This window comes from Triturus cristatus, chromosome 1_2, assembly GCF_964204655.1.
Source record: "Triturus cristatus chromosome 1_2, aTriCri1.1, whole genome shotgun sequence".
NCBI lineage: Eukaryota > Metazoa > Chordata > Amphibia > Caudata > Salamandridae > Triturus > Triturus cristatus.
Window position 1 is genome coordinate 173,762,557 of NC_140580.1, and position 288,358 is coordinate 174,050,914.

Genomic DNA, 288,358 nt, shown 5'->3' on the forward strand with positions numbered 1-288,358 from the left:
GACCGCAAGGAACATAATGGCAGCTTTGTGGTCTACAAATTCCCTCTTTTATTTCCAATCTTGTGAATACTTGCTCAAATAAGCAGAAATGCATATTGGGATTCGTAGTTCAATCAAACCCAAATGGGTCACACGCTGCCAAGAGTCCTTCAAAATTAAAACAGGGAACCAGAAAGTCCTTTTGCAGCCGCTTTCATCATTACAAGAGCACCTCCTGTTCCGCCATCACGACTGATCAAAGCGGAGGCAGACCCGCACTGCAGCGGTGGTGCCGAGCCGTGGCCAGGTGAGCCACTAATGTGTTTTCAAAAAAGGTTTTACCCAACGCTGGCACACTCAGGCAGGTGAAAAGCTTCTTACAATCAGCGGCAATGCAGAGGCACAATCCCCCACTGTGTATCAGGTCCGACGCGTTTCAAGCCGTAGCTCTTCCTCATGGACCGCAAGGAACATAATGGCAGCTTTGTGGTCTACAAATTCCCTCTTTTATTTCCAATCTTGTGAATACTTGCTCAAATAAGCAGAAATGCATATTGGGATTCGTAGTTCAATCAAACCCAAATGGGTCACACGCTGCCAAGAGTCCTTCAAAATTAAAACAGGGAACCAGAAAGTCCTTTTGCAGCCGCTTTCATCATTAATTAATTTTGAAGGACTCTTGGCAGCGTGTGACCCATTTGGGTTTGATTGAACTACGAATCCCAATATGCATTTCTGCTTATTTGAGCAAGTATTCACAAGATTGGAAATAAAAGAGGGAATTTGTAGACCACAAAGCTGCCATTATGTTCCTTGCGGTCCATGAGGAAGAGCTACGGCTTGAAACGCGTCGGACCTGATACACAGTGGGGGATTGTGCCTCTGCATTGCCGCTGATTGTAAGAAGCTTTTCACCTGCCTGAGTGTGCCAGCGTTGGGTAAAACCTTTTTTGAAAAAAAAAAAATATATATATATATATATATATATATATATATATCTACTGGCGGTCGCCAGTAGATAGTTATAGTTAGGACCGAGTTCCCATAGGAAATCAGAAAATTCTATTTTGAATAACTTTGGCACCGGTTGACTTATCTTCGTGAAATTTTCAAAACTAATGGGGCGCTCCGCTCAGCAAAAGTCTTGGGGTGATTCGTAAAGCGGGGGCATTTTCCCATAGGACCTTTAGTCGAAGGTACAGCCCGAACGGCTGAACAGAATTACTTGAAATTTGGCAAAGAGGTAGTCCTCAGGTCAGGCATGTGCCTTTTGCTTAAGTGATGTAAATCCGTTCAGTAGTTCCTGAGAAAATCAAAAGTAAAATCACATATATATCTGGGCGGAGCCTAACCACACATCTCATCATGAGATCTGATTGGCTGTCAGCACTTCATCCAAGAAGTGTTGGCAGCCATCTTGGGACCAATATACATGTTAGCACCTCATTAAAAAGCATTGCAGTTAATAGAAGGTTTTAAGACTTTAGTTACATTATAAATCATTTGTTGATGGTACCATACTCATTTTAGGAATTGTGGTGTGTTCTAAGGTGATTTTACCATGTGAAAAAGCCTTCTGCTGTGATATCATGAATCATGTTTGAGAGAAAACTATTTTCTCATGCCTTTCCCACAGAGGTTTGGAAGGTGATCTATAAGCTAACTGAGAGCATATTTTCTGTAAATTCACATTATCTTTCTCAGACATGTGAGAATGAAGTCTGACATTCTCAGTAAAACATGTACATCCAACAAGGGCAGAGACTGTCAGTTGATTCCTTTGTGTTCTACTGCAGCTTCCCAGAGTGTTCTAAAGAACAACTAGAGCGCTAACAGTCCTACTTATGACAAACGTGTGGCACACCTGAAGCCATCTTGGTTGGAATAAAGTGGTAATTCTTAAAACATTTAATTTAAAAAGGAACAAAATGAGGGGGTTCATTTTGCCATAGAAAGTATGATTAGTGCTGCAGAAAGAAAAATTAGGGCACATTTTGAGTGACTTCTCAAATCCTCTTCTATTCCATTAAAAAATTCTGACATGCAGACTGAAACATGCACTTTCAATACCAGCAGCAGACTTCCCTGGTGAGCAGAAGCTTTACTACAGTGATCTAATGAGCAACTAGAGTGCAATTATTCAGAATTTATGGCAAATGTGTGACACATCTGAATGCCTTCTTGATGGAACCAAGTAAAAAAGTGAAAGCATTTCCTACTGAGGAGACTGCAGTAAATGAGGAAATTAGGAAACTTCATAACAAATAAATCTCCCAAGATGGCCACCAGAGACAAAAGAGCCCAAAGGTAGCCCAAATATCACCCAGATGTAGCCCAAGTATAGCCCAATGACAGAAGTGTGCAACACACTTATTTTTTGTGTATTTGCAGTTTTATATAGTGCAGACTTGTCAGGTATTGGAATGCTTTACATGAGCATTGGTTACATCACACAAGATCAAATTCATTTTGGTTGTAGACATGGGGAGATTAAGTGATTTGACCACAATCACAGAATGTTGAGCTGAAGCAGAAACTCCAACCTGGTTCCCCAGTTGCAAAGTCTGCAGCTCTGGAAGTAACACCACATCCTCTCGCCAAGGTGCAACATTTAATCAAGTGGTCAACTGGATAAAAAAACATAAATATTACAAACAATTTAAAAGTTCTTTGTCACTATTTGAAAACTCAGAAAATATGTCCTCATTTTAGGTTTTTTAGAGCACTAACCATAATTTTGATGCAAATAACAGCCTCTCATATATGTAATTTCTTAAAGGAAATACTCTAGGTATTACAGTTTTGATCACATCAAGATGACGTCAGGCGTTCCACACTTTTGTAATAAATATAGAATGTTAGCAATCTAGTTGTTCATTGGGATACTGTTGAGAGGCAGAGGCCAGGGGCAGGGACTCTGAAAATTGAAGGCAGATAGGAGAGTGCAGAGGCAACAATTTGACCACACTGGGCAGGCAGGAAGGGCAGTGGCAGCACAACAGACTATGGAGGGCAGTGGAAAGGGGGGCAGGGGCAACAAACCAACAATACAGGACTGGCAAGAGAGGCTGTGGCAATATAATAGACCATTGTGGGCAGAAGGAAGAGGCAGTGGTAGTACAACCATACATACCAACAGACCCGTTTCAGCCAGGAAACGTCCAATGTTTTTAAGCTCAAATGGGCTTTATTTGATCTGTCTCCTGTCTACAATCTCCTCTTTTTCAATGTAACTCAAAGGGGAAAATCAATACCCCAGTTTTTTTTCAAAATCTACCTCTAACCAAGTTCAAAATATTCGCAAGTATGGTACATTGAATCATGGTAGGCAGGAGGAATTGGGGTAGGGACATGGACTCGGATAACAGAGGACAGGAGGGACATGGAGAGGTGCACCAAACTGACCCTACAGGGCAGGCATCAGGGTTTGCAGCAGCACAATACACCACACAGCGCATGCGGGACGGGAGTGCAGCACAACAATCCATAGAAAGCAATAGGGAGGGGACAGGACCATGCACATGGACAACAGAGAACAGATGGGAAAGAGGCAATGGTAGCTAGCTGACCATAATGGACAGACAGGAGAGAAAGCTGCAGCATAACAGACCATAAAGGGCAGGAGGGACGGATCAGGGGCATTACAATGGAACAGACAAGCCAGGAGGGAGGGAATAGGGGGTCTGCACATGGAAACAGAGGGCTGGGGGCAAGGTGGCAGGGCAGGAGCAGCAAGATGACCATGGAGGTCAGGCAGGATGGGCACTAGAAACAAAACACACCATGGAGAGCAACAATGAGACTATGGTGGCATACACACAGACCATGGAGGGAAGGTGGGAGGGGGTCAGGGGCAGCTAGCTGACCACACAGGGAAGGTAGGAGGGGCCATGGCAGCACAGAAGACCATGCATGGCAAGCGGGAGGGTTAGTGGCAGCACAATGGCTATGACGGGCAAGAAGGAGGGTGCAGGGGCATGCACAAAGGACCATGGAGGATAGAAGGGAGGGTCAGGAACTGGGCACAGACAAGAGAGTTCAGGGGAAGGGGCCTCACAACAGACCGCGCGGGGCAGGCAGGAGGAGCAGTTGCAGCACAACAGATCAGGGAGGGCAGAAGGATGTGGCAGTAAAATGGACCACGGAGAACAGGAGGAAGGGGATAGGGGCATGGCATGTGGACAGGCAGGGTGGAGGTGGCAGGGACAGGTTACAGTCATCTGACAATGCTAGGCAGGTGTGAGGGGAGTGGCAGCTCAACAGAACACTCAGAGTAGATAGGAGTGGCAGGTCCAAGGAACATAGTGGGCAAAAAGGATGGAGCAGGGGCATGCACAAAGACATCGGAGGGCAGGGGGAAGGAGAACAGGGGCAGCAAGCTAAGCACAGAGGCTAAGCAGGAGGTCAATGATGGGCCATAGAATTGGGCAATGGAGGGCAGGAGGAGTGGACTGGTACATCATGCTAAATGGAGGGCAGTGGTAGCACATCAGACCATGCATGGCAGGAGGGAGGAGGCTAGTCCATGGATTCAGACAACAGAGGATAGGGAGGAGGTGGATGGGACAGCAAGCTAACTGTTCAGAGAAGGTGGGTATTAGGAACTTTATTGTTTTTAAAATGTGTGTCTGTGCGAACTACTTAAAATATGAACAAGTATGCAGCATAATCTCACTTTTATTCAGGAAGAAGAGGACGTTTGTGACTGTGACTCTGGGCTCACTTGGCAGAAACACCCCCTGACCCTCCACCCCCATCACAAAATGTAATGCCCGTGAAAAGGGTAGGTGGACGCAGTGTTATATAGAACATAGTCCTGAGAGCATGATTGAAAATGAAAACTAGATGTAGTATATGGTATAAACTATGCACCAAAAAGTGTGATATAAGATGAACCGGGGCGTGAAATATAATATGCAATACATTGTGCGTAATGACAGATTCATTGGAGAGCGCGAGATAGCACAGGCACTAGCGCGTGCAATGCGATATGCGCCTTGGAGTGTAATATGCACAGGGCAGTGTTGTGTAACATGACTAGTCTCTAAAGTTGTAATATAAAATATGTGCTGGGGAGTGTAACGTTGCATATGCACTGTGAAAAAGATATGGATCCCAGATTGCAATATGTATGGCATAGCGCTGTGCGTTATAACATACACATCGAGGAAGGCACGTTATATGGGGCAATATAACCCGTGCGAAGGCAAGTGTGGCATGACATATTCACGGGGTGGTGTTACAGTGCACATGGGCTAGAGAGTGTCATAGCATACACACTAGCTGGTGGAATACAACACAGAGGTGTGAGGCAATCGGCGGGCACTGGTTGGTGTAACACAGCATTGGGCTCAGCCAGGAGCACGCTGTGACTCTCAAGTGAGGTTTGTCTCCTTTCCAGAGAGTAAAATAAAAAGTATTACACATCCGGCAGTGGATGTGTTTCTTATTAACCGTGAGGGGGGTTTCTTGCATAGTTTGGTCAAATTTTTGTCGAATCCCCTTTGAATGGCTTGGTGTGCGTGTATATTAAATGTGCCCGTCAATAGCTACCCATGTTTGTATAAATAAACGACAAGGGTGTCTACTTGGAGAGTACCCACCGGCGGGGGCGCCGGGATTAGGCACGGTAGGGCATCAGACACGTCAGAGCTTCACTAGCGGTGTAAATACATTCCATGTGGATTCATTCTATGCATAGTCGCCTTTTAATGAATATCAGGTAAATCGTCATGGTGATAGGTACATACGGTTTGTCCAGCATGTCCTAGGTGTTTCTATAAATATATATATTTTTAAAATAATAAAACACAAAGGCCGTCCCCGGGGGATGGGGTCCCCGGAGCCGTAAGTGGCCTGAGGAGGGGAGCAAGGCAGCCCCCTCCTAAAGAATTTAAATAAAAAAAAGCCATGACCCGGGGGTTGGGGTTCCCAGGGCCGATTAAGGCCTTGGGAGGGCCAAATTTAATTTTTTCAACAAAAAAATTAGGGTGCATGCCCTGGGGGATGGGGTCCCCAGGGCCAGTAAATTAGAAAAAGAAGGGGGGCCACACAGCCCTCCTTCTTAAAAAAATAAAATAAATAAAAGACCGGCATCGCACTGGAGGCCACGCCCCCTCCTTGTAGCATTCTGCAAACGCGCCCCCTGGCCAGTTGTAAGTTGGGGAATTAATTCCCCTTCAATACTGAGGGTCCCTGAGGGCCAACTAGCCCAACAGGTATCTCCAGTGTGCGCCAGGAAGCTGCGTTGCAGACAGGTGTTTTGAGGCCACGCCCCTTTTTACACCTCTATGCAACGCAGCTCTGTGGCGCTTACTGGAGGTACCTAGTGGGCTAATTTGACCCTAGGGACCCTTAGGATTCAAGGGGACTTAATCTCTCAACTTAGAACGGCCACAGGGCGCGTTTACACAGTGGTGAAAGGAGGGGACGGGGCCTGAGGAGACGTGTGCAAACACGCCCTGTGGCGCATTTTAAGTTGGGGAAATAATTCCCTTTCAATCCTGAGGGACCCTGTGGGCCAACTAGCCCACCAGGAGCTTCCAGTAAGCGCCACTGAGCTGCGTTGCAGAGAGGTGGTCCAGGCCGTGCCACTTTTTACACCTCTCTACAACGCAGCTCTGTGGCGCATACTGGAGGTACCTAGAGGGCTAGTTGGACCCTGGGACCCTCAGGATTCAAATGAACTTAATCTCCCAACTAAAAACGGCCACAGGGCGTGTTTACACAGAGGTGAAGGGAGGGGACAGGGCCTGAGTTAACGTGTGCAAACAAGCCCTGTGGCACGTTTTAAGTTGGAGAAATAATTCCCCTTCAATCCTGAGGGACCCTGGGGGCCAACTAGCCCACCAGGTGCTTCCAGTAAGCACTACTCCGCTGTGTTGCAGAGAGGTGGTCTAGGCCGTGCCCCTTTTTACATCTCTCTGCAATGCAGCTCTGTGGCGCTTACTGGAGGTACCTAGTGGTCTAGTTGGACCCTAGGGACCCTCAGGATTCAAAGGGACTTAATCTCCCAACTTAAAACGGCCACAGGATGTGTTTACACAGTGGGGAAGTGAGGGGACGGGGCCTGAGGTGACGTGTGCAAACATGCCCTGTGGCACGTTTTAAGAGGTAGTTTTAATCCCCTGCCCTATTATATACTAGGGGCTTACAGAGGAGGTCCAATGCATAGTGTTCCCTAGTGTATGTAGGTGTTTTCACTGTATTCTGAGTGTCTTTTAACATAGCACTGGCTCTAGGACTGGTTAGTCAGACTCAGTTACCACCAGTATCCGTCTGAAAAAGTTGAGGGTACAGGATGATTTTGCAACAAGGCTTCTTTCTGCTCTTCTGTTTGTTCTTTCTGCACGTTATCCTCCTTCCTGCACTTTTCTTCGTCTTTGAGGACTTCTGTTGCTTCTTTCTGCATTTCTTTTTTTACTTTCTGTGCGTTTTTTCTTCTTTCTTCACATGTCCTATCTCTGTAGGCATAGTTAGAAATTAGCATTTAAAAAATCTTTGAATTTCACTGAAAAAACTATAGGTTTCAGGCACGTTATAGTTAGGAATTAGCATTTAAAAAAACCTTAGAAATTCACTGAAAAAACCATAGGTTTCAGGGGCGTTATAGTTAGCTGGACTTTTCACTCGTACAAAACCATTGAAATTCCCCCGTTATAGTTAGTTCAGCTAACTATAACTCGCGCGCCCGCAATGCACTGCTGATGACGTCACATATTACATCACTCATGACATGGTCAGTGACATCACTCATGACATCACTGATGACATCTCAAATGACATCACTAATGACATCACTCATGACATCATCCTTGTGATAGAGTGGCAGACCTCCTCTTCCCCTAATATAACCTTTGATACACACATTCAAAAATAGAAACTACAATGTTCAAAACAATGGACATACCAATACCAGTTACAACAACCTATTCAGTAATTCTAAGATCTACATACACATCCACTCATTCACCAACAGTCCTATACAGTCACTCATACATGTACTCACTCATCATATGTACTCACACACCTATACATCCTTTTACACAAAGCCACTCATCCATAGAGCTACTCACACACATAGTCATTCATGCTAATAAAGAATCAAACATCCATTTACTTGCATATACAGTTATACACACACCACCACACTTACTTCTACAGAAACTTACACATACTTAGTCTTTTAAACAATCACTTATAGAAACACATACTTATTCATACAGGAACTCTTTCAATCTCTCACTCTCACATATACTCACTTATATACACCAATAGTCACATATACTAGTTTCAAACATATGTAGTTACTCATAAAGACACTATTGAGACAGTCTATCACTCACTAACACACCCATGCACACACTCATCCACCCATACAGTCCTGTACACATGCTGTCTTCAACACATATAAACAGTGAGTCACTCATTCATGCACCTATGCACTACGTAATACCCCTACCAAACCATACAGACACTCAGACACTCATACTGATACTCAAAAAAACAACTAATAACCTATATAGACACTCATGTAGCTACTCACCAACCCATGCAGCCACTTATACACAAAGTGAGAGACTGATACAGATATTTACACATTTAAACATTACTCACTAAGCCATGTATTCACTAAGATACACTTAATCAGTCAGCTATACAATCAATTTTTCAAAAACAAATCATCCATTTAGACACTTATATACCCATTTATTCTTCCATCGACCTTGAGATATACATATATAAAACATATGTAATTTTCAGAAACACCCACATTCACTGTATGATGTCATCAGTGATGTCATTTGAGATGTCATCAGTGATGTCATCAGTGATGTCACTGACCATGTCATGAGTGATGTAATATGTGACGTCATCAGCAGTGCATTGCGGACGCGCGAGTTATAGTTAGCTGAACTAACTATAACGGGGGAATTTCAATGGTTTTGTACGAGTGAAAAGTCCAGCTAACTACAACGCCCCTGAAACCTATGGTTTTTTCAGTGAATATATATATATATATATATATATATATATATATATATATATATATATATATATATATACATTCACTGAAAAAACCAGAGGTTTCACACATGTTATAGTTAGCTGGACATTTCACTCGTACAAAACCATTGAAATTCCCCCGTTATAGTTAGTTCAGCTAACTATAACTCGCGCGCCCGCAATCCACTGCTGATGACGTCACATATTACATCACTCATGACATGGTCAGTGACATCACTCATGACATCACTGATGACATCTCAAATGACATCACTGATGACATCACTGATGACATCATCCATTGAGTATGTGTTTCTGAACAATTTTAATATGTTTAATATATATAGGGAAAGGCCTGTTGAAGTATGAGTGGGTGTACAAGTGTGTAAATGGATGATTTTCTGTGGTGCGTAACTGACTCTATAAGTGAGTCATTAAATGTATCTTACTGCAGACTAGTGACTAAACTGTGTAAATGTTTGTATGTGTCTATATGTTGGTGTATAAGTGGCGGCATGGTTTTGTGAACACCTATATAAGTGTCTATATAAGTTATTGATTGCTTGTCTCAGTATCTGTATGGGTTCCTGAGTGTTTGTGTGGGTAGGGTGTGTGTGACTCTATGCATAGATGTGTGAGTGGGTGATTCTATGGGTGCATGGTTTTAAGAGTGCATCTGTGATGGAATGTATGGTTGAGTGAGTGTATGTATGGGTGTGTTAGGGATTGACTGCATATCTCAGTGGTACATTTGTGACTAACTACATATGTGAAAGGCAGAATATATGCGTGTAAGACTATATAAGTGGGTAAATGTGTTAGTGTGTGATTGTGAGAGTGACTGTATGGATGAGTGTGTGCTTGTATCAATGATTCTATAAGAGTGTAAGAATGTGATACTATTTTTATGAGTAAGTGAACTTGAGTGTGTATAACCGCATAGGTGAGTAAATGGGAGTGTGATTATTTGCATGACTGAGTAGGTGTAAGAGTAGCTCTATGGATACTTGTTAGTGTGTGAGTGTCTATATAAGTGTATAAATGCATATGATAGTTTTGTATGGGGTGACTGTAAGTATGAGTGACTGTACAGGTGAGTGAGTGGAGGTGTATGTAGACCTAAGAGTTAATAAGTGGGTATGTAGTTATTGGTATTGCAGTATGTATGGTTTTGAGAATGGAACTCTTACATTTTGAGTGGGTGTATCAAAGGTTATATTAGGGTGTGAGAAGATGTGGTAATTTGTCACATGGATGACGTCATCAGTGATGTAATCAGTGATGTCATTTGAGATGTCATCAGTGATGTCATCAGTGATGTCACTGACCATGTCATGAGTGATGTAATATGTGACGTCATCAGCAGTGGATTGCGGGCGCGCGAGTTATAGTTAGCTGAACTAACTATAACGGGGGAATTTCAATGGTTTTGTACGAGTGAAATGTCCAGCTAACTATAACCTGTGTGAAACCTCTGTTTTTTTCAGTGAATATATATATATATATATATATATTCACTTAAAAACCATAGGTTTCACACATGTTATAGTTAGCTGGACATTTCCCTCGTAAAAAACCAATGAAATTCCCCCGTTATAGTTAGTGCAGGCAACTATAACTCACGCGACCGCAATCCTCTGCTGATGACGTCAGATATTACATCACTGTATTTAGACACCTATTTACCCATGTATTCTTCCATTAATCTTTAGCTATACATATATTGCAAATATTTATTTTTCAGAAAGACACATATGTAATCAGTGATGTAATATCTGACGTCATCAGCAGAGGATTGCGGTCGCGTGAGTTATAGTTGCCTGCACTAACTATAACGGGGGAATTTCATTGGTTTTTTTACGAGGGAAATGTCCAGCTAACTATAACATGTGTGAAACCTATGGTTTTTTAAGTGAATTTGCAAGGTTTTTTAAATGCTAATTCCTAACTATAACGTGTGTGAAACCTATGGTTTTTTAAGTGAATTTGTACGGTTTTTTAAATGCTAAGTTATGTATTTATTAATATTTTTTTTTTCAGGTTTTTCACCGTGCGCGCACCGTTCTCAGGAAATACTGAACAGATTTACACGAGACCTTCAAAAGGCACTTCCTTGACCTTATGGCTACCTCTCTGCCTAATTTCACGTAATTCTGTTCAGCCGTTCGGGCTGTACCTTCGACTAAAGGTCCTATGGAAAAATGCATGGGGAAAGCGCGTTTTGGGACCCCCCTTTTTTCTCGGCCCCCGCTTGACTAATCACCCCGAGACTTTCAGGGTAGGAGCGGAGCGGAGCGGAGCGCCCCACCTATTTTGAAACATTCGCGAGGATTCGTCAACCGGCACCAAAGTTATTCAAAATAGAATTTTCAGATTTCCTATGGAAACACGGTCCTAACTATAACTATCTACTGGCGACCGCCAGTAGATAATATATATATATGTCCAGATACTTGATTTCTCGATTCGCTCCTTCCTGCCCCCTGTAATACGTTGATAGGTGGTGCGATTCGCCAGTGGAGCCCACTGGCCACATTAATTGAATCTCGAAAACCAAGTAGTCGCACACTCAGGATCTCTTGCAATACCATAGATTTTATTGCCAGTAACGCGTTTCGATTGTCAAGGTAGTCTTGATCACACACTGGCATGTTGCCCTCGCCTGTTTTACATACAAATTCATGAAAATCAACAGAGGACAATACATATCATGTTAAGGCAAACAGTACCAAAGTGCGTCCATTTTGTAGTGGTAAATCAGTAATCTAATGCATTGTAATGAACACTTTCTTACCAATCCATTCCCTCATAAGTATACTGTGAGTATTTACTCTCATTATTTCTATTCATGATTCTAATTACAACAATAGAGGTCTATTTGGGCTGATATAGAGCTATAGTGATTGCTGCCCAGATGAACGGCTAGCTATACCCTCGGTGCCTTTACTCCGGGGACAGTGTTGAAAAATTGCTGGTTATACTCTTGTAGTGCATCTGTGGTTGCCCGCTAGTCCTGCGCAGCTTTGCGGGCATTTTCCATTGGGTAATCGTGTGTTCGTGATTATGAATGAAAAAACGGAGTGTCCTACCCGAGTGTCCAAAACTTCATCCCCCAACCAAGAGCACACCAGGAGGCGCGTTTGCAGAGTGGTGGAACTCAGCAATCCTGCTGTGTGGGAAGTACTGGAGGTAATAGGAGATCTAGTTGGCCCCCAAGGACATCCTTGGGGATCAACTACCCCTCCTGTTACTTCTTGTAAGTCCCACACATTGGGATTGCTAAAAGATCTTCAGAGGCTATGCCCCCCCTTTCTGCAAATGTGCCTCCTGGCACACTACTGGTTGGAGGATGAAGTCCACTTTACTCCTGAGTGAGCTTGGGGTCCAAGACCCCTCCTGGTACCGCCTGTAAGTACTAAGCAGCAGAATTCCTGAGAACTGGTTGGAGGCCCAGCCCCCTTTCTCCACCACTCTGCAAACGTGACTGCTAGGGAAAAAAACTTAGAAATTCACACCAAAAACAAAGGTTACAGGGACGTTGTAGTTAGGCTGAAATTTCACTTGTACAAAATCAGTGAAATTCAGCAGTTATAGTTACCTGAGATAACTATAACTTACGCCCCCGCAATGCTCATGACCTCACATATTACACCACTCATGACATGGTCAGTGACATCACTGGTGACTTTTCAAATGACATCACTCATGACATCACTGATGACATCATCAAGTAAGTGTAAGTATTTTCAAGAGTTTATGGGTGTTAAACATATATACTAACCAACTTTAAAAGTTAAATTAGTATACTATGTGCACTACTACTCAGTGATACTACTTCTAATGTATAATATGTGAGTGGTTGTGTGCCTACATGTAGCCTTGTGTGTATGGGTGTGTAAGTGGCAGTATGGGTGTATAAGCGGGTGTGTGAGTAGCTGTGTGGGTGAGTGACATACTGTGTGAGTGGTGGTATTGGTGAGTAAGAGGGTGTGCCAGTAGCTGTATGAGTGAGTGAGTGGCAATGTGAGTGGCTCTATGAGTGGGTAAGTGGGTGTGTATTGACTGTATGGGTGAGTGAGTGAGTGGGTATCTGAATCGCTGTATGAGTGAGTGACTCAGTGTGTAAGTGGCTGTGTGGGTGAGTGAGTGGCTGTTTGAGTGGATGTTTGGTTAAGTAGGTTGGTGCGTGAGTGGCTCTATTGCTGAGTATGTGTGAATGGCTGTATGGGTGAGTGAGTGGATGTGTGAATGGGTATGTAAGTGGTTGTGTGGGTGTGTGACTGAGTTTGTGAGTGTTTGTATTGGTGAGTTGCTGTGTTGAGAGGCTGTATGGAGGAGTGAGTGGGTGTGCGAGTAACTATATAGGTAAATAAGTGGGCACATCAATAGCTGTATGGGTGAGTGTGTGGCTATGTGAGTGACTGTTGTATGAGTGGCTGTATGGGTGAGTGAATGGTTGTGTGAGTAGCTGTACAAGTGAGTGAGTGGATCAGTAACTGTCTTTATGGAGGAGTGAGTGGGTATATGACAATGGTCCTAGACTTTTCTTTTGAACGATTGATTAAAACAAACAATAATTATTTACTTAAATCTTTTTGAGCATGCGTAATGTCAGCTCACGGTAAGCTAAGTTCCATGCACAGTTGAAATATAATGTGCACCAACTACTGGATTGCAAAACAACAGGTATTCATTTAATCATAAATGCAATATCAATAGGTTGAGTACTGTGTTTTAGAAAGAACGAAAGAAAAGGTTGCTCAACTTGAACGTGCAGAAAAGGGGTGCTCAATATAAGAAAAAAAATAGGAGTAAGGAAGGGGAAGAGTTCCCAAAGTAATCGTGAAACAATAATAAACAAATTTAAAAACGTACTGATAACAATTCATCAATCAATGCAGGCCTAGCCAGGTATATTCAATCTTATGTTAATACGCATGGAAATCAATGTGGTACCATGAATCTATCATAAAATGTAATATATAGTATTGTCTTTGTCCTGCGTATTGTATTGTAAATTTTGTAAATATTGTATATATTGTGTACTTCGAACACTGAATTAGGTTGTTTGTCCATATTTATGTAAACAAGATGTGTGATAAATATGTTTTTAATTCACCATTGGCCCACCATACGGCCCGACCATTTCTTCCGTCCCTACCCATTTCTGGGTTTTGAGTCTTTTCTCCATCTCTAACGGCATATTCACCGGTGCCTCTGCCAGCGTGAGACTCACGTTGTAGGCATGTTCCTTTGAACGTCCTCGCGGCTCTTCTTAAAGCTCCGTGTAATACGGGCTTTTTCCCACTTCAGAACCGCACGAGTGAGGGATCGCACAGACAAAGGTGCCGATTCCGATCCGTTAAAAATATTCCACGTACGAATCGTATCCGGATTTTTTTACGTACGAATCGTACAAGTCCCGTACAAACTGGCAAGTACGATTCGTATGTAAAAAAATCCATACGAATCGGATTGGGAAAATTCCCCGAAACGACCTCGGGTCGGAAAAAGTGTCCGACACGTCCCCGGACAGTTTTACGTACGAATCGGTAAACTGAAGTCCGAGCGCGCAAGTACGATCCGTCCTGTCCGTCCGAATGCACAACCATATGGAAAAAACACCATATGGAGCGAACTCCCATGTCAACCATGGAGATGTCCAAACATGTGCCCACATACGCGCTGAACACCTCCCCAGCCCACCCCCCCAAGTACGCGCCATACCCCCACCGCACCCCCATGTACGTGCTGTACCCCCACCCCACCCCCGTAGGCATGGAGCGTACCCCCACCCCGTACGTATGGAGCGTACCCCCACCCCCGTAGGTACGGAGCGTACCCCCACCCCCGTAGGTATGGAGTGTACCCACACCCCCGTAGGTACCGAATGTACCCACACCCCCGTAGGTACGGTGCGGACCCCCAGCGCTAAGGGCTGGGGGTCCGCACCGTACCTACGGGGGTGGGGGTATGCTCCGTACCTACAGGGGGTGGGGATCCGCACCGTACCTATGGGGGTGGGGGTACGCTCTGTACCTATGGGGGGTGGGGGTACGCTCCGTACCTACGGTGGTGGGAGTACGCTCCATACCTACGGGGGTGGGGGTATGCTCCATGCCTATGGGGGTGGGGTGGGGGTACGGTGCGTACATGGGGGGGGCTGTGGGTACGGTGCGGACGTGTAGGGATGGGGGTACGGTGCGTACCGGGCCCCCTTTTCATCGTGCATCGCAGCGTACTTAGCTTTTCCGGGACTTTGTGGGTCCCGTAAAAATGTTGCTGTGCGAAGTGCTGTGGGTACGAATCGTACTTGCTGATCCGTAAAACGCTGCCTGACTCCATGCGAATGTCGCGTACGCGGTGTCCCGGATCGGAATTGTGGGTATCTTTTAGCCGGTCGGTGTTTTTTACGATTCGTACGGAAATGGTGTTTCTGTACGAATCGTACTTGCGGGTTTGTAAGGTGTTTTTCCCGGGTACGAGTCGGACGGAGAAAACGCTCCGTCCGACGGTTCGTACCCGGGTTTTACAGGATCGAAATCGGCACCTAAGTATTTAGAGTTGCGGGAAGGTGCGCTCACACCCATTGTTATTTACTTAATGCCTGCACACTATCCTGACTCTTTAACTGTGTCTTTACAGTTGCTGACCCATAAATTTTGCACCCATCCAATCGGTCTACACGGCCTTACTCAACATGGGTAAGTGTTATTCATACCCCATTAGCGTAATCTTTGCAAGATCTCTTGCCTTGGTATTTATAAGCCGTTTTGCTTTCAGATTTAGACTGATGCATATTTGAAGATTAGAAACTACAGGAAGCCATACCCATCACACCACATACCACAGCGGGTGAGCCTTAATTCAATTCCTTTTTAATAACTTTTAGTCACCCCACTTACTTCAGTACAATGGCTTATGTGCACTACCTTTTCCAACTTTACCCAGGTGGTCATCACGTGAGCAGCACACCATGATCAGGTTGGTCAACAACATGTTTATTTCACTAACTAAATAATGGCAATAAAATGGGCCACCTTATAACACGGTTCCTTCATCCTTTAGGTTGCCTACTCCTGTCCTGAAGAAGACCTGCAGGCCAAGGCTTTAAATTCCCTGTGCTCCCCAAGTCGGGTCGAAACGTCGACGCACTTTACCCCCCCCCCCGCTAGGCCTGGACCAAAAAGTCCCCTTTTTGTACGTGCAAATGATGTGTAAATAATGATACATCTCTCAAATATTGAAAGAAAATATGTTGAATAGAGATTGTTTTTACAATTGAATATACCTGGTTAGGCCTGCATTGATTGAAAAATTGTTATCAGTCCGTTTTGAAATTTGCTCATTATTGTTTCACAATTACTTTGGGAACTCTTCCCCTTCCTTTCTCCTATTTTATTTCTTATATTGAGCACCCCTTTTCTGCACGTTCAAGTTGAGCAACCTTTTCTTTCATTCTTTCTAAAACACAGTACTCAACTTATTGATATTGAATTTATGATTAAATAAATACATGTTGTTTTGCAATCCAGTGGTTGGTGCACATTATATTTCAACTGTGCATGAAACTTAGCTTACCGTCAGCTGACATTAAGATTTAAGTAAATGATTATTGTTTGTTTTAATCAATCATTCAATAGAATGGTCTAGAACCATTGTCTCGAGTATCAATCTATACCCAGGTCCTACAGATTACTATTGGGTTACCCCATTATTATAATGGCCTGAGTGGGTATATGAGCACTGGTTTGGGTCTGTGAATGGGTAAGTGAGTGGTTGTGTGGGTTGTCAGGGGACGTACAAGAGTTCTATGGGGGTGTGAGGGAGTATACATGAGTAGTTCTGTGGATGATGATGAGGGTGATGTCATTATTGATGTCAATCGCCATGCCATGAGTGATACAATATGTAAGGTTATAAGCAGTGCATTGCGGGAGCATTAATTATAGTCAGCACAGGTAACTATAACTGCTGAATTTCTATGGTTTTGTATGAGTTAAATATAAGCCTAACTATAACGTCCCTGTAAACTTTGATTTTTCTCAGTGAATATATATATATGCATATACACACACACACACACACATATATATATATATTAACCACAAACGACCTTGTTTTCCGAAATCCGTGTCCCATAGGCAGGTGGCAGTAAAAACCGAGCAGGTCTCCCAGTAGTTCAATAGGCTTACAGCGTCTTCTTCATAGAAGGACTCGCACTCAGGAGGGAAAATCAACTGTTTATTTAGTCACTCGTAACGCGTTTCGTCAGTGAAACTGACTTGATCACACGAAGTGTACACAAAATGGGAGGTATTTACATAGCTGGAGAAATAAACGACAGACAAAAGTTTGTCTAGTGGTGCCTGTGACTTTGGCGGCCATTGCTAAACGTCAAAAAATAATGCCAAACTATACGATTTTATGACATAATAGCTGGTTACATGCTATGTCAACAAAATAATTGTAAAACATATTATTCAAAGTTGTATCTACAGTAGTGTATCATCACAATAGCCTGAAAATCTGCTATTGGTAGACATATATAGTTGGCATAGTGCCATACAGTGAACAAACTATATCAAATTATCCACTGCAGTAATGTTACTAGTAGCATAAAATAGCTTGTGCTTGTAATACAAAATGAAAATAAATACACAAATAGTGTGTCATCGCTAGTATTATGCATCAATAATCGATAATTAGGTAAAGGCAATTTATCTGGTGCGCAAGGGTTACCCCAAAATGGGATGCAAGGGCCTGGTCACATAAAGTACTTTAGAATTGTATATACAGGTCACTAACTTTGAAAAGTAATTGCATAATCACGTATAGTATTTTAGAATTGTATATACACGTTTCTGACTCTGGAAAATAAATATGCTCGGCATAGTGCCAGGTATGTATTGTGCACCTTGAGCTTCTGGTTTAGAGCAAAAAAAGAGAAAAAGCCGTGTCTGCACCACAGTTGTATACTGTTACAATATCAATTGCCTCCAGGATCAGACAAAGTTCTGAAAACACCAGCACCGTACCACCTCCATTGCAAAACAATAGTGCTCAAAATTAATCTTGGAATCACAAATGAGGGAAGGAAGAAGAAAGGATAAAGAAATAGAGTTCTTTCCTTACTGTACCCACAGAACCGTGAAGAAAAGGGTAGGGTAACCGGTACGGATGAGAATAATCCGATGAGATGGCGACCCTTCCTTTCCTCCTGTGCAATAAAAGAAAAAAGGAAAAGGGGAATTATACCAAACATCATAAAAAAACATAAGTTAAAATTGCACATAGTTATACTATTACATCAGAGTATCTATAAATGGCTAAAAAAGCAATCATAATTAAACAACCAGCAGTCGGATATGCATGACCCCAATGGGGTTGTGCAAACGGAAAAAACAGTAGGCACATATGAAACAGTAATCAGTCTTCATGTAGGTGTACATTAAGTTCCTCGTCCAAATTGTGACCCTTAGGGAACTTAGTTTCCAATACAATTATCCATTTGGATTCCCGTTTACGGAGTAATAAAGTTCTATTACCACCTCTTGGACCAAGATGGACTTGTTCGAGGACGAAGTAGCTTAACAGGGAGCTGTTGGATAGATGGAAAAGGTCAAAATGTCTTGCAATAGGATAGTTAGTATCTTTCTTGTTGATGGCACGCATATGTTCTAATACTCTTTTCTTAGCCGTACATGTAGTGCTCCCAACATACCAAAGTTTGCATGGGCATATCAATACATATACACAAAAAGAAGTACTGCAAGTTAGAAATTGGTTGATCATTTTGGGTGTAGTTTGCCCAGGAATATTCACAGTTTTGGTCATATGGCTATTGCGACATGCCTTGCAGTGGCCGCAAGGATAGAAGCCAGTAAGATTCTGTACATTGCCAGATGTTCTAGAGGTAACATCGTTGTGCACCAAGAGATCTCTTAAACTGCGACCTTTCCTGTAGGTTATCCTGGGTCTGTTTTCAAATGTATGTCCAATAATAGGATCACTCTTCAGAATCTTCCAATTATTGGTTAATATTTTGTGTATTTGTTCGGAGTTGCCACTAAAAGTGAGTATCACTCTGTTGGTGCCCTCTAAAGAATTTTCTGTGGTATCAATATCAGTGGATAAAGTTTGAGCATGGTCGATGGAATTGACTTTGGTAATGGCCTTATTAAGGACCCATTGAGGATAGCCTCTTTCCCTGAATCTTTTGATCATGACTTCCTTCTCACGGTGGAATGCGTCATTGGTGCTACAGTTTCTTCCCGCTCTTAGCAGCTCTCCGTATGGAATACTCCATTTGAGTGGCTCTGGGTGGCTGCTAAGAGCGTGAAGAAGTGTATTGCCCGCCGTTGCCTTGCGAAACAGACTAGTATGTAATCTGTCTCCTTGGGGTTTAATCAGTAGGTCTAAAAACTCCACTGAATGCTTACTCATGTTACTGGTAAGGGAGATGTTGCGTTTCTCTATAAACTTGGTAGCTGTTTGTTCGGTATCAGTCCAGATTACAAAAAGGTCATCAATGTATCGCAACCAAATTTTGACTTTACTGAAAAAATCGAGGAGTGTATTGTCTTTCCTGATGTCCTCCTCCCATTTCCCCATAAATAAATTGGCAAAACTTGGGGCAAAACAAGTCCCCATCGCTGTACCAAGGGTCTGTTTATAAATGATGCCATCAAACATAAAAATGTTGTTGGTAAGACACAGATGCATCATTTCTAGTACCATATTCGTTTGTTCAAGAAATTCAATTGGTCTTCTGCTGAGGTAGTATTTGCATGCTTGCATACCTTGTGTATGGTCAATAATGGTATACAGAGAATTGACGTCAAGTGTTAACATGAGATCATTTGGTTCCCATTTGATGTTATTGAGTTTGAGTAGAAAATCTTTACTATCCTTGACATAGGAAGGGAGTTCGATAACATATTCACGTAAAAAATGATCAACATATTTCGATACATGTTCAAAAGTACTACCTATAGAAGACACAATAGGTCTCCCAGGGGGTACTTCCGAGTTCTTGTGAACTTTGGGGAGAAGATATAAAACAGATAGTCTAGGGTAATCACGTTTTAGGTAACAATACTCTTCCCATGAAATGTAACCTTTTTCCTCCCAAAGTTTGAGTTTGGCCCAGATGTCAAAAATGCTGGCATTGTATATGTCTATGTTTGTTTGCATATAAAATCTGGTATCACTAAGTTGTTTCCGTGCTTCCTCCATGTACATTTGCTTTGCCCACAAGACAATGTTGCCCCCCTTGTCTGCGGGGCGTATAACAATATTGGGATCATCATGTTTTTAAGAATTCCTTTTGTTCAATAGATAAATTGAACTGTACATTTCTGATTTTATTTGTCTGGTGTTTTAATTTTAATAAGGACTGAGTAACCATCTCATGGAATGTATCTATGTTGTCGTGGGGAAGATTGGGGTAAAAAATGGACCGGGTTTTGAATTTAGTGGACACAGCCAGGTCGGTGGGAATATCCAGGTCCACTGGTTCGCTGGGAATACTATCCGGTGTCTCATTACCCATGGCTAAAACCTGCATATCACGCAAGATGTCTGCATCTGGAATGTTCATATATTATATGTAGAGCATTGGTTAGTCTGATCCCGTTTGTAAAGGAAATGCCATTTTCTCAGTTTGGCTTTTCGAATAAATCTGTATAAGTCAATACGTGTGTCAGCATAATTAAAAATTTCAGTAGGGCAGAAAGTCAAACCTAGGCACAAAGTGCTCTTTTCAAACATTGTCAATTGTTTGTCGCTCAAATTAATAATGGTTTTATTTACCATATCCGGATCCATTATTTCCTGTTTCTTGAGCCACGTGTCTTGTTTCCCATAGGCTCCTTTGTGTTGTTTTGATTCCCTTTGTTTTCTTCTTTTGCGTCTTTGTTTACTCCTCCCCTCCCTCTTCCTCTTCCACGGCCTCTGCCTCGTGGTGTTCTTCCCCTTCTCGGTGGTGACTGCGTGTTTGATCTCGGTACTTGTCAGCCTTTTCGTAGGACCCGGAACTCGTCTAAAAAAGTAGCCGTTCTTGTGGTAGTTGGTCTTTCTAACGATGAACTGGTGGTGGAGACTGAAATATCTGTATCTGATCCATTGGCTTCTGGAATTAAGGAAATAACTTCTTTCTCCAATGGCTGTATTAATTCAGCATTAGATGGTAGGTCATTGTACAGGTGATCATACTTATGACTGTATGTTAGTATCCGGCCGGATTCGTAATCCACGCAGTCTCTGTGGAGTTTTCTCTGCTTCTGATTCTTTATGTCCTCTTCGTGTTGTTGGAGTTTGGGTATAAGGTCTGCCATAAATTTCTGAATCATGTCTTGTTCACTGCACTTGGATAGATCTGTTTCAATAGTACTGATTTCAGACAGAATCAATTCACGGTCTTCCCACGCATATTTTATAAGTATATTCAGCATATTTCTGGAGCTGTTGGCTGAGTTTTCTTGCCATTCCTGCAGCATGTGGATTCTGGGACTTATATGAAGGCATGATATAAATTCTTAAACCCCTCGGGACCATTTGTTTGTCCACATAGTCCTGTAGAGAAATGGCTTCCCACCACTTGGCAGTCTCCGATTTTTTAAGTTTTTCTAAGTGTTTCAATTTCACATTCAATGAAGTATCCATAGGTTGTATTCGTTTCGAGGAACTATTTCCTACACCAGGAGTACGTGCTAGCAGGGTTATTGCTGCCTCCCGTCGTTCCGCTTCCGTATCCATGCTGGTGTTTAACAGGTTCAGTGAGTCAATTAACCACTTGTACCAAGTGGTCGTGCGTAAGTAAATTCAAATAAAGGCACTTTGCAAATAACTGTCGTTTTCCCTCCCCCTCCACTTAGTTGGAGGTTCCTGCTGCCGCAATATATTGGGATACAATATCCAAGTGGCTTACAGACTTAGCGGTTCGCATGCCACGTTATAATATATTTGCCTCTCGTTAATGTTTCCAATGCTTCATGTTGATTCATAGGTTACACTTATGATTTGCAATGTTAATCCACAATAACGTGTACATGTAATGCAGCCAAGATGTCACAACAGGGAAACAGATAGTGTCTCCTAAAGCAATATGAGTGGAGGGGGCAGGGTACGCTTGCTCCCAAACGATATCCGCCACCCACCTCGCATACGCTCCCCGTTAGGGAAAAAGAGACACTCACCTCCTGAAGTTTGAAAAGATCCGCGCAGTCCCGGGCCACAGAGCACAATGTTCCACGAAATCGAAGCGGCCGGCCGCTGGATTCCTCCGTATTATTAACCACAAATGACCTTGTTTTCCGGAATCCGTGTCCCATAGGCAGGTGGCGAGTAAAAACCGAGCAGGTCTCCCGGTAGTTCAATAGGCTTACAGCGTCTTCTTCATAGAAGGACTCGCACTCAGGAAGGAAAATCAACTGTTTATTTAGTCACTCGTAACGCGTTTCGTCAGTGAAACTGACTTGATCACACGAAGTGTACACAAAATGGGAGGTATTTACATAGCTGGAGAAATAAACGACAGACAAAAGTTTGTCTAGTGGTGCCTGTGACTTTGGCGGCCATTGCTAAACGTCAAAAAATAATGCCAAACTATACGATTTTATGACATAATAGCTGGTTACATGCTATGTCAACAAAATAATTGTAAAACATATTATTCAAAGTTGTATCTACAGTAGTGTATCATCACAATAGCCTGAAAATCTGCTATTGGTAGACATATATAGTTGGCATAGTGCCATACAGTGAACAAACTATATCAAATTATCCACTGCAGTAATGTTACTAGTAGCATAAAATAGCTTGTGCTTGTAATACAAAATGAAAATAAATACACAAATAGTGTGTCATCGCTAGTATTATGCATCAATAATCGAGAATTAGGTAAAGGCAATTCATCTGGTGCGCAAGGGTTACCCCAAAATGGGATGCAAGGGCCTGGTCACATAAAGTACTTTAGAATTGTATATACAGGTCACTAACTTTGAAAAGTAATTGCATAATCACGTATAGTATTTTAGAATTGTATATACACGTTTCTGACTCTGGAAAATAAATATATATATATATATAAGAAGGTATTCGGTCTCCCAAAACTTCCACTGCGGCGATAAGGAAGACCCGGACTCCAAAATGCGTGGCAAAGTAGGTTTGTTTATTCTTCAAGCCGTTATGACGCGTTTCGAGCACCTCCGTGCTCTTGTTCACATACGGAAAACCTTAGTCCCCTTTCACTTTTTATATTTTCAAATACCACCTCCCCGATCATGTGATGCATCATGTGATGCCTATTGAGATGCATAGACATAGAAAAGAATTGTAACTATGTGTACTTTCAATATTTCTTTCCCACAACAATCAAAGTTCTGCATAAAAACAATGTTCATTTTGTGGTCACTTTAGATTCAATAAATATATAAATATATAAATAGATATATAAATATTTGTCTCTACATTGTTAAAAGACATACATAAAATCACCCACAATTTGATGGTGACTATTATTTCTGCGTAAATGCATTTGTTTGTATAATAAAATCAGATATGCTAAAATCCAATAAAATTATTATATATAAAGCTTGGCCATTCTGTTTTTTGTTAAACATCAGGATACTTTGTATGGATACATTTTGCCCATTGCATCTCAATATATCCTGTTTATATGACTGTGTAAATGCTATTAACATACTATAAAGTATCCTGGATTGGCCAGTGCCACATATTTGAACCATATTTGCTAATACATGGGATTTGTGTTTACAATGATTGTTGCTTCATTCCAAAAAAACATATATATATATATATATATATATATATATATATATATATATATATATTAACGCTCCAAATCCTTTCAAATATAAAGAATGTAAGCACTCACGGGTAGCGTGGCAACAGGTCTTTATTTCCGGAACAGACGCGTTTCGGCGGTCTGCCTTCCTCGGTGTTAACGACACACCGGGAAGCGCCATATTTTATACATAACATCTCCACGTGTCATAACGTAGTAGACATAGACAGAGGACAGCGTAAAGTGTTAGTGGAATTGCTGGCGCCATCTTATAATGTACCAATGTACATATATACGGTGCGAATTATACAATATATACATTATATACACATAAATTTGAGGGCGTTCCCAAATTTTTAAAAATTAATTCGGTGGCTGTAATATTCACTTGAAATATACGCCGCAATCAAACAATATCGATCAAACATCAAATTAGTGTGTCACTGAAAGATGGCTGCCTTACCACCTCTATTCATGATTAAGCCGTGTATCGGCAATGCTCGTGATGATGCCGTGTATCGGCTCTGTCTATGTCTACTACGTTATGACACGTGGAGATGTTATGTATAAAATATGGCGCTTCCCGGTGTGTCGTTAACACCGAGAAAGGCAGACCGCCGAAACGCGTCTGTTCCGGAAATAAAGACCTGTTGCCACGCTACCCGTGAGTGCTTACATTCTTTATATTTGAAAGGATTTGGAGCGTTAATACTATACGGCAGGCACCGCCGTATCTACAGCACCCGACCGCGAGTGACTCGTTTCTGGTGCAACTGGAGCAGTCATATATATATATATATATATATATATATATATATATATATATATATATATATATATATATATATATATTTAGCGCCAAGATGCCTCGGCATAAGTGCGCTTTACAAATACATTCAGTCAGTCAGTATATATATATATATATATATATATATTCCAAAGCAAAATTAAAAGTTAGTAGTAACACAAAGAATCCTTGAATGAACAGGAGCTTTAAATATTCACAAAGACCTCAGAACTATTGTCATCCATGTTGGTAGCATTCTGCAAAAGCTGAGGATTGACTATCTCAATGGACACATCTTGACTTACACCCACCTGAAAATCATAGTCTACAGTCATCTATCCATCAGACTCCTCTCCTCCAATTCCAAAAGAATGGTGTTTCCCAGAACATCTAATAATGTCAGCATTTTGCACAAACAACCATTCATTTCCATGGCCATAATCAGCACTCCGTACTCTGATCTTAGAAATCCTGCTCTTACTCCATCATCTACTCCACCATCTCCAACTTTGACTGATCCTTTGTGATGTTTGTGCGTAGGAGAAAAGAATCTCGATTGTCCCTTCAAAATGTGACCAGGATGTCAGGCACACACCAACTCACCAACCACAAAGGTTTGCTTCTCCGTACAATACACTCTGTTGTATCTTGCCCCATTTGCACATCCTTAAAATTGCACCCTTTCAGTAACTTTCATAAACTCAATGGTATCAGCATAATGTGGAAACATGGTTGTGATGGAGCAGGGTTTTAAATACGAAACCTGCTCGAATTAACGCCCCTGTAACATTTCTTAATAAGTATGAAGTGAGACTAATGCGCACAAACACATGGGGAAAATGCTTTGCGCATGCTTGCACTAATGCTAAGACTAATGCATGAAAAACAAGGCTGCGTTTACATTTCCTTTTAAAGATTAACAAAAATAAATGCTGCTTCTGCACACATACTCTTGCAAGGGAAAATAACATTGGGATTAGTACAATAGTAGGAGGTTAACAGTGAAAAGTACATTTCGTAAAATTAATAATGTTATGTGTTTTATTTACTTTAGAAAACATTCGGGCCTATGATCTGTGCAAATATTAGAGGGTTAATTCAGAGAATGGAATAAATTAAAATGCCAAAAATCGAGCACTGACAGAGAGTGGAGAGAAAAGCAGTAGCTAACCCTTGCTGAAAAATGCTGTGTGCTTGCTAAGAAGCAGAAGAGATGGCTTGGGAAAGAAGAGAAATGTTAGAACTTCTTCCGTCGAAAACTACAGTTTCCGATACATGTTACAGTTTTTAGGAAATGCACGAATAGCATAATAATGAATGGAAAACAAAGAGAGCATTTGGAAATGTGTTCGTGACTTTGGGGTTGTGATAAAACACCCCCTGAATCAACCAATGAGAGATCGAAGTTTAGTGACTGTTTCAACTACTGTGGGTTGGACATGTAAGTTTTAGCAAATCACTGGGGTGCCTTTAGGGGTGTGGTTAGGTCGGCGTTGGGAGAACCTTAGAGGGTGATCGTCACTGTCCGTCGGTTTGTTGAGGCCTACCTGTTTCGTGTTCCTGTCCTTTAGCTGAGCATCCTGATGAGCTTTGTTCCCTAAACCTATCACAGGGGACCCCCTACTATCCCTGTGACCAAGAGATGGTAATTTCCTTATTTCCTTGGGTTAGTATTAGTTGGAATATTCGTACTTTGCATAAATATTTGCAAATGTATTTTGTCTCTGAAACTTTTGTCTCTCCATCTATCCACTCCTTCTAGTGCATTTATACATTTGATATGAGCTTGATATTATTTGCATTGATATGTTTTCTCTCTCTCCTCGTGAATAATATGTTGTTTGCCTTGTGATTTCTGTACATGTATGAGCTATATACTTTCATTATTTGGTGATAAAAGAATTAACTTTAAAACGATTTTGTGGGTATTTAGGTAAATATAGCTAGGTAGATAGTCAATATTATTACCATCAACTTTTCAACTTTAGGTCCATCGACCAAAGGAAAGAAGTTGGTATACAGGCTCAGTTAGTTATTTAGAATTATTGGATACGAGCCTGTATAATGAAACACTGATTTATTTAGTCTTGAAACTAAATCTCAGTGTCTTACAGTGAATCTCATGTGGGGGCGAGTTTTTGTGTCATTGGGCCCGTTGGATGTTTCTGATTGTTGTGGTTATTGATTATTGATCCCTGATTGGCGCTGGATCAGTAGCATAATCAGGAACAAGTTTAGTAATGGGATCCTTCAATCACAATAAGCAGAAAGGACTAACGCCCATCGGAGAATGCAGGATGGTATGGTACTCTATAATCTCGCTCAGAGTTTTTTCAATATCCAAACCTGAAACTAGGGCAAACTGTATGTTTTCCTAAATCATTCTATTGACGTGTTCTACCAAACTATTTCTCTGTGGTGAATGCAAGGCCGCCCTCGAATGTTTAACACCTGTTCCCCTGAGATAATCAACCATTTTCCCAGAGGTACATTGTACACCATTATCAGACACAATAATGTACTCCTCAATAGAACGCACACAGTCCAAAAAATAGGTTCCTTTTTTGATGCTGGGTTCCTGGATAAAACCAGGAACGGTAATCCACTAACACAATCATATACTTCATCCCTGCTGGTAACCCTCTCATCGGCCTGACAAAATCAATTACAACTTTTTCCCATGCTCTACTTGGTAATTCCACCGAGATTAGTGGGGTGTTATGCATATGCGAGCACTTGTATGACCAAGGACAACACTTGCATGTGCCCACCTGCATTTCCACAGAGGAATCCAAATTCGGCCACCAATAGTGCATTTTCAACCTTTTCTTCATGGCCGTTACACCTTTATGCCCCTTGTGGTCTAACACAATCAATCTGGGTGCACTTTTGTAAGTACAACCACACAACAACTGTTAGTAATAAAATCACCCTCAATAGTCAACTCCTCTTGCACTTTGAAATAGGCTTGCAACCAGAGGTGGTCCCTCTTTGGGGGAATAGGGCATTGACCCACAACCCCCATTGCGAGCTTCCACAGACCATCTTTTTAAATAGAATGTTTTAGGTTTCCCCATTCTTTTATTGGAGTTGTAGACCAGGTCAGATGCCTTTCTGCTTAGAGTGAGGGCAGGGGTGGGTTTTGAGTGACAGTAGGGGCTCCAGGGAGATCTCAATGGCCATGAAGTGTAGAACACATCTGCTCGGACTACTGCCTTGCTGTGTCCACATGGGTGCACAGACAGAAAATCGAGTTGCAAATATCGACCTACCATACCACACTTGACCCCATCTTCTCCACAAGCAACCACGTCTCCTTCATCCACACCACCGAACTCCACTGGACCGATCACCGCTGCGTCCACTTCACCTACAAGAAAACCACAATGCACCACCACACCCAACAGCTGCCCCGGCACTGCTGGAGCAAAGTCACCGAGGACCAGCTGTCCGCCACCCTCACCCTGAACCCACCCACCAAACCCACTGATACAGACGACGACGCCCGCAACCTCAGACAGTGGATCGACGACTGCGCCAACACCCTCGCCCCGCTCAAGAAACCATCCAACAGCCGCACCAGCAGCAAAGCCACCTGGTTCACCGAAGAACTCCAGACCTCCAAACACACCTGCAGGAGACTACAGAAGAGGTGGTCCCACGAACAAACACCGGCCAGCCACGCAGCCCACAAAGACGCCACCCGCAGACACCACCACCTCATTAGGTGTGCCAAGAGATCTGCCTTCAAAACCCACCTGGACAATAATGCACACGATAGCAAAGAGCTCTTCAACATCGTGAAAGAACTCTCCAACCCCAGCGCTAACGCCAACGACATCCCGCCCTCACAGGAACTCTGCGACACGCTGGCCACTTTCTTCCACCGCAAAATCACCGACATCCATGACAGCTTCAACACAACGACAACTCCGACAACACCAGACCCCGCCGCACCCGCAAATCCCACCCGCATCAACAGCTTGACCTCCTGGACCAACGTCAACGACGACGAAACCCGCAAGACCATGAACTCCATCCACTCAGGATCACCGACAGACCCCTGCCTTCACCACATATTGAACAAAGCCGACGCAACCCTCGCACCCCAACTTCGGAAAGTGATCAACATCTCCTTCGAGGCAGCCACCTATCTGGAAAGCTGGAAGCACGCCGAAATCAATGCCCTCCTCAAGAAGCCCAAGGCGGACCCTAAGGACCTCAAGAACTTCTGACCCATCTCCCTGCTCCCGTTCCCGGCAAGGGTCATCGAGAAAATCGTCAACACGCAACTGACCCGACACCTCGAAGTCAACAACATCCTGGACCCATCCCAGTCCGGATTCAGAAGAAACCACAGCACAGAGACAGCCCTCATCGCCGCCACAGACGACATAAGGGCCCAACTGGACAACGGCGAAACATCGGCCCTCATCCTCCTGGACCTATCAGCCGCCTTCGACACAGTCTGCCACCTCCAAGAAGCCGGAATCCAAGAGAAAGCCCTGGACTGGACCACATCTTTCCTCTCCGGCAGAACCCAGAGCGTCCGTCACCCCCCTTCCGCTCCGAAGCCACCAACATCATCTGCGGCGTACCCCAGGGATCTTCCCTCAGCCCGACGCTGTTCAACATCTACATGGCCCCCTCGCCCAAGTCACCCGCCAGCACGATCTCAACATCATCTCCTACGCCGACGACACCCAGCTGATTCTCTCCCTCAGTAAGGAGCCACACACCACCAAAACCAACCTCCACAAGGGAATGAAGGCCGTCGCAGAATGGATGAGGACCAGCCGACTGAAGCTGAACTCGGACAAGTCAGAGGTCCTCATCCGACTGAAGCTGAACTCGGACAAGTCAGAGGTCCTCATCCTCGGATCCACTCCCTCAGCCTGGGACGACTCCTGGTGGCCGACCACGCTAGGAACAGCACCAACACCCACCGACCACGCACACAACCTGGGTATCATCCTCAACTCCTCTCTCTCAATGTCAAAACAGGTCAACGCCGTCTCCTCCTCCTGATTCCACACCCTTCGCATGCTCCGCAGGATCTACAAGTGGATCCCCACTGAAACTAGAAGAACGGTGACCCAGGCCCTCGTCAGCAGCAGGCTGGACTACGGCAACGCACTCTACGCAGGGATCCCAGCCAAACACCTGCGACGACTGCAACGCATTCAAAACGCCTCCGCCCAACTGATCCTCAACGTCCCTCGCAGCAGCCACATCACCCCCTACCTGAGAGACCTTCACTGGCTCCCCGTCGAAAAGAGGGTTACCTTCAAGCTGCTCACCCACGCACACAAACCCCTCCACAACACCGGCCCAGCCTACCTCAACGACCGACTCAACTTCTACACCCCAACCCGCCAACTCCGCTCCGCCAGCCTTGCCCTCGCCGCTGTCCCCCACATCCAACGAACGACTGCCGGCGGAAGATCCTTCTCCTTCCTCACCGCCAAGAACTGGAACACTCTCCCTACCCACCTGCGGCAGACCCAGGACCTGCTCACCTTCAGGAGACTTCTCAAGACCTGGCTCTTCGAGCAGTAGCAGCACCACCCCTCCCCCAGCGCCTTGAGACCCTCTCGGGTATGTAGTGCGGTTTATAAATATTATGATTGATTGATTGATTGATTGATAATATCGAGTTGCAAATATCGTGATGCAAGAATATCGACTGCAAGAATATCGTGGTCCAGAATATCGACAGTAAGGTAAGAAATATTGGGTTTTTTAATATCGAAGTCAGTAATATCGTTAGTAAAAACATAGTTGTTTATAATATCGATTTTTATATTAGTGTGATGTATTTTAATATGTATTATAAAAGTATGTGATTAAATTTTTTTGTATAAGTATTGCTTTTTTTTCATGTATGTGTGAAAAATGTTTATGTTATTCAAATTTTGTGTTTTAGTTCTGTAGCGGGTTGTAGGTTTATAGGGGAATAGGGTGGAAAGTAATTTAATTATAATAAATTTAACATTAATTTATTTGAAATAAATGTAGTGATTTTGTTGCGTAGTGGGTTGTGGGATTATAGGGGAGTAGGGTGGGAAGTAATTTGATTATATAATAAGGTAATTAATAACTTATTTATTAGTATTTATAAATAATTATTAAATTATTTATGAATTGTTTATTACTTTTTATTAATTATGTATTTGATATTATGTTAATTGTGTTATATGTTTTGGTGTGTGTTGTGGGTTTATAGGGGAATAGGGAGGGAAGTAATTTAATTATAATTAATTAATTCATATTATCTATTAATTAATATGTACCTATGTAATATTTCCTCATGCTAATTGTGGTAAATAATTAATTATTTATTAGTTATTAATTTTTATTAATGTTGTGTTAATTGTGTTAATTGTGTCATTTTTTTAGCAGCGGGTTGTGGGTTGACAGGGGAGTACGGTGGAAAGTAATTTAATTTTAATACATTTTAAAATATTTTTTATAAAATATTTATTCAATGTTGTTTTATAGTGTTAATTGTGTGAATTAATTTATTAATAATTGTTTATAAATTGCTTGTTAATTGTTATTAATCGAGTAATTAAATGTTAGTGATGTTAATTGTGTCATGTTTTATGACATTGGTGGTGTCATTTATGGGGGAATATGGTGTGAGGTAAATTATTTTTGATTAATTAATAGTTTGTTAATTAATGCTAATTAATTTGCTGGAGTGGGAATAGTGAATTATTCCCCTCCGCTATCCAACACTTTCCCTACTGTTGCACTTGTTGGAGTGGGAATAGTAAATTATTCCCCTCCGCTATCTAACACTTTCCATACTGTTGCACTTGCTGGAGTGCGAGTGGTAATTTTTACCTCTCTGCTATCCAACACTTTCCCTACTGTTGCACTCCCTGGAGTGGGAATAGTAAATTATTCCCCTCCGCTATCCAGCACTTTCCCTACTGTTACACTTGCTGGAGTGGGAATAGTAATTTTTAACCCTCCGCTATCCAACACTTTCCCTACTGTTATACTCTCTGGATTGGGAATAGTATTTTTACCCCTACACTATCCAACACTTTCCCTACTGTTGTACTCTCTGTAGTGGGAATAGTAATGTTTACCCCTATGCTATCCAACACTTTCCCTACTGTTGCACTCACTGGAGTGGGAATTGTAATTTTTACCCCTACGCTATCCAACACTTTCCCTACCTTTGCACTCACTGGAGTGGGAATAGTAATTTTCACCCCTACGCTATCCAACACTTTTCCTACTGTTGCAGTAATTGCAGTGGGAATAGTACATTTTTACCCTTATGCTATTCAACAATGTTCCTACTGTTACACTCAAAGGAGTGCAAAATGTAGGTTTTGAAAATGTGTAAATATTTTAGTTTTGTATTTTATAATATATTGTTTTTATTATGATATTTTATGTTATAGGTGTATGTATATACTTTATAGTAAATTTGTATATATTTATAATATTTTACAATAAATTAAAGTTATTAGTTTATTAATAATTTTACAGTAAATATCCATTTATATATTAAATGTCATATATGTATGTTTATTTTTTTATAAATTAAATGTGTTTATTATATTTTTTAAATGTATATTATATTAAAGTAATTTTTTTAAAGTTAATTTTATAATATAATTGTTTTAACATTATTTTTATATATAAAAAAACGATATTTTTTACATCTATATTTTTGTGTGCTCTATTTTTGACTTCGATTTTATGTCAGTGATTCGTCCACATGACGTTCACTTGAGGCCTCTTGTAACTGCACAATGGTAGGGAGTTGAGGGGAACACAGCTGCAGCCTCCCAGCCCCCTTGGTTCTCCTGCCCTAGCCAGTCCTGGCACTGCTCTCATGCTGTTTACTAACATAACCAACAAGGGAGCTGGGTCTGGATTGACTCAGAAGCATGGTGGCCTCTATTGTTGTGAAGGGATACACACTAGGCAGAGCGGGTGTGCGAGGTTTAAAGACCATGGTCAATCAATGTACAGCTTTACTTTTAAGACGTGCAGTGATTGACCATGTTCTTTTCAGTATGACGCAATGCTCTCTTCCCTTCACCCACAACTCCAGGGTCAGCATTGCACGCAAGGACGTAGAAGTGAGAAATAGTGTTCTTGTCATGCCTTTCAGTCCACATCACGTGGTGCTTGGACTTGGAGCCGGGCCCTAGAGGCAGTCCAGTCCTGCTCTCATATTTGGATTCGGTTCTGCAGCAACAGCCAAAATTTAACTGCAGGTCTGTCTCATACTTATTGAAAGTGCTGCATACTTTCAACCCATGCTTTAAAGAGGCATCCTGACTAGAGTTACACACACACACACAGACATACGTAAAACTCTCTCCTTATATTTATGAATACTGCCTAAAATGAAGAATGACCAGGACTAAAAAGGTGTAGTGCATTATAGAAGAACTCAGATGGTTCCAGACACTTCTGAGTCATTAAATGCGGGGAAGATTTAAGCACCAGTCACAACATTACACTTTAACTGGCAACTGCGGTTGAAGCCTTCTGTTTTCTAGTCATTAGGGGTATATTATGATGTACGCCCGCCACCGTAACGGTGAACGGGACTGTCCGCCAGAGGTGCAGCGGTCCGGCTGTGGCCATTAGGATGCATTCCCCATCCACAACATTGTGGCAGGCGGTGCTCACAGCACCGCCCACCACAATGCTGTGGATGCACATTGGCATGCACAAGGTGAGAGGCACCGCGCGGTGCCTGCCACCTTTTCTACGCCAATGTAGGGGGGTGCCATAGGTACCCCCCTTGTGCACCCCCCACCCCCCCAACACTCTGGGGGCCCGCAACAGGCCCCCAAAAGCTGAAACGGCATGCCTTTCCATAGCAGCAACGCCACCATGGAAAGGCACATCTCTGCCTACATCATGATATGGATGGTGGTGTCTTGCAGACACCGCCACCATATCATGCCCTTTTTCTGCCCAGTCGACGAGTCGACCGGCGGAAAAGCGGCGGACGACCTTTCCGTCCGACGCGGACCCCCCAGCCATACTAATATGGCGGGGGGTCAATCAGGCAAGGATGGCGGGCGGATCAGCCCCACCACGCCAGCGGTGGCTACCGGCGGGGGCGATCAGCCTGTCATCCTAATGGGCAGTTTGCACTGTTCCCTAAACTTTTTATGTTTTGCTCCCCTTCAGTTCCTTCGGGTGGTTAGGGCAGCTCAGGTTAACCCTTCCTTCCACAGATGCCAAATTTTGCTTGCTATTGTATTAAAAACAGAGACACACTTTTTGCACTCAAACTGTCGCACTGCAAAATTCAGGAACTGGCCCCGCTAGAGTATCCAATTCATCCAGGTGTTCCATGGTGCACACTTATTCCAATATTTTCACCATCCATTTTTTATGATTATCTTTTGTACACTTCATCACGGCGGAGACAGTGTAGTTCAATTTTGCTTGCTGACATTCCAGAATTCCCGCTCCAACTCCAAATACTCCAAGTCATCCTCGCTCCTGGTGCCCCGGTCCCACCCCGCATCTCTGGCGCAATGAGAGGTGATCACAGCCCAGGGAGCCTAACCCCAACTGCTCCGGCTGGCTCCCAGCCCGGCCTGCACCGTCGTGTGCGGCCGCGGGAGCCAGCTCTCCTTTTCTGGTCTGTCCACTCCGGCAGGCAGACACGGCGGCTGCATCCGGACGAGTGGGTCCTTGGGGGAGTGCGACGGCACTCCCCCCGCCTTCCTCCTGCAGACAGGAGAGGCCCAAAGATAACGAATTCATGCTTTAGTGGGACCCACTCCACCCACCCAGTGGCAGCTACGGCTTAGGATGCTAGATTGGAGGTTCAATGCTCATGACACCCACATAGGTGGCTGTCCGTAGGACCCAAAACACACCGCGGCCATGACCGAAACTTCATTTTTAGGTCTCGGCTAGCGTAGGCTGCGCAGACATGCACAGTCTCGCTGGCGAGATTTAAAGTTTTAGGTTAGATTTCTGTAGTGGCCTTTAAGCCCCGCCCGTCCTTTCCATTGGCTGGCGTCAGAGTTTATGTTAAACGGTGGCCAGCCATTGGAAAGGAGCGTTTCGTGACGTACACTTTTCGCTTTTAGAGCCATCCCAGTTGGACTGGCTGCCCCGACTTACTGCTGGCGTAAAAGGTTTTCTTAACTTTATGGGGCCAAACACATGGCCCCATAAAGATAAGAAACCAGTCATGCAAGTCAGTTCAACTGGGACGGCTCGCGAGCCAGTACAACTGGGACGGCTCAAAAAGAGGAAAGAGGAAAAACAACGTAATTGCGAGCGCTTGTTCAGTTGAGTCGCTTATTTATCCTTTCTCTGATTCAGAGTAAATTCGCCTGTTTATCCTTTCTGCGCGTGCTGCGTTAATCCTTCCTCTAAGCCCTTCGTGCTGTCGCTCATCCTCTTTCCCAGTGCACTTGGTCGCTTGTGTTAAGTCCCTCGGCTCTAATCCATGAAGCCCCGGTGTAGTCCTTCCTCCCTGTTTATGCGGCCTCTTCTCTGCCATGTTGTGAGTTGCGCATGTGCACGCCCGTGGCCGTCTCGGAGCCTCGCCGATGTGCCAGAGGCATTGAGAACAGGAACGGCAGAGGAGGCAGGGAGCTGCAACCCCATGCAGGAGTACGAGCCTACGCCCCGGCCCACACCCGTCTCGCAACGGAGTCCCGTACTGGGACCAGCTTAGCCGGCATCGCGCAGACTGCAAGCAAAGCATCGGGTGAGTGCAACCCGTGGGGAACAGTGCTTAGGAGCACAGGGAGGCTCTCCTGTTGAGGGGGCTGGGGTGGAGCAGAGTGCGCAAACACGTACTGGGGACCGTTCTGGGTTTTCGGGGAGGCTCAACTGATCTGATGTGTTGTTTTGCTGGTGGAGTATGTGTCGTGGGGTTCAAAAGGCATCTGGAGTGTATGTTTGGGTGTTTTATTTCAGTGCTGGTGGGCGCGCGCATGTGGTTGTCGCATATTTGAAGGTGGGGGTGGTAGTACTGAGGCTTGTGGTTGTGCATTGGGGAGGGATTGTTTCTTGTTCGTTCGTGTGATTTTGGCTGTCGATTGGTTGTTGGTGCATCATGGTACTTTGAAGTAAAATGCTTACTTTTTAATATTGCTAGTTAGTATTTGGAACCCTGTTGCCTGTTTGGTAGTACTTTCTATTTTGGCAGCGAAGAAAATCCAAGCACATAATGTTACATTTGCCCAGAATCAAAGTGTGTTCTCTTCCGCCTCAGGGTACTTCTAAGACTGCATCTGATACCCTAGATGGTAGGGAGCTCCCGAGATGTCATTCCTGGATCTTCATGATTGGTGGGTTACTCGGCTCCGTTCACAGCACCTCCTGTACCTCGATAGTCCCCTTCTCCATAGCTTCTCTCCAGGAGCCACTGCCACCGCTTAGGCCTCCGCGACCGTCTTGCTCAACACCAACCCCCTTCCATGGTGAAAGAGCAAACTGGTGTCCTTCCTTACCACCCCCTTCTGCAACTTTGTTCTTCCTACCGCGTGGGCCCTCCTGCAATAAGATTTGCTTTAAATAAACCAATCATTAAAAATGCAATAGGTCTCTTCTTGTATTAAGTTAAAGCCATTTGCTTTGCTATACAATACCATTAGCAAAGCAAATGGCTTTAACTTAACCAAAGGCGAGACCTATTGCATTTTCAATGCTTGTCTGTTTCAGGGACAGCACCACCACACTCATCCCAGCGGTATTCTTTCGACAGTCTGCATGTGTAAGGGAGGCAGCGAACTCCCACCCTCAGTGACTGATGCATGACACATGCCGAGGGAGCAGGGTGACTAGCTGTGAATAAGAGGGAGCGCTGCTCGGCTGCACCCTGCTGCCTCTAGTTTATTTATCGGAAAAACACGAGAAGGTGCGAAAAAGCTGAGCCTCGGCATCGGAACAACATGTTCCGGGGCAGGGGCTCCTCGTGTGTGCTATGGGGCAGCACTGCTGATGAGGCAAGAGGAAGGTAAACAAGTGGAAGCCTGCAGTGCCTGAATACTTCCTTATTTACTCCAGAAAATGCCCTCAGCGCGGGTGCTCATGGCGAGTGGAACACACCATCTGCTGCGGGTGTGGAATCCGAAGAGTTCGATTCCACACCATCACAGAAATGTGTTGTTGCATTGGGTTTGGAGGAAACAGTTTTATAACTTTATAAATTTAAAACGACCCCTTTTTTTGCTAGATATGCTAGATATAAATCTAAGGAGCACGTTAAAGTTTAAACAATAGCTCTTTTTAGGTGATGTCCATTTTCTATATTTTATGGCGCTAGTATTCAATGACACTCTGGAAGACAGGGTCCATTAGAGACCTGTTCACATACATAGGCTTTTATAGGCCACAGGCCTGGATGGCTGCCAGGGCCCTCGTCCTACCATGGCTGTGATTGGACTGAGGGCACAGTGGCACACAGGAGCTGGATAGCATGGCGCTGCAAACACAGGAGTGGCAAGAGTGTGCCCCTCCCCCGACGGTGCACTCCCGCATCCGTCTGCCACATGGTCCCTTGACAGGGGTGCATGCACTCGCTTTTTCCCCACAGTGCCCGCTTGTTGAGAGAAGGGGAGCATGCTCAGGAAACAGGAGTGCATCTCCTCGCTGTAAGCACTGGCATAGGCTGGCACGGGGTCTCTTTAAAGTGTTTCTTTTCTGCAGCACAATCTTCTCCACTGAGCACATGTCTGCCCCCTCCAAACACCCTATGTGCCTCAAAGGAACCAAAGTGACACTGAATCAGCCACATATGCATCTAACACCGACCAAGCCATGACTACCTATAATTGAAACCTGTGACTTTGTACCAATCTATTACAGATACATATCTGAGCTTATCTATCATGCTTGATTTCGGATACACTTTCTCGACAAAAATGAATTGTATATAACAGTGTATGAGACACATGTTTTATTTATAATTTTTGTCTCCTTTGTTTCCAAAATATATGAACACGATATGTAATCTCCTTTATAATCAACATATAAAGAGATATAAATAAAGTATACTTTGCTACTTTGTATTCATTAGTATATATCTAATTATTTGTCCGCTCTGTAGGTCTTTGTGTTTTGAACATTGTTCCTAAACTGTTTTGCAAATAAATGTCCTAAGCACCCTGATTTAGGAATTTATCTCAGGGGCACCCCTATTTTTTCACTCTCAGCCACATATGCCTACATGGCACCAGATGTACGACTACCTGAAGCACACATATTCAAAGGCCTTCACAGCCCTAGTGCTGATACATGTAATGGAAACAGACGAGAGGCACAGGTGGACCCAGTGAAGCGCAACAAATCTGAGAGGTGTCTATGCATGACCCCCATTGCTGGCACGCACTATCTTCAAACCTGGCTGGGTCATTAAAAAAGCTGCAAGGACCATCACCCCTGCCTGTTTGACTGACAGACTTCCCCTCTCTGGTGGCTCTTAGCACACCTGCAATCAAGACACCATCAGACTGGAGGCCAAGAAGTGTAAAGAAGAAAAGAGTCAGACAAGGCAGCAGACCTCCTCCGTGCGCGCACCAGGATCTGGGATGTAGAATAACTCCCGTGCATTTGTCAGGACTGTCCTCAACCAGGTTTAAATTAGGAAAGAGTCAGAGACGTACCTCTTTAAAAAACACTACGACACAATGCATTAACAGCCCCTCCCTGCTCCCAGACCCAAGCTACCTCTTTAAAAGTTTTTGGACTTTTATCTTTCTCTGATGTCGACCCTGTGCAATTCTTCGGTGTCCTTTGGTTAGGTACATGCTATAGAAATACTACATACATACTTGGATTTTAAACGTGTCCGTATTCACTTCTACCAGAAATACAGAACATGTCACACAGGAGTAAATTGTCTCCATTGATACCCAGGAGCCCGGAGTTCAAGCCGGCCAACTTAAGCACTGAGCCAGAGCTCCTCTCTGTACAAGCACTGATAGATGCTGAAAGTGGGTTCTGGGACGCCCTGTCGGCTCGGACAGTGTCTGGGAGCCTTCACAGGGGCCGCACCTGTCAGTAGTAGCTGCTCGGTATGACGACCAATGATCTTTCGGGCCACTAAAAGAGGAAAGAAGAAAAGTAGAAAGTAATCATATTAAACAAATTGACGGGTTGTCCCTCCACCCCTGAAACAAGATGACACCATAAACTGTCTGGCGGTCTGCGGCTGGGGGGGCCCCGGTGTGTGACACGCTGCAACTGTTGCGCATCGGCGCCCGTTGAGCAGACTTGCAGCGGGGGCCCGGCGCTGTTTGACTGCCCTGTTGAATCTGCGTGAGGCCGTGGCCCCCACGAGGGAGACCGTGTGGAAGCGCCAGTGACTTGCGGCTCTGCTCCTGCGAGTCGCGCTGAGGTACGTGCGACCGGGACACCCAAAGCGCTGCAGCCGGGCGGGCCTTTGACGAGCCGCTGAGTATCAGAGCGGTGATTGATTGACCCTGCATACTCTTGATCAGCCACCTGGTGCGCAAGTATGGGTGCTGCGGTGCTGCGACCTTTTCGACCTGAACCGCTGGTGTGGTGCAGCACAGGCACAGACAATGTGAGACTCTCGATCCAAGGGGTAGATCCCTAGGCCCGGCGGGTCACATCACGGCAATCAATTGGTGGAACATGCTGTTTTTATTATCTATATATATATATATATTTTTTTATTAACAGTTTTTTATAACAAGAAAAAGACACAGACACTTGGTCCCGCTCTTGCTGTCTCCTTGCCGCTGTTTCCTTGCCACCACTCTTGCCGCTGCTCCCAGGAGGAGGACCACAAGATCCACACTGCCCTGCAACCTCTGGCGTCCACCAATAGCGTTAGCAATAGCGCCTGTAGGCGCTTTGAAACGGATCCTGCTCTTGTTGTTTCCTTGCTGCCACTCATGCCCTGGTCCCAGGAGGAGGACCACAAGATCCACACTGCCCTGCACCCTCTGCCCGCGCCAAGAGGGGCAAAAGGGGGCCAAAGGCGGGCCTGTCCGAGACTGATTGAGGCTGGGCTGGGCCATACCACTAACACCTATCATTGATTGCGGTCAACAGACGGCTTTCAGCTGCAGAAAGATACTGAGTCATTTATAAATAGTACTATAGCTTGAAAGGTCTGGTTATTATGAGTAGGTTTAGGCCTGGTAATGGACAGGGGGTTGTGGGGACATTGGACGCATTTTTATTAAGGGCCGAGTCGGTGTTGATGCTTCAAATTGAATTAACCGAGCGGTGACTTTACCTTGTAACAAATATTGTCAATAGATCGGACACCACGGGTCAAGCCTCTATTGCCTCTATTCCCCCCAGCTCATGCCTAACCCTGGAGGCACCTGCAACTCAAGGCAACAGTTTAGTCATAGTAGATCAAGACACCGAGATCATAGAAGCCCATAAAACACGGGTTAATGTTGATACTCCTAGTTCTCCATCTAAATCTAACGTAGTTACTCAGGGTCAAAAAGCTAAATCTAAAACTAACCATGTGAATAGCTCTGCGCCACCTTCAAAGAAGAGAAAAAGGCAAGGCGTGGGTAATCAACATCTACTCCCACCTAAACTTCGGAAAAATTAATTTACTGGTAAGGAGCCTACTCATGAGATAAATATGGCCAACACTGAGGCTTTTACAGGGGGGTCAATTCCCACAGAGGTTGACTACTGGAAAGCAAAAAGTTTGAAATTACGATACCGGCACTTCTAGACCCGTTGATCCAAAGGTTGTCGACTATTGAAAATAGACTGTCGGACTTTGAAAGTACTATGGCAAACAGTAACATGAATATGACTACCTGTAATCGAGTGGAGATTAATGTTACTAATAGAAATATGGACAAAATTACAACTGCCATTACTGTTAATAACCAAAACAGTTTGCCATGTACAGGGGGGGAGGGGCGGTTACAGCCTAGAGTGGAGGTCACCTCACAGGAAAGGAACTTAGCCCTCACTCATGCTCGACCAATAAACGTCCCAAGTGGTAGCCAGTTAGGGAACGAACGACATCATATCCTAAGACTAATAGGAGGAAAGCAAAAATCTTTTGAGGGAGAATCCACAAACCTCCATTTACCTCCTGAAGCTACCCCCTACACAGTAATATTAGCTAATGTTCCTCCATTGTTACCAGGTCTTTCTAAACACTGGTCTTCATTGAGGAACAAATCACTCCACTTCTTGAGGGAGAAGACGGGGCTGGACAACACATTGTTTACAGATTTTAAAATGGTACGGCAAATTGGGTGGGTTGGGGAATCTTTTAAGAAACTCCAAGGAGACTGTGTTGTTATATCCTTGGGATTTCCAAGATTAGTTAAATCTATATTGGAAAGGTCTAATACCTGGTCCTTGTCCCCAAGGGGAGTTTCTATTTTACCATTGGGTTTCTTCTATCAGCCATAGAGAGACCTGGGGACTGTCACAGAAAGGGTGCGACCTAGACAAATTAACCAACATTCTATGCATCCCCCATGGTATCACACAAATTGATACGAGCCACTGAGTGATATTGGAGATATAGATCGACTGGTCTTAAGCATTACTGGCCCGCAGATATTGGAAAATACAAATAGCAATTCTAAGATAGCTTTCGATCCACTGAATGGCTTGGTGGATTGTCCACAGGTAATTGACCAGGTAGATAGTCTTCACCATCCCCTACCTGAAGCTTGCGTGAAGCATGAAGGGGAAATGAGTACTTTATTATTAAATCACTCTGACGTTGATGCTGGTGGGGGAGTGGTAGATATACCCACTCAAAATGTACACGTCCTAAGAGTAGCCTCATGGAACATCGCGGGCATTAGAACAAGAATTTTAGATGAGGCTTGGCTATCATATGTCAAGAAGTTTGACATTATTTGTCTCCAAGAAACTTGGAGCATGGATGAGTTGGTAATTGATGGTTTCTGTTCACCCAATACCCAGGCAATTCAATCAGCTGCAGGGAGGGCAAAGGGTGGTCTAGTGACCTTAATCTCTGTAAAATATGATAAAGATCGAGAATATTATAGACTCCCCTTGGTTTCAGATTATCTTGATCACAAACCTAACTGATGTCCCAATTTTGCTAATTAATTGGTATTATAATATCTTCGACTCTAATGAATGTGGTGCCATTACTAATTTAAAAGTGGAGCTAAATAAGGCCGTAGCAAAATGTTTTCCTGTTTGTATAATTTGGTTGGGGGATTTTAATTATACCATATGTCAGCATAGCTCGCACTTGGTTTGCGGGGTGTTAGATACTGAAACCAACCTCTTCCACATTTTAAACATTCTGTGCAGGGTGAAGCTTTAAATGACATCATCATGACTAATGATTTATGTTTTGCCGATACTTTGGTCTGTAATCCACTCAAACAGTATCCAACATACCAGGGTGGGGGTAGGGCAAGTACTATAGATTTTATATTGATTTCTAGGAAATTTTCCCACCTGGTGAATAACTTTGTGGTGGAACCCAACCCCGCTAGTGACCATAACCCCCTGGTCCTTAGTTTGCAAATAAAGGTATCAAAGGGTAAGACTGATGATCTCCCCTTAAATTATAACTCTAACCAGGGGGTGAGATTAAAATGGAGTAAAATAAATCCTGTTAAATTTGAAGAGAATATCATACGATCTAATCTTGATAAGGTCTTGATATGTTTGTCCGACGTTCCCAGGCCGGAAGAGGTCATACAGAGCTTTGAAGATATCTGCAAAGACGTGGCTAGTAATTTGACCAGGACTATGAAGAGAAGAGAACAACAGGATGTAAAATGGTATAATGCTGCATGTTCTAAGGCCCAAAAAGATCTAAAAAAAGCCCTCCATATGGTCCCCCGTGCTGGGGATTTAATTAAGAAAACAAGACAATCTGATAAATTAGTAATTGGGAAGAGAAAAGATGAGTTAAGAAGCCTTGCATGGGATGACCTGGAGAGAGCTAATGCCCTTAAGAATTCTAGAGACTTCTAGGAAGTCCTATATCGCCCCCTCTTCACAAATGAGGTTAGGAATATGGAATCATTAATAACTGAAGACGCATGGGTAGTTCATTTTACGAAAATATTTAATCCTAAGGGTGTATCATTGCAAGACCAAAAAGAAGACATAGTCGTTAACCTCGCAACCGCGAATCAACTGAGTCTGTCCAATTCGATTGGTGAGGTTGAAGATGCATTGCTGAAGGGTATTTTCGCAAAAGTTCCAGGGCCCGACGGTGTCCCGTTAGATATGCTCAAAGGTAATCCCCTAATATGGACACCATTGTTGGTGAATGTTTTTAAATCTGTAATAGCGGGCCGCATACCTGATTCATTGAAGGAAGCCGTGGTGGTCCCAATATACAAGAAGGGCAGAAGGAATGATCCAATTTGCTATAGGCCTATCTACCTAATTGACGCAACATGCAAAGTCATGGGAGGGTGATTCTTGCTCGTCTTGACCTCTGGTCTAATGAGTCTGGCCTGATATCCAACTCACAATACGGCTTTAGAAAGGGTATGGGTACGAACGAACAATGCCTCAATCTGTCCTTAGTTATGGGTAAGTACATGAATGCCAAGAAAGGATCGATCCACCTGGCCTTCATGGATTTACCCAGTGCATTTGACACAGTTAACAGGGGGAAGCTGTGGCTACTTATGGAAAAGATGGGCTTTGAGGAGTCACTTATTACCGTTTTACGTAGGATGCATTCATCTACCTCCGTTTCTATACGTTATGGTTCGGGAGGAGAAAAATCTAGATCCATTGCATCCACAGAGGGCGTACAACAGGCATGCATTTTGGCCCCCTTTTTATTTCTTTTATATACAAACAGGGTGGTGAAATTCCTAATAGAGCAGCACTTGGATTATACGACTGTAGGAGGTAACGCGGTACCCTTGTTATCATACACGGATGACACCGTACTGCTGACTTTAACAGCTAATAGCCTGCAAAAAGTCTTGTTCGTTTTTACTGATTTTATGACGGATTTGGATCTTAAGCTTAATTTTAATAAGTCCTTTATTATGGTCTGTGGTCCTAAAAATACAAAAACAAGAACATTTGTGGTAAATGGTAGAACAATTGAAAAGGTCCCTTCTTTTACATATTTAGGGAATGTTTTTAATAATAAATTAAATTGGGACAACACGATTGCGACTAGGGCCCAACAGACCAGTAGAACAATAGAGGGCCTGTTTCGTTTTGCGTGCAAATTAGGACATATGCCAGTGGCAGAAATACTTGTCTTATATGAATCAAAATGCCGGTCAGTCACAACTTATGGGGCGGGAATATGGGGAAGTCAAAAAACCAGCCAATTGCAAGTTTTGGAAAACAAATTTATAAAAAGATTGTTGATGGTTCCCATTAGCTCTCCTACCAAATTTTGTCATTCTGAGCTGGGATTGGATTATGTTGAAGATAGAATTAAAATCGCACCCATGATTCTATGGGGGAAAGTGTGGTCATTGGAAGAACTATCATTTACTAGAGCAATTATAAGGGACTGTCTAAGTTTACAAAATGCATTGTCTATTCCCTGGCTCTGTTATGTCAAAAATGCCTTAAGTAAGATTGGACTAGGCAATTATTTTGAAAATCCTGATGGCATACCAACCAACATTAAAACAATGATTAAAAATGCTTACTATAATGAGTTAGTTGCATCTAACCTGGACGATGAGACTCCATCCCATGGGTCGCTAAATCTTCAACAATTCTATTTATCTTTTAGTACTCCTACACATTCCCGCTTCCTTTTGACGAGGTTTCGTCTCTGCACATTGCACTTTCTTGTGGCTTTTCCCAATCAGGTGAGTTGGTGTGAGAGACTGACTCCCTGTCCTTGTAATAACCTAGCCGAACAAAGCACAATGCACCTTATGCTGTTTTGCACTATATATAAAGATATAAGGGCTCGTTTTATTAGGCCCATCCTGAGGGAAATTGTCCCTTGTTCATATCAGGATGGTTTTAATTATTTACGTTCTTTGTCCAATGCCGTCACATGTTGTGCTGTGTTAAATTTTATTAGAACTGTTTTGCGAATCAGGAAAAGATATGAAATGTGATAGGGAAATTGGGAAATAGGGCCTTGAGCAATTTTTACTACTTATTTATTTTTACACCCTTGGATTGATATAAAGAAAACGGTAGCTTATAGAAAACCCTGATAAGAAATCTTATATGTTGTTTTGGTTATATTTAGTATGTGTAAAATGTAATATGGATTAATTTTAAGCACGTTTTATTATTGTAACTATGTACTTTTATGATTCACAAGAATCGAATAAAGTTTTTCAAACGAACGAGGAAAAAAGAAAAAATAATGCTTGGTTTGGGTATGCAGCACTGCTAGGTGTATGCTTTTGTGCACAGGTTTGCAGGAATACCACTTCTGACATTTAGAGCACACAACTAGGCCCTGCAGATGAGGGAGGCAAAGAAACACAAGATGCTCCACGTGTACATCCTGAAGTGCAATGAAAATTTGGACATCTTGATCTACACAACTGTTATGGAAACACGAACGTTTTAACATGAGACCTTTGCATATGAAGGTGACATTGTGAATGGGCTGCATTTCTCTACTTTATATACGATGTAGACTGCGCTTCTTGAGCTGTGCTGTTTCCATACCGCTTTCTCGGTGGGAGGACCAGATTTAATGATGGTACAGGTGTGTGTGGGTGTAGTTGTGTTGTGCGTATGTGTTGTGTGCGTGGTGGTGCATGTTGTGCGTGTGGTAGTGTGTGTATGTGTGTGTTGCACCTGTGTCCCTTTGGGCTATGTGCTCCTGAAGACTCTGCTATCCTGGGACACTGAGTAACCCCCCTCGCCCTGCACTGATCCTGACTCAGGAGTTTTCCTTCCTATGTCAGCGCGCTGTACGTCTTAACAGCACAAGAGCTTCCAGCTTTCATGTGCATTTGAAATTGTGCTACACGCCGAAGATGTTTCAAGTCTTCAGTTGCTCCATCCTTGAGCTCTCAGTCAAATCAAAAATACGCTTTATTCGATTTAAAAACAATTAAATCATAAAAGCACATCATAAAAACAAAGACTTAAAAACATGATGTATCAATCCATGTAAGAACATCAAAAATACAATACAGATTTCTTTAAACATCCTTATCCTTGAGCTCTCAGTCATTTTCTCTGCTGCTCCTATGGGGTGACCGCGTGTTGGTGGCAGAGTAAGTAGCTGAGGGAAAGTCCCAGCGGCTCTGATCCATTTAAGACAACATTGTATCAACCCCTTGAATCTTCTGCCCACTGGCTCTGACAGAAGTCAGTTACACCCAGCAGTCATTCCTGAAATTGTCACAAAAATGAAACTGGATAATAATCTGCTCACTTAATAATTTTTTTAAAAAGGGATTAGCTTTCGTCTTCCCCCCACCCCTCCAAAAAATACACGTTTCTGTAATACTTGTGATAGATATGGGTGTCATGTGTTCCTGAGGCAGATAACATTTTTAGAAGTTTCCACATCACTGATCTTTTGTGCAGCATTCCACCATTAGGATGGTTCAAAGGAATATATGGGCGGCCCTGTGCACATCTCTATCTGTGATAGAGACTTGGGGGTACATGTTGGAAGATGGATGATGTATGCATTATGCTCATCATACGACTGAAGTGTACTTTAGACAATGCTTGGTCTTTAAAAAATCAAACGGGTCATTTTGGAAATGTTAGTGCCTTTACTCTGCAGTGCAATACCTTTCTCATATATCTTAGAGCGTTTCTTTGTGCAAATTCAGAGCCTGTATAGCGCTGCCTGGTGAATGGCAATCCACAGGCGAGGCTAGCCATTAAATCAATGCATTTCAATAATGTGCAGGACATTAGAATCCACAGGGAAGACTAGGGGTGGTTTGTTTCAACCATAAAGTTTTATTTAAAGGTCTAAACATTTACAAATTCAAAATCACCAAATTGGTATTAACTAATAATCACTACATGAATGCAATAAGTAATTATGAGGTGCAAATCAATCAAAGTCATATAAGTAAGAGGACAAATTAGTATAAAGTTGTCTCAAAGGAAAAGTTTAAGGAAATAAGTTCTTCCATAAAGAAAGCACCCTACTCTGCCCTAAGCTGTCTCAAAAGAGGACAAAAGCATGCTTGGAAAATTTCTGCACTGCACTTAGATCACACAATTCTAGCATGTGTAACACCTACCCACGGTTCCCATAAAATGCTCCAATCAGGTCAAATCATATAGCTGCAATCTAGGGCTTATTCGTTTCTCAGGAAACTACACAATGCAGCTTCTTAGTGTCAGCTTGTACTCTGCTGGTGTATTATAGCAACTAACTAGATCATTCTGCAGATATCATGTAAAGGAAAACATTTCACATGAGAAAGAATGCAAAGACACATTGTGTTTGTTAATTGTGAATTCAGCTTCTCCTACCAATAAAATACACGGTGACATGAAACAAGATGACTCCCCACCGTTAGCCACACTAAACTGTAGGCCTACATTCGCTTTGGTTAATCTAAATGCGAATAATACACAGTTAATAGCATATGCATGTTTAGATGTTAATGTTAATGTCTATAAAAGGCAAAAACATTTGCTGTGAAAAAGCCCTGTTATATGTAATTTTCAGGAAAATACTGGCTGAGCTACCAGCCCGTGAATGTGGACACGTTGCCCCTCCGGGGGCGGGGGGAGAGGGTTACTTGCTTTAAAACGTAGTTGAAGTTATGTGATGTGCTATGATCATTTGCATAGCGCACTATTCACCTGTGAGGGTATCCAGGCACTTTGCAGATGTGCAGGCAGTTGTCTCCCACTTTAACTTATTCGAAGATACAGGCCTGTAGACTCTTGCATAACTCAAGAAGCGATGAGGAGGCTCTCGTGTGATGTGGTAAGTAGTTCCATGTTTTGGCAGAGATGTTCGAGAAAGCGTGTCTTCCGGCTCTGTTTCTGTGTATGCAGGGTGAATGCGTTAGTAAGAGTCCAGCTGAACAGAGGTGCCTGGGAGGTTGGTGGAAATGTATGCGGCTAGCCAGGTAGGTGGGGGCCTATTTTGTGTAGTGCTTTGTATATGTGTGTGAGGAGCTTCAACTGGGTGCTTTTCTGTATGAGGAGCTTGAACCAGGTGTGTTTGTGTATGGAGAGCCAGTGAACTTCCTAGAGGTGTGGGGTGATGTGGGTACAGTGAGGGAGGTTGAGGATGAGGTGGCCTTTCCGAACAGTCACACGGTGGTAGAAAAAAATGCCCAGAGACGGACAGGCCTTTTATTCCTCCAGGTGTTTCTCTGGTGGGCTAGAGCCATTGGAGGCCAATTTTGAACGACCAGGGCCACTCCTACTGTTGCTGCCACTTTCATCTGTTCCGCAGCTCCCAGAGATGAATTGCAGTTCGCACGGGACGCTTCAAGAGAGAGCGAAATTAGAGGGGGGGGGGGGGGCAGAGAGAGAGATCAGAGAGGGAGAAGAAAGGAGAGAAGGAGTAAGAGTATGGATGGATTTAGAGATGGCTAGCACTGCGAGACAAAGAGAGCAGGGCTGTTTGAGCATTTTTGCCAGGACAGCCTTAGGTTCCCAGTCTTGCCCTGGATGCACCCACCCAGGGTACAGCACCATTCCCTCACAAGAGCATGGAGTGCTGATCTCTGCTACTAAGCGTGAGCTTCCAGCCTCTGAAAATCTTAGTTTAGGATATTATCTGGCTGTTGTTGTTTCTTGTAGATCCATGAGAGGGGACACCAGAGTCCACCTGGACAAGACAAGGACCAGGAAGATATGTTCTTCTGTAGTTCGGTTAGTGTGACCAAGTGACGCTCTGAAACGTCTCCTCCTCCTCGTATGTTGCCTCTGGGAGTAGCAGCCAGCATGTTGTGATGGTGCCTGCGTAGTGCTCCGTGCTCCTTCTGAGATGGGCACTATGATGGCACCGGGGTCCGGGTGAACTGGCGCGCTCTGGCTCCTCAGCACAACCTCCACCAAGTTGGAGCTGAAGGAAGACGCATGCTCAGTCACCGCACTCTACCTAAAACAACTTCAGATGTGTAAAATAAAAACAACACACCTGCGTGGGCTTGAAGAAAAATTTAGATCACGGGAGTACAAGTTAATTAAAACGATGACGTCGGCAGCAGCGAGGCCAAACACCAGTCGTGCTTTATTTAATTCATGCGAAGGTGGGGCTGAGCCCCCCCTGAAGGGCGAGGGGGCGGGGGTTTGGGGGGGGGGGGGGTAGCAATTGGCTGAAATTCTTGCGATTTTAACTCCCCGCCCTCCAGGCTGTTGAAGTTCTCTAGATATGCGTGGCTGCCGCCAGTCCTTCCCCTTAACACAGGGTGTAATTCTCCACTTATGCGAGAAAATTACAGCTCTTCAAAATAACTATTAGTACCGCCCGGTGCCAAAGTGGCACTGCCGCCAGCCGCATGACGGCCATAGCTACCGACAATAAATCCAGGCTAACCACCAGTCAGTCCCCTTCCTCCGAGGTTCTGCATTTAACATCGCAGCAAACACACACGCGTGCTAATTTTAACATCTAGATGAATCGAATTTAAAGCTGTTTTGCTTAAAACACACCAAGGGTGGTGAAAATACGGTTCAACTGTTTTTTAAAACCTACCGTGCACTGTGCCAAATTATTACCGTGTCAAAGAGAAAATACAACCCCCACCAGAAAAGCACAATGAGAAAAGGAGAAAGGGTAAATATAAATGTCCCTCTTAACGACCACCAATCTCAGGGGCAGATTTGCAAGCCCCTTGCGCCACTTTTGCATAATTTTCCCCATGTTAAAAGTGATGCAAAAGTGGCGCAGGGGGCTTGTAAATCTGCCCCTCAATTTTTACAGGTTCTTAACAATCCCTCTTTATTAGGAACCAGGGAGTAGTTTTCCAACCTGTCCTGATGACTGGGCAACTGTTTAGTGTGAGCTTTGCACTAAATTGAATTCTAGCCCATACAGAGCTGACATTGCAGTGACCCGAAAGACTGGACATCTGGCATTTCAGAGAAACACATACTGTGGGGAGGCAGTACTGCACGTCTTGCCACAAAAACAGCAGCGATGCCAGCACGCGGATGGCTTGCATCTGACTACATACATCACGGCTCACATATGGAGGTTGGCTTGCTAGTGGAGGGGGGCCCCTTCATCACTGCACCATCCCTTGCTCACACAATAGACACCTATGCACTTTAGAAACTGTCATGGCTATATACTCGAATGGTTTGGCCCCAGGGAGGTGAAAGCATGGCTGGCATCCAGGACCTTGCACTGGTATGGCCTCATTATCAGCAGCTCTTTTTTCAGCATCTCCCTGTTTCCACAGTTTCCATCACTGTGCTTGGGTTTGGGGTAGATTGATAATGTTGTGCTGGCACCCAGCCTTTTTTAGGGTTAGATCTGCTCATTCTCAGATATGTGTGCATGCTATGATAGTCTACATGCACGACAACTTCCTTCCGCTTGATAGCAACAAGACATGGCATTATTGTGTATGCTTACCCCTTCTATGAGATTATAACTTCATAGAAAATAACAAACATACGAATGATTATCAATGCTGATCCAATATTACATACAAATCAGTAAAATGGTCTACTGCTGCTTATTAGGTCTCGCCTGGCGATAGCAGCGCATGCAAGTGCCTTTTGCAATCAATTCTCTCAAAGCCGTACATGCTCGCATAGGGATGGACAAAGATGGCTGCTCTCGCCATTTGTCCAAACCTAACAGCATGCGCGTGTACGTATGGACTGTGGACAGTCCAACGCCATCTTGTGCCAATAGCTTCCCGTTGTCCATGGCAACCAAGCTTCTTATCAGAAGCTTCGTCACGTTAGTTTCCTGTTCCCACCCCCCTCCCGTTGGCCGTGTTCTCCATCCCTTGCCCCCTTCCCGTTGTCCATGTTCCCGTTCCCTTTGTCCCCGCCCCCTCCCGCTGCCTCTCCCGTTGGCCGTGTTCTCCATCCCCCGCCCCCTTCCCGTTGTCCGTGTTCCCGCTCCCTTTGTTCTCGTCCCCTTCCCGCTGTCCGTTGTCTTGCAGCTTGTAGCGGACATGGACCCGGGCTGAGGCAGACCCGCAGGGATTGGGCATCGAAGAAGGGTCGGAGGGAGCCCCAGAGCCTCCCCAGCACCAGCTGGGATAGGAGTGAGCAGAACCCGCCAGTGTTTTCCTATGGAACTGCTGATGTCTGGGAGCCACCATAGTATATAAATGCTGTGATAATAGTCATGCCAGAAACAGATGTACCCAAGCTGTCCCTTGGAAGCGGCCTCCTTGCTCCAGCTGCGTGAGTTTATGTTCAAAGGCAACTCAATTCCTACTCTATTTAACAGAGACTAATGAGCGTGAAGTGAACCCACAGAGGTCTACTCCCACCCTCCCCTTCACACTGCTTGTGAGGCACTGCTGTTCAGAAAGCTTGCTTATCATTAAAAACAGGGTTTTGTGAGAGGACAGAAAGAGTTAGAATGGTCTTACTAGTTTCCACCCTGTCGTACTTTTTTTTTGGTGACAGCAGGGTAGAGTCAAACGGGAGGTTTCATTAACTAGTTTACATAGCGCCACCAAGCCCCCCAGTGCTACTGTAGGTGCTTCCGAAAAACCAAACTCCCTTTTCTGTACCACTTCAAAGACTTTGGTTCACTTTAAACGGAACAGAACAGGAACTTGCTGACATCCTTCAGCTCTGACTCCCTCTCCTAAAATGATTTATGGCCGGTGGAGCCTTTAATCGTAGGCGCTGGAGACGGTAGATGCTGGCACCCATCTTGTGGTGAGTTATACAGTAATTAAGTTCGGAGTTAGCGCATGCGAGGTGCCCTCAATAGTTGAGCACAGCTGCCCGCCTGCGTCCGCCCCCCTCCCTCCACGTGTGTGTGCGAGTGTGTGTTTTGGAGGTGTCATTTCCCACAGCTCTGATCTAATTCAGACGAAACTCAATCTCCGTGTGACCAACCCCGCGCCAGTGCTCTCCCACCCGCCGACGGCCCACTCTCTCAGGCTGTGTGCATGTTACACATTTACATTGTCAATCTGGCAGGCTCCCCTCAAACAACCCTTGTGTCTAGGTTTACCATGTCAACCGGCCAGGATGCGGAGACTGTCGGCAGTAATAACACGCTCATGACCGGGGTCCCTGTCGTTCATGCCCCTCTGTGCCGACCGTCCCACCCCGCACTTTTACTTCAACAGCCTGTGTCCTGTGCCCTCGGAGCGCCGACACCAGTGATCAGTCATTTGGTTAGAAATCATTTCCCTGCGTGAATTTCACAATAGTTCCACGCATTGCGGCACCTTTATGCACGGGGAATACAGCAGATAGCTCCCTCTCTCCAAAATATAGTGACCGATTCAGCACACAAATGCCTTACTCTGCTTAAACATTTTAAATACGGGCCTCAAGGATTTTCCTGACAGTCCATACGTTCTCTGTCAAGGTTCTAACAGAGTCACCGCAAATAAATGTTGTAGTCTTGCTGTCCCCATCCAAGAACTCTGCCGCTTAGTCAAAACAAGCATTGGCATAGCCAATAGGTCTCGCCTTTGGGTCCTTATAAGTGTTTAGTTATGTAGCACAATATCCTTGGTGCAACAACATCAACTTTTGCATGGCTAAACACTTATAAGGTCCCAAAGGCGAGACCTATTGGCTATGCCAATGCTTGTTTGACTCTACTCCCCTTCCATGGGAGGACGCGGGTGTTGAGGAGCCTGGTGATGGGGCAGTGCCCTTGGCAACGCTCTCCCCGTGATTCATGTAGGTACAGGTAGATCAGAAAGCTGCAGCCACAATTGTGCATAGTCTTAGGAAGACAGAGACCGTGTCAGAGACAATAAAACATTTCCTGTGAGCAAAAGAATCCTTTTTTAGGTAATTTATTAGGGCTTGTGGTTCGTATTCCAAGCTTTCTGTCGGCTTAGAGCCTGCCCCTTGCCACCCATTGGTGGCTTACGTGTCGCTCTCATTTGATTGCTTCTTCTTCATTAGCATGTGTGGGCTTTCGTTCTTCTTATATGTGTTATCCTTTGGAGCATCGACCCAATACTATCCATACACTGGTTGCTTTTGCGGATACTACTTTTTTCTTTTTGATTAAGCACTCTACTGTCATGGTTGTGTTTTCCAGCTGTCCTCGGTGGGCTTCTCTCCCCCTGTCTGCACTGCTATCTCTTGCCCATGTGCATCCCCCCTGCCCCTCACTGTTATGTGCTTTCCTCCATGTGCTCCCCTGCCCACATTATCATTCTATGCTTATAGGGGATTTCAGCCAGATGACTTTCTCCATTGGTCTTTTGTGTCTCTCACATTTTTTTCCTTCCACTACAGCATGGTTCGTCTGTGGGGCAGTCCACTTCAGTCACTGGCTAAATTGTGAGTGAAAGTATCGTGTTCTTTCAGAAGAAAACAATCATTGACAAAGCCAAATGGTTCACGGCCGAAGCCAGAACAACTGACTTTGCAATCCTTGTTTAGCTACTGCAGCTGATGTCACCAGTGTATTGAGACCTATTGTGGCTATTAATGCGCGATAATAAAGGACTCGGTCAGTCATTCACCCTTGTCTTAGTCACTTACACTTTGTTCATTGAGTGTATGTCACACAATTTTTCAGTATTTGTCAGACATCTCTATGGAGCCGTATAAGTGCTAGTCAACTATAATAACTTAAAATAGTATGTAACGTAAATGTCTATCTCTTTTATACTCTGGCAGCCGGTCGGAGACTTACAACTTATAGACACGTCGGCGGGGACAGCAAAACAGGGGTCAGTGCAAAAAAACTGAGCCCCTTGCGTCTTCTGTAATCTATGAGTACCCTTTTGCACATTCACCTACACGGAATGCATGTTCAATAAGTAGAAACAATTATTCTGGTGAGAGAAATTAACGTAAAAAAGTGATGATTTTGTAACACATATTTACGATATTCTATTGTTAATGTTATTAAATAGGAAGGCCCATCAGATTGGATTTTTTCTCTCCAACCTCTCTGGGATAGAGTGAAACTCACTCATGACAATAATATTCTAAAAAAAAATTTAAATGAATTAACGTTGTAACATGTTCTCCCGCTCCTTTTAAAGTGAATTATCTGCATACAGAATGAAATTAAGATTTCCTCTCGAAAGACCAATATCCTTGAAGTCTCCTCTAGGAATATTTGGTCTTCATCTCAGGGTGGGGAGGAGGGAAACATGTGTCTCCTCTAAGGCTGATGTAACCCCTTTAGTGTGTCTGCTATGAACCCCGTGTCTTGATATCTGACTTCATTTGCGAGTCAGCAGGTCCCTAACATCAAATTGCTCAATGTTGTGAGGAGGGCCGCGTGATCCATTCTGAATCAGAGCGCTGCTGCTAACAACACCTCCCCCCACCCCCCTCCACCCCGCCGTGACCACTGTGGGATGTCACTGGTGACGTACCACGCCAGAAATACACCTACTGGAACCCTCTGAGGAGTGAACATGCAGAGATCCTTTGTGCAGGGAAATATGTGAAGATGAAACGCGTCGTTCCCTGTGCACTGCATAAATATAAATACGGCCCAATTTATCATGCGAGTGAATCCCTTCTCTTGTGATCTTTCGAGTTGTGATGACAAATCAAAGCACACGAGATGGTTAGCGTGAAGCAAAATAAAATCTGGAGGTATATTAGGAAATATTTATGGCTTCGTCATTCCGCGAGGGACAATGGCGCGATTCGTGACTAGTTACAATGATTGCGCCCGGCCCACGGCCTCTCAATGTGTTCAAACGGAGAGCAAGAAAAAGAACGTGTTTGTATCACAGGCCTATTAACCAGCATTGTTCTCCCCTCCTGGTACTACTATTAAACTAGGCCAGCCACTTACACATCACAGAAGACATGAAGAAGCATTTTAAATACACTTATTGGGCTGTCATCTCATTCCCTCGCGCGCAGCACGTAATCAGCGCTCATCATCTCCTCAAGAGGCGACACCCGCGCCGAGGCAACCGGGTGCACTCAGCATCATGGCTGATAGTAGAGAGGCGCGGCGTGGGCGCGCGAGTGCCACAGCGCGGGTCATAATAGAGCGCCTGACGACACTCTCTGCCGCTTAAGATCCCACCTCCCGTGTCAGGTATGTCTTAAGAAATAATGTCACACGCATTGTGGTGTGATGAATAATCCACTCGTATCCACGCAGGTAAATGTTTCAAAGAGTAGAAGTGTATTCCCATAAGGGAGTCTATGCTTGTGGCCTCAATCCACCAGGGTCGCCTCAACCGTCCGTCTACCTAGCACTGCCAGGAGAAACCCGTTGGTGTAGGCACCAACATGGAACACCACATCAAAGAATACATGTTTGAATGAAGACATATTAGTATTAGTATACAATGCAATGGGCTTGCACGCGAGCATGGAGGGGAAAACCTGTGTAAGAGCTCGCGTGGACGTCCAACTAGACATCACACTGGCACACGCGCATTAACGAGCGCATGTCAGAGAAGCATACTACACCCATGACGGCACAGGGAGTGGCTTGGAGTATTAGATTAGGTTAAAATCTGGTTCTGCCGGAGACATATCTTCTTGTGATTTGAAATGGAGATCTCCCACTGACCCATGTCCCACAGATCTGCTGGTCAGGATGGTGGATGCGATTAACGCATCCACGTCGGAGGCAGCCCTGCTACTGAACAAAGGGTTTGCGTCAGCAAAGACTTGGTTGCTGGCAAGAGGGACTCTAAAGAAATTTCTGCAACTCTTTCTCTATCTGCAAGAAAAACTGTTGTCCACTGCTTAATCACCACTAGGCTGGACTACGCCAGCATTCTTTATCTGGGCCTTCCAGATTATCTGATGAAAAGACTCCAGATTGTGCAGAACGCTGCAGCTCGGCTCATCCTCAAACTCCCTTTCAGACCTTCTGTAGTGTTGGCTTTCCAGCATGTTCACTGCTGTCATCATTTGGAATGTGATTATGCATGATGACAGATTTAGAATGTTGGGTTCTGAGCTGGAGTCAGTTGGGAGCTTGGGACTGAGCTGGAAGGTGACAGCTCCTGGTGGGGTTTTCCTTACCTTGGATTTACCTTAATATTTATAATTACCACCTTGTACCATCTTACTCAATAAATACTTATTCTTACAAGAACCTACGTGGACTTGATCTTCATTACCATCACTACAATTTTGGCGACGATCTGGGCGTATTTCACTTCAGCCTACAACTATAAAGATTTTCAAGACCAGGAATCCTCAAGGTAGTGAACTTCGTTTTTTCAGCAACTACAAATGACTTTCTTCAACATGGTAACCATTTAAGTTTACTTCTTTCAATTGACTGACTAGCATACTGGCACGTTAAAAAGGCCCCACCAGTGACCATCCCACTCTATTGGTCGTCCTCATCCTGACCTGCCAGTCCCTGCTTTCTAACTCCTTTATGTCAAACTAAGGCAGCAAGGGATTTCTAAGCCTACAGTGATTCATTCTGCTGGTCACTTAACTCCCGTTTCGCTGCCATGAAGCAAATGTCGTGTTGCCGTGTTTCATGATTCCCTGCTTTCTAAGACCTTCATTACAAACTAAGGCATCAATTAATTTCTAAGCCTGCAGTGTTTTATTTTACTGCCATGAATCAAGCATTATTTTTCTTTCACCTTTTATTCAACGTCATGATTACCAGTTTCATCTATGCGGTGTTGCGTTTGGCACTTTCAACATTTATCAGCTTTAATGATCTTGCATCAACCGCACTATCCTTAAATAAGCGTTTGGGATTTGAATTTTTTGGTATTTATGGCGATTTCTACAAATTAAATATGTTTTTACTTGCCTCTACAAATCGGCAGTTGAACCGTAGTCATTTAATTCAAATGAGGCTTGTGTTGACACACTGCGCGTTCATCCAGCGCGAGCAGGCTCACTTAAGCCCGACGTATCTTCATTGTTTCGTTGTATGCAATGACGCTCCAACAACGTCAACAAAGCTGCGCAGTAACTGTGGATGCAATTTCCTGCCTTCAACCACCCTGCACGACGTCAAAAGCGTGCCGCCATTTTTACTTCGGCAAATTATATCACCCTGCATGTTTTTTATTCAGAAGCCTCCCTCACGCACTTCTCTGAGGAACTTTTATCAATTTCAGTGCTTAATTCAGCAAAGTAGATGAACTGCAAGGTCCTCGGAATGGAAACGCAGGTACTGTTTCAACTTATGCTTGGTCAACAAGGGAGAACAATAACGGCATGCATGTCTTCAAGCTTTCGGTGATATGCACACCTTTTATTTAATTATTTATTTAAGGCAAATTCAGCGTTCGTCCCATCTGCAAGTTAATTGATAAATGTAATGTGCTGAGTTTTTTAACTGCAAATCTTCTGCGCTGATTCGCACAGCCTTTTACATCCTTTAACTCATTTTAAAGCGCATTGACAACGGTGACAACTTTACTTATTTTAGTTTAGTGTTTACTATTAAGTATTACATTTTAGGTGAGGGTTCACTCACCATCTTCTATTTCAACTATATTTGATGTAAGGTACGTTATTTGAACTAGTGTTTATGGTGTGATGTTTTTTCCAATGTTATATACAATATGATTTTATGTTGCAGCAAGTATAATTATCAATTATTTAAAATTACGTAAATTTGTCTTGATTTAATGCTTGATTATAATTTCATATATTATTCAATGCTCATATTTCCTTCTATGATTTAATACCATTTCTATGATTACTATATGCACTAGGTATATTTTTGTACCTGTTCTTTAGTTACGCTATATTTTAATGATAAATGCGTTGTTTTAATTTCATCTTTATGATTCATGATGCAGTTCTGTTATTGAAGTTATTTAATTAATTGAATAATATTTGAATAATATTTCTGTATTCTTTATGAGTAGACGTTCTTTGTCTACATTGACCGGTTTCTAATGTTATATTCTGACGTCAACCTTTAAGGTTCAGTACTGCTTACCTTTTATTTTAGAGCTCTATGATTTTTAATATTTTTTCCTTTTGCGCAAAAGTTTTATTATTCTAAATATTTTCTTGTGCGTAGACGTACGTTACATGAAATATAGTTATTAGCATATTTTATTACTCATGCGTTTTTAAATGTTCTGTGCACTTAATGCTATTAATGTTTTTATGAGATTTTAATGCCAGATTCTCATGGCCTTTTTATAGGGTTATATTAGAATTAGTTATTCTTACTGGCAACTGAGGTTTTCCTCTGTTTGTGCTCTTGTTAGGTGTTAATTTTCACCTTCTTCTTAATATTACTGGAGTTTCTATTTGTTTTCTCCTGTGGAGCACTTCTTTTATTCTTATATATACTTTGTGGTCCTACCTTTCACTTTTGCGTTTGTTGGTTCACAATTTCTCCAGTCTGGCCAATTGTGTTACTCTCAACGTTTGTGATCAGTGTCCACCTTTGTATTATCTCCTTCTCTTTGTCCTTTAAAGAGAGGATGTGTTCTCTTTCTTTATTTTTCTATCTTTGTATTTTTCCTTTTTTTTTGTCCTTTAAGGAGAAGATGTGTTCTCTTTCTTATTTTTCCCTTCTTTATTTGCTTTCCTTATTACTTCTCTCAAATCTTTTCAGTTTAATTCTTTCTTCATTTATCACCACTTGTGTTCAACGTTTCTATTATTTATGCTTTCCCTCATTCATGTTCCAGCAGAACCGTTCCTACTTTTCTTTCACACATTCATTGTTATTATTTGTAATTGCTTTGTTCACATCTAAGTTTTGGTTGCAATTGCAAAATGTATACAAGGGGAAGATGTGTAGTGTTGGCTTTCCAGCATGTTCACTGCTGTCATCATTTGGAATGTGATTATGCATGATGACAGATTTAGAATGTTGGGTTCTGAGCTGGAGTCAGTTGGGAGCTTGGGACTGAGCTGGAAGGTGACAGCTCCTGGTGGGGTTTTCCTTACCTTGGATTTACCTTAATATTTATAATTACCACCTTGTACCATCTTACTCAATAAATACTTATTCTTACAAGAACCTACGTGGACTTGATCTTCATTACCATCACTACACCTTCAGTATCCCCCTATCTAAACTCTCTTCATTTGCTCCCACTTAAGATACAGGTTCTTTATAATGCACTGGTTTTGATGCACAGGGCTTTTGCTCTGCTCTGGTCCTCAATACCAGGAAGCCAGAATTCATCTCTAGTACCTTGGGAGGGAATTATGGGGCATATTAACAAGGAACAGGGAAAATTAACGCTAAGGGCGCTTAGTGTTAATTGTTTTAACGCACGCTATCGCTGGATAATGTCGCCTGGTTATCGCGTTATTAACAACGCTAACCGCCTAGGCGATAAAAAATCCAGCGTTTGCGGCATTTTGGGAGGTTATCACTGGTAATGCAGCGATAAAACTACAAGGATAGGGATATCCTTGTTGATAGCCCATGGTGGACTTAGCCATGTACTCCAATGGGAGGTGAATTACATGGCTAAATCTGAAAATTAACAGACGTAAAAAAGCAGCGCTAACCGTGGTTAGCGCTGCTTTTTTTGTCTCTAACAGGGTTAGCGTGGAGCTTGATAATAGGAGAAATGTCGCTTAGCGACATTTCTCCTATTATTTTGCTCTGGAACGCCCACTTTGCATCTCATTAGAGATGCGTAGTGAAAAAGGGTGCTAACATGCGATTTTGCATGTTAGCACCCTGTTGTTGATAGGGCGATATCTTTATCTCCGCTTCTTTGGCTTTTAAAGCCAAAAAAGCAGAGATAAAGCCCTTGTTAATATGCCCCTATGTTCTTCTAATTGGCTTTGGCTAAGGTTCCTAGGATAAGGCTTATGAGAAGGGGCAGTCACACGTTTTAGGTCAAGCCTAGTGTTGTGTGCAGATTTAGGTTCCGTATATAGGTTTCCCAATTTATGCCCTTATATAGGTACAATTCACATTGCCCTTATTTGGACATAGAAATCTGGCCCTTATTTAGACATTGTCCATACAAACCAAATACAGGCATGTCCACCTACATCCATCCATCCATCCACATCACAACGAATTCTTGGAAAGCCTTTAGGAATTTCCCTCAGCTTGAATATTGATTTCTCCAAGAACTCATTAAGTATGCATGAACATCTATTCCTTAGGGGTTCATTCATGCCCGACTTTTATGTCAATACTGGCATTCCTAGACACCTTCAAGATATAAATATACCAGCACTCGCCCTGGCAAATTGCGGTTCCCGAAGGATTCGATCCAACCCACACTACGCGGTTTGCCATGGCAAGTTCGGAAGGAGATCGAGTTCCAGCCTGATGTACTGACCTGACGCTGCCATCCTCCTCGCAGAGAATCCAGCTCCAGTGCTCTCTGACTTCCCTTAGACTATCAAGTCTAGAAAAGAGATTCCAACCTCTCTCATTCTAAGGTATGGAGCTGACTAGAACTTAGAGAAACGTTTGGCAACTCTTGGCTAAACTAAAATATAACTAGCTATACTTTAGAAATGGCACTTACTTCAAACCTCGTACTGCACTTAGGTTAGGTACATTGGGGTAGAACAATTTAGAAGCATCAGATGAGTATCACATTTTAGCTTATGTTATTTATGTATGTAGTTTGATTAATATATGTCATAGCTACAAACCATGCTATTGCAGTATTATTTTATCTTACTGCTAACCTCGTACATATTGTACTTCGCAGTCTGTCTTACGATTGTACCAATTCATATCTCTTGCATGAGAAATAAGACTGTTAAATAAACCTTTTTATTGAAACGCCCTTTTCTCTATTTCTGTGCAACTCTGTAGAAACGAAGCATGCACGAATGACTGAGTGAAACTGTTATCTATTGTTTCCACAATTCTGAGACTGTTCCGATTCTAAAAGGAAACAAAGTTGTCATGCTTATCCGGTTGTCAGAGACTAATCCCTTCTTGTATATTTGAGAAGTTTCTAGTGACCTCTGAGATAGCGGGCACACACAAGTAATTAAGCTTAATATACTCGATAGAGACATACTGACCTTAGTCCTATGTCAAATTTATAGTGTATGTTATTCCAATGCGCAGAGCCTATCAGGTATATAGGAACTACACTACACTAGAGGCAGCACAAATGCACTGCTCGGCTAGGCATGATGTATTGAAGTATGCACTTTAAGCCCCACTCACTCTCCACCCATATTTGTCATTGGTTTGTGTCATTGTCCTTCGTAAATGCTGTTTTTTGATTCGTAAATAGGCTTGTTAATCCCTCCTTGGTACCGACTTGCTTGCATTTCTTAACTCCCATAACAACTGGACCTTTTACTCAGCTTGTTACACGATCTGCGTTATGAATCGGTGAGCACTATTTTGTTTATTGACTAATGGGGACAATGGCGGCTGCTTCTTGTATTTGCAGCACACCCACACACGACAATGGCAACCGCTTTACGTATGGAGAACTATGCCGCTCTAACTTTAAAAGTGGCTGCCCTGTACCCCCACAGCACACACGGTACAATGTCAATGCTTTTTGAATTTTTAAAATTTCTTTTAAGATTAACGCAGCACCTGCTACAGGGACACCATGCTCAGTTTCATTTTTCGTATTTTAACTTACATGTTGAGCGCAGCGCCTGCTTCAGGGACACCGCGCTCTGTTTAATTTTTTCTTTTTTTAACTTTAATGGGGAGCGCGGCGCCTGCTTCACGGACACCACGCACTGCAATACAATAGGTCTCACATATGCCAAACTTTGACCTAATAGTAATGTAAATGACGATGCCTTCTAATATTATAAAAGGCATTGCCATTTACAATGACAATAGCTCAAAATCTTACATTGTAAATCCTTGTTCCTTTTTGAAAGCTCATGTTTGGAACAAGCTCCCTTATGAGCTCCGAGCTGAAGCTTCGGAATTAAGGTTTAAGAAAAAGCTTAAGAGTTGGCTTATTTTTCAGGCATAGTTTTCTCCTCATTCTGTAGTCTTTAGTGCCGGGATACCCCTCAGAGTAGCTGTCACACTATATAAGACCTTGTTGTTGCCGTGTCACTTTTAGAAAAATTACTTTAAAAATAAAACTACTGGGGGCGGAGCTTGCCGGCGCCGAAGATGGCCGCCTGAGCGAGGAGCTCCGCATTTCAATTAGCTATCCTGCTATTATCCTGCATTTGCCCGGGCCACGTCCCCGCAAACCACATGTCCGCACGTCTGAGTGGAACCTCCTCATAATGGGATAATCCGTCCGCGAAGAGAAAAGGTACCTGTGAAATGGTGAGCGAGTTGGTGCAACGTGCACTCTAGGCCGCTAATCCCTGGATTGAATTTCAGTTGCAGGCCGACCGGAAGTGCTACCGGACCGGGTGGCTGTGCCTGATCGCCCCGGCCGGAGCCCCTTGATTGCACATAATACTCCTTGAAGTTACCGCTGTGCGAGGGTGGACGCCTGCAGTGCCTCCCAGCCCCAGCTTACGGTGAGCTGTGAAGGACTGGCGGAGTGTCTGTTCTGCCCGACACTGCTGAGGATGAGTGCTATGCGGGGGTAGCCCGTAGGGAAATTCGGATCGGTACAGAGGTGCTCGCGGCGAGGCGAATTCTGCCTTGGGGTGCACCCCATACTTCGGCGATCCTGCGGCGAGATCCGGACGGCTTAATTTTTGCAGCCGCATCTTGTGAAGTGCTGCCAAGAGGGGGGCGCGCCTCATCATCAATATCTCTTACCTCCTTGCACACCAAAACAAGACCTGCACAGCGGAGCATGGATTTATTGCCACCTGCTATTGCCTGCTAATCACACTGGTCGCCTGGTCCAGTGGCCGCAACGGTGCCCCCCTCTCCCCCCCTGCTGCTGCGGATGCCATTATCGCTCATTACGGGCACTAAGCACACTTCAGGGATTTGGGAGTTGGTGCTCTCCGCCCTGGTGGACTGGGAGCCCCCCCCTTTTCCTCTACAGGTGGTACGCCGAGTTGTGCGAGCCCCTCTACGGAGCATGGTGTAGGGGCTGGGGCCGCGGAGATGCCCAAACTTGCTAGCTGAGTGCCCTTTGATCGGCTTGGTGTGCTGGACTGCTACCCCGGTGAGGGGCACGACGAACTGTGACCACTAGCTGCCCCACTTTGCTTGGCCTGACTCTGATCTGCAGTGCTTACTTCCTAGTTGTTGTGAAGCTGCTCCTTCCGGTCCTGAAAGGTCCTCCTATGGCGTGCTGCAATGGGCAGAACTGACAAAACGCAACAGAGGCTGTCTTTTTGAACAACGCACACCCAGAGACCGTTCTCGGGCGACCGAAGAAGAAGAGCAGGATGAAGAGCGGGAACGTGAGACACATGAAGGTGATCTTAAGTCCATGCAGGCCTCTATGGAAAAAGGTCTGCAAAACTCTCTAACGGTATTGGGGATGAAGATTGGCTCCCTTTCTTACCGCAAGGACCGGATGTCTGAAAGGATGGACAAGAAGGCTGAACGCCTTGATATGGCAGAACGGCGCATCACGGAGGTAGAGGAAGCACAGACTGACATAGACACCGGCTACAAACGTATGGATCGAGCGCTCCAGGTGTTGCTGGTCAAGACGGAGGACTTGGAGGCGAGGTCTCGGAGAAGTAACCTGCGAATTATTGGCTTGCCGGAATCAACCTCTACTGGCAATATGGAGAAGTTCATAGAGAAACTACTGATCACGCTGCTCGGCCCAAACGTCTTCTCGCCCATGTTTGTGGTCGAACGAGCACACTGCTCATTGGGCCTGCGCCCTGCACCTGGAGCTCCTCCGAGGCCCATAATAGCAAAGCTACTCAATTATCGTGATAGGGACGCAGCGTTAAGAATCGCCAGGGAAAAACAGACTTTGCACTACGAAGGGTCTACACTTGCCATTTTCCCAGACTTTACCGTGAAGGTGCAGGAGGCACGTCGCCAGTTAGTGTCACTCAAGAAGCAGCGAAGAGATCAAAACATTGATTATGCGATGCTGTATCCGGCTCGCCTGGGTGTCAACCACCAGTTCGGGTCACATATCTTCACAGACCCTAAGATGCTGCAAAAAGCCATAAAAGACTGGGCGAAGGAGCAGAGACGTAGCCCTGAAAGGGAGGCTTTGACTGGAGTGGTTGGAGGCTCCCTGGAGGAACAGGACTGAACTTTCCGTTTGCTGCACAGATAAGAAGTACATAACGGGGGGGCCAGCGCCTTGCGCAACTAGTCCCTTGATGATATCGGCCATTTTGTGGGGCAGGGTGGTTTTTGCTGTACTCATTCATGATGCACAGTTATGTTTTTTTTTGCGTATGCTGATCACACCAGCCTGTCCCTGTAGTGTTTGGTAGAGAGATTCAACGGGCTGTGCTCTGGTTTACACGGATATTACACAGGCGGGGTGCGTGGGCCTTTGGTTAATGCTTAAAATATGCCTTTGGAATGCGGAGGGCCGTCGATTGTTGCCCATTTGGACGACGAGACTCAGTTGGCAACCTCCGCCTACGCGTGTTACACACACTTGGGGTTTTGTTATTGTTGTTTTCTGGCGGGTGGGACAGTTCTTTTTTGGTACACAGCATTGCAATGTATGCTTTGTTTCATGAAGAACTATGGGTATTGTTTTGTCAGGTCCTGGTTGGGGGGATCTTAATGTGGGTGGGGGATGGAGGGTTGTTGAGACTCAGACGTTGCAGTTCACAAGATATCAGATAAATTCACTTGTTGCATAACACCATAGCACCAAACATTCCTGAAGTACGGCGACGATGATTGACCCTAGTACACATGCGGAGGGGGGTGGTCGTGATTTCCCAGCGGACGCACTTAGATCGCTCACATGGAACGTTCGGGGGCTGAACGACTATAGAAAAGTCTTTAAAGTCATCTCGTACTTGACGAGACACAATATCGATGTGGCACAGCTACAAGAAACTCATCTCACGCTTAATTCCCCTATGCTGCGGTGCAGAGGCCTGTTAGGTAACATCCATGCTGCTGGCTTCACCACACATGCGTGTGGGGTAATTACATGGATCAACCCTAGGTCTGCACTCATCATCGGCCCATTATTTACTGATACAGAGGGTAGATATGTAGTCACTAGGTGCTGTGGGAAGGGTATGGACTTACTTGTTGTTAATATATATGGCCCAAATTTTGATAACCCAGTCTTTTTCACAATGCTGGCAGACACGGTGGGAAGCTATAGCGTGGGCCACCAACTGTGGGGGGATGACTTCATTCTAGTGTGGAGTCCTGCATTGGACCGGTCAGGGGGGCCGGAGAGGAATATTATTGCTGCAGCCAGAGAGATTGAAGGCGTGCTGATTAGATTTGGTTTGGCTGACGTATGGTGTTTGAAATTCCCGCACACTGGTGGCTACACACACTATTCTGCTTCTCATAACTTGCATACCCGAATCGACTATTTGTTTGCAGCTAGGACACTCTGTGACACGGTCCAATCATGTCAGGTACTTCCACAAACACTTTCTGACCATTCGCCGATGTTATTGGTACTGAATGCACCTTGCAGACGCATATCCCCATTCACGTGGCAGTTTCCTCCCTATTCCCTACTAGACGCGGTTTTTAAGGAGGACCTAGCTGTGGCTATTGAGACCTTTTTTTAAAAGAATGTGGGTTCTGTAGATGATTATCAAGTTATCTGGGAGGCATTCAATGTTTATATCAGGGGGATCACCATCTCAAAGCACTCGGGGGTCCACTCCATACGTAAAGGTCTTACTGACTTTGGAGGGGAAAATTAAGATTCTTGAGCAACGTTTGCAGATGGACGTAGATAGCTCAGAGAGGGGGGAGTTTGCGGAGGTACTAGGCGAATAAAACACAGCGGCTGACGATGAGATCAAGCACCTTGGTAAATATGCCACTGCCAGGGCGTATGGCGAGGGCGAGCGACCTGGGTCGGTTTTAGCGCAACTACTTAGGAAACGTAGAGAAACGTTGAATACAGTGTGTGTTAGGTCCACAGAGGGGGAGCATTTAACTGAAGTCACTGATGTGGCTGATAAGATTCCGGCAATATTATTCTGAGCTTTATGCCTCTAGGAACGCTGCGACAGATGAGGAGATCATTGAATACCTGTCATACATACGACTCCCATGGCTCACTAACACACACAGGGAATTTCTCATGAGGCCCATAGAGAGGGATGAAATCATTCTCGCTTTATCTAGCATGAGGGCGGGTAGTGCTCTAGGTTCAGACTGCCTCGCGGTCGCATTCTACAGGGCTTTCATAGATTTATTGCTCCCGCAGCTGGCTACGCTCTTTGATGACATGTGTGTTGCGGGACACATGCCACCGTCCATGTTTGAGGCAGTGATAGTCGCACTCCTCAAGCCCGGAAAATCCTCAGAGGACTGAGCATCGTATCGTCCTTTGTCTCTGCTTAATGTGAACACGAAGATATTTGCAAAGATCCTCGCAAACAGGCTGGTCCCCCTGGTCCCAATCTTAGTGGCACCGGAACAAGCGGGGTTTGTTCCTGGTAGAAATTTAACCTACAACCTACGTACGGTATTTGGTGCCTTCCAACATATCAAGCCGTAAACGCCTGCTATGTCGGTCTTCCTAGATATAGAGAAGGCATTTGACTCTGTGGAGTGGCCATTCATGAGGCACATTTTAACTAGGATGGGTGTGAGCCCAATCTTTCTACAACTGGTTGTTACACTTTACAGCAAACCCACTGCCCGCAGAAAAATAGGCAATATAGTGACGGACTCCATTCACATAACCAGAGAGATGAGGCAGGGCTGCCCATTATCCCCATTGCTTTATGCTCTAGTGGCAGAACCCTTGGCCTGTGTGTTGAGGGAATACCATCAAAATCGAGGTATAAGTTTTCCGCGCTGCAAAATTATAGTATCCACGTATGCTGATGATACACTCCTATACATCAGACACCCGGAATCTAATCTATCGGCTGTTCTTTGGGTGGTGGTGCGGTTTGGTGAGCTTTTGGGATTGCACGTCAATTGGCCAAAGTCTATCGTCTTTCCTCTCACACCAAATACCCCTTGTTTTGAGCCTGACTACCCTCTGCAATGGACCACAGATGCGGTCAGATGTTTGGGAATTAAAATACACACGGACTCTGACACGGTATTTAAAGAGAATTATGGGACGACCTTTAGTAAGCTGGAAGACGATGTTGAGACATGGATAAAGCTGCCACTATCCCTTCTTGGCAGAATAGCCATCATGAAAATGGTGGTGCTGCCGCGGCTTCTGTTTGTATTTATTAATATACCCATGGTAATGCCACGAGCCTTTTTTGACCGTCTCACCTCGTTGATGGTCCGACTAGCGTGGGCAGGTAAGCAGCCGCGTGTAAAGTGGAAGATTTTAGTACTCCCCTATTCCATGGGGGGACTCGGTGCGCCTAATTTTGACTTATATTATAGGTTTGCACAGTGCTCACATGCATACTATTGGTTGCATGGCTCCCCGGATATACCTCATTTTCGTATAGAGTCGGAGGTGGCTGCCCCGCTTCCACTACCTGCTCTGTTGGTTCAGGCTGCAGATCGTAGGACTGGTATATTGGATTCTGTAAATGCCACGACGCATGCCTGGCAGCATGTATTGCAATTACAGGCTAGCGCAATACTACATTCCCCATCAGCTTTATTAGACTGGTGTATATGGTTGCCCCCCTGCAAAGAGAAAGGGGTCACACAAGCTCTTCAAGCATTGGGCATACGCAAGGTGGGGGAGTTGTTTGACGGTGGAGTTGCTAAAAAGTGGGAGGACTTCGATACTAATAAACCGGAACTTACCATATTGACGAGATTCCAATTTCACAGAACGCAACATGCATTGAAAGAGTTAATAGGGGACGACTACCTAGAGCACCCTTTATTAGTAGCCTTGACGCTCACTGTACGGGCGAAATCCCTGAAGCGCATAATAACGTCCATTTACAACTCTTCCATGTCATATAGAGCTAACCATTACACCAAAGCACGCTTAGAATGGCAAAAGGACTTGAATATAGAAATAGCGGATGATATGTGGTCCTATTGCTGCTCCAGCACTAAGCGGATTTCACTTAATGGCCGACACCGCCTGGTACACTTTAAATACCTAAATAGGGTATACCACACACCCAAGAGGCTACACAGGTACGGTTTACCGGAGAGTGCGACTTGTGATCGATGTAAGGCAGGGTTGGCGGACTTCCTCCATCTGGCTTGGTCGTGACCAGGAATTGCAGCCTTCTGGGTCTTGGTCTTCAAGGAAGTGGGACTGATCACAAAGCTGTCCCTTGACACGGACCCGGCGCTGGCACTGTTGGGTTACTCCAAGCTAATTCCAAAGGGGGTTCGTAGGCTGGTAGACATGGGAATGCTGATGGCCAAGCGTGGGGTTGCTTTTAACTGGTTTTGTGGCCCTCTTCCTATGCTCGCACAATGGAAGAACGACATGACATACTGCTCCACGCAGACAGAAATCTTTAGCGAGCTTCTCCCTCCACGTAACAGGCCCAAAAACGTCTGGGAATTATACAATACTTACCAGTACACGTCTGTTGGTGGCAATAATGGTTCACCCTCACAAACATGTGGTTAGATTGTGTGCGACGGAGGGACAGCCTTACTTACCTCTTTGTAAAGGCTGCACTTGACTTTCTGTGGGTGCTCATCGTGATTTGCTGGGTCATCGTCCATCCTCCTAACATATTTCGGCCAGCTAGTGGGACTTGTGTCTTTGAAGTTGCCCATTGGTCTTTTGTACCTTCAATGATTGATGCTGATGGTCACATGCTAAATATGAGAGTACTGTATAGTGTGGTGCTGCAATGCGGTGTCTCGTTGATGTATGTTTTCTGAAACTCAATAAAATAAAAAAAATTAAAACTGTTTTATTGTATTTTTTTTGGTGTGCTGTTACCCAAGTCCTTTTGATCTTACTAAAAGTATATACATATAACATACTTTTATGGGCTCACAACCAGCCCACTTCATCCACTGGTTTGAGGTGTCATTTAGATTTTTCTTCATCGCACTGCAGTTTGCAGCATGGAGCAATGGTTGAGCCCACTTCATCCACTGGTTTGTGGTGTCATTCAGATTTTTCTTCATCGCACTGCAGTTTGCAGCATGGAGCAATGGTTCAGCCCACTTCATCCATTGGGTAACTTCACTGTGAGTGACAGCATTCTGCTCTATCACACGGAGCACAACCACATACATAGTAGTTCCCTTCAGCTCTGCAACTCCCCAACAAAAAAAGCTTTGCAACAATTACAAAAAGACTAGTCTTGACAAAGCCAAAAGGCTTCAGCCAATGCTAGATCTTTTGGCTTTGTCAGTGCTTGTTCATATTATTGTGCAAAATTATATGTATCAGCTCTTGGCTTGAGGTAACACAAAATGTATTCTAAGCATGTTAGATGAGGCTGTGCATATAAACGGAGAGAGTGGATCTCACTTTCTCACGTGAGCCGAATCATGAACAATTGAGCTGTCTCAGTGCAGAGTTGAGTACATTTTTCAAGTATTTGAGCTCTCAACTTAGCCATCATACACCTTTCCATTTTGAGACCTGGTTAAAAATGTTAGAAAGCTTAACCCCTTCGATGCTCATGACGGAGCGGTTCCGTCATGAGCATCGGTTGGGCTGTGCTCATGACGGAACCGCTCCGTCATGAGCACAGCCCCTGGGGGAAGCGCTGGCGCTCCCCCCCTGGGGCATCGATCGTGCCCCCACAGAGGGGGATGGCAGCGGAAGAGTTTCCGCTGCCACCCCCGAGCCCCCCCACGCTTCCCCATGACATCAGCGCGCACAGCGCGCGCCGACGTCATCAGGAAGCGTTGGACGCGCTGGAATCCATTTCTTCCAGCGCGTCTAAGGGAGCAGAGGTACGTTTCCTTGTCCGGTGGGGGCCGCGGGGGTGATTTCTTTAGTGTTGAGGCATCGGGGGAGAGGAAAGAGTATTTCCTCTCCCCTGATGTCTCAATACAGGGCATTCCTGCTCCACGATCGCGCACAGCGTCGCGATCGTGGAGCAGGGATGCCCCACTAGAAACCAGGGATGTGTGTTTTGGTATTTGGGAAGCGACCCCTTGGGCAAGGGTCGCTTCCTAGGCGGGCAAAATAATTCGAAGACTTTTCTGCCCCCCCCCTGGGGGCAGATCGGTCGTCTTTCTGCCCGTTTCTGCCCCCAAGGGGGGGGGGGCAGAAAAGCCCACTAGACACCAGGGATGTCTTTTTCTTTATGTAGGAAGCGACCCCTTGGGCAAGGGTCGCTTCCTAGGCGGGCAAAATAATTCAAAGACTTTTCTGCCCTCCCTGGGGGCAGATCGGTCGTCTTTCTGCCCGTTTCTGCCCTCAGGGGGGGCAGAAAAGCCCACTAGACACCAGGGATGTCTTTTTCTTTATGTAGGAAGCGACCCCTTGGGCAAGGGTCGCTTCCTTTGCGGCCTAATTATTTAGAAGACTTTTCTGCCCCCCCTGGGGGCAGATCGGTCGTCTTTCTGCCCGTTTCTGCCCCCAAAAGCCCACTAGACACCAGGGATGTCTTTTTCGTTATTTAGGAAGCGACCCCTTGGGCAAGGGTTGCTTCCTTGGCGGCCTAATTTATTTGAAGACTTTTCTGCCCCCCCTGGCGGCAGATCGGTCGTCTTTCTGCCCCTAGGGGGGGCAGAAAAGCCCACTAGACACCAGGGATGTATTTTTTCTGCATGAGGAAGTGACCCCTTGGGCAAGGGTCGCTTCCTTTGGGGCATAAATAATGGGAAGACTTTTCTGCCCCCCCTGGGGGCAGATCGGTCGTCTTTCTGTCCGTTTCTGCTCCCAGGGGGGGCAGAAAAGCCCACTAGACACCAGGGATGTCTTCTTTTTTATTTAGGAAGCGACCCCTTGGGCAAGGGTCGCTTCCTTTGGGGCATAAATAATGGGAAGACTTTTCTGCCCCCCGTGGGGGCAGATCGGTCGTCTTTTTGTCCGTTTCTGCTCCCAGGGGGGGGCAGAAAAGCCCACTAGACACCAGGGATGTATTTTTCTGCATGAGGAAGCGGCCCCTTGGCAAAAACTGTTATCATTTGTGCTCGATGTGTATTTTGTTGTCTTGTGAGTAATTTTTTGTTTTTTTTCTTCTTTCTAGTTGGATATCGTTGGTTTTTGCTGTGTCACTGCAAAGTAGGTTCTGGTGAGTGTAGCTGTCTCTTGTAATTGAATTCTATAGTTTTTGAGTACATTGATCATTGTGATAAAGGTACACATTTCTTTACTTACTTGGTTTGCACATTGTTGGTTGTTGTTGACTTGTTTGTGCAGTCTTCAATCTTAGTAAGTATAATGGCTGGCCGCAGGATTACTGCTCAGCAGGTTGTTGGTTTGCTGTTTGAGTCTTCCTCTGATATTGGATCAGAGCCTGACTCTGCATCTGAGGGAGAGGAGGCAGGGGACGATTCTGGCAGTGAGTTTTCTCTCCGTATGGAGTCATCGGATGATGAATATACTCTTAGTGCGGATGAAGTGCCTGTGTTAGAAGAGGAGACTGATGTGCAAGAGGCATCTGGGCTGCAGCCTGGGACTGCAAGGCTTCCCATTGGTGTAGTGCGGCATGAGGCTTCTGGGCTGCAGCCTGCGGCTGCAAGGCTTCCCGTTGGTGTAGTGCGGCAAGAGGCATCTGGGCTGCAGGCTGGGGCTGCAAGGCTTCCCTTTGAAAGTGATGACCTCTGGGTTGCCCTAGCATTGGTGTTGTTCAAGGGCCGCTTGGTTTTTAGGCAATACATTCCTAGTAAGAGGGCACGCTATGGAATAAAGCTGTATATGCTGTGTGACAGTAGGACTGGATATGTGTCTACACCGGTAAAGAATCTAGGATTAACCTCCCTGGTTGTCCGTCCACTTTTGGAGTGACTGAGAAAATTGTTTGGGAACTTGGTAGAGGATTGTTTAACAAAGGCCACCATTTATATGTAGATAACTTCTACACTGGTGTGCGGTTGTTCAGGGAATTGGCCAAAGTGGACACTGTTGCTTGTGGCACAATCCGCTCTAACCGTAAAGGTTTCCCGAAAGAACTTGTTTGTCAAAAGCTTGTGCGGGGACAGTGCAGTGCGTTGCGTTGCCAGGAGCTTCTTGCTGTGAAGTTTTCAGACAGGAGAGATGTCTACATGCTGACTACCATCCATGATGAAAGCACTGCACCTGTGACTGTTTGGGGTCAGGTCGCTGAAGCGCGCAAACCTGTGTGCATTTTAGACTATAATAGGCACATGGGTGGTGTTGACAGAGTAGATCAGAGGTTGGAACCTTACGCTGCTCTTCGTAAGGCTTACATTTGGTACAAGAAGTTGGCTATCCATCTTTTCCACTTGGCAATGTTTAATGCTTTTGTTGTGTTCCAGGATTCTTGCCCTGAGTCAAAGATGACTTTTGCTAAGTTTCAGGAGTCTGTAATAGGCAGCCTTGTTGTAGTGGAACAGGCAAGTGTTCCTAGAGTTGGAGTGGTGGAGGATGTTGCTAGATTGAAAGATCGCCACTTTCCAGATCACATTCCTCCCACACCCTCAAAAGATTTTCCCAGTAGGAGATGTAGAGTCTGTTGGCGAAGAGGTACGCGGAAGGAGAGTCGTATGTACTGCCCCGACTGTCCTTCTCATCCTGCACTGTGTCTCCCTGCTTGTCTTAGAGCGTACCACAAGTGAAAGAATTATTGGGAGCATTCATGAGTGGTAAAGTGAACTGCCTGGTCTGTATTCTTTGGATAATTTGATTCTGTTTCAAGGTTGGTGTTAGTGCAATGTATTTAGTTGCTGATTTTCTGTTAGAAGATTTGTATCTATTTGCGATTTGTTTGTGTTTTTATTTTTTTCTAAAAAAATCCTAAATGTGATGGCGGTGTGTGTAGGCTTGTGCTTGGCTGTTGGTGTGTGTGGACTGACACTTGGTTGGTGGTGTGCGTGGAATGGTGCTTGGCTGGCGGTGAGCGTGGACTGGCAGTGTGCATTGACTGGCGGTGTGCGTGGACTGGTGCGTGGCTGGCGGTGTGCGTGGACTGGTACTTGGCTGGCGGTGTGCGTGGACTGGTGGTGTGTGCGGACTGGTGCTTGGCTGGTGTTGTCCGTGGACTGGAGCTTGGCTGGTGGTGTGCGTGGTCTAGAGCTTGGCAGGCGGTGTGCGTGGAATGGTGCTTGGCTTGCGGTGTGCGTGGACTGGTACTTGGCCGGCGGTGTGCGTGGACTGGTGGTGTGTGCGGACTGGTGATTGGCTGGAGGTGTCCGTGGACTGGAGCTTGGCTGGCGGTGTGCGTGGATTGGCGATTGGCTGCCGGTGTGCCTGGACTGGCGATTGGCTGGCGGTGTGCCTGGACTGGCGCTTGGCTGGCGGTGTGCCTGGACTGGCGCTTGGCTAGCGGTGTGCGTGGACTGGCGCTCTGCTAGCGGTGTGTGTGGACTGGCGCTCTGCTAGCGGTGTGTGTGGACTGGAGCTCGGCTGGCTGTGTGTGAGTAGTGACTTTCTGCTGGTCACTACACATACTGGTAGCTGAGTGCCACTCCACGCAATCCATCAGCATGTGTAGTTGCTGTGTCTGGATTGTGGGCGTCTGAAATTGATGGGCCCTTGAATGGCGCTGTGTGCTGGTGTGAGTTTTGTTATGTGATGGGCCCGCGGCTGGCGGTGTGAATGGTTTTGTATGTCTCACACGTATGAAAGGTGTATGAATGGCCTGTGAAGAGGTTGGTGCCTTGTCGTGGCTTTACAGCTCACGAGCTGTGAGTCAATGGTTCAGTTTCTCGCCCTTTCAATTATTACCTGTGCATTTCATGTTTTGTGAAATCACTTGCTAATACAATTGTATCTACTTAACCATCACTCACCCTCGTGCCAAATCCGACCAGTATGTGTGTGTGCTTGCGGATTAGATGGCTGTGCAGTAATATTTGTCTTTCTGAAGCAGGGTGTACCTTGTCCCTTTTTGGTGAATTTTGTACTGTGTTGCTTTTGTACCTGGTGGTGCGAATGGTCTTGTTTGTATCACGTATGAAAGGTGTGTGAATGGCCTGTAAAGTGGTTGGTGCCTTGACGTGGCTTTACAGCTCACGAGCTGCGAGTCATTGGTTTGGTTTTTTGTGAATTTAATTATTGACAGTGCATTTCATTTTTGTGAAATCTCTAGTTAATAAAATTTAATACACTGAACCATGACTCACCCTCGTGCCAAATCCAACCAGTATGTGTGTGTGTTTGAGGAATAGATGGTTGTGCAGCAATCTTTGTCTTTAGTTTCTCTGCCAAGGTACACTTTCCATGTAAGAATAACCCACCAACTGTAGATATTGTCGAAAACCCATGGGAGTTCATGGTGATGTCTCTCTTGTGAATTCAAAAAGTTTTTTTTATCCCCAATGTCCTGCAAACCTCAAAATGTCTGCCACATTTTCTTTGCAATTTTATTCCAAAATTCTCACGCTGTAGGAACAATAGTTAATCTGGTTTTGCAAGGGGGGTCACTTTGGTGTTTGGCCCGGTGCTCAGCGGCCATCTAGGGAAACCTACCAAACCCATGCATTTCTGAAAACTAGACACCCGGCGGCTTCCAGGGAGGTATGGCTTGCGTGGATCCCCCAACGTTTCCTTACCCAGAATCCCCTGCAAACCTCAATTTTAGCTGAAAAAATCACTTTTTTCACACATTTTGGGGTGGGAAAGTTGTGGCATCACCGGACTCACACAAATTTACCACCACCCAGCGTTCCCCCAGGTCTCCTGGTAAAAATGGTGCCTCACTTGTGTGGGAGGCCCAAGTACCCGCGGCAGGCAAGGGCCCAAAACGTAGTGAGGTGACATCAAAATGGCCTATCTCAAAACCACCTGGTTTTGCAAGGGGGGTCACTTTGGTTTTTGACCCGCTGCTCGACGGCCATGTAGGGAAACCTACCAAACCCACACATTTCTGAAAACTAGGCACCCAGCGGCTTCCAGGGAGGTATGGCTTGCGTGGATCCCCCAACGTTTCCTTACCCAGAATCTCCTGCAAACCTCAATTTTAGCTGAAAAAATCCCTTTTTTTCACACGTTTTGGGGTGGGAAAGTTGTGGCATCACCGGGCTCACCCGCACAAGTGAGGGACTATTTTTCTCGTAGGACTTTGGGGAACGTGGGGTGGGTGGAAATTTGTGGATCCACGCAGATTCCAGAACTTTCCATCACAGAAATGTTGGGAAAATGCGTTTTTTTGTCAATGTTTTACGTTTGCAAGGGATTCTGGGTAACAGACCATGGTGGGAGGCAGTCAAGTCACCCCATCCTGGATTCCCCTGGGTGTCTAGTTTTCAAAAATGTATAGGTTTGCTAGGTTTCCCTAGGTGCCGGCAGGGCTAGGGTTCAAAAACTACAGCTAGTCACTTTGCCAAAAAAGGGTCATTTTTCACTGCAAAATTGAGGTGTGACCACGTTGCGTTTTGCGCCGTTTCCTGTCGCGGCCACTATGCCGACCCGCACAAGTGAGGTACCATTTTTCTCGTAAGACTTGGGGGAACGTGGGGTGGGTGGAAATTGGTGGATCCACGCAGATTCCAGAACTTTCCATCACAGAAATATGGGGAAAATGTGTTTTTTTTGTCAATTTTTTACGTTTGCAAGGGATTCTGGGTAACAGACCATGGTGGGAGGCAGTCAAGTCACCCCATCCTGGATTCCCCTGCGTGTCTAGTTTTCAAAAATGTATAGGTTTGCTAGGTTTCCCTAGGTGCCGGCAGGGCTAGGGTTAAAAAACTACAGCTCGTCACTTTGCCAAAAAAGGGTCATTTTTCACTGCAAAATTGAGGTGTGACCACGTTGCGTTTTGCGCCGTTTCCTGTCGCGGGCACTAGACCGACCCGCACAAGTGAGGTACCATTTTTCTCGTAGCACTTTGGGGAACGCGGGGTGGGTGGAAATGTGTGGATCCACGCAGATTCCAGAACTTTCCATCACAGAAATGTGGGGAAAATTTGTTTCTTTTGTCAATTTTTTACGTTTGCAAGGGGTTCTGGGTAACAGACCATGGTGGGAGGCAGTCAAGTCACCCCATCCTGGATTCCCCTGCGTGTCTAGTTTTCAAAAATGTATAGGTTTGCTAGGTTTCCCTAGGTGCTGGCAGGGCTAGGGTTCAAAAACTACAGCTCGTCACTTTGCCAAAAAAGGGTCATTTTTCACTGCAAAATTGAGGTGTGACCACGTTGCGTTTTGCGCCGTTTCCTGTTGCGGGCACTAGGCCGACCCACACAAGTGAGGTACCATTTTTCTCATAGGACTTTGGGGAACGTGGGGTGGGTGGAAATTTGTGGATCCACACAGATTCCAGAACTTTCCAACACAGAAATGTGGGGAATATGTGTTTTTTTTGTCAATTTTTTACGTTTGCAATGGATTCTGGGTAACAGACCATGGTGGGAGGCAGTCAAGTCACCCCATCCTGGATTCCCCTGGGTGTCTAGTTTTCAAAAATGTATAGGTTTGCTAGGTTTCCCTAGGTGCTGGCAGGGCTAGGGTTCAAAAACTACAGCTAGTCACTTTGCCAAAAAAGAGTAATTTTTCACAGCAAAATTGAGGTGTGACCATGTTGCGTTTTGCGCCATTTCCTGTCGCGGACACTATGCCGACCCGCACAAGTGAGGTACTATTTTTCTCGTAGGACTTTGGGGAACGCGGGGTGGGTGGAAATGTGTGGATCCACGCAGATTCCAGAACTTTCCATCACAGAAATATGGGGAAAATGTTTTTTTTTTGTCAATATTTTAAGTTTGCAAGGGATTCTGGGTAACAGTCCATGGTGGGAGGCAGTCAAGTCACCCCATCCTGGATTCCCCTGGGTGTCTAGTTTTCAAAAATGTATAGGTTTGCTAGGTTTCCATAGGTGCCGGCAGGGCTAGGGTTCAAAAACTACAGCTAGTCACTTTGCCAAAAAGGGGTCATTTTTCACTGCAAACTTGAGGTGTGACCATGTTGCGTTTTGCGCCGTTTCCTGTCGCGGGCACTATGCCGACCCGCACAAGTGAGGTACCATTTTTCTCGTAGGACTTTGGGGAACGCGGGGTGGGTGGAAATTTGTGGATCCACGCAGATTCCAGAACTTTCCATCACAGAAATGTGGGGAAAATGTGTTTTTTTTGTCAATGTTTTATGTTTGCAAGGGATTCTGGGTCACAGACCATGGTGGGAGGCAGTCAAGTCACCCCATCCTGGATTCCCCTGGGTGTCTAGTTTTTAAAAATGTATAGGTTTGCTAGGTTTCCCTAGGTGCCGGCAGGGCTAGGGTTAAAAAACTACAGCTAGACTCTTCGCAAAAAAAGTGTAAATTTTCAGTGTGAAAATGTGGTGTGTTCACCTTAGGTTTTGAGCCACTTCCTGTCGTGGGCACTATGCCTACCCACACAAGTGAGGTACCATTTTTATCGGGAGACTTAGGGTAGTTCAGGTTTGTAAAGCAACTGTTATTACCTATTGATTTTTGATGCATTTCTCCCTTCCAAATGAAAGACATTGTGTAAAAAAAAAGTCATTTTGAAAAATGACCAATAATTGTCATGCAAGTATGAGTATTCCCAATTTCGAAAATGTCCAAATATGCACTGTTTCTAAACTCTGTAATTTGTTCCCATTTCAGAAATACATAGGTGTCTTTCATACCGATTTTTCCATGTATACATTTTCCCACAATAATTGCTATATACCCGGAACAAAAAAAAAACATTTCAAAATGCTGCTCAGTTTTTTACTCTGGGTTCGTTGGGCTCTTGGTGAACCTACAAGTCCTATATATCCCCACAACCAGGAAGGTCTACCGGATGTAACGGTACATTGCTTTCAAAGAGATGTCATAATTCGAAGAAGTTACAGGTGAAAACGTTGACTCAAAAGGCTGCTTTTTTCAACAAATTTGTAATTTTTCCTATATTTACCTGTTAGTTTCTATAAAGAAACCCTGATGGATCTACACAAATGACCCCTTGCTGAATTCAGAATTTTGTCTACTTTTCAAAAATGTATAGCTTTCCAGGATCCATTATTGCTTTTCTACCCATTTTTACCATTATCTGGAAGGAGGTTGAAAGCACAAAAAATAGCAAAAATAGGGTATGTCCCCGAAAAATGTCAAAACTGTGTAAAAAATGTTAGATTTCTGACAAAAATCTGTCATTCCCTAAAAGCTGGAGAAATTGTGATTTCAGCCCCACAAACCCTTTTTTGATATCATTTGCAGAGAAAAACCCAACACTTTCATTTGCAGCCACTTTTCCCCACTTTTCACAAAAACCCCCCAAATTTTGCTGTATTTTGACTAATTTCTGGGAACCCTCTAGGAGAATCCACAAAACCTGGGTACCTTTAGAATTCCCATGATGTTGGAAGAAAAGGACGCAAATTTGGCGTGGATACCTAATGTGGTCAAAAAGTTACAGGGGCCTAAGCGCGCACTACCCCAAATAGCCCAAAAAAGGCTTAGCACAGGAGGGGAAAAGGCCTAGCAGCGAAGGGGTTAATGCACTGAAAACACACAAAATAAATGATTGCTTTCTGTATATAACACATCCACTAGATAAATAATTGTATGTGGCACTATTCAGTGTACTTTTGGGATGTAAAATAGCCCCTCGTGCATTGCAATGCACAATGGAGGCACAATGATACACAAATCAAAGAAGCAGTAGCACGTAACAAGAGAGGACATATGTAAGCTCCTAAGGCTGAATAAAGAATTCAACGTCACCACGTTTGCACGCATATTCTGCAATTTGGTGACAAGCTTCTGCAGACCCCACGTTGCGGGGAGCGGGGAGTTGTCGAGCTCTAAGGAGCACAAAAGTGGTAGGTGGTGGGCATGGGAGGAGGTGAGGTCCTCCGTGCACTTCGCAGAGGGACCCCCTCGAGTTTCGTTACACCACTGGCACTGTAGAAGAGGACGAACCATTGCCCACATGCGTCACCTTGAAGGAAGAGTACAGGAAGGGGAAGGGGGGTCATCTTTGGTGGTTATTATGCTCATTGGATGCGCCAGCAGGAGAAGGGCGTGCGGCACGTGAAGTACCCTGTCTGAGTAGAGGTTCTGCTATGCGTGTTGCAGCATGTCTTATCTTCCTTTTGAAGGGGACACAATTCACTCTGGTCAGAGGCGCAACTAGAGCCAAATTTCGGTGGGGGGGTTACTAAAAATTTCGGTGGGGGGGCTGATTCTTTCAGCAATATGCAGAGTGTAGATGCAGGGGCTCTAAGAAGAGGTGAAAATCAACAAAGCCTCATTAACAAGTAAATGGTCATTTAAAGACCTGTGAAGTACTCGGGTGCGGCTGTGTGCGCCTGGGAAACTGTCTCATACCTGGCTGACACACATGAGGGGGGGTGGTGCTGAAGCCCTTTGAGCCCAATGGGCGTTGTGCGCCTGACTCTGGTCGCGGGATGGGACCCGACACGGAGGCCATTTTATGGCCTTATCGCCAGTGTCTGAGTGCAGGCAACCCACTCCGGAGACTGGAACTGACGTGATTGTAATCCCTTATAAAAGGAAACTTGCTAGGTGAGAGTGTTGCAGAGAGCTGGTTCCGATATATATTTTCGTACCTTGCTTAGTTGGAATTATTGGAACAATTATTACTGCTCCCTCGAGGTTCATTGGAGATTACTGTGGCTGTGACTGCATATAAACCACCACGCTTGGCATTCACATGAATTACAACTTTTCTCTAATTTATTATGTTCTACAGGTGATATTTGTGCATTTGGTGAAAATATATATCAGTGAACTAGTCCATTTTTTGGGGTAAATGTGGACACTGGTCAGCTCCACACAAGGCCTATCTATGAGTGGGCAAAGCAATACTATTTCTCCTCCCCAGGCCTTTTGGCATTCAGGTAGGGAACCAATCAATCAATCAAGTGAGATTTGTAAAGCGCAGCTAATCACCCGCGAGGGTATCCAGGCACTGGGATCCAAGCTGCTTTGGTGGCCTCAGTTGAATAGCCAGGTCTTGAATCATCTTCTGAACTCTTGAAGAGAGGGTGAGGTCCGGATATGGAGGGGGAGGTTGTTCCAGGATTTCACGGTGAGGTAGTAGAAGGAGCGTCCTCCACTGTTGCTTCAGCGCAGAACCGGACTGGCCATAGCGAATACCAGGCATTTCGTTGGTGGGCCGTAAAGGTGGGAGCCGGTTTTGGACCCCTGGGGGCTGGTTTTGGACTCCTGGGGGCGAGTTTTGCAGCAGTGCTGCAATATCGGCCGCCTGTAATGAAAGTGACAGTGGAGTGGTGCTTCCCACTCGCACCCTCCACCCCCTTGAGGGCCGTTCGAGCTGATTTCAGTTCCCAGTCCAGTCATGCTTCAGCGGATGCAGGGGTATGAGCAAGGGAGAAGGAGGCTGATCACAAGAGTCTGGAGGGTTGATGGAAGTTTAGGCGGTGGTTGATGTATGCTGGTAATTGGTTGTGCAGGGCTTTGTAGGCTATGCGTCAGAATCTTGAATTGGCATCTCTTGTGGACGGGGACCCAGTGGAGTTTCTTGAGGCGACGGTTGATGTGTGCTCATCTGGGGAGCTCAAGTATGAATCTGGCTGCTGAGTTCTGAATTGTTTGCAGTCTCTTCAAAAGGTGTGTGGTAATTCCTACATAGAGTGTGTTGCCGTAGTCCAAGTAGCTGGTGATGAGGGCTTGAGTGACGGTGCATTTGGTGGAGACTGGAGGCCACTTGAAGATCTTATGGAGCAAGCGCAGCATGGGGAAGCAGGTAGAGCAGACTGTGTTGATCTGGTTCTTCATGGTGAGTTTACTGTCCAGTATGATGCCGAGAATCCAGGCGTGGTTCATGGGGGTGGGAAAAGGTCCCAGTTCAGCAGTCCACCAGGAGTCGTTTCACAGGGAGGTGTTTTTCTTGAAGATCAGTACTTCAGTCTTGTCTATGTTGAGCCTGAGGCAGTTGTTTTGCGTCAAGTCGGCGACGCTGGTCATGCACAGGTGGAAGCTGGCCCTCATGATGGAAGGGTCTTCAGACAGCGAGAGGATGAGCTGAGTGTCATCTTCGTAGTAGTAGATAATGTTCAGTCCGTGGTTCCTGATGATGTTGGCTAGGTGGGTCATGTAGGAGTTGAACAGAGTAGGGCTGAGGGATGAACCTTGAGGGACACCGCAGATGATGTTCTTGGGCTCTTAGGTGAATGATGGAAGGCTGATTCCATGGAATGTATTGGGAGACATGGGAAGATCATTTTATAATTACATCCTAGCCTTAGATGAACAAGACAATATGTGTTCTGTGACACTCTTTCATTCCCAGCGTCTACTTGTCTGCAATCAGCTAACCAACACCATGGTACCTGGAGATATTAATGTGTTTAATGCAGTTATTAGTGACCTGGGCAATTAATTTGCACCTAAGGTCTGCATTGGAATAACAAGGTTTAAGTTTGTCAAAGGAAAAAGCATAAGCAAGACACAATTGATGAATATGTGACTGAATTAAAGAAACTGGCAATTGATTGCAAATTTGCGGGGTTGCAGGAGGGGTTGATCAAAGATCAGGTGGTGATGCATGCTACTATACCTGTGATTCAAATGGGTTTATGAGTGAGCAGAGTCTGCATTAGATGTTGTGTTAGTGATAGTATGCAAAGCAGAACTATAAGGCCGGCAATCTGGTATGTTAAAATAGGATGTGAGAGAAGGTGTGGGGAAAGTGCAAAGTGGAATTCCTAATAGGCTGGGCAGCAAGCAAGCAAAGGTGGAATGGGATTCCCAGGAACAACCAAGATGCTACAGATGTGACAATAAAGGCCATTTGACTTACAGCATGTTCAGTCCGGCAGTAAAGCAAAAGTGTGCTGAGTTTGGCTAATTGGGCATTTTGCAAAGGTATGTAAGGAACATAAAGATAGGGTTAAGTGTGTAGAATTTGTAAATGATGAGAAACCATCCTCGGATGAAGAAGTAGGCAGCGGCGGCCCATCCATTTCGACTGAGGAGCACCTCCCCTCCTTCCACCACCCACAAATAAAACAATAATAAAATGGGTTTCAGACCAGTTTTATTACCGTTTTATTTTCATCCCCCTGGACCTGCTCCCATGACTCTGATGAGTCTTGGGGGCGGGTCTAGGAGGATGACACTGTGTAGGGGAGTGGTTGTGCACTCCCTTGTCTCCTCACTGCGCATGAGGTGTTTAGCCGGTTGTTTCAGACTGGCCAAACACATCATGCGCAGTGGATCTTTCTCCAGCCCCAGCTACGTTGCTGGGGCTGGAAAAGCAGGATCAGGCTCCCAGTTTGCCTGGGAGCGCAAAGTCATAGCTCTCAGACCAAACCTGATGCTGCTTTCCTGCAGCGTCATGATTGGCCACAGTGCAGTCTCGGAGCAAGTCCCAGAAGCAAGAATAGTGCGATGGAGCGGACAGCGAAGGCAGCAGCGATCAGGTAAGTTTGTCTTATTATATTTTTTATTTTTATTTTGTCCACCGAACCCCGCCCCCACCCCCAGCTCCCTCCCCCGTCCCGCTACTTTGGCAGGGGACGGGCCACTGCTGGAAGTTGATATTGACTCAAAAGGTGTTATCAGCATTGGAGCTAATTTGCTGTTGAGTTTGGAGAATGGCACGAAATATAAAAGCTAACCCAAGTGTTGGATGGATATGAGAGTCTTTAATGTCAAATTCTTTGCATTTTCCTGATTCCCGTATATAACTGTGACTGAAAGGGTGTGAATGAACTGTTTGTGGGCACAGTGTGGGGAAACACCTTTTCCTACAGACATAAATCCTGAAGGATATACAGGGCGCACAATAGGTATGTTAAGATTCAAATGGCTCATGTTCACATTTAAAACACACGTGCATGGGGGAAACTGAATATTTAGTAAAAAAGGGCCATTCCAATTGGGATAAGAGGATCAGAAGAATCTGCTTATCATTTCGGATCCTAACAGTAAGGATCTCGTTTTTGTGGTTGATGCTGAATTGAAAGTCGGTTAAGGCCACGTGTAGTGTATTTGATAAATCAATTGGCATTTTAAAAATATTTGAGCACAGGATTATTTTAAAGGATGAAGCCTGTCCAAAGGTTCACAGTATACAAAACATTCCAGTGGTCCTGAAATGTGAAGTGATGAATGAGCTGTAGAAATTGGTTTCTGTGGGGGTCACACTGACTATCGAGGCTTCTGACTGGATTTCTTCTTTGTCGGTGGGTAAAGAGAGCAGTGGAAGTTAAGATTGTGCATCAATCATAAACATTTAAATATTAACATTATTATCAACCACTTCCCTTTACTGAGAATCAATGAGTTCATGGCTTCGGTGAAGGACGCAAGGCGGTTTTCGTTGGTGGGTCTGTCATCAGCCTACCATCAGGTCCCATAGGATTCAGAGTCCATGAAGTAGACTGTATTCATCACTCCTTTTGGTTATATTTAATTCAGAAGGATGCTGTTTGGCCTGGCTTCGGCTGCAACATTTCAGTAGTTGACGTTTTAGCTTTTGAGAAAAGAAGAGGGTACAATGTTTTTCCAAGATGATCTGTTGAATTTTGGAAATGACAGAAAGTAGCATGATGCACAATTGATGTTTGTTTTAAGAATTCTCAAAAAGAATGGATTGACTGTGAGGTATGATGTGCGTTTTCTGAGAGGAAAGTGACATATTGAGCCATGCTGTAAATTGTGATGGCCTCAAGCCCAAGCCAGCTATGTTAGAGGCTATATATGATACACCAGTGCCAATGAGTAAATATGTTGTGCGGTCATTTTTGAGTTGGGGAGTGCTTTGTGTGAAGCCTGTGACAAATTTTGCCTCAGAGACAAATAACATTAGGTAGTTGCCCAAAAATAAACGCAAGCTTGTATGGATGGTTGAGTGAAATCATGATGTTCAAGTAGTGTAGGAAGCCTTCATTAAATTAATTAACATCTTTGTGTGAGTTTGAGCTGACAGCGTTATCACTAAGGCCACCAGCAATAAAGGTCTTGGAGCAGTTTTATATCAGTAGGTTAAGAACAACAAAGAGGTTGTCAAAGCACATGGGTCCAGATCGTTATCACCTTGATAGGAAACTTATTCCATTACAGACTACAAAACTTTAGCCTGTGTCTGCGCTTTGGATCATTTAGAGCATTTGTGTGGGGTAGGCCATTCACAATAAGATGTGATCACAAACCTCTAATGAAAATTTGACAGCAGAAGGAACGACTAAGCTTCAGCTAGATTAGCTAGGTAGTCTCTACGTTTACAAAACTAGTGCTCAGCCTCGGTCCGTGCAGGTAACAGCGGTGGGGCGATGTATAGGGAGATTTCGAGGGACGATGCAGAGGGAAATTAATTATTTAATTTTCCCTCAGCACCGTCCCTCGAAATCCCCCCTTACTTGGCCCCACCGCTGTAACCTGCAAAGACCACGGCTGCTAGTGCTACAAAATTGGGTGGTTGGAAAAATGGAACATGGTGGCTGATTTTTTCTCCAGAATCCAGTACAAATGAAAGAGTGTGAGGACAAGTTTTGGAATGAATTCCAGTTGGCCTGAAGCTTTTGGGAAACAGGAATGCTGTAAACTGTATGAGGTAGACAAGGATTTGTACAGGGCATGAGACATATCATTAAAGGATGGCAGAGTAAGGATTTTTTTGACAAGTCCTTGAGACCATTTTGTTGAATTATGTCTGAATTTTCTGTGGACTATGGCATGATTAGGCATGGGTGATAGAATTATCCACCTTACAAATTTAAGGAAGGCAGTGCTCACTTTGAAACATGATGGGCATTTGGGGGGCTGTCAAGACTGTGCGGATGATTTAGAAATTATGATCCTGGCCTGGAGCAGATTTAGCAATTGAAAGCGGCATTAGAAATGGTAATATTTGTTGAGAGTTGCCCTGGGGGTCGGTTGACTTGCGGCCCCCTGGTGTCCATCCTTACCTGGGAACATGGGCAAGCCGCGGCCCAAGCCGGGGCCGAGCCCGACGGACCCCGTGGCCGACTCCGCTGGTGGTCGGGACGGAGGGGCACGCACTGAACCCGCAGTGGGCCTCCAACAACGCCAGCTGGACCAAATCCTGCAGGCCATATCGAACACACGAACAGCGCTGCAGAATGACATCACACAGGTGTCTACGGACTTGGGACTGCTTCGGGCAGACCACAGGAACTTGGCCGACAGGGTCAAGCAGACGGAGGACACGTTGGACCTCGTGGTCCCGGCGCAGAAAGCATCAGAGGCTCAGACGGCGGACCTTTTGCGGAGGGTGCAGCTCCTGGAGAAGAGAGCCGAGGACGCAGAAGGGCGTAACCGCCGCAACAACATTCGCGTGGTGGGCCTGCCTGAGAAGATTGAAGGGGAAGACATGTTGACCTATTTGGAGGCCTGGCTGCGGGAGGAAGTGGCGCCGGGGGGGCTCACGCAGTTTTACACTTTGGAGCGGGCGCATAGGGTCCCGGCTCGCCCCCCAGACCCGGGCCGGCCACCCAGACTGGTGGTGGCACGCCTGTTGCACTATAGGGACCGCAATATTATCCTCCAGAAGGCTAGAACAATGGGCCCCTACCAAGTGGAGAATGTCCCAGTCTCTATTTACCCTGACTACTCCATGGAAGTTCAGCTCCGGCGCTCTTCCTTTCAGGCAGTGAAGAAGGCACTGCGGGACGAGGGTCTGCAGTACTCCTTGTTGTTTCCGGCCCGCCTCCGAGTTGTGCTGGACGGTAAGACATCCTTCTTCAATGACCCCGCGGCAGCCTGGAGTTGGTTGGAATCATACCGTACTGGAGCTGCGGTGCATGCGGACGGAGGCGAATCATCGGGGACCCCGGCGAGGGCCCGTCGTAGCCGGCGCACCAGGACACGGACGGCAGGGGTCAGATCCCCGGGGGCGTCCCAGACAGTGCTGGAGCGGCGGGCGGAGCTGCTGGCCGTCTCTGTGATATCGGGGGCCGCGGCCTCCGGGCCCAGTGACGATTCGGGATCCCAGAAGGGATCTGAGACTTCCCTCTCCGATGGCGCTGGGAGGGGCGCGGAGTTGCTGCCTGATGTTACTCCGGGGACGGCAGATGTGATGCTGGACGCTTGAAGATCAGGGCTTCGCTTGTATACCGTAAGGGGGACATGTATAGGGCAGGAGATGTCTGGGGAGGGGGGCCTAGCCTTGCCTTGTGATGCAGGAGGTGCTGGCAGTAATTGACGGCGGCTTGCGGGTGTGGTCTGCTGGGGGGGTCTGGAGGCGGGAGCGGGGGGTCTGAGGGGCGAGGAACACCGGGGGAGGATTCATAGAGACTGGGCATGGATGCATAAAAGGGGGCAGTTGACAAGCCCGTCTGGCGCTGAGCCACCACCTCACCCTCACGGACGTTGTGAGACCCTGGTGGCTACCAGAGTGTTTTGTTTTTTGGGGTGGTATTTGGATGGGTAACTGCGGTTTAGCACCTGTTCTGGGGGAGAGAGGGAGTTCGGGGAGTTGGGTAGTTACAAGGTTTTGGGGGAATGTCAGTGTGCCTAGGAAGGCCGGGAATGGACAGTATTTGGTCAGGCGCTGGGATGGGGACCCCACCTGAATTGAGATTTTTGACCTGGAATGTGAGGGGGCTCACCTCTATGGCGAAGCGATATAAAGTCCATGCCTACTTAGTGCGGAGAGGGGTCCAGGTGGCCTTCCTTCAAGAAACCCACTTAGATCGAGAGGAGGGGAAGGCACTACATCGGCGCTGGCGGGGCCAATTGTTCTATACTACCTTCTCGAAATTTGCACGGGGGGCCCCGATCTGGGTGAGAGCGGGGGTCCCCTTCCAACCATTGACGACGTTAGTGGACACGGAAGGACGGTTTGTAGCAGTGCAGGGACGACTGGATAGGAGGGACATGGCTTTATGTAGTGTGTATGCGCCTAATATAGACCAGGCCGCCTTCTTCTCACGACTGTCGGGGAGGCTGGCGTCCTACTTGACGGGAACGGTGGTGCTGGGAGGGGACTTTAACTCTGTGATTGACGTTGATTTGGACAGGTCTCACCCCCCCCCCTGGCTCAGTCGGTGGTCCGTCGGGTGGCCAACAGTAGACGGGCCTGGCAGGACACCTGGGGGTTGGTGGACACTTGGCGGACCCATCATCCGACAGATAGGGATTATTCCTTCTACTCAGCCCCCCACGAGTTATATGTCCGGCTGGATAGTATACTGTGTTCCCCGGATGCCCAAATATTGCTGCGGTGTAGCGAGTACCTGGCAAAGACTATCTCTGACCATAACCCCTGCATGGGGGCGCTGCAATGGTCCAGGCCGCGGCAGGCAATCCCTACTTGGCGTCTAAACCCCTTGCTGCTGGAGGATCAGGTCTTCCGGGCTGAGGTTAGCGGTTGCGTAGAGCAGTACTTTGGGGATAACTCGGAAACGGCGTCGAGTCGGGCGATGGAATGGGATGCGTTTAAGGCGGTTGTCCGGGGGGTTTGTATATCGTCCACCGCCGGAGTGCGGAAGACATTGCTCAAAGACATAGAAGGAGCGGAGGCCCGACTGCGTACGGCCGAACGCGCGCATCAGACCGGAGAGGACATGCTAGCCGCGGTCGTCGAGGCGCGTGAGGGAGTGGCGGTGCGAGTGGAGAAGCTTCGCTGCTTTGACCATAAGGACTACCTCACTCGGGCTCATGCGGAGCGAGATAAGGTGGGATCCCTCCTGGCCTGGTTGGCGACCCCGACGGCCCGAGGTGCCCCAATACTCTCTGTGGTCGAGGCCGGAGGGACTCCGGTCTACTCCCAGATAAAGATAAATAAGCAGTTCTCTAGTTATTATGCAGGGTTGTACGATAGCACCATGCAGGGGGTACCCGACAGCTTGGATGAATTCTTATTGGCGGCTCGGTTACCCAGGTTGGATCCGGAGCATGGAAAAGACCTAGGGGACGCCATATCGTTAAGCGAGATCCACGCAGCGATCAAGCATATGGCCCAGCGAAAGACCCCAGGGGCGGATGGCCTGCCCGTCGAGTTTTATGCGGCGTACACGGAGTTGCTGGCTCCGCAGTTGCAAGCCCTTTACGTCGAGGCGTGGCGAGTTGGGCGTTTGCCCGCTTCCGCCCGGGAGGCAATTGTGGTACCTTTGTTGAAAACCGGAGGGGATGCTAGTGCCCGCACGGCGTACCGCCCGCTCTCCATGCTGACGGTGGACTACAAAATCCTGAGCAAGGTATTGGCTTCGCGCCTGTTGACCCATATGACTGCCCTGATCCATCCAGATCAGGCGGGCTTTATTCCCCGGCGTAACACGGCCACCTCAGTGCGACGCTTGCTGCGGGTGATGGAGGTAGACCGGGATGAGTACCCGGAGGCCTTAACGCTATCGGTCGACATAGAAAAGGCCTTTGACAGTGTAGAGTGGCCATATCTGTATCGAGTGTTGCAGGCATTTGGCCTAGGGGACGGCTTTGTGCGCTGGACCACCTTGCTCTATAGCGATGCCACGGCCCGGGTGAGAACGGGGGCGACTATATCGGCCCCCTATCGAGTGCGGCGGGGGACGAGGCAGGGCTGCTCGCTCTCCCCATTGTTGTTCGCCTTGGCCATAGAACCATTGGCGGCGCATGCCAGACTGGGGCGCTCCTACGCTGGAGTGCAACTGAGGGGGGAAGCCCACTATATATCCCTTTATGCGGATGATCTGCTGATGTTCTTAGCAGACGCAGCTGGCGTGCTGCGCGGAGCAACCGCCTTATTGGAGGCCTTTGGTCGCCTATCAGGGCTCAGGGTCAACTGGGGCAAGACATGCTTGTTCCCATTGTTGCCTAGCGGACAGGCCCCCCAGTCGCTGGGAGCGATACGATGGGAGGGTCGCTGCTTGCGTTATCTGGGGGTTAATATCTACCACTCCCAGCCTGACTTGCTGGAGGGGAATATCGGCAGGGCCATTCGGGGCTTGCGTGGTAACATAGGTTTTTGGAGTACGCTCCCCCTTTCGTGTGCTGGGAAGGTAGCGTTACTGAAGATGGTTGTGTTACCACGCCGCCTATACTTTTTTCGCACCCTGCCCATATGGATACCGGCATCGTGTTTCGAGCGACTTCGAGCGCTATCGACGGGCTTCATCTGGGGCTCGGGACGGCGGCGGGTGGCGTTGACCACATTGCGGCGACCGAGAGCAGAGGGGGGCCTGGCAGTCCCGGACTTTGAATGGTACTATCTGGCAGCACAGCTCCAATGGCTCACACAGGCGGTGGCCAGGGAATATAGAGGCCCGGAGGGTCCGCAGGGCAGGCTGATTCCGCGTCATGTACTTGCCTTCATAGTCCTCCAGCAGAGGATGGACCTTGCTCAGCTCACTCTGGAGGAACGCACCCTCAGGTTGTGCTGGAATCGGTGTCAGAAGAGGGCCGCCATAGCCCACCCTTATGCCCCGGAGATCCCCCTGGGCATGTGCACGGCGCTCCCGCACGGGGGCGATTGGTCGGGATTAGCCGTTTGGGAGGAGCTGGGCGTACAAGTAGTGGGCGATTTATTCAGAGAGGGGGTGTTGTTGCCCTTCCAGGACTTGCAGGACTCTTATGGGCTTCCGCGGGGCGACTATCTTCTCCACGCAGTCCTCGTGGCTGGCCTCCAGAGACATTGGAATATGGGGCTTTCAGAGCCACCGGTCGCTACGGGCTGCCAATACGTAGTTATGGCGGCGGGGACGTCCAAGGCCATTACCTGTCTCTACCGCAGACTGTCGACGGCATGTCTGCGGCCCCTAGATGCGCTGAGGGCTAGATGGGAAGCGGACCTCGAGAAGCCCATCCCTGAGTCGACATGGTCCACGTTGGTGCGGCGGGCCTGGAAGGGAACGCGTAATGCCCGGTTCCAGCTGGTTCAGTCTTTTACACTACACAGGGCCTATCTGACGCCGGTTAAGATCTTGCAATATTTTGGGGGTACACACTCTCAGTGCCCGCGTTGTGGGGGAGATGGGGCTGACTTTCGCCATATGTTTTGGTCCTGTGCGCAGTTGGGTGACTATTGGGAAGAGGTTATGGACTGCCTGAATCAGGTGACGGACCGCACTATTGCCCCGGAAATGGGGGCCTGCCTGTTGCTTTGGTTTCCCCACACCCGCCGAACGAAGATTACTAGTAAGTTCTATGACTTAGGGTTGATCATGGCCAAGAGGGAACTGACCATGCATTGGAAATCACGGGGGGGCCTAGCTTTATGAGGTGGAGGACGGCGTTTGCGCGATGGGCAGGCACAGAGGGCACACTCCGGTTGCAATTAGCCCTTAGGAGGGATGACGAAAAGGCGCTAGCGACGGCCCGGGCATGGGAGGCGCTGGTGGTGGAACTTCAGGGGCTGATGTCTGACGCGGGGGGAGAAGGGAGCACATCCGATCGACAGGAGGAAGCGGTGAGCGGGGACTAGGAGGGGAACTGTGGTGAGAAAGGGACGCATGAGACGCAGTTAGGCATGGGGGAAGCTCAGGCTGCCTAGGGAAGGTTTGAGCACCCGTACACGATTCATGGCAATGGGGGGGCGCACCAGGAGGAGGGCAGGCAGAGGGGGGCACACTGACATGAGTTGTGGGAGGGAGAGGGAGGGGGGGCTCCACGCGGGATGGGCGACTTTCCGGCTGTACAATTGGTGGTATGGTTAAATGTACAACTATCCGGGGAAGGGCGGAGGTCGTTGAGCAATTGTATTGTGCTGTTGGTACGAAAATAATAAAAAAAGTTTAAAAAAAAAAAAAGAAATGGTAATATTTGTTGCATGACTGATAGGACTTTGAAAACCTTAAGACATCAGATTGGTGAAGTAGTTATTAATGCGAGCCTCTGAGAAACTGTCATGATAGACATCATGGGCCTAATAGAGACTTCACAAAAGTTTGCTGTTGCAGCAATAAATGTGTACTCCAAGCAGGCGGTGGTGAGAAATAAGGAATGGGTGAATACTGATTTTGTTCTGGGAATTTTAGTTGTGGTATCCATGAATGAGGGGTTTACTTCCACACTAGTAAGTGATAATGCAGTGCATTTTCTGTCTGGGAAAGCTAATAACTATTTCAAGAAATTGGGAATAAGACACAGAACAGCTTTGTTTCACCATCCCAGTTAAAATGGCTTTATTGAGCTCTTTAATTGTGTGCTCAAGGAGGCCTCTCACATGGACTGACCCGTTCCTAATCCGCTTCCAGATCAACACACCGCAGACCAACTCGTTTACCAATGTCAGTCTACCCTGCTGCAGCTGGACCAAAATCAGAGAAACCGAAAGGCTCAACACACTCCATGCGGACCTACCCAATGCAATAGACAACATCAACATGGACTCTGACAACTTTAACCACTGGTTAAAGAATTGCACAGACTCCTTCGCACCCATCAAACTCAAGAAACAGAGGAGCCAAGAGGAGCCTAGCGCTTGACCAAGATGGCCGCGTGAGCTTTGAGCTCCAGAGACCCACGCGCCCTCCGTCGACTATCCTGTCTTTAATCCTGTTTTATATGCACGGCATCTTGCAGATGACTCGTTATGGAGGCGATTGATGCTGCCCGATTTCGGATCGCCCACCGGGAACCGGAGTTATGCACGGCGGAAGATTGAGGCCTATCTCCGAGGGATGCCAGGGGCTGGCGTTGGCAGGATGCCCGACCTCTAATTGAACAACAGCGGCCAGGCGAGGTGTGAACTGTCGGACGGAGGTCCCCGTCCTTTCACTTTCACTTTCTCGCCCTTTGTCTGCCTTGGCCCGGGAGTGCTTTCGGCTGCTTTATTATCCTCTGGACGCTCTGCGCCCTACTCTGCCGGGCTATTGCAGAACTGATTTCTCCTGATCCCTCTTACTGAGAGAGGGCCGTCTTTTTGCACCGGCCTGCTTGGTGCCAGACATGTCGGGTAAAGCGGAGGTGGATCGGCTGAAATCCAAGGCTACCAGGCGGCGAGCCTATACTCAAGCCAATAATATGGACCGCTATGCCTAGCAGAAGGGGTCGCCTGGTGGATCGAGCCAGTCGCCGGATGTACAGAAGACTGCCTCACCCTCGGCCTCGGAGCCCTCGTTGCAGGATGTCATGGGCGCGCTCGAAGGGATGCAGGCTTCGATTGGGAGACAGTTTGATGCCCTGGCGCACAAAGTGGATACCATCTTGGTGGACGTTAACCTGATCCGCGCGGATTTGGGCAAAACCAATGAACGGGTTAAAACTCTTGATCTCAAGACCACGGGCCTCGCTGATGATGTCTCGGAACTTCAGACTGAGGTTCGTAAGCTGCGGGCCGAGAGTGACCTCTCCGCCCGTAGGCTCGAGGACTTTGAGAGCCGGGCCAGGTGCAACAACGTGCGCATTATCGGGTCCCGGAGTCCTCGGACGAGATTTCTGTAGACCTGATCGTGGAGGACTTGGTGCTTAACCATCTGAAGCCTAAGGGCCTTGGGAAGTTTTTTGCAGTTGAGCGAGCTCACAGAGTGCCGGGTGGGAGGCCCAAGGTGGGAGCTCCACCGAGACCGATTGTCGCCCGGCTCTTTCACTTCCGAGATCGGGACGCTATCCTGCAAGCATCGCGGGTGATGGGCCCGGTCCCTTTTCAGAACGCGTCGGTGAGTTTCTATCCTGACTTCACCCAGCTGGTGCAAAAGCAAAGGCAGGGTTTCCTGGGGGTGAAGAGACGGCTTCGGGAGAGGGACCTGAAGTATGCCATGCTTTTCCCTGCCAGATTACGTGTGGTGTACGAAGACCGGACTTTCTTCTTTGAGTCGCCTATTATGGCCGATGAATGGCTGGACACTTTGCCCCGACGACGGACTGGCGAGGACGCTGCTGCAGACGGGGACAGTGGATGGGCAAGGTTGATGCCTTTGGAGCCGGACTGACTTGATTTGGTTCTAGATAATGACTTGAACTGATTGCAGTAAATGCGGAGGGTTGCGGGAGGACGATGGGAGCTCTTTCCTCCCTCAGGGTACTTTTTGTAGATTTTGGTTTTGGTAGGGCGACAGGCACACTGCAAGTTGGGGGGGCTTTGTAAGCTGCAGCAGGGGTGCAGGGTGGGGGGGATAGTTGGGATTTTGGGTTTGTTGTTGGGGGGTTTGTTTCTGCAAGGCGTAGTCATCATTGTCAGGATTGTTCCATGGTGGCTCTTCGGGTGTGGGGTGGGCCTCTCTGTGTGTGGGGATGGGGGGTAGGGGTTTAAGTGTTCTTAGCTGGAATGTTAATGGTTTGGGGGATCGCATTAAGCGGGGGATAGTCTTGCAGTTCTTGAAACGGTCTTTGCCGGATGTGGCCCTACTGCAGGAGACACACCTTATAGGTAATACTTGCTATGCTCTTAATAGGAAAGGTTACAAATTCATAGCTCACTCGGGATTCTCCTCCGGCTCCAGGGGTGTGGGCATCCTAGTTAGAGCTTCACTACCGTTCGAGGTGAACTCCACCATTGTTGATGATAGGGGGAGGTTTGTGGCGGTGGCGGGGAGGTGGGAAGGAAGAACTTTGGTTTTAGTTTCGGTCTATGTCCCTCCTGCCCTGCAGGCCTCCACGTTTACAGATCTGGGTAGGGCCTTGTTGGACCTCCTGGAGGGTATGCTAGTGGTGGGGGGTGACTTCAATGCTGTCGGCTCTGGGCTGCTGGATAGGTACCCGCCCAGAGACACCGGGGGGGCTCAGAAGTGGCTTCCAGACTTTCTAGACACACTCGGCCTGGTAGACTGCTGGAGGCTCCGGCACCCCACACAGAGCCAATACACCTTCCACTCCGGGGCGCATGGTAGCCTCTCTAGGATTGATTACCTGCTCACTCTGGCTGCTCACGCCTCATTGGTATCTGAGGCCAGTCATATGGCGCGGGGCATATCGGATCATTCGCCAGTGTGGGTCCGGCTGGACGTCGGCCGCGAGGGAGGGGGCAGGGTTGCTCCTATTAACCCCTGGTACTTTCGTGACCCCAAGATGCGCAGTGCGCTGTTGAAGACAGTTGATAACTTTTTTAAGAAAAACCAGGGGTCCGTTGACTCGGCCGTGTCGTTGTGGGAAGCATTTAAGACCGTGCTTAGAGGAGAGGCCCTCTCCTTGGTAGTGGCAGCCAAGCGGCGGAGAGATGGCAAGGTTATGCAGGTTGAGGAGGAGATCGCGGCTTTAGAGGGGGCGCTAGAAGGAGAGGTTACAGAGGCCTCACTGCATGAACTGAGCTTGAAGCAAGCCGAATATAAGGACCTGGTGACGAATGCCGCCAAGACCCTCAGTAGGGAACAGCAGGGCCGCTTGTATGATGTTGGTGACAAGGCCGGGAAGCTCCTAGCTTGGCTGGACAAAAAAGAACGGGTTAATAGAGTGGTGCCGGAGCTGACGAGAGAGGGGGGAGAGGTGGTTGTAGACCCTGAGAGGATAGTACAGTGTTTTTCGGATTATTACCCTATGGTTTATGCCTCAGTTTCGGATAGGCCGACCGAGGATTCGCTTGACCTCCTGCGTGATATCGCTTTGCCCTGCCTTTCTGACGTAGATAGAGATGATCTCGATGGAGATATAACGGTTGATGAGGTGGCGGGTGCTATCCGCGCGCTGAACTCGGGCAAGGCCTCGGGCCCTAATGGCTTGCCGATTGACCTGTATAAGCTGTTTCCGGATGGGGTTGCCCCTCACCTGCGCGCCATGTTTGTGGAGGCGCGGGGGAGTGAGACCCTCCCGTTGGATCAGCGACTGGCGACGATTGTTGTGATACACAAGGTTGGTAAACCCCGAGATAAGTGTGCCTCCTATCGGCCTATATCACTCCTTAATGCTGAGCCGAAGATTCTGGCTAAAATTCTGGCGGGCCGCTTGGTCAGGGTGCTTGGAGACTTGATCCACCCGGATCAATCCGGTTTTATTCCGCACCGTAACACTGCGTTAAACCTTCGGCGCCTTCATGGTGTGATTGCCAGGGTGAGCACGCTGCGAGAACCAGCTATTGTGGCGTCTCTTGATGCCACGATGGCCTTTGATACGGTGGAATGGGCATATTTGTGGGCTGTGCTTGCCAAGTTCGGCTTTGGCCCTGGTTTTGTGAGCTGGGTGAGGTTGCTATATGAGGGTCCCCTTGCGAGTGTTGTGGTAAATGGGCGGGCGTCGACTCCGTTTCAGCTTGGGAGGGGCACTCAGCAGGGTTGCCCCCTGTCGCCTTTGTTGTTCGCCCTCGCCCTCGAGCCGCTGGCGGCGTGGATACGCTGGCACCCGGATATACGTGGACTTAGATGGCCGCCCGAGCACGAGGACCGCATTTCGCTATATGCCGATGACATCCTGTTATATCTTGCCTCGCTTATAGTGGTCTGTGACGTTCTGACGTCTTTTGGTAGGAACTCGGGTCTCGTCATCAATTGGAGTAAATCGTATCTATATGTTCTGAGTGGCGATGTTCCACCTGTCCCGCGAACTTGCTCGATCCAGATCGCTCAGCAGGGCTTCGTGTACCTGGGGATTTTTATCTCCACGGATTCCACTTTGCGATATGAGAGGAACCTGCTCCCCCTCCTGGCGCGTTTGCGGCGGGATGTTGAGGGCTGGCGGAGGCTGCCGCTCTCCCTCGTCGGGCGAGCCGCCTTGTTCAAAATGATGTCTCTTCCCCGGTTCCTCTACGCCTTGCAGAATACTCTCGATTGGGTACCGGCCAGTTACTTTCGGGAGGTCGAAAGCCTCCAACGATCGTTGTTGTGGGATGGGCGGCCACGAATAGCGATTGCTAAGTTGACGCTTCCATGGTACGACGGGGGTATTGCGCTTCCAGACATTCGACGCTATTATTGGGCCACCCAGTTGAGCGCGATTAATCATGGTTTCTATGGCCCGGCCCTCAGCCCCGGTTACGCCATGGACAGATGGTTGCTGCGCGGCGGTAATTATCATAGAGCGTTGTACTCGCGGTCCCTGGACTCGTCCCTCACGGGGCCCACTGGGGTGGCGGTGCGTGTGTGGAAGTTGGCGACTGACTCGCTGGGCTGGAAGGATAGGCTCACCCTTGCTACCCCGTTGTTTGAATCTGAAAAATTGGGTAGGCTTTGGCATACGAAAGGTTTTGATAAATGGGACTTGATCGGTATTTCCAGGGTTGGAGATGTGCTGATTAAGGGGAGGGTGAAGTCCTTTGAAGAGTTGCAGAAGGAGTATGAGTTGGGGACATCCGAGTTCTTTCGCTACGTTCAGGTGCGTCATGCCCTGCGGTCAGTCCTCGTAGAAGGTGAGAAGGTGCCTGAGTCCTCTCCTTTGGAGGACCGGATCCTCGATGGCCATATGCCAGAGAGCACGATCTCTCTCATCTATAAGAAATTGATAAATGTTCGGGCGGATACGCTGTTGGGGCTGCGGGACCAGTGGACTAGGGACGGACTTGAGCTGGATGACGAGGATTGGCAGTCTGCTGTTTCCTCTCCTAAGGAGGTCGCGATCCCATCACGTCTGAGGCTGGTGCAGCTCAAAATACTCCATAGAATTTATGTGACGGGGCCAAGGCTGGTTCATATGGGATTCTCTGAGGACGGCTTATGTAGGACGGGCTGTGGTATGGTGGGTACTTTCCTGCATATCATTTGGGAATGTGGTGTCATCATGGAATTTTGGAGGAGAGTCCATGCAGTGATGGGGGAGGTGACGGGCATTGCTATGCAGCCGGAGGTGCGGTGTTGTCTCCTGAATGTTTGGGGGCCCACTGATCACGATGAGGCACAGACCCAGTGGGTGACTCTGGGTAACATGGTGGCTAAGAGAGACATCGCGCGCCTGTGGGGCTCCGTGGGGCCCCTCAAATTGACTGCGTGGAAGGAAAATATGGACTGGAGTATGTTCAGGGAAAAGACAGTATATTGCGCTAGAGGGTGCCCTCGGAAGTGGCATGCCATCTGGGGGCGGTGGAACCAATACAGAGGGGGCATATGTCTTGCCCCTGATCTGGATCCCCCCGAGGAACAGCTTTCTTCTTAACATTCTTTCCAGCTCTGTATATAGATTTGATTGTTAGTTGACTGCTTGGGCCTCTGCTTTTCCCTCCTTTTCCTCTTATCATAGTACTGTGACTGTTAGACGAAGGGGGTCCGGTCTCCCCTGAGGGGCAATCACCATTGGTATTCAGTGTTTTCGCCTTGCTGGGGTTTGTTGTGTGTTTGTGTTTATTTAAAAATGAAACCTTTTCGCTGCTCCTTTACTGCACTGTGGACGCTTCTTTGTTCTGCTCTCCTAAAGCTGCCGAACCTCCGGGTTGTCGGCTGAAAAGCTGTGTCCATGTTTTTGAAGAATGAAGGTTTTAAAAAAAAAACAAAAAAAAAAAGAAACAGAGGAGCCAACAAGCAAGCTAGCTGGTACACCAAGGACCTCTGTGACACAAAAAAACACTGCAAACAGCTAGAAGGAAAGTGAAGAATCAGACCACAAAGTCTCAGACAGAGCCACTTTTAAAATCACACTCAGATGATACCAACAGCAGCTAAAAGAATCCAACTAAAAGCACTGCAGCCAAGAAATCTTCTTCACCATCAAAGAATTTATTGCACCAACTGCCACCACCAACAGCATCACCCCCTATCAAGAACTCTGCGACAACCTATCCATCTTCTTCCACAGCATAATCACAAACATCTACAGCAACTTCACATCCCAACCAGATCCCAGCAAACTCATCACCAACCTCCTGAAGACATTCACCTGACCAAATGGTAGACCCTCACCAATGACAAAATAGCTTTGATAATGTGGACCATCTACTCTGGGACTCCATCGGACCCTTGACCCACCACATCTTCAACCTCGGTGCATCACCAATCAGCACTGCTCTGATCCACATCCTGAATGTTCGGAATGCTCCGTCCCTGCCGCAGTCTGCAGCAGGGCAGGAGCCACGCTGGTACAAAAGCACCCGTCCGGACGGATGGAGCATTTCGCGCTCTAGTCTTGGCGAGAGTTCCTTCACATCCGGGTGCACGTCCTGCTTCCGGGTCACAGCTCCAGTCCTGTTGTCTCCCGACTCCACGCGTCAGGTTCTTCGTTGGCTACCTCAGGCTCCACACGGCATCTTTGGCGGGTATTCCAGCCTGCTCTTCTTCCTGCTCACGGCATCCTCGTGAGGGTATTCCAGCCCGCTCTCCTTCCTGCTCATGGCATCCTTCTGGAGATGTTACCCTGCACAGAATCTTGGTTTCAAGGCGGTAAAGCTCTTGCGCTTCCCTTTCCCAGTACCTAACAGTTCCTAAATGTTACCCTAAGCGAATACTTACCTGATTGGATTATCCCTGGCTGTTATGGGCATCTGCATTTCTTTTATGATATAATTCCTGGCTGCACTGAAGCATAGCAGTCAGTGTTTTGATTCCTGATTTAAGGAGATAAGAATGTAAGTTAGCCTGCACTATTTTTGCATTTTATCTTTGTTACTGATTACTCAGGCCTTTCCTTGGGGTTAGTGATTAGGCTACCTATTTTTGGGCTATGTTTCTTTTTCTGTATTCTTGAGAATGGTAAGCACATGACTTAATGCAAATACATTACATAGAAGGAACATGGTACACTTCGTAATTCTCTGTTTTCCTATTACATCTTTTTGAATACAGAATAAATTGTTGACTCATGAAACACTTTTGTTGGACACTAGTGGAAGAAGGGAACAAACCGATAGATAACTTTGCTTTCTGTGTAGATGATGTTTACACCAATGTCCCATGTTACCTGGAGAGTAGTCTCCTTATGAACCTACTGTTCAGTCTCCTGCCACTCGTTCCCGTGGAAACTTCAGGTGAGCCCTGATACTGAACACCTCCACCACCTCTGCCACTTTCCCAGCAGCCTGGAAGTACACAGCAGTTAACGCCCTCCTCAAGAAACTATCAGCTGACCCAAGCCAACTGGCCAACTACCAGCCTATATGCCAGCTTCCCTATCCAGCTAAAGTAATCTTAAAGGCCATCAACAAACAGCTTGTGGGCCATCTTGAGCTCCACCACCTACTGGACAACACCGACCCAGGAATCAGAAAGGACCACAGCAAAGAAACCATGCTCTTTGCAGCCACCAACAATATCAGGATCATCCTTGACAGAGGAGAAACTACCGCCATCATCCTTCTCGACCCCTCCATTGCATTTGACCCAGTCTCTCACAAAACACTCATTAGAAGGCTCTGCGAGTGCGGTATCCAAGGACCAGCACTCAACTAGATCTGCTTTTTCCTCACAGGAAGAACCCAAAGAGTCAGACTGCCACCTTCCACTTTCGAGGCCAAGCCACTGGTATGCGGTCTTCCCTACCATGTTAAACATCTACAAGGCTCCACTCAATAACATCATATGTCAAGGCTTCACCATCATCTCCTACGCAGATGACACCCAACTCATCCTCTTCCTGATGGACAAGACACCCACCACCAGAAAAAATTTCACCAACTACATGACCCTTGTGGCGGAATGGATGAGAAACAACTGCTTGAAACTGATCTCCAACAAGACTGAAGTACTGGTCTTTAGAAATGAGCACTCCCCATGGGACAACACATGGTGGCCAACAGAACTTGGACCCACTTTAACACCCACCAACTATACGAGAAATCTGGGGATCATCCTAGATGATAAGCTCAGTAGGATGAAACAGATCAATGCAGTAAGCTCCACTTGCTTCCACATCCTATAAATGCTACAAAAAACCTTTATGTGGCTCCCATAGAACACAAGAGGAACCATCATGCAAGCACTCATCACAAGTCAGCTCGATTAGGGAAACGCACTGTATGCAGGAATTTCCAAACAACCCCTGAACAGATTGCAGACCAACCAGAACACCGCTGCAAGATTCATACTCAACCTCCCTCGCTGCACCCAGCTCACCTCCGGGAGCTCCACTGGGTTTCCATTAACAAACGCAGCCAATTCAAACACCTCACATACACCTGTCAGCACCTACACAACATGGGACCCACATACCTTAACAGCCTCATACCCCTTCACAATTCATCATGACACCTAACCTCAGCCTCACACTCAATTGCACACATCTCCTGCTTTGAAAAGGCGCGCTCGGAACTAATCAGGAAGATGCTTCGCATTATAGTGAATGCACTGCATCCAGGGCAGCTGCGAACTTGCACAGCCCTGGGGGCAGCATATTGAGGTGAAAAACAGAGCAGCTGCTTTGAAGCTGCTCCGTGTTTCACTGTGCAGGCGGCAACCCACCTGCACTTTGAAGGGGCATTAGAGATCCCCCTTGCAGGCGGGTGCAGTGAGTGACTGCACACGCCTGCAAGGGGATGTCTGGGGGTGTATGGGACCCTCTTTACCGAGGGCTGCCATCACGGGGCGCCCCCTGCAGCTTCTTTGCTTCTGTGTCTGTAATATGGTGTGGGCGCAGAAGCAAAGGGATTCCCTCATTTGCATGGGGCCACGCCCCCATGCAAATGAGGGTGAAGAAGTCAGCTTCCACATTCTAGACGTACTCTGGAAACCCTGGTCGATGGCTCTTTGTTGCCTGCTTGAAAGTATGGAGGGGAGAGAAAAACGTAGCCAATTATACATTACCATTACAATCGCCCATATTACTGAAGAAACACAGACACCAAGTCTAAGGTTTAGTACGTTTATTACAAAGCCATCAAAACTTGAACAAACAAGCACCTCAAGCAAGGGTTTAGAAGTACATGGGCACTAATACAAAACCAAATCTACGAGTGAAATTTAGGCGGTGCAACATGCCCAAGACAATCAATTCCAAGATCAGAACACAGAATATAACTGCGCTGACATCAATAGCCCCCTTCATTGGAGGTTTGTAAGTGAAAATCATTAGTCTGTCCCTACACTACCACTATCGTGACATCCCTACTTAGCATTTCCCAGGCAAGTTCCACAAAACGTGTCAGCACATCGAGGCTTCCTAAGAAGTACACTCATGTTGAATAGGTCAAATAGCACAAAGCTACAGAGCTCGTTCTAAGATGCTCCCTCCTCTCAAGGCACGGCTGAAGTCTTCGGACTCTGTCGCTAAACCCAACACAAAACTTGTAGGCCACACCCCTCAGCAAATCATGAGATCAACCCAACCACCCCATCCAGCTGGTAAGTAGGTAACTTACCACTTTGCAACGATACTCCCAGGCTCTTGCCCGATGACCTTGATTCCCAGGCCTTCTCCAGTGAGAAAGAACACCGTCCCACATTATCAGTATTGCTTGTTCAAATGTATCTTCTCCTACCTAAACCTAGCTCCTAAAACAAAAGCGTTATTCTAACTAACAAGTTGAATTCCTCCATCTACAACAGAAAAGTGAATTCTACTAACAAACCCATCTAGAGAGCGACAGGGAGAAATACATGTGAAGCCTACAGAATTCGTTCAACATAAGAAACAGCATGAGATTTCATTAAGCACACATATACTTGATCATTATTACTGTGCACATTTAAATCAATGCATTACATAGCAGTCAAATTATCTCTCATTAGTCACATATAAAACTTGTCACTTTAAAGCTTTAATCAAATAGCATGTATTTCAATGTCGATTTCTCCACGTTGTACGAAAATATAACTATCACTTCACTTTACACATTATTACATGACACGATCTGATAACCAAATGTTAACAAGACAAAGGATTGAATGTGGGTACGAACTACTTGTGATTATAATGCACCCCTACAAATGAAAAAGCAAAATCGCGCTCTATCAAGGAAATGCCCCCTGATAATAGCACTGGTGCTTTACCTGAACCAGTGCTATCAGTATTACAGAAGGGGTCGTATAAGCGTCTGTGGCTCCTTCTGTAATACCAAAGTGTCCCAGGGGTGCGCAAAGTGGCCGCAAATGCCAGTTGCGCCCCCGAGGAAGTCCAGTAATACGGCCCCAGGAGGTCGCTCATTTTCCTACATAGCATCCAAAATATGGAACAATCTCCCCCAACACATCCGAGCCTCCTCCTCGCTACTTGAGTTTCACAAGTAGCTGAAGACCTGGACCCTTGAATAAATTTAGCAAGGACCACAAACCTACATCCCTGTTCAAGCGCCTGGATACCCTCGCCGGTGATTAGTGCACTGTACAAATCAACATAAAATAACATAACAAAACATACAAATTGCTGAGAGCTATAAACTTGCTTGGGAAGTGCAGATGATGAAAACTGTATGGGCCTATAGAGTCACCAATACAGTAGATTCAAAATGTTCTCCTTTTGTGATGATTGGAAGGAGGAACCCTAGAATTAAGTATGCTCCTGGGTGGGTATTCAAGTTGGGCGAAGAAAAATGGTCGATGGAGTCGGTGCAGGCTTATGTGAGAGTAGCATGAGTAGACTAAGGCTTGGTATGACAATGAAATAAGTGTACGGGATGTTGACATTCAGGTTGTATAGTGGATCCATGTAAAAGAAACAGGGAAGGTTCCTGCAGATTAAAGTCAGTTTTTGAACCTATGGACGTAATTCGGTTTTACAGAATTCAGTGAGGTTGAGCAGGGCTTTTAGTGTGCCGGCTCATGCCAGTGCTCAGCACTGACAGTTCTAAAAAGCAGGTGTTGAGACAGGTCTCTAGCGGGCTCTCTATTTTTGCCTTCAGGGTGAATTTCTTTTTAGCTCTGCAGCAGTACCACCCTTTACTGCGTTTGATGCAACTTCAAAGAGACTCTTTATAGTTCTTGACAGTTTTATCATTTCAGAACTGAAGCATTTTCAGTATTCTATAAAATGGAGCCATAGTTGTTGTTTATTTATCTTTCACAACTAACAACCATTGGCAGAGCCAATAGCCCTCATTTGTTGTTGGTGTAATGTTACTTGTTGTATTATATATCTGTGTGCAATGACAGAAGCAGCAAAAAAACAGTCTGGCGGTACACTATGCTAAGCACAGATTTTTAGTTTCTGTATTTGTAAGCCATGCTCTGAATTACATTGGCCACGCCCTTTGAGAGACCCCCTAGTTTTTCATTCCATTTGAAGCCCTGATGTTGAGTGATAGAAAGGTGTGGAATCTGAATTGTGGCTCTTGTGAATGAGTGCAAGTGGAATGAGAGTAAGTATGGCAATGTGGATGGTCAAGAGGGTGACCTGGGGTGGATTTCGATGAAGTGACAAGTACTGGTGAGATACAATGCTGGCTTGGTAGAATGTCTGCTGGATGAAGACACCCTGTCATGCCAGGAACAGTAAAAAAAGAAAGCACTGTGATTGGGTTGAGTTCTAATTCTACCGAGCAGGGAAAGAGTCGATGGAGGGCAGTATAATTGGGTCAGAGCGAAGTTCTGCAGGTGTTACAGTGTAAATGAATGAGATGGGGCAACTGAGGCAGGTACTCCACCCCGCCCCCAAGCCCCCTCCTTCCACAAAAAACAAGCATTTGCAATGCATTAGGTCTCGTTTTAAATTGTTTTGCCTTCTCCTCTGTTACTCATGTGCCCACTACCCATTGCCCCGGTCTCCCCCAGTGTTCACTCTCCCACCCCTTCGTCCATTGCACCCTTCTTCTTTCCTTAGTTTTCGGGCCTTTATGGGTTTTTTTTATAAAGGGGGTTGATTTTCAATTTTTTTGAGCTTGCCTAGTGGCCGCCATTTACTGCCGGGCCGCTCCGTTGTTATGAAGTGCTCTTGCATATGTATTTACTATTTACCGCTCTAAAAGTCTGAGGGATTCCTCTTCCAACAGACATTGCACACCTTGTTTCAATTACCCTGTGGCATGGATATCCCAAAACTCTGATTTCCGGGCTTTTTAACCACGCTGCACCGAGCCTGCAACAGCAAGAATTTGAGGCATCTCGGTTCAGTGTCCGGTATTTCTGGAGTTACATCTGAATTTCTCCGATGCCTAGGGCTCCAGGTTTTGACAGATGTGTAAACTTGCATGCACGCAACTGAGGTTCTCTGGGCCTGTGCCTCACCTCTGAGGGATGTTAAAAAGTCTTTCACTCTGAACCCCCAGGCTTCAGAAATCCCAACCACATTTTATCAGGGTCAGCGAGAACCTCTTGGTGCAGCGGGGTTAAACTAGAACTTAGTTTCTGAAAAAACAGTCAAATTGGGTCTGATTCAAACACAAATAGTCAACCTATGAGGTTCAGTTACTCTTTACACAAAAATCACTACGGCATAGGCCGGGCCTGGTTCATAGGCAACAAAGTGCAATTTAGGTGTACAAATTGCATGATTTACGATTGTACATTCACACATTTCTAATTCATAAAAGTTTACTTTCCATTCCGTCTGTAATGCAACTGGTGCTCATGTCAAGCGCTCTGGTACCTTTGGGACGAGCTAACGCTATATAAAACTGCAAAACAAAAAAACAATCATTTGCAATTCGATATGTCTCGCATAACTGAATGTTTGAGCTATTGGCGTTGCATTGTTATTATCAACGCCAATAGATAAAACTTTTAGTAATGCGAGACCTATTGCATTGCAAATGCTTGTTGCATTTGGGATGATGCATCCCAAATGCAAAAATACCGATCGTAAAGGGGCAGATTCTGAGAATCTGCCCGTTTGCGACTGGTTTTTAGTTTGATGCATGTGGCCCAATATATTCTTCAAAGAGAGCATAAGAAAAAGAAAGCATTTAGGTATAGCACAGGCTGATTACCAAGCCTCGTTTTCCCCTTCTGGTGCGTGCCACTATTAAACTAGGCCAGCCTCTTACACATCACGGAAGGCATGAAGAAGCATTTTAAATGCACTTAGTGGACTGTCGTCTCATTCATTACCTCACACGCAGCACGTAATCAGCGCTCATCATCTCCTCAAGAAGCGACATCCGCGCCGAGGCAACCGGGTGCACTCAGCATCATGGCTGATACTAGTAGAGAGGCGCGGCGTGGGCGCGCGACTGCCACAGCGCGGGTCATAATAGAGCGTCTGACGACACTCTCTGCCGCTTACTAGTGTCAGGTATTTCTTCAGAAATGCCGGCAAATCTACCACTGTCGTGACAGTAACATGAAAGCATTACTTTGGGTAAAAATCTGTTTCTGCACTGGATATGTCTATTCGTGTCACTTTCAATTATATGACTAAAATGTAAAATTAGATTTCTAGTGTTTTTCATAGTGTAATGTAAAATTATGCGCAGACGGTAGCGAAATGGTGTCTATTACGTTTATCTCCACATAACACGCAGTCTTCTTGAAGTAAAATGAAATTCAATCCATGCAAATTCTCTTACAGGAAACAGGTGTGTTCGGGTTCGCTGCAGTAACTGCACTGAGCTGGAACACAGGACATATAACTAATCTATGCCATGCCCTGAAACATATAACATCATAACACATTTTATGAGGGTACAAGCCATAACACATCCACTCCCTTATCAACAATAAAAGTATACAATAGATTTCATAGATGCATAACCCACATCACCCCCTTAATTAAATAGAAGAACGAAGAAGAAAAAAAACATTTACATCATCCAACCACAAAATCCTTAAGCCAAACCGGTAATTCTCTTTTCCTGCCACTTTTACCAATGCAATTGTCCCACACACTTCCATTGTTACCAACTTCAACACCAATAGTACTTGGTGCACCCATCCTAGTTTCATCCATCTCTCCATCCCTAACATCTTCATTGGCTAACTCACAAATATCTATATTACAGAGGGGATCTGTTCCACTACCAGTGTCAGAATCCACACTCAACTCACCTGAACAAAAATCCTTACCACACCAAGTCACACGTTTAAAATTCCATACTTTGCCACCCTCTATCCTCACTTCATTTTTAAGATTCTCATTCACTCTTAGTGGTTGGAAGAATTGACTCTCTCCTTTTGAGGTCTCACCTAGCGACGCAGCGCATGCGCTGCACGCTTGGCGAGATCCATTGTCGTCGATTTTTCTTCTGAAGGGGGACAGGAGATGTGCACGCGTACGGACAGGAGATGTGCACGTGTACGGGTTGCGGCATTTCAGCACAACGTGCTTTCGCTTTTGCTTGTTGGATCACTGCCATGGACGGAAAGAACAATTTAATGGGGACGAGACACTCCGACTCCACTAAGAGCGCTCTCCACCGGAACAATGCTGTCCCAAAACAGTACAAATGACAATGAGGCGGCCGTACCCGCAGGCATCAGCAGGGACTACCCATGCACAAATCTGCAGTGCTGTGAAATTTACCACGCAGTAAACACGGTTTCCATAGCCACTAGCATTTGCACCCCGCGGATGCCTGTCTCACCTGACTGTCCTCGTGTATGATCTTGGCCGAATCTTGCGGATAATTTTGCCGAAGATTGTATCGACACAGAAAGAGGACACAAAAGCAAAGGAGGCGCCATTTTGAAATAGGGTAATTTATTTTGAAGGTAAAAATTATTTTGTGGCGCCTTATGTGTGTGTTGTTACGCATGTCTTTTGGAGCAAGACTTCTACGGAAAACAAAGAGAAATGCAAGCAGTCTTGATTATCTCATTGACAAGTCTCTCTGGCCAAATGAGTTTTTTTGCAGTCACTGCTGCGGCCATATTAGGCATCATAAAACCTATGCTAAGCCCTACTGCCTCAATATGCCATTGACACGTCTGAACCCGTACCACTTTTATTACTCCGAGATGGGCTTCTCGTTACCTAAGAGGGCTCTATCAGTAGGTACCGTATTTTCAACTCTCGGTCTAGTGTTTAGAGATTCTGTCTATGACTACACAGAGGGGGAGAGGGCGTGGCCTTGGACAAGACCCGACGACATTTGGAGCAGATGGACGTTAAGATGAAGGTGAGCGACAAAGGAGAAGCGTGAGCGGAGTTAGTGTGTCAATGGTGGTAAAGACAGAAAAAGAGTCCTGCTTTGCTCGGCCCAGACCCAGAACACACTTTACCATCCCTGGTTTAATTACCGCAGGTTTTGCGATAGAAAGAGGGACAGAATCCTTTGCCCATTGATTATTAAAATTATGATGTTTTATGTCACAAAATGCATTTTAAAAAGTACAGAAATCGCTTCACTGTCTGTGTACTTACTATCAGAGACCAACCTCCGCAAACATTTTGTATTTTGAACGTCTGACAGTTATGACGAATGTGATTGGTTAGCCCATCTTGAACATGTCTACAGTTAATGAGAGCTGCTTGCTTGAGGCGTTACAATGCCACTTATGAAGTTTACTTTTCTGCCCCTAAGTGTTCCGGGTCTGGGCTGTGCCTGTGTTCACAGTAGGCAATTATCCCAAAGTCTTCTAAAAGTCATTAATCAAGAGGTGATACCTCCTCTGACATGAGAAAGAACAGGAAGTTCAAAAAGAATGCTTCACTTACCTCTGGCCATATAAGGCTAGCATCCCCAGTTGCATTTACAGTGTCAATTTATTTATATTAATTTAGCAGTTTTAGAAATTCAGACCTTTTATATTTAACATTTGGTTCTAAAAACTAGTGGCACCCGGCTTCTAATGTTTGTATCAGCAGGTGGATTTGTGATACCATTGTGGAAGTTTTCCACACTTGAACAAGAAATGTACATACATTTTAGTTGTTGCTCAATTGAATTCATATATGTCTATTGACATGGAGGTATTGCATTTGAAACAAAATCATTATGATGTAATTTAGTAAGCTTTCCGCCTTATTCTAAACTATTATTAACAAAAAATGGTTCTGTCGGGTTCTCAAAATTTATTTTGTCAGCGCACCAAGTGTTGCATAACCCAAATATTCATAGGGCATGAATATCACACATGTCTAGACACATGTAAATAGTTATCAGAAATAATCACAACAACACCGTCTGTGCATATCGACTTTGCATTTTATCTGAATTACTTCATTTAAATATATTCATTTTTTCAAGAATACAAAAAGGCTGTTGGCAATAGGTGAAATATATATACAGTGCTCATGTGACATATGTGCTTAGTGAAAAAATTGGTGCAGTATATACATAGTGGTTCAGGATCTATGTACAAGGAAAAGGACAAAGTTTCTGATGGCCAGACTCATAACCATGAGACCTGCTGGCTGCTAATGCTCCTCTTGGTATGCAGGGCCTTGGTTGGTCTGAGCCTTGTTTCTATCTTCGACGTTTCGACCCACGGTGTGCTCCCTTCGGTAGTCACTACGGGTCTTCATCAGGACATGATGCGGGGGGGGGGGTTATTTGGTTATAGCCTAGTCCAGACCAGAACGTATTCTGGTGACATGTTCCTATAAGTGGCGCCTGTCGGAGGACTCTGCAGGGACCTTGGCGATTGGTTAGCTGCGGTCTAAGTTGACGGGTGGGTTAAGTCAGCAACGGAGGAACAGGCATCAGTCTCCGGCCTCAACACCTCTTTGTAACAAGCATTTACAATGCAACAGGTCTCGCATTTATGCACGTTTCAGCTATTAGCATTGTAAATGACAATGCCTTTTATTTATCTTTTGTTTTTTTAAACATAAATAAAACACATTGTTATTTACAATGCCAATAGCTTAAACTTGCGCAAATGCGAGACCTATTGCATTACAAATGCTTGTTGTACTTTGACAGGTTTCTTAATTCCCACCCAATCACCTCCTTTAATACTAACGGTCTTGACTTTATTGAGGACATCATAATACTCTTTGCTTTTGTGGTGATTACGCTCCAACCTCTCCTTTACCAGTTCAGGTGACCATTTTTGAACAACAGACTCACACAGCCACTCAGTAGAAAACTTACACCCAGGAATACTCCCACTCATCATAACAAACTGAGACATACCAGTGGTATCATTCTTGGTAACCCTGAATGCCCATACAGCCTTCTATACTGCCTTACTCCAATCATCATCACTAGTAACAGTACACTGAATTACACCTTTCACCACCCGGTTAAACGACTCAACAGTGCCATACCCACTTGGATTGTAAAGTGCAGTAGTCTTATGCTTAACCCCCACACTTCCAAAATATCTTTTAGCTGCATTGGAGGTAAACTGAACTCCATTATCACTTTAAAGTGAAGCAGGCATTCCCTCAGACCCAAAAACTTTGTCCAGAAATGTTAACTCTGTAATCGTATCTGCCTTCTCCACCACCTCCACAACTGGCCATTTTGTAAACAAATCCATCAAAACAATTATATACTCCTGGGCATCACCAACTGGTCCCAATAAATCAATCGCCACAATCTCCCACGGTTGGTTAGGAATTACACCTTCACTCGTAGGCGGTCTCAAGGTACTGAGGGGGAGATTTACTAAGATTTTGCACGGGGTTCGTATCACAAAAGTGATGCAAATAGGCGCAAAATCTTTTTTTCCCTATTTACTTTCCAGCACTAAACTTCTTTAGCTCTAGAAATAAAGGAAAAGTAATGCGAAGCAGTGAATAGCGCTGCTTCGCATTACCTTGCGCCATGGGGGTGTACCAAGGGTGGAGCATGGGTGTTCCCATGCAACCACCCATGTTTTTTCACGCTAAACCCAATTTACTAAATAAAGTAGATTATGTTTAGCTTGAGAAAACTGCGCCTTTTTCAAGTAGTCGCACAAAAGGAGAAATGCTTTAATTTCTCTTTGCTTTTCCGACTTTGCATGCTTGCTGCACTGTGCAGCACGCATACACAGTGGGGACAACGTTACATTGTGTCTGGGCATCATATTTCGTACAGGAAGGGACGCCTTCCTGTACAAAACCTATGCTAGACTAATGCAAACACACTAGTGCTATGGCGCTAAGGGGTGTGCTTGGTGCAAGGCAGCTGTAATCAGCGCCGGCTCAAAGGAAAGGGGAGGAGAGAGCTATATCTCTGAAGATATGGCGCTATCCTGTTCCCTCCCTGTCGTGCTATGCGGCACAGCCTCACGTGGGGCTGTGCTACGCTGCATTCATTTTTTGTAGATCTCTCCCGTTATGTTTTATCAGCAGCAGAACAACCTCCACACTTGCGAATAAACCTCTCTAATGCTTTGGCCACACCAGGCCACCAAAACGACTCTTTAACCACACTCTTAGTCCTCACAATTCCAAAATTACCCTCATGACCGATCTAGAATCACATTGCGCATTAGCTGCCTCTCATGACATCTTTTTCTACTTCCCAGAATGATCTACACACCTCAGATAACAATTCTTTCTTTGGTCAACCATTGGACATGTATCTCAAAATGTGTTGCAAAAGTTCATCCTCTTTTTGTTTATCCTCCCAATCTTTCTGTTTGATAACCAGTGACCTAGAATCATGAATCAAAGCCACTTTAAAATCATTCCAAGGATCATCCTCACAAACTTTTAAAGGACTTGGCAACCTGGATAAACAATCAGCGACCAAATTGTCTTTTCCTGGAACATATCCAACACTATAAATATAGTCCTTCATTCTCATAGACAACCTAGCAATTCTCACTGAGGCAGATGTACTTCCTGTAGTAAGAAACTTAACTAGCGGCTTATGATCATTCCTAATAACTATAGGTCTGCCCCACACAAAAGCCTGGAAATGTTCAAGTTCCCAGGCTCACACTAATGCCTCCTTTTCTATAAAGGGATACTTCACCTCTGTAGGAGATAAGGACCTTGATGCAAACAAAATGATGTTCTCTTTACCACTGTCAGCTTTTTGCGTGAGCACAGCTCCAAGATCCTTATTACTGGCATCCACCGTAATGTAACTATCCATGTTAGGGTCACAACTGCTTAAATTTGGTACTTTTCCCAAAAATCTCTGATATAACCAAATTCCTCTACACACAAAGGGTCCCAACAAAACATTTTGTGCCTCTTAAGCAGTTGCCGAATATTAAACACTCTCTCTGTGAAATTGGGAATACATTTGGCACAGTACACTGCCTTGCCCAGTTATGACCTCACCTCATCCTTATTGGTGGGGGCAGGAGCTTCAGTAATCTCATTAATTAAAAGCCTGTTTTGGTACGACACCTTCTTCACTTATCACATGTCCTAAGTAAGTTACACTCCTCGCTGCAAATGTACACCACTCAACTCAACAGTCAATCCTTTGATCTCTAAAATCTTAAAAACATTATGTAACCTCTCATCATGTTTGTCCCTGTTTTCTCCAAAGACTAAAATATCATCTTGGAAAAACAGTACGCCCTCCACATAACACGCACAGTCTTCTTGAATTAAAATGAAATTTAATCCATGCAAATTCTCTTACAGGAAAGAGGTGTGTCTGGTTCCGCTGCAGAAACTGTACTGATCTGGAACACGGACATAGAACTAATCTATGATGACGTGCCCTAGAACATACCCTAGAACATACAACATCATAACTCATTCCGTACCATAACAGTGTCATTCCTCCTTTACAGCGCTAAGTTTACGGTAATTCAGAATGCAATCTGAGCAAGTTGGGAAACAGGTGTGGGAGTCTCACTCTCTCACCTGAGTGAGGATTAGTGCCCTGAACTCTTGAAAATAGTCACCCTGTGTAAAAGGTAAACCGGGCGGAGGTTGAGAGGGAGGGGAGCTACATTTCAGGGGGTGCCAAATATACTTTCTATTTTAAGAGCTTTATATATAGCTTATATAAGAAATAGTACGTCCACCATTTCAGAATAAAGAGATCAAAATTGTAGAGTAGTATTCTCTTTATTCACAAAACATAGTGATTTTCCACACACTAATGTCGAATGTCTAATATTCTATATATTATCTGAACTCCAACTTTGTATGTACATTCTGATAGCTCATATCCCATAAGGGCAGCCTTATTTTCCAGTTGATTGCTAAAGCATGTAACTAGTGAGCCTTCTTGCAATGACCTGACCTGCTTTAAGTTAATTCAATATGAGCCCAAAAACGAATCCCAAATAGAGCCCATTGGGCTCGGGCTGCACCAAGCGGCCCAAAAACTCCGGGAGTGAATGCCTCCCTGCCAGTCGGCCGCCCCCCACAGCCCATTGGGCCACAAACAAGCAGTACAGACCACCAAGACTCTCTAGATGTGTGAAAAAGACCGCTTTATCGAAGACAGGTGCACTTCAGAAAACATTACCCTTGGCCTTTGCCTTACAAAACTACACCTCGCTATACTTTGATTCACCTACATATCCCCCTCCCCACCCCTTAGGTTTCTCCACCCTTAGCCTGTCTTTGTAACTATTTAAGAACTTGAACTCAGGCATTAACTGTTGAACTTTAACCCTGAAACCTCTTCTCTACTTCCCTAAACATCTACCTAACTAAGGGGCATATTTACAAGCTGGCGATAAAAAATTATCCCCGCATTTGCGGCCATTTACGGCCGAAAAGCGGCGATAATTGTATCGCCTAATTAGCAAGGCCACGCTAACGCGTGAAACCTTGCTTCAGCGTGGGGATTCCTAATGCCCAGCTTTGCATCTCTAATGAGATGCAAAGTGGGATTTCCTGACCTAACATGACAGGTGAAATGTCGCTAAGCGACATTTCTCCTATCATCAAGCCCCACGCTATGAAGCATAGCGGCAGGAAAAGTAGCGATAACCCCTGTTATCGCTACTTTCCTTACGCCTGCTTCAGGACTGACTTAGCCATGATATCCTATGAAAGGTGGATATCATGGCTAAGTTTGTGAGTCCCTATCAGCAAGCTAACGCCACACTACGTGAGATTATCGCTGGGTTTCCAGCGATAAGCTCACGTTAGGTAGTTAGCCTGAGAATTTTTATCGCTGAGGAGATAAGCGTTGCTAATAGCACGCTATCTCAGCGATAAAAATCCACATTACCCGGCGATAATTATCCTCACGCTAAGAGCACTGAGCGATAATTATCGCCGGGTGTTGCTGATATGCCCCTTTGTATCTCCTATCTTAACTTTATTGCCTGCTCCCGGAGTAACTTGTTCCCAACCATAAAGTTAAACTGTAAACACGTTAAAAAAAATAGCTACCAGACGTCATTCGGAAACAGTCATTCAGACTTTTCTGGCCCCCAAACCAGGAAGCTCTGGGGTACCTTCGGATATCCAATATTTTGTCTAAGAGCTACTTTATCTGTATCAAGTAGAACTCTATCCCGTAGTGAGACAAGTGCACTCCGTCCCCTCTTGAACAATATATTTCAATTCAGGATGCTCTACCCTGATGAAACCTGCCTCCCTGCAGAAAACGCTCATGCCTCTATTTTTCTTTCTCCTGGCCTTATCATTAGCGGTGGGTCTTTCGGCCCCCCTCATTGTCTTCTAGGGAGACATTTGGTCCCGATAACGAGCATCCCGACCATTTCTTCCTGATCTCCAACAAATCACTTTTCATCTGTTTTAATAAAGCCAATACTTTGCAAACTACTATGTCATTCTCCCCAAGATGTACAATTAACACGTCATGGCAAACATGTCATTGCATCAAATTATTTAAGCAAGCATGACTTTGTGCCCTCTCAAACCACCTTCCCTGTGCCAACGTAAGTTGAACAATGAACAATCTAACCCGAGGTTCACACCTTTCCCCTTCTGCAGTTTATGACGTTCTGCTCATTTTACAAAGGAATGGCCGACTATCCAAATGGACAGCGCTGCTGACTCCGGCCCACTACTGCACCTGAAATGACACATGCATAAGTGTGGAAAACTGCATGTTACGATTCCCCGCTTCCCCGCATTTTACATATCGTTTATAACAATCCGAAGCCCAATGCCCCAAATGCATAATTCTCTCCATGCCCCAGCCCCGATTCGCTGCGTCCGTTGCTACTCCAATCCAGAATGAGTGAGTGCCCAAAATCCCCTGGTACATCCCCCAACTGCAGCAGAGTTCTCCGTAGTACCCACAGTAGCTTCACAGTCATCACCCCCCATCCAGACACCATGCGAATGACTGCCCAAACTCCCCAGTGGTCAAACCCTTCAAAACACCCCCCCCCCCCTCCAATGTACTGGACATACCAATGGCATTTCACGGGCCCCCTTTACCATTACTTTCTCCAAGCCCCTTTGATCCATCTTAGAGTGCTTGAGTATTATTCTTAACGTGCCTCTTCCCCTCCTCCCAACCTCTACCTCCTTCCAATCAAGCCCTACCACCCCTTTTCTACCCAACAACTCTGACTTGTGAAGGAGTGCACACGATGTGGTAGTACATTTCACTCTAGCGACTTTAAATGGTGTTTCGCCTTTAGTAAAGAGTGTAGGAGATGTGGGCACAGGGGACATTATGCACATTGTGTAAAGTCCGTAGTGGGTACAGCAAGAAGAGTAGATCAAGGATAGGGCTAGTAGGAGAAGCAAGGTACAATCAGTATGGTGATAGGATTCTTGTTGTTAATGTAGACACGATGGGTGAGAGTGTATGTACGATTACAGATGAAGAGAGGAGATTACCAAGACCTGTAGCACAGTTGTGGTGTGTGGGAAAGAGACAGATCTCATGGTTGACTCCGGCTCGATGCAGTGATTTGAAAACAAAAATACATTAATCCCGGTGGGTTTCAAGGTGAACCCATTGATATTGAGGGAAGGTCTATGTTTCTGTGGGAGGGCCACCAATATTGGGGTGGATGCATAAATTTGATCTTAACATAGTCATAAGCCCAAGAGTGACCAACCAGATAATGGTTGTGGACGATGTGCATTTGACTGATGTCTTGGAGGGAGCGACAAAAGTATTTAGTAAATACCTAGGCTACTTAAGAGGGTATGGTCATAAAATTTTATTGAAGGAAAACGCTGTGCCAAAACAGCATAAACTTTGGAGAGTACCACTTTCAGTGAAGGAGGGGGGTAAAGAGTTACTGAGTGATATGCTGAAAGAGTGTATAATTGAGCCAGTAGAAGCCTCAGAATTGATATCTCCAGTGGTCATTAATCAGAAATCTGATGGCTGTTTGAGATTCTGTGTAGATCTTAGATGTCTTAACTAGGAGATTATTACCAAAACGTTTCCTCTGAAACACATTAATGAGCTGTCAATTTTGGTAAGGAATGGTAAGTACTACTCCAAATTAGATTTGAGGAGTGCTTACCATCAGATCAGGTTACACGGAGACTCGAAGGCATTGACAGCTTTTATCACGTCTTAGGGTACTTACCAGTTCACTCGTATGCCGTTCGGCTTAGCATTGGCTGCAAGTGTATTTCAAAGGATGATGACAAAGGTCTTGGAGGGAGTGAAGGATTTTGTATACTTTCATGATGACATTTTAATCATGGGAAAGAAAGTAGAACAGCATAGCATTACCTTGAGGCTGGTGTTGACAAAATTGGGGAAATTTGGTTTAACACTCAGCAGGGAAAAATGGACATTCTTTAGCGAACAGATAGAGTACCTGGGGTACATCATATCGAATGGTGGGGTCAAACCAAAGGGTTCTTTGTTGGATTCGATAAGGTTGGCGCCTGCTCCAACAGAAAAAGATCAACTAAGATCGTTTCTAGGACTCATCGAATTCTATTCAAAAACTGAGCGTCTAAGAAAACGTATGCATAAAGGAGTGAAGTTTGTTTGGGAGGAGGAGCAGAGCATGTGTTTAAACAATATAAAGATGGAAGTTTGTGATGCTGGGATTTTGGCTTTGTTTGAAAATAAATTGAGGTCCATCTTGAATGTTGATGCGAGTGCGACTAGTTTAGGAGTTGTGTTGTCCCAAATGCATGGAAATAAAGAAAAAACTATTGCATTTGCATCAAGTTCACTCACACAAGCTGAAAGGAATTATTCAGTTATAGAAAGGGAGGCGTTAGCTGCAGCCTACGGTGCTGAATATTTTCGGGTGTATTTGTGGGGGACTACAATCACAAAACCTTGATTAAGATACTATCATCTGGTGAAGCAGGCAAAGGTCCCGCCAGGCTAGCTAGTTTGGCGGCAAGACTTCAAGCATATTCTTACGCGGTACACTTTGTGCAAGGAATGAACAGGCAGAGTGTCTATCTAGACTGCGTTCAGATTGAGTACGTTTTTATAATGTAGCAGTGAGGGATTTGAAGCCAGAGGGTGCTGTAGCCTCGGTGCAGGATGCAGTACATAGTGGGCTGGGAGAATTTACCTTAGTGGAATGGGAGAAGGAAATGTGATTGGATGGCATTATCAAAGAGGTTGGCGATTTGATTTAGTGGGGAGCAACAAGGGAGAGCATGTTGTCTCAGTCTGTGCAGCCACACTTTAAAATTGTAGATGAATTGTCATTGTGTGGTGGCAGTGTCATAATGAGGGGAGATCGTTTTGATCCTCCTGTAGGTTTACGACACATATTGTTTGACTTAGGCATTGTGGGCCATTTGGGTCAAGGTTTAACCTTGACCCCAAAGGCTTAAAGAGTAATTTTGGTGGCCAGGTCTTGATGGTCAAGTCAAAAGGTGGGTGGAGTCTTGTTGCATGTGTAAGGAGAGTGAAAAAAGACTGAGAGTAGGTTTCAGAAGTGAAGAGGGACATATTGAAAATCCTGGAAGGCCCTGGCAGACTATATTCTTGGTTTTCATTGGACCCATGACAGATTTATCTGGGGGTTGAAGGTTTGCGATTGTCATTGTGGACGTCTATTCTAGATGGATAATTGTGAAATTCATGAAAGATGTGACCACAAGAAACACCATTTCAGCATTGGAGGAGATTTTTGAGGATGAAAGGGTTCCTTCAGTGCTAATATCTGATAATGGTACTCAGTTGACCTCACATGAAATGATAACTTTTCTTAAAAGATCTGGTGCACGATACTCTTGCACCTCATTGTACAACCCACAGGGAAATGGTATAGTAGAAAGGGTCAACAGATTAGTGAAGCGTACCATACAACTAGCGATTACCAACCATTGTGATGTAAGGAAAAGGGTGACTGACATGGTTTGGGCTTATCGCACCACTGCTCATGGTGTGACGCAGAAAATTCCTTTTCAGGAAATGCATGGGTGGATGCCAGGAACCTAGTTAAAGCCTGCTTGGTTGAAAGTTTGGGTGAAGAATGAAGGACAAAAATTAAATGGTCCAGGTGAAGGGGAAAAACAGGATTTACATAGGAGATTAGGTCAACGTAAAGTCAGGAAGAATTGTGAGGGTACTTTCTAAGTTCAGGGTCCCTTCCATGTTGAAAATGTGGGGGAAAAAATTGTGACCTTGGATAATGGTGAGAGATGAAATTTCAGGGATGTGGCATTATATCAGAAAGGGGGAGTTTGTGTGAGGAAGGAGGATGAAGGATGATCAGGTGTGATGTTGATGAAGGATGAGGAAGTTAGGGGTGGCTACAGCACTGGTTCTGGGTTGGATTTCGCTGGAAGAAGGGGAGTTGGTCTCACATCCTTGGGTGATTCTAGAGTTCGGACACCACCTACTTACCTTAAGGATTTTGTCACATCTTAGAATATGCTACACTGTTCTTTGTTTTGTTTTGTGTTCTCTTTTCATTTCCCCCTTCGTTTTCTTTTCTTTTGTTTTGTTCACAATGAAGGGAAGGGGATGTGTTATGATGTATGTACATCATCTTAAGTTCTACTCTATTTGCATGTATTCCATGTTGGAGATTCCATGTTAGATTGTGTGGCTAAGGGAATCCCAAGGTGGGATGTCGCCCCTGGTACCTTGAGAAGTACTGACGCCAGGTTGTGTCACCAATAAAGCTCACTGGAAGAACCCTACACATCTGGTCTATTGTGCTATGTTCCCTCCAGTACAGACATCTTACTTGAAAGGTAATAGTGGATGCAAAATCATATGTGATCTATGTGAACATCTCTTTCCCCAAACCAGGTGGGAGCAGGTGCAGGCCAAGCAAAAGGACTTTATTTCCCATTGCCCATCTTCTGCACAGGAATTTACATCATTGGATTTCTCGTCATCCATCTGCACAGGAAGTGACATCACTGTTCCTCCCCCCCCCCCCCCACTGTAGCCTGTGCTCCATTCTCCTCCCAGGACCTATTCAATAGTGGCTGCAGAGTGGACACACAGCTGGTACACCACTGGTGCACTAAAGGCATGCTAAAGGCAAGCCTGTCTGAGCCTGTCAGCACCTGGACCAGGCCTAGCAGCAGGAACCCTGGTCCTCCTCCTACCCACCAATACCCTACTGCTCTCCTTAATGCTATTAACCCCGGCTACTGCTCGCCACATTGCTGCAATACTTCACCACACACCATGGGAGGAGTGTTCAGATGCGCCTCCTGCAAATTCTAATGCACTTTCCTATACTTTACACCCACCACTCCAACACCAAGGGCACCCAGCACCCCACTCGCTCACATTCACACAAACCATCCACGTCCTCACACAGACCAAAAGCCACCTAAACCACACTCGCATATGTCGAAGCAGTGGGGCAAAGTGGGCTCTGGTCATGGGTCCCAGCATTTCAGGGGGCCTCCTGATAGAGTCATCTCTACTCTGCAGACAGTCTTGCCCTGATGACTGTGACTAATTCTCAAACAGATTGCTTTATATACTGTTTTCCTTTAATTGTTTTTTTTATAAACGATTTTTATTGGATTTTGCACCAAAAGAAAACAGCAAGACACTCAGTTATTACAACAACAATAATTATAGCAGTAAACCATGGTACAGGCCAGTAAGATATTATGGTATCATCGTGCCGAGGCGAAACATACAGATAAATGTGGGCTCAAGCCAATTGTGAACATCAAAAAGCACCCCCAATGGTTTGGGGTGTGTCCCCCAGGCACTGGTTGAAGACCGCGCATGCGGTTTCTAACTTTTGAAGCAAACTGCCTTCGTCAGGGGAAATCGAATGCGCGGAGCTTCAACGCGTGGGTTGACGAAGGCAGTTTTGCCGAAATGCATTGGGAATGAAAATGTAATTGCCAATCGTTATGAAGATATTTTCACTTATGGATTAAAAATGACATTTGATTTTCGATGAAGCAATAGAAAACAGTAAAGTTTTACTTTGAGAAAACTTCAATTTGTGATGAACCTCTTTTGCTTCAAAAGTTAGAAACCGCATGCGCGGTCTTCAACCAGTGCCTGGGGGACACACCCCAAACCATTGGGGGTGCTTTTTGATGTTCATATTTACACTCCACCTCGGAGAGTGATACCCCGTGTGCACGGTACACCCTTAAAGAACCCTCGATATTTTCAAAGGGAGTGCGCGTACTACTTTCTTTTTCTGCTCAAGCCAATTGTCTCAGCCCCTTCCCCCATACATGACCATGTTTCAAGGGACAACCCTGGGCTTCATACATGGGTTACTCCTGCTGCACACAACAGTCCACCTTGTCTCCACTGTGAGATGGAAGAAGGGGCAGGGTTTTTCCAGTGAGCAGCAATGTTTTTTTTTGCCACCATGAGACCTGTTCCTAGGAGCACCCACTCTGCACTCAAGCCCCCAGAGCCCTCCATGACCCACAGCAAGAGCATCAAAGGTAAAAGGGCAACTTCTCATCCCAGCATGTCTGTTAGTTCCCCCTCCACCGCAGTGCAGAACTCCTGAATCCTGGGACACACACACACCATGTGATAGAAGTTGGCGGGGGCACCGTTATATCGGGGGCAGATAGTTTTGGGGAGGAGGCCCGCCCGGTGCAGCCTGGCCTGAGTAAGATAGGCACAATATAGATAATGTGTCTGAACCAGATGCAGCCTAGAGGAAATGGTGATAATGCTAGGCGCCATCATTGCATCCCGCCATTCATCATCCTCAAGGGGACCCAGCCAACCCTCCCATCGAGTCCTATGGTGATCCAGTGTACCCATTTATTATTAATATAATACATATTTTGGAGTTGCAACCCTTGCCCAACGCACCCATAAGAAGCTTAGCTTCCAGCGGGCTAAACTCATGGACAGGGTCGGCCTGGGATACAGGAGTGTGGAGGGCATGTCACAATATTAGATATTTATAAAATTGTGTGGAGGTAAGCGCATAGGTATCCTGGAGTTCTTGGAAGGACCGTATGTGTGACCCTGACCATACGTCACCTAGCTGTGTTTAATTTTGTTTTTTATGTGGTTGATGTGTGAGAGTCTATTACATACATTTTGCAGTGAAATGTTGTGTTTTTGTTTCATGCAACATCCATAGAAAAGCTTCTTTTAGGTCAAAACAGGCCCTCACATATGAGAAATGGAAAGGTATCACAGAGATTATTTGAAGTAATATTAGTGAGCTATACAACAAACTCCAAACCGTGGCTGACCACCGGTTCAGCACCTCAATCCTTGTTAGACAAATATAAGAGACCTGTGCATATCACTTCCGAAGCCCGCCGCAGTTGGGCTCCACTGGAATCCAGATGAGAGTTCTTTTGATGATGGAAGGTGCACCAGGCAAGAAAAGTCCACAAGCTTATAAGGAAGTCCTTTAAATATCTTTCATTCTTCTTAGTAAAACATGCAGTTAGACATCAGCCAACGCATTTCGTTCTTTACAAAATAACTTTATCAGGGCAATAAAGGTTAAGGCAACCAAACGATCCAAGGTAAATAACATGAGTATTCCACAGAGTCCCGACAAGAAGCCCCACAATAAGGGTTCAAATATATCGACTCCAGCCATGGTGATCTTTGGATGGGATGCCACACGGAGACCGGGATTTCTTTTTCATGGCTCACCAGTTGGAACAATGGACTGAGGCAGGTCTTCTTACTGTTGGTGAATGCTCCATAATGGGTACCATATGGCCGCATTGAGATCACCTAGTTTGTAAACTGGATGGATTATAAGCTTGTGGACTTTTCTTGCCTGGTGCACCTTCCATCATCGAAATAATATTAGTGATTTGCTATATTGAAAACACATGCCACTATCCCTGAATATTAGATGTAAACCCATTTAGAATTTGTATGAGTGTGCCTGTGCACTGTCACTGACGTGGGCAAGTAATGGATGAAAGAGCTAAAATTGGATTATAAAGTTCAAACCTGTTCTGAACAGGGACCCCCCAAAATACTTTTGGCCCCCAAAATCCAGGAATATAGGACAAAGTTGAGCTTGCAGTGAAAGGTCTCTGCCCAAAATGTTCACCGGACTGGAATCACAGATTACAAATTAGTGTTGCTCTTTATTGTCTCCTATTTTTCTGGTACTGTGGCAGTAACTTGGTTAGCATGCCGCTGATTCATGATGCCTACAACTGGGACTTTTTTTTCCGAGAGGGGTAGGTTAGAGACCTCAACAATTCTAACAGTTGAATGAGTGGCTCCTGTGTCTATTGGGAAAGATAAGGATGGCCGTTAACCTTTCTGTCCACATACGATCCATTCTGATCCACTTCTTGGACTGCACCAAGTACACATTCCACCTCCCCCTCAGGTACCTTCATTGATCCTGATGGATGGAAGTTTTGAACATCAATGGAACTGGGTTTCTTTGCAGCATCGTTGGATTTTGAAGGGCCCATGATTTGGCTGCAGAGGTGGGATACCTCCCAGCATCAGCATTGGATTGAAGTTTTTAGGCAATGCCCCAGCTTTTAGAATTTTCTGAACAGCCATAGGGGGTTAGGTACTCGGGGAAACTCTCCCTGTCCTGTCGAAGTTACCCCTAGAGATTCTGTCATGATTCAGTCTGGATTGTATATACATTTCCTCTTCCAATGAAACTACCCTGTTACAAATTTGGCACTCTGTAACCTTCTTTAGGGCACTTATCTTCGTCCCTACCATGTTTCCCTGACTTCTCCTTATTCCCGGAATGTTCACACTCCTTGCATTAACATTCCAAAATTAGGATCTAATTCGGACCCCCGGGGCAGGAGTTTGAATCCCTTCACCCCTGCATTCTGAGCAGTCATGAACTTCTCCTTCAGTCCTTTTTGTTTAGCTTCTAAAGTCTCGCTGCAATATTTTGCATACTGTAAAATCTTGCAACTGATTTGCTCTGCCAACAGAGGATGCTTTGAATAATTTGGTTGCTGATTTCTGGCCTCAATCCATATACAAAAGAGGCAAGACATCCTCCTGTGTTTTAACCTAAAGGATCATTCATCCCACTGTGTTCCCTATACACCTGCATTAGCCTCTCAAAATAAGCGTTCCTGATACCTGGGACTCCTGGGAGGTTCTATACATTTTTGGCCAATTAATCTCTCTTTGAGGAACCTTAGTCTTTAGATGTCTTACAACTTCCTCATACTTGGCCATAATGATAGCTGAATGGGCATTAGTTCCTGGCACCCGTGGCAGTTCCTGTGTGTGTCATTTAACAGCTCTCTTGCATTCCGCCCACAGGTCTTTCGGGATTACTACCTCAAACAACACATCTAAGTCTTCCTATTACACCTTGGAAATTATCACAATTTGCGCCATATGTGTGTACCACTTATTAGGATTCTCTCTAAGCTTCAGTAGGGAATTTGTAAAATTGAAAAGATCTGATCGAGACCATGGGACATGTACATACTCTCCTCCTTGTACCTCTCATTAGTGAAACTCTTTTATCTGTCCCATATCGGCTACTTCTTCTCCCTCTTTTCCCCATTGTTTCACTTTAACCCACTCTTTCTTGGACCATAACTCTCTGAGCTTCCCTGTGTCACTCCACCCTCTAATGCTTTCAATTAGTTTCTTGACTTGCTTTTTCAAACCTCTCAACTTCAACATCCGCAATTCCTTCTCCCTCATATCCATCCTAGCATTCTTTTGCAACTCCTTCAAAGTGTTATATCAATACCACATTCATCCCCCCCTTCTCCATTTTGGCATGAACCCCTTTTGTCACTATCACTGCTTCCTTGCACTTATAAAGCAACTCATTTTCTCCATGATACCCTAGGTACTCCATTCCCACATTTCCTTTCACCAGCTCCTCAAATTCTGTCTTTAACTGGGATAGATTTATCCTCAGGGTGGTGTGCAATACACCTGGTGAGCTAACTGGCAAATCTGTGCTGGTTGTCTGACCCATAACTTCCCTGTTTGTTTCCCACTTGGTAAGGAACTATGACCATGCTTCCTATGCCTGATGAATCTTGTGGTAAACTTGGACAGGTTGTCTCCGAACTAAGCTAGCAATGGTCTCAACTAGGGAAGCAGAAATAATGCTCGGCAAGGGTAAGGTACTTATTGTGATTGATGTGGGGATCTGAGGAGAGGACGGTGCAGGTATCTCTGTATAACTTGGGGGTGTGGGGGGCTCCACTGAGGATCCCACAGTCACTGCATTTTCCGCAGCACTGGCGCAGTAACTCTCGTTGAATCCACTGCTGTAGCATTATATGGTTTAACAATAAGAAGTTCCTCTACAAGGGCTTCTTCCTCCTAGCTCTCTGTATATGTTTCCTTCTCAGGTTTTTACTTTCCCTTTTCCTGTTTTTCTAGAAGAGCATATCCCCCTACTGTCTCAATGGCCTCCTCTCTCCATTTTCTCTGCCTTTCCTCGTCTAGCTCCCTATTCAGGGAATGTGGAAGGTGCCACTCAGGGGAAATCAGAGCTCCCCATCTTTGTATTATATGCGTGCCATTGGTTGAGCTGAATGCACGTTTGTAATCCTTTCTTCACCATCACTGTTCTTCCTTATTTTTATTCTCCTCTCTTTTAGACAATGGATTCCCCATTATAAGAACAATCGAGAGCAGTCATGGTTCAAACTTTCACTCTTCTCACACCGACAATCACCCTAATCCATCCACAATCCCAGCGCGTCTTTGTCAAAGGTCACCCTATCACAGCACAGTTTCACTGTCCACCAGTGAATCCCTGCATGGCACCGCACTGATGCAACACTTCAATCGCTCTTACGTCTCTTTTTAATCTTTACTCCATTTGCCTGCTTCAACTACACAAATGTTATCTACTCTTGCACTACAGTGAACTCTCGACCTATGAAAGTCACTACTCAGAGTGTCCTCTCCCTGTGCACTTAAGAACAAATCATCACTGAGATATGTTAATACACTCACACAAGATAAGTTGCGTTTCTAATTTAGTGTATCTGATAGCGGAAGGAGATGCTTTCGTTGAGATATTGGGGTCCGGAGTTGTGGAGGCATTTGTAGGCGTGGGTGAGTATCTTGAAGGTTAATCTCTTCTCAACGGGGAGCCAGTGGAGGTCTTCCAGGAGTTGGGAGATGTGTTTGTGTCGGAGGATACCAAGGACGAGTCTGGCTGCGTTGTTCTCTATGGTCTGGAGCTTGCGAAGTAGAGATTTGTTGATAGAGGACGTTTCCGAAGTCCAATCTGCTGGTTATGAGTGCGTGGGAGACGGCCTTTCTTGATTTGGGGGGGATCCATTTGAAGGTCTTGTGAAGGATGTTGAGGGTGTTGAAGCAGGTGCAGGCGACGGCGTTGATCTGTCGGGTCATGGTGAGGGAGGAGTTGATTATGATTAAGGGTGGGCGTAGTTCGCGAAGTAGCACTTCGCGAAGCTACGCAAAGTGAAGTTCGCACTACGCGAGCGACGCGTAGCACTTCGCGAACTGCGTAGTAACATGTTCGCACTGTGCAAGATGTTGTTTTCAATGATTGCACAGTGCGGACAAGCAACCGGCACTGTGCAATCATTGAAAATGGCATCTTGCACAGTGCGAGCTGTAGTTTTCTGCTGCTCGAGTAGATTTTTACTCGAGCGGCAGCTTTCTCAACGCGAACTGGTAGTTTCTCATCGCGAGCGGTCGCGAGCATACGCAACCCCTCGCAATGAGAAACCTGACCTCCTCGCGTTGGGAATCTCGCCGGGAGGTTTATTTTCCATGCTCGCGATCGCCAACTTGATGTTGCTGATCGCGAACAAGGAAAAAGTCTCGCCGGGATGTCATTTTGCTTGCTCGCGGTCGCCAACTTGACGTTGAGGACCGCGAGCAAGCAAAAAATGACCGCAGCACTACGCAACACTAAGCTACGCGTGTTCGCACTGTGCTACGTGCAGTTCGCGTAGTGCGAAGTAGCGCAAACTTCGCAAACTACGCGAGCGTAGCGTAGTGCTTCGCCCAGGCTTAATTATGATGCCGAGGTTCTGGGTGTGGTCCATAGGGGTAGGGGGGCTGCTGAGGGTGGTGGGCCACCAGGTGTTGTCCCATGCAGAAGGGGGGGGTCCGAGGACAAGGACTACTGCCTTCCCCGAGGTAAGCTTCAGGCAGCTGCTGCTCACCCAGGATGCGACGTCCTTTATTCCTTCCTGGAAGCGGAGTCTTGTGGTGAGGAAGTCCTTGGTGAGGGAGAGGATGAGCTGGGTGTTGTCGGCGTAGGATACTATGCTGAGTCCATGCTGTCTGACGATGGCAGGGAGGGGGGCCATGTAGATGTTGAAAAGCGTGGGGCTGAGCGACAATCCCTGGGGTACTCCGCAGTTGATCTCTGTGGGTTCAGAGAGGAAGGGTGGAAGTCTGACTCTTTGGGTTCTGCCGGTGAGGAAGGAGCGGATCCAGTTGAGGGCGGTTCCATGAATGCCGGCGTCGTGGAGTCTGGCGGTGAGAGTGCGGTGGAAGAAGATGATGAGGCTTTGGACCAATAAAAAACATCCTAGAAGAAACATTTTACTACAGAATACTTTTGAGGATTCTCTCGTCATAGTGGTACATTGAGTTTCAAGCATTCTCACAGTCTTAGCTGTTCAATTAAGCTGATACATTGTAAACATAAGCTGGGGACAATAAGAAACGTCCTTGATTCAGTACAATGAGGACATTTATCATGTGACATATTGGGATGTAGAGGCAAAGTGGAGGATAGTGTAAACACGGGCTAATGTTAGCACAAGCTCAAATCATTATGCTTTTTTATTGGCAGAAAGTAGACGCTCACACATGCATGCATCTCATCACCCACTTGCTCACCAAACACGGCACAAAGATATGGGACCTACTGTACAACTATGCTCCGGATCTGTTCTTTCTCACAGAAACATGGCTAAACCCAACTTCGGCACTAGACATTGTTACAGCCATCCCGACCGGCTACTAGACTGTCAGCACAAGCCCGGAAGTGGGGTTGCCTTCATAGTCAAAGATACCATCAGCTGCACCACCTACTTGGACACCCTCACCAGCTACATGGAACACCTCACATTCAAGATACGGATCTCAACCAACTTCTCCGTGGGGGATCACTCGTACATAGACCACCAGGACCCTGCACCAATTTTGCCAGCAAGATGACGAACTTCATAGCACCCCTTATCCTCCTCAGAGACCTTACCTTTCACCTAGAAGACTGCATTGACCCAAACTCTACAGCCCTTCTAGAAAAGCTCAGAAATCTTGATCTCACCCAGCACATTACCGAACCTACCAACACCTATTAGACTCAATTTTCTCCTCAATCAGCAGCATTACAGTCAATAAGCCAGCAACTATGTCCTCGACAGACCATTCCCTCATCAGTTTCACCATACTTTCCACAAACTATTATCGATCTACCACCGCTGGAAGCACCTGCCACAGCTGGAAAAGTGTCCCAGAAGAGGACTGGCTTTCAGTCCTCTCTGCGAACTGGCCTGAGCACATGAGTAACTTGTTGAAAACCATCAAAAACCTCAACAGCTGGATCACCGCATGTGCCGACACCCTGATTTCCCTCAAGCAGAACCTATCTACAAGCACCTGACCATGGACTAGCTGGTGCACAAAGGAACTCTTGCTAATGAAATGCCACTGCAAGCAACTGGAGCGCAAATGGCGATTGAGTCGAGACACTGCAGATAAAGACATCATCAAATGAGCCCTAAGACGCTACGACCAGCAAGTATGGAACACCAAGCACACAGCCCTTGCAGACAGCATTGATGCTAGCGCTAACAGTGGCAAGGAAATCTTTCCTATCATCAAAGCGTTCACGGTGCCTCCTGCTGCCTCCAGCAACATCATACCTCAGAAGACCCTTGCAACAGACTCTCGTAATTCTTCTGTAACAAAATCAGCTCCTTATACAGCAACTTCATCCCTCAACCAGACCCAGTCACTGTCGCAACTCAACTTCCCATCATGGCCAACAACCAAACCCTGGCCTCGTGGCCTGCTATCACCACCAACCAAATTGCTGCTACCATGAAGACCATCCACTCGGGGGTTCCATCTGCTCCTTGGCCCACCATGGCTTCACCAAGGGATTCCTACCAAAAGTGAAGCACTAACACCCGATCTCAACACCACCATCAACTCAGACACATTCCCAGAGACCTGGAAACATGCTACTGTCATGGCCCTGCTCAAGAAACCATCTGCTGACCTAGCCACACTCTCTAACTACAGACCCATATCCCTCCTACCACACCCAGCAAAGGTCTTGGAGAACTTAATCAACCAATGCCTCACCAATCACCTCAGCAACCACCAGCTCCTCAAGACCACACAGTCCGGATTCAGGCACAACCACAGTATAGAAACAGCACTCATCACTGTCATAGATGACATCTGCTTGATCCTTGATAGAGGAGACATGACAGCCCTGATTCTCATGGACATCTCTGCAGCATTTGACATGGTCTCACGCCCTATCCTCATCAGGAGTCTGTACGAGATTGGCATCCAAGGGCCCAGTCTCTGCTGTCAGCTTCGCACCTCACTCCTCGGAAGCCCTCTAACTTATCTGCGGAGTGCCTCAAGGTTGATACTCAGCCCCACGCTCTTCACTGCATCCCTCTGGTCAATGTCATCTGTGCACATGACATCAGCATCCTCTCCTACGCACATAACACAACTCATACTCTCCGTTTCGGACCCCCCACACAAAAAAACAAGTTCACTGCCTTCATGACCGAAGTTGTTAACTGGATAAAAGCCAACTGTCTCAATCTCAACCATGACAAGATAGCAGTAGCATTCTTCAGCAAGAACACCTCACTATGGAACTCTAACTGGTGGCCAGTCAAACTCGGACCCACATTTAGAACAGATACCAGGAACCTCAGAATAATCATTGGCAGCAAACTGGACATGACCGCACAAGTCAACACCGTCACTACATCGTGTTTCAACACACTGAAGTTGCTGAGGTAGATCTTCAAATGGCTCTCAACCAACACTAGAAAAACTGACACTCATGCCCTAGTCACCAGGAAGTTGGACTATGGGAACACCTTCTACGCAGGGATCATAGGCAACTCACTAGAAGACAACAAACCATCTAAAACTCGGCAGCCAGACTCATCCTAAACCTCCCACTCAGAACGCACATCACACCACATCTCAGGGAACTACACTGGCTCCAGGTACACAAACATATTCAATTCAAACTCCTCACACACATTCAAGGCACTACACAACTCAGGCCTCACTTACCCAACCATCCACTCACCTTTGCTGCACAGGACTTCTACTCACACATCCACCACATGCACAGAACTAGATCAGGAGGACAGATGTTCTCTTAGATTGTTCCTAAAGCATGGATTGACCTCCCACTCCACATGAGAACCTCTCTTCTTGAATTCTGCAAGAAGCTGAAGTCCTGTTTTTTCAATTAACCAGCCTCCCATAGGCAGGGCTAGGCACACTCACCTGCTCAGCACTAGGATACCCTTGCTGATGACAGAGCGCCTTACCTTACAAATACACATAACTTAACATAACATAACATTGGTAGGTCGGGGGAGTTGAAGTACATTTGGCAGTGTAAACAATTAAGCCACTCCTGCTGCCCCTGCGATTTGTGAAAAAACTTTCTGTTTGGGGATTCACAGCATACAAGTTCAATCGAAAAGAACATCTAGAGGACAAAATTATTTTCAGAAGTGCATAACATTTACCTTTAGTAGACTGTATGAAACGTTATCCATAGGAAACTCTACAGGAAGGCCTTTCGGATTGCCGTGGCTTTTGCCTATGCCTCTCGTCAAGGCTGAAACCCATGTATAACATTAAAAAGTTTTATCAATAAAAGAAATGTAAATTAATTTACTCCAGTTCACGATTATCTCTCTTCCTTCATAGTGGATTAGCTGCCTAGAAAATGAATTTAAGATGTCCTCTTGAAAGGCCAATACCCTTGAAGGCTCCTCTATGAAGATTTACTCTTGCAAGCACAACTGAAACATGTCTATATGGCAGAGGGTGAGAGGGTGAGAAACAGTTTGTCTTCTGTGGCTATGCGTGAACAGTCATCATGTCACCCCTTTGGGTTGACTGTTATGAACCCCGTGTCCTGTTCTGTGATTTGTAAGTCAACAGGTCGCTGAAGACTGGCTGGTTTTAAGAGGACCAGGTGATACAGTCTGCATCTTAGCACTTCAGCCAATGGATCCCACTAGTCTCACTTGTAGTATTGAGGTTTATTAACTGTATCTCTCATGATGTAATCTATGTGTGTGTTCTTTTGGATCACCTGGTGGATTCTGGAATTATCAGGCAGGTCAGTTGCCTGTAATTCCTAGACTTGCTTGGATGTTCCTGCTGTTCTGGGTCCTATCTTTTGAAATAAAGAAACTTCCTACTACATACTAATCGAATTGAACAAGATCAGCTTGCAACCTTTTTACACTACATATTAGTACCATATTAGCTGGCAGCTGGTTTTATCATTTAGATCCAATGACAGTCGTTTCCAGTCCTAACAGATGGTACAGATTAAGGAATCTAGCTCTCTGTGTTGGTGAGACTTTGAACTTTTGCAGCATGTGCGGTTTGTGAATTTCTCGTGCCATCACTGATGAGCTTGAGAATCACTGCCCGATGATGAGCATCTGACGTGAGATGCTGGGGGCTGTAGTATCCCAGCAGGCCTTGAGCTGTGGAAGAGCGTCTGATGTGGGACACTGATGGCCATATTGGATTGGGCTCTGGGCTTCGGAAGCCTCATGCTGTATGAATGTGCATCCAATGTAAGACGCCTGTGGCCATTTTAGATTAGGTTCACATAAACTGAGGGACTGAGCACTTTCTTCGTCTTGTTTTCACCACTTCGAAATTTCTTTGCATGAATGGTGATTTTTGTATTTAAGCAAGTGTTTCACTCCATTTTAGAGCATAAGATGGGATTTGTATTTGAAGTACTGGCATATTTGTTTGTCATTGCAGCTAGTCAAGGGGTTGTGGAGGCACTGCCATTCCGTCAAAGAGCTGGTAAACCAGAGATTAGGTGGATGGAATGGTTGCACATATTTGAGAATTACCGTACAGCAATTGATGCCAGTAGCTTTGAGCCGGGAAGGAAAATGGCTCTCTTTTTTAATTATTTGGGCATAGCAGGTCAAAGAGTGTTTGACAATTTGCCCATAGCTCCTGCACCTACAGACAGAAATGCCTGTTGGGTTGTTTATTTGGAAGAAAAAGAAAGAATACGCCATCAGTATTTTGAAGAGTCAAGTGTGCCTCTGGAGAGACACCATTTTTGTTAATGCAAGCAATCTAGTAACAAAACTGTTGAAGAGTATATTGCTATTTTGAGAGTTTTGGCATCAACATGCGAATTTGAGAACAATATTGATATTTTTATGAGAGCAATATGTTTTTAATTCATTTTCACACAAAAAAGAAGAGCAACTATTAACATGCCGAAACCCTATGTATAGGAAGCTAAAGGTATTGTTAAATGTAGTAACAAAAACAATGTCTCAACAGGGGAAGTAAATAAGGGGACCAATCAATACACAATTCAATCAAAGGCAAGGAGGGACAAGAGAGACCAAGAGATTGAAAGAGAAAACAGATTTTATAATTAAATACACAGTTGGTATGTACAATTTAGAATAACCATAACAAACATATGTGCACTGACAGTGAAGTGAACAAGTGAACGACGCAGTGACATAAGTGTTAAAATGACAACAAGGTACGGCAAAATAATTCAAATAAATTCAGGGTCGAGGAGGAATATATACAATGAATAATTCGCACATAATCTTAAAGGTCTCACAGGACCCTTTAATTAGCCGCAAATAATGCTGTCCGGTCGACGACGTTTCAACCTCCTTGCGTTGAGGTCATCATCAGGACTATGGTTATTGAAATATTTAAAAATACCTATGTGTCAAAAAACGTTTTAAACATAAAAATACCTATGTGTAAGAGAAGAAAAAAGAAGGATGATAAATAGCGAAGCCCAGAAAAGCCAATGACATAGGACACAAAGAATGAAAAGGTAATGAATGAATCAAAAACAATGGAGAAGGAAGAACAAGAAAAGAACTAATCGTACCTGTGTAAGGGGGTAATTAAATCACCACCTCATAGCTAATTGCAGGACAGTGTAGGACAATTAAATCTAGTCCGTCACATTAGAAGGGTATCTTCAGGTGTCTGAAATAATAATAATAAGGAACTAAAAGGGTGACCAACTATTTCAATGCATGTAACTAAATCAAGCAAGGTGAAGGGCGCTTACCTATTAATGACACAGGAACTACGGAGGCCCACAACAATACCTTAAAGCATGCGAGTTGCTCTTTTGAAATCGGCAGTCTATCAAGAAAAAATTAGATTACGGAAGTGACACAAACCGTGCTTGGATACATGACAGCAATGTGTAGTGGTGAAAAAAAGGGGCAGAGACGCTTACCGGGGTTCTAATGGTGAATCTGATAATCAAGTATGGAAAAAAGCACGAAACATCCAGCGGTGAACAATCCGCGGCTTTGAATGAATCAAGGCTCTGGGGAGAACAAGGAACGGGGTGTATGAAAGGCGTGTAATTACTACGCCGAACATAATGAGAGCAGAATACCCTAGCACGGGGGAAGGAAAAAGAATTACTCACTGGGATGGGCTTGTCAAATCGCCGAATAGCGGGATCAGTCCAAGCAGGGCCAAACCGTCAAAACGAGTAAGACGTCTAGCGTGTGTGAGACGCGGACCACGGAAATAGACTATCCGGGTCATGTGACCGCATCAATAACACAAGGAAAGGACTACAAGGATCTGGACGTGGAAAGGGAGAAAGGGAAAGAGGACAGAACGGGTAAAGGTGAAGAGGGACACTCGATCAGTGAAATGAACAGCAAGATAAATTGAATTTATAATAAAGCATCTTAAATAATTGCATATATTACCAACAACAATTCGTAAGTTCGGCATGGGCATATGGTTGAAAACAGAATATTTTACAGGGCTACAACAATAATGATAAAAGATATTTGGCAGAAATGGTGATTAAATAAATCGCATGAACAATCACAGTACAAATAACACAATTATGGTAAACTCAAAAAGACAGAGAAGTCAGTACAAGGTCACTACATAAACGTTACCTATTAAAGTACAGTTGAAGGACGGGGGGGGGGGGGGGGAAGTGGAAAAAAACGGGGAGGGGGGGGAAAAAAAGGGGGGGGTGCGCGGGGGGTGGGGAGAAAACAAGGGGGGGAGGGTAGGGGAATAGCAAAACAAATTTAGCAATATACAGCGCAATACAGCAAAAAATCATGAGAGGACCAAAACTGTTAGAAATTTTTTGGGAAATTTTCGTATGCTGACAATATACACTGCAGTCTGCATATCAATAGGGCATCTTTGGTAAATATGAACAGAAACATGGGAAAACAAGAATACTAGCCACTCGTGATGACCGTGTTCCATTCATCTAAGGAATTCAATCCATGTGATACAGAGTTACAACGTGCAATCCAACGACATTCGCATTTATTTAGTAAAGTCTGTAGATTGCCGCCACGGATCGAGAGTTGTGGACAGTCTATGACTTGCCAAGTCATATCAGTTTCAGAGTGATTATGCTCCTTATAGTGCATCACAAGCGGAGCAGTAATGACGTTACATCTAATGCGACTTTTGTGTTGGGAGATGCGCTGTTTAACCATCTGTGTAGTCTGTCCGATGTAAAGTAAATTACACGGACAGCGTATCACATAAATAACGTTGGTAGTACGACAATTGGAAAAATGTTTCAAATGATAGGTGTGTGAAGGAGTAACAAAGACTTTGGTATTGGTAGTCAAATCACACACATTACAATTTTGACACTTAAAGTGGCCTATCACAGGTGGAAGATTCCATAAAGTAGTATTTTCATGTTTTTCTTTGACAGGCCAGGTGATGGCATGGACAAGTTTGTCAGACAAATTATTGCCCCTCCAAAAAAATTTCTAACAGTTTTGGTCCTCTCATGATTTTTTGCTGTATTGCGCTGTATATTGCTAAATTTGTTTTGCTATTCCCCTACCCTCCCCCCCTTGTTTTCTCCCCACCCCCCCGCGCACCCCCCCCCTTTTTTGCCCCCCCTCCCCGTTTTTTTTTTCCCCTTTCCCCCCCCACCCCCCCCTCCCTTCCCCGTCCTTCAACTGTACTTTAATAGGTAACGTTTATGTAGTGACCTTGTACTGACTTCTCTGTCTTTTTGAGTTTACCATAATTGTGTTATTTGTACTGTGATTTTTCATGCGATTTATTTAATCACCATTTCTGCCAAATATCTTTTATCATTATTGTTGTAGCCCTGTAAAGTATTCTGTTTTCAACCATATGCCCATGCCGAACTTACGAATTGTTGTTGGTAATATATGCAATTATTTAAGATGCTTTATTATAAATTCAATTTATCTTGCTGTTCATTTCACTGATCGGGTGTCCCTCTTCACCTTTACCCGTTCTGTCCTCTTTCCCTTTCTCCCTTTCCACGTCCGGATCCTTGTAGTCCTTTCCTTGTGTTATTGATGCGGTCACATGACCCGGATAGTCTATTTCCGTGGTCCGCGTCTCACACACGCTAGACGTCTTACTCGTTTTGACGGTTTGGCCCTGCTTGGACTGATCCCGCTATTCGGCGATTTGACAAGCCCATCCCAGTGAGTAATTCTTTTTCCTTCCCCCTTGCTAGGGTATTCTGCTCTCATTATGTTCGGCGTAGTAATTACACGCCTTTCATACACCCCGTTCCTTGTTCTCCCCAGAGCCTTGATTCATTCAAAGCCGCGGATTGTTCACCGCTGGATGTTTCGTGCTTTTTTCCATACTTGATTATCAGATTCACCATTAGAACCCCGGTAAGCGTCTCTGCCCCTTTTTTTCACCACTACACATTGCTGTCATGTATCCAAGCACGGTTTGTGTCACTTCCGTAATCTAATTTTTTCTTGATAGACTGCCGATTTCAAAAGAGCAACTCGCATGCTTTAAGGTATTGTTGTGGGCCTCCGTAGTTCCTGTGTCATTAATAGGTAAGCGCCCTTCGCCTTGCTTGATTTAGTTACATGCATTGAAATAGTTGGTCACCCTTTTAGTTCCTTATTATTATTATTTCAGACACCTGAAGATACCCTTCTAATGTGACGGACTAGATTTAATTGTCCTACACTGTCCTGCAATTAGCTATGAGGTGGTGATTTAATCCCCCTTACACAGGTACGATTAGTTCTTTTCTTGTTCTTCCTTCTCCATTGTTTTTGATTCATTCATTACCTTTTCATTCTTTGTGTCCTATGTCATTGGCTTTTCTGGGCTTCGCTATTTATCATCCTTCTTTTTTCTTCTCTTACACATAGGTATTTTTAAATATTTCAATAACCATAGTCCTGATGATGACCTCAACACAAGGAGGTTGAAACGTCGTCGACCGGACAGCATTATTTGCGGCTAATTAAAGGGTCCTGTGAGACCTTTAAGATTATGTGCGAATTATTAATTGTATATATTCCTCCTCGACCCTGAATTTATTTGAATTATTTTGTCGTACCTTGTTGTCATTTTAACACTTATGTCACTGCGTCGTTCACTTGTTCACTTCACTGTCAGTGCACATATGTTTGTTATGGTTATTCTAAATTGTACATACCAACTGTGTATTTAATTATAAAATCTGTTTTCTCTTTCAATCTCTTGGTCTCTCTTGTCCCTCCTTGCCTTTGATTGAATTGTGTATTGATTGGTCCCCTTATTTACTTCCCCTGTTGAGACATTGTTTTTGTTACTACATTTACCCGGTCTCAGCTGGGTTAACGGGCTTGCTCCTGTTTTTCTTGTATGAAGGTATTGTTAAAAGCATTGAAAGGTCCATTATTACTACACAAGTTATGTCTAGTCAGGGAGAGTGTTTATCTGTCAGTCATGTCTCTGAGGACAATTCTATTTGTGCTGTTAGTTATAAGAACAGAAGTAGAAGAGGGCAAAATACTTGCTAGAAGTGTGGCTTCAGGAGTTAAATGAGAAATGAGAAATAACCCACCTTGTCCTGCTGTAGGAAAGATATGTAATCATTACCATAGGGTTGGACATTTTCAGGCTGTTTGTAGGGGTTTGGTTAATGGTGCAGACAATGTCAAAATTAGTAATTTTATTGTATATGACAATGATGGAGTACAGGAATGTATAGATAGATTCACTAATGTCCTTTTAACTGTAGATGCACCGGGTGGTCCTCAAACATATAAGAAAATCAAGGGACCCTTGTGTCAAGCCACTATTGATGGGAAGCAGGTGGCGGTTATGGTGGATTCAGAGGTGCCTGTCACAATTTTGGCTGACTCAGCCTTTTATTAATTTGTTGCCGAATTCTTTAAGTCTTCTTCAACCTGATGTTAATCCAAAAGCTTTTGGAGAACAAGATATTAACCTTCTTGAGTATTTTATGTCATCTTTGTAGTGTCTAGGAAGACAGATTTCGACTAAAGTGCATGTGGAGGTGAAAGGTCAGGACTTTATAGGGTGGATGGACTTAACAAAGTTAGGAATTTACTTGTGGCCAGGCCATGAAATCCCAGTTGTTTTAGGAGATATGCCAGTATTATCTGTGGATACTGATGAGAATCTTATACAGTTAATGATTTCTAAATGTTCAAATGTTTTTAAAGGCAATATTGGTACAGTTAAAGGATTTGAGCACGTAATCAAGTTTACAAAAAATGCCACACCTGTTATGCACAAACTTAGGCCACTACCGATGAGTGTGAAAAATGATTTGAAAATACTTCTGGAGAAGCTACGTTTCGAGGGGATCATGGATGGGGAGAGGGAGAGGATGTGGCCTGATGGCTAGGGCGGTCAACATTGAAGCTGGGGAACCGGATTCGAGTATCGGCAAGGACGTTCAACATCCTGTGATTCCAGGCAAATCACTTAATCCCCCCGTGCCTAACAAAAAAATGAATGTGTCCATCTGTAACGCAACTGGTGCTCATGTAAAGCGCTCTGATACCTTCTGGTCTAGTTTGCACTATATAAAACTAAAATAAATAACACCTACCGACTCCTCAGAATTTGTTTCTCCAGTGGTCTTGACTAAGAAACGGTCTGTTGAATTGAGACTTTGTGTGGATTTGAGATCTCTTAATCAAAACATTTAAGTAGAGTGCCACCCTTTACCTTGTAGTCAGGAGATGATTGGCAATATCCGGGAAGCAAAGTATTTCTCGACAATCGACCTACATTCAAGGTATCACCAAAATACTTTAGGTCATGATTTTCAAGCACTGACCACATTTGTTACACCTCATGGTGCTTTCAAGTACTTGCAGCTGCCATTTGGTCTTGCATCGGCAGCTAGTGTGTTCCAGGAAATAATGGATGCCCTGTTTGGCAACCTAACAAATGTACATGTACATGTATTCCAAGATGATATCCTAATATTCCTAAAAGGGTAGAGGAGAACACATTAAAATTATTGAAAAGGGATTACAGATTTGGGTGGAAAGAGGCATGACTGTGAAACCTGAAAATGCAATTTGCAGGTTCAACAGGTTGAGTATGTGGGCCTCAGTATTTCAAGGGATGGCATCAAACCAAAAATTAGCAATTTTGAGGCCATAAGAAAGGCCTGCTGATAAAGATTCCTAAAGGTCATTTTTGGTACTATGTGAATATTATGTCCGCTTCGTCCCGGGACATGCTCTAACGGTTCTACCACTAAGATCCCTACTTAAAAAGGGTACTCTGTTTGAATGGTCTGTTCAGGTCAACAAAGCTTTTGATGATTTCAAGAATCTCATCCTAAGTGCTCCAGTTTTGAGTCCAAATGTTCTGAGTTGGAAATCTTTCATCACTGTTGATGTCAGCCTTAAAGGGATTGAACCAGTCTCTGGTCAGTGGTGAATGGAAACACTGTTGCTTTTGCTTCTAAAATGCTTAATGAAGCGGAAGTGAATTACAGCACAATTGAGCATGAAGTGTTAGCATGTGTTTGGGTAGTGCAGAAATGTAAGTCTCATATTTGGGGAACTTCTTTTGATGTCTACATTGATCATAAGCCGTTAGTATATCTCCCGAGTGGTAACGCTTTAGGCAAAGCATAGACATGATCCGTACGACTCCTTTCAAAATTGCAAGCATATAAAATGACTGTCAAGTATATACAGGAAGGTAAGAACTTTCGTAAGAACTTTCGTGCAGATTGTTTATCACATCACACTTTATCTCTTTTTGAATCTTCTGCATTTGACAATGATAGTGAATGTGTGATGGCAGTAGTGGATGCTGTCTCTGCCTGCAATGGAGTTATATCTGAGAATGAATGAATGGATGATGGCTACCGCAAATGATAATGTTTATACCTCCATTTGATTTACGTGAAAGCATAGTAAATATGGCGCATTAAGGACACTTAGGAATTTCCACTACTTGCAAAAAATTACGAGGTCTCATTTATGAGAAGTGCTGCATTGCTGCTACATGGGGCAAGCCCCATGTGAAAGGGCCCGCGTCACCCTTAAGCCTTTCCTGAAGCAGGCGTAAGGTTTTGACGCAATGGCGTCCTAGAAGTGGCGCTCTGAAATCTTATAGATTTCAATGCATCACTTCTACGAGGCTTTGATGCGGGGGAACAGCCACCCTGCATACATTATACCTGACGCAGGTATAATGTAGCACAGGGGTTTACGAAGTGACACATCTGCCTAGATGCGTCACTTCGTAAATATGGCGCAACGTGGCTCATTATTATTTTAAAGTATGAGTGTATTTACTATTCCACATTCTACTACAGGTGTTTCAAACCAAGTTAATACCAATGTGGTGGCAGAGTGTCATTTCTGGAGATAACAATAGCTTGGAGAAGATGGGAAAGTCTTGTCTATGATAAAGAGAGTACCCATGAACAAAATATACAGAAAAAAACTATTACTGCAGAAAGAATGTGAGATATGCTGAAATAAATGTGAATGACTGCATTTTGATAAAGAAACCTTTCAGAGTGGTGGAAGGGAAATCAAAATGTTCATTACCAGTCAAAGTGGTTAAGACGAGTAAGACTTCAGTGTTATTACAGGGTAAAGGATGGTGGAATAGAGACAGTATGGTTACCATTTCTGACACTCGAGTGGAAATTTATTTTTGCACTTGTTCTAAGAAAAGGGTAGTTGATTCTATGTTGACAACTGATCGGTCTTGTCATTGTCAGGATTCTCAAAGACTGCATACAAGTGTTTCTGATCCTATCAATCAATCAATCAATTAGTAATTGTAAAGCGCGACTAACCACCACGGGGTATCGAGGCACTGTGCTGCCGCTCTCGGTCGAAGAGCCAGGCCTTGAGTCCCTTTCTGAAGTGGATGAGTGAGGGTGTGGTGCAGAGGTAGAGGGGAGGGTGTTCCATGCTATTGTGGCGAGGTGGGAGAAGGTCAACTGCGGGGTAACAAGTTATTCTAATTTTTACCCTTGGTGCATGATTTTATTTTTTATTTTCTTTTGTTTGTTGTGTAAGAAGGGTTTGATGTACTTTTGGGGTTTATTTACTGTATCTCTCATGATGTAATCTAGTTGTGTGTTCTTTTGGAATACCTGGTGGGTTTTAGAATTTCAGGCTGGTCAGTTGCCTGTGGTTCCTTGACTTGCTTGGATGCTCCTGCTTTTGTGGGTCCTATCTTTTGGAATAAACAAACTTTCTGCTACAAACGATTCGTGTGTGGAGTATTTGAACATTACAAGCTTACCACCCTTTCATACTACAACACTGTTGCACTGTTGAATGTCATCGGTGGCGTTGGAAACCAGAAAAACAAGCGTGGTGACTCACAGAGAGCATGTATGAAAAGTGAAGGCAGAAGCCATTGGAGAAATGCTGGGAGATATCTGGTGATGAAACACTTCTTTCCCTGAACAGTGTGTAAATGTAAATACAAATAATAATATAAATACATCTCAAATTGTCACATGAGAAAAATCCCCTTTCGTGTAATCTCCCAAACTGTGATGACAAATACAAGCAGAAGAAATATTTAGCAACAAAGTAAAAGAAAGAGTATAGCTGCACACTAGTAAATACTTGTGGGTCTGTCATTCCGCGAGGCACAATGTTGTGATTCCTGCCTATCAAACAAAGCACTAGCAGAACCAAGAGGTCTGATTTGAAAGTTGAGCCCTATTCAAAACATTAAAAAGCCTGCTTCAATGAACTTACCAAGAACCAAAATATTTATTTCAGTATATAGGGCACCCATTATATGAATAAGGAATTTAATGGGTGATAAATGAGTGTACCTTTGAGATGTAATATAGTCCCTCATGCATTGTAAACAATCAGCACTTAGGAAGTGCAATGAGATAGATATACTCCTCTGGGCGGTGTCATAGTCCACACTATATATATTTTAAAGAATCAGTAACAATAGGTTTACCTGACAGCAATGCTGTCAAGCCAGATCTAATGGCTGCATCGTCTGCCACTTTTTGAGGCAGTGTGTAAAGGGTTACTACAGTTATCCTGCTCATGTAGCCCAAAATTCTATTCGCAAACTTTTGGGTGGACGGTGGAGACCTCTGTATCCACCTCTCCCGTCTTTCCGGTGTGGAGGTCACAGTGGTGGAGAGCTGCACCTACTTGTGCAACGTTACTAGTAATAACTTTACACATGCTGTTTCTGCTGTGGGAGGCTCCACCCCTGATTTGTGGGAGTTAGATATGTAAGTCTTCACACATGCATAAATCTCAATTTGGGAATTGTGAATAGAAAAAAAGTGTAGTGTTACACTGTCGTGTAACAGTAGATATGCACATGGGTAGTTATGCACATGTGTATTTTACCTTTGTGAAAAGGCCGCCATTGTGTTCTTCAAAAGAAACATAAGGAAAAAAAAGTAGGTAGTAGGTATCATGCAAGCTGGTTAGCCAGCATAGTTCTTCCTATTATTGGGTGTATGCTACTATTTCAGAAGGCCAGGCTCTTACACGTGACAGAAGTCACGAAGAAGCACTTTAAATGCCCTTCATGGGCTGTCGCGGCTTTCCCTTGCGCACAACATGAAATCAGCGCTCATCTTCTCCTCAGAAAGTGCATTACCTCCTCGTCCAGTCTTCCTCGCCACAGTAATACATATGAGCCTCCGGCTCCACACAGAACTCCAAGTACAATAAAAGAGCAGCGCTCTAGTCTCCCCTCCCTCCTCCAATATGGCCCCCAGTGGCTTCAGCCAATCCTATAAAAGGATACAAATAAACCAGCTCGATCTGTTCTTTTTTTCTGCACTTCTCCGAGTGCTGTGTTACCTGATGGTCAGGTGAGTGGGGCTGGGGTCCTGCTTGAGCAGCCCCGTTTTGCCCTAGGGTATCAAGTTTGGGGGAAGTAGTTGATTTGTATTGTATTGTTTTGCTACCATTTTGTTTTTCCCCTTCTTCTGCCTTCACGCCTCTGGTCCTGCTTGAGCGGACTTTCGTGGCGTTTGTTTCTGTGTCACTTTTTAGATTCGTTCTTGGAATCTTGCTGTGCTGGAGCTTCCTGCCTGTTTGCGGGTGTTTGTTTCCTTTCCCGACCGCGCGTCCTGCTGAGCGGACGTAGCGCGGCCGGGTGCGTTTGTTCTGGGGGCCGGAGGCTCCCGGTCACATTCCTACCTGCTGCCGAGGCCGAGTGGGCTTGATGGGGGGGCCGGAGGCTCCCGCTCACGTTCCTTTTCTGCTGCGGTTCTGAGAAGTTTTCGGTCTGACTCCGACCTCACGCGAAGGTCTGTAGCTGTCTATGCGCATGCGCGCGGATTATATTCCGGCATTTATGTTGTTTTTCGGCATGCATGGGCTGGCTTGTATGGTTGCCTAGCGACCCCGGGGCCTTTTTATACCGGGCGTGTTGTCTTCATTGCCTGTGTTTGATTCACTCGTCCACTTGTGTTTAGCTATGATGGAGAGTGGTTCTATGGATGTTGCTGCTCCTGATCCCTTGGTTGTGGCTTCTGGTTCTGGTATGCAGATCCCGTCTATGGTCGTGTTGCAACAGATGATCAATTCTGCTGTGGCTGCTGCAATGCAGGGTCAGGTGCCTGTTCCTCCTGCGAAGAGGGCTAAGGTTGATGGGGCTGCTGCGGCTGATTCTGAGAATGAGGAAGAGGTTGATGTCAAGGGTCGCTTTGTGCAGGGTGCCGACCTGAAGGAGGTGCTGGGTCACATTCGCGAGAACTTGGTATTTCCTGCTTCTGTTGTTCCTCTGGAGGACGATCTATTCGCACAATATCAACGTCCTGAACCTGATTCTTTGCCTCTCCACTCTTCGGTCTTAAAAGTCTTGGAGAATGAATGGAAGGATGTGGACAAGGGTTCCTTTCCACGATTTTTGAGTAAGAGGTACCCGCTGCAGGATTTTGCTGTGAAATTCCCTTCCTCTGTGAAGGTTGACTCCTTGTTGGCCAGCATGTCGTCTCATGGGACTGTGGTTTTGGAGGATTCTTCTCCTGCTGACCCGGTTGACCGTAAAGTGGATGGTGCGGTGAAGCGCACTTTTGCGGCTACTAATTTTTCTATCAGGGCTGCTGCCTATTCATCTTACGCTATCCAATCCTTGCTTAAGGATTTTCAGTCTCTGTCGGAATTGTTCGACCAGGGAGAGGATGTTTCTTCTACCCTAGCTATGATGGAACAACAGGTTCGGATGCTTTCGGATATCTCCTTTGACTCTTTGGGAGCGGCGGCTTCTGCGGCTGGGTCTTCGGTGGCTGCGAGGCGCCAGTAGTGGCTTCGTTCATGGAAGGCTGATGCTGCGCAGAAAAGTCTCCTGATGAAGATCCCCTTTTCTGGGGTTAAACTTTTTGGGTCACCTCTGGATGACATGGTGAAGAAAACGGCGAAGGACCGTAAACTCCTGGCTCCTGAGAGGGCGAGTCGCTTCCGTTCCTTTGGTTCTCAGCGGGCTTTTGGGCCTTCTAGGAGGGGTCGGGCTGGTCAGCCCTTTCGTGGAAGGGGGCGTGGCCGGGGTGCTCCTTCCTTTGGTAAATCCCGGTTCTCGGGTTCCTCTTCCTCCTCGACTCCTGCAACGAAGTCATGACTGGTTCGCTCCTGGTTTGGGTCCGGTTGGGGGTCGCCTCAGTTTCTTCCTGGATTCTTGGAGAATGACTGTGTCGGACCAATGGGTGCTACGGGTGGTGTCAGAGGGCTTGCGTATTGGATTTCTCCAGACTCCCCCAGACTGTTTCAGGGCCACTCCTTGTCCCAGAGACCTTGTAAGGAGATTGGCGCTTTTGGACGGCATTGAATCCCTGTTGGTCAAAGGTGCGGTGATTCCTGTTCCCGTCGATCAATCGGGGTTGGGTGTGTATTCCATCCTATTCCTGGTGTCGAAGCGCACTGGGGATCTTCAGCCAGTGATGGACCTGAAGTGGTTGAATACTTACATCCCTCACCAGAAGTTCAAAATGGTTTCCCTTCAGTTGATCCTTCCTCTGATATCTCAGGGCGACTTCCTTGCGTCAATAGACTTGAGAGATGCTTATCTGCATATCCCTGTTCATCCAGACTCTCAGAGGTTTCTCCGGTTTTGCGTGCTGGGTCGTCATTACCAATTCCAGGTACTGCCCTTTGGGCTCTTCTCTGCTCTCAGGGTCTTTACTAAGGTTCTGGCTCCTCTTATTGGACATTTGCATGGGGAGGGCATTAGTGTTTTTCCTTATCTGGACGACATTTTAATTTCTGCTTCTTCTCTTCCTAAGGTGGAGTTGCATGTCCAGAGAGTGTGCCATGTCCTGGAGCATCATGGGTTCCTAGTGAATGTACCGAAGTCCTCCCTGGTTCCTGCACAGGAATTGACTTTCATTGGGGCTCTATTCAGGACTCAGTTGGGGATGGTGTTCCTGCCCCCTCCCAGGATTCTATCCCTGGTGTTTGCAGTTCGTGCCCTGTTGTTGGGGCATTCTCATCCTGTGAGCCTATGGTTGAGGGTTCAGGGTCTGATGTCGGCGTCGTTGTTGACGGTGCCGTGGGCTCGCCTCCACATGTACCCGGTGGTGTCCCACATTTTGTCGCGTTGGGACCCCTGTTCCCTAGACATGGGTGTTTTGGTTCCTATGTCGGACGATATTCGGGTGGTCCTGAGTTGGTGGTTGGACGAAGGTCATTTGTCCAGGGGCCGCACATTTCTGATTGTTCCCACCCGCGTGGTCACTACCGACGCCAGCCTGCTGGGGTGGGGTGCTGCTCTGGGGGATTCGACGACTCAGGGGGTTTGGCCTCAGTCGGTGTTGTCATGTTCCTCCAACTACAAGGAGCTGAAGGCCGTCCTTCTGGTTCTGTTGGATTTCTCGGATCTTGTTCGGGGTCACCATGTGCAGATCTGAACGGACAATCAGGTTGTGATGTCTTATGTGAACCATCAAGGGGGGTGCAAGGTTCGTTCCCTCAGTTGCCTCAGCCGTCGGATATGTTGTTGGGCGGAGGTGCATCTGGAATCCCTCTCTGCCATTTACCTACCTGGCGCGGAGAACACTGTGGCGGATTGTTTGAGCCAGGTGTTTCCTTCCATGGGGTCTTTGTCCCTGACGCATGTGATGTTCAGGAAGTTGCGGAGGATGTTTGGCTCTCCGATTGTGGACCTGTTTGCTTCCCAGGAAGATGCCAAGATCCGTTGTTTTTGCACAGTTATGCCTTGCCGGGATGCCTGGAGAGTGGATGCCCTGTCATTCCCTTGGCCGACGGGTCTGTTGTATGCCTTTCCACCTGTTCCCCTGATTCCGGCGGTCTTGCAGAAGATCAAGAGGGAAGGATCCTTTGTGCTTCTAATTGCTCCGGGTTGGATGCGTCGCCCTTGGTATCCCCTGCTGTTGAAATTGGCTGTGTCTCCGGGGTGGTCCTTGCCATTCATACCTTATCCTCTGATGGGTCCTCTTCTTCCTCTGCCTGTGTTCCGTTCGTTGGGTCTGCGGGCCTGGCTCTTGAGAGGGATTCATTGATGCGGAATGGTTGTTCACGACTCTTCGGGCGCAGCGGGCTGCGATTCGGGCATTCCATGTCCTCCCTTTGGTTTCTGTTTCACCGTTGGTTACTAGACTTTTTGAGTCTCTCTCTTTCAAACGCCCCCGTCCTGTCATGTGTCCTCCTCCTTGGGACCTACCTTTGGTTTTGCGTTCTTTGCAGTTGGCTCCCTTCGAGCCATTGGAGTCGGTGGACTTGAAGTTTTTAACACTCAAGGTGGTGTTTCTGGTGGCGATTGCTTCTGCCAGACGTATGGGTGAATTGGGTGCCTTCCTTCGTTCTGCCCCATTCTTCTTGGTTTTGTCGGACGTGTGGTCTTGCGCCCTCATCCTACATTTGTTCCTAAGGGGGATTCTTATTTTCACAGGTCTGCTGAAGTGGTTCTTCCGATTCTTTGTCCTGATCCTTCCTCGGCTGAGGAATCCCTTTTGCACCTCTTGGATGTTCGTCGTGCCTTATTGATCTATTTGTCACGCACTTCTTCCTTTTGCAAAGTGGACAACTTATTTGTCAATTATGGTTTATCGCGTCAGGGCCTGAAACCCTCCCTCTCGACGATCAGTCGCTGGATTAAGGAGGCCATTTTGTTGGCGTATGATTCGGTTTCTGAGGTTCCCTCCCTTCCTGTTCAGGGGCGTTCCACCCGATCTGTTGCTGTGTCTTGGGCTTCCTTCAAAGGGGTGTCCATGGAGGATGTTTGCAGGGCTGCTACTTGGTCTTCCCCTCATACATTCATGGCCCACTACCGCCTCCAGCTTGGGGGTGGGGGTTCTGTTTCATTTGCCTCTTCTGTTCTGACTGCGGGGTTGACTTGAGAGGTTTTCTTTTAGTTGCGGTGCCTCTGTATATTAAATTATGTTTTTCTTTGCACTATTGGTGTGATCTATTTTCCTTACATGAAGCTGATTGCTTTGGTATCGGCTCATATGTATTACTGTGGCGAGGAAGACTGGACGAGGAGGTAATGCCCTGGTTACTTACCGGTAATCTTCATTACTCCGAGTCCTAGTCTTCCTCGCCACAGTATAGTTTCCCTTCCCTCCCGGCCCTGGTGGTGGCTTCATGTCTGCGGCTTGGTTGTCAGATCGAGCTGGTTTATTTGTATCCTTTTATAGGATTGGCTGAAGCCACTGGGGGCCAAATTGGAGGAGGGAGGGGAGACTAGAGCGCTGCTCTTTTATTTTACTTGGAGTTCTGTGTGGAGCCGGAGGCTCATATGTATTACTGTGGCGAGGAAGACTAGGACTCGGAGTAATGAAGATTACCGGTAAGTAACCGGGGCATTCCACATCTCTGCTTAGGCGACCGGGTGCACTTGGCATCATGGGTAAGTGCAATACAAGGGCATAGCATGGCGTGTGCCAGGTGTGTCACACCGCGAGTCATAATAGAGCGACAGGTGACACCTTCCACCGCTTACTAGCCCACCTCCTAAGTGTCAGGTACAGCCGCTTTAGTACGATTTTTAGACCTATCACTGCCCAGGTATTGACTCAGAATTGTTACCTTGTGTAACAATCCATTTCTGCAGGCGAAACGCTTCTTCTAGTATCACTTTTAGTGGCGTTACTTTAAAAACAAAACTACTTTTCTAGTACTTTACTTATTGTACAAAAATGTATGTAGCAGGTAAAATCAGTGGTGTCGTAGAACAACGTTCCCACTTCTAAAGTCTAGGTTTACGGTAACACAAAACGTGTTCTCAGCATGTCACGTGGTGCCGTATCTTGAACTGCTGTGCACGGCCTAGTGCCATTTGTAACACGTTTGAACGTTGGAATTCGCAGTCTTTTTCCTCTCGATTTCTCAGGCACAGTGCACGATTTTCAGACAACAGAAAAAAGAAACAGAAAGGGGCAACGACTAATTAGGCAATGCACGAACTGAGAATTTTTTAATTAAATGTATGCCCTTTTAACCACGGACATGCATAAAAGCTGGTGCCTACACTGTGCCAGGCACCTGCTCACGATGATAGGACCTCTGAGCTGTTTTGCAAAAAAAAAATGTTTTACCTGCTTTGTACGCAGTTTATTCACAGTGTCTACAACCTGTCACCACATAGAGATAAAAGTAATGGGCAGGGACAATCCATTCAATAAAGAAACACTGACCCTAAACTAAGTGCCCATTCTTTTTTATTATCTGAACTGCAACTCTGTAAACACATCCTGACTTCTCACTCGAGTAGTAGCAGTGGAGCAGAATTTGTTTTTAATCTCAGTGCTTATCAATCAATCAATCACTCAATCACACACATTTTATTGAGTTTCACACATAATATCAACAATATAAGATTACATTTATGCTGAGCCAAAATAATTCAACTGCATCATTTTACCCCCCCCCCCCCCCCATAGTTCTTACCCACCTCCCTCAGTCACATCCATGTGTCCATACTTTATTCAGCTCTGCTCCATAGGAATGATCTCTTTACAGCAATTATAGCGCGGTTGACAATTAACAATCATGGCACACGAGTGGATCCCGCATGAGGTAAACAGCGGGAATCAGATTCACAGGTGTCCCCAACCGCTCAGTCAGGGGCCTCCTCCGGACGTCGCTAGTGACGAGGGGTCAGGGTATTTCATACTGTCTACTAGCGTTTCCCAGGCCCTGGCCATATCTAATGAGCCACGTCACCGTCTGGCTTCCCGGAGCAACCCTTGCCTCTCATAATCCGCCCACCTCTCAAGCTCTCTACGCCATGCTTCCACTCTGGGCCCCCGGCAGACTTCCACTTCCTGGTGATTTCTCTCTTTGCTATGATGAAGGCCAAGTCTTGACCCCTACTGGTGGCGTTGGTCTCAGCGGTATGTGGGAACCAGCCCAGTAGGCAGCGGCCCGGTGTACAGGGTACCTCTTTCGATATAATGTCTGCAACCACGTGTGTGACCCTCGCCAGTACTCCATGAACAGTGGACAATTCCACAGCATATGTAGGAACTCCGCTCCCTCGTCCCCACATCTTGGGCATGCTGCTCCCGTTGTGTGAAAGTATCTATTGATTCTGCTGGGGTGAGAGATGCCCTATGTAAGACATAGTAGTTACTTAACTTGAATTGGGCATTTCTTGACACTTTGAGGATCTCCTCCAGTGTAGCTACCCAGTCACCCTTAGACAGTGCTTATTTTGAGACGGTGGTTTCCGGTGCTCGGCACCGGCACTTAATTGCCAGCACAGGGGCTTATGACAGTCTGCCACAAGGTAGTGGGGTCTGCCAAATTAAGGTACGAGCACAACAGCTGTTTATTAATTTAATTTGCATTTACAATGACTAGCACCTGCCTCCCAAGCATGCCCGGACTGGAAACAGAAACAGGCCCTGGCAAACTGCTCAGCCGCCCCCCGCCCTGGGTTGAGGGGGAGTGCAGCCGAGCAGTTTGAGAGGGTTGGTTTCGGCCAATTTTGTTACAGGGGGCTGATTTTGCCGACCCCCGGTAACAAAAACGGCCCCCACCATAGCAGCCTACCGGGGAAACGCCCAGTGCCTGCTATTGCCAGTCCGGCCCTGCTCCCAAGCCATTCTTATAGCTCTGGGTCCTGGAATAGTATGAATTGTCACACTTGTAAGAGTGTGATGATTAGTAGTGTGTTGGTGCTGTCACTGGCAGCGCTGCAGGGGCAACAGATGGTGCAAGCTGTAGGGTCCTCCTTACGAGGGCCCTGGAATAAATGTTTTTTTTTACAAATTAAGCACTGCCCTTAGGTATAGGGATTCCTAGGTCTTCTTCCCAGTGGGCCCGTAGGGTGTAAAGGGGCATCAGTATGTCTCCTCATATTGCTCTGTATAAACAGGTGACCTCCTTGTAAGTGTCTGAGACCGTTACTATGTATTGACAACTCTTATGTTGGGGTGTTTCAGTGAGACCGGCTCCCCAGTGCCTGCGAATCATGGCTGTCACTGCCCCATATAGTAAGAAATGGCTCTGAGGCACATCGAATGTCAATCTAAACTCCTCAAATGGAAGAAGCGCCTTCCCTCGGAACACATCCCCCTCCCTTGAGACCGCCGCTGCCATCCAGTCCTGAAGGCCACGCAATCCTCCCCATGTGGTAATGTCTCAAACATAGTCAAAAGTATGCCAGGTGACTATGGTCTTTGCATCATGATCTTAGTCTTTTTGCAAACATCTAATCCAACTGCTCTGCAGCTCTTGAAAATCAGTGGTATCATTCTCGTGTGGACATCTCAGTCTCAGCAGCACTCTGGTCAGTTAGTGGGGGTTCAGAATAAGATTTTATCATCTCTCGCCCCGGCGTTCGTCTGCCGGCTACCCACTGCGTCAGCCACTGAAGCTGTGCGGCAAGGTAATAAGATTCAAAATCAGGGACGGCTAATCCACCCTCCTCTGTAGGTCTCTATAATGTGGTGAGGGCTACATGTCACCGGCCTGCCCCCAGATATTAGCAATAAGGAACGAGTCGAGTTCTTTGAAAAGTGCTCGGGATCCACATCGGTAGTGCCACAAAGAAGTATAGTAGGCGGGGAAGTGCTATCATTTTGAGTAATGTCACCCGCCCTGCCAAAGAGAGGGGGAGGGATTTCTAGAAGTCAACACTTACTCTGAACGCTCTAATCACCTTCCCCCATGTTCCCGTCTAATAATTTAGCAAATGTGTGGTAGATGTGCACTTCCAGGTATTGTGGACATTTAGGTTCCCATTACCGTAGTTCTAGTCCCCCTGGGGGACCTCAGTCCGCCTCTGCTGGGAACAGTCTTGATTTCTGCCAATTGACCTGTAGCCAGGAGAGAGACAAATTCTTCTAGTAACCATCCATCCCCCCTCAGATCCACATTTGTATCTCTTAAGAATATTAAGATGTGTCACTTTTAGGATTTCCGGTACCCTGCAGCTTCTCTGCTCCTGCCGGGCAGCCAATCTTGAAATACAAATTCAGTGCATTGAGGGATTTTGGTAAAGCCAATAGGTCTGGCATATTACTGAAAATGCAAGCTCATCATCATCATCATCTTTCTTTATTCGGTTTCATGATCAGCAAACCATAAAAGCACATAAATACCAAGGTAAAATAGTGGGATACAAAATGTACACTCTCAGGAACAGGCCTAAGCACATTTTATGGCTCGTCAGTTAAATGCAGGATGCATCTAAAATACATTCTTGGTAAAAACAATAAACGAAGAAGCAACAATACATTACAATCATTAAAATCACTGACCCATTCCACACAAAGATGGAGCAACAAGGACACATTGCCCAGGGTCATTGTGGGAAATACCACGTCTAATCACAGCTCGCTCTAAGTTTCATGGCCGATTTAAAAAAACTTAAAACATGACAAACAGTGTTGCCCGTCAGCATCTGTAAAAATGTGAATGCAGGCCGCACTTGTTTAAAGTTGGCCTGTTTCAAGATAGGGGTTAGATATGATTTCCTCGGAGTATCATAAAATGGGTAAAACATGGTGAAATGAAGCATTTCCTGCGAAGTTGAACCATCGGAGCCGCAGGGAGGAAGGACTTGCCCTCTGCTTACGCCATTAGGGTATGAGAGAAGTAAATGAAACATGTCAAGGCAAAACCTGGTCAAAAGGAATCTATCATGAGGGTTCACTAGACCAAGTATGTATGGCTCCGCCAACTCAGTGGTCCTTAATATAACAAAACGGCGGACACTAGGCTTCATTAGCTCCCTCTCTTCCCTTAAAGCAAGCTGGCGCAAGCCAAACGTCTTCTTCAAGGTGGATATCTCTTTTTTACCAATTCCCTCAGGGTTAGTGAAGAGGTCTCCTCTGCCCAAGCAAGCTAGCTGATTTTTTATAAATTTCAACCAAGGTATCCTTAGCGCTTGGTCCAAGGATAAACAATCTAAAAGGATAGCCTTATTTAACGATTCTCCCTCCTTGGCCCATATTTTTAACCAGTGTGACAGCGGGCTAAGAGCTATCTGGTCTATGATGTGGGGCATTCCCAACTCTTCGTGAACAATAAAAGAGGGAATAGTTACGAACAAGTCTTCTCATTAATTTTTTTTCAGAGATTTGAACGTCCTTTACATCTACATATCCCCATATTTCACTGCCATAAAGTACTTTTGACAAGCACCTAGCCCTAAGAAGCTCCAGGAGGGCTCCCACTGGTCTTTTACCTAGCCTTACGGCAAAGGTAAAGATAGCGGCAACTTCCCTGTTGAGGTCATTTCACTCACGGGTGAGTTGTAGAGTCCAGTTAAGTTTGTCATCCAGGAGTATCCCCAAATAGGAAAAGACTGTAGTTTTAGGAATGGAGGTAAGTCCTACTTTAAACGCATATGATCTTGAGGGACGGGAACCTAGTTGCATGATGTATAATTTGGAATTATTGATTTTGAGGTCCAGATCTCCCATGAAATGGGCAAACGATGCTAAGATGGTTTGTAAGCCCCTCTCTGTCCTAGCCATCAGGACTGCATCGTCTGCGTAAAGTAGAACCAGGAGGCCACGCCGACCAATCCGAGGGTAGTCAGTCGTGGTATCCAATAGTGTTTTCTCCGATCTACCTGGCAAATAAGCTTGAACTCTCGAACGCTGGCCGGAACCTTAGAAATACATCCACCCTACTCTGGAAACCACCAAGATTCAAAAAAAAACAATTCCTACAATTGTACTTTCTCCGGACTGGCTCCAAGAATCTGGAACTTCCTGCCTCCTGAGATCAGATCTAATCCCTCCACAAAATCTTTCAAGAAACTTGTCAAACGGCTACTCTTGAACGAACTTTAACAACATCAACTGACTCTCATGCTCTTGTCTGTTAATATTTTGATTGCTCTTTATTGTATGTTAATCTGTTTTTGTGCTCTAGGATACCTAGGATGCCACCTACTCTTTCCAGGCTGTTTTTCCCTTGCTGTTGTAACCTCACTTACTATTCCCATTGAGTTTGTTACCCATGTTTTTGCCTTGTCTGTACAGCACTCTGATACCCGTATAGGTCTTGTTCGCGCTTTATAAAACTTTTCAAATATATATATCAACAAGACAGGACAATTCCTAAAATCAGATTGGCCCTCCATGAGAACTGGAAAGTATTGCTTACCTGGAGAGGGTCTCAGCAGAGAGGGCAGAAACAGAAGAGGCCCTGTTAAGTGGTTGAATAAGCAGCACCCTCCCACCCTGACAAACTATGCCAGTGCAATGGTCTATTAGAGGTGCTTGTGGAGGGTGGGTAGGAGACGGCCCCTTGAAATGTTGAGCTCTGGGCCATTGCCCACTCTGTCCATGTCTTAAAATGGCTCTGCAGTCGAGCCAAGCCTGAACAAGAGGTCTGGCTCATCTCTAAGTGCCAAAGAGCATACAGACCCTTCAAAATATTTGCGATACAAATTACACAACAAACAAAATATAAGAACATGATTAAGCGTTTAAAATGTAGAAAGTGTTTCTTTAACACATTGAAGTGCTTCAATTTAGTATATTATATCACAACATTGAATTGACATTTATTTGGATTGGAAGTATCTAAACATCACTTTAAAACATTTACTAACCCTCCCTCCTGACAAAGACATGAGTGAAAGTGTGCAAATTGTTTGGTGTCCCTTGTGTCATAGCCAATATTATTTGTATGGATGGAGGGACATTACAGGATACTGAAGTATATACAAGTGAGGTTTTTACGCAGGATCCATCTTGAACTGAATTACTTGAATGTGCTCTCAAATGTCACTATCTACTAAACTAGACATATCAAGTAACTTGACTCGACTTAAATCACACAATTTAATAATGCGGGTGAGGTGGGATTTGAATCTAGGTTTCCTGATCACAATACAGCAATTAAGCAACTGACTAGATTTTTTTTGTCAATCCACTTTAGCACCAGAGAACAGTGTTTTTGTACAATTATGTTAGATGAACAGTACATTGTGTTAAGTAAATACAGATCACAGGTTAATTTGGCACAAAAAAGTACATAGTGAAGGTGAGGGACTACGGGACAACATATGCTAACATCACTGGCTTTCTCAGTGGTTGAACAGAATTTTAAAAAGTATGGATACTGTGATCCTGAGTGCAATGGGGCAGTGGTCAGTTAGCTTGGAGATGGAATTCAAGGCGTAGCTAAAAATATTTATATATATTCTGTAACTATTTTTTGATCTTTTACCATCAGGTAACTGCATATAAAACAATGCACACCTTAAATGAAAAGTAAATGCAAGTTTTAAAAAAAACTGTGGCTAATACACTATTTTATGTTAGGAAACCTTTGTTGGTTAATGTGATCACTGCAAATGTATGCAGGTGCAACCATTAGCCCATAGAACTGAATTCTGTTTGGTTTAGTAGGAAATATTGACTTATCTATTTTAGTGCTAGTAGGTCCCTGCCCGTCACAGAACGCACTTTGAATTTGTATGTCATTATTTTACATTTGCATTACACACAGTATAAGATGGGCTGCCACAAAATGTGGATATAAATTCAGACTTAAATCAAAAAAGTGTTTTCAAAGTGTACATTTTATTAATATGGAAATTGCACCTGTTACAAACAGTTTTACAATAGTCCACTACATGCACGCACACCACAACTCAGCTTGGCACATACCTCTCAAAAAAGAATAAATCGTTTTCTTCAGGAAGCTTAAAGTGTCCATCAATTAACACCGCCTCTACTGGCTCCCAAGCAACCGTGCATATACAGATGAACCAACTGCACAGATCTACATTTTTTTCAGGCAGCCAGCAACCTGGTGAGAAGGCTTGTTTCTTGTTTATGTGTCTGCCCCTCCCTTGAGATCACAGTACAGGAGACCTTCCACTTCAGCTGAGGCATTTAACCTGCATCATAGGTTTTTTTCAAACAAAGGTCAAAATTACTCAGAAATTTCACCCGTTGAAACCTTCATCACGGACAACGGACATTAGGACTCATTCACGGACAGTCTGTGAAAATTGCGGGCGGGTGGTCACCCTAGTTCTTCACTGTTGCAAGGAAATTAGCCCACATTGCAAAAGCATTGAAGATTAACATGGAGGGAATATGACACTTTACTCCGCACATGTTTACAATGCGTGCCATTACCCCACATTTTTTACTCTTCAAAATCTTTTACAATGCAGAGCTTTACACTGCAATCCATTACAACCATTGTCCATTACGACGCAATTTACTATTCTAACTCCACCGGAGCCTTGTAATGGGGAATATGTGGTAATGGTTTGCGGTTTAAAGCCCTGCGTTGTAAAAGATTTTGCGGAGTAAAAAATGCGCGGTGATGGACTGCGTTGTAACACAGTCGTTGTAAAGGATGTTAACCACAAGGAAGCAGCCACCACATTGGGAGATTGTGGAAGGACCCTGGTGAGTGTGCACAACAAGTTGTCTGTGTTTAGGGCAGTCAGGATACCTGAGCAAGGCTCATTTGAAGGTCCCCTGGCTGCAATTTACCTCAGGTCATGGAAAGTGAGAGAGGTTGAAATTCAGATGTTGGGAGGGCCACCTTCAGGCTCATTTTAGACTGCACTGTGATAAACCTAGGGGCAGGGCTTTAAGTGGGCCGGGTCTCACCGGGTCTGAGCACCGGCAGTTTTTTTAAGGGGGCCTCGAAACGGGTCTCTATCGGGCTCTGTTTTGTGCCCTGGCACAGACGGTGCGTTTTTTACGAGCGTTATAGGGGAAGGGAAATCTTTTAAAGAGAGTCATTTTCTCTCTAGATTTCCCTTCTCTTTGCAACTCAAGAGCAGCAACATTGTCGTGGTGTCACCAGGGCTGGAAGCTTTTCAATATTATATACAAACCATAGTTGCTGCTTATTTATCTTTTGCAAGTAACAACCATTGACAAAGCCAATAGTCGTGACATGTATCATATATCTGGATGCAATGACAGAAACAGCAAAATACAAGTCGGGTGCCACACTATGCTAAGCACAAATATTTAGCTTACGTGTTTTTAAGCCACACCCTTAATTACATTGGCCACACCCCCTCGAGAGACCCCCCAGTTTTTTCATCCCACTTAAAGCCCTGCCTAGGGGGGAGCACGCAGGGTTTGTGTGTCCAAAAGGGTAATTGCATTCTGGAGGGACATGTGGCTCTTTATTTTACTTCATCACAACACCTCACGGTGCCACATGCACAAAAATCGTTACGTAATATTGATGGATTTTGCACCTTAACAGAAGTAAAAACAAAAACATGTGATTCCAAAAATAGGAAGCACTTGAGTTACAAGTAGTACTGCATTAAAAAACGAGCTTTGGCAATGCCAATAGTTCTGGCTTTAAAGGAATGTTTCGGCTTTAGGCCGGTGCTCCGCTTGAAGCTCCTCCCGCCGGCCAGCTGCTGTCCCGCTCCAAGCTCCAGGTGACACTGAGCCGTTTCCCCTCGCCTCCATCTCTGCCCGCCTCCACAGCCTGCTCACAGCGCCAGCTCCAGGGTTCCAGACAGGCACAAAACAAAGGCCTGCTGGCCTCACAAACTGGCAGAAACCGGCAAATACTGACAGCCTGAAACCAAGCAAGGCTCGTCGGCTACACCAGTAAGAGGCTGGGGCAGCCAAAAGAAGAACATTATTTTTACACTAAAAATATACAAAACATAACAGGACATGTAGAGCTTCCTGGCTCGGGGCCCAGGAGCTCGGCCCTTTCAAATAACGTTTGCAACAAATCATTTCTGAAGCACTCCTAAATTGCAGACTCAACCCACGCCTTACCTTGCTTGTCAATTTACCCATGGCATTTCAACTCTCAGAAAACATCACATTATTAGCAAGCAAATCCCTGTCAACATGCCACTTGGCGAGAGACGGTTGCTTTGGTACCATGAGCTGGAGGAATTCAGCTGGGGTGCGAATTGGTCGCGCTGTTCAAGGCTGTCCAGGACCCCAAGGTGACTTCCGGGAAGAAGGCGGCTCCAGTATAAAGATAGCGCCATCAGTACCCACTGAGCTGCCTACACCCCTCAAGCAGCTAGGAAAGCGCTCGAGCAATCAGTACCTTCTGACCTGCCGGCCTGCCCAGACTCCTTCAGCAGCAAGGAAAGGCGCTCAAGCATGGTAGTTTGCCCACCTGCAGGGACATCACCCTCATTGGGGAGAATCCTTGCGAGGTCCTAGGAACTGCGATACAGTGACCAGCAGAGAAGACGAATGCGGTATAGAAAAACGAGGAGGGTCCCAGACCCAGGAAGAAAAAAGTCAGCAAAGAGAACAAGGACATGAAAGCCAGAGCAGGACTTAGTAATATGTCTGGAAGACCCTAATGTTATAGATTTGAAATCATCCCCCCGCCCAAAAAAAAAAATCCCAAAAAAGGAAAAATCACATCTGAATAAAAAAAGCGGGGTAGAAAACAACGGAAATGTTTTGAACTCTAAAAAGTAGAGAGAAAGCAAAATCCTTGAAACCAGCCCACACTTAGTGCCAGCAAACCCAGTAACTACAGCAGGGAGAGAAAGTGAACTCATAGTGAAAGAAATCGGACAAGAGGCAACTAACTGACACAGTCACAAAGCCTCAAAGTCCAGTAGCAGCACTGTCTAGCACAACTCAGGTGGAAATTCACAAAATCAGCACAACTGCGTCATTCTCATCCTTGAACCTCTCCATCCTCAGTAACTGGGACTGTCTCAGTCCAAGGTCCTACCCAGACAACCCTTCAGGACACCCGAAAGACCCCGATTAACAGGACCAACCTTTAACTGAAATTATGGAAATAACAGCAAGCACGCACGAAGCCAGCATAAAGCTGATTAAAAATGTGCTGGTGCCACTACTAACCCCTCCGCTGGGGCCAGGCGGCAATTGGATAATAGATCAGTTAGTTTTAGTCCGTTCTTTCAAGAACTCTTCGGCAGTAGCTCACCAGCCAAATTCACCTATGAAGCCAAGTCCCATCAAGACGCCTCAGATAGTGGCAGCCACCGCCACCACCCCACAGCACCAGGCAGAGTGATAACGACTTCAAATTCAAAAACATTAGGAGAAGAAGATCCCGAAACAGTAGACCTTGAGGTCCCAGCTCCTCAGCTGATACATGGGGGGGCACTCCGGTTTACAATAGATGCAATGTCTTTAGTAATTCCCCTCCAAGCAGACAAACAGGAACTTCAGATGCACTTCCTTAACATTTTGGCAGTACACATAGTGGGTATCAACAAGAAACTGCAAGCCCTCAATGACCTGATACAGAGAGCTCAAAATTATAATTACACTCAGCAAGTCACATGTCTGTGTACAAATTTAGGAGACAAGGCCCGCGTCCTACCTTTAATCCTCAATCCTCAACAACATTTTGCTGGAAGTAAGGTCTCAAGCAATAAGACCACGCCAAAAACTGCAGGTCCTAGAATATCACACTAAAGACACAGCAGACTCTACCAGCCGACAAGCAACAACCTCTCAGTGACGGCGAGTCCGACCGGTCCCCAGGCAAGTGGACTGCCACTGCTTCCTAGTGATGCAAGCTCTCTTCAGCAAGCTACAGCAGATGGTGGTAGAAGGATCCAGCACCTGAGGTTTGGGAAGCAGCAGCTCCTGATACCATGATAGAAGACAGGGGGAGGAACGAACCGGCACCAACAAAAAAGGGAAAAGAAAAGGCAATTAAGATCCTGCAAGAAAGGCAAATGGGTATATCGAAAGAGCATTCAGCAGCTATTTTCTCAACGTAGAACACTAGTGGACTCTGACAATGGGAAAGCTAAAAGTGAGCAAACCGAATCAAGCGAAACACTCCAGGTCAACACACAAGGGCCAGCGCCTGCTCAAAGTCATACAAGCACTCAGGAGTGTGCTCTGAAAAAGAAGGCAGAAATGTCCAGCAATGGACAAGACACAGCACTATGGACAACAGGTAGTCGGGTCGTTTCAATAACTCAACAGGGTAAACTAGACACCTGGCATTCAGTCAAAGCCTGGATAATTCCAAGGAGCTCAACCTGCTTGGATCTCCTGACAGAAAGGAGCATTAAAGCTGAGTCGTGTGCAAGGAAAACCCCACCATGGGAAAGGGAAGGAGAAATACCCAGTCACAGCAAGACGCAACTTCATCACAGGAATGTGAACATGGGCAAAACCGCCAGTTGGACAGGGGCCAGCAAGTCCAAGTTCATGATTATCCAGGGTCAAAACCCGTAGAGTCGCAAGTAGCAACCTGGGATCCTCCGACTAACAAACTCCTGTTAATAGCAAACTATACGTCAATAGGTGCATTTGATCTTTTAAATAGAGGAACCATTATAAAGCTGACAAAGGAAACAAGGGACTTGGCCTATATTCCCTCCTTTAGCCTGCTGACAACAGAATTCAAACCTCAGCCTTATAGAAGCAACTAAGAGGCAACAGCAACAACTTGGGCCTCTCCTGATATAGTCAATCAACTTCTGGCACAGCAGGCAATTTTCAATTCATTAGGGATAGAGTTACAATGGATCGAGCCCCCTCGATACCCAGGTCCGCTGCTCCCTACAAAAGCAAGAGGGAACTCGGTCCTAAGGTGTGCAACAGGGGCTGCCTCGGATCTGAGACTCTTGGAAAATCTTACAATACTCAAATTTCCAAGCAAGGTTCACCAGGGCCAGGGTCAGCAGATGTATCATGACATCATGGCTCCCAAAATCCAGGACTGGCTACGGCCTCCTAACATCCAAGCCACAATCCGGTCCTGATAGCAATAGTAAAAGCACTTTGATGGAGTTGGATTGCATTAACATCTGCTCATGGAATACCCTTGAGATCGAGAACCTGTTACAAGATGAGGATGCAATGTCATTTCTCCAGACTTTCGATATAATTTTTACTCAGGAAACTTGGGAGTCTAGAACCAACACCAATTGTAGGCTATGCAGAGTACCATGTGCCAGTGGAAAAGACTTCCAAATTTGGTCATCCAAGAGGGGTCCCTTACCACATTTTGCTCCACCAAGTTTAATTAGGTTACTGAATCATTCGCTCCCAGGGCAAAATGGTTTCAAGTAACATAGCTAGAACCCAAAAAGGATTGCCACATTCATAGGGTGGTGCTCATTATAAATCCATTCATCCAGGTAAAGTGAATAAAGGGGAAACATGGCAACTTTGCTCAAACTAGCAAAAACATTACAGAAGTCATACAAGCAAACTACCTTTATCATCTTCATGGACTTCAATAGCGATTTAAGTCACTGAAGCAAAAAAAGGGGCAATCACCTTAGCGGAATTGAACTACGAACACAGCTGGAAAAACCGGACAGAAATATAACGGAGGAGACACCTGTGTCAATCACCTAAGTGCCAGAATAAGTTCAGCTATAGACCACACGCTGGGTAAGCAAAGCAGCCCTGCCCAAGATGTGCCAATTTCAAATTCTGCCCTGTACAGAGAGTGACCACTTCCTTCAATCCATCCAGATAGCGTAAAAGAGCAACCAGATGAGTCCAACAAATGGTTTAATCTCCACCCGAAGTCACTTATAACCTAAAAAGATTAAAATGGCACAGTCTGGGGATAGAGAACATTGATGGAAGAGGTTTACCACTAAACCAGAGCTATCAAGGAATTAAAAAGAGCAACAGAAAGAAGCAAAACCTGAAGTAGGCCATCATGATAAATCATGAGCAAACCTAATTTAGACTCTACTCACAACATTTCCAGTCAGAACACAGCCACTAATAAATATAGAGGGAACCAACAAAAAAGCGGGTCCAAGAAGGCAAGGCTGGTATAGCAAAGGGCTACGCACCTAAAATCGCAAATCGCAGGAGTAGCAAAGGAGAAAAACCAAGGGAAGAGGGTGGACAAAACGCCATTGTGAACTCTGAGGCTGAAATATCGTAAACTCCACCCATGACTGCAACGCCCCTACCACCTCGACCGACGCCAACCTTGCAGCCAAAGAACTCCAAGGATGGATCTCCAACTGCGCAGACGAACTCGCACCCCTACGTGGCTCCGATAGACAGCGCCCTAGAAAGGCCCCCTGGTTCACCACAGACCTCCAAGAATCCAGACGCAGCTACAGACGCCTCGAGAAAAACTAGAGAAACAGCAAACCGCCAGAAGACCACACTACCTACAAGAACGCCATGACGGAATAGCACGAGCACATCAGATCCACCAAAAAGACCTTCATCTTGAACAAGATCCTCGCCATCACCGGCAACTCCAAGGAACTCTTCAGCGTCATCCAGGAATTCACCAAATCCCCGAACGAATCCACAGACATCACCCCCTCCCAGGTCCTATGCGACAAGCTCGGATCCTACCTCCATCTGAAAATCAAGGACCTCTATGACAACTTCAACGACCAAACACCTGACTCCAAAACCTCCCCCCCCTCCAGCAACGCCAGAAAGCCCACCATCTTCTCCGGGACCCCAGTCACCACCGAAGACACCACCTTGACCATGAAAGGCACACACGCAGGGGCCCCCACAGACCATCAACACCAGATTCAAGACCGGCACCTTCCCCTAACAACTGGAAATGCACAGAAGTCAGTCCCTTACTCAAAAAACCCTCAGCAGGCCCCACAGATCTCAAGAATTACCGACCCATTTCCCTCCTCCCCTTCGTGGCCAAAGTCACAGAGAAGATTGTCAATGCCCAGCTAACAAAATTCATTACAGAAAATTTCATCCTCGACCCCTCCCAATCCAGATTCTGCAGCAACCACAGCACCGAGACCGCCCTACTCGCCGCCACAGATGACATCCGCACCCTCCTCGACCAAGGACACACTACAGCCCTAATCCTACTCGACCTCTCATAGCATTCAACACTGTCTCCCACCGCACACTCACCACGGGCCGGCAGACAGAGAACCGACCTCGACTAGATCCGCTCCTTCCTCAACGGCTGAACCCAAAGGATCAGCCTACCACCCTTCCTCTCCAAGCCCATGGATACCAACTGCGGAGTACCCCAAGGATCATCGCTCGGCCCCACGCTCTTCAACATCTAAGTGGCCCCCCTTGCCGCCATCGTCAAACAGCACTAACTCAGCATAGTATCCTACGATGACGAACCCAACTCATCCTCTCCCTCACCAAAGACCTAATCACCCCCAGACTCAACTTCCAGGAAGGAATGAAGGACGTCGCATCCTGGATGAGCAACAGCTGCCTGAAGCCAACTCGGAGAAGACAGAGGTCCTCATCCTCGGACCCTCCCCCTCTGCATGGGACAACACCTGGTGGTCCACCGCCCTCGGCACCCCCCCCCCACCCCCACGGACCATGCCCAAAACCTCTGCATCATTCTCAACTCCTCCCTCTCCATGACCCGACAGGTCAACGCCGTCACCTCTGCTTCCACACCCTCCGCATCCTGCGGAAGACTTTCAAATGGATTGCCCTGAATCAAGGGAGACATTCACCCACACACTCATAACCAGCTGACTGGACTACGGAAACACCCTCTATGCCGGGTTCAACAAGTCTCTGCTCCACAAGCTCCAGACCACACAGAACACCGCAGCCAGACTCGTCCTCGACATCCCTCGACACAAACACATCACCCAACACCTGCGTAACCTACACTGGCTCCCCCTCGAAAAGAGAGTCACGATCAAGATGCTCACCCACGCCTACAAATGCCTCCAGAACACCGGCCCCCAATACCTCAACGAGAGAATCTCCTTCCACGTACCCAAGAGAAACCTCTGATCTGTCAACCTCGCCCTCGCCAACACCCTGTGCATCCGCAGAGCCAGAGCAGATGGAAGAGCCTTTTCCTACATCGCCGCCAAGACCTGGAACAGACTCCAGACCGACATCAGACGCACCCCCTCCCTGAACATCTTCAGGAAGGCACTCAAGACCTGGCTTTTCAACTGAGCAGAGCTATCAATCAATCAATCAATCAATCATGGAATTTATATCGCGCACTACTCACCCGGAAGGGTCTCAAGGCGCTTGGGGGAGGGGGTCTGCTACTGCTCGAACAGCCAGGTCTTGAGCTGTTTCCTGAAGGCGAGGTGGTCCTGGGTCAGCCGCAGGTGGACGGGCAGGGAGTTCCATGTCTTGGCCGCCAGGTAGGAGAAGGATCTTCCTCCGGCGGTGGCTCTCTGGACGCGAGGGACGACGGCGAGGGCGAGATTCGCGGATCGTAGCTGGCGGGTGGGCGTGTAGAAGGTCAGGCGGTCGTTGAGGTACCTTGGGCCCAGGTCGTGGAGGGATTTGTGTGCGTGGGTGAGGAGTCTGAACGTGATCCTCTTGTTGACCGGGAGCCAGTGCAGGCCTCTCAGGTGGCTCGAGATGTGGCTGCGTCGTGGGACGTCCAGGATGAGTCGGGCGGAGGCGTTCTGGATACGCTGAAGTCTCTTCTGAAGCTTGGCTGTTGTACCGGCGTAGAGGGTGTTTCCGTAGTCTAGTCTGCTGGTGACGAGGGCCTGGGTGACCGTCTTCCTGGTCTCGGTCGGGATCCATCGGAAGATCTTGCGGAGCATTCGGAGGGTGTGGAAGCAAGATGAGGAGACGGCGTTGACTTGTCTGGTCATCGATAGGGAGGAGTCCAGGATGACGCCCAAATTGCGTGCGTGGTCCGTTGGCTTGGGTGCGGTGCCTAGGGCCGGGGGCCACCAGGAGTCGTCCCATGCGGAGGGCGACGGTCCCTGGATGAGGACTTCCGTCTTGTCCATGTTCAATTTCAGGCGGCTGATGTTCATCCATTCGGCGACGTCTCTCATCCCTCCGTGTAGGCTGGCTTTGGCGGTGTTGGGGTCTTTGGTGAGTGAGAGAAGGTGAGCAGTCTAAATATCGAGTTTTACATTTCGAACTACAAGTATATCGAGTTGTAAATATCGTAGGTAAAGAATATCGAAGTCAAGAATATCGATGGACAGAATATCGACCCCAAGGTAAGTATTATCGAAGTTAATAATATCGAAGTCATTAATATAGATGTAAGTAATATCGTAATCAAAAATTTCGATGTCACGAATATCGATATTTTATTAGTGTAATGTATTTTAATATGTATTTTATTTGTATGTTAAAGATTATTGTAATGTATTTTAATACATTTAAAAATAAATGTTTAGAGATTAATAATTATTTAAAATATAATTTAGCGTTTTAGTATCAGAGCGGGTTGAGGGTTTATAGGGGAATAGGGTGGGAAGTAATTTAATTATAATTAAGTAATTAATATGTATTGTTTAATTGGTATTTATGATTAATTAATTGTTAACTATTACTAATTGTTAATTAAATATATTAATTGATTAATTAATTGTTAATTAATTATTAATTGTAAATTAATTTTATTAATTGGTTAATTATATAAGTTATAATTAGTTTAATATTAATATTTATTTATTGGTATTGTTAATTAATTAATTGTTAATTACTAATTAATTGGTGATTTAATTTTATTAAGTGATTAATTGATGATTAAATTAATTATGTGAATTTTTATGTGTAGTGGGTTGTGGGTTTATAGGGGAATAGGGTGGGATGTAATTAAATTCAAATAATTACTGATAATTTTTATTTATTTGTAATTAATAATAATTAATTGTTAATTAATTATTAGTTGGTATTTAATTGTTATTAGTACATTAAATATAGTAAATATAAATAATGTATTATTCCATATTATTTGTTGTTATTGCTAATTAATGTATTGTTAATTAATAATTAATTTGTGAATAATTGTAATTTGGTAGTTAATATGCATAAATTTGTAAATAATAAGTATATTAATTATAAAGAATGCATTATTAATTGTAAATAATAGATAAACTGATATTTAAATGTATTGTGTATTTTGTATGTGTAGTGTGTTGTGTGTTAAAGGGGGAATAGTGTGGGATGTAATTTAAAGTTATTTATATAAATATTTATTTTAAATAATTGGTATTTAATAATACATATTTTGTAAATTAATTATTAATATGCTATTTTTTTATAACTAATTATTTAATTGGTTATTATGTTTATAGAATCCCTATGCTATCCAGTGCTTTCACAACTGTTTTACTATCTGGAGTTGGAATAGTAATTTTTAACCCTACGCTATCCAGCGCTTTCCCTACTGTTTCACTTACTGGAGTGGGAATAGTAATTTGTACCCCTACGCTATCCAGCGTTTTCACTACTGTTGCACTCTCTGGAGTGGGAATATTAATTTTTACTCCTACGCTATCCAACTCTTTCCCTTCTGTTGGACTCACTGGAGTGGGAATAGTAATTTTTACCCTTACGCTATCCAACGCTTTCCCTACTATTGCACTCTCTGGAGTTGGAATAGTAATTTTTACCCCTACGCTATCCAACGCTTTCCCTACTGTTGCACTCTTTGGAGTTGGAATAGTAATTTTTACCCCTACGCTATCCAGCGCTTTCCCTACTGTTTCACTTACTGGAGTGGGAATAGTAATTTGTACCCCTACGCTATCCAGCGTTTTCACTACTGTTGCACTCTCTGGAGTGGGAATATTAATTTTTACTCCTACGCTATCCAACTCTTTCCCTTCTGTTGGACTCAATGGAGTGGGAATAGTAATTTTTACCCTTACGCTATCCAACGCTTTCCCTACTATTGCACTCTCTGGAGTTGGAATAGTAATTTTTACCCCTACGCTATCCAACGCTTTCCCTACTGTTGCACTCTTTGGAGTTGGAATAGTAATTTTTACCCCTACGCTATCCAGCGCTTTCCCTACTGTTTCACTTACTGGAGTGGGAATAGTAATTTGTACCCCTACGCTATCCAACGCTTTCCCTACTGTTGCACTCTCTGGAGTTGGAATAGTAATTTTTACCCCTACGCTATCCAGCGCTTTTCCTACTGTTGCACTCTCTGGAGTTGGAATAGTAATTTTTACCCCTACGCTATCCAGCGCTTTTCCTACTGTTTCACTTACTGGAGTGGGAATAGTAATTTGTACCCCTACGCTATCCAGCGTTTTCACTACTGTTGCACTCTCTGGAGTGGGAATAGTAATTTTTACCCCTACGCTATCCAACGCTTTCCCTACTGTTGGACTCACTGGAGTGGGAATAGTAATTTTTACTCCTACGCTATCCAACGTTTTCCCTACTATTGCACTCTCTGGAGTTGGAATAGTAATTCTTTTCCCTACGCTATCCAACACTTTCTCTACTGTTGCACTCTCTGGAGTGAGAATAGTAATTTTTACCCTTACGCTATCCAACGCTTTCCCTACTATTGCACTCTCTGGAGTTGGAATAGTAATTTTTACCCCTACGCTATCCAACGCTTTCCCTACTGTTGCACTCTTTGGAGGTGGAATAGTAATTTTTACCCCTACGCTATCCAGCGCTTTCCCTACTGTTTCACTTACTGGAGTGGGAATAGTAATTTGTACCCCTACGCTATCCAACGCTTTCCCTACTGTTGCACTCTCTGGAGTTGGAATAGTAATTTTTACCCCTACGCTATCCAACGCTTTCCCTACTGTTGCACTCTTTGGAGTTGGAATAGTAATTTTTACCCCTACGCTATCCAACGCTTTCCCTACTGTTGCACTCTTTGGAGTTGGAATAGTAATTTTTACCCCTACGCTATCCAGCGCTTTACCTACTGTTTCACTTACTGGAGTGGGAATAGTAATTTGTACCCCTACGCTATCCAACGCTTTCCCTACTGTTGCACTCTCTGGAGTTGGAATAGTAATTTTTACCCCTACGCTATCCAGCGCTTTTCCTACTGTTGCACTCTCTGGAGTTGGAATAGTAATTTTTACCTTTACGCTATCCAACGCTTTCCCTACTATTGCACTCTCTGGAGTTGGAATAGTAATTTTAACCCTACGCTATCCAACGCTTTCCCTACTGTTGCACTCTTTGGAGTTGGAATAGTAATTTTTACCCCTACGCTATCCAGCGCTTTTCCTACTGTTGCACTCTCTGGAGTGGGAATAGTAATTTTTACCTTTACGCTATCCAACGCTTTCCCTACTATTGCACTCTCTGGAGTTGGAATAGTAATTTTAACCCTACGCTATCCAACGCTTTCCCTACTGTTGCACTCTTTGGAGTTGGAATAGTAATTTTTACCCCTACGGTATCCAACATTTTCCTTACTGTTGTTTTTGTTGGAGTTGGACTAGTAGTTTTATTGTGTCTGATATTTCATATGTTTTGTATTATTTTTGCTATTGTAATATATCATTAATAATAAAAATTATTCACATTAAAAATATTGATTATTATTTGCTATATGTAATTATTAAATATTTATTAATGTTATTATTTTATGTGTAAAGATGTATTGGTAATTTTTAAAAACATTTAATAATTTATACGTTACAGAAATTATTAGTAAAATTAATTATTAAGTAAGTATATATATTATATATTATGTTTTACAAGCGTTACCCCTAACTGGTCGGCGCACTCAGGACTGCTCTTCTTCATGGGAGGGTGCGGTAGAGAACTCCCCTCTCGGCCAACGCGTTTCGGGAAATTGACACCCTTCTTCATAGGCAACATTCGAATAATGACGGCATACAGGGCTTGCAATGGCAATCCTTCTTTTATTTCAATATTTCCAAGGCATTCTGGGACCTGTAGTATCAAAATCACAACCCAAATGGGCGCCGTCAAGTCACATCATTTAACAATCACAGGGGATAAATCCAGTCCAGCAAACCTCCCCATATCATGAAAGATGGCAAGTCCTGTCCCGCTCAAGCTGCGCTATCCTCGCAGCGAGTAGACCCATGAAGCTGCAGGGGTGGGACCACCCGCAGCAAACGCCGCTTGGAAATCCCGCTCAGTGACACCCAAACCCCCTACGCTATCCAACGCTTTCCCTACTGTTGCACTCTTTGGAGTTGGAATAGTAATTTTTACCCCTACGCTATCCAGCGCTTTACCTACTGTTTCACTTACTGGAGTGGGAATAGTAATTTGTACCCCTACGCTATCCAACGCTTTCCCTACTGTTGCACTCTCTGGAGTTGGAATAGTAATTTTTACCCCTACCTTATCCAGCGCTTTTCCTACTGTTGCACTCTCTGGAGTTGGAATAGTAATTTTTACCTTTACGCTATCCAACGCTTTCCCTACTATTGCACTCTCTGGAGTTGGAATAGTAATTTTAACCCTACGCTATCCAACGCTTTCCCTACTGTTGCACTCTTTGGAGTTGGAATAGTAATTTTTACCCCTACGCTATCCAGCGCTTTTCCTACTGTTGCACTCTCTGGAGTGGGAATAGTAATTTTTACCTTTACGCTATCCAACGCTTTCCCTACTATTGCACTCTCTGGAGTTGGAATAGTAATTTTAACCCTACGCTATCCAACGCTTTCCCTACTGTTGCACTCTTTGGAGTTGGAATAGTAATTTTTACCCCTACGGTATCCAACATTTTCCTTACTGTTGTTTTTGTTGGAGTTGGACTAGTAGTTTTATTGTGTCTGATATTTCATATGTTTTGTATTATTTTTGCTATTGTAATATATCATTAATAATAAAAATAATTCACATTAAAAATATTGATTATTATTTGCTATATGTAATTATTAAATATTTATTAATGTTATTATTTTATGTGTAAAGATGTATTGGTAATTTTTAAAAACATTTAATAATTTATACGTTACAGAAATTATTAGTAAAATTAATTATTAAGTAAGTATATATATTATATATTATACGTATGTTTAATTAAAGTTTTATTAAATTATATATATTAATTATACATTTTAAATATTATACAATATATTTAATTATTTTTATTTAATTTCTAAGTATAATTTGGTTTATTTTACATATATTTTTTAAGTAAAAGAAAAACGATATTTTTAATAACGATATTTTTGACATCGATATTTAATTTTCGATATTTTTGTACTTACCATGTTGTAGATAGGATGTCGATATTCTTGACATCGATATTTTTGTTGCGATATATTTGTAGGTCGATTTTCTGTCTGTCGAAATTATGTCATACAACCTGAGAGAATCAGCTGGGTGTCATCGGCGTAGGAAATGATGTTGGGGTTGTGTTGGCGTGCGATGGCAGCGAGGGGTTTCATGTATATGTTGAAGAGAGTGGGGCTGAGCGACGATCCTTGCGGGACTCCGCAGATGACTTTGGTTGCCTCAGAGCGGAACGGAGGGAGGCGTACTCTCTGAGTTCTGCCGGAGAGGTATGAGATGATCCAGTCCAGAGCCTTCCCTTGGAGGCCGGTGTCGTTGAGGCGTTGGACTAGGGTGTGGTGGCAGACAGTGTCAAATGCTGCGGAGAGGTCTAGGAGGATGAGTGCCGCTGTTTCACCGTTGTCGAGCAGGGTTTGGATGTCGCCGGTGGCTGCGATGAGGGCGGTCTCGGTGCTGTGGTTGGCTCTGAATCCGGACTGCGATGGGTCGAGGGATCCGTTCGTCTCGAGGAAGGCGGCCAGTTGCTTGTTGACGACCTTCTCGATGACTTTGGCGGGGTAAGGCAGGAGCGAGATGGGGCGGAAGTTCTTGAGGTCGGTCGGGTCCGCTGTTGGTTTATTCAGCAGGGCGCTGTGCTCGGCATGCTTCCAGCTCTCCGGGAAGGTTGCTGTGTCGAAGGAGGTGTTGATGATGTCTCGGAGGTGGGGTGCGATGGTAGAGGCGGCCTTGTTGAAGACATGGTGGGGGCACGGGTCGGTCAGGGATCCGGAGTGGATGGTGTTCATCATGCGTGTCGTTTCTTCGGGGGTCACCTCGGTCCATGTTTGGAGGATGGCGGCGGGGTGCATAGGTTCGACCGATGGGTGCGGGGGTGGAGCGCCGAAACTGTTGTGGATGTCGGCGATCTTGCGGTGGAAGTACGAGGCGAGGGAGTCGCAGAGGTCCTGCGAGGGAGTGATGTCGTTGTTGCCGGTGCTGGGGTTGGAGAACTCCTTGACGATGTTGAAGAGCTCCTTGCTGTCATGTGCGTTCTTGTCCAGTCGTTCCTTCAGAGATTTCTTCTTGGTGGTGCGGATGAGCTGGTGATGTCTGCGGGTGGCGAGTTTGAGGGTGGTCATGTTGTTGGCGGTTTTGTCGAGGAGCCAGGCCTTCTCGAGGGTGCGGCAGGCCTTCTTGGAGACCTTGAGTTCGTCGGTGAACCAGGGGGCCTTCTTGCTTCTGGGCCTGGTGAGTGGGTTCCTCAGTGGGGCGAGGTCGTCGGCACAGGAGGTCAGCCACTGCATGAGGTCGAGGGCTGCTGTGTCAGGGTCCGTTGTCCTGACAGGTGGGTTCTGGCTGAGGGAGGTGGTGAGCTGGTCGACGGTGATCTTGCTCCAGTTTCTGTGGGGAACCTGCTCCGGGTGGTGGTGGACCGTGTTCTTTTTGTAGCTGAAGTGGGCGCAGCTGTGGTCAGTCCAGTGAAGTCCGGTGGAGTGGCTGAAGGTGACGTGCTTGCTGGATGAGAAGAGGGGGTCGAGCGTGTGGCCGGCGTAGTGGGTGGGGGTGTTGACCAGTTGCTTGAGTCCGAGGTTGGCGAGGTTGTCCAGCAGGGCGGTGGTGTTGCGGTCGTTGTTGTTCTCCAGGTGGAAGTTGAGGTCCCCGAGGAGGATGTAGTCGGTGGAGGGGAGGGCGTGAGGGCCGATGAAGTCCGTGATGTCTTCGCAGAACTGTGCGCGTGGTCCCGGGGGTCTGTAGATGAGGGTGCCTCTGAGGGTAGTCTTGGTGTCGGTGTGGAACTGGAAGTGCACCCTTCCCCCCCGCAGTGCCTTGAGACCCTCACGGGTGAGTAGCGCGCTTACAATTCCCTGATTGATTGATTGATTGATTGATTTAATGTAAAGACTGCTGGAGAACAAAAAGAAGTTACCAAGAGGAACTGTGGAACAAACTTATTTTACACAAATTAATCGAATTGTACTTAGTTGTTTTTTTCTTTTGTTTTGAGCGTTTCCCCTTTGTTGATAAGAAATATTGGTAATACTTGGATACATCATGCTCTTTTTTTCTTCTTTGAGGAGGTACTTTTATTGTCTATTATGGTATGTTCTACCTCGTCTTTTTTTGCCTCATTATTTCCAAGATACTAATTCTTCCTTTTGCAGTTTAATCCACATACTTGCCCCCCTTGTCTATGTTTGTAGAGCTGTCTTCTTGCCTGCTCTCAAATGCTCATCCTTTACAAACTTCCTTCCCCTCACTGTGAATTTGTAGGGACTACTCTCCTGCTTTGTCCGTAATTCTTTACTTTTTCCAGATCTTTCCAAATGTTCTCCCTTCCATTCACAGTCACCTTTTCCACTGGAAATTAATGAATGATTGATTCTTCAGTTTTGTGAGTCTGGAAACCAATGCTATAAGACCTTTCCAACGGAATGAATATTGATCCTCGAATTGTTTAAATATCCTGCAGTATTAATAGCCCCATAGCAGGCTCTGTTACTGGGTTGATTTCTAGTGGAGTCTCACAGTTGACCTGATGTAGACATGCTGGTCAGAATGAGAAGGAGTAAATGCCCTCTAAGTAATATGTGATTGTAGCAGAGATCCATTGGGCTGCTCAGGGCAATGATCGCTAGTTACTATTTTGTAGCTCAAAATCAAGTTTTGTTTTTTGGCAAAGCGATGATAGGTTTTCGTTTTGTAATTCTAACTCGTCGTTGGGTTTTAATGGTGAGCTGGTATTTTTACAGTACTTCTAAAGTCTCCACAAGAATAGAACGCACAGTTAGCCCAACTATTTTCTTACTTATACTCGGACCAGATGAAGAGACATTTTCCAGGATAGTAATGTCACGCATTAAGTTTGCAGCTGTTAAGTCCATGCCCCCATTATCATTTGTTCTTAACTGTAGTGAGGTGCTTGCCCCCAACAGGGAATTATCTTCATTCATCAGATTTTTACTTCCACTGCAGCTTTAATCTCATGTCTGCTGATGCCATCTCTCTGTTGACTTCTCTCTATTTTGTTACTATTTGTGGGTGATACTAGTGACTGCAGTGGACCCTTAGACGCCTCGTACTCCTCTGTCTTGGCGAGTGGAGTTGCTTTGAAGCACTCATTGATTTCTCCTCTAGATTTTGCCTTGGGTATTGCTGATCCTAAATGTTGTCTTATTGAATTTTAGGTCCTACTTTGAGTACGCCTAGATGTGTGGTAATCTTCTTCTCAATCTTTATTTCGACAAATAGTCATAAAAGTTCATACAGATTACAAATACAAAAGATCAATAACATTCAGAGTAATAAATATAAAATTGGATTTTAAAAATACATCGCCATGACAAACAGTAACTACTAAGATTTTAGCAGCGGAAAAAAGCCAGTACCTAACCTTTGGCCTAATCTGGGTAGAAAATATAAGGTACCTGGATAAAGGCTTTGGACTTGAAAAACCCAAATCAGGAGAATTAGTGAGTAAAACCAGATACATGGAACTTCATGATAAGGGCATTTGCATCTTCTTTTCCTCCACATAGATGCAAGAAATGATGATACTGCAAATACTACGTCTGAATGTCAGTCAATTCTGGATCTACTGCTTGGCCATATCCTCTGTGTTAAAGGACAATGAAGACAAAGGATGGTGGGCTAATGGCCACATTACCTAATGGTCATCCCAGTCATTTACTTCCTCTCTGCCTCCTGCCATCTGCCAACATTTCCCTGAGTGGGTGTTCTGGCTAGTGTAAAGGTACAGGATGGTATGCCGTGAGAACTAGAGATGTTTCTCCACTCTCCGCTGTTAAGAGGTACTTACTATACTGGTTCGTGACATTATTAAGAGTCCGGCCATGAGTTGGATCGCCTCACTGCTAAACGACTGGGGTGAGAGAGGGGGAATTCTGTGGAATTAATATTGCCAGAAATAAATTAAAGTAGTATTATAACTTTTTTGCCTTTAGGCTCCAGCCCCATACGTCTCTGTATATTTACAGCATGCACATACCGACCATGGTGTTGCCACTAGTGCAGATGTTGAGAGCCACCACTGTGCTCTGCTGTCTGGGGTCTGAGCAGGCTGTGCAGTAGTTTTCCATTAAACCTACAGTTCAATGAATGCAACTAACTATGCCAAATGTGCAAACCCACCCTGCCTGTAGTCCGTCAGAACTACCCTTGCCTTCAGACTGTGCAAGATGAGTTGCTATCTTCAATGTACACTTGCAGTGCGATGCTCAGAGGCAGCAGATATGTGAACATGGAGCGCTACACAAAATCCTAAAATGATACTGAACCAGATGCTGCCTTAGCATTCATGGATATAGATTTGACTCAATGGCTCATCTTCTTGGAAGGCATTCACTCAAAAGCTTCTCCCACATTAAAGAGTTTTGCATCTATGAATTATTTGTCACACAAAATGCTCCCTTTTTTGCTTGTATATAACCAGGTAGGTTTCAAAATTGTCCATAGAAGTATCAAGTATCCCTAAAAATATATGTTTGGACAGCAATGTGTTTTTGCTGTGCTTCGGGACAGCATGTACATTCACACTCTGTGGGGCTAAATGCCGGCCATAGGGAATCAAAACTTGGAGAACCAGGGGAGGCTTTTTAAAAGGAGCTGAAATAAGGAACACCAGGACCCAGCTAGAAAGACCTCTGCAGCTCTCATTGCTCTGGTGGGTCGTGTTATTTTATGTTGTGTTGGGACATGGCGATGTTTTGTGCCGTGGCATGATGTTCTCTGTAATGGGGTAGAACATGCTACCTGAGATGTGCACAGCACCAGCATATGCATACCCTTAAGTGAGAAGTCAGGAGTTCGGCCCACTCAGGGCTAATTCCCACGTTCTGTCGGCCAGTGCCAGGCTCGCTTGCAACAAGTGGCAGATTTTCAACCATTTCACCATGAAGACGTGCTTTTTGCAGTACAATCGCTAGTGCGCTTCATGTGTGCGCGAGCCATGCTATTATTGCAGCAGGGCAGAAGGCACTGTCCTCTCTGGTCTTCTCTGCTGCGGGAGAAGGCCTCTGTGATTAATACTCTTCGGGCCCACTCCTCCGTCAGTCAGGCAGCCCTTTAAAATGGCGCGCCCCCGCACGCGCAGCAGAACGGAATGGAGCCGAGAAGAATAAATAACCGAAGCGCGCCACAAATCCATCTTTAATATTCGTTTTTTTGCCCAGCTGGATCTTCTATTAATCCGTGTTCCAACTCGCCTGACTCATTCACACACACACACAGAAATCTATCACCCAAACGTGAACTGACTCACAAGGGTAGCAGGCGCTGGATTAAATACGTGGAAAATGAAAGATGAAAACCTGTGCGGGCGGGGGAAGGACCGGGGGTGGTGAGCAGTCATCATCCAAATGCTTCCCTGCGCACACCCTCTCCTGCAGCTCCAGGCCTGTCCAGGGCACACAGAAGCGAGGCCTGGGACAGGTGAGGCCGCTGTCAGTGCCAAGGCCTCGGCGGTCAGCAGCTATTTACTGTACCCACACAGGCGGGGCTGGTTGGGGGAGGTGGGGCGAGAGCTCGGTGAGTAACCCTCGCTTCGCGAAGGATGCTGTGAAAATGACTATTGACAACAAGCTGTTGGTTATTACAGCAAGGGAGGTTTCATGATTTCACGTTGACTCATTTGCATACCGGTTCTTTCTGCGCCTTTGTGGATCCCGCCCCCTCTTTCTTCCAAGGCAAGCTGTGATAAGCTCTAAAAACAATAGCGGCTTGACACGGACTTGGCTCAGATGAGCGCTCTCCCACGCGCCAGCAACCAGAGCCAACTCAGCCCGCTGCAGCGCTTTTCTACCGGCAGGATTGGGCGGGGGACCTTACGTGATCGCGAGGCAGACGGGTATTTGTGCCTTTTGCGGAAAGTATGTTTGGATGCTCATCAGGCTGCACTACGGCGCCAGGATACCCTCGCGGGTGGGATTGCGCGCCACAAATCTGCATCACATAACAGCCTAACTCAATTAAAAGTGTTCGAAGTGTAGCGGCCAACTCTTTAGGCCGCACAGTACTCTGCAATACTGATAAAGGCACGTGACCACACAGTCATGGAGTGACCTCGAGAGGCCCTCCCCCGATTTATTTATGACCTCGGGCCACGCCTGGCTCGAGGGTGTGGGGTGCGACATTTGCAACAGGACTGCTGACCACTTCTGTTATCCGCCAGGGGCCTTCGGGCAATAATCATGACCAAGACTCAAAGTGGGGTAAAAGGCCGCTTTATTGGACAGGTAGGCAAAGGCGATATCCAATTGCATCAGGTCCTAATCAAACATATTCCGAACTAACACCCCCCACCCCTAAGCAATATCCCCGTACAACTACCACCCCACCTTGTTCGGCCTAATCCTCCTCCCCAAACCCCTAACTCCATCTCCTGCCTAACTCTTGCCTCCAATTTCTCTCCCTTGCTTTCCTCTGTCCGAAGCTATCCCTAACGCCCCCCAAACTTTCCTGCCTGTCTTGATCTCCTCCAACTCTGCCACCAGGAAAAACCCTTCCTCAGGTGTTTTTCCTGTCCCCCCCCCCACTCAAATTCTCACTTGACAACATTTTAAAATGGCAAATGGATTCAAAACAATCCAAGGTATTCCTGAGCCCCCAGCCGCTGTAGCTGGGAAAATATTTATTACGAGAAAACTTAACAAGCACCATGTGAGAAAACAGAAGAACATATATATAAATAAATATAAATATATATATATATACTGTCGCCAAACAGTGAAGAACGATAGAAAAATTTTCTTAACCAGAAAAACTACCACCATCCACTAAGGCTGGGCAGCGTAAGTACCCAGAAAAAACTGCAATAAATACAGAGATTCGAGAATAATCCTATGGAAGGGAGGGGAAAGAAAGGGAGAGGGGGGGGGCGAGGGGGTTGGAGGGAGAAGAAAAAATGGGAGACGATAATTGACTATATTGGAACTAGGAAATCTTTTCTTTAAAAAACAGTTAGGTATTGCATAAACTGAAAAAACAGATGCTGCCGCTTCAACAGCATAACTCAACACCATGTTTGTGCGTTCAAAATCTTCAAGATCATTTCTCGTATATTCAGAATATAAATCTCATTGCCAATGAAAGATAAGTGTACGCCATCATGCCTGAAAAATTGATAGTCATCTTTGGTTATCTCACTATGCACAAGCCAATGAATATTATTAAGGATACAGAAACGCTGCATGTCGCGGTTGACTTTCTTCCTCGCTCGTTCCATGGCAGTAAATCTATCCGCCCCTCTCCAAACCCTGCGAGGCATTAAGGCAGTCAAAACCAGCTGTGCATTAGGCCAAGTGTTCAAAAAGAGTTCCAAGTCAGTTTTCATTTCCATTAAAAGTCCCAAACCTGACAACTGTACCAAATCGTTTTCCCCTAGGTGCAAAATTATCACATCAGGTTTGTTGTTTGCAGATAACTCGCTCATCAAAGGTAAAAACTGCCCCCATCTCATGCCACTTTTACCCCACCAGCATAGCAGCACTTCCTCTGAAGAAAAACCCAAATTTTTTCCAAAGTGCCGTTTTTCGGCTTGTTTAGCTGCCCATTTGATGAAAGAATGACTGACCATCCAGACTCTTTGCTGACGTTTTTCCAAGTTGGCAGCCCAACCTAAAATGAAAAAACAATTAATATTCCGCGATATTAACTGTCCTGATCTAACTGTCTAATATAGCGGAGGCAGCAATCAGATGACCAACGTCCCAATTTTTTGACATCATTAATAGCAAAACCCCAGCGAACTGCTTCCGATGCTGCCCCAATACGAAAAGAATGGGTACCAAAACTGGTTGGATCTTTGCCCAATCTCGATAAAGCCTTTCGCAAAACAGACAACAATTGAAAAGCAGTTAGCTGTGACCCATTCCGATGCCTAAAAATAAACTTTGAACTTGCCCCGCCTACTGACAAAAAATCTAGCCATGCTTGTACAGGACATAACAAGCCACCCACCTCCTGTAGTATTATTTTAGCGCCCCTACCCATTTGATCTGTTTTAGAGTGCTGAAGAAAAATCTCTATGCCAGATTGCCGCAAGGATATGTTTTCCTTTGGTATGTCGCTGCTCGCTACACTTCCTAACAACTCCGAGACTCTAAAAGCCCCCAAAAAGAGCCAGACCATGCACAATTTGAATAGTCGGAATTCGAAAACAGAAAAACAAACTTCTTGTAGTACAGTGACTATTCTATGCAACAGTTGTAGGGATATAGGATCTCTCTTGTATGAACCTCTCTTTTTTGTCTTAGCCCATTCCTGAAGAATTCTTCTTCCCATCTCACCTGCTGACGGTTCGTAGCCCCAGAAAAATTTTCCGTAAAATGATATACCGGCTAACTTACCGGCTATAGTGGTGGAAGAAATGCCTTTACTGATGTTGAGCATAATAAAATGCACCACATCCTTCCGTCGTTGCTCTAATCCCAACCCATCAAAACTCCTAAATGCAGCACCTGAGTCTAGAAACTCCAGCCAAGCTCTCCTGTAAGCCAGCTTTGTACTCTTTGCTAAAGAGAGCTCGATGAGATGGTACACATTCACACCACCAGATTCCATATCTCGTCGGGTATTGGAGTCTTCCGCCTGTCTGCTCCTGGCGCCAAGCCACGGAATCTCTCCCACTGAAATCGAGATAGGGCATCCTCGATGTTATTTGAGATACTGGAAATGTGCCTTACTCTGAAAATAATGTTATGTTTAAGACAGCCTAACATGAACATCTGCAACAATTTCAACAAAGGCTTATCTTTAGGTTTCTGACTGTTGACCAAATCGACCACTGTTTTATTGTCAACGTTGAATAAGACTGTCCTGTTGGCCAACTTCTTTCCCGAAACAGCTAGAGCCACTATTAAAGGAAAGAATTCCAGGAAGGCTATGCTTTTCTTTTGGGCGGCCCAACTAGCCGGCCATCGTTCGGCACACCATTTTCCCTCCCAGAAAAGGCCAAAACCATTGGCTCCAGAAGCATCGGAAAAGAGTTGCATTTCCCAGTTAAAATCTTCTTCTAGAGACCAGATTGTTATGCCATTGAAATCTGCCAGAAAAATCGACCAAACCTCAAAATCTGCTTGCATCTGAGCCGTTACTCTAACCCTGTGGTGGGGGAGCTTTAGGCCTGACATGGAGAAACCCAAACGCCTGCAAAAAGATCTGCCTGCACGAATAACCTTGCATGCAAAATTTAGGTGGCCTAATAAGCTTTGGGCTTCCCACAACGTTAGTTTCGCTGCCGAGCATGCGTGGTCCAAAAGTTTAGAAATTTCTTGAATCTTTTTCCGAGGTAATCTGGCCTGCATTTCAGAGGTATCAATTTCAATGCCCAAGTATGTAAGGCAACAAGCGGGGCCCTCTGTTTTATCCTCAGCTAAGGGTACCCCCAAATCATGAGCCAGCCTTTCAAACTCGTGTATAGCTTTTTTGCATTGCTGAGAATTGGCTGCGCCTATGAACAAAAAATCGTCTAGGTAATGTGTTACCCCGGTGTGTCCTGTGATAAAAGAAAAACACCACTGAAGAAAGGAGCTAAAGGCTTCAAATAATCTGCATGATATGGCGCAACCCATAGGAAGGGATTTATCAACAAAGAAACTTCCTTCAAAAAAGATTCCCAGCAAAGAAAAATCAGAGGGATGAACTGGCAGGAGTCTAAAAGCTGATTTGATGTCGCATTTTGCTAACTGCGAATGCTCCCCTGACATCCTGATCATCCTAAAAGCTGAATCTATTGTTGAGAATTGCACCATAGCATCATCCCTGGATATAAAATCATTGATGGAGCCACCTGAAGGCCACGAGAGATGCTGAATCATTCTGAACTCTCCAGCAGTCTTTTTTGGAACAACGCCCAGAGGTGACACAATGAGATCATCCAGGGGCCATGAATCAAAAGGCCCTGCCATCCTTCCCTCCCGGACTTCCGTCATCAATTTCTCTCTTACCACCTGTGGGAAAGCATTGGCGGATTTTAAATTCAGGGCGAATCGGCGACAGCGTGGGCCTTGATAACCTAACTTGAAGCCCTCCTTAAAGCCCCATGCTAACAGCGCTGCCTCTTGAGAGTTGGGGTAAAAACGTAACCAGTTACATAGGTTGTCCACTTTGATTGGCGTAGAAGCCCTTGTTTCCAGACTGGAACGAGAAGCCTCTGCCCCTATTTTGAAAGCTGTTTCCCCAATTCGCTTGCTCTCCAAAACACTGCAAGACTGCATGCCTGCCTCCGCATTTTGAGCACTCGTGCTTGTACTTGCAGGGGTTCCTTGCACAGAACCCTTTGTTAAAATTCCAGCATGCCCCGGAAATGGCTGACTGCTGCTTGTTCCCATTACCCACCCCCCCCAGGGTGGGTCTATTCTGAAAGGGCCGATAAGTAACAGCTAAACCACTAGCCGTGTGCATGGAAGGAGGGGGCCGCTGAGGATACATCCATTGTACCCAAAGCTCATTATCAACCTCCCCCCATGGTTTATCCGGCATTAACCCTAATCTAGCCCTAAATTCCTCATCATAATGCAACCACGAATATCCCCCGAATTCTGAGGCCGCCTTCCTGATTGTATCGAGGTATTTAAAAAGGGACACTGATCTATCCGGGAATTTCTCGCAGTAAACACTGGCAAATATAAGGAAGGCAGAGGTCCAAGTATCTATGTTCGTGGGTACCCTGGGCCTTCTAGACAACTCCCATGCTTCTTCTTTAGAACCCTCCTTTGCCTGAATTTCCCTGTGAAGCAGTTTAAAAACGTCAACAAAGTCCCCCCTCCATATCTTATCCTTAGTAGACTTATTCAAATGTGCTCCCAGGGGCATGGAAAAACCCATATACGGTAAACGTTTGAATTTTGATGCAGATTTGTCATCTGACTCTGGTTTTTGCTTATCCTACGAACTCACCGTTCCTTTGGGGTCGCTAATCGAAGGCTGCTCTTCGCCGCCACCCTGTGTATTTTTCCCCACATTGATCGCAAAATTGTGCTGAAAATCAGTACCCACTCCCTTATCGACCCTTGTACGTTTTGCAGGCAAAAGCGCATGCACCTCACCTGAATGAGTTTGCCCTTGTTCCTCGGTCGCTGATCTGTTCATTGCTCCCCTACGATGCCTTGGAATGGATCTGCGCTGGGTGCCCTCGCTTAGTGTGTTCTGCGAAAAATAAAATCTGGACAAATCTTTAGTAGAACCCCCCCTGCAGTTTCCCAAACCTGTTGATGACCTTCCCGTAGATTTGCCCCCTCCAAAATTTCCCCTTCCTCCACAGAATCGTTGTCATCCATAATTTGCTCGGAAACTACCACCCCTTTCTTGCTTATATTTCCGTCCCTACCACTGCAACTTGGCTGCGCCCCATCGCCTATACCCCCATCAAACTCCCTCCAATTTACAGCCTTCTTAAAAATTGCAGCTCTTGAGTGGTCCAGCGGCGTGGGAAAATCCGTTGAAAAATCTCCCTCCTCCATACTTCTGACGTTGCAGTACGTGTGAAGCCTGGTAATAGCGTTTCTACTGCCCTTTCTTGTGTCTGGCAGTGGTTTGCCCACGTTGGACTGCGAGCCGCTTGAACTCGCAGCAAGAGATGAACCCCTGTGACTGAGTTTCAGCAACCTATCTTTGTCCTTTATTTCTTGAGGTATCCAAACCCATTGCCCCAACTGTCCAGACTGTGGAGCGTTCGTGAATTGCGTGGAATCGCTTATACCATGAAATTCTGACTGAGAAGGTGCAGGCATGTCCTTCATAAAAAACACCTCAGGCTCCCTCCCGGTACCAAAAATTGGACTAGGCAATGGAGAACACACAACTTGCTCTATATGGGATTTGTGCCCCCCCGGGATGGTGTCGCCTTGACTACTGGCAATAACCGGCAACAAATCCCTGTCCCGTGAGCACACTTCTGATATTTCATCCTCCTTCCCCCTATTTACTGCAACAATATTAGTGCCACTACCTTGCTTACAATTGTGCTCCTTTAAAACAGGCCTATTCACATTTTGGCCACTTGGTGGAGCCCTTGCAACATTCTCTTTTACCAGCGAGCCCTTCGTTCTAACTCCGGCTCGTCTTGTAACCATATCTCTCCCCACATGAGCCTGAGAAGACCTTGCCCGAGTGCGTGCGCGGCCCCTCCCCTTCTTTAAAAACACGACTGGGGCAGGAGCAGAGGCTGACCTGTGAGGCGGCTGACGAGGAGGGGGTGAGTTCTGCTTCAAAGCGCTCGAAACGCTCCCCACCAATTCAGGTGAACCCTCGCTGGAAATGCATGCGGCGACAGCGGCGGAAACGCCTTTTGAAGCCTGCTGCCCCCGCTGTTCTAACCCAACCCACGCCTCACTGAGCACACCAGGAAGCAACAAATCCTCCCTGCCCGCCTCGTATAGCACCCGCAGCGCCTCCTTCACTGAAGCGGATGACTCCATTCCAGAAAACAATTTAAATAATTACACTCACGAGCGCCTCACACGACCACACAAAATTCGACGTCCTTCCTCGCCCAACACCTCTAGGCGCCCACGCAGAATGTTCTCGATGTTCGGCTCGCGCTACCTACGCGGACCAATCAGAATTGCCTACCTGCCTCGGCCATACCATGTGCCCGAAGCTACCCGGGGGTGCACACTCTGCGAGTGGCACCCCCAGGAGCCCTCATTCTCATATAGCGTCCTGAACTTCCCGCCAGGTCTCCAATCCCTTATTATCACCAGATCCCCTGGTTGTAGGTCACGGTTCTGTCCCTTCTCTTGCGGCTAGCGGCCATATTCCGTTGTTCCCGCTTGGCTTCGGCTTCTGCCTCTCAGTACATGGGTGGTGTCCACCCCTCGCAGGTCAGAATGGCATCCTGACGTGGCCCATTGAGCATCAGCGTCCACGGTGCCTGCAGCGTGGTGTTGTGGGGCGGGCTTTGATAGTCTTGGAGGAATAGTTGTAGTTGGCATTCAGGGTCTAAGCCTTCCGCTACTGCGATCCTTAGGACTTTATTGAGTGTCGCATAAACCTTTCGATTTCGCCAATGGCCTGGGGCACTGTGGGGTGATCAGGCGGTGTCGTACTCCGTGAAGTCTCATGAACTCGCGGAATTTTATTTCTTGGACAGGCCGTCCATTATCGCTTTTGATATCTTGAGAGCAACCAAATATTGCAAAAACTTTCTCAAGTACAGGAGCTACCTGTGAGAAGGTGTTGGAGCAGATCACTTCTACCACTGGATATTTCGAGTAGTTGTCCATCACGACCAGTGTTGCTCACCCATCTGGCAAGCTCCCAAAATCCATGCTCACCTTTTCCCAGGGGCTTCTCCCGGGTTCTACGGTCTGGATGGGGGCAGGGTGTTCTGGCGCACTGGTCAGTTGGCAGACGGGGCACCTTCTCACTGTGTCCTCTACTCACTCCTCCAGGCCGGGGAACCAGACCTTCTCCCGCATTCTTGCTTTCATTTTCATTGACTCTTGGTGCCCCCGTGGGCCAGCTGGGTGACGTGGTGGTGTAGAGCCGCTAGGATCACAATCCAGGAGACTCGCAGTAGGACACCTTCCTGGGTCATGCTCAATTCGTCCCTAATCCTTCACATTTTTGTGAGATACTCGCGATCTTGTCCTGACCAACTGTTGGCGTCTTGCAGGAACCACTGTCATTCCCCTCCTTGGACGGCGCTGCGGACTTTGGTGAAGACGGGGTCCAGTTTGGCAGCTTCTAGGATGTCGGCTAATGTCAGCGCTCTGGGCCACACAGCTGCGGAGATTATATTGATGTGGGTTTCCAACACTTCGACGTCCCGGGATTCCTCCTGTGATTCTCTTGCCACTGGGTGACGAGAGAGAAAATCCACCGGGTTCTTTGCGCCTGGGCGATATACCACTTCCATTTGATATTGTTTTAGCCCAATGGCCCATCGTTCAATCCGGGGAGGTGGGTGCAGTGCTAACCCTTTGAAAAGGGGCACCAGTGGTTGGTGATCTGTGATTACCTTGAATGGCTGCCTGCTGATATATAGATGGAAGTGTCGGCTTGTCCACTTTATCGCTTGGGGCCTCCCGCTCAATTTGGGCGTATCTTGCTTCACTGGGCGATAGCGATTTGCTTGCGAATGCTAGGGCAGCCCACCTTCCTCGCTCTTGGTCTTGGGTCAATACTGCTCCAAGACCCACAGGACTGGCATCCACAATGAGCTCAGTGTGCTTTGCGGCTCAAAGTACACCACGGTGGTGTCGTCCAGGAGGGCATTCTTGATGTGCTGGAAGGCAGCTTCCTCTGGCTGCTCCCAGTTCCACTTAGTATCTGCGCGAGTGAGGGTCCTTAGTGGCTCCGTGATCGCCGCTAAGTCTGGGATGAAGCGGCCAAGGTACATGCCATCCCCAGGAAACTCCGCACTTCGGATACCATTTTCGGAGGGGGCATCCTGGATGGCCTGGGACTTCCGTGGGTACACTTGGATACCCTCCTGACTGAAAATGTATCCCAAAAATTCAATGGTTTGCTGGAAGAACATGCATTTCCCCCACTGTAGGGTGACCCCATGATCCTGGAGGTGTTTGAGCGCTGCTCGGTGGTCACTGAAATGTTCGTCTGTGGTAACCGAGTGGAGAAGAATGTCATCCCTGACATTCAATATGCCAGGTAGTCCAGTCAGGATCTCGCCTATCGCGTTTTGAAATACCACCGTTTGTATTGACATAAGCCCAGGTGCGTGCTGAACATCGTTATATACCTGCTTTCCTCCGCCAGGACTAGTTTGTGGTATCCCGCGATCAGATCCAATTCGGAGAACTAGCGAGACCCATTGACGTCTGCCACAATCTCATCCATTGTTGGTGTCAGGTGTCACTCCCGGCGGATGGCCTTTTTCGGGAGGCGCACTTCAATGCACAGTCTGATCTTGCCGGGTTGTCGGGGTTTTTCGGCGATGACCATGGGAGAAACCTATGGTGTAGGTCCTGACACCTTCTCGATCACGTTGGTTTAACAACATCCGGAATACCAGAATTAGAAACCTAACCATAGGAAGAACAGGGATCCCACTGAACATGTGTGAAAAACCCTCTTTCCAGAAATAAAAATTATTTTCTAGAGTCCCCTCACCCACCAGGGTAACCCCTAAGTGGCATGCTTCATCATTGGCATCCTCTCAATCCGCTGTGAATTGAGGCGTGCTGCGTCTTGCGAACTACCTTGGAGCACTTTAGTTTTTGGAAAATATGTGTGGTGCTGTGATGTGGAGTGGGAAAAATAGATTAAAATACCTAGCTAGTGAGCTAAAATTTTATTCCTGCTTCTAGTCGGTATGTTTTAAAATCAGTGGTTAATACTAGGGAAAGACCTACCTGTAATGAGTATGGAGTCCCTAGTACTGGGTCGACATGTTTTGAGCTTTCCCCTAAAGCTCTTTTTCAGGACCACACGAGGGCCAGCCCCGTGCGTACCACTCCTAAAGAATCCTTTGAATAGGAAACAATGGGGTGCACACCTAATGTGTGTTCACCTGATACATACGGTTGTACACTGACACACTGTATTTTTGTTTAGGCAGAAATAAGCCTCATGATCTGCAGGGGTAGAGGGGCTTGTAGTCACACCTTTGTCAAAGCACTCTCGGAAAATGACCTGATGGCACCCCTGGAGACTGCCGTCCCAGGGGTCCCGTGACATTCACCAATGCTCCTATATCGATGACGGTCTTTACTTCTGACCCAGCTATCTTCACGGTGCACATCGGTTGTGGGCTTCTTCGTTTCTTCAACTCCTGCGTGAAGACCAAGAATGTCTCCACTTCTCCGTCATCTTCTCTCGAGGAGCCTTCAGCTTGGTAGGTTGACTGTATGGTGCTTTTCGTGCCGCTCGCTGTCGCGATGGAGGCCTTCAACAGTTGGCGCACCATCCATCTCATTGGCTTACCGCCTCTGGTATCCTTTCTCTGGGTCTACCTGTGGCATACTACTGTGAAGTGGTTTGGTATCCCACAGTGTGAACACGTCTGGCCTTGGGCGGGGCACGACTGGATGGGGTGCTCCTCCTGCCCGCAGTATCTGCACTTGCCCTTCAGGCTTTTTTTCCGCTTTCCCCTATTCTTATTGCGTCAGCTCGCTCGGTTTTGACGACCACGTTCTGCTCTGGTGCTCAGGTTAGTGCCAGGCCCATCTTATCTGCCCTTTCTGCGGAAAGGTTGTGGCTAATATCAGAATGTCTTCTAGGGCTATGTTCGGTTGTCTCAGGATCAGCCCACGTAGAACCTTGATGCGGCAGCCTTGGATGACCTACGCGCGTATCTCCTTGAGTTGGTCATCGGCAGTGGAGGTACTCGCAAGCTTGCGTAACCTTGCATAAAAAGTGTAGATAGATTCACCTTCCCTTTGTCAGGCTTGGCGCAGCTTGAATCACTCGAAATCCGGGTTGAGCTGTGGGTCGAAGTGTGCCTTTAACCCCGAAACCGGTCCTAGGATGCTTGTTTCCAGTCCAGGTGAAACTCCGAAACTGGTCCTAGGATGCTTGTTTCCAGGCGGGGAGGACCTGGCCTAACAGTTCGGGCTGGACTGTTCCCATTGGGCACAGGGTCAAGACTGATTTGCGTATGGCTGGGTCCAAACTGGAATGGCATGGTGAGCAAAAAAACGATGGATTTAGGCCCAGATCTCTGCACTGGGGTGAATGTATGACATTGTTCTGCATTCTGTCCATCAATAGTTCTTTTTGCATTTAGCACTGTCACAGCAGCGTCGTAGTCAGCAGCTGCTCCGGTATTCGGCAGGTGCTTGAATAGTAGGTACACCTCCTTGCCTCCGTAGTGCAGGAGCAGCGATCTATTCACTGCCCCGTCTGTCTCTCTTGTTGCCACAAAATAGTTTTCTAGGCGCCCCAGTCATGTCTTCCACCTTGGGGATGCGGTGGTGGGGTCCGCTAATTCGCTGCATGGGGGTAAGACCCCTGTAGGGGGATGTTGCACGATGGTGCGTGCTTGTTGCTGGGCTGCGCATGCCTTCTCCCCCATGTTGCATGTGTGCACACTGGTTTTCTCTGTGGTCTTTGTATTTTCCTCTCTTTTCTTTCTTTTTCTCTTAGATGTTATTTATTCTCTGTGTCCTGTGCTCTTCTGCTTGTGTAAGGTATCTTCCCCCTTTTCCTTTTTTATTTAGTCTCTTTCCTTTCATTTTATTTTCTGTCTGTGTTGGGGGGGGCTTAGCTGTCTTTCCTTTGTTTCCTTTGTTCCTTTTTATTTCTCTTCACTTAAGATTGATTTCTGTGGGGCTGGAGCACAAGGGCCATGTGCTATATGTGCAGGCCTCGTGTCGGGCTGCTGAGTAGTCGCATGCGTTCAGCGCTTACCCTGATGCTTCCTGGAGGGCGAGGCCGGGGTGACACTGTCATCGGGCTGTGCAGTGCCGGGTTACATTGCGGGCACGAACGAGCCCTCGCGTGGCTTCACGCCTGAGTGGACGTGGGTCGGCGCCTCATGCCACTGCTGGTTGCTTCGTGCAGGGGCTGGGCGCCACCGGAGGTGTGCAGGTGAGTAGGCACTTCACCTCCCTCGTCACCTGTGTAGCAACCAACTCTTTAGGCCACACATTACTCTGCAATACTAGTGAAGGCATGGACCACACAGTGCTCGATAGTGAGTGGAGTGACCTCGAGCGGCCCTCCCACGATTTATTTATAACCTCAGATCACGCCTGACCCGTGGCGTGTAACTTTTCCGGTTTCACGCCGGGTACAACAACAGGACCGCTGATCTGTTACACGAAGCTCAGTACTGGCAAATATCATAGGCTTCCTGCTTTGATAGACATGGGATTTTGAAATCCTTCTTCAAAAACCTGTGTTTATATATTTTTTTACACTAGGCGACTTGTGAGGCACCCAATTCCCTATTATAAAGAAAGGAGTAGCTGCTCAACTGTAATACGTATTACAGCTGAGTTCTGACATCACAATGCCTGCTGCCAGAGCCGACAGCTGAGGAGAAAGGCAGGCGAGGTTAAGGGGCATAAATATAGCAGCTGTTTAATGAACAAAAATGTGTTTTTCTAGCTATACAGGGATAAATAAAAAAGATATATATTATGTCAACATGTTTATTTTTTGCATTACTTAGGTAATTAACCCCTTCCCCGCTCATGACGGAACCACTCCGTCATGAGCCACGGGTGCCGTGTGCTCATGACGGAGTGGTTCCGTCATGCTGCGGCCGTTGGCCGCCGCTCCGCCCACGCGGCGCTAATTCCCCGCCTGTGCGGGCGATTAGCGCAGTGGGCGGAGTCGTGACGGAACCACTCCGTCATGAGCACAGCTCAACCGTGACTCATGACGGAGTGGCTCCGTCATGAGCACCGCGCCACCGCGCTGTCCCCAAACCCCCCCCAGCGCTGCGGCGGAATTCCTGCCGCAGCCAAGGGGTTAAAGAAAACTAGAATCTTTCTGCATGTTTTTACACATTCCGAACTACTGTTCCATATGTTTTTTTAAACTGACTAGTATTAAACGGATACTAATATTTTTTTTGCAGCAAATATCTAACAGCTTTTTTGATGTGTTTGCTTTTGCACTAGAGATTCTATTTTTATTCTTCATGGTTGCAAACATGCTCTCTCCTTCATATCAAAGAGATATGCACAACGGATTTAAGTAGTTTGTGGGAAACGTGATGGTATGACCATGAATTATAAATTGGGCTCACAATTTTATGGTAATTATTCTTTTGACATTTCCATATGTATTCATCCATAATTATTTTTTGCTAATTTTATCTACATTTACCTATATTTATTTCGGGTTTTGAGAACACATGAAGCTGAAACGAGTATATTTTCACATTTTTAAACTGCTGAATGTGCACTTATGCTTGAATGGCAGATATGTTTCAATAATATGAACACCCACAGATGATAAATAAATGCACCTATATGAAAACATGCACAGTTTATATACTGCGGCTTAAGGCTCTTTACTAAAATTCCTTTTTTTTTTAACCCCCTTGCCTGTCAATCCTCAAAACTATTGGGCTGGCAGTCATGAGTGACAGCATTTAGAATCTCTCCAAAAACAACCCAATTTCTGTTTTTATCTACTTAAAAAAATACAGAGAGGAAAATAAACGGGCTTCTGTCTGTATATATCTGTAAACAATCGGTAAAAAGGGAAAACAGGGAGCCATAATTATATGGAATACGTGCTCCCTGACTTGCAGGAAAGGAATCTTTCTCCTACCAATCATACACTACTCCATGTGAAAACCATGGTCAAATGTCTAGTTCAGCTCCAATCTGTTACCACCAAACTAGACTCCATAAATTAATCCTTCAATCATGAATTTGCCAGCTCAAGCAAGTCAGTTCTCCAATGCCAGCAGCAGCATATAGAAGAACGACAAGCATATTTTCTGCTTTGCAATCTCACAGTCACTTTGTCACTAGTAATCATTCTGCGTGGAAAGTACGCTGTCTCTTTCAAGGATGCCTTCTAACACTGTGTAATGCACCAACAACTTAAGGCCATCACATGAAGTCAGGAGTCAAATAATCAGAAAACCTGCCAAAAAAGTCAGAAATGCCTACAGCCCTGTCTACAAAATGCTAGCTAGTTGAGGCTGGTCAGATGTCCAGGTGTGAGCTGCTGCATTCAGTGTAATTACATTTCCCAGTCCATTATAATTGTTTTTGCATTTTCCGTTTTTCCAGATTAAACCAACCCGTAGACCAACTGTGGTATTCTCTACAATTGTAATGACCTCCGATATTAGACTGTCCAGTTGGTTCTCTGTTATGTGCAACTTATTAAAGAAGATATACTCATTTCATTGAGTCTCCGCTGTCTACTGTGTCATGAACATAACATTTGTCAACGAGAGATGAACCTAGCGATGTGCTGACAGCAAGCTGTTTCATGAACTGGATGATCATCTACACCCCATGTCAATGAGACCTCAACGCTACAGCCGAATAGAGCTACGATAACTTTTTATGTCAGCAAAAAGATTTCTGTGAAAATCCCAGGTTTTAAAGGTTTTCCTAGCGTTTTGGAGGTAATGTTGTCTTTATTCCTACTTTTGGGTCTGCGCGTGACTGGTCGGCATCCGTTGATTGTGAAGACGCGTCATGTGATCTTGAGGAGTGCTTCTGTGGTCTCATAACAACTGCAGTCAACAAAGAGCGCATATCTCAATGATGTGTCACGCGATGTGGTAGTGCGCATGCCAACTTGGTTGCCTGGAAGCAGTACGTCGTGAGGAAGCCTTTCGCATTATGCAGCGGGCGCGCAGTTGTGGTTGCCAATCAGTGGTGAGGAACCAAGATGCTTCAGAGATATTCTGCGGCACGCTTCAGAGCATGCTCACCTCGTCACCTGGCACCTGTAGCAGGCAATTGTGATCCCTTTGTGTGACGTGTGGACATGCGCACCAATGTTGTTTGTTATCATCAAGACGTTTCAGAAACACTCTGCGGCACTCTTCAGCGCATGCTCACATCGTCACCTGGCAATTGAAGCAGGCTATTGTGATCACTTTGCATAGCGTGTGAACACGCGCCCCAACGGTGTTCACTGCGTGTTTGGTTTCATGACGTGCCTCCAGGCGGTGTGACAGGATGCGTAATTTGGGCTATTTCCGGGCTACCTGGCAGCAGTAGAAAAAGCGCAGAGTCACTTTTCTGGGGGACTGCTGGCTCATGAGCTACTCTGTGGAGACAAGGTTTGCTTCTGTGGGTGACTGATTGATGACTATTCCTTAAAGTAAGGCCTGTACTATAAGACTCACTCATGGGGTTTACCTGCCTTTTGTGCTACAAGACTCACCATTACCTGCCTTTTGTGATGTGAGACTTACTCCCAAGGGTTCAATTAATTAGCAGAACACCTGTCACTTTTATTTTATTCATCACATAGGTTTGTTGCTGTGGCATTAGGTTGAATATCGGTGTTTGTGCCTACAACTTTTGGGGTTAGATGCTTATATCTATAACTTCTTCATAGGTGTATTTTAAAGACAAGTAATTTTTAACATGCAAAATGTTACTGCTCTGCCGTTCTTAGGTCTCGCCTGAGCCAGCGCATGCGCTGTCTCAGGCGAGACATTTAGTATACGGGATTTCAAAGTGCTACCAGCGCTGGCCTAAAGCTTGCGTTCACGCGAGCGTGAACGTGCACAGCTGCCAGCTTTCAGTGCCCGAGGCGCCAACTGGAGCGTGATTGCATTGCTTTCACTTTTTGGCAGTGCTGCGCGCGCACCACTCGCGTGTTTGCCGGCAAGCCCGCGCGCACCCCTGCAATGACAGTTTAGCAAAATATTTTTCTCAATTTGCAGGTTTTTGGTGTGTTTTATTTATGTAAACATATAATTACCAATCCTTTTTCCATACTTAAACATTTAATTGCATGTAACCAGGATGTATTCTGGGAATATTATAAATTGCCTCAAAATGTTGAAATGTTGGTAGCATCTATGCAGTTTGTTATACTGGATGCACTGTCAGTGAGAGGCAAGCTCAGCTGCATCACAGAAATTCCCTACAGCGTTGACCGTAATAGTGAAGGTTTTAGTAATAATGCCCCCTATATAAATGTTTGAACCACTTCTACATATGGTTTCAGATCTTGTCTTTAGTGGCTGACAATACTCTTTCACGGTTCATACTGTGGTACTGTAAACTAGCATCGCAAAGGGTTTGTGTCCACTTGTCTAGCGAAAAAAGTAAACATTAAACCTCTATTTTTCTTGACCCTAGACAATATGTCCTGGGCGTTGGGTGATAGGAATTTCACACCCCATGTATTATACACTTAGGATATAGCCTTCGCATACTCCTCACAATAACGTATGTGATTATAATTTTACAACAATTAAAATAATTTTATGACAAAATAATTATGGTGGCTCAAATACAATGATTAGAAATATTGCATGCGATGCAACAGGATTATATTCTCCTGGATCTGGAGGTTTCACCAAAAATGCTATTCTGTCTGTTTGTAATTCTTGCATGATGCTACTCATTATAAAATCTCATCTATTTTGATTCTAATTGATTTACCCTAATCCTTTCACATTGTCGACCATTGTTCTTGCCATTTCTTCCTTCGTTATCTCTAGAAAAATGTTGCATTTATTTACTTCTTATTTGTTATGTTCCCTCTTGTCTTATAAATGGCCTTACGTTACTTTGGCGCTGTCATCTAAATTTTACGTTTTCACTCTAAATATTCTACTTTCATTCTTATTTCTTTATTTAGAAGCAAGGCTCATATTTATGAAGGCGATTCACAAATATGTTTTTTTTCCTAATTATCTGCTTCTTTCCATGATAACATGTTAGCTTGATTGTCTTTGTTTGTGTCCTGCTTGGCATCTTCTGTTTTTCAACCTGAAACCGAAGAAAACTGATATGCTCTTTTTCTTGTCTGTATGAATATATTGCCACCAGTTTCTGTTTTATTTTTTCCAGCTCAACTGTTTTTTTCAGTGTCTACTCATACGGATGGTTTTGTCTTTAATTCATTTATGAATATATTTCTCTTTGGTTACTTCAGTTGAAAATGTTTTACCAAATCCCATTTTATTTGCTATTTTGCCTCAGGACCCGTGTTTGCAGCAGCATGCTGTGCGGAAAGACGAATGTACAAAAATGAGCTTTACTGATATTCTTAGGGACTTTATCTGTATTTATATTGAAAAGGGGAGTTGCTTCAGAGTCATTAGGGTGACTGTGCCTATTTTCAGTGGCAGTCCAACACTGGCCCCATCATGTAACTGAAAAGAGGGGTCATTCAAAAGGTATTAATATGGGATTTACCATCAAGAATGGTGGCCTGTTACACTGCACTCTCCTCATGGTCGACATGCACATATGAACTTCTTTGGTCCCTTAGCATATGTCAGATTAATTCAACGTGCATCTGTCTGATCCATGCAATGCAATTCATTGAGCCAATCTGGATTAATTATTGGGCTTCCTCTCAAATCTATGCCGGGAGCAGCTACAAGAAGGGTCCTGACAAAGACCGCTTTGAATGCTCTTGAAACGTCAGTGATTTTTGTTTCCACTGACTTTACAAAATAGTAAAACTAAAAACAAGCATTGACAAAGCCAATAGATTTCGCCTATGCGAGACTCAGTGACTTTCTCAACGTTTTTAAAAAAATGTTCCACAGCAGCCCGTGCTGTAACATGGCTCAAAATAAATAAAAACAAAATGCTATGGCGTCCAGCATTGATGATGCCATAGCGCTTTGCTTTTATTTATTTTAAGCCATATTGCACAACAGCCCGCGTTGCTGTACAACATCTTTAAACAAGCATTGGCATAGCCAATAGGTCTCGACTTTGGGACCTTATAAGTGTTTAGTTATCCAGCACAGTATCCTTTGTGCAACAACATCAAGTGTTGCATGGCTAAACACTTATAAGGTCCCAAAGGCGAGACCTATTGGCTATGCCAATGCTTGTTTCTCATGTCACCGGTGATCCTCCTATTCAGTGGCAAAAATGTGCAAGGTTTTTAGCCACTAAGCAAGAGAATTGTGGTACTTCTTTAAGTGCAGAAGAGAAAATGTCTTTGTTGATGCACTGTCTAAGACCAAAAGGTCAAGAGGTATTTGAGCATCTCCCTATCATATCTGTTAATGACGCAGGCAACTTAAATGAGTATGCAATCTGTATAAAGAAACTTGACTTGTATTATCTTCCCTAGGTGAGCACTGTGTTAGAGCGCTACCACTTTGGGAGGAGGTGAATCTGAGGATCAATATATCATGGAACTATGCAGATTAGCTGCTACCTGTGAGTTTTATGCCCTTAACAAAGAACGCTTGAGGGATCAGTAATGTAACGTTGAAATGGATACTACGGCAGGCGGTCTGTAGAGGTAAGTGTAGTCTATTCTTGTAATGTTACAGGCAGCCACTAAGGAGCACAGCCGCAACTCCTCCGAGGTCAAGGCACTAACCGTCCTCTCACCCACAAGCATAGAACCCTCGGGTGAAGAGCCATGAGCTGGCTGACCATGAGCCACCCCGGCCAAGGCTGACGATGATGACACAACACCTCCCTTTTTACAATACAACAAAAGAATAACCATAATAGCACCCCCTCACAAAATCACAACATGCTAAACACTAGAAAAGCAAAAGAACAATAAACATAACACAATGTATAATAACAAAAGGTGAAAAGTAATTCAAACATAGCACTTTAAAAGGAAACAAACGGAACAGGAACAAGACATATAAAACAGAAACAATGCATTAAAACAGTACATAATCCTTGAATCTGTCGGGAATTTTGCACGCCCTTCTATTCAATAGAGAAGATGATGGAAAAGGATGACTGATCACTTTACCATCCACAGATTCCCCACTCACTGTCTCAAACCCCTTCACTTTGACCACTCTGACACAATTCCACCACTAGCCATTTTGCAATTTCACAGGACACCCGTCCTTGCTCACTTCTTCCACACAGTGTGCAGGACCATATCTTAATTTCCCCTTGATCCTCCTAGTCTCCGGTATTTTCACTCTAAAAAAAACGCCCGTTTCCAAAAACACACTTTTTGCTCCTTTTTTTTCACCGTAGTGTTGCTTACTCCTGATCTGACTATTTCTGATCCTGCTCCTCGCCAACTCAACCTCATGTGCCATAAATTATGCAGACTTCACCATGGGCAAATTGTTCAACCAGGCAGGCCTCAACAAATCCTGAGAGCCCCTACCCCTCAAAGCAGTAAAAGGAGAAATGACACTCACACTATGGGGAGTATTGTGATATGACTAAAGCATGGCTCGTACAGCATCACCCACATCGACACCCCATCTACAGCTCCACTCACACAGTCCGAAATCATTCTGTTAGCTCTCTCAACTTAACTATTCCTCTGGGGGTGGTAAAGACTGCATCTTTTATGTTTGATGCTGGCCCCTTTCAAAAACTCTTCCATTTGTGAAGAAACAAATTGTACACCGTTGTCAGACAACAGCTCTAACGGAAATCCTTCCCTTGCAAAAACATCAGTAAGAAAACGAATGACATTCTTAGTATTGGGTTCACCAATAAACGTTATTTCCAGCCATTTAGACGCATGATCAACTAATACTAAGGCAAATCTTTTAGCTGATGGAAGGATTCGAAACGGTCCAAGGAAATCAATACCCCCCCTCTCCCACACCTTCTGAGGAACCTTGGCGATGCCCATAGGTGGCGTGACAAATTTCAGCCCCTTGTCATTCTACACACAATTGGAACATTTACCAAGTCTTTGTTACACATCTTGGTCCATCCTGGGCCACCAGGAAATCTCCCTTAACCTTTTCTTGGTCATAGTCATACCTAGATGACCCTCATGGCTGATGTTGATAAACCCCTCTCTAACAACAAATGGGGGTACCAATTTGTCCATTCTGAACAGTATTTCGTCATCCAAAAAAAGTTCAGATTGAACCTTACTAAAAGGTTAAAGATCAATAGTCAGGCAACCTTCTCTCGGCCAACCATTTTTAGTGTATTCCAGACCCTGCCCCAATATTAAATCTTGATCCACGGCAGATCTCCACTCTTTTTTACTAACACATTGGCCACTAATCACTCAACATCATCCTGGTCTTCTAGTACTTCTTCCTCTCCAGCAATAGGCAGCCTAGATCAACAGTTGAAGTTGAAGTTGAAAGTATTTGTAGAGCGCGCTGTGACCAAGCGGTTTCCTGGCGCTGAGTGATTACAAGTGACGGAAAGGGAAACATCGGTGATCAGTGAGAAGGAAATGCTTGGGCAAACAAGTGGGTCTTGAGCACCTTGCAGAAGTGCAGATAAACAGTAATAGATCTAATAGTGAGTGGAAGACTGTTCCAAAAGCGGGGGGCAAGAATGGAAAACCTAGTGCCACCTACTCTAGACTTGCGGAAGCGGGGAACAGTAAGAAGAGCCTGGCTAGAGGAACGGAGATTGCGGCTAGGGAGGTAATGGGTGACCATCGAATTAATGAAGAGAGGGGCCGTACGGGCGCGGGCCATGAAGACTATGCATCCCATTTTGAAAAGGGTTCGGTACAGAATAGGGAGCCAGTGAAGGGACTTAAGAAGGGGAGAAGTGCGGTGAAGTTTAGGGAGCCGATGGATAAGGCGAGCAGCCTGATTCTGAATGGTCTGGAGACGCCGCAGCTCGTAAGCGGGAACGCCCACATACAAGCAGTTCCCGTAGTCCAGACGGGAAAGAACCATGGCTAAAATGATAATTTTAAGGGCGTCGAGGGAAAAAAACCGGGAGATCTTACGAAATAATCCAGAGAGACAGAAAACAGGATGAGACAACGGTGCTGATCTGAGGGCGCATGGAGAGGTCCTGGCTGATTTTAATGCCGAGGGTTCTAACTGAGGCAGAGGGGACCGGGGGGGACCAAAGCTGGAAGGCCAGAAGGCAGAAGTCCAGGGGCTGGAGGAACCACCAGTCAGGACCTGCTCAGTTTTGTCCGGGTTAAGTTTGAGGTGGTTTAAGCTCATCCAATCAGAAATAAAAACAAGTGTGGTTTGAAATTTAAGAAGCGAATCAGTAGAAGAAGAAAGATCAAAAATTAGCTGAAGGTCGTCGGCGTAGTTATACACGGAGACCTCCATTCTGAGCAGGGAAACAATGAGAGGATAAATGTAATGGTTGAAAAGAAGAGGGGAAAGGGAAGAACCCTGGGGGACCCCACAGGACACCGGGCGAGACGGGGCAGAGAAACCGGAGAGCCGGACAGCCTGCGACCGGCCTTGGAGAAATGACGCGAGCCAAGAGAGAGCGGTGCCCTGGATGCCCGCTGCCCTGACACGGTCGAGAAGGATGGAATGGTCGACCGTGTCAAAGGCAGCGGACAAATCGAGAAGCACCAAGGCTTGAGGACAGTTGGAGTCCGCCTTGCTCTTTAGCTCGTCCAGGACAGAGAGGACAACCGTTTCGGTCGAGTGAACCGGGCGGAAGCCCGCTTGATGGGAAGCCAAAAGACGGTTGTCCTCAATGTGGGTCGACAGGCAGGAAGTGATATGGCTCTCTAGGATCTTGCCTAAATACGGAAGCAAAGAGATGGGCCTAAAATTAACAGGGAGGGTTGGATCAGAACCAGGTTTTTTTTAAATAGGGATGACAATGGCTGATTTAAATTGGGGCGGAACTGTTCCCTGAGAGATAGATGAGTTAAGGAGGGACAAGGGGGGATCGGGGCAGCCAGATGCTCCCTTAAGATGCTGGACGGTCCACAATCGGCAGGGGAGCCAGACTTGACCTTCCTAAGCAAAGCAAGAAAGGATTCTTTCGAAATAGGGGGGAAGTGAGTAAGAGATTAAAACAAAGGGGGGAGAGAAAAAGGAGGAAGGGGGAAGATGGTGGGGAGATGTTCCGTTTGATATTGACAATCTTCTCAAAAATATAATCATTAAGGGAAAGACAGAGGGCTTGGGAAGGGATAGGGTTGAGGTTGACTCTATCGGATGCGGCCAGATTATGGACGATAGAGAAAATCTCCTTAGATTTATTAGCCGCTGATAAGATTTTGCCAGAGAAATATTCTAATTTGGCCGAAAGAATAGCTCTCTTGTAGTTGTTTAAGAGAGACCTATATTGATCCCTCAGAAGGGGGCAGTAGTTGCGCCTCCACTGACGCTCTGACTGACGGAGAGCCAGTTTGAGGGCTTTAAGATCGCTAGAAAACCATTTATTGGCTTCATGGAGACGACAGGCTTTAACCGTCCTAAGGGGAGCGACCAGGTCGCAGGAAGTAGATAGCCAGGTGTTAATGGCGTCTACTTGATGGTCGAGGGGGAGGGCCGATAAATCCGGGAGGAGGTCGCCAGAGAAGAATGAAGAATATTGAAATCCACCCGATTCCAGTTCCGTGCAAAGACGTTCTTGGGCAGGGGGGGCTTGTCTATGGCTGCCAAATCAATGGAGAAGGAGATGAACGAATGGTCAGACCAAGTACAGGGAAGAATGGTGGTCGAAGAAATGACCCGACTGGCCGACCAAATCTGGTCAAGAGTGTGACCATGAACATGGGTAGGGGCGTGAATGTGGGGAGTAAAGTTGAAACAGCGAAGAGTGTCAGAAAAGTCTTTAGAGGCCTGATCTTCCCTGGGGTCACCAGGCCAATAATTGAAATCGCCCAGTAAAAGAACTGACGAGTTATTGATCACAAGAGTGGCCAGTAGTTCTTGCAAAGCGGGCAGAAAGTGAGGCATTGTTTGAGGAGGGCGATATACAAGAACTACGGTGAGGGGGGCGGAGAGATTCACCGAGCGGGCCACTAAGAAGTCAACTTTAGGTATGGGAGGGAAGGACAGGGGTTGAAACTGAAGAATGGACCGAATGATCAATGCCACACCCCCACCAACTTTCCCATCAGGGCGATCGGCCCGAAGGATGTAGTACGAGTCGGGGAGTGTAGATAGAACATCAGGCTGAGAATCTGCTGAAAACCAGGTTTCCGTCAGAAACAAGAGATCAGGAGACTCGGTGTCGAGGATGTTGTTAAGGAGGTTGTAAAGTTCCAACTGATGCCTGCCCGCTGAGCGGGTATTAAGAAGGTAGGCAGAGGCCACCAACGGAGGACAGGGGGGGGAAAGGGAGAGTACACGGGAGGAACGGTAAGCTGCTGACTAGGCGAGGAAGCGACGGGGGAGGGGAGGGAAGGGGCGGCAATGTTCAGGGCATGAATGCGTTTAAGCGTGAAAGGGCTGAGGGGCCAAGTACCTTGATATGTGAGGAGCTGCCCGGAGGTGTACCTTAAAACAGAGGCAGTGTTTGTGGCCCCGGGTCCAGACCGGTCGCGGACGGGCTTTCCTTTGGCGCGCCGCCGGCGCGCCACCGGCGCGCCCGCTGCGCCGTCGGGGAGCAATATTCATTTTATAGGAGGAGAGAAGGGCGGGAGGCAGCCGCGACTAGAGCGCTACCCCTGCCTTCTCCCAAAATGGCGTCCAGCCTCGGCTCGACCCAGCACCAGATCTGCCGAGCGAGGGATGAAGCTGAGGTAGGAGCAGGACGATGAGCAGAGATTTTTAAAAGTACAAAGAATGTTCACTTTTAAAAGAGGAAGGCGATCGCACACAAATTAATGCAGGGCTAAGAGTCTACCTTCTTATTCTTTCCACCCAGAATGTATTCCACCAAGAAATAGTACACCAACAACTTGACACTTAGCCTAACCATCCTAGCAGTAGCCTTCGAAGAGTGAACATTAGTACCACTGAAAATGGGAATCAATGGTTTATGATCCGATCTTAATTTGAAGCTGGTGCCCCAAACATAGGCTTTAAAACGCTTAACAGCCCATACACATGCAAGCATCTTACACTCAATAACAGAGTACTGCTTTTCAGTGGGTTTCAGCATGCGAGAAGCAAAAGCCACGGTGCGGGCACAGTCACCCGCACCTTGAGACAGCTCAGCACCAAGGCCCACTGAACTCACATCAACTGTTATAGTAAGAGTTTAACCAGGACAAAATGGACATAACAAAGGTGCATTGGTCAAATTTCATTTGATCTTGTTAAAAGCAAAGATCTGTGGTTCACTCCAAACAAACAAAGGATCAACAATGGTTGAAACATTTTCGTTAAACTTTGAATAGTAGTCGCACATTCCTAAAAATGCTCTCAACTGTTCCTTATCCAAAGGAGCGGATACTTCCTCAATAGCCTCTAACAATCTTGGCCTGGGACCAATGCCTTTTCCAGAAATCACATGACCCAAGTACTCTACTTCTCACACACCAAATACGCACTTATCCTTTCTAAGTTTGAGACCTCTTTCATTCATTGCATCCAATACTGCACTCAGTCTCATGAGGTGTTCTGAATCATTCCTACCAAAAACCAAGACATCGTCCTGGAAAATCAACACACCATCCAACCCCTTCACCATTTCACTCATGACTCTTTGAAACACTGCAGCCACAGAAGCAAGACCGAAAGGCATCCTGCGGAACTGATACATACCATAAGGTGTTATAAATGCAGTGAGATGTCTTAACTGCTCAGCCAAAACAACTTGGTGATAGGCAGAGCGTAGGTCAAGTTTTGAGAACACACTAGCTCCTGACAATGTTCACATAATTTCTTCTATTTTGGGTAGGGGATGCCCATCCACCCAGATAGCTTGGTTTAATCTCCCCAAGTCAATGCACATTCTAATTTCGTTTTTATCTTCTTGCCACTATAATGGGTGAAAGCCATAAGGAAGACTCAATTGATTCAATGATGCTGTTCTTGTGTAAATCGTCAAGCACACTCTTCAAACTATCCCTTACACTCAATGGCTCCCCTCTCAGTTTGTGCTTCACAGGAACACACGCCTCCTTTACCTTGATAATAAGCTCAAATCTTTCAGCATACCCAACTGTTCACTAAATAAGTTGCTATGACTCTCAAGTAGATCATGCATGTTGTTTCCTTGTGCATTTGATTTATTATCAATGATCGACAAGACTTGATGCACTCCACCCAGTTTAAGAACAATACCCAAACAGGCTTGTGATGCCATCTAAGAATGTCTGGTCCAGTGCATGATACATAGACCTTCCCTTGAACATCTCGGTCTTTGAAACCAATGTCTGTCTAACAGGTGCTCATGTAAAGCTCTCTTATACCTTTGAGTTAAGTTTGCACTATATAAAACTCAGAAAACAAAGGGACAACCCTTCCTTGAGGGAGGTGTCAACAATAGCCAAGACACGTGAGCATCCCAAGGCTTGTGTAGAGGTTTCTTCGCAAAGACGCTTCCTTATCAGATAAAGTTGAAACTTCATCACCTAAGGTGGTTCATGAGAAATCAGTTGGTGAGATTTTTCATCAAATTTAAAGAGTTCTAGCAATACGAAAAAGTTTTTAGGCAAGTGTTTTTATTGTGGCAATTCGGGACACATGGCAAATAATAAAGAATGCAATCAAAAGATGGGGGGAGAAAGAGGTTGAGGCTAGGTTCACCCTCCTAACTGAATGAAGTTTTACAAAATCTGGAATACCAGAATAAAAATCTAATTAAAGGGAAGAACACGGTTTTCACTGAACATGTATGAAAATCCTCTTTCCAGAAAATAAAATTCTTTTCTAGAGTCTGCTCACCCACCAGGGTTTCCCCTAGGTGGCATGCTTAATCATTGGGGTCCTCTCAATCCGCTGCGGATTGAGGCGTGCTGCGACTTGCGGAACTACGTAGGAGCACTAAGTTGTGGATCCTTGTCATCAACCTGATCACCACTGACATCCCACATTAAGAATGTATAAGCTGGGGGGAGGAGCCAAGATGGCGACCGGGATGGCAGCGTAGGCTCCCGGCTCCGTGAACCTCCGCACCCCGCACAGATATCCTGCACGAGATCCTTAGCCTGCGCTATCTGCCCGTGTTGGTGAACGCGAGCGGCAACCGACCGTGTGACCCCGAAGTTTCTGGCAGCGGTACCGCCGGAGAAATGTCCGTCTGAAGTTTGGGGCCTGTGCAGCCCTGGAGCCGGGACCTCGAGTGGACGCCGTGGCCGGACGGCAGTGCAACAACAGCGGCCTTCGGTGGCTGGGTGGAGTCGGACTGCCGGAGTGGTGCGAATGTCGCCTGCGTTTCGCCGTGGTCGTTCCTACCACTAAGCGTAGCGGAACGGGTGCGTGCCCGAGGTGGCAACTCCAAGACTCTCCAGTGATTGCCTCAGCCTTTGCCGGTGAGCTGCCCGGACGCCGCCCGTAACTCGCCCCGATTCTCGCGGGCTGCTCCCGGATTTTCGCGGGCGCTGGTCCGTGGTGGGGACGACTGTGGCCCGCGACCACACACCGGACACATCATTTGCCTGCCCCCGGAACCCTGTTTCCAGCGACATGGAACCCGAGGCGCTTGGGCCTGAGTCCCGGTCCCGATCTGGGTTGGATCTACCCAGCGGCCATTCTGGTAGGACAGTGTCCACTATCCTGTACACTGGGTTGCAGCAGGATTGGGAGGGTGCGCCTCTGAGGAGCAAGCGCCGGGAGCTGTACTGGGGTACGGTGACCTTCTCGAGGCCCTCGGTGCCCTTCATTCCACCTTGGTTCACGGCGCCTGGGTGTTGGGGAGCAAGCTCGATGGAGTGACATCAGCGTTGGAACAGTTGCCGCCTGCCTATCCCCAGGTACACTGGGACTTCTTACACCGCGCACGAGGGGACAGTGTAGTGGCCGCCCCTGTGAATAGTGCACGCCTGGACTCTCCGGACAGTATATTAACGTGCGATCAGCTGGCTGTGGATCTGGTCTGTTCCGGAGGTTTCGGACCTGAGTGGGGGGTGGTGGCCTTGTCCCGTGCGCGGCCTCCGACGACTCAGGCAACATCCAAGCAACGGTCGCCTACTCTGCCTGATTCCGCCTTCCTGGGCCTGGTGTGCAGTGTAAATCCTGGCTCAGCACTGGGAAAGACGACCCTCCATAGAGCTGATTGTGTCTACCTTCAGAGCCCTCTACCCTACTTGTGTGTGTCGCTTCCTGATCTTTATTGGACGCTTTTCTTCCTGGTAACACTGGACATGGCACTGGGACGAGGGGTATGCATGGGTGGGTTTGCAAAGAGTGGCCAAGGATGAGGCTGACCCTTTAGAGATGGTCATCTACTAGGCGGGCGGGCTCGGGCGTTGTGTGCTCTCACGGCATAACTGTTAGTGTACCAAGTGCGTAATGCTCCTTACTTCACTTTGACAGGGTCGATTTCGTGTTCTGTATTGTATGCTTTGCGGGAAAACGTATGGTGCGGGAGGGAGAAGCCGGGGGCGTGTTTTACAGGCCCTCCTCCAGTTTATTAATATTCTTTCTACCCCCCCCCCGTCTGGTGGGGGTTCTTTTCCTACTCTTTTTCTCTGTTTCTTCTATATTTCGGGTCTGGTTCAGGGGCGACAGGCACACTGCTGGGGGGGGGGGCCGTACTCATCTGCAGAGGTGCAGGGTGGGGGGTTGGGGGGGGGGATTCTTTAGTCTTTAACCCCTTTTTCCTATGGCCTCCTTTTCTTCTCTTATTCTTCTCTGTCTTTTTCTGGGATCAGCATGGTAGAACTCCTTTGTTGTTAATCACTGCTGTTTCCGGAGTGCCATAATTTCCGTGGAGTTTCCTGGGTCTTGGGGCAGGGGGGTTGCAGGCGCAAATGGCCGTGTCAATCCTTCACATCCTGAACTTCCTGTTTCAGTGCCATTGCCTAGATAGACTGCTGTTTATTGTTTACGTTCATCATTCTGCCTGCCATTTTTCGCTGCTGGGAAATTGTTTGGCGCCTGATCCTTCCATCCTCTTCTATTATAAAATGTAAACCTTTATTATCCTTGTCTCCTACTTGGGCCGTTCAGAGACTGAGAGTATGCTAACGTCGAGATTTTGCACCCCGAGGTGCTGACTGTGATAGACTTGCTTTATGTTATTCTGACTGTTTAGCGGCCGGCCCCGGGGGTTGTAGGCCCATACGTGTAATTGATTGAAATATCAATAAAGGTTTTCAAAAAAAAAAAAAAAAAAAAAGAATGTATAAGCTATGTCTAACACCTGTGTTGCGGTGGTCCACTTGTTTAGAGCCCCTGTACCATTACATTATTCTTAGCCATTCCAAGATGGACCCGCCGTTTTTAGACATTTTAGAAGGCTTCCTTCCATATTATCTCCAGTCTAGCCGACCTCTCTTTTTCGAGCATTCTATTTTCACTCAATAACCAGACCCTTGCGTATTTCGCTTTTGGGTTGGTTTCATATCTTCAGTTCCCATTTCATTTATGAAATATGCCACTCGGAGGTCTCAACGAAAGGCATCTGAGTCACTCGCACAAGATGGCCCCCGGTATTGCGATATGGAGCGACCATTTTGGAGGTTTACGGTCTAGCTGCCAAGGCAATCATGACTGGACGGTTCTGGCAGTATTTAATGGACCCCGGGAGACAGACGCGGTAAGATGTGGTCTAAGGGGGTGCCATTAGGAGATTTGCCAGAGGTGTGCTTTGACGAAGTAAGTCTTGCTAACCCTTTTCTCCTTAAGTTCCTTTCCTCTATGCCATTTCAATATCCCATTGTAGATCAATGTGAGACACCGGGAGAATTCCCCTCCGTTTTTTTCCTCGCTAATTACCATTCTGGGTTCCCATTAGTTCCTTAGGGTGTGACTACAAGCCCCTCTACAACTGCAGATCATGAGGCAAAATTCTGCCTAAACGAAAGTATGTGTCACTAATATGCTGACAATTAAATGTTTAATGTTGTATGTCATGTGTTTGTCTCTACACGAGTGCTTTTCGTTATGTATTTAGCCACTTATTTATTACCAGGCGTCGCGAGTTTGAGTTTCTTATCACTCTCGATGTTCGCGCTAATTATTACTTTTAATTACACCCACCCACTATAGAGGAGTACATTGATTAGGTTAAGTTGCCGCATGTGCCAAGGACCTACCAGCCTGGCTGGGAGGCGGGTGCGTTTTTAATTCTTTCTTTGCTTTATTTCCTCAGATACTACGTGTCAGTGAGTAACTGTATATATTACGTGTTAGGTGTATACACAGTAGGTGTGCACCTCATTAATTCCTAATTATAGGTTTGCTTAGGAGTGGCACGCACGGGGCTGGTCCTCTTGTGGTCCTGAAGAAGAGCTATTAGGGGACAGCTCAAAACATGTCAACCCAATACTAGGGGCTCTATACTCATTATAGTTAGACTTTCCCTATTATTAACCCCTGATTTTAGCCATACCAACTAGGGGCAGGAATACAATATTAGCCCACTAATTAGGAATTTTTAACTTTTTGTTTTTCCACTCCACTTTCACTGCACTACACATTTTCCACAATTTAGTGCTCCTACGTAGTTCCACAAGTCGCAGCACGCCTCAATCCGCAGCGGATTGAGAGGACCCCAATGATGAAGCATGCCACCTAGGGGAAACCCTGGTGGGTGAGGGGACTCTAGAAAAGAAATAATAAAGAATGTCCTGGCTGGAAGTTGTATGCAAGAAATGTGGTCGCTAAAACTCTGGCTGTGGGATATTGATAAATCAGATTTACTGTTCTAGAGAAATTTCCCCAGATTGCACAATCTCAATACCTGCATTAAATAGGGCCAATTGACTCAGTCAAACGCCTTTGTGGCATCCAAAGTGATGACGGCCATCGGTACATTGTAAAGCGTTGCTAGATCAATTGCCCCAATCGAATTGTAGGTGAGATCTTGAATTCCTCTCCTTTGGACAAAGTCTTTCTGATCTTTATGTAACAAACTATCTATCACTCCTTTTAACCTTTCTGCCAAGATCTTAGCAAAGATTTTATAGTCAAGATTGAGCAGAGAGATAGGTCTGTATGAATCACAGGAGCTGGGGGATATTGACGGTTTGAGAATTAGAGCCACTGGATTCAAACTAGCCTGGCTGAGGAGGGCTGTTAGCCTGAAACCGGTCCCAGGATGCTTGTTTCCGGTCCAGGGAAGACATGGCTTGGCAGTTCGGGCTGGACTGTTCCCATGAGGCACAGGGTCAAGACTGATTTGTATATAGCTGTGTCTGAACTGGGGTGGCAAAGTGAGCTAAAGAATGATAATGGATTCAACCCAGATTTATGACTGGGGGTGAGTGTTTGAAAAGTTTCAGCACTCCGTCCATCATCTCCTTGTGTTTGCTTTGTTCGCCCTAAGTTGGCAGAGTATGCCCAGACGTGGGTCCCTTGCTCACTTTGCTACTGGATTCAAGCTAGCTTGGCTGAGGAGGGCTGTTAGCCCGAAACCAGTCCCAGGATGCCTGTTTCCGGTCCAGGAAAGACATGGCTTGGCAGTTCGGGCTGGACTGTCCCCATGAGGCACAGGGTCAAGACTGATTTGCATATAGCTGTGTCTGATCTGGGGTGGCAAAGTGAGCTAAAGAATGATGATGGATTCAACCCAGATCTGTGACTGGGGGTGAGTGTTTGAAAAGTTTCAGCACTCCGTCCATCATCTCCTTGTGTTTGCTTTGTTCGCCCTAAGTTGGCAGGGTATGCCCAGATGTGGGTCCCTTGCTCACCTTGTCACTGGATTCAAGCTAGCTTGGCTGAGGAGGGTGTAGCCCGAAACCGGTTCCAGGGTGCTTGTTTCCGGTCCAGGGATGACATGGCTTGGCAGTTCGGGCTGGACTGTTCCCATGAGGCACAGGGTAAAGACTGATTTGCATATAGCTGTGTCTGAACTGGGGTGGCAAAGTGAGCTAAAGAATGATGATGGATTCAACCCAGATCTTTGACTGAGGGTGAGTGTTTGAAAAGTTTCAGCACTCCGTCCATCATCTCCTTGTGGTTCATTCCACGATTGCGGCATATTCCCTCCTCTCGCGGCTCATAGTGGGAGTGCTGCGGGGTGGTGGGGATGGGCGGGTGAGGGGCAGGGTAGGGGGTAGTAAACTCTGGCAAATGGCCGACTGGAGTTAAGTTCATAAATAAATAAATTAATCAAACGAATTACATTGCGTGCGCTGCAACGTCATTTGAATTGCAGCGCGCTCAATGTAATTAATTTTATTTATTTATGTACTTAACTCCGGTAGGCCGTATGCTGAAGTATGCTGAAGTTTAGTACAACCCCACCCTGCTCCTCCTTCACCCCGCTCCACTGCCCCGATGCACTCCCACTACGAACCGCGACTGATTTCCTCCCTTTTCAAAGATATGAGAAAATAGCTTCTCCATTACTGGAATAAGGGTCTCCATCAAACACCTATACAGTTCTGCCGGTAATCCGTCCGGTCCCGCAGCTTTACCAGATTTTCCTGCTGCTATTGCTTTTTTAATCTCATTCATTGTTATTGGGCTGTTCAGATTATTAGAATCATCGTCATTGATTTTGTTTGGGGCATCTTGGTCAAGCCATGACTTAATTTCTTCTTTTCGGACGGTTTGATCTTCTCTGTACACCTTTTCAAAATGCTTTTGAAAAGCCTATTCAATCTCTACAGGACTCTTAAGTATGCTCCCTGAGGCCTCACATCTTATCTCTCTTATGTTACCCCTTGCTAGATCTTGTTTAGTCTTCCAGGCTAAGAGCTTTCCACAGCATTCCCCATACTCAAAATGAGCAAATTTACTCACCTGCCATTTCCTTTTTAACCTTGAGTCCATTACCTCTCTCAGTTCTAATTTAAGAGTTTGCAGCTCTGTCGAGATGTCCTCAATCGGCAGATTGCCCTCTTGAGTGGTGTGCCTTTGCTCTAACTTCTGAATCCTACACTCAATCTCCTCCACTTCGGATCTCTATTTTTTTTGTCTGGCAATCTGCAGCGATGTTATGCAGCCTCTCAAAAAGGATCTAAAGTCCATCTCCTAGACAACGGTCTGACTGGGAATTTTAAAGCTAAAATTACTGCCGAATGGTCCGAGAGATATTCCCCCATGTGTTTTACATCTTTCACCCAGTTTTTCAAATTGAGGCTAATTAAAAAGAGATCTAGTCTGGACTTATGTCCATATTTTTTATTATGGAAAGTATACCCTCTTCAATTTCCCATTTTGTCTCTCCATACATCAAGCCATCCTAGCTGTCTTATAGCAATTTTAATCGTTGACCTCATCTTACAATTTTGTATTGCTCTGCTCTTTAATGAGCGATCCATAACTGGGTCCAAAACCACGTTAGAATCTCCTGCCAAAATTAAAGGGCCTGGGAAATTTAGTAGTTCAGAAAGCAGGCCTCTGAAAGGGACTGGAATGTCTGCTTTGGGTCTATAGTACCCTGCCACTGTAAATTTCTGAGAGTAACACTTTATTTTGGCTATGGCCCATCTCCCCATCTTGTCTACTTTACTTTCTTCTACCTTAATTTCAGTATTTCTTTTAGTTAATATAGCCACACCCTTTGTGGTTAGTTCCTGCAGACTACATCCTGGATCCAATTTCTGGTCTTACATGAGTTCCTCATCTCAGTGTCTGTTAGATGAGTCTCTTGAAGCATGAGGATTTGTTCTGGGGCATCCTTCAGATATTGAAAAATCTTTTCCATCCTGTACTTTGATCTTAGATCATTTAAGTTCAATGACAGAACCCTCAAGTATACATTTTGATCCACTATTGAATGTGACATATCACTAATATAAAAACATGAGATTTTGAGGACCTACTCGGGCGAATCAGACATAATTGTTTTGACTTTTCTCCCACTGCTACCCACCCCGTGCTCCCTCCCTCTCCTTTCTCTTTTCCCCACCTAATACCTTCCACGGAGAACCCCCTCTATTTCTCATTATAGTCCTACCCTAGCCTATGAGGCCCTCCCCTAGGAGTCGGGGAATAAGCTAGCTTAAAGAGCGTTTAAAGCTAGATTTGGAAAACCCAAAATCCTTACACCAAACCAGTGGGATATAAAAGCTATGTAGGAAATAATACTATAAGTGGCACAGTAATAAAGATTTTACTTAGTTTGTCCACCCCCGAGATAGACTGTAGAAAGTCTTTTGCTTCCTCTAGTCGCCTAAACACTTGCATTTTGTTGTTGAGCATTACTTTTAGTGCAGCTGGGAATTTTAGCTGGGCCGTAGCACCCTGTTTTCTAAAGGGATCTAGTAGCTTCCTCAGCTCCCACTGCTTAGTTGCTGTGATGGATGAGACATCTGACCGTATTTCAAAGGTTATTCCTTCGGCGCATAGTGAATTTAACTTAAGTGCCTTGTTCAGAATTTCGTCTTTCAGATTATATGTTAAGAAGTGGACTAATATTTTCCTGGGCCTGGTTTTGTTTGAATTCAGTCTCAAGGGGTCCCTGTTCACCCTCTGAATATCCAGCATAAGTGCCTGTGCAGGAGTGTCAATTTGAGTGGCTTGCTTAATCAATTTAACCACAAATTCTTTAAGATTATTTCCTTCTGCCCCTTCCGGAACCTTAAGCAGACGTATGTTGTTTCTCCTTTGGGAATTTTCAAGGGATTCTAGCTTATACTGAAAGCCCATCTCCCTTTCTTTTAACCTGCTTATATCTTTTGTAATGTCTTCTGATTTTGAGACTAGCTCTGTTACAGTTGATTCCAACATTGTTGTTATGGCAGCTAATGAGTCTAATTTATCCTCCAGTTTTTCACATGACTGATTTATTTCAACTTGGTTCCTTTCTGTTGCTAACTTCCATTGTTAACTTTTGCAACAGGTCCGAAACTGACTGGGAAGTAGTCTGGGTTTCAGGGTCTACAGGGTCTGCAGTATCTACTGTATCAACCATCTGACCTATTACTTGCTCAGTATTAGTCTCACCTAAAAAATTGGATCCAAAGGGGCCCGATTAGTTCAACATAGTTTTCTTAACTACTGCGTCTCCTCTATCTTTGTCTTTGTTGTCTGCCATCCTAGTTTCCACCTCTCCTTCAAGTGCCTGAAATCTATTAGGACTTTGAATTCCTAACGGATAATCAGGATACTCAGACTATTCCGGTAGCTTTGGAGCATCACTTAGATTGTTGTCTGCTATTGGTTTTAGTATCAGTGTATTCGGAGCAACCTTAAAATAGCTCCTCAGTGACGGGGTAAGTTTCACTTTCTGCGGATTCTGAGTTTTTTTTTATTTTCTTCTTAGGAGTAATCCGTTCTCCAGAAATTGCTTTTGATTTGGGAATTAATAATGGTGGTGGTGGCGGTTTTATATGTTTTTTGCCTACGTATGTTTCCTGTTTTACAATAGTACCCCAAATATCTTGGTTGTTTAATTTTGCTTGGTGACCGTTATTAAATTGATTTGAGGTTGTACTTCTCAAAGTGTATCTACTTTGCTTTCCTGTAGTTGTACTTATGTTTGTGCCCCCACTGTCACTCAAAAACCCCACTTTGAAATACTCCTCGTCTCCTTTGAGTTATGTAGCAGATTTCCTTCTTCTGCCACCTCCACCTTACCTCCCCGTGCTGGGTTTGCTCCTTCACCCTTGTTAATTTGCTTACTGGCACTGAGCTCCTTGGCTGCCTCCGTCTTCAAGAGGTTTCCTTGTGAGGCTGGTGAATCTTGCAGCGTGTTTGTGCTGCCTCTGCCCCTGCCGTCCTGGATGGGGAAATGCGCCGAGGCTCTCTGACCTCGACCGACTTCTCTGGTCGCTCGGGACCAAAAAGGCTCCTGGACCAACCGCCCCCCCCCCCCCGGGACTGCTCTCCCACAGGTGCCGCCACCTCGCTCTCAGCCCAGCCAACACTCCCTGTCTTGCCACCGCATCTCCACACCGCCGAACTCGCTGAGAAAAGAAAAAAGGAGAATCTAAGCGTTCCGCCCCGGGAGTGAAACAGGACCAAAACGCCGACTCCTGTGAGTGTTAAAATTCTGTTTTCGAGTTGTAGAGCTCCTGCCATGATAGAAAATAAATTCCTATCCCTGCTGGTTCTTTTCCACGCTCTCTGGCTAGAATCACCATTTGTCCGCCGCTTTATCTCAACATTCGTCTCCCGACTCCTGGAGCCTCCGCGACCGGCTACTCGCTGGCCACCATGTTCTCCCCTGATTTATCAATATCCCACAGCCAGAGTTTTAGTGAACGGGAACATGTCAGCTCCTGTTAAAATTCAGAGGGGGACAAGGCAGGGGTGCCCGTTATCACCTCTGCTATTCAACTTGTACATGGAGCCGTTTGCTGATAAGATCAGGCGTCATGCCGTAATATCACCCTTCAAATATAAGTTGGGAAAAAAAGGTGACATTATACGCCGATGATTTGATGCTATACACGTCTGACTTGAACACGGCAATCCCAATAATATATAACTTGGCATCCCAGTTCAGTCAGGTATCCGGATACGAGATAAATGTGTCTAAGACAGAATGTATGACATAGAATATGGATACTCACACACACCAAATGAAAAAAGAAATTAGATACCTGGCCATTATGATCACACAGAGTATTGAGAGAATTACAGATACAAATCTCCATAAAATTAGTAAAGAGATATGCAACTCTTTGATGAGTTGGTCATATTTACCTCTTACAATAATTGGTAGAGTCAACCTAATTAAAATGATGGCTTTACCGAAACGTACCTTCCTATTCCAAAATATCCCCCTAGCTTTCAAAGAAGAGGGTCTGAAAAAACTCCAGGCAAAAATAAACAGCTTTATATGGGCCTCAAAAAGTACACGCATTTCGTGGAAAAAACTACGGAGAAAAAAGAACAAGGGAGGACTATGCCTACCAGACCTAGTCTCATAGGCATGGATATTCATAATGAGGGCAGGAAAAATGCTCCTGACTGAACCAGATACCTTGGATATCGGGAGTATGTTCAAGGAAATGCTGACAGATTTAAAGGGAGGAGATCGAGGTTTTATTTACAAATTTGGCGATCCAAGATTTTTCAAAAGGGTACGTCTAAAGACGCTAAATGGGCTAGCCTCTACGTGGTACAATATCAGAAAAGCTTTGAAAATCAGCTATTACAGTGCACTGGCCCCTATTTGGGACGCTCTAGGCTCACCGGAATGGACCAAAGATTCCTTAATTACTCCCTTGAAAACAGCTGGGATATCATGTTGGGCTCAACTTGCACCAGAGGGTATGTTGCTTTCGTGGGAAAATCTAAGGAATATCACAGATAATGAATTATCAAAGTTTAAATATCTGCAAATTAAAAGCCGGCATCAAGCTGTTGGAACAACGGTTGGTATATCCAATCCCCTAGAGAATGCCCTCAAAAGGAACAAGCATTGGCATAGCCAATAGGTCTCACCTTTGGGACCTTATAAGTATTTAGTTATGCAGCACAATATCATTGGTACAACAGCATCAACTGTTGCATGGCTAAACACCTATTAGGTCCCAAAGGCGAGGCCTTTTGGCTATGCCAATGCTTGTTTTGTTATGGGGGGGCCTAAATGACAGGAGGGTGAAGGTCAGTCAGTCAGTGAGAGTAAGTGAGAGAGTCAGTCAGTGAGAGAGAGTCAGTCAGTGAGAGAGTGAGAGAGTAAGTTAGTCAGTTAGTGAGAGTGAGAGAGTCAGTCAGACAGTGAGAGAGTGAGAGTCAGTCAGTCAGTGAGAGAGAGAGAGTCACTGAGAGAGTGAGAGTCAGTGAGAGAGTGAGAGAGTCAGTGAGAGTGAGAGTCAGTCAGTGAGAGTGAGAGAGTCAGTCAGTGAGAATGAGAGAGTCAGTCAGTGAGAGTCAGTCAGTGAGAGTGAATGAGAGTGAGAGAGTGAGTCAGTTAGTCAGTGAGTGAAAGAGAGTGAGTCAGTGGGATAGTCAGTCAGTGAGAGTCAGTCAGTCTTTTAGAGAGAGTCAGTCAGTGAGAGAGAGTCAGTCAGTGAGAGAGAGTCAGTGAGAGAGAGTCAGTGAGAGAGAGTCAGTCAGTGAGAGAGTCAGTCAGTGAGAGAGAGTCAATCAGTGAGAGAGAGTCAATCAGTCAGTGAGAGTGAGTCAGTCAGTCAGTGAGAGAGAGTGGGAGAGTCAGTCAGTGAGAGAGTGAGAGAGTCTGTCAGTGAGAGTCTGTCAGTGAGTGTGAGTCAGTCAGTCAGCCATTGAGAGTGAGTCAGTCAGCCATTGAGAGTGAGTCAGTCAGTCAGTCAGTGAGAGAGAGTGGGTGAGTCAGTGAGAGTGAGAGTCTGTCAGTGAGAGTGAGTCAGTGAGAGTGAGTCAGTGAGAGCAAGTGAGTGAGTCAGTGAGAGTGAGTGAGTGAGTCAGTCAGTGAGAGAGAGTGGGAGAGTCAGTCAATGAGAGTGAGTCAGTCAGTCAGTCAGTGAGAGAGAGAGATAGAGTGGGAGAGTCAGTCAGTAAGAGAGAGTGGAAGAGTCAGTCAGTCAGTGAGAGAGAGTGAGTCAGTCAGTGAGAGTCTGTCAGTGAGAGTGAGTCAGTGAGAGTGAGTCAGTGAGTCAGTGAGAGTGAGTCAGTGGGAGTGAGTCAGTCAGTGAGAGAGTCAGTCAGTGAGAGAGTGGGAGAGTCAGTCAGTGAGAGTCTGCCAGTGAGTGTGAGTCAGTGAGAGAGTCAGTGAGAGTCTGTCAGTGAGAGTCTGTCAGTGAGAGTGAGTCAGTCAGAGTGAGTCAGTCAGTGAGAGAGTCAGTCAGTGAGAGAGTGGGAGAGTCAGTCAGTGAGAGTCTGTCAGTGAGAGTGAGTCAGTGAGAGTGAGTCAGTGAGAGTGAGTCAGAGAGAGTGAGTCAGTGAGAGTCTGTCAGTAAGAGTCTGTCAGTGAGAGTGAGTGAGTGAGTCTGTCAGTCAGTGAAAGAGAGTGGGAGAGTCTGTCAGTGAGAGTGAGTCAGTCAGTGAGTGAGAGAGAGAGAGAGTGGAAGAGTCTGTCAGTGAGAGTCTTTCAGTGAGAGTGAGTCAGTGAGAGTGAGTCAGTCAGTCAGTCAGTCAGTGAGACTGAGTGAGTCAGTCAGTCAGTGAGAATGAGTGGGAGAGTCAGTCAGTGAGTGAGAGTGAGTGAGTGGGAGGGTCAGTCAGTGAGAGAGTGAGAGTGGTAGAGTCTGTCAGTGAGAGTGAGTGAGTCAGTCAGTGAGAGAGTGGGAGAGTCAGTCAGTGAGAGAGTCTGTCAGTGAGAGTGAGTCAGTCAATGAGAGTCTGTCAGTGAGAGTGAGTCAGTCAGTCAGTGAGAGTGAGTCAGTCAGTCAGTCAGTCAGTGAGACTGAGTGAGTCAGTCAGTCAGTGAGAGTGAGTCAGTCAGTCAGTGAGTGAGAGTGACTGGGAGAGTCAGTCAGTGAGTGAGAGTGAGTGGGAGGGTCTGTCAGTGAGAGTCTATCAGTGAGAGTCTGTGAGTCAGTCAGTGAGAGAGAGTTTTGAGTCAGTTAGTGAGAGAGTGGGAGAGTGAGTCAGTGAGAGTCTGTCAGTGAGAGTGAGTCAGTGAGAGTCTGTCAGTGAGAGTGAGTGAGTCTGTCAGTAAGAGTCTGTCAGTGAGAGTCTGTCAGTGATAGTCTGTCAGTGAGAGAGAGTGAGTCAGTCAGTGAGAGAGAGGGAGAGTCAGTGAGAGTCCGTCTGTGAGAGTCAGTCAGTGAGAGTCAGTCAGTGAGTGAGAGTGAGTGAGTCAGTCAGTGAATGAGAGAGAGTGGGAGAGTCAGTCAGTGAGAGAGAGAGTGGGAGAGTCTGTCAGTGAGAGTCTAGCAGTGAGAGTGAGTGAGTCAGTCAGTCAGTGAGAGAGAGTGGGAGAGTTAGATAGTGAGAGAGTGGGAGAGTCAGTCAGTGAGAGTCTGTCAGTGAGAGTGAGTCAGTGAGAGTCTGTCAGTGAGAGTGAGTGAGTCTGTCAGTAAGAGTCTGTCAGTGAGAGTCTGTCAGTGATAGTCTGTCAGTGAGTCTGTCAGTGAGAGAGAGTGAGTCAGTCAGTGAGCGAGAGGGAGAGTCAGTGAGAGTCTGTCTGTGAGAGCGAGTCAGTGAGAGTCAGTCAGTGAGAGTGAGTCAGTCAGTGAGTGAGAGTGAGTGAGTCAGTCAGTGAATGAGAGAGAGTGGGAGAGTCAGTCAGTGAGAGAGAGAGAGTGGGAGAGTCTGTCAGTGAGAGTCTATCAGTGAGAGTGAGTGAGTCAGTCAGTCAGTGAGAGAGAGTGGGAGAGTTAGATAGTGAGAGAGTGGGAGAGTCAGTCAGTGAGAGTGAGTCAGTGAGAGTCTGTCAGTGAGAGTGAGTGAGTCAGTCTGTCAGTGAAAGTCTGTCAGTGAGTCTGTCAGTGAGAGAGAGGGAGTGAGTGAGTGAGAGAGTGGGAGAGTCAGTCAGTGAGAGAGTGCGAGTGGTAGAGTCTGTCAGTGAGAGTGAGTGAGTCAGTCAGTGAGAGAGTGGGAGAGTCAGTCAGTGAGAGAGTCTGTCAGTGAGAGTGAGTCAGTCAATAAGAGTCTGTCAGTGAGAGTGAGTGAGTCAGTCAGTGAGAGTGAGTCAGTCAGTCAGTCAGTCAGTGAGACTGAGTGAGTGAGTCAGTCAGTGAGAGTGAGTCAGTCAGTCAGTGAGTGAGAGTGAGTGGGAGAGTCAGTCAGTGAGTGAGAGTGAGTGGGAGGGTCTGTCAGTGAGAGTCTATCAGTGAGAGTCTGTGAGTCAGTCAGTGCGAGAGAGTTTTGAGTCAGTTAGTGAGAGAGTGGGAGAGTCAGTCAGTGAGAGTCTGTCAGTGAGAGTGAGTCAGTGAGAGTCTGTCAGTGAGAGTGAGTGAGTCTGTCAGTAAGAGTCTGTCAGTGAGAGTCTGTCAGTGATAGTCTGTCAGTGAGTCTGTCAGTGAGAGAGAGTGAGTCAGTCAGTGAGCGAGAGGGAGAGTCAGTGAGAGTCTGTCTGTGAGAGCGAGTCAGTGAGAGTCAGTCAGTGAGAGTGAGTCAGTCAGTGAGTGAGAGTGAGTGAGTCAGTCAGTGAATGAGAGAGAGTGGGAGAGTCAGTCAGTGAGAGAGAGAGAGTGGGAGAGTCTGTCAGTGAGAGTCTATCAGTGAGAGTGAGTGAGTCAGTCAGTCAGTGAGAGAGAGTGGGAGAGTTAGATAGTGAGAGAGTGGGAGAGTCAGTCAGTGAGAGTGAGTCAGTGAGAGTCTGTCAGTGAGAGTGAGTGAGTCAGTCTGTCAGTGAAAGTCTGTCAGTGAGTCTGTCAGTGAGAGAGAGGGAGTGAGTGAGTGAGAGAGTGGGAGAGTCAGTCAGTGAGAGAGTGCGAGTGGTAGAGTCTGTCAGTGAGAGTGAGTCAGTCAGTCAGTGAGAGAGTGGGAGTCAGTCAGTCAGTCAGTGAGACTGAGTGAGTGAGTCAGTCAGTGAGAGTGAGTCAGTCAGTCAGTGAGTGAGAGTGAGTGGGAGAGTCAGTCAGTGAGTGAGAGTGAGTGGGAGGGTCGGTCAGTGAGAGTCTATCAGTGAGAGTCTGTGAGTCAGTCAGTGCGAGAGAGTTTTGAGTCAGTTAGTGAGAGAGTGGGAGAGTCAGTCAGTGAGAGTCTGTCAGTGAGAGTGAGTCAGTGAGAGTCTGTCAGTGAGAGTGAGTGAGTCTGTCAGTAAGAGTCTGTCAGTGAGAGTCTGTCAGTGATAGTCTGTCAGTGAGTCTGTCAGTGAGAGAGAGTGAGTCAGTCAGTGAGCGAGAGGGAGAGTCAGTGAGAGTCTGTCTGTGAGAGTGAGTCAGTGAGAGTCAGTCAGTGAGAGTGAGTCAGTCAGTGAGTGAGAGTCAGTGAGAGTCCGTCTGTGAGAGTGAGTCAGTGAGAGTCAGTCAGTGAGAGTGAGTCAGTCAGTGAGTGAGAGTGAGTCAGTCAGTCAGTGAGTGAGAGTGAGTGAGTCAGTCAGTGAATGAGAGAGAGTGGGAGAGTCAGTCAGTAAGAGAGAGAGAGAGGGAGAGTCTGTCAGTGAGAGTCTATCAGTGAGAGTCTGTCAGTGAGAGTGAGTGAGTCAGTCAGTCAGTGAGAGAGAGTGGGAGAGTCAGTTAGTGAGAGAGTGGGAGAGTCAGTCAGTGAGAGTGTCAGTGAGAGTGAGTCAGTGAGAGTCTGTCAGTGATAGAGAGGAAGTGAGTGAGTGAGTGAGAGAGTGGGAGAGTCAGTCAGTGAGAGAGTGAGAGTGGGAGAGTCTGTCAGTGAGAGTGAGTGAGTCAGTCAGTGAGAGAGTGGGAGAGTCAGTCAATGAGAGTCTGTCAGTGAGAGTGAGTCAGTCAGTCAGTGAGAGTGAGTCAGTCAGTCAGTGAGAGAGTGGGAGAGTCAGTGTGAGAGTGAGAGAGTCTGTCAGTGAGAGTCTGTCAGTGAGAGTGAGTGAGTCAGTTAGTGAGAGTGAGTCAGTCAGTCAGTGAGTGAGAGTGAGTGGGAGAATCAGTCAGTGAGTGAGAGTGAATGGGAGAGTCACTCAGTGAGTGACAGCGAGTGGAAGAGTCTGTCAGTGAGAGTCTGTCAGTGAGAGTGAGTGAGTGAGTCAGTCAGTGAGAGAGAGTGGGTCAGTCAGTTAGTGAGAGAGAGTGAGAGAGTCGGTGAGAGTCTGTCAGTGAGAGTGAGTGAGTCAGTGAGAGTGAGTAAGTCTGTCAGTCAGTGAGAGTGAGTCAGTCAGTAAGAGAGAGTAGGAGAGTCTGTCAGTGAGAGTCTGTCAGTCAGTGAGTGAGTCAGTGAGAGTGAGTCAGTCAGTGAGAGAGATTCTGTCAATCAGTGAGAGAGAGTATGTCAGTCCGTGAGAGTGAGTGAGTCAGTCAGTCAGTGAGAGAGAGTGGGAGAGTCTGTCAGTCAGAGTCTGTCAGTCAGAGTCTGTCAGTGAGAGTGAGTCAATCAGTGAGAGTCTGTCAGTGAGAGTGAGTGAGGCAGTCAGTCAGTGAGAGAGTGGGAGAGTCAGTCAGTGAGAGAGTCTGTCAGTGAGAGTGAGTTAGTCAGTAAGAGTCTGTTAGTGAGAGTCAGTCAGTCAGTGATAGTGAGTGAGTCAGTCAGTGAGACTGAGTGAGTCAGTCAGTCAGTGAGAGTGAGTCGGTCAGTGGGTGAGAGTGAGTGGGAGAGTCAGTCAGTGAGTGAGAGTGAGTGGGAGGGTCTGTCAGTGAGAGTCTATCAGTGAGAGTCTGTCAGTGAGAGTGTGTGAGTCAGTCAGTGAGAGAGAGTTTTGAGAGTCAGTTAGTGAGAGAGTGGGATAGTCAGTCGGTGAGAGTCTGTCAGTGAGAGTGAGTCAGTGATAGTCTGTCAGTGAGAGTGAGTAAGTCAGTCTGTCAGTAAGAATCTGTCAGTGAGAGTCTGTCAGTGAGAGTCTGTAAGTGAGAGAGAGTGAGTCAGTCAGTGAGAGAGGGGGAGAGTCAGTCAGTCAGTGAGAGTGAGTCAGTCATTGAGTGAGAGTGAGTGAGTCAGTCAGTGAGTGAGAGTGAGTCAATCAGTCAGTGAGTGAGAGAGAGTGGGAGAGTCAGTCAGTGAGAGAGAGAGTGGGAGAGTCTGTCAGTGAGAGTCTATCAGTAAGAGTCTGTCAGTGAGAGTGAGTCAGTCAGTGAAAAGAGAGTGGGAGAGTCAGTTAGTGAGAAAGTGAGAGAGTGTCAGTGATAGTCTGTCAGTGAGAGTGAGTCAGTGAGAGTCTGTCAGTGAGAGTGAGTGAGTCAGTCTGCCAGTAAGAGCCTGTCAGTGAGTCCGTCAGTCAGAGTGAGTGAGTGAGAGAGTGGGAGAGTCAGTCAGTGAGAGAGTGAGAGTGGGAGAGTCTGTCAGTGAGAGTGAGAGTCAGTGAGAGTGATAGTGAGTGTCAGTGTCAGTGTCAGCGAGAGTGTCAGTGTCAGTGAGAGTGTGAGAGAGTGAGAGTCTGTGAGAATGTCAGTGAGAGTGTGATAGTCAGTGAGAGTGAGTCAGCCATTAATGCAAGGCATTTGCAGTTAGGGTGGGTACTCAACTTTCATTGTGACAATGGTTCGATTATAAAACCCGTACATGTTTGCAGAGTTTAACGATTTGTGGCTATTCCTAATGCTCTGAGGATACTACATTATTATATGCAAATAAATACATGCAGAACAAATAAAAGAAACAATTATAGTGAAGACTTGAATCCGCATGTTCTGAAAACCTGTAATTTCCCATCTTTCAAAAGAGCACAAGCAGCAGCTGTTTTAAAGCACTCGTGCTTGTGCTCGTCATTGCTAATTTATATTAATCGATTTCATTTTAAAGTAATTCAATTAAGATAGAGAGACAGCACATCGGTTAAGGATTACAACGCACCTAAGAAAACACATTAAACTATTATCTTCTCAAGCCCTGGAGTGGTGCGTGCATGTGCTCGCATGCGCGCATCTTCACTTTTTCAAGCACTGCACTTGTGCTTGTGGCGCACCGCTGTGCGCTCCCGCAAGGTGGATGCCGCCACAAGCCCGAGTGCAGTGCTTGAAAAAGTGAAGAACGACGGCTAAAGGACCTCCTATGCAGCACATGCACGCTGCGTAGGTGAGACCTAAAAATGGGAAAAAGAAGGAGGTGGCGAACCTATACTGGCTTCTGGTGGAACTGACAGAGGACGATTTCAAACTTCCATCGGATCTGTGGGGAGAGTGCTTGCCCGGTCTACATCCAGAAGAATTATGGCAAGTATCTTACAACATTTTGTATTCCACTGTTCACACTGCAAACCTAAGGAGAAACCACATATTTTGTCTCCACAGGGTATATTGATCCCCTTTAAGGCTCTCCAAGTTTGCAAAAGGAGCCACTCCGAAATGTCCAAAATGCCTCCAGGAAAAGTCAGACGATGTGCATATGTTTTTAAACTGTCCAATATTACATCATTTTTGGGTCAGTGTAAGTAAAGCTATTAAAGCCATGTTTGGGACAGATATACAGGTGAGCATTAGGCTGGTATTTTTTGGGGTCTTACCAAATTATGAATCTATGTCTCAAGAGGTAAATAATTTAATATTTTATCTAGTTTTACTTGCACAGAGAGAAATCTGTAAGTATTGGATTAAAAGTATTTTTCCAACGCTTCTTGATTGGGTAAATTCCATTAAGTATACAATGAAGCTTGAGAGAGTCTCGAGAAATAAGAAGAAGAAGAAAGGGGATTATTGGTTACCATGTGTAGGCTTGCTCGATACCCTTGATAATGGTACAAATATTGTCCAATGATTATGCCTCTACACTGTAATACTTTACCCCTCTGGTTGTTCTCGGGAGGTACCCAGTGAGAAGGTCAGAACACACAAAACATGGGAAAGAGAGGTTCTGTGTAAAGTGCATCCATCTGGATACAGAGCTCTCTAGCGGGCGCCAATCAAGAGGGGGGCCACGGAGAATTTTTAAGTCGCTCTGTGTATATTTGATGGCGAATGAGGACAAAAAAAATGTAAAAAGAAATGTGGTCGAAAAAGGTCACTTTACCAAGTGTAAATCATCCAAAGATTCGAAGAAGATGAGGGAGGTAGATTGCGATAATGAGAATGACGATATTGAAGAGGTTAACATTCTCCAAATAAAAGAACGTTCTTCAGAAAGTCCATTGGAAGTTGTTCTGGTTAATGATGAGCCTGTAAACAATTTGCTTGACTCTGGTGCCAAGGTAAGAAGTATTACCAAAAGATTTCTATGAGCAACATTTAAAAGGGAAGATGAAATGGTAAAGACCTGACGTAAAACCCAAGGGTTATGGTGGAGAACCATAGAATGACTCTGTTATTTTGGGGCACAATTGAGTTTAAGGGCAGGATCATACCACAGAAAATCTATGTGTCTATAAAAAGGGGATCCTCTTATCAGTTGGTTCCACCAATGTGATTTATATATCCACTTGTATCTCAATGAGAATCCCTCTGTGCCGGTCAAAGAAATGCCCCTGGTGAGAACCATCTCAGGGGGTGTTTGTGAATGGGTGAAGGAATTCCCGGAGGTATTTTCTAACCCATTGGGGTATTTTAAGGATTAAGAACATTTAATCAGGCTTAAATCTAATGCGCAACCAAAAGTGGCTAAGGTGAGGAACATTCCTGTACTTGTGAAGGAGAGTATGAAAACTGAACTGGATAAACTGGACAAGTGTGGCAGAATTGAAGTGGAATTCCACGGAGCGGCATGCTCGGAAAGTTATGGTCAGGTAAGGTATGGTGAAGCCAGGCTTTTTGTTGACTTGAGAGAACTCAACAAAGCAGTAGTTGTTGATCACTATCCCCTACCAAACATTAGTTAAATGTTGTGTTCTCTCAATGGGGCCAAACTCTTTTCCTGTCTTGACCTGGCATCAGCTTACCATCAGGTAAAATTGCATCCCTAATCCCAAGAGCTGATGACTTTTATTACACCCTTCCGTATGTTCAAGTTTTTGAGGATGCTCTTTGGGTTAATCTCTGCTTTATACATTTTTCAAAGGGCAATGGAGAGGGTTCTTGAAAGCTTTGATGGACTCAAATTATGCCAAGATGAGGTATTAGTGTATGGGTCTAATCTGGATGAACAGAACAGCAGGTTGTGTGATGTGTTGTTAAGGTTACAAAATAGTGGTCTCCTTTTGAGATTAGAAAAATGCAAGTTTAATGTTGCTGAAATCGACTATCTGGGTCAAATGGTCACAGCTTCTGGCATTAAACCAAAAAAAGGATTGGTAGAGGCAATTACGAACTGGGGTGGGTGGCGAACTCCGCTCCGACAGCGGAGTTTGCTGAGTTTTGCCAACTCCGTGCTCTGCTGGGAGCGCAAAGATGGCAAAATAACTCAGAATCCGCCACGTGGTGGAGTTTGCCCCTGCCACCCACCCCTAACCAAGCAAACAAGCCCTGCCTCTGCCCGAGTCCTCCTTACCTGGATCCCAGCGAGGCGTTCTCCCTGCCCAGGCTGTCTCATTGGCGCAGGATTCTTCTTCTCCTCCAGTCCTGGGCTGTGAAATCCCTTTACTGCAGGACTCGCAAGGACTGCGCATGCGTTAAGGTCTCAACTCTTCATGCGCTCGCATGCGCACTCCTTGCGAGTCCTGCAGCAAATTGGTTTCAGAGCCCAGGACTGGGAGAAGAATCCCACACCGTGGAGGCAGCCCGGAATCAGGAAGGAGTAGAGGAAACAGGTCTGCATGTATGGTGGAGTGGAACAGAATTCCACTGAGTTTTTTAGGCAACTCCGCGAAATTCTGCTTAGTGCCACTCCGCCAACTCTGCCCACCCTTACTAAGAACCTGCATTCACCTAACAATAAGGAGGAGCTGGTAAAGTATCTTGTCATGGCCGAGTTTTATCATACATTTGTGCCGCAATTTGCAGAGAAGACGGTGTGTATGAGAAGTTTACTATGAAAAGGGAAGGAGTTTTATCTGGTGCAAGTGAAAATCTTAAGGCTAATCTCGATAAAGCTTCAAGTTTAGGAAGTTTTGAGCCCAGCAATGAGACTTCTGTGATGACGGATGAGAGCTCAAAAGGTCTCGGTGGGGTATTGATGCAGAAATCCAAAGGAGAAGACATGATTATTTTATTTATTTCAAGGAGATTGAGAGGAGTAGAACTTCATTACTCCATAGTTGAGAAAGAGGCTTTGGGGATCTTTTGGACTGTAAGAAAGTTGAAAACGTTCCTTTGGGGGCTCAAATTTGTGATTAAAACAAATGACAAACCCCTTAGGGAGGCGTTCTCCAAGGAAGGTGTGGATTTTATTTCTCATTGGATGTGCAAATGGGTGGTTGCTCTTCAGGAGTTCGAATTTGACATGTTGTATGTGCCAGGTGCCAATAATTTTCTGGCACATTGCTTTTCAAGGTTAGGTGACACTAATGAGATTTTGAAACTAAATGATTTCTTCGGAGGGGAAGAATTTGAAGAAGAGGCCTATGTTTATCTCATCACAGATGACATTATTAATACAAGAAGAAGAGTGGAGATAGGAATTAGTGGTTGATCCAGTGCTCCAGACAGTCATGAAGATGATCACTGATGATTGGGGAGACAAGAACAAGTGTGAGGAAAGCATTACAGGGTTTGAGCAGGTAAAAGAAGAACTAAATATTGTAAGTGGTTTGTTGATGAGAGGAAGTAAATGTATACCTCCCCACAAGTTGAGAAAGAGGTTGGTGGAGAATGACCATGTCAGTCATATGGAGATAGCCAAATCCAAGGAAAGGGTTCAAGAAGGATACTGGTGGCCTGCAATGGATGTGATGATTGAGCAGGAGGTAAGGAATTGTATAAAGTGTGTACGCAGCGATAAGGTGTTAAAATGCAGGACACAGCCCATGGTCCTGAGGGAACAGCCTTTGAGCCCTTGGGTAGACTTAGCAGTGGTTATTTTTGGTCCTATGAAGATCAAAACATGGGACAGAATTGCCATTGTTTGTATTGATATGTTCTCTCGCTGGACGGAGATCAAAGTGGTGAACTTTGTTGAGTCTGGCGTGATAATACAATTTTTGGAATAGTCATTTGAGAGGGACTGTTTTCCTTCAACGCTTCTTAGGGACAATGGGGTGCAGTTCACATCCAGTGTAGTGAAGGAGTTTCTAAAGGCAAGAAGTATAAAGCCTACTGGAACAGTTTATAAAAGTACTTAAGGAAAGTTTGCAACAAGCAGTTGTGAGTGGAGTGAACTCAGGAGGAAAGTGTGTGAGTATTGCATAACCCACACTCATCAATGGGTATTACACAATTTTAGTTGTTCAGGGACAGGCTTCCCAATAGTGAGGTGGCTCCGCTGTGGGTGAACGAGAAGCAAATCGTGGTGGATGATCATGTCAGATATGTAGAAGGCTGGAGAGAGAGAGAAGGAGAAGATGGTAAGAAGGAAGAATTTGTATGATGTGCAGAAAGCAGTAAAGATAACTGTAGTGCAGTTTGGTGACTGGATTAAAATTAAATCTCCTAGAAATGGGAATAAACTTTCTAAATTCAGTCATCCTTGGAAAATTATCAAAGTGTTTAAAAATGCTATTAAAACAAGTAATCATAAAACATGGTATCTGAACAGAGTAGCCAAATATCACCCTGTGAAGGGTGAATCTGAGTGTCCAGCTGTAATCCCTGAGCCTCCAGGTACAAGTGGTACTGTGTTGGGTTCTGCTCAATGATAAGAGTGTTCTGAGTTGAGACCACAACGGATCAAAAATTCTCCCCTGCATCTGAAAGACTGTGTTTAAAGCCTACTCTTTGGTTTAAGTATATTATTCTTTTACATGCAATGTTTTCATATTGTATATATATTTTGGGTTATCTGTGGTTATAATATTAGGTAACCCTCTTTCTCATGTTAGACAGAATTGGGAAGGAAGGTGTGTGGTATTCTGTACACTTATAATGATCTCAAATATTATTTGTGTAAATGAGGGTTCTAACCCAGTTGGCTGTTGAAGATTGCTGTGGCTGGCTGGTGTCTCTGTTACGTGCAGCTTATAAAAGAAGATAGCCTCATTTTATTGAGTCTCAGCTGTCTACTAGGTCGTAAACTTAATACCAACCCAAAACTGTGGTATCAGAAAGCATACTGAGAAAGGACCTGTAGACTAGGCCTGGGCTAAATTTCCGTTCCGCTCGCGGAAATTGCGATAATTTGACATTTTCGCGTTCCGCGGAGAGCGCGGAAATGTCAAAATTTCCGCATTCCGCAGCTTAGCGATAATTTGTTTCTTGCTCGCGCTGTAAAATAATACATTCTCGCGCGCGCGCGATCGCCTTACCTGAATCCCCGCGTTCGCCGACAAGTTTTCCCGATCCGATAGCGTTCTCCACGAGATGTTGGATTGTTGGTAGCCATTTGCGCTGTCTCGCGACAGTTCGCGCCCGCAGTAATGTCATTGGTCGCGCGATCACGTCTTTCTTCTCGCGATCATGCACCACGAGAAGAGTGAAAACAAGATGGCCGCGCCCGCGAGCAACCGCATGGGTAAGTTGGCGAGCCGCGACCACGCAGAAAAAACCGCGAACGGGCGGGAAAAAAACTGCCGCATCTTCGCGATATTTACGCGTGTTTGCGGAGATTCTTAACATTTTCGCTATAATTTGCGAAAGTCACTTTTGCAAATTCCGCCCACCCCTACTGTAGACCAACCCAAAACAGTGGCATCAGAAAGCATACTGAGACACCGTAGGCCGCTTTGTAGGGGATAGATCAGTGGCGATCAAACCACATACCCCGCCCCAAATAGACTCCGATTCCTCACAAAGTGACTGGCGCATCCACCCCAAGTGGTCCACGTCCAAGCACAGCAACAGATCTCGGTCATCCTGGAGGAGTTTGCACACAGATAACGATCATTGAAGCTACTGAAGGACTGTTGCAATGATTACTGTATCCCTTTCCATCTCTCCTCTTCCCTATTTCAAATTTTGTACTGGGATTACAGACTCTCTCCTCTTTTGTATATTATTATTGCATGTGCATACAGTGTCCATTGAGTGAAGTAATCATAAGGAGGGAGCGGGTACTGATCACTAGCCATGGGCTGAGCCGAGCGGGTTTATTTCCTCAACTTCGCACCCTAGAGAGACATTTCTAGGAATCCTTTCTAGGGGTCATATTTTTTGGGTTTTGGGTTCACAGGATTGTTTGGTTGTGTCCCTTCCCATTCCCCCAGTTGGGGTTCGGTAGCGATGCATACCGCGACAGACACTTCATGGTCTTTGGAGTGTGGGCAGGGGGGTGTTTGTTGCATTTATGTTCTTCTGGTCATTGAACAGTCACAGTCTTGTTACTCACACTACCTCAGACATTTACTTAGGACGGGTCCTTCCTTTTTCACGATACACATGACTAACTGCACAACAGTGGGCACAGGGGGTCAACTCCGCATAGTAGCTTGGAACATGAGGGGGGTAACTAGATAAAATGGAAGAAGGGCAGTCCTCCTGCTGGCCAAACACTTGGGGGCAGATTATCTCCTCCTTCAAGAGACCCATCTCATGGGGACAAAAACCCCTGCCTGGCCTGTATTGGCTATACCCAGGTCTTTCACTCTGGATTCACATGGGGCTCCGGGGGCACAGCCATTGTAATCCATCGTAGAGTTCCGTTTACCACCCGGAGGGTGTGGGCGGACACATATGGTCGTTATGATGCAGTGACAGGTGACCTCCATGGGGAATGTATCATGCTCTTGAGTGTCTTTGCCCCTCACCCTCTCTGGGGGCCACCTTTATCGAGAGCTTCATTCACCCATGGGGCGAGATGCCAGATGGTCTTTGCTTGAATGACATTGTCCACCCGAGGCTGACAGAAGGTGGCCAAGGGGAGAGGGAGAAGCTAAACAGGATGCTAGACTATCCACTTTGATGACCACCCTGGGGTGGGCAGACACATGGAGGGCCTACCACCTGAATGAAAACAAACATACATATTACTCGACGGTCCATGGGTCCTTTTCCCATCTGGATGATCTATTTATCCCTGCCACATATCTCTACAGAGTCTCATTGTCCCATATTCACCCACTGGGACTCTCCGATCACTCCCCTATGTCAACGGACCTGCATATTGGAGCCAATCGCCCTAGATTTCAATGGCAGATGTCGTCATGGCATCTCCAGAACTCAATCTATTGGACCACTCTACAAAAAGAGATAACGGAATACTTTACACTTAACACATCTACAGCCTCCACGAAAGTGGCTCTGTGGGAGGCACTAAAGTCTACTATACGAGGAGCAGATATTATCTCTTGTGCGGGTGATCGCTGGCAGAGGGCGCCGAAACAGGAAGATCTAGAAACCCAAATTGAGGTTTGCGGGTGATTGTAGGAAGCCTTGACAATAAGGCAGCAAGACTACAGCTCAGTCTGACCCAACAACTATACAAGCAGCACCTACTTAACAAGTCAAAGACAGCCTGGCTAGCCACCAACACTGCGTTTATCAATGGAGAGATAAGTTCAGTCACATGCTGTACAGGCTGTGTCAGGCTGCGAGTAATGTTTCGCCAGTACCGGTGGTGCAGAATCAAAAGGAAGTTTGATTTTAGGGTCGACAGAAGTTGCCCAAAGCGTTGCAGATTATTACAGCGTGTTATACGCCCCAAAGAATCATATTGGCATAGAGCTGGGCCAAGACTTCCTTAAATTCATACCGCCATGTGCTTTATCAGTAGAGGCACGTAAACAACTGAAGGAGAATCTTACGGTGGAGAAACTGGCGTCGGCCCTAGCGGAAATGCATACCGGGCGAGCTCCAGGGCCTAATGACTTCCTGGGCGAGTTCTTGAAGCTTTTCATGCTGCAGCTTGGCAGCACGTTACTAGAAGTTATACAGGAGGCATCAGATGCCGCCATACTCCCCCGGGACTATTGACATGTGGCGATTATTGTATTCCTGAAGCCGGGGCGATCGTCGGATCTACACTCCTCCTATAGTCATATTACTCTCCTCAACTTCGAAGTGAATCTGCTGGCCAAAACTTTGGCCAATAGACTATTGAAAGAAATGCTCTATCTGGTACACCTCAACCAAGTGGATTTCATGCCCCAGCGGTCCACACGTCAGAACATTAGGCGCATCTACAATGTCCTGACTATGGTCGGCCGTCCTAGCACGCCCAGCAGCGGCCCTCTTAGCAGATATGGACAAAGATCTCTGTTAGCTCGCAGTATTTATTTGCTCTACTGCAGAGCATTATTTTCGGCCCATGCTTCCTCAACTATGTGAAACTCCTGCACACTGGCTTGATAGCCTTGGTTAGGGTCATGGGTGTGACTTTGGCCCCCTTCGCGGTGGGCAGGTGCACCCTCCAGGGATGCCCAGTTTCCCCATTATTATTTGCCCTGTCAATATAAGTCTGTTCAGACCCTTTGCTTACAGGATTTGAGTGGTCACAGGAGCTATCAGACCTTGTCACTCTCTAAGATGACGATGCACTACTTTTCCTCACTAATCCATGCCCCTCTGGCATATTGCTCCATTACTACCCCGTGTACATGGGGAGATCAAGGTATGGTCCCCGCTGCCGCTCTCCCTACTTGGCCACTCCATGATCTTTAAAATGGTTTCCATGCCGCGAATTCTCTAACAATTACAGAATTATCCCTTCACCATCCCACCAGCATGGTTCAAGCAGGTTAACATGGCCCTCACACAGTTCTTGCAGGATGGGGGGTAGTGCACATTGCCCAACACACTTGTGTTCAGTTCACATTTAACATGGGTAATACCGCCCCGGATGTCTACTCATACTATGCAGCATCCCATCTTCTCCTTATCAATGAATGGTGGTATACACCATGGGCAGATCCAGCATGCGCGACAGAGTGTTGGTCTCATACACTTTCTATATGGCAGTAAGATAGGAAGTCACATTTGCATGCTACTCAAACGGTGTTTCGACTGTGGAGACAGACACTAAAACAGATGGGCTGGTGGACCCGACTGACCCAGATGACTCCACTATGGGGGGGGGGGCCTTCATGAGCCAAGTAGCATCCCTTTTGGGATTACAGCTCTGGAACACCATCAGCATGTCAACTTTGGGCGATGTTATGTGGGGTTTAGTCCTTAAACCCTTCCAAGTATTACAGACTGACGTTCAAATGCACCGTCAGCAACTGTATAGATATATCTAACTACGGCACGCTCTTACTCCCTATATACATGGCCTACAGGAACTACCGGAATTAAACCCATTAGAGGTCAGACTACTAACTGGGGATCTTGGCACACATGAAATAAGACAAGTATACCAGACACAAGTGACACATAGTACATCCACACTTCCAACCTTTTAGACAGACCTGGCAGGAAGACATACCCACACTGGATAACGATGACTGGACGGAGGCTCTGATGGCACCACGTGATGCGGCGATATCGGCCAGGCTGCATCTCATTCAATTGAAATTCCTTCATAGAGCCTATTTTACCAGACGTCGTCTATGGCGCATGGGTGTCATTGCCCCACCAATGTGCCTGAGTTGTGGGATGGCTGAGGGCACCTTCCTACAAACAGTTTGGGAATGTGCAACACTTGCGAGTTTTTGGCGAGGGGTAGTGACATGTTTTTAGGGTGTGCTGTCATGGGAGATCCCCTTCCACATAAAGATGATATTACTCCATAGTACAGAGAGCATTGGAGGTGACAGATACAAGAGACTTTTACTCTGCCTGGGCTTAACCCTGGACAAACACGATATTGCACGGCTATGGAAGGATGTGTCCCCACCCACAATAGGCACATGGAAGTTAGGATTGGACCACTGTATGGGCATGGAGGTGGCGGTGTATCGAACGAGGTGGTGTCACGACTTGTAATGTTCTTACCAGTTCTGACGTGTTGGAGAAATTCTCTACTTCGGTTTTTGAGGGTTCGGGTCTGTCCGAGGTAAGGGCGACCCTTTTGGTAACCACAGTACTACTGACAAGGAAAAGCCAGAGCAGACTGTGCCTTCCAAAAGGAGTGCCAAGAGGAAAAAAACCCATAGGGAAAAACCTCTGATGGGGACATGTCGGGCACGCCGCTGACATTCGCAGCGGCCCGTTGTGTAATGTTTGGCATGTCAGGAATGCTGAAGCTCCAATCTTGGGAACTGTGGCTTCCTATATACACCAGCATTCCTGACATGCCAAACATTACACAATGGGCTGCTGCGAAGGTCTGCGGCATGCCTGACACAAAAAAGTAATAGGCGTCGCAGAATGCACCCGCGACACCAAAACAGTAACAGCTGGTCACCGCGCAGTACCACAATGCGCCAGATGAAAGGAGGGAGGCGCAGCAGGCCATACTGCAGCCCATGAGGAGGAAGCAGGCAGCATCGCGGGCGGAATCATGGCCCGTGGTGAAACAAGGGGATAGCCACAAAAACACACAAAGATATGGCAGAGCTGGGCACGCCACGGGGGTATTGTATTGGCACCGGTACATTCAGTAGACTCCCTACTCAACACAGAGATACGACAATTCGACGGAGGTTCATGAAGGCCATAGTCCTCAAACACACTAACACAATTATGTATGCCCTAAAAAGGGATTAAGAGAATATTATTTGCGATGGGAAGGGCAGATTCGTTTTTAATAATATATGTCGGCATTATGGAGGGTGGGCGATGGGTTGCTACTGCACTGTAATTTGGACAGGCCATGTTGCCCATCATGTAATGTCTCAATAAAATCTAATAAAATGTGTTATGAAAAAAAGAAAGCATACTGAGAAAGGAACAAACTAACCTGTTCGCAAACCCAAAACTGTAGCATCAGAAAGTATACTGAAGAAGCATTGAAAATGCAATAGGTCTCACCTTTAATTAAGTTAAAGCCATTTGCTTTGCTAATGGTATTGTATAGCAAAGCAAATGGCTTTAAATTAATTAATTTCCTGTGCGCCGCGCCGGGGGCTGGCCCCCTCTGGCGAGGGTTTAAGCTGCCTACTTTGATGTCGATTTGGGACCTGCAGCACTTTGAAGCCCTCGATTAGGGCTAAATTAAGGTGGATTTGCTACTGTTTCTGCCCCACTGCAGCATCGGAGGGGACCCGAACCCCGTGTCGGATTTGCTATTGTATTGCCCCACTGCAGCATCGGAGCGGACCCAAACCCCGTGTAGCCCTCGGCAGAGGCAGAGTGCACTCACGGAAGTACTCTTTTACACAAGGCACTGTGCGGCAGCCTGTGCACCCTCTGCCTCATGTACGCCATGTCACAGAAGCTGATCTAAATACACGTGGTGTGTGGCTGTGCATACGTATATAAACGGACACTTAAATAGGCGCATGAATGCATTATACACGCACGCCTGCTTTTACGTATTTACTTGAGTATATACACAGTTAGGGCTTAATAAACACATATGTAGACAGGTGCACACATACATATATACAGTAGTCTAGGCACTCGCAGTAAAATGCATATATATGATGCAATGTGCATGTATGCTCGTATATTCGCATTAAATGTACATTGTATGCTCTATGTGCACATGTGTGTGTTATTATATATGTAAAGATACATAAACACAGCCATACAATACACGTGTATTAGGTATGCACGTGGGCCTTTACATCAAAACTTGTGCATACCCGAGCAGGTGCCTTTCTACACGGCTGTGCATTCCGAACGCACCTATACAAACACGTATCCGTACGTGTATGCAACTGCAGTGAGTACACACGCGGATTAAAAATTGCGTAATTTGCTATAAAATGTAAGCATGCATTTTAAATATACATGTGTACTGCACATATGTTTAAATATACATGGCACGCTGCACATACTCACATGCAGATATGCGTGTGTTAAAAGCATACAGTACCCTACCATGTATTATTTGCTGTACAATTTAAATACTTTAAGGGGGCAGGCAAGACAAAGGACCCCAGGTCACAAGCAAACACGAAATAGAAAAGAACACTTTCCTTCGTATGCCGATTGTCTGGGCACAGAGGCTCTCCTGGAGGGAGCACTCCCCTGCCTCTGCCCAGCGCATTACTTTTGTGCTAAGGCGAGCGAGGAGCACACGTAGCGCAAGAGGGGAAGGGAGACTGACTGCCGGTGACAGCCCTTTGTAAAACAAAGAGCACGAGCGCGCTGATTGGCGGCGCTCGGTATGCTTAGCGAGGCTGAGAGTAGGGCGCGCGGCATCAGTAAACGGATTAAAGGGGAGGGGGCTGGGCGGGGCACGCGCGTGCAGATGTACAAAGATGACTGCTCTCACCATTCACAAAGGTAAACATGCACGCGTATGGACAAAATTAAAAGTAAAAAAGATGGCGTCGGGCTGTCCACATGCGCGTGCATTTTTTGTCCGTACGCGTGCATGTTTAGGTTTGTGAATAGCGAGAGCAGCCATCTTTGTACATCTCCACGCGTGTGCATTCAGCTTTGGCTGAATCGATTACAAAAGGGCCTCTCCTGACGGAGGGCAGCGCATGTGCTGCTTTCGCCAGGCGAGACCTAAAAAGGAGCTGCTCCCTGCATCCTCCGACCCTAAGAGGTGTAGGTGACCCCAAGAGAGTGTGGAGCAGTGAAGTGTCTGGGCTCCAGAGGGGTGCAGGGTGGCCTCAAGCAGTCTCTGCTTAGCAGCACAAATAGTAGTGAGCAGCTGGTAGAAATCCTGCCCTCCCCTCTGTGTTCTGGCCCATTCCAGTGCAGGGGTTGTTATGCAAAAAATGTGAAGGTCGGTCAGGCCCAGTGCCCAGCCTCTTACACTGGGAAAGGGATGACCAAATAGATGGAAATCATCTGTTCTGTGATGGAAGTGTTAAATCTGGACCGTAATCACCAACGGAATTTCCGCTAACGGGCTACCCTTATGGAACTGCACACTTCCTCCAGAAATCAGATGATATACAATCACCACAAAACAAGAAATCCGACCCTTAGTACGGGCCCTAGCCATCGGCCTTAACTTCTAGCCCAAAATCCTCATGCCCCCAAGAGGCAGCAGTACTTTTTGAGGCAAATGAGGTGGGCACACTGCCAATCTCCCTTTTAATTTCCTTGCTGTCTAATTGAATCTCTTCTAGTTGACGTCAGTATTAGCTGTTATAGTTAGCCCTAATCCAGAGATTTGTGGTTAATCTGGGGCTTCAGGGGTCTGGTCCTATAACGAGGACTTAATTTTAGGACACACCTAGGTTGATAATATGAGAACTGCTAAATTGGATGATAATACCAACAGATGTTCGCACATCATGTCAAGTCGCGGCGAAGGTAGTAAATAGCCAGTGTGACATGTGCCTTGGTCTTGGTGCTGGGAAGGAAATACCACCTCCACTTTCCCTCCCTCCCCCGGCTGCTGTTTGAATTAAGTACAAAAGTAATCTGGGTTCAATCGGCCCCCGGTGCCACTGCACCACCTGCACCAACGGTCGCTACGTCCCTGCGGGCGCACTGAATGTACACGTTAGCCGTTGTTTCATGTCGTGGTGTTTACCATTGTGAAAGAGAGAAACCTATTTACAGATGCACGGGTACACAACAATACAAAGCTCCTCTGATTTTTCTACTCTTTAGGGTATTTCTACAGAAAATATCCTGTCCCGGGCAAGCCTATATTTTGTGGTTTAAGCTGCTGCGCAGCAGCCCCACGTGGAAACGAAATCGTTTATTTTCAGAGAAGCTCGGCTTTCCGACATTCCCTCTAGCACATAAAGGAACCTTTCCATCTGCTCCTCGCGACTTATGCCTGTCTGGTAGTGAGATGATTTCTCGTCCAGCAAGCAGGTACTTTCTCGCGCTGCATTGGTGACGGTCGTTCTCCCAGTAGAAATCATTTCTTCTGAGTGCTCTATTCGGTCCGCCTCCTCACCTGTGCGCTGGCAGCCATTAGGGGGATGAGGCATCGGGGCAGGAGTGTGCTCGACGCCGCCGAGCCAATTAATGGAGGGCAGCAAAGGTGCCCACACTCCGCCCGCGCCTGCCCCGCAGCAACCCTCAAAAGAGGACAGCCAACGCGTGCACTCACCTCTGCATCACGCTTGATGCACAAACAGCCGCACAGGGACCCAAACTGCAGAAAGTGAAAGCACGTTCTTTGTGTTTTTTACCCACAGCTTAAAAGCATGACACGAAGAGCGTGGCGGCATTTTGACATTCTAAGACTATTCAGATCGTAACGCGCCGTGGAGTGTTTATAACCTATATATGAGAAATACTAATCCATAAAGACTGTATAAACTGCGCCCACGTCCCAACTGTTAGTCATCATAATTCTGTCTTTATGAGGGAGGGATCCTTCGAGCCCACTCGCTCTCCTCAGACTTAACTTTAATTAATGCGTCACATGCTGGGAGAAGAACATGAAGTGAATTCAATCCGAAGCGCAAATAGATGTTCTCAAACTGTGGTGAAGTGTTACTTGGAAGGGAGCTTTGGAAGGAGAGGTATGCATTTATGCCCCGGTGAGGAACTCTACTGCGCAGCCTTGCTTCCTAGTGACCACACCGTCATCCGCTCCACTCAACACGTATGCACAGACGTCACCCAAAGATTACACTGACACATTCGTTATGGGTGAAGAACTGCTGCAGGTTTATTTCATACAACATAAGAATGACGATAGAGTGGGTTATCTTACGGGCGATCCAGGGCAAGCAGCCCCTCGCTGCTCCGCCCGCCTTGCGAGCCAGCCCGCACGGTGGGTCGATGCCCGGCAGTGCGGCACACTTTTTTCAGATCCTCCTTTGGATCACGTGATCTGACTAATCACGCGCGGCCAGGAGTGGACACAGGAAGCAGAGGGCGATCTCCGGGGGCAGGAGGCTTAAATAGGGCCTGGCCCCGCTCAGCCCTGTGGGCCGCCTCCCCCAGCAATGCCCATTGGGGGGCTCCCCTCCCCAAGGCGCGGTCTCTCTCTCTCGAGAGATGGAACAGGGGGGTGGGGGGGGGGGCTCCGACGAGTGGCCACTAGGGAGCTGCCCTGCTGATATCCCCCTGCGTGGGACGAGGGCAGCGGCATTCTGTTGGCACCAGGCCTCGAAAAAACACTCGTCAGGAAGAGAGCCCCACAGTGTTGAGACGACATGCACAGTTAGTAATAGTGGAAAAGGGGGCAGCCTCTCTGTCCAGGTTATACAATGGGGGCTTGAAAACTGCAGCGCAGGCAGACTTTACAGCGGGACACAGCCTCTGCCCTCCTTTCACACATCTAAACAGGTACAGTTGCCATATACAGGACACCCTTGCAGTCACCCTTGACACGGATTTGGGGTCCTCAAAGAAGGTACCCCCTAAGAATACTTTTTAGGTCCAGGAGCCAGGGGAAAAAAAGAAGAAACAAAAACATCAAACATTACTCCTGTCAGACCTATATCTAATTATCTGGTGACCTACACAGGGCTCAAATCGGGCTGTCCCACAATAATCAACCTTGCCATGCACGAATATGCAAACATATATTCGTTTTTATTCATCTTTTTCTTTTTTCAGTTTTTTTTTATAGTTATAATATCTCTGTTTATATAAAAGTGTATGCAAACTATAGACAGTTGATTCTGTGTCTTATACAGTTAACATGTACAACATATATTATTTACAGATAGAATACATTGAAAGACATGAATGTTAACCCTAATTATACAAAAACAAGCCCCCAAGCAAATAAACCTCACATCAAACAATCTCACCTCTCATACCACACTCTCACAATCAGTACAATCTCTCTATTCATGGATGGCATACATCGATAACAAAATGACGGACTGAACATATCATAATTTTAATCCGCTTTGCTGTTGTCCTTTAGTGGTTCTCAGCAATCTGTTCTAACAGATTAGGTGTTCAATTCAAAGAAACCAGGTGCACTTCTTGAAAATGGGAGGCCTGTGTGCATTCAAACTGTTGTTCATATGCAAGTCTTGACAGTGTGCACAATGAACATATACAATTGTGCCTCATGGGCGTTGCACAGACAGAGACCATGTGTCTGTGTGCAGGTGAACCCTCTGCAGACCCTAAAGTTCCAGATTACAGACACTGTAGTGGCAGCCTTCAGTGTCCCCTTTAGGGCCGGAGCTAAGGTTTCCCTAAGTAGATGCTAACATTGTGGCCCCTCCTGTGCTGAACACCCCAGCATTACACTCTGTAACGCATCTGCACCCTCGACGAAGGGTCTTTAAGTGAAACAGGCACAATCTGTTCAATTTCCTGGCTGGTGCGCATTTATCGTATTCTCCCGGGTACTTTTTGCCCATGTACATTCTTTGGTAATATGAGGTATATGTGCACCATGCAAAATAAGGGCGCCCCTTCATTGGAAAACACTCCCACTGCATGTGCATTTGGGATTTAGGCGTTACAGAGAGAACATTTGTCACACCCGTAATACAATCAATCGTACAGGTTCTTATAGAGCACGACTAATCACCTGTAAGGGGCTCAAGGCACTAGGGGAGGGTTCCGCAGCTCAGTCTAAGAGCCAGGTCTTGAGGTCCTTCCTGAATTTAGGCAGTGGGGTGATTCCCTGAGGCGCAGGGATAGGGAGTTCCAGGTCTTTGCAGCAAGCTAGGAGAAGGATCTTCCTCCAGCCGAGGTCTTGCGGATCTGCGGGATAGTGGCCAGGGCCAGGTGAGTGGAGCAGAGATGTCTAGTCGGTGTGTAGAAGGAGAGGCGTTGGTTGGGGTATTCGGCTCCGGTGTTGTGGAGGGTTTTGTAGGTGTGTGTGAGGAGTTTGAAGATGATTCTTTTGTTGATCGGAAGCCAGTGGAGGTCTCTCAGGTGACGGGAGATGTGGCTTCAGCGGAGGATGTCCAGGATAAGTCTGGCGGTGGTGTTTTCAATGCTCTGCAATTTCTTTTGGAGTTTTTGGGTCGTGCCGGAGTAGGGTGCGTTGTCGTAATCGAGCTTGCTGTTGACGAGTACCTGGGTGACCGTTCTCCTGGACTTGGTGGGGATCTATTTAAAGATCTTTCTGAGCAGACAGAGCGTGTGGAAGCAGGAGGATGATATGGCATTGATTTGGCGGTTCATAGATAGCAAGGAGTCAAGGATGATTTTAAGGTTACGTGCATGGTCGGTGGGTCCGAGTGTCGCTGACCACCAGAAGTCATCCCAAGCGGCGGGAGAGTGGAGCCCAGGATGAGGACTTTGAATTTGTCAGAGTTGAGCTTGAGGTAGCTTTCATTCATCCAGGCGGCTACTGCCTTCATCCCATCATGAAAGCTGCTCTTAGCGGCTGTAGGTTCATCGGTGAGGGAGAGACTCAGCAGAGTGTCATCAGCATAGGATACAATGTTGAGTCCGTGGTTTCTGAAAATGATTGCAAGCGGGGCCATGTAGTTATTGATGAGGGTGGGGCTCAGGGAAGACCCATGGGTGACTCCATAGCTGATCTCTGTAGGACTTGAGGAGAACGGTGGGAGTCTGACTCTTTGGGTTCTTCCAGTGAAGAAGGAGCGGATCCACTCTAGCACTTTGCCATGGATGCCGGCGTCGTGAAGTCTTGTGAAGAGGGTGTGGTGGGAGACGGTGTCAAAGGCGGCAGACAGGTCCAGGAGGATGAATGGCTGAGGTTTCGCCTCAGTCGCGGAGAGTGCGTATGTCTTCAGCTACGGCGAGGAGAGCAGTCCCAGTGCTGTGGTCGCTCCTGAAGCCAGATTCAGAGGGGTCCAGGGTGTGGTTTGTTTCAATGAATTCTTTGAGTTGGGCGTTGATGGCTTTCTCAATGACTTTGGCTGGGAAGGGGAGCAGAGAGATGTGTCTGTAGTTCTTGAGGTCCATCGGGTAGGCAGAGAGTTTCTTCAGCAGTGGGTTAATTTCTCTGCGTGTTTCCTGTCTTCAGGGAAGGTGGCGGATTCGATGGAGCAGTTGATGGTGCAGCAGAGTTCAGGGGCAATTGCGGTGCCTACTCAGTTGAAAATGTGGTGGGGGCAGGAGTGCGAGGGGCCCCAGAGTGGATATTTTTCATGATCCTTAGGGTGTCATCAGCTGTGAGGGTGGTCCCGTTTAGCAGTTTCAGCTGGGATCTGAAACATTCGGGTACAGTGGTTGTGGTTGGGTTTGGTGGGTCCTCGATTGCAAAGCTGTTGTAGGTATCTAAGATCTTGCAGTGGAAAAAGATGGCGAGGTTGTCGCAGAGATCTTGGGAGGGGGGATATCTGTAATGTCCATGGAGGGTTTGGCGATTTTTATGATCACGGTGAAGAGTTCTTTGCTGTTGAGTGTGTTGGTGCAGATGCGTTCGTGTATGGCAGTTTTCTTGCTGGTTCTGATGAGGTGGTGGTGTGTGGTGATTGTGGTCTTGAGGGCTGCGTGGTCCACGGAGGTCTTGCTGCTCTTCCATTTTGTTTCAAGATGTCTGCAGGTGCGCCTGGACTCTTGGAGGGCGGGAAGAATCAGCTGGCTTTCCAGCAAACAATCTTTGCTCTCTACCTGGCAAACAGTTTGGAGGGTTCTTTATGCAGAGGTGCAGGTTCTGAGAGCTAGCCCCTGGCCTTAAATAAAAGACACCACCATGTCTCCGGTGGATTGGCAGGGAGGGGGTAATGCTTCACTTCAAGCGCGTGCCTCCTCTCAGCTCACAATGGAAGTAGGTTTGGAAAGTGCAGAGCTCACTTTAGACAAATAGAGTGTTCACACACTACACAGTCTCTCTTAGCAGCTTCCTGTATGTTACTGAAGATGTGCTGCTGGGCACACAGTGCTGGCCAACCAAGGCAGTGCCAGCTACTTTGGAAGCTAGGTGAATGTGAAGGGCCACAGGTAGGACCCATAGGAAGATACCTACGTAAGCAGGCACCTTAAGTAGGGAAACATAGGCAGTGGTTAATTTTTGCAGGTGGTGGGCAAAGACACTCATTTTTGAGGTCTGCAAATTCTTTTCATCATCATACTTTGGCCCAGAGGTCGAGAGAGAATGGCAGAAAAGAGAGCAGCAAGAGAAAGGAAAACAGCGACGAAGATAGGAAGCTGGGAAGAGAAGCATTGAAAATGCAATAGGTCTCGCCTTTAATTAAGTTAAAGCCATGTGCTTTGCTAATGGTATTGTATAGCAAAGCAAATGGCTTTAACTTAATGGAAGGCGAGACCTATTGCATTTTTAATGCTTGTTCAATATTATATACACGCCATAGTCGCTGCTTATTTATCTCATACAACGAACAACCATTGAAAAAGCCAATAGTCCTGACTTGTTGCAGGTATGATGTTACTTGTTGTATCGTATATCTAGATGTAATGACAAACAGCAAAATACAAGTCGGAGGGCACACTATGCTAAACACAGATTGTTAGCTTATGTGTTTTTAAGCCACGGCCTTAATTACATTAGCCACGCCCCTTTGAGAGACCCCACATGCATGCACGCTTCAAACCTGCACGGATTACACACAAAGCTTTGGTCCGGTAAAAACCTTAGCTTAGAGCTGAGAGTGCACTTCCGAATATGGTATTCGGGTGAGCACAGTTACCTGTTCTGTTGGCTGTCCTCGATCATCAGCCGGGACTGGCGCTGCTGCCAGCATGCCCTCCAAATACTTTACTCAAACAGTCGCACGTCCTCCCATCGCCGCTCTGCTGCTGCTGGCTGACTCTGATACTACCATCCCGCAGTCCACAGGGTCGCACAAGCTGCGACGCCACTTGTCTTGGCGTGTGTGACATAGACAAATAAAACAATCACTCGTGCTGCTGCCGGGACCAAGACACTCATTATTTCATAAACTCCAAAGGGCTGATGAAGGGGCAAATCATGTGACTCCCAGAGAGCTCCCAGGACCTCTACTTGTTTTTGCCGTGCAGTGGCCGATACAATGGGCCTCATTTATGAAAAGTGACGCATCACTACGTGAAAACAGTGATGCATCACTTTTCACTGCGCCCTCCCTGCGACTCCAATGATGCGTCATATTTACAGTATGACGCATCATGTCGCAAGGAGTCACAGATACGTCAGTATTTCTGACGTATCTGTAGGCGCAAAAGTGACGCATTGCTGGAGTGTGTCACAAAAGTGACGCAACTCCAGCAATGTGTCCTTTCACATGGGGCAAGCCCCATGTGAAAGGGCCTGCGTCAGTCTTACGCCTGCTGTGAGGCAGTCGCAAGATATTGACGCATTTGCACCCTAGAAGTGGCGCAGTGAAATCTCGTAGATTTCACTGCGTCACTTCTACGATGCTTACTTACGTGGGAACGCCCACCCTGCATACATTATACCTGACGCAGGTATAATGTAGCGCAGGGGTTTACAAAGTGACGCATCTAGGTAGATGCGTCACTTTGTAAATATGGCGCATCATAGCGCATGTTTTACGCCACTGGTGCGTCACAAAAAGTGACGCACCGGTGGCGCAAAAGTGACGCAGGGGCTCATAAATGAGCCCCAATGTTTCCAACTAGAAGTCTTACAGTGCACCGGCCAGCCGACCCCGGGTCACCATAGCAACCGCTGAGTTCTCCCCAGGCCCAGCCATCATGTTATCTAGTCTAGATGTTACTGTCTAATTGTAGAATCAAGGAAAAAAAGCATTTGCAATGCAATTGGTCCCGCCTTTGGGACCTTAAAAGTATGTAGCCATGCAGCACATTATCCTGGGTGTTAGAACATCTACTGTTCTTAATCAGCCTTACACAATGCCCTGTACATGAAACAGTATTTGTAACTCGCAAGCAACGCACTGAAGCAGCACATTTTTCAAGTGTTTGAATGGCTTATAAGAGTAGAATATAAATACAATAATAAAATGCCATGTTTCAAGCGGCACAGGCCATTGATTATGTGTACATTAAGGGAATAGAGATATAGAACAAGATTAAGATGCGGTTTACTGTCCAAGGTGCCAACTCTAGAACCACGCAACTGGGTTGTAATTCTGCCTTCCCCATTGGAACAGAAACGTGTGATTTTGGGCAAATCACTTGACCACTGTCAGTCGGCTGCCTTTTATATTACAACTGAGAGTGCTATTAAACAGGTTGAACTCCAGGAACAGTGAACAATAATGCATCTATGTTTCTTGGATTATGAGAAAGGGGTCCAAAGTCAGTGAAATAAGTTTGTTTTGACATTTTAGGTGTGAGCGCGGTTTTAAAAAAAATGAACCTGGTACTAATGCAACTTGTTTTATTATGTATGTTAGTTAGTCTTATCTTACGGTATTATGCAATGCTTTGGAAATCCTCTGCAAAGCAGAAAAGTGACATTGAAGTACATACTACCAGGTGCTGCAGGACATATGTTATGTTAATTTGTATAGCAGTGTGATGCCTCGTAATGCTAAACCAGGGGTCTCCAACCGGTCGATCGCGAGCTACCGGTAGCTCGCCAACAACCTACCAGTAGCTCGCGGTCCGATGCCCACTTTTGTACCCTGTTACTGTCATTATGTTTTTTTTAGGCCTTTTCGGCCTCTTGTCTGTTCTTGTCGGTATTCCTTCCGGTATCACAATGCTGCCATTGGCTGTTAAGTTAGCTGGGACGGGGAGACGCGGGTGATGTCGGCCTGGCAGAAGCAGGGTTAGATTGCAACCCTACCGGGACCTACAATGCACATTACAATTTTCAACTTGGGGCTGGCTGCGTAATTCGATCGACTGGAGACTCATTCAGCCCTGCTGCGGCCTCCTTGATACCATGTGGCCTGTCACAGCATGAGCATCACTGAGCAGTGCCCACATGAATCAGAGGGGAGGTGCTTTACCTTTTATTTCTAGCAAGGCGCGCCTACCCACCCCCCATAACCACGCAGGGACAATGTGGACATCAGCTTAAATTTGCCATTCCTGGAGCCAGACGCTGCTCGGCTCAAGTAGCACCTTTTAAATAGGCATCGGAAGATGTGTGTTTTTTTCCTGGAGGCCACCCCACCCCAAGCACTGACAGACAATGATTGCCGCCCAGAGAAAACAGGAGGAACACTGATCTGAGACCTCATGCAGAAGGTGAAGGGTGTATAGGGCACACTGTTGCCCCACATTGTACTCAAGAGATGGTCCCCTCCTGACAGGCCTGCATGTTGGAGAGGCTGGGGCACACACCTGTTGTCTAATCACGCTGTTCCCAGAAGCGCTGAGCTGTCTTTAAAAGACTACTGCTGCCGTTTAAAAGACTCCTCTGCAGCGACGGTAGACAAGCATTAAAGTCAACATGCACTCCGTGCACTCTGTTGAGCCCCAGGCCCAGTCAAGAGAGTAGTGTATGCATTTTTGCCCAGCGTGTCGCCAGCAGCAGAACACCAGCACTGACTGAGGCCACAGAGGGACGAGTGATGCCTGCAGCCAGTAGTGTTTTCGAAATGATGCCACTCGACCTGCAGGAGCATGCCCCCTTCAGAGAGAGCACCTCTGCCCCTGTTGTACGTGAGATGCCAGCAGATTAGCACCGCAACCACCAGCAGTAAGACCAAGTTATGGTAAGTCTTCAAATAATCATCTGGGTGCACTTTGTGGAGAGCCAAATGGGAAAGTCATATGCTCCTTAGTTCATAACAAGTCTTGAGTAGTTTAAAATACCTTGGTGCAGCCTACATGTGTAATCGTTTTTGATTTATGCTTGGCCTGAGGTGGCTGTGTAGTATTGCATGGAGAGGCGTCTGTATCTGTATAAAACAACAAGAGAGTGAAGTATGCATCTCACCCTTAATTTATCCTATATTTTTAAAAAAAGAAAATAGACAGTGACGCCTTCTACTAAAGTTCACAAAACCATGCATTTTGTGCGGTTAGTTTTTAAGTGTATGACCAAGCTACTTTATTTTGACACTAAATAAAAAATATACTTTCCTCTTTAAAGGGAGAACATAGAAGTGAAGTTATTTGATCTGCAGGTTAGGTATTATTTTTTCGAGGCCTGCTCTGTTTTAAGGTCAGACACAGTGGTTCGTGACCTTCCATTTGAGAAGTTTTACATCAGTTTCAGAACTTTTCATGTCTCAGAAGTGGGCAATTTGTGATATGTATTTGTTTCCATGGATATTATGCTTAAATGTCATACGTAAGCAACCTGAAAACTTGGCAGCTGTGAAGTTGTTCCTGGCCACAAACCGGACCTAGGAACATCCTTTACATTTCTTTTTATTACAGAGAAAGGTATAATAACTTCCTGGCTTCTGTTTGCGCCTAGGGACAACTTGCAAGGGGTACCTTATTTAAAAAGAAATCCCTGACAAAAAGCTGCTTTAATTTAATAAGAGAAATTTAAAATCAAGTGTTAATTTTAAGGCACAATAAGCATAAGGCTCAAAACCTCACTTTAAATTGATCCCATTTGCAAAAAGTCCCTAACCCCTGTAGAGGCTAGCTATATTTTTCCGAGGCCAATGAACAGGGAAAGCTGAAACATGACTCAAGCTTAGGTGTATGACCCCTTTCTTGCACAAGCACAGGTTTGAAAATATTGCAAATAATGACACAAAAGTCATACAAAAATTGTATCCTTTAAAAAATTACGTTCTTTTATTTCTCCAGCATGGAGAAGCATTTTAACGGAGCATCAAATTACACCACTGCATTAAGAGGCATTTTTAAAAGTGATAGTTTTTAAACATGAAACAGTCAGGGACTGCCACCGTCCCTTATGTTATGACAATGCTATATTAATGTACTAAGAGGCAAGTCATGTGTAACAGCTTTATATTCTCTTGGGGGAGATTTTTGCACAGTGCACACCCTGAACCCAAGCATTTCAAGTTATAGTTATGTGTGATAATAAAGAAAAAGGAGGCACGATGTAATAACAGTTGTATCACAGCATTTATATTTAGAGCTTATTACCCCTTTGTGGGGCACTGAGGTACTTACATACATGGCCAGCAAACTATGCCATGTAGGGTGTGTGGTTGGTATGGTGTTGTCATTGTCTTGTGATCCTGTGTGGAAGCGTTTCCGTGTCATTCGTGATGAGCACTGAGGTGCCTTTACTGTGTTATGGGACGGAGCAGTGTAATGGATCACCAGGTATGAGAGACAGACTTTCAGTTTATGGTTTTCAGCATGCTGGTCGCTTTACACAGCTCTGCAAGTCCCTATAATTTTATGATTGTAGTGTGCTTAGCTGGTGACTGCAGAGGCCAGGATCATACAATCTGTTGAAGAGGGACGCTGGAATAGGTTTTCTGGTTTCATGTTGTGCATTGCATATACTTAATGGGTAGCTCTTTCTCTGAATTGGCCCTTTAGTCAATGAAGTTGTGCGTGGGGGGACTCTGGGAATAATTCGCGAGTTGCTCGGTCTTTAGTAGCTCACGACGATTTTCACTGATCAGAAGTAGCTCTCACTACAGAAAAGGTTGGAGACCCCTGTGCTAAACAGTAGTAGCAACATGGCTTGTGGTAGCAAAGTGTACAAATTAGTAAATTAGTGAAGTAGCAAAGTTTTACATAGAACTAAACGAGGTCTTTGAAAAATAACATTGCACTTCCCCCAAGGTTGAGGCCACAGTGTTGCCCCTCTTAATGCGTGCACTAGGCTTGGAAGAATTCTATGTACCTTTGAGAATGGTGAGTGCAGTGTGAACTGATCACAGCGACAGTAATCACTGCCTATAAATAACAAATTACCACACCAACAGAAGGCACATTTCCCTAATTGTTTTACAAGTAAATTAAAAGAGTAGAATCTTTGACATTTTAATGCTTGCAACAAACAACTGCAAAACAGAAGATAGCAGAGTGCCACGTTAAAGAAGAAAGCATTGTACCTTTTATTTAATTTCCAGAAATGCCACCCATCTACTTTTGAAACATTTTAGGTGCACAGCAGCCACCTATGAAACCCCTAAGCCTAGTAAGTGGCAGAAGGGAACTTTAGCATCCATGTGTTCCGTTGCAACCTTCAGGCGAGTCTGATAGTGCGTGTGGGGGTGTGCACACAGGCAGAACAGAATGCATGTAGATAAAGGGTAGAAATGAATACGCCCATTTGCTTGTAATAGCCGAACGTGGTAGTTGTAAAAGAAGCGCACAGAGCGGCTCTGGCTTTACCCCGCCCCTTCAGCAGAACCTGCTTTATTTGTGCCCAGCTTGCTTGCTGGGGGATTTGTGGCGGTGCTACGGTGGTGAGAGGTTGACTTGGCTGCTGGTGGAGTGCTGGGGATTTGTGGCAGTGGGGAAGAGGCTGCGGGCGCAGCTGGAAGCAAGCCATTTTAGGCAGCCTAGTCTCTTTGCACCGTGCTTGCCTGCTGGGGGATCCATGAAAGTTTATAATACCTAGAAACACTCCCGCTCCAAGGCTCGTAAATGTAAATTGAAAAGCACTTGCAGACAGCTGGCAGAAACTGTTTTCGGCAGCCTGTTGTATTAGCGCGGTGCCTGATTGCTGGGGGCTTGTAGTGGTGGTGAGAGGTGGACTTGGCTGCCGGTGGCGTGCTGGGGATTTGTGGCAGTGGGGAGAGGTTAGTGGACAAGTCTGGGGGCGCAGTGTGAAGAAAGCCATTTTAGGACACCTGGTCTCTTTGCGCCCTGCTGGGGGAATTGTTGTATTTTGTAATACCTACAGACACAAACTCCCTCTCCGAGGCTTGTTGTAAATGTAAATTGAAAGAGCTTGCCGGCAGTGGGCGGAAGCCATTTTAGGCAGCGTGCTGCGTTTCTGCCCTTTTAATATTTTGTAAACAATGTTTTAAGTTGAGCAGAATTATTTAGCATATATAGAGGCGATCAAATGTTTAAGAGATGGGGGTACAATAAAAACAATCCAATGAAACGACATGAGGAGGAGAAGGGCTAAAGGCAACACGGACACCGGTTGAATGAAAAGTGAGATGCGGGCGATGCTTGAAGCTACGAGCAGTAGCAGGGAACTACACGGTGAAACTGTGATACGCACATAAACACAATCCAAACAAACAGCATGAGGAGCGAAGGGAGGAGCTAAAGACAACACAGACACCGGCGAGCCCAAAGTGATTGCGGCACCGTAATAAATAAATAAAAGCACACGCACATGCTGTTTCGGGACTTTTGAGGGGGTAACAAACAACATTGCAAGCACACGTGCCCAGGCAATGTAAATGAGAAAGGAAAGCCAGCCATCAGCCGAGTGGGAGTGCTGTTCAAGCATGGAGCTCACTCATGCGTGCACGAAAGGAAGAGGAGGCGCTAAGGCGAGTGCACGGGGGCCGTCGCACGCGTACGGACTAAAAAATATGCGTTTGTGTGCACATCCCTACACTAATTAAAGTAAACAAAGATGGCGTTGGGCTGTCCACATGCGTGTGCATTTTTTTGTCCTTCCGCGTGCATGTTTAGCTTTGTGAATGGCGAGAGCAGCCATCTTTGTCCATCTGTACGCGCGTGCATTCAGCTTTGGCTAAATTGATCGCAAAAGGCCTTCGCATGGCAAGGGCAGCGCATGTGCGCTGCTAACGCCAGGCGAGACCTAAAAAAGAACCAGCACGACGAGTGAGAATAAGTCAAAGTGTACAGTGCAAGAAAAAAAAGCATAAGGTGGGATCAAAACTGGGAATTCTTGGTTTTCGGTAACCCTTGTATTTGACAGCGCTGGCAACAGGCGCATAAGAAAAACTTTGGGGCCTTGCACTTAGTTTCTCCACAAATAAAGCACTCAACATAAGTGAGAGGCTCCGACCATAAAATGTATTCCAGAGTGTGAAAAGTGACAAGACTTTACTTATATGCATCAGCTGCCTCTTTTTCCAGAAAATGCATACTAGTGTAGAATCATGTTTAAAATGGGTCAACGTAAGAGAGTTTATAAGCTTGTAAGTTTTCCCAAATTGTTTTTCTTACATGTAAAACCTCTTTTTTAGTATGATATGGCTTTTCCTCAAATGTAAAAGTTGATTCCAGTATGACATGGCTAAAAATATGCACGGTGTGAAATTATTTCTTCGTGGTTGTAAAATGTGACCTACAATTTGGCAGTTAACAGTTTTTACAGTAGACTTCTGGTAGGAGGGAAGAGTGTAGGTGGAAAAGTATGGTTCATCTGTTCCATATGTAGTTCAGAGATGACAGAGGCAGGAGTTTACCTAGCTTCTACCTTATTGAGGATTCTCTCGCACTGATACTCTCGTGCATTCACTTTTACAATAGCTTGTTTCCAAATCTCCTGTCTGGAAGGTCTTCTTGCACCCTTTCAGGGACAGTTTGTGGTGTGTTGTCCAGTGCCTGTGATGAGTGACGGGGAGGATCCTGCACTTCAAGATCCTAGTGGCTCTATCAAACTGTGACAACATCTGTCTGCTGTGTGGGTCTTTCAAGCTATTTCGCATAGGATGGCATAAGGCTTGAGCTGGTCTACGAATCCTACTGAGGTGTTGTTTTGAATTTGGAGATTGGTGTTCATTTCTTTTGCTTTTCTTTCAAACGTTTGCTGCATTTCCAGATGACTGTGAATGGAGTTCGTGCCGCAATGCCTTTTGATACTGGTGTTTGATTGTCTCTTCCCTCATGGCCTCCCCTGTTGGATTCTCAGGTGCAATTTCTCCCGTGTTAGTATGCATCTCTGAATCTTTTTCATCTTTGATAGACTCTTCCTCTTGTCATTTCCTGATGCCTATCATTGGGGACCCTTTTATTCACGCCGGCCCTCCCTCTTTTTTGGAGCTGATCACTGCAGGGACCACAAAACATCATCATCAGTTACGAAAACTGCTATGTAGATGCCCACGGTTAGATACTTGACAAGTGTGCTCTGGCCAGACCGCCTGCTGGCATGAAATGTGTATCTTCTCAGCTATGGCACTGTTATGGGATAAGATGGAGATTGCTGACAATCAGGATGGGCAATTGTGAGTGGATGAGTAACTTGGCACACTGCATTCAGGATTGTCGCTGACTTCCTCTTATTCAGTGCCGGCTCCTCCGCAATGGCGCAGGAGTGTCGCCCTACTACCTGGCACAGAGCCAGCAAATGAAAAATGAAACCATGTTCTATTATCGTTTTATTTTTCGTTTGCCGGCTCTGAGACGGCTTGTGCAGTCAGGGGCGAGGCATAGGATGGGGGAGGAGGAGTGCTTGTGTTTGGCCGGCCGTTTCAGGCAGATAAAACACACATGCGCATTTAGGTTTCTCCAGCCCAACTGCATTCAGCAGCCAGGCTGGAGAAACCCCACATACTCCATGACCTGAGCTGAGCGTCTTTCCTACTCGCTCAGGCCAAACCCCGCGCTGCTCTGCAGCATGGAGATTGGATGGGAGTCTGTCCTAGGGGCTCCTGGGACCAGGAAGAGGACAGCAGGAGTGACGCGATGCGGGAAGTGGGGGGCGGCTTCAGGTACGTTAAAAAAATATATATTATTAACATGTCCCCTGTGGACTCCTCCCATGCTCCTCCCACTGGCCCACTACCTTTTGTTAGTGGCAGTCACCACTTCTCTTATTAGTAACAAGCCCGGTCTCTAGACCGCTCTCTTTCTGTCCAGGTACTATTGTGGTCCTGCGTACTGCTTGAAGATCATCTTTCTCCTGACATTCATTCCGAAATGAATATTAGGAAATAGGATCCATTGGGCTCCCAAAACGCGCATGTGGAACTTGTCCAAGAGTTGTTTTAAGATGACTGCTTTTTCTTGTGCCTCCAGGACAATCTGCAGTGCAAGCTTTATCTTTCTACAGTTTGTCATATTTCATTTTCAGTTTGCGTTTGGTCGCCTTTTACATGGCAGCGTGGCATTCAAGCCTTCATTCCACTGAACTGTCAACTTGCGTCCATTTAAAGATGTCTGCCACGTTGTTTTGTACACATTTGCTCCTTTCCCTGAGACTTCACAGTCTTTACTTTGTAGTCAGTCTTCTTTTCCGGGATGAACGCTGTAGTTTTAGGACCTTCCAAGAGTCTTGTTCAATGCGGCATTACCTATCCTTTCCCCACATGTCTTCCACACTTCAGTGAGGTAGCTGTGTGGTCTCACAGATCCAGGCAGCAGGCTCCACTCATCTATGAACTATAATAATGTCAGATGCATTTATGATCGTCTAGGGTTCCGCTAAACTATGTCTTCCCTGTGGTTGAGTACAGACAAGGGTTACACATGGTGTGCTACACCCTTAAAGGCTCTCTAACCAAACACTGCCCAAACCAAAGCAAGATGGCGGAGTAGAGCAGGAGCACAGGACAAAAGACTTCAAAGCACAAAGCGCCCTGTTTTCCAGCGCTCTAAATATAGTCACATTAGGACACGTTGCCTTCTGTGACACGTGGCTTTATTTCTCTATCCTGCAGGCCCTTCTTTAGTACAGTTAACTGGCTTTGTGCTGAGCAGTCTTCAGGGCAGAGCGACTCTCAGTCACGCTGCCCTCAGATGGGCTAAAGTATGCAGGTCAGAATCGTCATTAGCTCAGCTCTGAATGGGAAAAAAGAACACCATCATCTTTTTCATTTTTTTTTTGTTCTTCGGGCCCCGGTTTCAATGTATTCGCAATCAGGGAGCATTAAGGGCAAATTACGCATTGACCCTTTTATCCAAGCGAAAATCGATAGACACCGGCTTGCCAGCATTACGGCATTTTCTCATTTCTTATAAAAGGAAATGGTTGGACACAAAAGCGTCTCCTTTCATGTTGTTGAAGCCACAAATTTCTTGTTGCGCAGATTCCAGAGAGACTTGGTTTACCTTCTCCGAAAGAGCATAGGAAACGTGGTGTTTTAATGAGGCAAGTATTTTATATCCTGTCCAAACTCTTAATCTTGAGCCCTTTGACAAAGACTCCTGAAACTGAGAAAAAGTCTGCATTACTGGCAGTAGGAAGTTCCTGAGATTGTGAAGGATATATATATATATATATATATATATATATATATATATATATATATATATATATATATATATATATATATATATATATATATATATATATATTATCTACTGGCGGTCGCCAGTAGATAGTTATAGTTACAACCTAGTTTCCATAGGAAATCTCAAAATTCAATTTTGAATAACTTTGGCGCCGGTTGACGAATCTTCGCGAAATTTTCAAAACTAATGGGGCGCTCCGTTCAGCTCTTACCCTGAAAGTCTCGGGGTGATTCGTTAAGTGGGGGCCGAGAAAAAGGGGGGTCCCAAAACGCGTTTTCCCCATGCATTTTTCCATAGGACCTTTAGTCACAGCTACAGCCCGAACGGCTGAACAGAATTACGTGAAATTTGGCAGAGAGGTAGCCATAAGGTCAAGGAAGTGCCTTTTGCAGGTCTGGTGTAAATCTGTTCAGTATTTCCTAAGAAAATAGCATTTAAAAGCATATCAATATCTATACGCGCGCACTTCTGATTGGTTGTTAGATGTCGGTAAACATTCGAATCGGTCGAAACCAGGAAGTGTCGGCCGTCATTTTGTCTCTCGCAGTCTGAGGGGGTGAAAAAAAAAGGTGGAGAACTTGAAAAGGGGGCAGAGTGGACAGTTCCTGACCCCCAAGCCTTGGTCAGGGGGTCACAGAAGGACCCCCAAGGGCGAAAAAAACTTTTTTTTTATTTTTTTATTTTAATCGCGAGGTGCGCGCACGGTGCGCGCACGGAGAACCGTGGGTGCTCGGTGCGTGAAGCGCACCGTGCGCCCACAGAGCGTGCACGGTGCGCGAAGCGCAATGTGCGTGCACGGTGCGCGCACGGTGAAAAACCTGAAAAAAAAACAAATTTAATAAATACATAACTTAGCATTTAAAAAACCAGCAAATTCACTGAAAAAACCATAGGTTTCACACACGTTATAGTTACGAATTAGCATTTAAAAAACCTTGCAAATTCACTTAAAAAACCATAGGTTTCACACGTTATAGTTAGCTGGACATTTCACTCGTAAAAAACCAATGAAATTCCCCCGTTATAGTTAGTGCAGGCAACTATAACTCACGCGACCGCAATCCTCTGCTGATGACGTCAGATATTACATCACTGATGACATATGTGTCTTTATGAAAAATAAATATTTGTAATATATGTATAGCTAAAGATTAATGGAAGAAGACATGGGTAAATAAGTGTCTAAATACAGTGATGTAATATCTGACGTCATCAGCAGAGGATTGCGGTCGCGTGAGTTATAGTTGCCTGCACTAACTATAACGGGGGAATTTCACTGGTTTTTTACGAGTGAAATGTCCAGCTAACTATAACATGTGTGAAAGCTATGGTTTTTTAAGTGAATATATATATATACACATACATACATATATATATATATATATTTATATATATATACATACATACATACATACATACATACATACATATATATATCTATATATATATATATATTCACTGAAAAAAACATAGGTTTCAGGCCTGATATAGTTAGGAATTAGCATTTAAAAAACCTTAGAAATTCACTGAAAAAACAATAGGTTTTAGGGGGATAGATAGATAGATAGATAGATAGATAGATAGATAGATAGATAGATAGATAGATAGATAGATAGATAGATAGATAGATAGATAGATAGATAGATAGATAGATAGATAGATAGATAGATAGATAGATAGATAGATAGATAGATATTAGTTAGGACCTATTTTCCATAGGAAATCCGCAACATTCTATTTGGAATAACGTTGGCGCCAATTGACGAATCTTCGCAAAATTTTCCAAACTTTTGGCAAGCTCCGGTCCGCTCCTATCGTGAAAACTTCATGGTGATTCGTCAAGCAGGGGCGGAGAAAAAAGGGGGGTCCCAAAACACGTTTTCCCCATGCATTTTCTCATAGGACCTGTTGATGCAGCTACAGCCCGAACTGCTGAACGGAATTACACCAAATTTGGCAAAGAGGTAGTCCTCAGTTCAGACTCGTGCCATTTGCTTAAATGGTGTAAATCCATTCAGTAGTTCCTGAGAAAATTAGAGTTAAAAAGATAGATATATCGGGCGGAGCCTAACCACACATCTCATCGTGAGATCTGATTGGCTGTCAGTACTTCATCCAAGAAGTGTTGGCAGCCATCTTGGGACCATATACATGATAGCACCTCATTAAAAAGCATTGCAGTTAATAGAAGGTTTTAAGACTTTAGTTACATTATAAATCATTTGATGATGGTACCATACTCATTTTAGGAATTGTGGTGTGTTCTAAGGTGATTTTACCATGTGAAAAAGCCTCCTGCTGTGATATCATGAATCATGTTTGAGAGAAAACTATTTTCTCATGCTTTTCCCACAGAGGTTTGGAAGGTGATCTATAAGCTAAACTGAGAGCATATTTTCTGTAAATTCACATTATCTTTCTCAGTCATGTGAGAATGAAGTCTGACATTCTCAGTAAAACATGTACATCCAACACGGGCAGAGACTGTCAGTTGATTCCTTTGTGTTCTACTGCAGCTTCCCAGAGTGTTCTAAAGAACAACTAGAGCGCTAACAGTCCTACTTATGACAAACGTATTGCACACCTGAAGCCATGTTGATTGGAATAAAGTGGTAACTCTTAAAACATTTAATTTAAAAAGGAAAAAAATGAGGGGGTTTATTTTGCCTTAGAAAGTATGATTAGTGCTGCAGAAAGAAAAATTAGGGCACATTTTGAGTGACTTCTCAAATCCTTTTCTATTTCATTAAAAAATTCTGACATGCAGACTGAAACATGCACTTTCAATACCAGCAGCAGACTTCCCTGGTGAGCAGTAGCTTTACTACAGTGATCTAATAAGCAACAAGAGTGCTAACATTCTGAATTTATGGCAAATGTGTGACACATCTGAATGCCTTCTTGATGGAATCAAAGTAAAAAACTGAAAGTATTTCCTACTGAGGAGACTGCAGTAAATGAGGAAATTAGGAAACTTCATAACAAATAAGTCTCCCAAGATGGCCACCAGAGACAAAAGAGCCCAAATGTAGCCCAAATATCACCCAGATGTAGCCCAAGTATAGCCCAATGACAGAATGTCCCAGAGTGTTCCTAAGAACAACTAGAGCGCTTACTGTCTTACTTATGACAAAAGTATGGCATACCTGAAGCCATCTTGATTGGAATAAACTGGTAACACTTAAAACATTTAATTTAAAAAGGAACACAATGAGGGGGTTCCATTTTGCCATAGAAATTATGATTAGTGCTGAAGAAAGAAAAATTAGGGCACATTTTGAGTGACTTCTCAAATCCTCTTCTATTTCATTAAAAAATTCTGATATGCAGACTGAAACATGCACTTTTAATACCAGCAGCAGACTACCGTGGTGAGCAGTAGCTTTACTACAGTGATCTAATGAGCAACTAGAGTGCTAACATTCAGAATTTATGGCAAATGTGTGACATATCTGAATACCTTCTTGATGGAATCAAAGTAAAAAACTGAAAGCATTTCCTACTAAGGAGACTGCAGTAAATGAGGAAATTAGGAAACTTCATAACAAATAAATCTCCCAAGATGGCCACCAGAGACAGAAGAGCCCAAATGCAGCAAAAATATCACCCAGATGTAGCCCACATGTAGCCCAATGACAGAAGTGTGCAAAACACTTATTTTGTTGTGTATTTGCAGTTTTATATAGTGCAGACTTGTCAGGTATTGGAGTGCTTTACATGAGCATTGGTTACATCACACAAGATCAAATTCATTTTGGTTGTAGACATGGGTAGATTAAGTGATTTGACCAGAATCAAAGAATGTTGAGCTGAAGCAGAAACTCCAACCTGGTTCCCCAGTTGCAAAGTCTGCAGCTCTGGAAGTAACACCACATCCTCTCCCCTAAGTGCAACATTTAATCAAGTGGTCAACTGGATAAAAAAATATAAAGATTACAAATAATTTAAAAGTTCTTTGTCGCTATTTGAAAACTCAGAAAATATGTCCTCATTTTAGTTTTTTAGAGCACTAACCATAATTTTGATGCAAATAAGACCCTCTCATATATGTAATTTCTAAAGGAAATGCTCTAGGTATTATAGTTTTGATTACATCAAGATGACGTCAGGCGTTCCACACTTTTGTAATAAATATAGAATGTTAGCAATCTAGTTGTTCATTGGGATACTGTTGAGAGGCAGAGGCCAGGGGCACGGACTCTGAAAATTGAAGGCAGGTCGGAGAGTGCAGAGGCAACAATTTGACCACACTGCACAGGCAGGAAGGGCAGTGGCAGAACAACAGACTATGGAGGGCAGTGGAAAGGGGGGCAGGGGCAACAAACCAACAATACAGGACTGGCAAGAGAGGCTGTGGCAATATAATAGACCATTGTGGGCAGAAGGAAGAGGCAGTGGTAGTACAACCATACATGCCAACATACCCGTTTCAGCCAGGAAACGTCCAATGTTTTTAAGCTCAAATGGGCTTTATTTAATCTGTCTCCTGTCTACAATCTCCTCTTTTTCAATGTAACTCAAAGGGGAAAATCAATACCCCAGTTTTTTTTCAAAATCTCCCTCTTACCAAGTTAAAAATGTTCGCAAGTATGGTACATTGGATCATGGTAGGCAGGAGCAATTGGGGTAGGGACATGGACTTGGATAACAGAGGACAGGAGGGACATGGAGAGGTGCACCAAACTGACCCTACAGGGCAGGTATCAGGGTTTGCAGCAGCACATTACACCACACAGGGCATGCGGTACGGGATTGCAGCACAACAATCCATAGAAAGCAATAGGGAGGGTACAGGACCATGCACATGGACAACAGAGAACAGAGGGGAAAGAGGGAATGGTAGCTAGCTGACCATAATGGACAGACAGGAGAGAAAGCTGCAGCATAACAGACCGTAATGGGCAGAAGGGACGGATCAGGGGCATTACAATGGAACAGACAAGCCAGGAGGGAGGGAATAGGGGTCTGCACATGGAAACAGAGGGCTGTGGGCAAGGGGGCAGGGCAGGAGCAGCAAGATGACCATGGATGTCAGGCAGGATGGGCACTAGAAACAAGACACACCATGGAGAGCAACAGTGAGACTATGATGGCATACACACAGACCATGGAGGGAAGGTGGAAGGGGGTCAGGGGCAGCTAGCTGACCACACAGGGAAGGTGGGAGGGGCCATAGCAGCACAGAAGACCATGCATGGCAAGCAGGAGGGTTAGTGGCAGCACAATGGCTATGATGGGCAAGAAGGAGGGCGCAGGGGCATGCACAAAGGAGCATGGAGGATAGAAGGGAGGGTCAGGACCTGGGCACAGACAAGAGAGTTCAGGGGAAGGGGCCTCACAACAGACCGCACGGGGCAGGCAGGAGGAGCAGTTGTAGCACAACAGACCAGGAAGGGCAGAATGGTGTGGCAGTAAAATGGACCATGGAGGACAGGAGGTGGGGATAGGGGCATGGCATGTGGACAGGCAGGGTGGAGGTGGCAGGGACAGGTTACAGTCATCTGACAATGCTAGGCAGGTGGGAGGGGAGTGGCAGCTCAACAGAACACTCAGAGTAGATAGGAGTGGCAGGTCCATGGAACATGGTGGGCAAAAAGGATGGAGCAGGGGCATGCACAAAGACATCAGAGAGCAGGGGGAAGGAGAATAGTGGCAGCAAGCTAAGCACAGAGGATAAGCAGAAGGTCAATGATTGGCCATAGAATTGGGCAATGGAGGGCAGCAGGAGTGGACTGGTACATCATGCTAAATGGAGGGCAGTGGCAGCACATCAGACCATGCATGGCAGGCGGGAGGAGGCTAGTCCATGGATTCAGACAACAGAGGATAGGGAGGAGGTGGATGGGGCAGCAAGCTAACTGTTCAGAGAAGGTGGGTATTAGGAACTTTATTGTTTTTAAAATGTGTGTCTGTGCGAACTACTTAAAATATGAACAAGTATGCAGCATAATCTCACTTTTATTCAGGAAGAAGAGGACGTTTGTGACTGTGACTCAGAGCTCACTTGGCAGAAACACCCCCTGACCCTCCACCCCCATCGCAAAATGTAATGCCCGTGAAAAGGGTAGGTGGACGCAGTGTTATATAGAACATAGTCCTGAGAGCACGATTGAAAATGAAAACTAGATATAGTATATGGTATAAACTATGCACCAAAAAGTGTGATGTAAGATGAACCGGGGCGTGAAATATAATATGCAATACATTGTGCGCAATGACAGATTCACTGGAGAGCGCGAGATGGAACAGACACTAGCGCGTGCTATGCGATATGCGCCTTGAAGTGTAATATGCACAGGGCAGTGTTGTGTAACCTAACTAGTCTCTAAAGTTGTAATATAAAATATGTGCTGGGGTGTGTAACGTTGCATATGCACTGTGACAAAGATATGGATCCCAGATTGTAATATGTATGGCATAGCGCTGTGCGTTATAACATAGGCATCGAGGAAGGCACGTTAGATGGGGCAATATAACCCGTGCGAAGGCAAATGTGGCATGACATATTCACGGGGTGGTGTTACAGTGCACATGGGCTAGAGAGTGTCATAGCATACGTACTAGCTGGTGGAATAAAACACAGAGGTGTGTCGCACTCGGCGGGCACTGGTGGGTGTAGCACAGCATTGGGCTCAGCCAGGAGCACGCTGTGACTCTCAAGTGAGGTTGGTCTCCTTTCCAGAGAGTAAAATAAAAAGTATTACACATCCGGCGGTGGATGTGTGTTTTATTAACCGTTTCTTTCATAGTTTGGTCGAATTTTTGTCGAATCCCCTTTGAATGGCTTGGTGTGCGTGTGTATTAAATGTGCCCGTCAATAGCTACCCATGTTTGTATAAATAAACGACAAGGGTGTCTACTTGGAGAGTACCAACCGGCGGGGGCGCCGGGATTAGGCACGGTAGGGCGTCAGACACGTCAGAGCTTCACTAGCTGTGTAAATATATTCCACGTGGATTAATTGTATGCATAGTCGCCTTTTAATGAATATCACGCAAATCGTCATGGTGATAGGTACATACGGTTTGTCCAGCATGTCCTAGGTGTTTCTATAAATATATATATTTTTTAAATAATAAAAAACAAAGGCTGGCCCCGGGGATGGGGTCCCTGGGGCCATAAGTGGCCTGAGGAGGGGGGCAACGCAGCCCCCCACCTAAAGAATACAAAAAAAAGGCCATGACCCGGGGGTTGGGGTCCCCGGGGCCGATTAAGGCCTTGGGAGGGAGGCCACACGGCCCCCTTCCAAATGTATTTTTTTCAACAAAAAAAATTAGGGTGCAGGCCCTGGGGGATGGGGTCCCCAGGGCCAATAAATTAGAAAAAGAAGGGGGGCCACACAGCCCTCCTTCTTAAAAAAAATAAAATAAATAAAAGACCGGCATCGCGCCGGAGGCCACACCCCCTCCTTGCAGCACTCTGCAAACGTGCCCCCTGGACAGTTGTAAGTTGGGGAATTAATTCCCCTTCAATACTGAGGGTCCCTGAGGGCCAACTAGCTCAACAGGTATCTCCAGTATGCACCAGGGAGCTGCGTTGCAGACAGGTGTTCTGAGGCCATGCCCCTTTTTACACCTCTATGCAACGCAGCTCTGTGGCACTTACTGGAGGTACCTAGTGGGCTAGTTTGACCCTAGGGACCCTTAGGATTCAAGGGGACTCAATCTCTCAACTTGGAACGGCCACAGGGCGCTTTTACACAGTGGTGAAGGGAGGGGACGGGGCCTGAGGTGACGTGTGCAAACACGCCCTGTGGCGCGTTTTAAGTTAGGGAAATAATTCCCTTTCAATTCTGAGGGACCCTGGGGGCCAACTAGCCCACCAGGTGCTTCCAGTAAGCACCACTGCTCTGCGTTGCAGAGAGGTGGTGCAGGCCGTGCCCCTTTTTACACCTCTCTGCAATGGCGCTTACTGGACGTACCTAGTGGGCTATTTTGCCCTTAGAGACCCTCAGGATTCATGGGGACTTAATCTACCAACTTAAAAAGGCCACAGGGCATGTTTACACAGTAGGGAAGGGAGGGACGGGGCCTGAGATGACGTGTGCAAACACCCCCTATGGCGCGTTTTAAGTTGGGGAAATAATTCCCCTTCAATCCTGAGGGCCCCTGGGAGCTAACTAGCCCACCAGGTGCTTCCAGTAAGTGCCACTGAGCTGCGTAGCAGAGAGGTGGTCCAGGCCGCGCCGCTTTTTACACCTCTCTGCAACGCAGCTCTGTGGCGCTTACTGGAGGTACCTAGTGGGCTAGTTGGACCCTAGGGACCCTCAGGATTCAAATGAACTTAATCTCCCAACTAAAAACGGCCACAGGGCGTGTTTACACAGTGGTGAAGGGAGGGGATGGGGCCTGAGTTAACGTGTGCAAACACGCCCTGTGGTGCGTTTTAAGTTGGGGAAATAATTCCCTTCAATCCTGAGGGACCCTGGGGGCCAACTAGCCCACCAGGTGCTTCCAGTAAGCGCCACTGCGCTGCGTTGCAGAGAGGTGGTCTAGGCCATGCCCCTTTTTACATCTCTCTGCAACACAGCTCTGTGGCGCTTACTGGAGGTACCTAGTGGTCTAGTTGGACCCTAGGGACCCTCAGGATTCAAGGGGACTTAATCTCCCAACGTAAAACGGCCACAGGGCGTGTTTACACAGTGGGGAAGTGAGGGGACGGGGCCTGAGGTGACATGTGCAAACACACCCAGTGGCGCGTTTTAAGAGGTAGTTTTAATCACCTGCCATATTATATACTAGGGGCTTACAGAGGAGGTCATGCTAATCACAGGCGGACCCCAACGCATAGTGTTCCCTTGTGTATATAGGTGTTTTCACTGTATTCTGAGTGTCTTTTCACATAGCACTGGCTCTAGGACTGGTTAGTCAGACTCAGTTACCACCAGTATCCGTCTGAAAAAGTTGAGGGTACAGGATGATTTTGCAACAAGGCTTCTTTCTGCTCTTCTGTTTGTTCTTTCTGCACGTTATCCTTCTTCCTGCACTTTTCCTCGTATTTGAGGACTTCTGTTGCTTCTTTCTGCATTTCTTTTTTTTCTTTCTGTGCGTTTTTTCTTCTTTTTTCACATGTCCTATCTCTGTTGGCATAGTTAGAAATTAGCATTTAAAAAACCTTTGAAATTCACTGAAAAAACCATAGGTTTCAGGCACGTTATAGTTAGGAATTAGTATTAAAAAAACCTTAAAAATTCACTGAAAAAACCATAGGTTTCAGGGGCGTTATAGTTAGCTGGACTTTTCACTCGTACAAAACTATTGAAATTCCCAGTTATAGTTAGTTCAGCTAACTATAACTCGAGCGCCCGCAATGCACTGCTGATGACGTCACATATTACATCACTCATGACATGGTCAGTGACATCACTCATGATATCACTGATGGCATCTCAAATGACATCACTGATGACATCACTGATGACATCATCCTTGTAATAGAGTGGCAGACCTCCTCGCCCCCAATATAACCTTTGATACACACATTCAAAAATAGAAACTAACATTTTCAAAATAATGGACATACCAATACCAGTTACAACAACCTATTCAGTAATTCTAAGATCCACATACACATCCACTCATTCACCAACAGTCCTATACAGTCACTCATACATATGTACTCATACACCTATACATCCTGTTACACAACGCCACTCATCCATAGAGTTACTCACACACATAGTCACTCATGCTAATAAAGAATCAAACATCCATTTACTTGCATATACAGTTATACACACACCACCACACTTACTTCTACAGAAACTTACACATACTTAGCCTTTTAAACAATCACTTATAGAAACACATACTTATTCATACAGGAACTCTTCCAATCTCTCACTCTCACATATACTCACTTATATACACCAACAGTCACATATACTAGTTTAAAACATATGTAGTTACTCATAAAGACACTATTGAGACAGTCATTCACTCACTCACTAACACACCCATGCACACACTCATCCACCCATACAGTCCTGCACACATGCTGTCTTCAACACATACAAACAGTGAGTCACTCATTCATGCACCTTTGCACTACGTAATACCCCCCACCGAACCATACAGACACTCAGACACTCATACTGATACTCAAAAAAACCAACTAATAACCTATATACACACTCATATAGCTACTCACCAACCCATGCAGCCACTTATAAACAAAGTGAGAGACTGATAAAGATATTTACATATTTAAACATTACTCACTAAGCCATATATTCACTAAGATACACATAATCAGTCAGTTATACAATCAATTTTTCAAAAACAAATCATCCATTTAAACAATTATATACCTATGTATTCTTCTCTCGACTTTGAGATATACATATATAAAACATATGTAATTTTCAGAAAAACACACATTCACTGGATGATATCATCATTGATGTCATCAGTGATGTCATTTGAGATGTCATTAGTGATGTCACTGACCATGTCATGAGTGATGTAATATGTGACGTCATCAACGGTGCATTGCGGGCGCGTGAGTTATAGTTAGCTGAACTAACTATAACGGGGGAATTTCAATGGTTTTGTACAAGTGAAAAGTCCAGCTAACTATAACCCCCCTGAAACCTATGGTTTTTTCAGTGAATATATATATATATGTGTGTGTGTGTCTATATATATATATATATACATATTATATATATATATAACATATACATATGTGTATATATATGTGTGTATATATATATGTGTGTATGTGTACATATATATATTCACTGAAAAAACCAAAGGTTTCAGGGGCGTTATAGTTAGGAATTGGCATTTAAAAAACCTTAGAAATTCACTGAAAAAACCATAGGTTTCAGGGGCATTATAGTTAGCTGGACATTTCCCTCGTACAAAACCCTAGAAATTCCCCTGTTATAGTTAGTTCAGCTAACTATAACTCGCGCCCCCGCAATGCACTGCTGATGACGTCACATATTATATCACTCATGACATGGTCAGTGACATCACTGATGACATCACTGATGACATCTCAAATGACATCACTTATGACATCACTGATGCCATCATCTATGTGATAAATTAGTACACCTTCTCACACCCTAATATAACTTTTGATACACCAACTCAAAATGTCAGACGGCCATTTTGAAAACCATAGATAGTCCAATACCAATAACTACATACCCACTCATTGACTCTTAGGTCTACATGCACCTCCACTCACTCACCTGTACAGTCACTCATACTTACAGTCACTCCGTACAAGACTATCATATGCATTTATACAGATATATAGACACTGCCAATCATCCATTGAGGTACTGACACACCTAGCCCGTTGTGCAAATAATTAAACACAGTCCAATTGACTCACCTATACAGTTAAACACACTCAAGTTCACTTACTCATAAAAATACTAAAAATGTTTGACACTCTTATTCAATTACTAGTACAAGCACACACTCATCCATACAGCCAATCCCGCAATCACACACTCTCACATATAGATAGTTATTTACTCTTATACACATATACACTGTGTTTCACATATGTAGTTACTGTCACATGTACAACTGAGATATACATTCAATCACTAACACACCCTTACATACACTCACCCAACCATACAGTCCATCACAGTTGCACTCTTAAAACCATGCACCCATAGAATCACCCACTCACACATCTATGCACAGAGTCACACACACCCCACCCACACATACACTCAGGCACCCATACAGATACTCAGACAACCAATCAATAACCCATAGAGACACTCATATTGCTATTCACAAAACCATGCAGCCGTTTATATGCCAACAGATAGACAGATACAGACATTCACACAGTTTAGTCACTAGTCTGCAGTAAGATACATTTAATGACTCACTTATAGAGTCAGTTACGCACCTAGAAAATCACCCATTCACACACTTGTACACCCACTTATTCTTCAACAGGCCTTTCCCTATATATATTAAACATATTAAAACTGTTCAGAAACACATACTCAATGGATGACGTCATCAGTGATGTCATTTGAGATGTCATCAGTGATGTCATCAGTGATGTTACTGACCATGTCATGAGTGATGTAATATGTGACGTCATCAGCAGTGCATTGCGGGGGCGTGAGTTATAGTTAGCTGAACTAACTATAACAGGGGAATTTCTAGTGTTTTGTACGAGGGAAATGTCCAGCTAACTATAATGCCCCTGAAACCTATGGTTTTTTCAGTGATTTTCTAAGATTTTTTAAATGCCAATTCCTAACTATAACGCCCCTGAAACCTTTGTTTTTTTCAGTGAATTTCAAAGGTTTTTTAAATGCCAATTCCTAACTATAACATGGATGAAACCTATGGTTTTTTCAGTGAATTTCAAAGGTTTTTTAAATGCTAATACCTATCTATAACTTATCTCTGAAGAGATCATGAAAAGCATTCTTTTTTAAAAGTAGGGTGCACATTAGTTTTGTGGAAAAGCATCTTTGTGATTGGTTAAGAAAAAGCAGTTTCAACGTGGAGTACATATCATAGGATAAAATTTGCTCAGCTCAATCACACCTGCTACTTGCATTTGGAAGGCACTGTTCGAACTTAAAACAATCGTCAACTTTTAACCTGCACATGTCGTTAAATGTTCAAGAAAATGTTACAAAAAAATATCGTAAAGTTTTAAAAAATTGATGAACTTTTAACCTGCACGTATTGTAGAATGTTCTAGAAAGTGTGTTGATAGAATACGTTGCACTTCTGACTTCTATGTGTTGTTGAATATTTAAAAAAACGGTTCATATGGAAAATTTAAAAGAAACCAATAGAGAAGTTTTGAAACCTAAAAGAATCAAGGAACTATTCTAATTTATTCTTTACATGTATTTATGTGCGCAGCAACAAAATTATAGACACAACAGCACTAGGAAAAGGAAGAAGCAGGGAGTGGGGGAAGGGGGGGAGATGGGCAGAATGGCACACATGCACAATTAAGTACAACACACCTATAGACTAACAATGGCCAAAATGAAACACACCAACAAGGAGCACAAGTCACACAACCTGCCAACATCACACCACTGAACGAGCATAGAAGTGAAAACCACGCTGCATTCATAGAGGATGTGTACAAAGGCCAGTCGTTGGTGTTGTGGGATGTCTGCGACCGTGGTCATCATGGATGAGATGCCCAGCATGTGTCACATGGTCGAGTTCACTGTGTGCTATGTTGCCAAACGGCTGCTCCTCCCTCCCACAAGCCCCCACACTTTTGTACGGTGAGCTGTTGTATCTCGTGCACTCGTACGGCACGCCATTGTAATGCCTTTTTGCGCATCTCCTGCTACATTCCAACTACAACATCACAGTGCCGTTTGGAGGTGGTGCATGCCACTTTACAACATCGACTGCTGCGGCTCTTGTAACAGGCCACACCAGAACACAGAGACACACTTACCGCACTTTCTGTACACGGATATGTCCAAGACACCCCGTTCCCCTTGCCGGATAGGCACACCCCTGCACTGACCTGTGAATGACAGACCAGCACACGCCAGTTGTGCATGCAGGAGGATGCGTACTGAGCTACACATCCAGGCTCACTGCCAACGCTGAGGTGACAGCACACTGTGATGTTGCAGGGCTCGTGCCTATCATGCTAAGACAATGACCACAGGGACACACTTACTAAGATGTGGGTTTGGGGGGCATTGGCGGTCCTGCAGTTGTTGAGATGAGTCTTCTGACCCTCATGGGTATCCCTGTATCATGCTCATTGACTCTTTGGCACCTGTGGGTGTTCTGGTGTGGCTCTTGGCTGTGTTCCCTTTCATGGTGCAGGTAGTTGTCCTGCTTAACACCAGCAGAAAGCAGGTGTAAAATCCCTGGTGCTAACGTGTCTTATCGCCGGAATTTGTTTCGCATTGCAATTGGTGTGAAAGTTGTGATGTGATTTTTTTCGTGTGCACAACACTATACGAACTGAGCAGTGTATCTCGTCAAGATCCAGCACCTGATGCACTATTCCCAATCAATATAAATACAATGAGATTTCTTAATAGATTTTGTGTGTACACTGTAAGTGCAGCCAATACCTCAGTGCAATACAATACAGGATTTTAGTATTTAGAATAAATCGCAAAGGTGCCCCTCGTGTCTTTTTGCACGGGAACGGCTACTCTCCATTTCATTATCAGCACTTTAACGGAAGTAAAGTTGAGATAAATCTAACACACTATTCAGAAGTTGGTGCAAACTGCAGATATCACCAGTATTCCAGCGATAAGTGCCCCAAAATTTAACACCATGGTGGACTCCATCAAATAACAGTAATAAGAACAAGAAAGAGTCACACAGCAGTTAAGAGAACAACCCAAAACATTATTATTATTTTTTTCAAACTTTATTTTTTATAATAATAAATATATAAACGATAAACTATTTTCAAACTTTATTTTTTTATTAACATAAATATAAACAATAAACTAATAAACAAAATGTAACAACAATAATACAAAACAACAAGGCGGAACGCTCCTGTAGGAACCACGGATGTCGACGACAGACCTCGAAAATCAGAAAGATTGTTAAAAAAAAACAACATGGTATTCTCAACAAAATACCACAAGAAAAAAAATAACAGATATATAAAATGTATACAGCTAACAAAATTTCATAAGTTTAACTTACAAAAACTGTAAATGTTGCCGCTTTAAAATATTTACCGAATCTGAGGAATTTTTTTTTGCAGAAGGCACCACGCCCACGTTTTTCTTCAGTGGTGAAGAAATTTTTAACTTTTTCCAAGGGGCAAACAAAGACCAATGCCACCTTCTTCATTCGCAAGATTTGCCAAAGAGTTCTGTTACGAGGGGATCCTAACAAAAAATACTCGTGTGGCACAGCAAGTATGATGAAACACCTAAGAACCCTTCATCCAAACAATCTTGCACGAGAAGAGTGCAAACAGATGAGAAACACTCCTGTTCTGTATCTGTAAAAAAGAATCACAAATAAATGTATATTAATAACTTTGAAATGTATACTATTCCATTACTGTACAAACACATTTGATATAAAAGCTGACTAAGAAACTATAGCCCTGAACCACAAGTGTGACGATCGTTAAAACACTACATGCATAGTGCATACTACTTTGAAGCAGATCATGCCCTAAAGCCTACCTCACTAAAAGACTACATGCTAACTGACTAAATGATTACAGTACTATAAGGAGACACACTGGGTGAGTGACAGGGTGTTTGCTAGAAGAGTATGAATACTAACTAGGGAATTGAAGGTGTGAAACACAACTGTGTAGGTGATTAGAGGACTGCATCCATACTGCATAGGCATTTAAAGCAGTCCATGTGCTAAGGCCTGGCTCACTGCATTACTACTTGGGTACTGACTGAATGATTAGAGTACAGCAAGGAGAGTGCCTAGGTGAATTTATAAGTGCTAGGCTTTTCGCACAGGGAATGGATTAGTACTTGGTACTGAATGGGTCACTAGAGGAGTGCAAAGGCAGTCACAAGTGCTGGACTGTATGGATACTGACTAGGAAATTGAAAGTGTGAAAGACAAGTGTCTAGGTGGTTAGAAGACTACATGCATAGTGCATAGGGGTTTGAAGCAGTCCATGTGCTAAGACCTGGCTCAGTGTATGAATACTTAGGCACTGACTGAATGATTAGAGTACTGCAAAGATAGTATCTTGGTGAATTTATAAGTGTTTGGGTTTTAGCACAATGAATGGATTAGAACATGGTGCTGAATGGGTCACTAGAGGACTGCAAAGGGAGTGACAGGGTATTTCCTGGAAGTGTATGGATACTGACTAGGGAATTGAAGGTGAGAAAGACAATTGTGTAGGTGGTTAGAGGACTGCATGCATAGTGGATAAGGGTTTGAAACAGTCCATATACTAAGGCCTGGGTCACTGGATGAGTTCTTGGGTACTGACTGAATGATTAGAGTACTGCAAGGAGAGTGCCTGGGTGAATTTATTAGGGTTTGGCGCAGTGAATGGATTAGTACATGATGCTGAATGGGTCACTAGAGGAGTGCAAATGGAGTGACAGGGTGTTTGCTGGAAGTGAACGGATACTGACTGGGGAATTGAAGGTGTGAAAGACAAGTGTGTAGGTGCTTAGAGGACTGCATGCATAGTGGATAGGGGTTTGAAGAAGTCCATGTGCTAAGACCTGGCTCAGTGCATGAATACTTAGGCAGTGACTGAATCATAAGAGTACTGGAAAGAGAATGTCTTGCTGAATTTATAAGTGTTTGGGTTTTTGGCACAGTGAATGGATTAGTACATACTGTTAAATGGGTCTCTAGAGGACTGCAAAGGAAGTGACAGGATGTTTCCTGGAAGTGTATGGATACTGACTAGGGAATTGAAGGTGTAAAATACAAGTCTATAGTATGTTAGAACACTACATGCATACTGCATAGACATTTGAAGCAGTCTATTTTGTACTTAGAAACTGACTAAATAATCAGACTACTTCTAGGACAGTGCTTAGGTAAAACTTTTAAATTTTCAGTTCTGCCACAGTGAACAGAATAGTACATGGTACTGCACCTTAGTGTCAAACCCTGACTCATTTTATCAATGCATAAGCAAAGACTAGCTTCTAATGCTACTAAAACTGGACAACATGAGAGGTTTTAAATTAGTTATCTGTCAGCAAATACACAATGTTACCAAATGCTTCTCTCACAGTGGTTCTCAAATGCACACAGACTCACAGTGTAATTCTAGACAACAACCACTATACCTAGGAGTTTACCAAAAATCATTCACTACTGTGGAAGTGGTAAGCGAACTGCACACAATCTTCATATTTCAGGACTGCACTTTTGTGTCAAAGCCTGACTCATTTAATCAAAGCATAAGCAAAGACTGGCTTCTAATGCTACTAAAACTTCACAACATGACCGGTTTTAAAACAGGTATATGTCAGCAAATACAAGATGTTACCAAATGCTTCTCTCACAATCCTTACCCAAATGCACACAGACTCACAGTGTGATCTTAGACAAGCAACACTATCCTAGGAGTTTACCAAAACTCATTCACTACTCTGGAAGAGTTAATGGCACTGCACACAATCTACATATTTAAGTACACCACATCAGTGTCAAAGCATGACTCATTTAATCAACGCATAAGCAAAGACTGGATTCTAATCCTACTAAATCTTCACAACATGACAGGTTTTAAAACAGTTATCTGTCAGCAAATACATGATGTAACCAAATGCTTCTCTCACAGTGATCCCAAATACACACTAACTCACAGTGTGATTCTAGACAAGCACCACTATACTTATGAGTTTACCAAAACTCATTCACTACAGTGCAAGTGGTAAGGGAACTGCACACAATCTACATATTTCACAACTGCAATTTACTGTCAATGCCTGACTCATATAATGAAAGCATAAGCCATAACTGTCTTCTAATGCTACTAAAACTTGACAACATGACATGTTTTACAACACTTATCTGTCAGCAAATACACGATGTTACCAAGCACTTCTCTCACAGTGGTTCCCAAATGCACACAGACTCACTGTGTGATTCTAGACAAACAACACTATCCCTTGCACTATATCAAAACACATTTCTTCATCTAGAAGTAGTACTACATTTTAGTATAGAAACATAACATAACTCATTTCACAAATTCATAAACAATGACTGGTTTCTAATTCTACCAAAATATAAAAACTGCACAGTTATCTGTCTACAAACACATGAAAAACACAAATGCCAATCACAGAATGGTTTCTACATTTACACACATTGTAGAGAAAAAAAGTACTCCCTACACTTTAGCAGGAAAAATACATTAGTCTGATTAAAATCAAAATAGTCTACATACATCCCCTCACAATTAAATAACTCATCTTTCAAGTTATTTTGTAGATTAAGGAGTATATCAATCACTCACCATATTTTCTTTTACAGAATCTCTGCACTGTGCACCTCTCAGCAAAAGCAAAGAATGAAAAAGTTTCCCTTTCATTTTCCACACATTAACATGTAAACATCAAATCACAATCCTTCGCACATAAACTCAAAAGCAAACACACATTTCTATTGGTTAAACATTTCAACCCTTTCCAACTGAAATACATTTCAACCCTTCCCCCAATCTGCCTTTTGCCTGTTACTATAGAAACAGGTCATGGAACACTGCACTGAGCTCACAGGTCACATGTTCAGCACACAATGTTCCTACACAAGACAGGAAGTGTGCTTGACTTTTCAACATATCAGCTTATCATATATAATGTTCCTTGCAATCTGTTTTTGTTAACCAATAACAATCATACCTTTAAAAAACAAAAATATCCACCCTACCTTTCAGTGTAGAAAGTTGTTATACAACCAATGATTTCTTGTCGTTTTTCAAAAAACGTTCCAGTGGATCCACGCACCCACCTTTTAAAAAGGGGGGCCACAGGGGGTCCTTCTGGGACCCCCTAAGCAGTACTTGGATGGGTCTTTGTATGAGCATATGAGAGGTTGTATTGGGGTGTCAGTGGATGCGTGAGTGGTTTTGTGGATGATGTCATCAGTGATATCACCGACCATGTCATGAGGGATGTAATATGTGAGGTCATAATCAGTGCATTGCGGGGCATAAGTTATAGTTAGCTCGGGTGCCTATAACTGCTGAATTTCTATGGTTTTGTGTGAGTGAAATCTGAGCCTAGCTATAACGTTCCCGTAACCTTTGGATTTTTCAGTGAATTTCTAAGGTTTTTTAAATTCTATTTCCTAACTATAACATGCCTGTAACCTTTGGTTTTATTAAGTAAATTTCTAAGGTTACTTTAAAATTCTATTTCCTAACTATAATCTCCCTGCAGCCTCTGGTTGTTTAAGTAAAGTTCTATGGTTTTCTAGCTAGTAGTCAGATTTGCAGAGTGGTGGCAAAAGGTGGCGGGGCCTCCGACCAGCTCTCAGCAATCCCACTGTGCGGGACTTACTGGAGGTAACAGGAGAGGTTATAGGCCTCCAAGAACCCTGAGTATCCAAGTTGACATAATTCCCAAAGTAGTAGTGCACCAAGAGGTACATTTGCATAGTGGTGGTGAAAGGGGGCTGAGCCTCTGACCTGCTCTCAGCAATCCCGCTGTGTGGGACTTACTGGAAGTAATAGGAGGGGTCCTTGGCCCACAAGGACCCTCAACATGCAAGGGAACGTCATCCCCCAACCAGTAGTGCACCAGAAGGAATGTTTGCAGAGTGGTGGAGAAAGGGGGCAGGGCCTCCGACCAGCTCTCAGCAATCCCACTGTGTGACTTACTGGAGATACAATTAGGGTTTCATGGCCCTAAGGACCCTCAGGATCTAAGGGCACTACATCCCCCAACCACCAGTGCGCCAGGAGACACATTTGCAGAGTGGTGGACAAAGTGGGTGGGGTCTCCAACACCTTTTCAGCAATCCCGCTGTATGTGACTTACTGGAGGTAACAGGAGGGGTTTCTGGCCCCCAAGGACCCTCAGCATCCAAGAGGGCTTCCTCCCCCAACCTGTAGTGCACCAGGAGGTACATTTGCAGAGAGGTGGGGAAAGGAGGCATGGCCTCTGACGACCTCTCAGCAATCCTGCTATGAGGGACTTACTGGAGGAAACAGGAGGAGTTGTCGGTTTGCCCCCAAGGACCTTCACCAGCCAAGGGAACTTCATCCCTTAACATGTTGTGTGCCAGGAGGCCCCTTTGCAGAGTGGTTGAGCAAGGGGGCGGGGCCTCGGGCATCTTCTCTCAGGCCAGGCTTTTAAAATTAAACATATATATTATTAGGGAAAGGGGCCAAGTGGCTACCTATTCTTGGGTCTATTTTGACCCCTGGGACCCCATCCCCTGGGGCTGGGCCTTTCTGCAATGGGGAGGGGGCTCGTGTGGCCCCCTCCCGGGTCAATTTTGGCCTTGGGGACACCATCCCTCGGAGCCAAGCCTTTTTATTTTTTATTTTCGAATTGGGGTGCGGGGCGCGCTTCCCCCTCCCTGCGCTGATTTCAGCCCCGGGGACCCCATCCCCCAGGGCCTCGCCTTTTATTTTATATATTAGTTTTTGGGGAGGGGTGCCACGCTGCCCTCCTCCCTGGCCTATTTTGGCCTTAGGGATCCTTCCCCTAGGTCCCACCTTTTTCAAATAGAGGGCCCGAATCCAGCCCAGGGCTCCCCAAGGACCCTCAACAGCCAAGGGGACTTCATCCCTTAACATGTTGTGTGCCAGAAGGCCCGTTTGCAGAGTGGTTGAGAAAGGGGCGGGGCCTCCGGCAGCTTCCCTCAGGCCAGGCTTTAAAAAAATTTAAAAACATTTATGAGGGAAAGGGGCCAAGTGGCTACCTATTCTTGGGCCTATTTTTGTCCTTGGACCCCATCCCCTGGGGCCAGGCCTTTCTGCAATGGGAGAGGGGGCTCGGGTGGCCCCCTCCTGGGCCAATTTTGGCCCAGGGGATCCCGTCTCCCAGAGACCACCCTTTTCATTTTTTATTTTTTAATTGGGTAGGGAGCCAGCCTTCCCCCCTCCCAGCGCTAATTTCAATCCTGCGGACCCCATCCCCCAGGGCCTGGCCTTTTATTTTATATATTAGTTTTTGGGGAGGGGGGCTACGCTGCCCTCCTCCCTGGCCAATTTTTGCCCTAGGGACCCCTTCCCCGAGGGCTCACACTTTTTCAAATAGAGGGCCCGAATCCGGCCCAGGGCACCCCAAGGACCCTCACCAGCCAAGGGCACTTCATCCCTTAACATGTTGTGTGCCAGAAGGCCCTTTTGCAGAGTGGTTGAGAAAGGGGGCGGGGCCTCCGGCAGCTTCTCTCAGGCCAGGCTTTTAAAATTTGTAAAAATGTTATTAGGGAAAGGGACCAAATGGCTACCTATTGTTGGGCCTATTTTGGACCCCGGGATCCCATCCCCTGGGGCCAGGCCTTTCTGCAATGGGAGAGGGGGCTCGTGTGGCCTCTTCCTGGGCCAATTTTGGCACTGGGGACCCCATCCCCTGGAGCTCAGCCTTTTTATTTTCTAATTGGGTAGGGGGCCGCGCTTCCCCCCTCCCTGCGCTGATTTCAGCCCCGGGGACCCCATCCCCCAGGGCCTGGCCTTTTATTTTATATATTAGTTTTTGGGGAGGGGGGCCAAGCTGCCCTCTCCCTGGCTAATTTTAGCACTAGGGACCCCTTCTCTGAGGGCCCACCCTTTTTCAAACAGAGGGCACGAATCCGGCCCAGGGGACCCCAACCCATTGGGGGCCCGGCCATGTCTGCTGGGTGCTTCAAGGGCTTCTGCGGTCCATGCCGGCTCTCCGCCTCCTATGGGAGCTCCCTCAGTCGATTATTCTGTGATTTAACTGAAGGCAACAGCCTGTTGTCACCCTGAGCCAAGATCCTAGGCTAGCTGCTGATCTGGTTACATGAAAAGATAATAGTGAAAGTGGTGGGATGCACAGGGCAGTGCCTGCATTAGGTGTAATGATCTGTGGGTAATTCTGGTTATGTTTATAGCATAGTGTGCACCACGTCCTCAGTGCCCACCTGGTATTACATCAAGGACGACGCCTACACAGCAGCCACAGACGAGGGTATCCAGTGAGCCAACGGACCAGATCTTGTTTCTTTATTATTTTGTTCCATTCCCTACATTGTGACATGGGCCGGCAGAAATGCGGTCCGTATCGCAGTGAGGGGTGTGGTAGGACAGGCATGAACCTTGCTCTCACTGCCTTCAGAATATCTTAGTTTAGTGCATCTGGCAGTTGCCTAGCTCACATTTGCTGAACCACCCAGAGTGATGGAAGCTAACCAGTTACTGACACGAAACAAACATGAATCTACAAGTTGAAGTGCAGGCTTTGCGAGTGGAGAACCAATAACTGAATAAGTAGCTAGGGACAGTACGTAGGGATGTAGCTGGATTATCCCGCAAGTGGAAGCCTGGTTCTACTAGTGGTGAAGGAAATCCACAGGCATTTCCTCCTCAGTCACTCATGACTGGCAGCACATCGTCTACTCATACGTCTGCTCCGTCTCCCCCTCTTGCTCCACCAGGGCTTAGAATTGTCACACCTGCTCAGGCTCATACAATACACATCGTACAGCCTCCCACCATTCTAGTTCCGGCTTCAGAAAGGTTCTATGGGGATCCCAAAAGATATGCCGTACTCCTTAGTCAATGCAAATTACACTTCTTATGCCAACTTGCAGCTTTCCCTGAGGAGCAGAGTCAAACAGCGTTTGTTCAGTCATATTTAGGGGGTAATGCTGCCAGTTGGTCTATCCCCATCATCATGTTAAGCAACAACCCTATTCTGTACGATTTCACCGCCTTTTGCGCTGAAATGAAAACACTGTTTAACTGCAACACACACAGGCTTTCTTTTGATAGGGAGTTAAATTCACTGTGACAAGGCACACAAGACCTTTTGTTTTATATAACCTCACTTAATAGACTAGCAGGTGAAACCACATGAACAGAAGCCAAACGTTCCTCATTATTTTACCAAGGTCTTCGTAGCGAGCTCAAGGACATATTAGTCCAGGTGGTCAACCTACCAGACACTTGTGAGTAACTTATAGATTTAACTGTCCAGTTGGATCACAGGTTTCTGGAACGGAAAGGAGATAAAATCAGAACAGACTCTAAGGTGATCATGGTCCGAACTAAGTCCTTGGTGGGGAGAACGGTTTTAACAGAAGTAACAGCCCCCAGAACTTATGCAGGTGAATGGAATGGGGCACCTCTCACTCAAGAAGAACGTGAGAAAAGAAAAAAGCTGAAGTTGTGTTTGTACTGTAGCAAAAGTGGCAACTTTATCAAAGATTGTAGAACTTGCCCTTAGTTAAGAGAAGGAAGGCCAGGAAGGAAGGAGCAAGCCATAGTACTAACCCAGATAACGTCAGAGGTAGTGGAAAACTAGTATTCTTGGGTTTGAAAGAGATCCCTGATTCGAGAGAACCAATGGACCTAGAGATCGTCAGCTTTTTGTCAAATACGCAACAGGGGGCTGTGGTCCAAGTGGGAGTCAACATCACTCTGACCTTACCAAATGCTAGACAAGAGCAGAAAGAGGCCCTCATAGACTCTGGAGCTACCGGTAATTTCATTGATCACTCATTGGCTAGTCAGTTAAGGATACAGAGTATTAAAAAATAACCTCCAGGTTAGTCGTTTACCACACCCATTCCATGTTTATGCGCTTAGGGCTTGCCCATTAAGAGAGCATCCATTTTTGTGGGCCGCCTGGGAGCGACAGTTATCCAAAAACGAGCGCCAAACTAGTAGTGTAAGGGTTACACAGGGCTAACTCAAACAGGACTGGAGAGACAGTCCACAACTATTCCAAGCCCATGTGGATTGGCTGAGGTCAATAAAGTGCAGACAGGAGTATGGTAAGTTGGTTTTGAGCACTCACAGTTGGTCAGAGAAATAAGTTACCTTATATTGGAGGGTGAGGGGTAGAGTCCCTGGCCCCTGGTCCTGAAAGGGCACGGATGTCTGGCAAGGTGATATTTACCTACCTTCATGTGAATAGATCACCTTTGATGAAGCATACCTCAAAACATTGTGGATGAGGCGATCCTTACAAAATCATTCAACTCTCTGCAGGTTTTGGGAAATTCCTCCTCTCAGGCATCAGTTGTGTAAGGAGGTTATGAGGAGGATATGTCTTGGTTTACTACCGTTCTCTCTCTACGCGTGTACCCAGGAGATATCCGTGCCAGTATTTTATTCAGCTTTTAGATTAACTATCCCAAAGAGAGGGAAATCCCAACATTTTACTGACTGACAAAAGGGTGCATCTTGCATCTCATATGCTGTTGGGTATTTATTCAGTAGAAGCATAGCTCACAACTCTGCTCTCTCTATCATCCAGAGACCAATGGCAGGGCATAAAGATATAATAAGATATATAAAGAAGGGATTCAGCCATCAAACTGTGTGTTAGGCGTTCCAGAGAAGACATGAAACTTAAGTTAAAGACACACAGTCTGGGTCCCCACTTAGTGACGGGAATGGTACACTTTATGTTTTTTGCTTGAAGGAAAAATGCCAATTTGGAAGTATGTCCTGGATTAGAAAGAAAGAAGAGGATGTGGTGTTGAAAATGGATGGTGATAAGTGAGGAAAGAACTAAAGGAGAGAGAAACTCAAGATATAGTGTTCACAAACTGCTGCACTGCCAAAGGTAAAGATGAACAATATTGTAATTGTGAAGGTACCCATAGCAGGCCAAGAAGGTTTAAAACGCACCACGCCATTGAGAGTCATTAAATTGTACAACAATGGTGCCAGAATGAAGAATGGTTGGATAAGGAATCTTAACTCAGTGTCACAATTTGGAAGGAATAGTGTATGGAAGAATTGAAGTTGATATAGACAAAACTGAAGGAACTAGGGTGGGGACTGTACTAAGAATGTCCCAGGGACAAGCTCTAAAAATGGAAAAATGGGATATAAGGAAGGTTTATAGACCCAATTACCTTAAGGACTACATGCATACATAGATTTCCCATGCTGGTTGTGTTTCAAGGTTGTCATGGTTCTTAATGTTCAAATTGTCCTTAAAGAACGGGGGAAGGGGGGTGTTGGATCTTGTGTAGATGATTCAGGTGGATGACAGCATGCATGAATGTTTGTGAGTTATATGTATATCAAAATGCGTGTGTGTGGGGATGAATGCTTGTGGCTGGTTTGAGAATGAGTCAGTCAGCTGGGAACAGTAGGTGTTTGAGATATCTTAGAATAAACATCTTTTGTTTTGCAAATACCCAGTAACTCACCAACTTACTACTTTCTACTGGTCTGAACTGGTACTGCAAGGCGAGCAGTAGAACTGGTATGCCTCCGTTACCGAACAGTCAGCCCTGGAGAAAATACAACTGCCAGTCCCTCTGCCGACAACGGTGTAGGAAATTTACAGTCGGAGAATGGCCCAATACAAAAGAGTCAGGACTGCCAGCAGAAGTTGGTGAATGGATTTAAAAAGTGACTCACATTTTAATGTCCATGGAGTTAGATGGCCTTTCTATCCCTGTAATAAAGAAATAAAGTAAGGTAATAAAACTATAGAAAGGTTATCCACAGGTGTCCATTATTTTGTGAGCTTTGCATCATAGTGTCTCCTCGTGTTTGGGTCAGCCTTTACCATGACACAAGAGTAACCATCATGTAACTTCTTGCACTCTCACCCCGCACAATCCTTGCACTGGTGAGCAAGTTTGTACTGAGCTCTGTAGAAGGGCCAACCCCAGCAACTCCTTCCCCCGCATATCCTCTCACTACTATGTACTCCCAACTACTCATGCACATCACTGCACTGTCCTCAGTATATCACCCTACAAACATAATAAAGACCATCCCAATGCACAGAGTACATGCATTCCACGTTACAGTGGTATGGCTTGGCAGGTAGCAATCTCTAAATGCAGAGGGCGGTCCTCCACCATTTGAGCACAGGCCAGTCCCTCCATTGACATGGTGGAATGGGGAGACGTCTGTAGAGTCTAAAACACAAAGGAATGGCTAAAAAATAAAGAAAAATGAATTTAGAAAAAATCAAGAACTAGCATGAAATCATTGGTAAAGTAAAGTTTTGTTCCACCAGCTCTGGCACTGATGGGCACTTCTTTTTAGGCTATGACCCCTTTTTGAGAAGATATGATGCCTTCGCACAGATTGCAAAAGAGACAATGGGTGAAGTGGGTTGACCCACTGCACCATGCAGCATCCTGTAGTAGGCAGAAGCAAACTGCTAATGTCAGTTGAAGAGTCCATGCATGAAGAGGGCTGCTCCAAAGACCCTCTATGTATGCATATATGTATGCATTATTTCTGAATTTGTTTTTGATTTCCCGAGGGTGGCCGGCAGCTAAATCTGTCTAATGGTCAGACCTAAAACGAGGTTTCAAAGAAGTACAAATTGTTGAGATTCAGCAGACAGAATTTGGACCTTGAGCTCTCTCATTCTGTCTCTCCCACACATATACACGAGCACATGTATGAACAACTGCATCTACAGGGGCTCAATTCACACACATGCACACATATACAACTCCACATCCATACCCACATTCTGCTCTCTGTGCACACACTATCGTGAGTGCGACATTGGCAAGTGGAGGCCGCCATCTTTAAGAGAACATGTGTCAGTAATACCAGCTGGATACTCCCACTTCCAAGCGAATGTTCCTCCTGCAGACTCCCTCCCAGGGAAGCAGCAGGTGTTTGTCATTCCTCTCCCTTTGTTTGCAGCTGTTAGAAACCTTCCCACTCGGTATCTCTGTGACTCACTGAGAACAACCTGAGCTACATTCGATAATACACACCTACACACGAAAAAGGCCGGGTGCATAAATTATACGAGTCATAACTTTTATTTACACTGAAGAAAGGACAAAAAACGAAAAGGTTACAAAGTTATGGAAAGCCATTGCATGCCAAAAGCAAAGTATTTCTGTCACTGTCGTCCTCGTGCGTGGGTACCAAACACCAGTAATATGTTGAAGCTGTAGAAATTTGCAGAACTTTCCAGATGGAAGTTTAATTTGCCATTCTCAGCAATATTCTACCCAAAGGTTAGACGAGCAGATCAGCATATTATGAGTAAGGTTCCAATTCGCAGTTTGGCACGACATTGCAAACCTAAGCTCAGATCCGGTATTGCTTGCAGTCACTAGTGCTCCCTTTCATAAAGATAGGGTGGAAGCTTGCAGAGATACCACTCCTCGTGGATACAGGCAAGGTAACACTATTTTATTAAATTCCCTTCATGGTTGACCTGGAGTACGCAATAGAGTGTCACTCTCTCTCGAAATCTGGGACTGAAAACTCAGTGGAGTGGAACACAAGCAGCAAACAGTCTCTTCGACCCAGGGAAGAAGAGTTGCATACACCAAGTAATGCCTTCCTTGTTCCAAACAATATGACCCCCATTATAAACAATGTTGACATAGCTTGGGATCACTTAGGGCCTGATTACGAGTTTGGCGGTGCAAGAGCAGACTGCCATCCCGGCCACCCACTCTCGTGCCACCAGACCCGTGGTCGGACCGGCCGCCAGAGTCTGGTGGACTTTTTTTGGGCGGTCTCACAGTGGTGCCTCGGAAAATGGACATCGCAATGGGATCGCTCAAAAAAGTTCCTGCATGGCATGGACTGTAAAAAACTGGGGGGCATGCACACAGGGGGCACATGTTCTGTCCCCCTGCATGTACTCCATGGCGCTGAGGCAACAGGGGTCCCTGTAGGACTATCTCTATTTCCTCTTCACCACGGTTTTCATGGAGGAGGAACTGCCATGAAAACCATGACAAAGAGGAAACTCGTAATATGCTTGGTGGGACCATGGCGGTCTCGTAAAGCATATTGCTGCCTCTACACCACACCGCCACAGCCAGGGAACGGCGCCACTGCATCTCCGCGAGCCACCAGACTCGTAATCAGGCCCTTACTATTGGCAGGGGTTACATATATAATAGAAAAGCAGAGGGTTGAGGCAAAGGCAGAAGAACCACACCTGTTAGCAAACAGTCTGACAGAGTAATAGTGGTGGAGGAAAACCGAGAAGTGCACCCCTCTCCACTCCCTATTTGGAATATCCAAAATCAGAGCAATCAAAAAACATGGATTCTGCACACATCAATTATATAAACATTCAAAAGTCGATTAGACACACATTATCGAGGATGATCTGAAGATTATGTCAAATCGTTAGGTCCTTTTTTCTCATTTCCTTATTGACAACGATAAGCACATCAAGTTGTTACAATCCACTGTAGCTGCTGCAGCTACAGTGCAAGAACTGAGCCAGCCCACCAAGCCTGCCCGGACCAGCGCGCCCCCTGGGTGACCATGCGCTGCCTAAATCCAGTCAATAAAGCCCTGAAGAAGTCCCCATTGGGACGAAACACATTGGCTAAAAGGACTATGAATAGTGGATTGTAACAACTTGATGTGCTTATCGTTGTCAATAAAGAATTGAGAAAAAAGGACCTGACAATTTGGCATATTCTTCAGATCGTCATGGGCAATATGTGTCTAATCGACTTTTGAATGTTTACATAATTGATGAGTGCAGAATCCATGTTTTTTGATTATTGGCAGGAGTTATTTAGCATTTAGTGGACAAGGTTATTCTGGCACAAACGTGAAGGAATACCATGTACTCCAAACATTTGGTCCACCCATTCTATTATGAGTCGGGCACAGCAATATGTTTCTGACGGTGGAGTCCCCGCTGGCTCTGCTGGCAGGAACTTTAGGCTGACAGCTCCACTGACATTGGGCCATCAGTCTTAATACCGCAGACCACCCACCATATTTAGAGTGGAGAGTCTAATGTGCTTAATTACTGTCTGGGGCCACCAGGAAACACCTGGAGTCCTGAACAGAAAATAAACGAAATTACCCCCACACCAAGGAAGAGAACGTCTAGGGTATCACAGCCATTCGTTTTTTATTTTCCAAAAAACAAACTCCCACTTTGGGAGTTTGCTTTTGATAAACAAAAATGTTTTATGTGCAGCTGCATAATACATGCCAATCACCGAAAAACATCAATAAAAATCTCATTACAGTAAAATCCATATGGAACAATCCTCACACTCACTGGTACACTAATGGTATCAGTGACAATAAAAGAATTGACAGAAAATAAGAAAATATTTAGACAAGAATGCAATCAATAGAATCCCTCTTGGAAACAAAAGTCACAAAATTCACATAATATTGACCAAACCTGACTAATTCAAGAACAAATTCAATGAAGCCCCAAATCATCCTTGAACTCTGCTCCACACTATAAAGCACTATGCAAACCTAATCTCACCAACTAAAATCACCGGTTCTCAAAACATTTTCAACAATATTGCCAACGTCTTTGTCCAGAAAACAAGTCATATCCATGATGAGCTTTCATAAATAGTAAGGTGATCACCAACCTGCATTTTTGCTAAAAGAGTCACCAGCATGAGGTCTACATTAAAAAAATATCACCTGCAAGCCATCACCTCCATCTAGTCGTCCTTCGAAAAACTACCAACCTATCTTCATACGCCATGCATTGCATTCCAGTATCTTTGCTATAAAACTGTGTGCAAGGCATCTCTTCTCTTTTTCTCGAAATTGTTAATGCATCTCTCAAAGTAGGCATCTTTGCGTTATCTTTGAAAGCTGTTCACATCACCCCTCATCCCATCGTGATTCCAACTTAGGTCCAAAAACCTTGAGAATGCCAGACCAGTATCTAACCCTATTTTCGCGGGCAAAATCATCCAGACAGCTGTTGCCACACAACTTCTAACCAACGTATCCAACATCAACCTCATATATTTATCCCAATCTGGCTTTCAAAATGAAGGAGATGCTGCTCAATTGATACTTCTCAAACCTCAGTGGTATTCAATATTGTAGGTCACCCCTCAATCCGTCATATCTTAACAGCACAAATAGGAATAACTAGAGCTCTTTTAAGCTAGTTTGAGTCATTTTTCTTCTCAAGATTTAAATTCATAAACATAGACTCTTTTCAATGAGTTACACTGCCAGGGAAATGTGGTGCTCGACAAGGCTCTATTATTTGGATTACCTGTTCTCTTTTACCTCAAGATAAATCTATGTCTCTACGTACCAATGCTGATAATACTGAAATTTGCCTTTGAGTTTCAGGCAGATCTAAAACCTTTTATCAAGATGCTAATTAATTGGATGTCATCACTCAAGGCCTCATTTCACCGACAGCCCGCCAGTGACGGTCCGCCCGAGAGACAGGCCATCGGTCCGACCGCCACATGCATGTGGATGGACCGCAGAGGTCGGGGGAAAGACCGCCGCCTTCGACATGATCCAAGATCCCATCGGGCGGCAGTCAGAATCATATCCCTACAATGGAGGCAGTGCATGCGCAGGCACCGACGTAAGGATTAGGATGTCCCTTTCCGACTGCCTTTTCATAACATTTGGACTGCCAAGAAAAGGACTTTGGGGGCCCCAAGCAAGGCCCCCGTTCAGTGGGCCACTGCTAAGTGGTGCTGGGGGCACATGTAGTGCCTCCCTACACATCCAAGCATTGTGTGCCAGGTATCACATGGTGCCTGGCACACGGTGCTTGGATGTGCGGAAAGTGCTTTTTAGGTCTCGCCTGAGCCAGCGCTTTAGTGCTGCACTGGCGAGACTTATAGTAAGCGAGTTTGGGAAGTGCAAACAGTGGCTTTTCAGGCCTCCAAATACAGTGCATGTGCGCCGTCCGGGCGCGCGCACCATTTGGAGGCCTGAAAGCACTCGTTTGCTTTCACTTTCACGGCCGCACGGCCGCTTTGATGTGATCGCGATCGCGATCACTTTCCCACAGTGCATGTGCGCCAGGCGCGCGCACCATTTGGCAGCCTGCGTGTACATTTCGCGGGCGCTTTGATGTTCTCAGTGAGCCTCGCGGCCACTGCGAACATCAAAGCGCTCGCGAAATGTACACGCCATTTGCCACCCCCTCCCTTATCCCACTTCCTGCTTGTTGTTTTTATACACCACTGTGCCCGCCCCCACTCCCCCCTCCCACTCCCTCTTCGTCAGCTTCAGTGCACGCTTGTTTTAAAAAGGATGGTTATTTAAAAAGACATTTTATATCGTCTGATGATTTCGTTATGTGTATCCAGTGTTAATCACATGCATCCATGTTGTATTCTGTCGCTGGTTCTACAGTTCACAACTGTGTTTGTTTTGTAGTCTTGGTTGATTTAAAGTCAACCGCTTGAATTAACCAAAGCAACTAATGTGCACAGAGGAATCACCTGGCTGAAATATGTGACACCAAGTAACAATGGCCAAACCGTAGCCCTTCGAGGGGAACTTTTTTTGTTTTTCCTTTCCGTGAACACACACTGAAGCAGTGAGTGCTTCGTGTGGCACATGGCAAGGCAGTCACAGTGAGTGAAACAGCGTGCGAAATAAACGCACACGTTTCCGCATCGTGGTTGTTTTATGGTGTAAAATGCTGCACCAGATACATGGAAACCAGAGTTTCCACTAAAGCAGAGTAAATTACAGAAAAGAAAAAACTAAATGTGTAATTCGAAAAATGTTGCATGAACTATTTCTGCAAGATCTTTCAGCTGTTGCTATTTTTCGTGCCACTTACCCTCTGCTTTTTGTGATTGACGAAAACCACACAAACTATCTCAGCTTCAGCAGTAGTACCCGCCACCCCGATTTTCTTTCCCAATTTTCATTGTTGGCCTGTTGTCATTCGACCTTGTGTGTTATATTTCCTGAGTATATTTATACTTATTTTCAGGTTTCCCGGTCCCGCCTGTCTATCTATGTATAGATGTATACGTTCAGAGAAGCACAATGCTGCCTGTACCTTTTCATCCGGGATACAGTTTTTTTTTTTTTAATGGAAACCAGAACATTATAAATATCTAAAGAATTTCTGCTTTTTTCCCCATTCCAATTATTTTTGTGTATTCCTTATCAAAAGTTATATCTGCAGAAAAGTAGCCTAGACAGTTCATTTTTGCCCACGTAAGAGATTTCTAGAACCTTCCGTAGCTCCCCTAGGATTTTTTCCGATCGTCTGGTTTGGCAATGAGATGCACGCGCCACGGATGGCGGCGTGTCGTTTGGACATGTGCCTCTAGTAATGCGTTTTGGTGTCTGTTCCACCTCTATGACTGATGCCTGGTGCACATTTAACAAGCATTTGCAATGCAATAGGTCTCGCGTTTGCGAGAGTTTATGCTATTAGTAATGACAATGCCTTTATTTATGTTTTAAAACCCAAAACATAAAAAAAGGCATTGTCATTTACAATGCCAATAGCTCAAACTCCCGTAAATGCGAGACCTATTGCATTGCAAATGCTTGTTTCTAATGCGGCTTGTGCTGCAGCCCTATTCCTGCGCTGCAGCACAAGCCGCAGTAGAAAAAGCACTTTTCGACCACCGTGCTGGTGGTCACATCATAATAGGGCGGGTGGGATCACCGACTCATTGTAGGACGGTCTCCTGCTGAATGATTGGCGGTTGGTGGTCCGGTCGACCACCATCGTAATAAGAACCTCTATCGGAAAATGAGTCCGACCAAAACAGAATTCCTATCCCTATGCAAATCTGCCACCTTTCCAAAAATGGCTTCACAGTCAACCACCTGTCTCAATTCTGTGGACAGCCGTGTGGGAGAACAGGCCTTAGAGACTAATCCTCAAAAGTCTGCCCAGTAAGAACCATAGGAGGAGAACAGAGAATCTCACTGCTATTGGCTTATCTTAAGAGAAAATAGGGAGAGGAGAGAAGAAAAAAACACTCTGGAACAGATGGTACGTCTCTCAGCGGGTCGATGGTACAGCTCTATTTTAAGGTTCTCTCCTACTGTTGTATTAAAAGGATAACCCACGCAACAATTTCTTCGGTCTGACTGAATAAATGAGAAGGATGTAAAACTCTCGAAATGGTGTAACATTTAACAGAGTACAATCACCAACACCTTCTTCCTCACTTGATGCAATGCAGACTAGGTGGATAAGAAGCTTAGGGAGTACCCGACTGCGACCTTTCTTGAGTTTAGAAGAACTATAAGATGCTGAAAAACGGTAGCTGTATTCAATCATGTGGGAATGCAGATGCAGGTGAGAATAGATCAGTAGAAATATGAATCTCGAGGTAGGGAAGCACAAGGAAGAGGGAGGAACAAAACAAAAATGCAGAAAAATGTCACGTGGTGAACAAACTGAGCAAATGGGAACCACACAACTAAGCCAATGAGAGGCAATTTGTTCAAGCCTTCATGCTACTTAAAGTTTTCGAATAGCAGTCCTTCCATTGACCTGATTTCTTGTCTTCCTCTGCTTGACATGAAAGACTCGGCTCCTGCATATCAGCCCTAGTCACTAATAAACCAGTCTCCTCATCTCTGATCTTCTTGCCAGTTCCTCTCTGAATGCCTCCATCAGTCATGGCACACCCGCTGTGTGTTTACTCAACGCTGGTCTCACATGTGAAGTCTCTGAGCTTCATCATCGACAAAAATCTCAATTTAAATGACCATATTGCCAAAATAACTACATTTGCCTGTTCTACTAAAATTCTAAGAGCTATCATGAATGCTGCTACCCAGCTGGTTGCAGGAGACAAAAAAGGCAGACCATATCAAAACCATCTTTAGACATCTTATGGGCTCCTTCTTGATGGTGGGATTGAAGTTAAGATTCTGTGCATAACTCAGAAGGCAAGTAATACTGGGCTACTGTCTTACCTGAAAAATAAATGCCACTCATGGTGGACAATGATATATCAAAAACAGAAACCACCTAATTCTGGAAATTCGTAAAGGCAGAAAAAAAACTTACAAGTAAAGCTTTTCATGTGTAGATCCAAGACTATGGACTCCATCCCAGACTACATCAAAGTAAATACTAATCTCCCTGAATTCTGAACAAAAGGACTTGAAAAAACACTTCTTTAGATTCTACCTTCCAAATTAATCCCATCCACCATATTCTCTCTGTTGCCCTCATGACTAGGTCTGAACTAAAAGTACTTTAAATAATGAAATAACCCAGAAACGTTTAAATTATGGTAGGCTAACCCAGCCTCTGCATTCCTTATAACAACTATCGTAAAGTTAATTTATGGATCTTGTCAAAGCAAACAGGCCAGCTGGTTGCCCTGCTGATCCTTGTCCACCACAAATCTTGAAAAACATTCTTTTAACTAACTGTGCTGCCACAACAGTAAGAAGAATCATCAATAATTATTTAACTACAGGAATCTTTCCAGAAAAGTTAAAATAAGACATACATCTGCCCATTATTAAAGAATATAAACCTGGACCCACATGACCCCAACAACTACAGACCGATTTCAAATGGACGTTTTCTGGGCAAACTGATAGAAAAGAAGGATTCATCCAGATTTCACAATCCATTGAAGATAACTCCATACTTTCCAGCTTCCAAACAGGATTACGTCCAGCAAGAAGCACAGAATCTGCCCTCACCGCCATCTCGGATGACCGTCAAAACATAGTAGACCGTAACTGGGTCGCTGCAATACTTCTCTTGAACCTCACAGCTACCTTCGACAAAGTTGACCATGACACTTTAATACAAAGACTCTACAAAGCGGGCATAGAGGGGCCTGCACTTGACTGGATCACATCCTACCTTTAAAACTGAACAAATGTCACCCATACTCCCCATTTCTCATCCTAACCGTACTTCACAAAAGCAGGGATGCCTATAGGCTCTATCATCTCACCCATGCTTTTCAACACCTACATGAAGTAATTACCGGCAGTGATCAATGAATCTCAACTCACATGCTATAACGATGGAGATGATACATGAATACTTCTTAAACTGGAATGCCCCAAAGACATTGGAAACTCAAAAATCTTCAGTTGCCTCAGAGCCGTTGATCAGTGGATGACATGGATCCATTTCAAGTTGAATACTTTCAAAACTGAAATTCTCACATGTGGTGATTGGAAAAAATATGACCCACTCTGCACCTGGCCTGATGATCTGGGACCACCTCCTAAAGTATCTAAGGAAGTAAGAAACCTTGGAATTACCAAGGACGCCAAGTTATCAATGAATACCCACCTGGCCAAATTAGCAAGATTAAGCTTCATTACTATGAAAACTCTGCAAGCATCTTCCTATCTTCCCCCACCTAGGATTTCCACACACGCTCCAGGCTACTATCTCTCTTGTACTGTCTAACCTTGATTACACCAGTGGCCACTGCCACGGATCATCTTTATCAACTATGAAAAGCCTTCAAGGAATTCAGAATTCTGCTGCCAGACTACTCCTACATGTAAAGTCACAAGCCAACACCTCCCTTGCCTCGAGCGCCCTACATTGGTTACCGGTGGCCAGGGGCTCCACCTTCAGGCTGCTTTATATGACCCACAAAGCAGTGCATGGAACAGGACCACTTTTCATCAGGAATAAAATCACCAAATGCATACAGCAAAGGAACCTCCACTCTAGATTGGCACCATGCCTCAAACCCCCAGCATACAAGAAAATAATAGGTGGTACTTATTTCTCTGTTCAAGCACCCAAAATATGGAATTCATTAACCAAATACATAAGATCCACAGATCACTATCTTATCTTCAGAAGACTACTAAAGATGTAACTCTTTCCTACATAACCACCATACTCAAACACAAATGTACAGCATATGCCAATGTATGTAAACATTCATAATTTGATTATAGATATTCTTTAGTTCTGCTTATTAAATGTATATATTATTTATGGTTCATGTATGTGTGTGTGTATATACATATATATATATATATATATATATATATTATCTACTGGCGGTCGCCAGTAGATAGTTATAGTTAGGACCACGTTTCCATAGGAAATCCGCAACATTCTATTTGGAATAACTTTGGCGCCGGTCGACGAATCCTCGCGAAATTTTCAAAATAGGTGGGGCACTACGCTCCGCTCCTACCCTGAAAGTCTCGGGGGGATTCGTCAAGCGGGGGCTGAGAAAAAAGGGGGGTCCCAAAACGCGTTATTCCCATGCATTTTTCCATAGGACCTTTAGACACAGCTACAGCCCGAACGGCTGAACAGAGTTACTTGAAATTTGGCAGAGAGGTAGTCCTCAGGTCAAGGAAGTGCCTTTTGTAGGTCTGGTGTAAATCTGTTCAGTAGTTCCTGAGAAAATAGCATTTAAATCAATATATATATCTGAGCAAGCTTACGGTGCGCTTACCGTGCGCTTACGGTAAGCTTACCGTACGCGTACGGTGACGTGCGCGAGCGCGATTCTGATTGGCTGTTAGATCTTAGTAAACATTCGAATCGGTCGAAACCAGGAAGTGTCGGCCGCCATTTTCTCTCTCGCACTCTGAGGGGAGTGGAGGAAAAACAAAGTCCGAAAACAGTAAAAGCGGCTTGATAGACAGCTCCCAACCACACAGTCATTGTTATGGTGTCCCCAAAGAACCCAAAAGGCAAAAAATGTAAAAAAATTTATTTTCGAAAAATCGGCGATTACGCTTACCGTACGCGTACGGTAAAAAAAAACAAAAAAAAAAAACAATATCCACGTTTTCCTCACCCCGTGTGCAAAAGGTGCCTGAAGGGCACCATTAGTGCATGGCATATTTACATTTAAGACAATCTGTAGATAACCATTAACAACGATGTGCCTAATAAAAAATTTTTAAAAAAAACAATATCCACGTTTTCCTCACCCCGTGAGCAAAAGGTGCCCGGAGGGCACCTTTTGTGCATGGCATAATTACATTTAAGACAATCTGTAGATAACCATTAACAACGATGTGCCTAATACGGCCTCCGAGTGCGGACGGTGCGCGAAGCGCATCGTGCGTACATGGCCCATTTAGCGTAACGTGGGCACGCGGTCCGCGTAACGCACCGCGTGCCCACCGTGCGTGCACGGCACTAACTGCGTAAAGTGGGCGCGCGGTGCGCGAAGCGCACCGCGTGCTCACTGTGCGCGCACGGTGCGCGAAGCGCACCGTGCGCGCACGGAACGAACTGCGTAAAGTGGGCGCGCACACCACGAACGGCTTAAAGTAACTTAGCATTTAAAAAAACGTACAAATTCACTGAAAAAACCATAGGTTTCACACACGTTATAGTTAGGAATTAGCATTTAAAAAACCTTGCAAATTCAGTGAAAAAACCATAGGTTTCACACATGTTATAGTTAGCTGGACATTTTACTGATAAAAAACCAATGAAATTCCCCCGTTATAGTTAGTGCAGGCAACTATAACTCACGCAACCGCAATCCTCTGCTGATGACATATGTGTCTTTATGAAAAAAAAATATTTGTAATATATGTATAGCTAAAAATTTACGGAAGAAGACATGGGTAAATAAGTGTCTAAATACAGTATTAGCATCAGCAGAGGATTGCGGTCGCGTGAGTTATAGTTGCCTGCACTAACTATAACGGGGGAATTTCATTGGTTTTTTATCAGTAAAATGTCCAGCTAACTATTACATGTGTGAAACCTATGGTTTTTTCACTGAATATATATATATATATGTGTGTGTGTGTGTGTATGTATATAGATAGATAGATAGATAGATAGATAGATAGATAGATAGACAGATAGACAGATAGACAGATAGACAGATAGATAGATAGATAGATAGATAGATAGATAGATAGATAGATAGATAGATAGATAGATAGATAGATAGATAGATAGATAGATAGATAGATAGATAGATAGATAGATAGATAGATAGATAGATAGATAGATAGATAGATAGATAGATAGATAGACTATATTTTATGCTTAATATGTGTATAGGTCACTGCATAGTTTTCATCTAAGTTTTTTGATTAGTTGCTGATGCGTCTCTGTTTTTTTTATTTTTCTATCACAATATGTATATATAATCATACCAAAGTGCTTCACTTTTGAAATATTGAGGAAAATATACAAAGAAAATAAATACAAAAAAATGAAAATAAAGAAACTTTATGAAAATACACAAATAAATTAGCTTTACGTTCAGAGACACCTGAAAATCTTAATTTCTATCTATCCCTACATGTATATATGGACCTTTATACAATACAATGTCATATCACTTTGTAATTTTCTTTATACTTGTATACCCTTTCTATGTAGATATGTATCTATATATTTATCACTTTAGTCCAGTCTTCTACTGTAGAAAGAAAAAAAAGATTTTTTTTAAAAGCCTTCTACTCATGCCAATGCACTACTCTATGTCTCATGCTATACCTCTCTCAATATATTCTCTACCTCCACTCTCTTACTCATCACAAACCTCATTCTATGACAATGATCTCTCTAAGACTCTTTCTTGACTCTTCCCTCCTCTATCCCTACTTGACTAGCCCCAAACCTTATTTTACTACTGTGAACTCCCATATAACCCCCTTTCTAGACTCTTCCATCCTCTATCCCTCATTGACTCACCCCACACCTCATTTTACTAGTATGATCTTCAAAGTAAGACATCCTAGGCTTTTCCCTCCTATATCCCTCCTGTGACTCATCCCGAACCACATTTTACTACTATGATCTCCCTAGTAACCCTTCCTGGATTCTTCCCTCCTGTATCCCTTCTTTGACTCATCCCAAACCTCATCTTACTAATATGATCACTCAAATAACACTATCTAGACTCTTCCCTCTTCTATCCCTCCTTTATCCTGTTCAATCAAACTAACAGAGTGACATGTCCACCGCTCAAATTATCAACTTATGGGGGATATTCTCAAGAAAGTGTGATAATCATTGCAAAATTAGCTTAACGCAACTTTTCACATCGCAGTCTATCGCGGGAAAATAACACAGTGGTAATGTGGTATTCTCAAGCCGGCGGTACCATGCGATAGGCTCACGATAAAGCGTCAAATGAACGCGATAAAGTCAACACGATGCCGCAAAAATGCAAAACACGAACACAAAAAAAACTGCGATGAGGCCAATCATGATACAAAAATCATCGAAAACCAGCGCCAGGCCTGAAATTCCCACGCGTCATGCGGGAAAATGCACTATAAAAGCAACAAAAAAAAAGGGCGAAAAAAAGAAACTGCGTAGCACCATGGATGCACCCGGACTGAGTGCAGAGGCCAACGCGAACCCCACAAGCCCCACAGACCACCAGCAAGGAACCTCGTGTCGGGGAAGGCCAAGGAGGAGAGGAAGAGGCAGACGGGGTGCAGTCCGCAGGGAAACCAGATCAGCGTCACGGAAGTGACAGAACACTACCATCCACTGAACGTCAATATGACAAACGTGAATGCAATCGGAGTGCCGAGGAGGTCTATGGAGGAGTCCAAGAGGCGCTGGCATGATGTGAAAAACCAAACCAAGCACAAACCCGCTGCCAACAGGAAGGCAGCATCGGCGACAGGAGGTGGGAGTCCTGCACCACAGGAGGAGCTGGAGGAAACGGAGGCCCCAGTCATCAGGGTGGAGATGGCGCAAGGATTTGGGAGTCCAGACACAGCTCGTTAGGCCCTGACAAAACATCAACAGGGTGAGTAACGACCAGGGCCTGGGGTGACGGGGAGAGATGGGCACAATGGCACACACGCACAATGATGTGTAGCACACTGCACACCAACAATGACCCTGGATCATGTCCCTGATCCCCGTGGCACACTGCAGCACACACACTTAGCAATAACAGCCCATCCGACGACAATGTGGCACAAAGTGCAACACCGACACTGCAGAACAGAAGACACAACTGGGTCCGCTCATGCGCACAAACAGGCCAATCACATCTAACATAGCAGGAAACTGTGAGATGGAAATGCACATGTACAACCACACATCCATCATGTAGTCCAAATGTCCACTGTCCAGCATTGAATATACAGCACCTCCGAAACAGTCACAATGTACATTGTCATACAGTCTGCATGTAAACAAGAACAATGCGCCAACATACATGTCAACACAATGTCAACATGCATCTTCCCTTCACATTGCAGAGGGACAAACAACACCTCCAGCACAGCAGACCAGACTACTCATCAATGATGCTGGAGAGGACCACCACACCTTCGACACCGACGCCCTACAACAGCTCATGGATATCTTAGGCAACCCACCCACAGGAGCAGGGCAGTCAAGCTACATAGAGGAGACTCCAGCCCCTGCACAGACCACACAGCAGGAAGGACCCGCCACCACGGCTGGCTCCCAACACTCCACCGACGCACACATCACATTCCAATGCCAGGTGTCAGAATGCCCAAAGGAGGTGGCCGAACAGGTGCGGGTGGGGTCAGAGCTTATGGAAGCCGAACTGGACCACATATGTGGGTGTCTAAGTCCCATCAGGGACCACCTACACCCCACAATGGAGATCCACACTGCGACAGAGTCACATGCATTTGCACATGTCCTGAAATGAACCACGCCCAGAGCCCCGGAATTATCATTCACATACCCATGCTGGACCTCCGTACGATGGCCCAGTCCACTCCTCTTACGTATTGAGTGAGTGACGACAAAGCTACATGTCCAAGGTCTTACCCGCTGCCACTGGGGACATGGTTGCATCTGCTGTACACAGCACAATGTAACGTTGTAAGGCCCGGGGCCCTCATGCATACATCATGACCACACGGACACACGCAGAGAGTTTGTGGGACTGGCTACCGGCACGTGCGCCCGGCCGCTTTATTGGCAGGTTCACATGTACAGTAACGCCTGGCTGGATGTGTGTGGGGTGAGTGTAAGCCAGCCCGCAAGGAGTGGTTGGTGCTGGTAACAACTACAACAGTGAACACCATTAAAACGGAAACAGGAAACACCAGCAAGTACAGAGGTCACCCAATGAGCAAACAGAAGTGTCCATGAGCTGTGGTGCACTGAGTTTTTTTTTGAAAATTCTTTTTATTGGCATTTAGTAATATAAACGTACATTTATCATGTTGCGCATAAATGACTGTAACATATACGTAGCAAGGTAGACCATCGGTGATATCGAGATTAATTTTACATCTTGGTCGGTATGCTGTGGTGCACTGAGTTAGTGCCACCTGTAGTGCTGAGCAGGGTATCAGGCAGATGATGGCTTCCACGACAGGTGTGAGCAACTCTGATAGTCTGGCAGTAAGACACTTTCGACTCTGGCAGTTGGCATTTGGAGGTGGTCCTGGCGGTGGTGGCGGTGGGTGTTGTGGCCCTGTTGGGGCTCCGAGCTGCATGATGAGTGGCTCCATGGCATCTGTTGGTCTTCAGGTGTGGCTGTGGTCTGGGCTCCCTTTTCTGGTGCCGGTTGTCATCCGACTTTGCACCAGGTCAGAGCAGGTGTTAGTTTCCTGCTGCTAACACGCCTTATCGCATGTTTTGTGATCTTATCGCCGATCTGGCTGGTTGTTGAAAGTGTTGAGGTTTGGTGTTGTTGCGGCATTTTGCTCGGGAACGCCTACTCTGCATATCATTTGCGATAGTTGCTGGGGTCATCCGTGGCGATGTTTTTTGAGGATGCTATCGCCGGAAAACTGGTTATATCGGCTGTTTGCACCGGCTTGTGAATGGGGCGATAAATTTATCGCGACTTTGGCTGCGATAAAGTGCTGATAACTCGGTGATAGGTCCTTGAGTATATGCCCCTATATTTCCATATAGTAATCCACCTCTAATCCTTTGGGTTCCGGAGTAGCGTGCTACTCGCCTAAAAGCACTTCAACGTCTCATCAGGGATAGTAAGCACTATATAAATATAATTACAAAAATCAGGTAAAGGGCCTAATTTACATCTAGGCGGACAGCCTGCTGTTCCGCCATGGGGATGGAATAAATTACTCCATCCCTTTGACAGAGAGACCGCCTGCCTTATTTATAAATGACCACCAAGTTGGCAGTAATTCATAACCGCATTGGCAGAAACCATGATCACAGTGGTTCCTGTCAATATATGTCACTGTTTGGTGCAGGGTTACGTCCGCATGAGCCAACCCTGCACCAAACAGGTTTATTTTTTATTTTCTAAAAGAAAATCCCGCAGCTGGATTTTAAAAAATAAAATAAAAAACATAATGCTCTCTCGCCGTTGCAGTCATCTCCCACGGCAAGGGGAGCATTATTCACATTTTCCTGTACCTTACGGCCAGGGTTTGCTTGACCGTGATGGACAGTAGACAAAATAGCTACATGTTCGTCCATCTAAATTGGGCAGGTGACATGTAGCCATTTCTTCGGTGGCCATTATTCCACAGGGCCATTGGAGAAGTTTGGCCACAGCACAGAGGGAGTAGTCTCTGCCATGGCCAAACTTAAGGTCTGCCCACATATAGATCGGGCAGGGGGACCACTATGTTGGCAGAGAGGGAGCTCCGTTGCCGCTGTGATGGAGTTCCCTTCTCAACACCATAGAAATCAGGCCTTAAGTCTCAAATGTGCAGCAAATGAATAGAACATCAGGCAGCATACCTAGAGACTCGGGAAAGTCTGGCTCACCCCCAAATTAAAGGGTTTATATACACATTTTCAGTATAGGAAATCATAGAAACTGCAAAGTCAGCATGGTGTGAACGTTATTAACACAAATCATGTTTCATATGTCATATAACCCTAACTTCTTAGCACTAAACCACTACATGACTATTGATTCACCCCTTCTGATGTACTGTCATCTGGAGGTGTCAACACAAACTAGTTACATAGATAAAAGAAAACAATTGTTATTAAAAGCATTACAGTGTGCCAGCAGGAAGAGCCTTATAAAGTAGCAATCGACTTCCTCCAGCGAGTTCTTCAAGAACATACAAAATAAACAGTGAACATCTATAAACACAGAATAAACTTCATGATTTGGCAGCCATTTTAACAAAGAAAGAGATGAGGTCTCATTGAGGCCTCGTTAGCCTAAGCCAAAAAAACACATTAAAACACATGATAATGATTTTACTTCAATTGCAATAGCTCCGTGTTAATACACACGGGTAAATCCAAAGGTAGAACAAATAATATGAATGCCCATTTTGAGTTTAAAGGTGGAAAAACGTCCACAATGTATACTGCCAAAATTGTGCCAGCAAACTCTTGGTCTAATACTGAATGACACGTCCCCTTCTACCACCAGATCAATAATTGAATTCATACTGTCAGTGGAAGGGGTTAGGACCTTATCTGCATAGAAAATGCCCCTATGCAAAAGTGGTCAGTGTGTCCGCTGGAGGTGCCTGCTGGAGTGAAGTGTTCCCTTCAAAGAGAGTGTCCACAGCTCGTCACTACTCATTCCATAAAGCGAAGTGACTTTGATTCAGAAGCTGACTTGCTAATGCTGGGTGGTTTCTGAAAGCCGTTTTAATTATACGTCTTTAAATGTTCATGCTGGACGTATGGATGGTCACTTTTACTTCTGGGAAATGAAACTGACTTGAGTGCTCTTTAGCGTGGAGAACTAGAAGCAGAGCAGCTGATCTCTGAACAAATAAATACACCCCATTAAGAACCACCAGGTCAAGAGCCCTTCATGCTATATGGGATCCACACAAGTTTGGGTCATTGGTCTTTGATCATATTAAAAAACACTGGATCATACATTTTCTTTCTCATTTAGTTGTCTCTTGGTGCCAAAAAATCCTGATGCAACTGGTCCAGGATGCAGGTCATCTGAAGAACTCACAAATCATGTGGGCTACCACTCTCCATACTAAATGCCAAGCATGAATACACTTTGGGACCTATTGAGATATGAGTCGGAAATCCTCCGACTGCAGGTAAGAGGCTTTCCGACTCACATCGTAGGTTTGAAATCCGACAGCCTTATTATGATAAAGGCTGTCCTCCGGCTCCAGGCTCACTGAAGCGCTGGCGTACCGACGGACAGAGCGGTGCTCCTTTCCTGAGCGATTGCCAGGTAGAGGTGTGGTGACTTACCCAGTATTGACGGGTATATTACACCATTTATGAACATATCGAAAGAACGTGCACCTATAGTATCCTTTGCTTTGGTTCACTTGCAACGCAGTAGCTATTTAGGTCCTGATGAAAGCCGTGCCTTCTTAGAGGCTACATGGCTGAAACATGTTGACCAGTTATACCATCACCACGGTCTAAAAATCCGTTGACTGCTGGTGCACTATTATTTTAACTCTAGCCAAGCACGTATTATGAATAAAGTTGTGTCTCACGTTCTTGAGCTAGTTTTAAATTTCACATTTTTCACATGCATTAATAATTATTTTTTCTTTGCGCTGCGCTGTCACTCACACCATTAGCTCTACATTTGTGGATTTAGCATATCCAAACATCTTATTATCAAAACATCCCTGAGCTCCTCCCTCATAGACAGGGAGTTGTAGCCCCCAGATGAACTAGGCGTTTCGTCTGGGTTGGAGAATCCCAAATGATGAAGCATGTCACCGTTGGTGAGTGAGGGATTTCGTCCATTAAAGGGATATGCCCATTTACTTATTTAGGTGTTGTTTCACTTCTGGAACTTTTGCATTTTTTTGATTTAATGTTGATGTAGTGGTTTTCACACTTTCCAAGCACTTTACAGACCCCAGGGTTTCACTTTGTTTCTTACTCTGTCTTTTGGGGGAACAAACCCCATATGGTCTTAAAATTTTTCCCTCAGACCC